General features: G+C 39.8%; 14 protein-coding genes across 20 annotated transcripts; 6 read left to right on the top strand and 8 right to left on the bottom strand.

Annotated features, from left to right (window-relative positions):
* Positions 1 to 7,909: 7,909 nt before the first annotated feature.
* On the bottom strand, positions 7,910 to 28,082 carry col17a1b (collagen, type XVII, alpha 1b). 4 transcript variants are annotated; one of them, XM_026355244.1, is made up of 56 exons: positions 27,674 to 28,082; positions 26,457 to 26,509; positions 24,464 to 24,514; positions 24,206 to 24,313; positions 22,878 to 23,159; positions 22,693 to 22,749; positions 22,555 to 22,590; positions 22,394 to 22,444; positions 21,361 to 21,489; positions 20,865 to 21,059; positions 20,388 to 20,783; positions 20,054 to 20,137; positions 19,887 to 19,949; positions 19,633 to 19,788; positions 19,188 to 19,280; positions 19,053 to 19,097; positions 18,814 to 18,957; positions 17,294 to 17,782; positions 17,111 to 17,161; positions 17,005 to 17,022; positions 16,890 to 16,916; positions 16,733 to 16,795; positions 16,539 to 16,643; positions 15,935 to 15,970; positions 15,753 to 15,806; positions 15,615 to 15,650; positions 15,497 to 15,532; positions 15,343 to 15,405; positions 14,668 to 14,703; positions 14,483 to 14,554; positions 14,343 to 14,369; positions 14,183 to 14,218; positions 14,010 to 14,045; positions 13,844 to 13,924; positions 13,647 to 13,682; positions 13,463 to 13,555; positions 13,095 to 13,166; positions 12,901 to 12,951; positions 12,712 to 12,771; positions 12,518 to 12,586; positions 12,402 to 12,428; positions 12,255 to 12,314; positions 12,015 to 12,101; positions 11,852 to 11,890; positions 11,636 to 11,752; positions 11,429 to 11,548; positions 11,244 to 11,342; positions 10,982 to 11,095; positions 10,772 to 10,891; positions 10,459 to 10,641; positions 10,042 to 10,191; positions 9,736 to 9,951; positions 9,330 to 9,494; positions 9,129 to 9,209; positions 8,956 to 9,039; positions 7,910 to 8,863 (listed from the first exon to the last, which is right to left on the bottom strand). In XM_026355244.1, the coding sequence occupies exons 2-56, from the start codon at positions 26,497 to 26,499 to the stop codon at positions 8,808 to 8,810; spliced, it is 5,298 nt and encodes a 1,765-aa protein (XP_026211029.1). In that variant the 5' UTR covers positions 26,500 to 26,509; positions 27,674 to 28,082; the 3' UTR covers positions 7,910 to 8,807. The 4 variants fall into 4 exon arrangements, with proteins under 4 accessions (XP_026211029.1, XP_026211027.1, XP_026211028.1 ...); XM_026355242.1 differs by having other exon boundaries at positions 20,388 to 21,059; XM_026355243.1 differs by having other exon boundaries at positions 20,388 to 21,059; positions 27,581 to 27,683.
* A 3,206-nt stretch (positions 28,083 to 31,288) lies between these two features.
* On the top strand, positions 31,289 to 32,761 carry sfr1 (SWI5-dependent homologous recombination repair protein 1). Its single transcript, XM_026355029.1, has 3 exons — positions 31,289 to 31,661; positions 32,067 to 32,423; positions 32,516 to 32,761. The coding sequence occupies exons 1-3, from the start codon at positions 31,566 to 31,568 to the stop codon at positions 32,702 to 32,704; spliced, it is 642 nt and encodes a 213-aa protein (XP_026210814.1). The 5' UTR covers positions 31,289 to 31,565; the 3' UTR covers positions 32,705 to 32,761.
* Positions 32,762 to 32,869: 108 nt separating this feature from the next.
* Positions 32,870 to 49,071, bottom strand: cfap43 (cilia and flagella associated protein 43). 2 transcript variants are annotated; one of them, XM_026355024.1, is made up of 38 exons: positions 48,968 to 49,071; positions 48,571 to 48,824; positions 47,472 to 47,568; positions 47,188 to 47,355; positions 46,808 to 46,958; positions 45,978 to 46,122; positions 45,754 to 45,836; positions 45,471 to 45,602; positions 45,226 to 45,342; positions 45,044 to 45,118; positions 44,758 to 44,906; positions 44,415 to 44,518; positions 44,051 to 44,200; positions 43,353 to 43,513; positions 43,033 to 43,197; positions 42,818 to 42,948; positions 41,912 to 42,068; positions 41,186 to 41,296; positions 40,490 to 40,567; positions 39,933 to 40,058; positions 39,750 to 39,854; positions 39,524 to 39,640; positions 38,770 to 38,961; positions 38,339 to 38,545; positions 38,071 to 38,160; positions 37,822 to 37,902; positions 36,912 to 37,040; positions 36,711 to 36,830; positions 36,476 to 36,583; positions 36,173 to 36,259; positions 35,998 to 36,086; positions 35,658 to 35,868; positions 35,241 to 35,353; positions 34,872 to 35,031; positions 34,489 to 34,653; positions 33,385 to 33,465; positions 33,161 to 33,314; positions 32,870 to 33,077 (listed from the first exon to the last, which is right to left on the bottom strand). In XM_026355024.1, the coding sequence occupies exons 1-38, from the start codon at positions 48,994 to 48,996 to the stop codon at positions 32,902 to 32,904; spliced, it is 4,968 nt and encodes a 1,655-aa protein (XP_026210809.1). In that variant the 5' UTR covers positions 48,997 to 49,071; the 3' UTR covers positions 32,870 to 32,901. The 2 variants fall into 2 exon arrangements, with proteins under 2 accessions (XP_026210809.1, XP_026210810.1); XM_026355025.1 differs by lacking the exons at positions 32,870 to 33,077; positions 33,161 to 33,314; positions 33,385 to 33,465; positions 34,489 to 34,653 and having other exon boundaries at positions 34,878 to 35,072.
* Positions 49,072 to 49,153: 82 nt separating this feature from the next.
* LOC113158797 (glutathione S-transferase omega-1) lies at positions 49,154 to 51,765 on the top strand. Its single transcript, XM_026355028.1, has 6 exons — positions 49,154 to 49,309; positions 50,229 to 50,337; positions 50,460 to 50,682; positions 50,771 to 50,872; positions 50,967 to 51,073; positions 51,340 to 51,765. The coding sequence occupies exons 1-6, from the start codon at positions 49,282 to 49,284 to the stop codon at positions 51,488 to 51,490; spliced, it is 720 nt and encodes a 239-aa protein (XP_026210813.1). The 5' UTR covers positions 49,154 to 49,281; the 3' UTR covers positions 51,491 to 51,765.
* Positions 51,562 to 55,962, bottom strand: itprip (inositol 1,4,5-trisphosphate receptor interacting protein). The gene is made up of 2 exons (XM_026355026.1): positions 55,844 to 55,962; positions 51,562 to 54,182 (listed from the first exon to the last, which is right to left on the bottom strand). Exon 2 carries the CDS (start codon positions 54,119 to 54,121, stop codon positions 52,508 to 52,510), a length of 1,614 nt encoding a protein of 537 aa, XP_026210811.1. The 5' UTR covers positions 54,122 to 54,182; positions 55,844 to 55,962; the 3' UTR covers positions 51,562 to 52,507.
* Positions 55,963 to 57,333: 1,371 nt separating this feature from the next.
* Positions 57,334 to 59,666, top strand: LOC113159873 (cholesterol 25-hydroxylase-like protein). Its single transcript, XM_026356837.1, has one exon. It carries the CDS (start codon positions 57,434 to 57,436, stop codon positions 58,256 to 58,258), a length of 825 nt encoding a protein of 274 aa, XP_026212622.1. The 5' UTR covers positions 57,334 to 57,433; the 3' UTR covers positions 58,259 to 59,666.
* A 90-nt stretch (positions 59,667 to 59,756) lies between these two features.
* Positions 59,757 to 63,299, bottom strand: fas (Fas cell surface death receptor). Its single transcript, XM_026356835.1, has 9 exons — positions 63,140 to 63,299; positions 62,628 to 62,743; positions 62,238 to 62,372; positions 61,755 to 61,878; positions 61,573 to 61,643; positions 61,379 to 61,468; positions 61,238 to 61,278; positions 60,875 to 60,893; positions 59,757 to 60,721 (listed from the first exon to the last, which is right to left on the bottom strand). The coding sequence occupies exons 1-9, from the start codon at positions 63,208 to 63,210 to the stop codon at positions 60,417 to 60,419; spliced, it is 972 nt and encodes a 323-aa protein (XP_026212620.1). The 5' UTR covers positions 63,211 to 63,299; the 3' UTR covers positions 59,757 to 60,416.
* Positions 63,300 to 79,917: 16,618 nt separating this feature from the next.
* Positions 79,918 to 90,141, bottom strand: LOC113158758 (phosphatidylinositol 3,4,5-trisphosphate 3-phosphatase and dual-specificity protein phosphatase PTEN). 2 transcript variants are annotated; one of them, XM_026354936.1, is made up of 10 exons: positions 89,165 to 90,141; positions 85,398 to 85,482; positions 85,247 to 85,291; positions 85,104 to 85,147; positions 84,663 to 84,901; positions 84,389 to 84,530; positions 82,633 to 82,701; positions 81,910 to 82,076; positions 81,073 to 81,336; positions 79,918 to 80,934 (listed from the first exon to the last, which is right to left on the bottom strand). In XM_026354936.1, exons 1-10 carry the CDS (start codon positions 89,241 to 89,243, stop codon positions 80,749 to 80,751), a joined length of 1,320 nt encoding a protein of 439 aa, XP_026210721.1. In that variant the 5' UTR covers positions 89,244 to 90,141; the 3' UTR covers positions 79,918 to 80,748. The 2 variants fall into 2 exon arrangements, with proteins under 2 accessions (XP_026210721.1, XP_026210722.1); XM_026354937.1 differs by lacking the exon at positions 82,633 to 82,701 and having other exon boundaries at positions 89,165 to 90,140.
* A 1,644-nt stretch (positions 90,142 to 91,785) lies between these two features.
* On the bottom strand, positions 91,786 to 103,608 carry LOC113159821 (bifunctional 3'-phosphoadenosine 5'-phosphosulfate synthase 2-like). Its single transcript, XM_026356760.1, has 12 exons — positions 103,452 to 103,608; positions 100,441 to 100,555; positions 100,034 to 100,269; positions 99,772 to 99,910; positions 99,458 to 99,576; positions 97,144 to 97,257; positions 96,273 to 96,384; positions 94,923 to 95,128; positions 94,586 to 94,721; positions 93,371 to 93,639; positions 93,029 to 93,258; positions 91,786 to 92,712 (listed from the first exon to the last, which is right to left on the bottom strand). The coding sequence occupies exons 1-12, from the start codon at positions 103,476 to 103,478 to the stop codon at positions 92,571 to 92,573; spliced, it is 1,845 nt and encodes a 614-aa protein (XP_026212545.1). The 5' UTR covers positions 103,479 to 103,608; the 3' UTR covers positions 91,786 to 92,570.
* A 2,023-nt stretch (positions 103,609 to 105,631) lies between these two features.
* LOC113159822 (multiple inositol polyphosphate phosphatase 1-like) lies at positions 105,632 to 110,943 on the bottom strand. The gene is made up of 5 exons (XM_026356761.1): positions 110,287 to 110,943; positions 109,997 to 110,191; positions 108,931 to 109,028; positions 108,183 to 108,313; positions 105,632 to 106,821 (listed from the first exon to the last, which is right to left on the bottom strand). Exons 1-5 carry the CDS (start codon positions 110,870 to 110,872, stop codon positions 106,437 to 106,439), a joined length of 1,395 nt encoding a protein of 464 aa, XP_026212546.1. The 5' UTR covers positions 110,873 to 110,943; the 3' UTR covers positions 105,632 to 106,436.
* A 262-nt stretch (positions 110,944 to 111,205) lies between these two features.
* LOC113159823 (multiple inositol polyphosphate phosphatase 1-like) lies at positions 111,206 to 114,771 on the bottom strand. Its single transcript, XM_026356762.1, has 5 exons — positions 114,111 to 114,771; positions 113,826 to 114,020; positions 113,335 to 113,432; positions 112,348 to 112,478; positions 111,206 to 112,053 (listed from the first exon to the last, which is right to left on the bottom strand). Exons 1-5 carry the CDS (start codon positions 114,685 to 114,687, stop codon positions 111,669 to 111,671), a joined length of 1,386 nt encoding a protein of 461 aa, XP_026212547.1. The 5' UTR covers positions 114,688 to 114,771; the 3' UTR covers positions 111,206 to 111,668.
* A 1,258-nt stretch (positions 114,772 to 116,029) lies between these two features.
* On the top strand, positions 116,030 to 134,229 carry zgc:91976 (SAM_SGMS1 and PAP2_like domain-containing protein). Its single transcript, XM_026356033.2, has 6 exons — positions 116,030 to 116,156; positions 128,787 to 129,689; positions 129,777 to 129,894; positions 130,430 to 130,583; positions 131,347 to 131,513; positions 132,068 to 134,229. The coding sequence occupies exons 2-6, from the start codon at positions 129,076 to 129,078 to the stop codon at positions 132,242 to 132,244; spliced, it is 1,230 nt and encodes a 409-aa protein (XP_026211818.1). The 5' UTR covers positions 116,030 to 116,156; positions 128,787 to 129,075; the 3' UTR covers positions 132,245 to 134,229.
* A 14,935-nt stretch (positions 134,230 to 149,164) lies between these two features.
* On the top strand, positions 149,165 to 218,539 carry LOC113159779 (cGMP-dependent protein kinase 1). Of its 2 annotated transcripts, none has more exons than XM_026356681.1 (18): positions 149,165 to 149,482; positions 158,460 to 158,626; positions 173,615 to 173,728; positions 191,732 to 191,837; positions 195,678 to 195,741; positions 198,726 to 198,803; positions 199,982 to 200,076; positions 206,603 to 206,668; positions 209,055 to 209,129; positions 213,445 to 213,541; positions 213,663 to 213,802; positions 214,277 to 214,366; positions 215,837 to 215,978; positions 216,329 to 216,492; positions 216,576 to 216,698; positions 216,793 to 216,855; positions 216,956 to 217,022; positions 217,142 to 218,539. In XM_026356681.1, exons 1-18 carry the CDS (start codon positions 149,226 to 149,228, stop codon positions 217,238 to 217,240), a joined length of 2,007 nt encoding a protein of 668 aa, XP_026212466.1. In that variant the 5' UTR covers positions 149,165 to 149,225; the 3' UTR covers positions 217,241 to 218,539. The 2 variants fall into 2 exon arrangements, with proteins under 2 accessions (XP_026212466.1, XP_026212465.1); XM_026356680.1 differs by lacking the exon at positions 149,165 to 149,482 and adding an exon at positions 152,320 to 152,875.
* Positions 218,540 to 221,696: 3,157 nt separating this feature from the next.
* LOC113159167 (dickkopf-related protein 1) lies at positions 221,697 to 223,596 on the top strand. The gene is made up of 4 exons (XM_026355713.2): positions 221,697 to 222,088; positions 222,219 to 222,363; positions 222,563 to 222,697; positions 222,809 to 223,596. Exons 1-4 carry the CDS (start codon positions 221,873 to 221,875, stop codon positions 223,072 to 223,074), a joined length of 762 nt encoding a protein of 253 aa, XP_026211498.1. The 5' UTR covers positions 221,697 to 221,872; the 3' UTR covers positions 223,075 to 223,596.
* Positions 223,597 to 236,123: the final 12,527 nt, after the last annotated feature.

Below are 236,123 nucleotides of genomic sequence, written 5' to 3'. Positions count from 1 at the left end.
CCAGCTGCTGTAAAGTAGTAGTGTAATATGGATAAAAAAGAGCAGCACATACAGTACTTCCAAGAATTTAAATAAGTGTAGCTTATGATCCTGACTGGTTCAGATAACCTTTTAATCACTGACATACATCCAGTGCTCTGAGGACAAAAACCAGTAACTGTCTGCACCATGGCAGGATGGGCCATCCAGGGACCTGCAAACAGTACGCCATCACAGAAAGGAGAAGTTCACTGGCTGCATATTTCACCCCTTCCTCCAACTGAGGCCTTGCACAGAAATGTGAAACATCTCTGGCAATTGGACATCCTGCGTTTCAGGTCAGCGAAAATAAGTTACCCTGCGGATAAAGAGGCCATGGAGGTGTTCGCTAAAAATGATTAAATGTCGGTAATATGGGCATCAACTGAAATAGAAAGGTGCAAACGTTAAATTCTAATTGGACAGTTTTTTATGCTCTAGCTGCACTTGTTAATTTTAGTTATTATTTTTTCTATTAGTTTTTTTTATTGGTAAATTGGTTTGATTGTAGAGATCAGTAACTTGCAAAATAATCTTAAAAAACAAAACGACCAAAATGAACCATGATAAAATCATCAATCATGATGCTGCCTTAAAAAAACTGTGATATAACATTTTGCCACATTGCCACCCCTATATGTTGCTTCGAATGAACATTACACAATTCTATCACATGAAGCTAACAAATCTGCAGTGTAAAGAAAGAGCCCATCACCACTCAATAGTGCAGAGATGCAACATCCAGCATTAACAACCTCAGTCAAGTCTCCAGCTTAATCCAGTGTCCGACACCTTCAGCAAACTTCACCAATTAATCAAATCCCAGCTCCTCACAAGACAGACCAAGTGATCACATCCGTTGAAGGGATAAATTGATGATGCATTGTAAAGCTGAAGCAATATGGAGGGATGTTCTTAAAGTCTTCGCTCCTTGCGTACCTTTTCGATTTACTTTCCCAAGCAAGTCAAAACAGAGTTTTGGGCGCAGGTCCCAGCCGTGCCAATCAGTGCTTGATCTTAGCAGGCAGCTGTAGTAGGCACAGAAAACAGAAAGCAAAACAAAAAGAAACCAAAAAAAAAAAAAAAAAAAAAGCACCGGAGGGAACCTATTAACTTGTCAGAGAGAGATATTCTGCTGAGATAAATTAAAATGATTTAGATGAGGTGGGTTGTCTTTTTTACTTCTTTTCTTATGCTGTTAGACAACCCATTTCAGGGGTCTGCTGATCTACTATATTTTTGTGAAACTTGTTAAAATAAAGCTGAAAGTCTGCACTTAGTTTAAATCTGGATTGCTTTATTTCAAGTCCATGGTGGTGAACACATATACTGTATACACATATACATACATATACATATATACACATATACATACATATACATATATACACATATATACATATACATATATACACATATATACATATACATATATATATACATATACATATATACACATATACACATATACATACATACACATATATACATATACATATATACACACATACATACACATACATACACATATATACACACATACATACACATACATACACATATATACACACATACATACACATATATACACACATACATACACATATATACACATATATACACACATACACACACACATACACACACATACATACATACACACATACATATGTATATATATGGACTGTTCTAAAGTGTTTTTACATAGGAATCTGAAGGCACTATTCGTTTGTCATTTCATATACCAGAAAACATCTTGCCTCCAGCCCTGGTTCTAACTTGTCACGTCTGCTTCTCTGCGCACTGTGAAACCACAGACTGTTCAGACTTGTGAATTATTTTTGCTTGAAATTAAGTCTGGCTTTTTTTTTCTTCTCTTTATTGGGTTCTGAACCCTGCAAAGGTCCTTCAGCCAGACACTCTCTCTACTTTGAAACTTTTCTTTTTGAGAGGCGTTGCAGGTGACAGGTGACTACCTCTTGAAGCTCATCAAGAGAATGCCAAGAGTGTGCAAAGCAGTAATCAGAGCAAAAGGTGGCTACTTTGAAGAACCTAGAATATGACATGTTTTTTTTGTTGTTTCACACTATTTTTTTATGTATACAATTCCACATGTGTTAATTCATAGTTTTGATGCCTTCAGTGTGAATCTACAATTTTCATAGTCATGAAAATAAAGGAAACTCTTTGAATGAGAAGGTGTGTCCAAACTTTTGGTCTGTACTGTATGTATGTATGTATGTATGTATGTATGTATGTGTGTATGTATGTATGTATGTGTGTGTGTGTGTGTGTGTGTGTGTGTGTGTGTGTGTGTGTGTATGTATGTATATATATATACATATCACCACCATGGACTCTTACCACCATGGACTTGAAATAAAGCAATCCAGATTTAAACTAAGTGCAGACTTTCAGCTTTATTTTAACAGGTTTCACAAAAATATGGTGCCTCCAACACCGGCTGCGGGACCTCCTTTAGACGATGAACTTCCACTGAGATCTTCTTGGACTGTATTTTGGTAGCTCCAGGCAAACAAAAGGCATCTGCAGCATGTTTGAAAAGCAAAAGTAATATGGAAATTTGACTGAGCTGATTGCAATCACTGTACTGCTTCCTTAGCATGTTTGTACAGCTCCCTATTTCTGTGGCAAAAGAACTAAGTAGATTATTTGGAAGAGGATGGGCAGGTTTCAACAGATCCACGAGATATGGTTAATAACCTTCCACTTATCATGCACAATGTCTAATCTCCCTTCATTTCTAAAGTGAGATCAGGTTTTCAGGCTGCACTGGAGCATGAACTCCAGTCCTGTCCATTTTCCTATGAACAGATGAAAGGCCAGTCTGCTGAGCGTATTGATCTCTTTGGTCTAAATGACAGTGTTCTGCACTTTGATTGCACAGTGGAGGACTTCACTACATAATAGTACCTTGAAACACATCATTTGCATTATAGGTATACAAAGGTTTGTTTGGGGAACAATCAAATTTCAGATATCCTCAGTTGATTGTAGCTGCTGGAAAGTGTAATGACCAAATCACCTGGTTCCTCACTGTAAGTCGCTCTGGATAAAAGCATCTGCCAAATGACTAAATGCAAATCTAGATTGTTTTTTGTTTTGTTTTTTTGTTTCTGCTTCATTTTTTGTAATTATTTCAATGACAGATTCCACTACAGACATGTCAAATATGTTTCATTGCTAAATTTGTTTCTATTTTGTTCACAACTTAGATTAACATTTTTAGCCAGATAAAGCAAAGGAGCTTTTATGTTTTCTGGAACTACAAATTAATGTATTAATGTGACTGAGATGTTAAAACCAGAATAAATAAATCCTTTTTTCTCTTTTTCTTAAAATGCAAATAAAGAGGGTTGGGTTCCTAAATGAATAGGGCGTGTCTGCGATAACAAAAGATCATTCACCTGTGCTTGTGAACAGTAACAATGTTCTGCTCAGAAAACATGAGATGCTGCCAAAACCCAAATACCTGCCTCATTATTGCAGACTGAGGTTTGGCTAGAAATGATAACACTGTTCATGTTTACACCAAATGCATGTACAGTGGTGACAAAAAGTATGTAAACCTAGTAGTATTTCATGGTTTTCTGCTTTAATGTGTCATAAAAGGTGATTAGACTCACATCCTGTTGCTCCTCAGTGAGTCGTAACATCTGGATGTCCCTCGTTTCGGTCCTCTTTCTGCATCCTCCTCATCTTAAGCTCCCACTCCACTATGGAGTGCAAAGACTTCTGCTTTGTGAGATTTTAAAAGAGGAGATAAGAAAATAATTCTTTATGTTGTTGTGCACACACACAACAAAATGTCTCTTAGTAGTTCTCATCAAAGAGAATTAAAAAACACACATAATAACAAAAATAACCACCTGACCATGTCACTATGACCTCATGTGCGTCCCATTCCTGTCTGTATACCTCTATATATATATATATATATTTATATAGAGGTATACAGACAGGAATGGGAAGACAGGAATATATATATATGTATATATGTATACCGCTATACCTCAGAAGGAATTTCATTACATCTGGGATTAAGATCAGTTTGGACTCGTAGATAATCTTATTAGAATATGCATTTTGGACAGACTCTCATCTTTTGAAGATATAAAAGTTTCTAATCTAAAAAACCTCATTGAAACTGTTAATGACACCGAGTTAAAGCCTCCAAGTATGAGTTATACAAATCAATGGTGACTTGCAGTGACCTGCAGTCTTTAAGCCTAGCAAATGACTGCAGGTTAGCTCTTGTAAAACATGCCTGTGCGATGAGAAGAATTGAAAGAAGCTTGAGCTCCAACTTTAAATTTCTCTATTCCTACCTCCTCATTTGCGAGGATGGATTAACAAGATATGCAATCTTGAGCTTGTCCTATATTTTCTGAAGAGGTCACATACACAAGATCTCATAATTATGTCAAGTGTAAGAGAGGGCTTTGTGTTTTATTTATTTATTTATTTATTTATTTTTTTTTTTTTTGGGGGGGGGGGGTATAACTAAATAAATGGAAGTACCAATGATGCAGACTCACTTCATGTGTCAGTGCTGTGAGTTATTATTCTCATTATCAATGAATATTACCTTCCAGTAACTTTCTCAATTTAAATATTTAATTTATATGTAAAACTTTTTTAAATGCTGTTTATTTCCCACAGCCCAAAGAGAGATCTTATGTTCCAGTGAAGATAAATATCTTAACTACTTCTACTCGGTCATAAATCTAGATTTTCTTTCCACACTGGTGAGCTGACATGTATTTAAAACTGACATTTAACTTTAAAAAAGTAAAAACTGTGAAAGGTCAGACAACTGTTCAAAAGCTTTAAATTATTTTCTTGCATCAAACTGAGTCAAACTCATTAAGAGAATAAAAACATAAACCACTACATTCACCACCTTGCTGTTGTATGATTCCCCCAGTTAGTCAACATGCTGTTTACATCCATGTTTGTCCAGATTCAGAACAGCAGACTGAACATGAGAATCTGTGAATTGACCTTTAACCTCTGACCACCATAATCTTATCAGTTCATCATTGAGGAACACATTGAACCAAACTGAAGGACTGTTCTAAAGTGTTTTTACATAGGAATCGAAAGGCACTATACGTTTGTCATTTCATATACCAGAAAACATCTTGCCTCCAGCCCTGGTTCTAACTTGTCACGTCTGCTTCTCTGCGCACTGTCAAACCACAGACTGTTCAGACTTGTGAATTAATTTTGCTTGAAATAAATATGCCTTTTTTTTTTCTCTTTATTGGGTTCTGAACCCTGCAAAGGTCCTTCAGCCAGACACTCTACTTTGAAACTTTTCTTTTTGAGAGGCGTCGCAGGTGACTGTAAACCATATCTTACTAGAGTGAGACTGCTGCATGTCAATAACTTTGTGTCTCCTCTGTCCTCCTGTCTGTGACTTAACTCTGTCTGCCTAGTGTTTGTCTGCTGCTTGTTGTTGTTCTTTTCTCTCTCTTGTTTCTACTTACCTCATGCAAACAAGGAAGATGGCCGCCCACATTAAGCCTTTTTCTCTAAGGCCTTTTGTGATCTCAGTGAGTCCCAACATCAGATAGTCATCAGCATCAAGCAGACAACTTTACTGAAATAATGAATGAAAACCATACACCTTGCAAAACAAAGGTGCTGTTCCAGAAAGGGAGAGTGTGTGCTGAACAAAGGTCCAGCCTAAATAAACTCAGCCCCTCAGTAATTAACAACTGCCAATCAGTTTTCAACCTGGAACCTCAACAGGAAACACCAAAATAAAACAGGATGTATTAATACAAATAAAAACTAGATAAATTCCAATTAAGATAAAGTAGAGTACAGAGGTTGATATTCATAAATTCAGCTAATTAATTATTTGTTTGCCCATGTTTTCTTAGAATGTGAAGTGCCACCTTCTGATTGAACATGGGATCTAAAAGCTGAAGAAAGACAGAGGGAACAACCAGGAGAGGGCATGAAGAGACACTAAGAATGATTATGTATCTACAAATCCATGTACGTCAACAACTTATGTATCTTAAAATACTCTCTACAGTCATAAAAGCTTTGAGTACTTTCAAGTTCCTGCAGCGAGTATGAAGATTTTCATATTTTTAGTGATCCGAGGGTTCAAACTGGTTGACTCAGTTGTTTGTATCTGCTGCCCCCTGCAGGCATTATATGAGTAGTTCACACAGAAGCTCCAGAAGTAGAAGGTCTTCTTCAAGATGAGCGGTGAATCTGAAAGCCTTAACCCTCGCCATTTCTGTCATTAATACTGATACACACATTACACCACTTTTTATACTGACTTGGACTGGCTTCCTGTAGCCGCCTGTATTCCTCTCCTTGGCTCAGATATTTGCTTTCTTTGCACATAACTTTTAAGACACTTACAAGTGTCTAAAAGCCAAATAACTAAATGTAAATGTAGACTAAATCTCTTTTTACTGCTTTGATTCAGCCATCCATTTGAGCTGGACGTGCCTACACACTGTTCCCCCAGTTAATCAATTTTTCTCTTGTTGGGAAATGTATTACGAGACTAAGTTAAATTCAGAAATGACCTGTTACTCCAACACATATTTAACATCAGCCTGAGAGATTTGCTAAGGGGTGAAAAAAGTTGAAGACATGGTCAAGTGTCCCTAACAACACACCAGTGGATTTGACATTGTACATCAAGGTTTCTGAGAGGCTGATTCTGGAGGTCCATTGACCTCTCGTCAAACCCTCACTTGATCCCCACCAGTTTGCCTACCAGCCTCAAATTGGGGTCAATGATGTCTCAAGCACATTCAACACCATCTAGTCAGTGCTGATTAGTGACAAACTACAAAACATGCAGGTAGACACATAATATACAATTTGGTAGATTATACCTCACAGACTGCCCCCAGTCTGTCTGACTGTATAGCTTTGTATGTGACAATTTGCAGCTGAGTTGCTCCACAGAGGACATTTGTTTCCCCCTTTCTCTTCAACCCTTTATATCTTGGACTTCAGGTACAACCCAGAGTCCTGCCCACTTCTAATGTTCTCTGATAACTCTGCTGTTGTAGGATGTATCCAGGGTGGAGACATCACAGAGTAACAGAGGGTGGTGAACCACTTTGTGGTCTTGTGTGCTTATCTCCAACTTAAACAAATAAACTGGTGGTGGATTCAGAAAGGAATCTACCACCAGTTTGTTTGACATGAGTCCTATAAGTTCTCTCTCTATTAGGTGGAGGAGTTGGAGGTTGCATCAGAGTAAAAATATGTAGGAGCTGTGTTTTCTAAAGAGACTCAGATCCTTCAACGTCTGCAGCACCATACTGCAGATGTTCTATGAGTCTGTGGTGGTCAGTGTCATTTTCTATGCTGTGATCTGCTGGAGCAGCAACATGAAGGTAGTGGACAATTCAAGGAGGGCTGGCTTTATTCTGGACATGGAGCTTGACCTTCTAAATATTGAGATGAGAGAAAAAGATGCTCCTTTCAATCCTAAACAATCCCTCCAACCCACTATACAGTGTGCTGGCTGTACAGAGTAGCAGGATATCTTTTCTTCCAGTGGCCATTAAGCTGTAGAGCTCTGCCCCTTCAGTAAGGAGGATGGGACCTGACATCATCATCGTGATTATTATTTATGTCAAAATTCTTTATTATCGTCCATGTTATAGTCCATCCCATGAAGTTTGTTGGGAGGGGTCTTACACCATACACCCCTTAGATTTCACGTTTTTTTGTTATATGCATTTTAACATATGAAAAGGCATTTTACATCAAATGAATTTAAACTGTATTAATTATTTATTTATTTTTTGTAAATAAAATGTCTGTCTAAAAATACATTTGAGATCAATTTAGTCATGCAAATATCAAGACTCACAAGTCCAAAAATAGATTTATTTTTGTGTCTTTCAAATATACTGATCAAATGTCAATAAGTTCAATCATGTAAAACATAATCTGGGCACAATTTATAATTTAATCTTTTCAACACTTAAAGGTATAAAGAAAATATATTGTTTTCAGTGCACTCGTATACAAAAATATACAATGCAATCAGCCATTTCTAAGTGACTACGAAAGAACTGTCAGCGGCATATACCCTCATCTCCCACCCACCCCCAATGACCCACAGTTTGACAGGAACTGTGTCAGGTTCAGATATTGGTGCTTTATATACTTAAAATGTTAATCATATGATAAATTGTTTGGTGATAGGATATCTGCCAGGGGTCGTAAAGGCTGGAGGTTGGCCTACATGGGTAATATAACAGTATTTTTTTATGTAATATTGAAGTTTTAACTTGATCCTACATTTAACACTTATAATCCTCAATACAATATAATCCTCAAAAGACAAAAACATTTTTAAAAAAGTACATCAGTCACACAAGCACTGTAAGAAATGCAAAAGTGCATTTAAAATATCAAATTCCAGCTATAGCTTAAACATTGATGCTCTCCTAAACAAAGCCACCCCTGAAAAAGCTTTAAATGCAAACTTCTAACAAAGCTAAGTAAACATTGCACACCCACATATTAAAAAATAGTCTGTGTCAGAATAAAACCGACCAGTAGCTAAAACTATACTTCTATTAAGGCTGTTTTAAAGAGACTGTTCCATTTTTGTTTGCTTTTATTTTTGTAAATTGTCCTCTGAAGTTTCTACAGATGGCAACAATAAGGAGCATTTCCACTAATTTCATTGCTACAGTTGAACACTAAATAAAAGATAAGGAACTGAAATTAAATCTGACATGATCCAGTAGTATTATAGCCATTTAGCCATTGTTGGCTCGACGACGCTGCTTCTGACGATGGCCACCCGCTTTATTGTCTGCAGTGAATAGAAAATATGGTTTAGCAATGACTTACATGTTTGTTATACTGGATATTTTTTGTGGTTTTATCTGTTTTTAAATATTTTACCTGCATCTCTCTTCTGAACTCTGTGTGGAATTTGGACAGTGTAGGTTCCTGGTAGTCCTGCTAAACCTGGCTGTCCAGGATCACCTGTAAACACACAAAAACCTTAGATTACTTATCTTAGTTCAGGCTTGGAGAGCAGTGTGCAGTGTTTCATCGGCTCTGTTTGAATGTACCCTTGTCTCCTTTAGGTCCTGGGTACCCTCTGTCTCCCTTTGGTCCAGTTTTTCCTGGAGGGCCAGGGATGGTGCCATAAGCTGTGCGAGAGCAAAAGCACAGATTTAATCATGATGAAGCAACATTTTCCAGCAACACTTACATAAGTCTGAATAGTTTTCCATTGTTGAATGTGGAAAGTCATAAGCCTGTATTCTCACTTCTGAAGAACTCCATGAGGTCAGCTGTGACATTGCCATAGGCTCCAATAACGCGACTGTAACCAGGTGGTCCGGCTGGGCCAGGTGGTCCAGGGGGGCCTTGAATTGCTCTTACATTTGCCCTCCAAGGACCCTCCACCAGATACTCCTGCAGCAGGCCTTGGTCTATAGGTTAGAAAACACCATTGCGGTAACATGTGTGATCATAGATGAAGACAATCACATCAATCTGTGCATGAATCAAAAAAGTCATTGATGAATGTTATGACCATTGTAACTAAATATCCATAAATAAAGATAATCTGAGTGAAAAAAAACATTAACATTTATCGTGATATTAATGTAATAATATTGTTGCACTAAAATAAAATACAGTTGACAGCTATACTGTGAAGTAAAAACTCACTTTTGATGTAGTCTGTAACTTTCAGGGCGACATTAGAGTAGTCCAGTGTCTCAGTGAGCTTGGTGACGTCGACCTCTCTGCGATCAGAACTGAGGCGAGAGATACCGTCAGAGTAGCTTTGGCTGTGGATGTAACCAGGCTCTCCACGTTCTCCTTTTTGACCCCTTGGTCCTGGAGGTCCTGGAAGTCCAGTGATGGTACGACGAACACTGTCACCTAAAGAATAAAGTGTATGGTATGAGGTGAAAGGAGTCGCGATTGACCAAAGAGACTGATCATGTTTATATCTGATGTGAGTATGCTTACTGGTCAGATACTCCTGAACTTCAGCACGGATGCTCTCACGAGGGAAGTTTCCACTGTAGGAAATTGATCCAGTGTAACTGCCTGGTGGACCCTGTGGTCCCTGTGGACCTGGAGGACCAGCAGGTCCAGGAAGTCCTCTAAACCCAGAACCTGAGGTAGGATACATTAACATTACTCTTATTCTAAATTGCGCAAGTGCACAGCAAAGAAGCGGCGTCTTTGTACAACCAAATTTTCATCAAGTTAAATTACAACCTCTCTAATGTCTCGCTTCGTTAAGGCAGGTTTAAATGGAGAGATGCTGTGTTGTGTCACCGTACACAAGAGTAACTTTACACTGTCTGAACATGTGTGACTTGTCACCTCAATGCAGTGATGTAGTAGTTATACGTGATGTTCATCCTCTGTCAAACTCACCCTGCAAGTAACGCTGAATCTCCTCCAAGCTGTAGCCACGACCTCCTGCCCCCCCATACACAGTGGCAGTGGAGACTCCTGGAGGCCCCTGAGGGCCAGGAGGACCAGGCAACCCTGGGACACCCGGTGGACCGGGAGGGCCGTGTTGTACAGCCGAGCTGATCCATGAGCGGAAGTCTGAGTCTGTGTAAGAAATGATGAAACGGTGAAGATGGTGAGTGAGTGGAGTCGATGGGTTTACAGTTTGTCTTCATGCTAGAGGTGAATTAAACTCAGTGTCTATCAACAGTCAAAGTGAAAGATTCAGTCTTACTTCTCATGAGTGCAGCATAGTCAATCGTAGCAGTGGTAAAGCCAGAGCCTCCTGCACTAGGAGGCCCAGGAGGACCTTGGGGACCAGGTGGCCCGGGAGGACCTCTAGCAATCCCTCTCTCTGAAATTAAAAATAGAAATAATTTAATTGAAATCCAGACACCAGTTCCAGTGTTTTACTGTGTATTACTTTAGTGCAAGATGTGCTTACCGTTCATGATGTTGAAGACATATGTGGCGACCTCCTGTACACTGTAAGTTCCTGCAAAGCCTCTTGACCCACTTACTTCTCCTGCCTTTAACAAATATCTCTTAACATCATCACCTGGACAGATCACAGCAGAGAGAGGGAAATTAGTATGATGCATCCTCTGAACAACTAAGTCGTCACGTTTTTGTGTTCACGTTCAAATGAGATGAGCAGGTGCAGTGGACTGTTGTAGATTTCTAGTTACAATAAATGTTGTACTTACTCTGAAGCATGGCGATGAGCTGACTGACTGACAGAGATGGAGAATTGGAGCCAGCTCTTGCAGAACCCTGAACACCATTGCTGAAGACTAAACCTGATCCTGAAATTACACAATGTGTTTTATTAATTATGCACAAAAAAATGTGTACTCAGAAATACGGATGACAAGGAAAAGCACCAGCTTACGTTGCATGTATGCAATGACTTGGGCAGAGATTTCCTCTATGGAGCCAGAGAAGCCTCCAGGGCTTCCTGGAGGCCCAGGTGGACCTGGTGGTCCAGGGATACTAGACTGTCTAGATCTACCTGCATGAAGCAGATAAAATGTGTTAATAATCTGTTCTGCCACGCTGTCAGCCTATGACCCTGTGATCTTGCACAAAAAACACTTACTTAGATAGTCAGTGATGTACTGGCGCATCTCACTAGACGAAGCAAAGGAACCTGGCTGGCCTGGAGGGCCAGGGGGACCTGGGGGACCAGGAGGGCCTGAAGTGACCGAGATTGAACCTGAAGAAAAAATTGACAGTATGAAAAATCCTTTTCAAGCGAAACACAATTAACTTTGTGAATTAAGATAAAGCATAAATTTATTTATGGTTTTTATACCTCTTGAAGCGCCAGGAATACCGGGAGCTCCAGTGTCCCCTGAAATGATGAACAACAAAAACATTACAGTCGAGTGACGCACACAGGCAGATAATGTACAGTATTAATGCTAAAATAAAGACAATAACATCACTGACAGATTTCAATGTGAGTTTAACTCTACCTTTGATTCCTTGTGGTCCTGGATGTCCAGGAGGCCCTGGTGGACCTGGTGGTCCAGGGATCCCACGTCCTTCAGAGTAAGTTGACACTGTATAAAGAATAAATGAATATTAAAATGTACATTTGCACAATATTATATGAATTAAGCTTTCTACCCACACATGTTTAGTACTTCAAGGGGTTTATCACAAATGTGATGTGTTATTTTAATGTGATTCATTATTATTTACTAAAGTCTGACCTCTCTCAGAGCTTCCTGATCTTCCTGGAGAGCCAGGCAAACCTGGCTGTCCTGGTTCACCTGAGACACAAACGAAAAGTCACAGTTATTGATGCTCATCATGCAAATGATCAGGACACAACGGACACAAATATGAAAGAAAGTTACCTTGGTATCCTCTGGGCCCAGGAGAACCTACAATTAATAATAATGGAAATTACATGAATAAGTAAAATGTCATAATGAGACAAAAAGAATAAAAATCAACTCAAACATATGATCACCTGTGGATCCTTTAAGTCCAGGAGGCCCAGCAGGCCCAGGCGGCCCTGGTGGTCCACTATAAAATGTTCCTGTGTGAAAAACAGTGTTGTAAACAGTGTGGTCATCGTCTTTTGTAACGTATCAGTGTTACTGTCGTTTATGTAAATGATGTAACTTATATTAAAACAACAGAAGTTTAGTTTTTGTATCATACCAGAGCTGGATGTAAAGGCTGAGTCCCCTTTGTCTCCTTTAGGTCCTGGTATTCCATAACCTAAAAAAGCAGAAGAGATTATTTCAATTTGATATGAAGTTACTTGAAAGAGTGAAGGAACTCAAGCCAAACACACTGTCCAGTCCTCTCGCCTTAAAATACATATTTCAGCTGATATAAAATACGTACCTGGCTGACCTGGAGGCCCAGGTGGTCCTGGAGGTCCCTGTCTTGAATCTCCTGTTGAAAACATTTTCAAACAGTCAGTTTAAAGGAGTATAAGTAGTTAAAGAAGACAAGAAAAGCGGAAGGTGGTCGTTTTCAAAAAATGTCAGAAAGATTCCTGCAGAATTATTAAAGATTATTGATGTTGTCTTATTTACCTGGACGTCCTGGAGGCCCAGGTGGGCCGGGTGGGCCGACTACTACTGATGTTCCACCAGCACCAAACTGACCTAAAGCAGCAAAAGGAAACACATAACTTTAAATGATGAACAATACTGGCTTGTAGAAATTTAAAAAAAAATTTACTTAAGTGGAAGGAGTTGCTAATTAATTCAACTTTTAATTGCAAGGTGAGGATTCTACATGGAGGATATAAGTGCAAATCATATTCCACCACCAGATAGATCAGATTAGATCAGCAGCTTGTCCTAACCTCTAAACACAGTCCGTTTTCAAGCAAAGCATCAAACTATATATTTTAATATATAGGTACTGTATATACTGTATTGTATAGGTAAACACTCACGCTCAGCTCTGCTTGAGCTGATGGTCTCAGACGTTCTCACTGTTATTCCTGCTTCTCCCTGGTCTCCCTTAAATCCTCTGTCTCCTTTAGGACCTGGGAAGACAAAGAAAATGCAGCATCCATGAGACTCTGGGGGCCACATAACAGTAACTTCCTTTGAGACTGACAAAGTGTTGTGACCTACCAGGCTGACCAGGCAGACCAGCAGGACCAATGGGACCTGAGGAGTTAAATAAAAAAATACAGTGTGAACATTTTGAAGGTTAAAAGAGGGAAACGTATTCTTACTACTATGGAACAATCATTCAGGCCTAAGATGCAGGATATGCAGAATGCCAAGATTATTGTCTGACTAGTTTCTGGGTTTATGATGTGTCAGACCTGATAATCCTGGAGGTCCTGCAGGGCCGGGAGGACCAGCAGGCCCAGGTGGTCCGGGGATGCCAATAGACGTGGAGCCAGCTGGAAAATAAAAATATCAGATATTAGCAAATTATAGACTAATTAAAAGGATATTATAATTAAAAAGGACATTTTATAAGATCACCTGCATTGATGATTCTTCCTGCTTGACCAGTTTCACCTAAAGACAGACAGAGACATGCAGAGTTTCATTATAAATATGATTCAGTCATAAATATGACAAAACCACAGTATTTTAGAAAGAAGAAGCTCTTTAAATGGCCTCATTAAAGAGCTGAAGTTAACAGCTCACGGTACCTTTGGCCCCTGGTGCCCCTGGATTCCCTGGTATCCCTAAAAGCAGGAAATATGAACATTTTCAGGTTTCACAGCGGTAAAAGTGAAAAATTGGCCACTAGCCATCTAATAGAATTATTAATAGTAAAGCCATATGTGTTTTGTATTAAGGGGTTCGTACCTGGTGGTCCTTGAAGCCCAGGAGCTCCTACAGAGTGGAAGATATCAGAAATTATCATATGTCTCATTAATGATAATATTAATATAGCTCAACATATAATAAGATAAAGTTTCATGAAGGTGAAATCGGACTCAGTTTACCTGGAAGTCCAGCATCTCCAGGTGGCCCAGCAGGACCTCTGAGTCCGGGAGGTCCAGCAGGTCCTTGGTCACCTGATGACCACGGATTAAATTATTATTTATGGTGATTTGAGGATGAGTTGTGTTATGTGCAAAGTTACATCTTTGTGCTTATTGTTATGTCTGAAATGCTGAAATTAATTTACCTCTTGATCCTTTTGCACCATCGTGTCCTGACAGCCCTGATGACAACAAAGAAAAAATAATAATATCAATATAAAACAACATATATAATAATTAATATAATAAATAATAATAATAAAACATTTGTTGTGATAGTTTTGCAGCGTGCTTTTCTTTGATGAGGAAGGGATATAAAACACTTTTCACTGATGCCCTCTAGTGGAGAATGTTAATTAATGCTGTCATTACTCAAATCAAAAAAACATTTTAAACAATTAAAGTTAAACTATTAAAGTTTAACTTTAGTTCTAAATGGTTGAAATAATAGATTTTTAATGTGTAGAAGCAAAACTGTTTTTTGCAAAGTGTATTATTTTCCATCATTTGTAAGTGCGTCCTCCACTTTGTGAGTGGGAGATGATCATACACATCCCCTTAACTCATCATAATCAAGTTTAAATGTAGAGTTGAAAACGTAAAATAAATTCAGGCAACCAGACTCCAGGAAATTACTATTTCCAGATAAGAAATAGTCTAAATAACATAAACTACTAGAGTAGAAATATTCAGTGTAACATAGCAGAATACTTCACAGTTTTACTTATGTACACTTATTATTCATATATTTTGGTAAATATGGGAACAAAAATATTAATATAAGATATTAATTATCTCGGGCTGGAGATCTGATGACTCACCCATTGACCCTTTAAGTCCTTTCTCCCCAGCTGGTCCAGGCTGACCTGGTAAACCAGGGTCACCTGAGGAGAGGTACAACCGGATTACGAAGCTGCACAGAGTATAACGTGTAAACACTATCAGTGAAAGTTTAATACTCAGAGTTGTACTGACCTGGCTGACCTCTGAGACCTCTCTCACCAACTTCACCTAAAGTACAATGAAGCAAACTGTGGTTAGAAATAGTCGATGACCCCACACATCCTAAAAACTTGATGTAGTGACAACAAACCTTTAAGTCCCTGAAATCCAGCAAGTCCTCTGTCACCTGTAGAGTGAGGAGAGTGACTGTGAGTAAACATTATAAACTAATTAAATGAACGATCCATTGCTCTGTATTTAACAAGTCAACGACGTTGATGAAAATTACCTTTAGGCCCAGGTGGCCCGGCCTCGCCACGGAAACCTGCAGAACCTGGTTGACCTGTATCAAGACAGTTCGTGTAATACGCATTAACTCAAGGCACTAACATAGTTGGTGTTGGTCAATGTAATAATCAGCTCTGGTATTAGTGTCATGTTAAATATTGATAACAACAGTGACAAGGTTACCTGGAGGCCCAGAAGGTCCAGGAGGTCCAGGTGGGCCTAGAGCAAAGACGGATAATTAATAAAAGGAAAACCACAGTAACCAAGTCATTATCAGAATTTTATTTTATGACCTATGAGAATAAGAATAATAAAAAAAGAACAAAAATAGAACAATATAATGAAAATGCAATACACAAATTCAAGAACAAATGAGACTTCAAAACAATATCTGTAGACACTGAAGAGTGATTATACTAAAAGTACCAATGACACCAATGTACCGTAAATATAAATTACCACAGTTTCATCATAGTAAAAATGACAATGAAACAACACTTTGTGTCTTTCACAGTACTCCAAGATGGAGATGTAAAAGGAATTTAATATAATTTTTTAATAATTTGTGTATAAATAGGAAAATATTATTTTATTTTTCAAAATGTGGAGCATTTTTATACCTAAATGTTTTATGTGTCTAAGTCACAGTACAGATATTTATATCTCTCACTGAATATTGTTGTAAATGACTCTATACTGCCACCTGGTGCTGTTTGTAGATAACAGCACAGGTCTGATTCCAATGTTGTCATTTATTTGAACATAAAGAAGTGATGCTGAGCCTTACCTCTTTCACCTTTCTCTCCAAATCCGGGAGGTCCTGGTTCACCTCTAGAGCCAGGTGGACCGTCACGACCCCTGGTGCCTGGTAGCCCCTCCAGTCCCTGATCACCTGATCAGACATCATATAAAATCATTCATACTACAGAAACTGGACGGTTCCTGTATTTTGTACTTTGAAGTCTGAAGCACTCCCGGTACCTTGGATTCCTTTCTGTCCTTTAGGACCCTCTGGGCCAGCATGTCCCATCGCACCAGGATGGCCTGAGGTCAGAGGTCACAGTGAGTAAAAAGACATCATGATCTCACACAATAAATAAGAAAACACAGTTTGTAACGAACTATCTTCATTTCTCACCTGGAATTCCAGGGAAACCAGTGTCTCCTGTGACAGGACATGACAAAGATAAGAGTAAGATTTGACAAATATACTGTATAAAAATACTGCACAATAAAATCTGTGCTAGAAGTACCTTTAGATCCAGGGTCCCCTGAAAAAAAAAACAAAATAAGCATAAATGAGCATGTTCATTATTATATTTTATGAAAAAAAGGAAACAAATATTGTTTGAATTTCACCTTTAGGCCCGGGCAGTCCTCGCTCTCCCTGCACTGAGGATGCTAAGAAAGCTGAGACAGAAAACAACAGTTCAGTGATCATGAATTAAGTGTTTGTAGTAGTAGTGTCAGTACACAGTGTACTGTATGTGGAGTTCACAGTGTACTGTACGTGCAGTTCACAGTCTACTGTATGTGTAGTACCTCTGAATGCCTGTGACTGCATTTCAGCTTTCATCAAATTTTGGATGGTAAGCTGAAGAGAAGCGGCGTCACCAGCGGTCCCCCCGCCCACGCTGAAGCTGGTGCCAGAACCTGCAGCACTGCTCCCACCAGCTCCACTGGCTCCACCGGCTCCAACGGCTCCACCGGCTCCAACAGCTCCACCGCTTCCAACGGCTCCACCGGCCCTCCCAGACCCGATGGCCCCAGTAATACCAGTGTCAATGCCATTTCCGCTAGAGGACCCGGCGCCAGCAGCAACCCCGATTTGTGTTCTGGAGCTTGAGCCTCCACCTCCTCCACCTCCAACACCCAGGTGTAGAGTGTTATCGGTGTGGCCACCACCTCCACCGTCCACATAGGTGTTGATGTGATTGGAGTCACCTTTCAGTTGACTGGTACGAGCAGCGGCTACTGTGGACTCGGCCTCCAGGGCAGCCACTCGATTCTTCAGCTTCCTCACATCCTCAGCTGAGAAACGAGCATCAACATTTGTTAAGACGTGCACACAGTAATAAGATAACAGGAGCTCTGACTTCTCTAATGTGACAGTTTCCATCATCATGAAGAAATAATTAGTAGATTTGAATCCACAATGTGATGCATACTACTACTGGACATCTACCAAGAACCAAAATCTAAGGCTAAAGTCAACTCAAATTTGCACATTAATGAACATACAAGTAGCTTGTACATCTAAAATAGACGTGCCGTAAATAATTAACTAATCCATCTGTTTGATTGACATAAGAATAAGTCTTTCCCACTGATAATGAGGGGCAAGCGCTGCTGTTTGGTGTGCTGTTCCCACCCAGATTTATGTGCCAAACCTGCAACTTTCCAGTCTGTGCTACTTGTACTAAGCCTCCCTTTTAACCTAAGTCATGTGTAAGCCTGCTCCACTCATCAGCAGTTTTTCCCATGACATTTTGCCAAATTCTCCTTAGCTAAAGTCAAGAAATTCATAGAAAATTCATGAGAAAACTATGAAAACTGTGGGAAGAACGGGGATTTTCTAAGTCTGACAACATAAACACATTAAATATCAGATACCTGAGGAGTCTACTTACAGCCTTAGTCTGTATTTGTTATACTGAATGATTTTCATGCCCATGTCTTCAGATATAATTTAACTGTCTGAAAATCTTTGATGTTCGATGTGTATGTCACATTTTTAGCAGGATAAACACCTCTTCTTCAGGAGGAAAATAAACAGGAGTCTCTGATGTCACCAAGCAACAATTTCTGCTTCTCCCCCGACAATGAATGCCAGACCAACTTTATGGGAGTGGGACAGCACCCAGAGATCAACTTTCCAGGGAGAGGAGCACATTTAAAGTCTTGCAGGTCTTAGTAGCACTGTGAAATAATGCGTACCAGCCCGTTAAAACTCAAACACGCGTTTTATTGGTGCCACTCCCACGCCAGAAATTATCTCCAGATTTCTAAGGTTTATGTTTGGGTATATTTCTTTTGTAATTTCACCATTAATTGGACATTACCCAGAGCAATGAGGCCAAACAGGAGTCCCAACAGGAGCAGGGAGAGGAGGAGAAGTCCGAGCAGCCATTTCCACCACGAGCAACATGAGTCAGAGCAGCAGCAAAATCCTCCACCTCCGAAGACACCACTGTCTCTGCGAATCTCTGAGGATGAAGTAAAGAGTGAAATCACGTTGGAATTCCTTTCAAACACTAAAATACTCATCATTATGTGAATATTAACATAAATGTAAACATACCTGCATATGTGGCTTTGTCTTTCATTACAACTCCAGATGATCCGTCTGACAAGAGAACACATAAACATCATTAATCAAATATTTTTATCAATCAATCAATCAAGTGTTTTGTTCCTGATTCAAATATCCACTCACAGTAGGAGTTGCCTGTCTCCGTCTTCAGTGGGACCGTCTCACTGTAGCTTGAAATAAGCTTCTCTTTAGTTATTGAATCTCCAGATACCGACCCTGTAAAATTACAAATACTTTTCTTAAACACAACCAAAGCTCTTCAAGCGCTTTTTGGTTAAAATAAAGTAAAAATTCAATGAAACACGACTTTTCAAATAAATGAGCTCAACATAAACTGCAACTTTTAAAGCCAGATTAAAACCAAGGCTTCAGGATGGAGGACAAGACATTGTTCGTATTCTAATTCAGTGCTGTAAATTTTAAACAAACTTGTGAGTAATCAGATGATCAAATAATAGTAATCATATTAATAAATAATATCAATTTTTGTAAAAAAAAAGAAAAGTAAAAAAAAAAAACCTTCATAATTCATTATTTTTCCAGAAGGGGGCAGTCATATCCAGCTCACCTCCTCCTACATGAACACCGCTGCTGCTGGTGAACTGCTTCCCACTGTCTTTAGCCAGAATGAGCATTTCTGAGTCCTTCTTGACTGGAACGTTCTCCTTATCGACCACAAACTTATAGTCTTTCTTATAGGCATCGTCACTTTGGGATCTAGTGGCTGACAACAGCAACAAAACAAAAGAATCTGTCGTTTTCAGGAGCTGTACAAACTTGGTTTTATCAGATAAGAGAGGATTTCAACAACTGTGAACGTACTTGATGAGACACCAGTGCTGATGACGGCACCACCATTTGACACATTCTTCTGAACCCCATAACCTGTGAATACAAACATTAATGTTTAGAAAGGCGCCATTTTGATATTTATTGAGTTCCCTAATAATTAATGTTTGTGTGAACTCTCAGAAAATATGTTGCCGTACCTCCCAGGTTAGCATTTACGTTGGCTCCACTGGTGGTGAGCACACTGCAAGAAGTGGGCGCCAGATTGTTCTGAAAACCATAAACTGTACAGAGATATACATCATAAAATAACATGTGTGACATATTTACAAAATGCAAAAGTTATAACCTGCTGATTTTAAGAAGGACATATAGGCTACTAAGTAATAATTTAATATTTAACAGACTGTGCTTAATAATTACAATAAAGAACTAATTAATTAATCAACAGAGACAAACCCACCTCCATACCATCCCTTATCACATTACAAATTAGACCTGCAGGTTACAGGTAATATTTAAAAGATGCCTCACCTGACAGGGATGGCGGTGAGGCGGGGGTGAGCAGCGAGGTTCCTCCTGACATGTTGTTTGTGTTGACCTGGTACGTGTAGCTGCTGGAGTTACCAGCGACCACCGTGGTGGAGGTGGAGGGCAGCGTGGAGGTGGACCAAGAAAAAGATGGCAGTATGGTGTCCAGCGTGTCATACTGTCCTGACCTCATACTAACATCATACTGGCTTGATTTGACACCAGTATCATACTGTCCTGACCTCATACTAACATCATACTGGCTTGATTTGACACCAGTATCATACTGTCCTGACCTCACACCAGTATCATACTGTCCTGACCTCACACCAGTATCATACTGTCCTGACCTCATACTAACATCATACTGGCTTGATTTGACACCAGTATCATACTGTCCTGACCTCACACCAGTATCATACTGTCCTGATCTCACACCGGTATCATACTGGCTTGATCTCACACCAGTTTCAAACTGTCCTGATCTCACACTGGTATCATACTGGCTTGATTTGACACCAGTTTCAAACTGTCCTGATCTCACACTGGTATCATACTGGCCTGATTTTACACCAGTATCAAACTGCCCAGATGTGAGAACAGCATCAAAGATGCCTGATGTGTCAATGGTGTTGAATCCAGCTGATCTCGCACCCGAGCCAAATGAAGTTGAAACTGTAGGAGAGAAAAACACAAAGGAAAAGGAAAAAGTCTTTTACTTTAAGTCTTTGTCTTTTATGTTTTATGATTATATAGATAGTTAATCACATCAAAACAAATCTTTAGAAATGTGTAAAGATATATTTTTTGCTAGTGTACCCTCATTAGGCCTCGGAGGGTTTCACTTATTTCACTTGAATTAATTGTAGAAGAAGAGTTTTTTGAGAAGCACAAACCGAGGCTATCGCAATCTGCACAACTTTCAGAGGGAGACAAAGTGTTTGTGCACGTGTGCGACTGAGTGGGGGGTACATACCAGACTGAGTGGCCACAGAGACAGTCTTGGCCTCCACCTTTTTAGGGACAGGCAGGGTGGAGGAGCGAGTGGGGCTGACACTGCTCGAGCGCCCCTTCAGCAGCTTCTTCACATCATCCAGCTCTGTCCCTGCAAAACCGCAGACACACAAACAATCCTCCTTCATGCTACTTGTACTCTGCTTTTTACTCTACGCCTATGTGGCAGCAGTTTCCTTAAACTACTCAAAACAACATAACCCATATAATACAGATACACACCTACTGCAGGGTTGTTTCAGAGCAGATTAGATCACTTTAACATGCTTTCTTTCAGCTTCTTGTTCCTTTTAACTAACTGTTTAAAAATATAAATGCCTTTTTAATTATTTACTGCTTGTATCTCTGTTGTGCTGCAGTAGGTTACTAGGAATAGAATATAAGTATTCGTAGCATTCGTAATTAGTAGCACAGAAGATGTAACCTAGTAATTTGATACACAGCATTTAGATGTGGATTAAAAGGCTCACAATGACTAACTGTTAAAAATGTGAAACAAACAATAGCAGTTATACGCTTTATTCAGCAGAGGGAGCAGGAGGCTTCTGTTGTGCTTTTATTTTTGCTGCGAACAGTGACTCATGGGTACCACTGGTGCCACCACAAATCTGCTCCTTAACTTCTTCCCCTCATGTAAACAAACACTCAACATGATGCAGACAAAACCATGATCGTCCCTGTTTAAATCTCACCCTGCTCCTTTCACTGATGGATATCTTGTGTCTGGGCAACTGCACATGTGTTACTAATTGAAATTTCATGGACGTGCATGTGGGAAGTAGAAGAGAAGGAATCTCCTAAGCACGAGGGATTTAGTGAATACTGAGCCAGTATTTGACAGTAACACTGTTCAAAACTATGCTGCTCTGAAATAACCCTGCAGTAAAAATCCTTAAATATCCAAATGGGTCCTTGAATGTGCCCTCAAATAAAGATGCTTTGTTGCTTTATGAGGAATTGCGTAACAGACAGAAGATTGATCCAAGAGGTCTTACATCTGCAGGGAGTGGGGGAGGCACTTTGTAATCTGGCTCTGATCTCGCTCTCTGGAAAAAATCACAACACACAACGGAGAAATGGAATCTTGGTTTAATAAAACGCTAGCTATGACAATTAAGAGTCAGATGGTCATAATTAAAACATTTTAAAGCAATACCTCTGCTTTCACTCCTCCCTCTTGTGGTGGAGGAGCCTGGAAAGAAAAAAGGGAAAACATAAATACACACGGACACTTGAAGTAGATGATAAAGCTGAAACAACATTGCACAACAATAATGTTTATGGTTTAACTCACAATAGTTTCCATAGTCTTTGCGTGTAAATTCTGGAGAGGAATTAGCACTGGAGCTTCCTGTAATAAAACACAATAGCTCAGCAGAAGTATAAACAGCCCCCTCATGCCCGACAGTTTCCTTCACTTTTTCATGCTTCTCTTTCAGACGACCTGATGCCAACTGTGTTTTATTTACAGGACCTCACCGTCATAACCTGCTGAGCGGCTGGATATGATCTTCCTTTCCCGGAAAGCTGGTGACAGGCCTCCTGCTGAGCCAGCAGTCTGTGCTCTCCTAGCACCACCCGATGAGCTGGACCTAACCTTTGACACCGAGCTCACGAGATAACTGCCTCCTCCTCCGCCTCCTCCACTTCTGTACCCTTCTCCGTCCATGTAGCTCCCCCCTCCATCGCCTCCTCCTGAGGAGTCTCCAAGGAAAACTCCTGAGGAGGAGCTGTAGCTGCTGGTGTTTACACCTACAGAGGCTGGAGGAATGATGTAAACAAGTTATTATTGGTTTTCTTGCAACAGTGTGAAAGAATAAACAGGAATATGTCTGCATAAGGTGAACAGGAAGTAGTGGTGGAGTGTAATTAAGTACTTTTACTCTCAATTGTGGACGAAGTACTCAAGCCCTTACATGACTAAAAGTAGAAGTACTACAATGTAATAATAATCATATTATAATCATATCTGATATTATTAGATTGCTTTTGAATAATGAGTTTTAAGAAGTTTAAAGTTTTTACGTTTTAAAACTAACCTTAAGTATTTTACTTGGGTAATTACATTGTTGTGCAGTTAAAAAAGTTCATTGTTTTGTATATAAAATCCTAATTTGTGAAGCAATTGCTAACTACAGCTGCCAGATGAGTGCAGCTTTATATACAGCGTTACATAATAGTGTATTTGTTTCTAGATAAAGTAGAAAATAGCGGATATAAAGTGTTGTGAACTGTGTCTGTGAAGATTTGGGGTCATCCAAGTGAAGTTATCTGGAAGTTGAGTCATAGCAACTGGTATTGAGCTTTAATCTAATTAAGTAAAGTGCAAGTGCATCATATTTACTGTTTTGTACAGTACTTGCAGAAATGTGTCTAGCTCGGAAATCTGTATAGTGTCAGTGAGTATAAGTGTCTGTGAGTAAAATGCTTCATACACATCAATACATCAGTGACTCTAAACGTACATGACAGTGTGATACACAGATCCCTATTTCTGTGTTGAGTAATTTCACATTCAAACTTATGTAATTTCACTTAAGGATTATTTTCCATGCAGTTGATTCACTAGTAATGAAGTACTTCTACAGCATGGTATAGCTACTTTTACTTCAGCACAGTACTTTCTCCATTTGTTGCCGGTGAGTTGGTAAAAACTGCAAGTGAGGGGCAACAAACCCAGAAATTAAAATTAGCAAACGTTTCTTCCTACTGTGGATTAAAAATATAACATTCGGGATTTCAAAACTTGTCCAAAGACAAAACCACAACTTCCCAGTTTTGGCCCACGAGTGGAAAATTGCTCTCACATGAAGAGAAATACGTTCCACTGCTGTTCTGGGTTAAGACATTCTTCTCCAAGCCCAGCCCTCCAGCACCACTGGACATATTCCTGTGATTTGATCCGCTGGTTCCCTCTAGCAACAAGAAGACACACAACAAAACACGGAGAAGTTGTTACTCATCGGGTACTTCCTTTAGAAACCCTCAGCTATAATTACTGTATTATGTTTTTAGTTTACTGACAGTGGTTAAAGCGAGCATGACTTGGAGAAAGCGGCACTCACTTGGTGGTAGAGAAGTCAGTCTGGTTGTGGAGGTTCTAGTCTCTGTCACAACTGATGACAAGAAAAAACTGTCACACTGTGCATTCGATGTTAATACCTGTGTGTTATTAAAAACATGTACATGTTGAACATGTAAACTCTCAGTTAGCAGGTGTCGACTCGAGTGTTGAGTGACTGGCATGGTGATGAGTTTCTCATGTTTGCATTAACGTGACTGTGACTGACGGTGTTGACGGAGGGAGCCTCACCGTGGCGCTGCAGAAGACTTCAGTACCACATATGCGATAATGACTGACTTCATCAATAGATAGGGATTAAATAATGCTACATACATTCATTATTAACTCTGATGATAGAATTACCTCTAACAGCAATGTAGAAACTTTTAATTTATCTGTAATAATGTACTTATAAGCAAAAATAGGTCTTAAATTATTTTACATGTGCAACAAACTGTAGTTCTCTGTGAACGCCCATAAGTGGAGGAATGATAATGAACATTTCCACTAATTAAAGTGAAGGATTAGCCCTCTTATAACAACAGTAACTTATAAAGAACTATTTAATGATAATGACAGATCAGCCACAAACATTTTTCACCACTTGGTCACCTATTAAGTAATTTATATTATTGGTATTGGTTTAAACGTATTAATAAAGCATTAGTAAATGATCTTAAATCAGTTTATTCTGTCAAATTTAAGATGTTTTTTGATAATGTAATAGATTTTACTCAAATAAAGTCAGAAACATTTTATATATTTAATAAATAATAAAATTCATATAAAACAGTTAAACTATTATATCTGACGTAATGTATTTTATGTGGGTGTCACTGTTTTTATCTTTCTATTTTGTCAGCATAAGACACATTTTCCAGAGCTTTCAGTAGATTTTGAGGTTTTCATCTGTTCAGTTGTCATAGAGTTAGTTGTTCTATGAGACTTTTAGCTAAATCGTCTTCTTGTGGCTTATTTCCAGTAAGATGAGTGAATTCTACTATTTTTAAGATTCTTGATCTCGGAGAAAAAACATTTTGTCCTTTTTATGAATATTAAATCTAAATCTAGTTAAAACATAGAGGAAGAAACTATTAACACAACGGTCTGTGGCGATCTCGTCATAAACGATGAAACGGAGACAAGTGTAGCTTTAATTTATTTCACTTCTCTCCCGCTAAGAGGCGTCTTGGTCTCCATGTGGAAGTTTCCTGGATTCAATTATAATCCACCTAAATTCCATCTCAATTTCATGGTGCCTCCTTATCCTCCTCCCCGTCTTCCTCTTCTTCCTTCCTTTCAGGGTCTTTCGTCTGTTTCAGGGTCAAGGTTCGCGATTTTGCTCCTCGACTTGGAAACAACATCTGACAACATTTCAAAGCTTCTTAAAACTCATTGTTTTGTCACTTTTACAATCGCCAAATCGGTTTATTGTGTTCAAACCACATTGTCTTGTCTGTTTCTTCTATCTTTCTTTACTCTCTTCTGTAAAGTGCTCCTGTAACGTCTGGTTTGAAAACCACCACATAGATAAACAGTTTTTCTTTTTTTTTTTTTTCAGTATAAAACGAGGAAGAGGACAAAACGAGCGATTATATGTTTCTCTCAGACGGCGTCAAACATATAATCAGACGTTTGGTGAACTCTCTATCCTTCCTCGTGTCAAGGTATTGGCAAGGATGAGCTGTCCTCTTACAATGAGTTATGACTACTGGAGGAAAACCCAGAGGGTGACTTACACCCTCAGAAATGAAAGCTAACACCAGCGAAGACATGCTGTAATGTTAGTGATGGTAAGGCCCCAAAAAAAGACAGACAAAGCCAGCCAGCCAAGAAAAGCATCCAATGGAGGTCTCTGATTTATCTCTGCAAAGTGTCTGCATGTATCAAGTGTGGACAGATGTTTTTTGTGTGATTTGGATGAATTGACCCTTCAACTCGTGCGTCTATGGTGTGTTTGTCAATTAATTAATATGTAAATTAAGGAATCTCACCGCTTTCTCCTGAGAAGTCCATCTCGCTTGTTAACTCCTCCATCCCATCTTATCTGGTGAGATGATGATAAAATGGCGGTGTTGATCATGCACATACTGGACCAAATGTAGCTCAAAGCCTTAACTTGTAACTGGGGTTAAACGGCAATTTAGCATTTTAACATTTGATGGGAAAAGGGTAAAATGTCAAATTGTTCCGGGAATCATTCGGATTAAAGACCAAGGCTGCTTTCATCTGTTGTTTACGCATCAATTTGAGATTTCATGCCACTGGAGACAGAAAAATATCAGCACATCAGTCTCATGATCTTATTTTAAATCCCCCAATCTAATATTTTATCAGATTCATGTTTTTCTTAAACTTTAAGGAGCAGAAACTCGGCACTAGGCCCAACAAACACATAAGGCACAAATTAGATATAATGAACTGCATATAACAAATGTCCGGACGCATTTAAACCCACTGTGAATAGTTGATACCACAAAAAAAGGCCGCTTCTATAGATTTCAGATACTTTGTATTTACTTTAAAGTCTCTGGAGACAGACTAACAAAAGAACAAAAGACGCCAGTGGATCACAGCCCAGCTCTGAAAGACCATCCTCTCACCACACCCATGCCAACCAGGGACATTTAACTGCATGTGCTTCAGCTAAAGCAAAAAAAAAAAACAAACAGAGATACTCCCAGTGGTGGCATTTCCCCTGTTTTATCACAGCCAACATGCTCAAATCTCAGTTTCTAACCTGTAAAGTGCAACAACTATTAAAGTTTTCCAGTTTTTTCATATTTCCTCTAAAAGCTTGTACAAATCTGCCTGTTATAGCCTGTAACTGATCTGAACATCACATATAAAAGGCTGATGCTACAGCTCGGCCAGGTCCTGCAATATATTTAGAGGGATGTAAATAGCGCAGCAGAAATACCCGTAAAACTATCCTGGGGTCATTATAACAGGCTATAGATACCACCGGATGAAAAACAATCCCAAAACCCCCCACTAAGTTTTATAGACCAGTTAAGTACTTGGACTAATATTATATGTGCAGCCTATAGTGGACTTAACGCAATTCCATCACATGAAGCCAACAAATGCGCAGAGTAATAAAAAAAGAGCCCATCACCGCTTGTTAGTGCAGAGATGCAACAGCCAGGTGGGAAGAAACATCAGCTCCATCCAGCATAAACAACTTTTTAATCCGGTGTCCAATCCATACCTAATCCAGCACACAATCAAATCCCGATTCCTCGCCAGGCAGACCGTCCGATCGCGTCCAGGAGAGGGATAAGATGAACATATGATGGAGACACTATGCGTTATGAAGTGGACGGCGACGTGGTGGGATGTTCTTAAAGTCTTCGGTCCCTTTGTGTCTTTTCGCTCAACTTTCCCAGGCAAGTCAAAACAGAGATTTGGGCACAGGTCCCAGCCGCGCCCATCAGAGCTGCAGCTTGGCAGGCAGGTGTAGTAGAAGGCACCAAAAGCTGAGTTAAAATAAAAAATACAAAAAAAAAAAACTGCGCCTGAGGGAACTAATTACCTTGTCAGAGACAGATAGTCTGCAGGGAAAAAAGTCAAGTGATGGACTCCTCCAGCTGCTTTAGTCACCAGTTTCAAAACTGGTAGAAGTTTTCGGAAGGAGGTGGAAAAGGGGGTGTTTAGGGAGGTGGGATTTGTGTCTTTCTTTTTTTTAGAGGGGTGGGTTTGTGAGTCAAACCTTCTCGGGGGTCTGCGCTCTGCTGATCTATTGTGTGCAGTAAATCCGTCGTGAGCACATCTGGTGCGCACATTGGTCGAGGGAACTGAACATTTGGTGTATATGGCTGCACCCGCGGTGTTATTACATAACTGGGCAATATTTACCACACGCACAGTAAAGTTTAAAAGCAAAAGCAGCGTGCAGGTCTGACTAACTCTGAAGTCACTACCATCTCCGCGCAAAGCGCTTGCGCGTCGTGTTTGTGCAGCTGTTGAAGCATCAGCAGCTGCACAAAACATACTCATGTGAGAGAATATAGAAACTGTTCTTATGTGTATGGTTATAATAAAAGTTCCCTATCCATTCATTTGCATTTATGCAATTTTGAGCCAAATTAGATGCTTTATTCCTCCACTGGCAGCCGCAAGCGCCACTAGGATCCCTCACCCACCACACCCAGTGTAGACATCCACCCACCCTGCATGACTCACAGCAAGCATGACTCCAATCTGCACAAGTGATGGAAAACAAATGGCCCCAAGCGCGGTGTAACAGAGGAGGAGCTGCCTCACTCACATCTATGTGCAACTTTGAATAATGCCAAATATAACGGAAAGAGGCTGGTGTCAAGGAGCAGATTCCAGGAGGGTGAAAGAGTGAAAAAAGGGGGCTGACTGGCGTGTGCAGCTTTTTTTAGATAAAACACGCTTGTGTTTGTGTTGAGGAGAGCAACTTTTCCAGATAAGGACTCTTTCTTTTTCTGCAACAAGGTGCAAGCTGCTGCAACAGTGTCCAGATTAGGAGCAAAGTTCAGAAGAAGTGCCACACATAGCAAAGCACCTAATCATTCAGGGTTTATCCATCTAATGTGAATTAATGATTCACTGTGAAACAGTAGTAGCAGCAGAGCTTTTCCTCTGTTGGAACAGATAGAGTTACACACATGTAGCTTCATCACAGCGCCTGGTGGTTTCTCCTGCAGGCACTGTTTCTTTCCACTCATGCAAGATTTGTTCATTGTTAACTAGGAATAATAATCTACAGGAAAACCCACCAGACTGGTTCATGTTCACATTTGCAAAGTCTTAAAGTTGGAATTCATCTTTTCATGGGTGGTACATGGGTGGAACCTCACGGGTAAAATCTAATCTGAGAGAGAACAGAAAATAAATTCTGGTAACGCACTCTGTGTGAGTCTGTGTGATCAGGGATAATAGGTGCAGCTCCCAGGATTTCATCAGTGTACTTATTTGCCTGGATATTTGGCTTACTGGAAGGTGATAAAGGCGAAGTTTAAAAGGGAGTGTAACTATTTATTTTTAACTGAAGGCTCCTCTTCTTGTTAGTTGTGAACATTTCACAGCTCGTCCAGACAGCTTCTTCTGTTTGAGAGTCATTTAACAGAAAAAAAATATTAAGTCTAATGATAGACACATCAATAAATCCCAAATCTTTAGGTTTTCATTTATTGGATGTACAAACTAAGCAAATTGACATCATCATCTTGGGATTAGGAAACTTAACCTTTAGGTTAATTTTTGTTTGTGTTGTAATATATCAGCCAGAACAGAAAGGAATTAGGAAATGACACTGACCTTTGCACTCATTATGAAACATTGTGTAAAACGTTGTCCGTTGATGTATTTTCCACCATGACACCAAGACTGTTTACTTTTTGATTGTAAGAAAAAAAACAAATTTCTCATTCTGGGAGATAGAAAGAAATCAGAAATGATGTGCAGTAATCACAGTCATTAACTTGGAGAACAACCAGACTGTAGTTAGGAAGTTCATCATAAAACCTCTTCACTGAGTCGTAGGCCTTTTTCACCAAACCCTGTCACTGTTGATGTTATTAGTAACATTTGTACCTTTTCTAGTGTGACGACTCAAAGATTTGCACATTTGTTGTGAATTTGCACGTTGTAAAAACTGTTAAAGCAGGTAGTCTGACATTATTGGGTAATCGTGTCTTGAGGATGTGCTGCTTGTCAAACCCCAGTTTACACAGTAGAGACAATGTTGAGTAAACCTGAAAGATAAGGAAGCGCTTGGAGACGAGACACTGGCACAACATAAAAGGGAAATCTACTACACAGAGATAACACAAAGGAGAAACAGCAAATCATAATAACCTACTAACCCAAAATGTCAGACGACCTTTCACCCAAATGAAATGAGGCGACACTGGGACTGGGAAAAAGGGACTTCATGCAAATCGGTTTGTGCCTCTCCTTCATAACATGCTGAATATGTGCATCTTAATCTTAACAGCCTGTGCAAACATGACATGAGGCCATATTTATGAGTGTCCAGCATACACACCTGCTTTTCGTGAAAGAACTGGCACTCTCTCTCAGTGTCTCACATAGACTCTAGATTCTATCATCCCAAACCACTGCTGCAGTTATTTCAGGATGAGGCGAAGCATTTCAAGTAAAAACTATTAAAAAGTACAGAAAACAGTCTCCTGACTCATACATAGTAATTATCTTCAACCTTCATCCCAGGAAGATTCAGCTGTATAAAATGTAAAAAATCCGCAATTCCCCTGGGTGTGTAATATCAGAGTGCCAAGTACTGATGTTCAAGTCTAGGCAGGATCACGTTTTAATTCACACCTTTCTCCTCACGGCTATGAAAACTCGCAGTTAAAAAAACATCTTAACACAAGTCTCTAAACAATCAAACAATTGCTGGATACAGCAGCCTGTAGGAGTTTTAAATAAATCCTTCATGGAGATGAATCGACTGTGGAGAGGAGAAGAGCTGAATCACAATGTGACTCGACCCTAGTAACAAGTGTAACCAAGTAACACTGCATAAACACAAGACCATAGGTCCATGTTCATTTGGGCAAGAAGTTACAGTTTTACTAGAACAATAACAATACCTACTAAAAGGCTACTGCTGTCTTACTAAATCATATAATAATAATAATAATAATAATAATAATAATAATAATAATAATAAAACAAAAAAGAAGTATAGTGGACGCTGCTGGAAGTGATTTGAGATGAAGAATAACATGCAAAACTAAGTGTTTAAAGTTTTTGTTGTTGTCGTTTCACGAGTTTACCTTTAACAACTACAGTTCCCGTGATCCTTTTCGGTAGTACGTCATCAGACACTGTCCAATCGCAGACTTTGGAGGTTTTATTAAGCCGAAAAACTATGGTTGAATTTTACATCGCTTTAAAAGTTGTTTATTTTAGTTTCGTGAAAAATCTGTAGTTGTTGTGAAGGCGTTAAATGATACACGACCCAAGTGCTTTTCTTAGTTTGGGTTTTCAAAGGCTCATGTGTTTGTTCGGGATTAGATACAAGACTAGACAGCTAAGCTAGCTTAGCCGTGAGCTAACTTACCATCTAACAAGGTTAGCTTAATGAGTCAAAGTAACTTTCATCGATGGAGGTCACTCCTAAAGCGGCCAAATTAAAACCAGATGACTCTTCACCTTGTCATTCAGTGGAGTCCAGCCCCTGTGAATACAAAGAAGAAAGGGTATGTGTGTATAGTTGTATGGATACATATTTCTGTATAAAACAATCAACCAGCTAAGTTTGAAAGAGTCAGAGGATCCTCTGGAAACATTTACAGTTTCCTGACTGTTTGTCTAGACTCCCTAAAGATTCATCTAACTACATGTTAGCTACATCTGTAATAACCAAAAGCTGGAGCCAGACTTTATACTATACAAATAAAGTTAGCCAGCTTTATGTAGCTGTATGCATGGGTAGGAATTATGAGTCATTACAAATGGGACAAACACTAATATAACATTATAGTCACAGCTAAACTATTTTACTCGTCCTAATTTGTTCATTACCAAAATGTCAAATATTTGCCGTTTCTAAGTTTTCAGATGAGGGGTGTCCTGTGATTAATTTTTCACCGTCATCTCTGCAGCATCATCAAAGGCTGAGTTCCTCACTGAAGGAGAGGCTGAAGAGATCAAGGCGCTCCTTCACCTCGCCTTTCTCCGTGGCCAAACGACTTTGTGTTGAAGATTTGGAAGAGGATGGGCAACAGGTTTCAGCAGATCCCCAGGAGACAGTTAATAACCTTCCAGTCATCTCGCACAATGTTGATGTAAACAGAAATGAAGTTAGATCAGGGAGTGAAAAGTTTTCTGGACACATTCCTGAACCAACACATCCTCCTTCAAAAGACTTTGCACAACAACGAGATCAACTCCGGAAGGAGGTGAAAGACAAGATGGAGACTTTGCGCAGACTCAAAATGGTTAAAATGTACAGAAGCAAGGTATCAGCTACTAATAATATGATCTAATGGAATTTATTTTAACTTAACTGAAAGTGGTTATTTTATGACACTTTCCCTGTCTCTCTCTCCAGAATGACTTAACACAGCTCCGAACCTTGACTGATAAATGGCGGAGTTGTGCTCAGGCTGCACTGTATGAACTCCAGTCTGATGTCCCCATAGACGGACGTAAGGCCAGCCTGTCTGAGCTTATTGACCTGTTTGGTCTAGATGACAGCATTCTGCACTTTGATCGCACAGAAGAGGACTTCACTACCTAATAGTGTACATTACTTTGAAACACTTCATTAGTATATTAAAGTGTTATGGGGGAAAAATTACATTTCAGATATCCTCAGTTCATTATTTTATTTGTTGCTGCAACATTTTTTTTGTTCACAGTTTAAGTTTCAAATGTTATGTTCAGTTTATTTAAGTCAAATGTAAATAAAATTGTGTTATCCGTTCAAGGCTTTGCTTAGTTGTGTTTCAGCTTATCAAGTGAAGGAAAGTTCTTCATCCTCAGACGCTCAAGTTCTGCCCAGAGGAAAGCCAGCTCTTCCGCTTGGGCTCTGGCAAAGTCCTCTAAGTTCTTCTTCTGAACGATTTCCTGGTACCGCTCCTCTGTTTTAGCAGCCTGACTTTCCTCTGACGCTAAACACAAAACAAAAACCAGTATCAGTCAGGACAGGCTCCTTTGACGTGTTTAATTAGAGCTGAAGTTATGGTTGTATTACCTATTGCTTCATAGATGTGTTTCCTCTCTGCCACAGTCACCTGCATATCAGGTAGCTGCTGTTCTAAAATTGTGTTCTTCACAGCTTTCATTGCTGCCTGTCTGTTAAGTTGTTCTATCTTTTTTATGCGGTGCTGCACACTCTGAAGATGGGTCTGAAAAAAAGATTACAAAGTGCTTAGTAACTTAAGTTACCTAATACAGAACTCCAGATTTTTCTTTTACCTTTTCCTGGAAAGCTATGGTTTTCTCCAGAATAGAAACTTGCTTGGACACACGACGGTCTCGATCTGTCTTTTGGAGATACTGGAAAGAAAAGCGAATAACTGCTTTATATGGAGTTACAGTATAATAGAATAAAAACACACATTTTCAACAAAGTTTTCTATCAAGCTTTCACTCTCAACTCTTTCAATTAAAGATCCCTCAACAATCATGGCAAAAAAACTTTAATGTAAAATTTTCAGGTAGTTCATGATGGATTTGTTTATATTCAACGTTTTCAAGGTTTCAGGAGCCTGAACAATGACAGGAAGCTACATGCCTGACCACAGCAGAGCTACCTGAACCCCTTGCCAGAGGAAACTGGCATTCAGGCCTGGAAACATGCTTTGTGTTTATTGGCTTGTTGAAAATAGTACCGATGACTAATTAAATTTTTTGGCATTTTTTTCCACGGCATACGTGAAAATGTTTATGGTATAAATTAATTACATTTCCTTTTATGCCATGTATTAAGAAATAAATGGTTTGCAATCAATGGTAAAGTTACTGTATCTTTGTGGTCTGCACTTGTTCAGGTAATTTTACAATGTATTTTTTAGATAAACATTTTCAGCCCGATAAGGTAGAGAAGCTTTTCTGTTTTTTAGAACTTTAAATCCATGCATAAACATGACCGAGATGGTAAAACTGGAAGAAAGAAAGATAGAAAGAAAAAGAAGAAAAATAGGGTGGGGAGTCTGAACAGGGTGTGTCTGTGATAACAAAAGAACATCCATCTGTGCTTCCGTATGGTAACAATTTTCTGCTTTAAAAACATCAGATGCTGTCAAAACCGAAATACCTGCCTTAATATCACTGTCTGAGGTTTAGCCAGAAATGTTGGCATGGTTCATGTTTCACACCAAATGCAGAGGTTTCATTACTATTTCGAGCAAATGCTGAACTTCCTGAAAATGTCTGACATATGACGATACATCAGAAACATTTACAGGGTAATATTATTGCTGAGAAAGTGTTATTTAGATCTTCTATTGTTATTAAAGCCAGTCAGTGCATGTTTAGGTCCTTGACTGTATTATGATGTTTGATCTCAGTTACACTCACATCCTGTTGCTCCTCAGTGAGTCGTAACATCTGGATGTCCCTCGTCTTGTTGTTGAGGTCTTCTATCTGCATCCTCCTCATCTTGTGCTCCCACTCTAGCCGGATGATGCCCTTACGAAAGTCTTTGCACTCCACCATTGAGGCTATCTTCTGCTCTGCGAGCATCTGATAATGAGATAGCGTGTGACCAAGAAGGACACTGACATAACCTACATATTTGAACACTGGTAGAATTTGGCTCATTTTTACAGTTTATCAAACTGAAAAATGTTTGTTAGTGTTTACTATGATGCCTTGTGCATTTCTGTATTTATTTCCAAAATAAGAATATACATCCTTATTTTCAAGAATCTATGTAAGCTTATCTGGTAGTAAAGGCTGACCCTGATGGTTCTGTTTAGGTCCTCCACCACACTTCTGTGTTGCAGCACCGAGTCTGTGTAGTCAGCAGTAAGGTCTGTGGTAGACACCTCCACTTGGCCCTGTTTGAGTACAAACTGGACCATGGTGTCCGTCAGGAACCGTTTTTTTTCCTTATGCAGACTAGAAGGAAGCAGGACAAAAACCACTGGAGGAACATTCTACTGTAACAAAATCAGAATAAAAAAAACTAATGCTGCATTTTGCATTTGTCACATTTTACTTTTATCATGTTGTTTTTTAAAATTTATTTTAAAAGGTTTCAAGAAAATAAGAAAAAATGAATACATTTACGCCTTCTTTTACAGAGACAAAAACAGCCCTAGCCATACCTTTCAAGTTCATCAGAGAGATTTTTAATTTCCTGTTGTGCAGCCTTCTCCTCATCTCTCCTCTTCTGCAGGAATGCCTGCATCTCAGCAAGAGTCAAAGCTTTTATTTTTACCTGTAAAAGACAACAGTTAGTGGGCACCTACAGTTACAAGAGTATAAAAACACTTTGGTAATGTTTCCTAAATTAGTTTGAAAGCTGGACTTTTACAAGTAGTATTTCAGTAAAAGTATATAAAAATAATAATAATAATACAAAATATGTAATGAAAGAAGCTTTACTGATAAATAGGAAAATCTTATTGATAAAAACAAAATAAAATGCTAGGCTACTTGAAATGTCGTACCTAACAATATATATGAGTAACAATGTTCCTCTGCATTTCTAGTCTTTTAATTTGATAGTATCCTCATAGTACCTTTTGTTCGCTCTCCACTTTTGTTCTGCGGACAAGACAAAACCTCTCCCAAATCGATGGGTTCAAGCCTTCTGGTATATTCTCTGGAGCGTCTAGTTCCTCCATGGTCTTCAGCATTTTGCCAAGTGCATCAGGAGCTAGAGAACCGCACAGACGCTGCTCTTTAAATGGGCTGGAGTTGTTTTCAGTCTGGGTCCTCATCTTTTGAACCCTAGGGCGCAAAAAAGACTCTGATGACAGTACAGCTGTGTGCATGAACTAAGTAATTCATAACTCATACATTTCTACATATGAAACTATGAGCCAGCATCACTGCATCATGTTAATAAGTATAACAAACCTGGGTCTACGCTTGAACAGCTTATATAGGTGATCAACCACATGAGCTGGTACATCAAAGAACTCCTTCCTGAATTCTTTGTCAAGAACCTTTGAGGATATGAATGATAAGCAGTATTATGTGCAGTATTATGTCATTTTCATATAAAACTTTAGTATTTTATCAGCAGCCTTACTTTGTCCTCAGCGACTAAACTCTCATAGGTCTCGTGAAACAATTCTAGTTCTTCTTCATGCCTCTTCACCTCCTCCCCAATTTCATCCTGCAAGAGTAACAAGAGTCAGCAGTAACTGGCAGTCTCTAAACCTTTCAAACAAGTGCAGGTTAGTTCTTGCAAAGCATGTCTCTGCGATGGGAAAATGTTATACTAGAATTTGGAAGAACAACATTAAACTTCAGTCAGGTATCCAACAAAAAACTGAATCTGGAACTGGCAGTCATAAATTCCTTCAGCATTACTTTTGAAGACTTTTCTGACCTTGTATGCCAACATTTTCTCAAGTTTGAGCTTGAGCTCCAGCTCGTGATTTCTAATCTCCTCTTCTATAAGAATGGAATAAACAAGATAGGCAATCTTGAGCTCTTCCTGTAAAATACATTAAAGATGTCCTTAAACAGCAATTTCTGAAGATGTCACACACACATAATTATGTCAAGGACAAGTGTTGTGAGTCCATGTGTCACATTCAGACAGCATTAGCGTGATGGCTCACCTGATATATAACCATTTCATATCTCACTTTTTTGTCAAAGAGCTTTGTCAAAGTTTCATCAAATCTTTCTGTTGCATCCCTGGTAGCTGCCTGTAGTTTTTTCATTTCAGTTTCCAGTAACTGTAATTACAAAGTTCACAGATTATTTATATTGATTAATTAGATGTCAATACAGAACTGTCAATGCATGTGCTGTAATACCTTTTTGTATTTCTCTTTCTCTTCATTCAGGTCTTTGGTTTTCTTTTCAAACTCTTTATAGGCTTTTTTTTCTTCCTCACTCCAGTGAATGTCAAGTTTGGTCAAAACAAACTCAGGCGGCGGTATTTCCTGTGGAGTAAATTCAAAAGAAACTATGTGCCCTTCATGTCAATTGGTTTAATTCGACTGACACTGCTTAGAAAAGAATTTAAGTAAAAAAAAAGAACACATAATTGGCCAGGAGAGAAAGAAGTAACACTTTGTAAGCACTGACTAGCTCATTCTGGCTGCAGTGAGACGAAGCGTTTAGTGTATGTCAAATTAAATGACTGTATGAGACAGGGAAGGGTTTTCTTCTGCTCCTTATTTGTCTTTCTGGGGGAACTAAAATCTAATAAGTGCATCAAAGCACATTATCAAAATCCAAAATTAACATTTATCTTAGAGTAACAATAATTATTTTCATTATCAAATCATCTTCCAGTTATTTTTCTCCATTTAAAGGATATTCTTTTATTCTATACAATGTGAGAATATCTTTTTTACATTGCTGTTGGTTTCCCACAGCAAGTTATTCATGTCTTTTTTTGTTATAGCAATCATCCAAAACATATACATGTTAAATCATCCAATCTTCACATGTAAGAAACTGCAGCTAGATAACATTTGGTATTCTTCCATGAAAACTTGACTTGAAATATGAGATATTTTAAATATTTTTCTTTTTTTGTCAATCGACAAACAAATTAGTTGTCTAATTGTGTATTTCAAATTGACTGAAACATTAGGGTATATCATATTTCACATGAAAACAGACCACATTTTGTATTATTTACTAAGAAACAAAATAGCTGAGATGAATCTATTAATGTATTAATGACTTAACAATTATTTTTATATTTTGACCCACCATTTTCAAGATGTCATCTTTCTTCACCTCAAGCACACCATCCATCATGTCATCTAGAGCCCTTTCTCTGCTATTGTCTTCCTGCAAAGACAAATAAAAAGGTTGACTTGTATAAAACTTGTATATAAAATATCACTAAGACACAAGATATGAACAGAAATTGTAATTGCACATTTAAGTATTTGGAGAAATTGCAAATGATCAACAATCAAGTTGAAAAACAAAGACACATTTATTACAGTAGCATACTTTGGCAGCTAAATGTCTGTGCTCTTCCAACTTCTTCCTCTCCTCCTCCTTCTTTTTCTGTTCTGGGGTGAGGTACTTCTCTGCCTTTATCTAGAATGGGACAAAGGTGCATAAGTCTCTGGTAAACTGTGAAAAAAAAAATTATCATGTGATGATAAACACATACAATTTTACATTCCAGTAAAAAACAACAACAACCACAAAGCAGTTTAACACAACACTTTGTTTGTTGAACTTTAAGTGAACTATACTGTTTAATTGTAGTAACCTCAGAGTCATCCACAGTGAGCATCCTCTCTGGCCACTCGCTGTTGCTCAAGCTGGGCTCCCACAGCTTCTCGTTCATGTCCAACTCCTGCATAATGTCCCTGATGTGTCTGTTCCTGTCCCGCACACGGTTCAGCTCCTGCACCTTCTGCCTGTGCATGGCTTCAAATTCAGTGTTAAAAGCTGTCTTGATGCGATAAATCACATCCTGCAGTTGAGTGACATTCAGAAAAGAAAACATTATTTATGATCAATAATGTATGATTGGGCTGTACTTTATGTGGTCTTTGTTTCACTTTATTTTTGTTATATTTTTATATTATTATATTATTTGAGTGAGTATGTGTATTAAGCACAGTTTTGTAAAAGTACTGCATAATATAAAGGCATCATTATCACTTGTGTCCAACTGTTTTTGGAACAGGTTCCCACCTGTAGCAGAATTATCTGGTTGATCCTCTGCTCTGTGGTTTTCAGTCTGAACTGATCATAGATGTAAGGATTTGAAAATCCTAACTGAGCAGAGAAACTACCAGTTAAAGCCACACTCTTCTCTTCATCATCTTCCATGCTCCACTCTTCCTCCTTTGCGCTCGTTGTGTTGCTTTTCTTGAGGTTGCTCTGCTGCAATTAAAAGGTGGAGATAAATACTCTGAATGGGAGGGCTGAGATAAACATCGAGTTTTGAATCTGTGGCATTAAGATTACAAACTTTATCCCAGAATCTAGCAGTGATGAGAGATATCGTAACAACTTGCATTTCGCCGCATAGCCATAAATCTAGATAAGTTTCAACACTGGTGGACTGGCATGTATTCAAGCATTTTAAAAAGTTACAACAGTGAAAGGTCAGACGCAGAACTGTGATTAAAAGCTTAAAAATATTTTCTTGCAGTAAACTTGTTTTGACTTGAGTGGTTTTACCATAAAATGTTAAAATATATTTTAAAACAAACAAAAGTAAACAAACAAATACAAATATGCAGTATAAGAGTTTAAGGTCCTACAGCTTTTAAACGTCTGATACGTTGTTGCTGGGACTTTGCATGCTGCATTTCTGTTTCCTATTAAAACACACAGTAAACTGTGTCTACTGTTGTGTAACTTGTCACTTCTGCTTCTCTCTGCACTTTCAGTCAGAATTGAAACCATAGACTGTTTCAACCTGTGGACTATTTGTGCTTACTTTGCACGCAGTCTTTTCAATCTTCCTTATGTTCTGAACCCAGCGAAGGTCCTCCATGTCTTTTTCTGTTCGCTCTTTCAGGGGGTAGTTCTTCACTTCGTGATCTGAGTGAAAGGCCTGTAGGAGACAACCGGGGGCGGTTTAGAATAATTATGTACAGGTTATTACATACTCTGCTGATTAATACCTTTACAATTGTTTGACACATGCTTGTTTCAGATCTTACCTTAATTGCCCTGCCTTTGAACTTCATTGAATCCCAGCATTCTCTCTTTTGGACATCATGAAGATAACACTTTGCTAGAATCTCCCACTCCATTTCATTTCTCACCTACAACGTGTTTAATACCATCACCTCAAAGCAATATTAAAGATTTTTTGCTTCATGTTGTTGTTGTGCATGCATTACCCTAGTAACTTCCTTTTCCACCATGGCCTCCAGTCTCTTCTGCTCCTCAACGTCTAAGTTGAATTCATGTTGTTCCAAGCGTTCGATTTCTGGAAGGTTCTCATTTTCGCGCATCATCTCTTGAATCTGACAATACAGGAAACATAGTGTAGTTGTTATACTGTTAGTTAGATACATTTTCATAAAGATGTTGATACCACCTAGCTTTGACATAACTAAATGTAACTTTTCTGTTGAGCTCATACATATACATACATATTTGTAATATTTAATGTAAGTATTTATTTTTTACCAGATTATCAAATACTGTTTCTAGCCTTTTGGTTTTGAGTGCCTCGGCTCAATGATACAATTTGTTTCCACTGATTTATTGTGTGTTTATGTGTTGCCCTAGGTAGAGACCTGAAGCATATAATTACGGGGATAAGTCATGTTGAATTATAAAAAGCACTTACTATTTGTGCTTACATGCACTGTGGGGTTGTTAAGTCAGCGAGAACTTAAAAGTATCTCCTAGTATATAAATGAATAAAATATGTACCGGTAATAAAACTCACAGTGTCACGTAACTGTTTGATGGTTTTCCTCAGGTTCCTCTTTGTCTCAGAATATTGCTTATTGTCTTCTTCTATCACCTGTTCAATATATACAGATATACTCTTACATTAGCTTCACAAGAATTACAACACATTCTTTATGTCCAGTAAAAAAGCTCAAGACAGTGAGTTTGATAAATGTCACAACATAAAAATATAAATGATATCCAGCAGTTTATCACTCAACATGATGCAGCCTGATTCAAACATGAGTCAAATTAGAGAACATGTAGTAGCACACAAGCAGGTTGGAAAGTGCTTCTGTCTATTTTGCATGAGTAACTATCAACAGGGTGTAAAATCCACAATTCTGTGTCTGCCACGCCTTTAGTATCAGTTTATTATCAAGAAGCTTTGACAGCAGGTTGACAACTACTGACATATTGTTTTACAAACATGTCTGTTTTACAGCTTGTTAGCACCTTCTTATTTGTTGATATTCTCACATTAGAAGTAATTATAAATCAAACTGTAGCACAGAGAAACTGTGCCAAAAGTAACATAGCTGCTTTTGAACATATTGTACACAGGTGCAAAGAGGAATTTCACAATGCTCCACCTGAAACATAGTAGAGACGCAAGAGATGTATCTAAACACTGTTAACTTTTCACATCTTATGTAACCACCACAATTATTATAGTATCTTAGTTACTGACCGCCTGCTGCCTGCTTTCCAGCCAGGTGGGGTGTGAAGGTGGAGCAGACAGATCACTGTTGTAGCTCTCATCCTGCAAAGTCACATCCATAGTGTCTGTTTCACCACTGACCTGCAGTGTTCACAACAAAGATCGCACAAAGATATATTGTCCATAAATAAAGCATTTATTCTGACACAAGCACAAATCTTAACTCAGTCATACGACGCAAAAGCCCTTCGTATGAGCAGTAAAAAAAAAAAATACTTAATACATAACAGATTTATCTCACACTTGAGAGGATGGTTCATGCTGTTGGTTTATTATTATATTTTGTCTTAATCCACTGAAATATCTCATATTTGTATTATTTAAATACAAGTTGCTCTATACATATGGACAATATTATATTATCATAAGTTTGCAATACTGTGTCTTTTAAACTGCTTGTTTTAAAGAAAGTGTGATTATTCTTCTACCTGTAGTTTGCAGTAGTGTTGAATTCCACTGTTTCCTAAAGAGAATTTTTCTACCACATTTATAGCAAAAATAAAAAACGACATTTCAGAAAAATCACCTAGTATAACTAGGTAATTGTATCTTTCACATAGGTGCAATTTATTGCAGAGCCATATTAGACCGTTAGGTGAGACTGTTAAGGACAAGTAGACCCAATAAACTGAGAGTATTGCAACACGGTCAGTACACTGATCTGTAGTACTGCTAACACAAAATATTATAGCTTACCTTACCATCCTCTGCTTTTTTAGGAGACCCCTGACTCCACTCAGGTAACTCAGTGAGGGCAGTGTTCTCTTTATTGAATACATTCTTCAAAAAATGAGCCATAGACTGGCTATACCAAGTAGCTTTGTTCACCTTATCAGCATCCACAGGTTTAATTCTGTTTGGAATCATAGAAAACATACAGGATATGCACTATAAAAGATGAGATTTATTTTATGTTTGTTTTGGAAAAACAAACAACAGTTTCTGAAAAACTAACAGACATTGGTTCATACACAATTTAGTGTGAGGTAGAACATATTTCTCTGTATATTTTATCATAATTATTATATTCTGCATTTATATTTCAACAAATTCCATTAAAAGACCAAAAGCAAGAACCCATTAATTAATTACTCCATTTCTATAAAATTGTATGATCTCTCTACATAATAAAGGGTAGGCTGCTTCCATGCTATATACTTGAATGTTGTTCCCAAACATCGTCCAAACAGGAATAAATAGAGCATTTATTTAGGGCAACAGCAGGATGATGCTTATGAGACGCACTCAAGATAAAGTACAATGCTTTCGTTGATCGTAATGAAGGACAATGACTCATGTGTGTTTTTAAAAGTTGTCAACAACAATGTATTGCTATGGCACCGAAGAATAAGCTATTTCAGGTAATGGCTATACAGAATCCTTGGTTGGCTATAGTTTTTGTTTGTTTTCCTGCAGATTATGGCCATGATCCACTGTGACCATGTTACTTGTATTTATTTTGTATTTAAAAAAAGAAAAACACTGTTTAATGTATGTACTCAATATCAAAATGTGTACAAGTAGCACTACAACTGAGAGCAACAGTTCCCTCTACTGTTCACAATTGAGCAGTATCTATGCTTGACAGGCTCCTTGTTTTACCTCAGATTAGTGCACACAAGAGAGCCATCTCTGAAGCCAGAGGTGAGGAGTGTCTGACTGTCGGCTGAGAAAGACACACTCCGAACTCCACCAAGACGACATGAATGACACTGCAATTCAATGTACCGCTCCTGTAGATAAAACAACATCACTGTTACCAGCAACACCAAAGGCAGGAAAAAAATCATTCAGACATCACAAGAGTAAGATCCTACCATGGAAACAGTTTCCCTAATACGTAGAAGTCCATCTCTCCCTACAGAAGCTAGCCATAACTGATGAGGAGACAGAACGAGAGAGGCAGGGCCCAGAGGATGACCCTTCACCTCCTGCTCTGGTTGCAGCTGCACCACCTGTTGACTGGAAGGTGTATCTGTGTCCTGAAAGGAAGAGTCAGACAATAACAGTTTCATATTTGTTGATTAGCTGAACTAATAATTAGTATATATTTTACAGAAGTTGATTGTAATTATTTCAATTGTTGTAATTGGTTTTGTGTAATCATATGTTACTGTAGCATTAGGCAGCGACACACCTGGGGAAGCTGAAATTGTTGAAACGTTTTCCTCCTGTGGCAGTAAGCAAAGACTTCACCAACTCCCAGAACACAGGAATTAACTGGTTGAGGTACTTCATATCTGGACACTTTAAGGATGTGGGAGGACAAACAACCATGTCGGTCTACACTGTCTGGATCTGCAAGTCATTAGAGGCACATGATAACATGTAATAAGAAACAAATGAGTGATTATAAAAGTGTCACTTCCTTGGCCTTGGACGTTACTCTTGTGATTTTTTTATAATCAAGTAGATAGCACCTTAAAAACCCACTAGTCATGATTTGTCGTTTTATAACCTGTGTAGCCACACCTTTAACTTTATGTTTGCACTTTCCTCTCCTCACCTACACATGACTCATCAGCTGCCAGTTGCAAAAGAAAAATAGAAAAGTATTTTCTTTTATTCATTGTTTAAACATTCCTCCTCCCATGTCAGCAGTTGACCTTTACATATGAAAGCAAATGAATAACCTATTGTATATGAGACCATTATGTTTAACAATATCCCCACCAGACAGTTCAGAGAAGTAATAAAAGCCACTGAGTTTAATCTGCTGTTATTAATAGCTCTCCTCTAGGTTTGTGAACATTTTACAAAGTGGTCTAAATGCTATTTATTAAAAAAATATCTGGAGAATAAGCCGTGAATTAATCTAGCCAATCAGTGCTGTACCTGCAAGGTTCCTTGTAGACAGAGTGAACAGGGTGAGAAGGCATCCATCACAAGTTTTGCCCTCTTGCCTAGAGCACAGTGCAAGAACTTTCACCTGCCCACAGTCCCTGACACACTGACTGGAAAGTGACAAAATGGATCCAGGGACAACTGCAAAAGAAAATCAAATGACAAAATGGAGCAAGTACACTTGTTCTTGCACTATATTTCATTTATCAAACATGTTATTATTTTCAAATTGTTACTGTATACTGTATACTTTAAACTCTAACCTGTAATAACTCTAAGCTAAATGACGTTTAGATTTACTTTGTTTTGGTATGTACCATACTGTATATGTAAAAAATGTTAAAAGACTATCTACCTGTGTATCCTATGACTGAAAACCTTTTTGATGGCTTTGCATCTAGCACAAAAATATGTGAATCCGAAGCACCGGTGAGAAGGTAGTGTCCCTCTTGATCAAAACTGTAAAACAAAAAAAACAAAAGCATGCACAGTTATACTTCTGGATTTCTGACATAATGAATTCCCTAGCACCCAGTTAAATGTCTAACCAATACAAAACCCTTATCCTAGGGTTAGGGTTTCCGCCAGTCACTATTTTTCAACACACTAGATGAATGGAGATAAATGGAAGACAATGCTTTATCACAAACTGTGTTAAACTAATACTCTGTGGTAGCACAGGGATGAAGGATACTTGCACTAGGTGATCCACAGAAGTGTGGTATAGATGAACCTGGTGCACCAGGCGAGGCTGCTGCTCCTTGTTCAGATCAATGAAAAGGACTTTTCCTGAAGTTGTTCCCACAGCTGCGTATTGTGCAATGGGACAGCAGGCCAGACTTGTTACCTAAGCAAACACAGATTACTGCCAATTCAACTTCTATTCTGTTATTATATAGTTCAATGGCAAGTCATTTTCACATGTTAAAAGAGCAAATATGATTCACTGATATGTTCTAAATGTTCATATGTGATAAATCTGACCTCATCTTGAAGAGAGAGGGAACCGAGGCAAATGCCATCTGAACAAAGCTGCAGCTCTGCCGAATCCGTTGCCAACTGCAACCAGCAGTAAAAACACAAATGTCACCATTCACTGAAGAGAAATTAACCTAAACTGCACATGCTATTACAATAAACTGTAATTCTTGAGCAACATATTTTACCACACAAATGTTTTTGTTAGTGTGCAATAAAGCTGCTGCCACAAAGTTGCCGCTGAGAACATCCACGACCTTCACAATCCTGTCTGACTGAGGTGGATTCAACATATAGATGTGCCCCTGAAGAACAAAAAACTTGTTACATCCCTAATTTATTTATTATACTAACATATTAAAATTGTCATTGGACGGAATATGGTGTATTTTGATGTACAATAGGCCACAGAGGGGCACATTTACGTACTTACTGTATTAGAAGATAAAAGTAACGATTCAAAATCAGGGGAATAGGTCACACTTGTAATGGGTCCATCTAATTGCCATGTTTTTGTGATGTTGATCTGTGTCCCTTTGATTTGCAGACAATACACCAAACTCTCCTGTAAAACATAGACCATTTAAATTTCTTTAACCTTGAAGTATCTGAGAATTATTGGTGTTTGGAAACTGCAACTAGTTCACAGATGTCGTAAGGAAAAATGTATTGTTTTGGACATAATATTTCATAGTCATTGGTTCATGTAATTGTACCTTTCCTACAGCGATTAAACCATTCTTGCTAAGTGTTAAACCTTGAAAGCTGCACAGTCTGAGTTCAGGGATGGCATCAGCAACTGAACAAAATGAAACACAAAACAGTTAAACGTCTTTTCTTTTGTTTAACACAAGTAGTTAACACATTCACGGATTAGCAGAAAGCCAGTGGCTTTTTAAACATCTGCCATAACTCATTGTATGTGTGAGTCTTTCTTTACCTTTGGGGTTGAAGAGGACTGACACTGAGAGGCTATCTGGGTCAACAAGAAGCAGAAAACCTTCTGCACAGCCCACATAAAGCTGGGATGTGGCTGTCCAGCAGATGGCAGTAGGGGTTAGTCTGGCTTTGGTGCAGAGATAATCCTGTGTAAACAAGTGGATTGGGCAAAATGTAGTGAACTTGAAGTATAAAGCAAAATACAGTACTTCGGGTAGTAAATATACTTTATTATTTTCTTTCACTGTTCTGACATGCAGTTGTTGAAGTATCCAAGAAATAATTCAGGCTACTTTACTCAAAATAATTTACTCTTCAGTCATGAATTCAGATGTGCAATGACATCCATTAAAAAAATATATCTCTGTCTTTATCATGCATGATGGACTTTTTTTTTTCCAGGGAGTGCTGCACCTGGCCCAGTTGCCAAAGGCTCCGTCAGTCTTTACAGTATGAGATTCTGCCCTTTCACCCAGAGATCCGGATTCGTGTTGAATGCCAAGGGGATCAAGTAAAGACGCCCTTTATTATATTTTATTTTAAACCATAGCAGCATTAAAACCACAAAATGAAATTCTTGGAATCAGTCCTTCCCTTTACATTTGCTGAGCCTGTTTTTGTCTTCCAGGCATGAAATAATCAACATCAACCTGAAAGACAAACCTGAGTGGTTCTTTAAGGGGAATACCCCTGGTCAGTGTACATTTCATCTTAATTTGTTATATAAAACCATAACAAGAAAACTATATTCCCAAAAAACAGAATTGTGGATAGAACGTCATCACCAAAACAAATATATATTGAATAGTCAAAGTATAATTATGAGTTTACCACAATGCTCTCTGCCTTATCCCCCTTAAGGCCTGAGATGGCTGATGGAGGCATCTCCGGACCAAAATAAGGAAGTTTGTCACTGACGGTATAAGAGGGGCACACCAGTCTTTCAACAAACGACCCATCAATGGATGGAAGTTCTACCACACTGTAAGACAACAAATTTCATGTACAAATATGTAAATAACGTTCTTTGACACTGTGTCTTCTGCACATGTTTTTCAGTGCCCCTGCTGGTTACTGAATGCAAAAAATAACTTTAGCTAATGTAATTTATCAGTTAAATCACATGAAAGGCACAGAAAACATAAAAATCATGTGTATGCACATTGACATATGTATTGATTTCAACAATATTATGTATACATCTGTTTCACCTTGATTTCAGGGCATGGTAGCTGGCACTCTTCTCAATATTCCAGACAGTGAGGGATGAAGTGCCCAAAGCACAAAGCTGGAGCCAATTAAGAGGATTGAACACCAAAGAAATGATATTCTGTCCTGCTTGTGGCTGTGTACAAACTGGCTCAGCACTTTCCCAGTTCCTGAATCACACAGTTATGGCTACAGTAAGGTGACCAGTCTCTACATAAGCATAACTGACAATCTAAAAAATATATAGCAAACAATATAAAGTAGTGTACTGCTTTCAGTGGCTTACCATATGGTTATAGTGTAGTCTGGAAGAGAGGAACAACAGCCCAAATAAGGACCACTGTTACTTAATGTCAGAGACGTGTAGTCCAGTTGTGCTTCTCCTAGAAAAGTAGTAGCTATTTAGGACTTATACGAGAGTGTTTGAGAGAAAATAAATGAAAGTGGGATGTATTCAAACAAACATCAATAACGCAAAATAATAAGAAAATTATGATTAAAATATAATATTCTGACAATTCGTTTCACATTTGTTACCTATATGTGTTTAAGAAAAGTTTCAGGTTTGTGAAACCTTTGTTCTACTTGTGAAAAAAGAGAAAGGTCAGTGCATATCAAGGATTTATGTGTTCACTTTCTTTTCCAGTGAATGCACTGCTGTACATTAAAACCTAATAAGGTACAGAAAAACTGTGACTGTGACAATGCAGCCTCCCATCCTGGGATTGTGCCTTTTATTTACTTTTATTTTTTAATTTCATAATTTGTTCTGTATTGCAAAGTGTAAAATACATCCATACATTAACAGTGGCAATATTTTTGCAACGTCATTCTGATTGCTGATTATGTTATCTCAGTTTGTAAAGTTAACAGTAGATAACGTAAGTGGACTGCAAAAAGCTTAAACAGTCAGCTATTCTGTTATCTTATATATTTTCTAAATTTCAGTGATGGAAGAAATAAAAGTAAAAAGCAGTAAATGTAGAAAGAACTCATAATGTAGATGGCCTGTTTCAGAATAATACTGTATATATTATAGTATTAGACTGTAAATATTGATAAATTTGTGTGCTTATCACTTATGTTCATCACCTAAAGTTGCTGTTATTAAAGGTAGAGCTAATGGTAACTGATTTACATATTCCTGGGTGTATTGTGAGGTGCTTCCTGTGTACTAATAATAATCTGTATTAATGATGATATATTATGTTAATCTGTAATAATTTAGATAATTAAATTGAATCAACGTTGAATAAAGTTGGTAAAACACGTGTAGTGCAGTAAAAATGTCCAATTACTTAAGTAAGTAGCGCTGAGCTTCAAATGATGATCTCTTACTCTCAGAGTATTCACATAATGTCCTGGTATTACTTGGTATTACTTACCTTTTAGTTCATTCTTCAACTCAAGTTCAGGAAAAATGTACACATATATAGATGGGAACAGCTTTTGCTCAGAGAAAGCAAAAATCCGATTGTTGCCATTGGCCGTCAATGCACCAATGCCTCTGCCAGGACTCTGAAGCACATTTCGCACTTTTGTCTTCAGATTCAGGAAACAGATATGAGTTCCACATGTGTAACATATTGTTTTGTTGTCCACAAACGCGACATTCTTGTTTGTAACACCTTGTATCCACCTGGAGGGAGTGCAATAAACATTAGCTATTAAGCTAACTAACGTTATTAAGCTAGGACACATGCGATTACAAAATCGTATACTAAGAATGACTGTGCAATCTATTGAAGTAGAAATATGTGTACTTGTGCAGCGATCACATACCTGACTTCTAAACTTGCAATGTCATCCATTATAGGATAAAACGTTAATAAGCAAAATAAACTTTTATCATCAGCAAAACAAACGGACGGACAAGTTGTGGCGTAACCCCGGTAACCAGGCAACGCCTTAGTAATCAAACCTTCACGCTATTGGCTGAGACTTTATCGGACACACCCACAACCGGAAGAAGAGTGTACATTAAATACCGTCGACGTACCGGTTGTGACAGTACGCTGCTTTCTCAGTCGTCTATCGACCTTCTTAGTCGTGCATTTGACTGTTTAACAATTGCTTTTACCACCTGAAGTGCAAACATGGCTTCTCAGAAAAGTTTCGCCAAAGGTAAGACGTGCAGCGATTACTGAGCTGTCTTAAAAGTTCATACGTCCGGCTGCTAAGACGCTGAAGTTAGCGGAACTTTAAGTTACAACGCTGAGCCACGGTTTATGCACCGTTTTATTGTTGTGAAGGTCTATTAGACATTCATTGTAATGGTCTTCCAGGTTTTGGGAACTTTAGTGAGTAATTCATGTTCAATTGTCAAGTTCTAGCTTAAAAAACTCTCTGCATACAGTATACATCTGTCAAACTGTATGAGATTTCTGAAACCTGGACCTAGACATGGAGTGACTGAGTGGAGGAGTTTATTGTGCAATCTGCTTATAACCACAACTTAAAACACACTTCCTGATCCACTCATTTCTTCACTCATCCAGAAGAAATGTTTTCTCTTTGTTTATCACTGTTTTTCCCTCCATTGAATCCAGGGCTTAAGTACAGAACATTTCATATGTTATCCAGATGGACACTGTAATGTAAATGTAAACACTGACTCACATTGCACATTTTGTTTTGGTCTCTAGAACATTCTTAAACATTTTAACTGTGCTGTTAAAATGTAGTCTGTTAATTTGAAACATTAGATTTTTTGCTTAGTCATGAGTAGACATTATGTAACTCCATCAATTCATCTTGCAAAGCCAACAATACATAACAGGAGTGTAATGCAAACAGATTAAACAGCCGGCTCATGATTAACTTGAGTATTATCTTTATCTCACTAATGGAAAAAAAGTATTTCACCTAAGTAAAAGCAGTGACTCGACACTATCAAAGATGAGTAAACATACAGAGCATAAAAGAACAAACTTAAAAGAATATATAATGCACAATGATCCATTTTAGTATAATACACATTACATTATTGTGTCAATGTTTTCATCACTTTAATGTTTAAAGTTTTTTTAAATTTTCTTTCCAGGGAGTGCTGCACCTGGCCCAGTCGCCAAAGGCTCAGTCAGGCTGTACAGCATGAGATTCTGCCCTTTCGCCCAGAGATCCAGATTGATTCTGAATGCCAAAGGGATCAAGTAAAGACGCCCTTTATTATATTTCAGTTAAAAAAGCATAACAGCACTAATACCACAAGATTAAATTCTTGGAAATCAGTGCTTTCCTTTACATTTGCAGAACCTGTTTTTTTTTCTTCCAGGCATGACATAATCAACATCAACCTAAAAGACAAACCCGAGTGGTTCCTTAAGAGGAATCCACTTGGGCTCGTTCCAACACTGGAGACATCTACTGGTGAGGTGATATACGAGTCGTCCATCGTCTGTGACTACCTGGATGAAGTTTACCCTGAGAGAAAGCTGCTTCCTTCCTCTCCTTTTGCTAAAGCTCAACAGAAGATGTTGCTGGAGCATTTTTCCAAGGTATCTTTTATGAAAATGTGCATCTAAATCATTTTGCATACCTATATATATGTTCATGAAATAATCATTAACACTACTGTCCTTACAGGTAATACCATACTTCTATAAAATCCCTGCAGGGAAAAATAGTGGGGAGGATGTCTCAGCACTGGAAGTTGAACTGAAAGAGAAGTTTGGCAAATTAAATCAGGTCAGTTGCAAAGTTGTGTGATTGTAACTATTTGTCAATATACCTGGCTACCTTAAAGTGTTTTAAACAACACAAAATGATCTTAATTTTTCAGGAACTGGTTAATAAGAAGACCAAGTTCTTTGGTGGTGACTCAATCACAATGATCGACTACATGATGTGGCCATTCTTTGAGAGACTGGATGTCTTTGACATGAAACCGTAAGTAATAAAAAATCTTGGTGTTTAAAAATAAATACATTTTATTTTTGTAAGCATTTCCAGATACTCGAGAAGAACTGAGAGGAGCAACAAGTACAAATATTAGTTCAGTACAAAAGTAAGACTTGTACAACATGGACATAGTCCAGCAAGGACTCACAGGAACAGAGCGCCATCTTTCCATCATGACGTCTGATACGTTTCATTTTATGAGCGTGACAAACTATATGTTCATGTTTTGTAATTTGATTATTTTGTCTTTTCAGTTGCCTTGACAAGACACCTGAACTGCGGAAATGGACAGAGTGTATGTCGGAGGACCCAGCTGTCAAAGCCACCAGGCACAGTGTGGACACTTACAAGGGCTTCTACAAGACCTACCAGGCAGGGAATGCAGACTATGACTATGGCCTTTAAATAAAGACAACCTTAAACTGTCCATTTATTTTCATGTTTTTTTGGGCAGGGATACTCTAGAGTCATGTCTGTTTTTTTTTACTTTGATGAAACAAAGTTTATTTTTTCAAACTGATTAGTTTAAAGTGTTTTTACTGAGTATTCAGGACTCTTTTTGGTTTAAGGGGGAAAAAGCTAATCACTATAAAGAGACTATGATCCTGTAACTCAAACACTCTTCAATGATCCATCCAAATGTGGCACTTTTTCTAATAAACCATACATGTAATCACTGACTTGAATCCAGTTTTTTTTTCCTGTGTCTCTATTGCAATAAAGAGGCTCTCTGCATAAAAAAAAAAAAAAAAACACAATTTAAACGGTTAATAAAAAAGAATAATAGCTGCCATCAAGTTTGCAGCAGTGTGAATGAAAACACTGCTACACTCTTTGGTAAATTAATCCAATTTACACATTTTGCACAATTTCAGAGGTATTTCTGTTAAAATGTTTCCCATGCTTTTGCATTTTTAAAATTACCCTTAATGGAAATTACTTACCTCTCCTACTTCTGAAACCGATATGAGTTAAGCATTAGAAACAGTCCTAAATAATATAAAAAAAGACAGTACACTGAGGTGGTACGAGTGAAGGTAGAAACACTGCTATACTTTGGTTTGGTATATTAATACCATTTAGCCAAACTGAAGAGGTATTTCTGTTCAAACATTTTCCCAACCTGACAAAGTAAGATAATTACGCTTCATGCTTATAGCTGCTCAGGGATTCTTACTGAACACCTGTCCTTCTGATTACACTTCTACTACTTTATATTATAAGAATAATCAGAGGACATTTTCTCAATACACTTGTCACTTTGTCAAGCTACAGAGAAAAAACGCAACCACAATCTCTGCTACAACCGAAATAATTTCCTTATGTGCACCTTCTTTTAGTAACATTACTTCTAGTAACACTGAATGATATTTGAAGATATGCTAGTGCTAGTAGTAAAAAGAGACTAAACATCATTATTGCTCACAAACTTTCATTTAGGCTGTGATGTAAACCTCCATTCGATAAATCAGGTGCATACTCTTGTATGAGCACAGGTGCATTTCTCAGCATCTCTTGGTAATGCCTGACTGTTGCTGCATAAAGTTCCGTCTGCAACACCAGAGACCTGAACAGATTGATGGGTTCTGCTTTACGAATCAACTCAGGAAGCCGGACTTCTTCTGGGACTTTTTTGTTACCAACCAAAACATGATGGAGTCTCTTCTCCTGTAGGCTCCTCTGCAAGAAGCTGAGCATATCTCGAAGCCTGTGCTCCATGCTCTCAGCGCCCCACAAAGAGGGCTTTTTACTCAGCAACAAGTGCAGCAGAGCAGTCTTAAAGTGGTAGTTAGTGAGGGCACTTTTACCTGTGAGCCCTGTCTGCTTTCTGTGTAGGAAGGTAACAACCTGAAGGCAGTGTAAATGACAGGAATTTTGTGGTAGGCGTTTAGCGTAGAGTTTCAACAGATTCCTCTCATAGACAGCAAAAGATAGGGGCCAGTATGGGTCTGGAGGACCGTCACAACTGGATGGAAAGTGTGAGACAAAATAAGCATCTGTATCCTCCAGCTGAACCACCGGTATAATGTTCATTACAACGACCTTCCCAGAACGAAATCTGATCTTCAACGCGCCAGCTGCATCAAGGTTGCGAAAAGCAACCTCAAAGTCGTATTTGTGAGAGATGCGTCCCCACGCTTTAGTCACCGAGATCTGAAACCATTTCATGACTTGATCTTTGGCTAAGAAAGGTGTGTTTCTGGAGCACAGCAGTTCATCAAGGCTGCGGTCCACTGTGTGCGCGTCACTCCTGCTGTGCACAAGGCACAGCATGTCGTCTCCCATGTTGGCAGAGCCACAGAGACAACCCTCCTCACCATCTCCAAACATGGCCACCTTTATCTTGCCACAGCCCTGCATGTCTGGAGGCATGTCGCTGGAAGGGCTGCACCACAGATGGAACTGGAAGGAATAAGGATCTGGAGGCGAGAAAGGCACAATAAGATCACACATCAACGGCCTGCACACCTTCCAAGACTCGAACATGCTGCCAATTCCAACAAAGTCCCCAACTTCCATGTCTGCCTCCCTGTCGCATATGCTCCTGAGCGATTCCAGCAAGTCATCAGCAAAACCCTCAACGAACTCCCGCACCCTCCAGTTTTCATGGGCTGAAGCGTAGGTGCATTTGTCACAGAAGTTGCTCAGGATATCCTTATCTAGTACCATTGTGCTCGGGGTGATGGATCCACTCTCTGAAAATATTTCTTCATCCTCAGCCGGCCGGATTTCAGTGTCAGCAACGTCCACTCGACAAAGCTCGATAGTGAAAAATATGACAAAAGACACAGTGCTCCAAAAGTACCAACTGTAACCTTCCTTCGTGCTGGTTTCCTCCTGCTTTGCGTCATGCTGTGAAAGCTCTCTGTCCAACTTTGCCCTCTCCATTTCCAGCCTCTCCTCATGTTCCCGCATTCGAGCAATCAGAACCTCATCCTGCTCTGGGAGTGTGGTGTTTTCTTGAGGAAAGAGCAAGGGGTGGTTTAATATGGCAGCAACCACCACCATACACACTCGGGCAATGGCCCCCTGCATCTTCAGCTAGTTTCTTGCACACACAGTCAAGCACATCACAGACATCACGGCAGCTCAGATCCTGAAAGAAAAACATAAATAGTGGTTTCACTGAGAAGACAAGTGGATTTAAGAAAAAACAGGCATTGTTGTACTCAATGAAATATATGAAACTTGATTTTATACAACTCTAGTTCTTGTTGTAAAACCTTTCACCCATTAGTGCAGCACAGACTGTATCTTTAAATATAGAAGCAGCAAGTTGTGTGACGCACTTGTCTAGTGTCAAACTGTGCAACATGGGAGGAAGTAAGATAGAGCTCTTTTGACAAATGTCGCCTCTCTCAGATAACCGTATTTAGTTACTAATATTGTGACATCCTGTTCACATTTTAACATAATAAAATGACCCCTATAACATCATGAGACTATGAAGTGTTCTAACAGACTCAAGCTTTAAAATGACAGCAGCAATGGTGAAATATGCAAAGCTACAGACGCAGGGAGATTTCCCATGACTTACTCGTTGGATCCTTTCCAACACTTACATGGCTCAGTCCATCCAAACAAACAACAAGCCAGAGAGTTTTTTACAGCTACAGCCCAATGTCTGGTGTGACCAATAACTTAACTGCATATAATAGTAAGACTCTGCTTTAAGTGGGTTTATAAGGTATTATAGTTACGTTCTAAGAAGATATGAGAACATCAGGAGTCTATTAACGTCAGCCTTTGTCAACTAATTTAACTTCTCCCATAAATACATTTCCTCTAGTAGCTGTATACAGTATTACCAAATATTGTTATTCATCATCTGTTTATGGACAGCCTACAGGTGCCTAAAGAAGATATTCTAGCCATTAATAAATACAATAACATAAACATTTGCAAACTGTTGTGCTTATACATTTATAGATTTATAAATGTATTCATAAACTAATAAGTCGACACAAGATAACTGTCAACTATTCTAATAACTGAGTAATTGTTCAAGTTGTTTCCAAAGACAACATTTCAAATAAGTGCTGGTTAGTACTTCTTAAATGTGAAATTTGGTAGATTTTTTTCTCACAGTTGATACCTTAAGCTGTGAAATTGAGAATTCATTAACTGCAGCCCTTTTTTATAATATGGTGTTATCATGGTATGCTATAAATGCTATTTAATCATATACAGCTTGTGCAAAGCAAACAGTAACTGCTGTCGGTTGGTGGTTTAACTAGTACTGCGTTTTTCCTCTAAAGTAAATATGAGAAACACTACATGAGGCCTATTTTTGTCGTATTTAAAAATGTGCAGTACAGGAGTAACTACAAGTCTTTCCATCACTGCTGAGTGAATCATCCCACACCCAAAAAGTTCTGTATAACATAAAACCTGTACATGACTGCACTATTTTACTATGAAAGGACTGTGTGTTTGTGAAGTGATGTAGTGTAGACACGTTGCCAGGTTGCCTCCTCAGTTGTCTTGGCAACAAAATAGAGACCCACTCATCATGGGTCATAGCAAAGCCTCATGTTTAACACACGCTCATCTGTAACATGATTTGGGAAACTTTAAAGCATAAAAAAGTGTAAACATAGACGATATGAGTTGCAAAAGTCAAATTGCATAATGTGGGTAATTTGACAGGATGTTTAGCAGCTTGCTGTCGTCGACCTCGACTTAATTATAAGTCCAGAGAGGGCGGTGTAGCTTCGTAGCTGTAAAAGACATGGTGTGAAAAGTTGGTAAACCTACCTTTGCATAGTTAAGATGATCATTTTAGACATCATGTGGAGGGCTCCCTGCTGAAAGCAGCCTCATCGTCATCAACCCGACACGAACAACGAGGGAAGAGGCTCACGGCTGTTTTTAAAACCCACTTCCTGATTGTGCTCCACCCATGAGGGCCGGTCCCGCCCAGCTTCCTGTGCGCCCTCAGTGATAAAAACCATCAAAAACAGGGTTTAAATTTTATAAATGTCAAACTGTTCCGTATCCTATAATTACTGCGTACTGTGTCATAAGTATGACACGGAAATATTTATGTATAACGAGATAATAGAGACTAATGGATGAGTAATTGGCATGCCTCGGAACTTGCCTGAATATTATTAGGTTTTTACGATTAACTTAGTATCAAAGTAATTTAATGACAGTTGTCGGTACATGCAAGGGTACACTGCATAACTCAAGACTCAGTGTCCAATTCGGCATAGGTCATTTTAAAAAATATCAACAAATCATACTGAAAAAACAAATTAGCTCATGTCCACTGAATGCATGGTAACCTCACACTTCCGGTTTTGTATAAATTAGCATTATCATAGTGAAATTTTTGGATTTTTACATTATCTGAAAATAAATTAGTAGATTATTCTCACGTGGTACAGGTGACATCACATCTTACACATATTATAAATTTAGATTTTTAACCAATTGACAATTTTGAAGTTATACATTATTTCCTCCAAATAGGCTATATAAAAACTGTACCTTATAGTGGCTTTGGTGATCTTTAGTTCAAAAACAGAAGGAAATGATTGTGCTGAAGTCCAATGTTACATGAAGCACCTGAGACCAGAAACATGTGCATCCACAGGGGGGCGCTGTGTGCCTGAGCAAAGGCAGACCATAGTGAGAACATACAGACTCAACAGTATGGAGGTATTTTAGTGTTAGAATTCAAATACCAATTCATTTATTAACAGGCAATTAAATTCTCCAATTCTTTAAAATGAAGGTTATGGCAATATGACATGCTACTGATTTACCCTTTATTTAAAACATCTAATCAAAGAAACTGAGGATTGAATTTCTTATATTGAACTGCCGATTGCTAAATGCATCTTCAAATCGCACATTAAATTGTCAAATGAAAAATGATTTGCCGTTAGAATGAAGACACCACTCTGCCACTCATTGCAAAATGCATTGTCAAATTGCATGACAAAAACAATCACATGTTGAAATGCCATTCGAATTATGACACTGCAACTTCCATATAATGTATAACAAGCTTTTTAGGCAAAAAAAAAAAAGAAGCACAAAATAGTAAACTTATCTAATGACATAATACACTTTTTAATGGCAGACGCGTTATGATTGAACTTCAAACAACTCCACAGATTTATATTATTTAAGAATTTATCAATTGTAGCAGTATTATTGCAAATGGATTTCATGTGATTAAATTAAATCTCCAAAGAAAACAGAGATGTTAAAATTATTTTTGGCTGTGTCTTTCATGTACAGTTCCACAGGAAATGCTTTGTTAGGGTGTTATGCAATGTCACACCACTTTTTCATTCAGGAAGAGCACATGTGTCAGTACAGTTTTCTCCAAGGATGGCGAACACAGAGAACAGAGAGAAGCTCTTTATGCAGATTCTTTGGGACTTTTTAAAAGAACAACAGAGTCATCTGAGATCTCCGTTCTTTCCCGTTTTATTCTCTCTGACCGTTTACCTGAGCTGCTGTTTGCCGTACGTGTGTCTGGATCTGCTCTGTTCAAGGCTGTCCCTGGTACATCACTTCAAGATCCAGCCACAAAACAAAGTGCCATGGTCAGTGGTTTGGAAGTGTCTGCACAAAATTGTCTACAACCATGTCTTCTTCATTTTCCCTCTTTCTGTGGTGCACTGGTACTGGAAACCTGTGGTTTTTCCTCCACTGGCACCCGAGATGCTGACTGTTGTTAAGGATGTACTGGCCTGCCTTCTTCTGTTTGACATGCAGTACTTTTTGTGGCATCTGCTGCATCACAAGGTTTCCTGGCTCTACCATTTCTTCCACAAGGAGCACCACATCCACACAGCCACTTTTTCCCTGATGACAGAAGACACAGGCGTCTGGGAGATGCTGAATCTCAGCTTCTTCTCAACACTGATTCCTGCTCTGTTGGACTGCCATCCACTCACAGAGATGCTCTTTTTTTTCGCTAACATCTATCTATCCGTGGAGGCTCACTCGGGCTATGAATTCCCCTGGTCTCCACGCAGGCTGGTGCCCTTCGGCCTCTATGGAGGAGCTCAACATCATCACCTCCACCACCTCAAATTCAAAGTGAACTACGCACCGTACTTCACACACTGGGACAGACTTTTTGGCACACTGTGGGAAGACGACACACACAGGACGTCAACAAACATGGAGACTTTTAAGAAGATGTGATCAAATGAGAAAATTTTTAATGTGCAGGATTAATGGATACAGCCTTTTTGAGTCAGTATGTATACTGTATATGAATGCCAAAAGGTGCTGATGTTTTGGAAGTGATACTCCACACTAAGTACATACAGTACTATATGTAACACACTCTGTTGTATACTTATAAATAGCAGTTTTAGAGTTTTTAAAAGTCAAACATGATCAAGTCTATATATTTTTCAACTACAGTGATCTGATCGGTAACTGAACAAACTTGCATTAAGAAAGAATGTAAACCTAAAAATCCTACTTGAAAATGAAGCATGGAAACTTGGCAGGATAAACACTTGTTGTAGGAGCACTCCATCCTATTTTAGAGCTGAAAACAAAGCGGCTACACAGGAAATCTCTCTGATTAGGAGAACTGTGGAGTATCCCACCTACACATGCTCTTCTAAACTTCTATTCCCATGTCTGTAATTACATTTTATGAAGCTGCAAGGCTTCTGCTAATCTTCTAGTTCTCACATCTGCTTTAACTCACCAACAAAGATCAAGTGTAAGATAAATTTGTAGAATTAGATATTTTTAGATTTATTCACATCAATAATCACAAAGTAACTACATAACTGTAGATGGTCTTTATTTTGTTATATTCGTCATCATTACTCTTATGCCACTTGCAGTATGTTTGTCCAGATTTGTCCCAATGTAGCAGAAACATCTTATAATTGAACTGAATAGAATTTCTACAGTATTGAGAAGGAAGTGGAGCTGCTGTAGAAATAAAAACACTGATTCTTTTTAAAGCAGCTCCACCTGATGTTTGGAGAAAACAAGGGCACGCTGGTGCAATAATGAGAAATGAAAGCAGACAGGCTAATGAGCAGACCTAAAAAAACTGGGCTTAAGTATCATTGCTTCCTCATAGATTTACAGAAAATGCACGAGTATGTTGTTCAGGTTGTTTTCAAATCGTCATGGTAAATTTAAAATGCTTTTCTCCCAGTTTACCCGATTTACCCGGGGTACTTTCATGGTACTTTTTCTGAGTACACAATCAGTCTTTTACAGAAAGGGAAACTAGTGGCTTGAGTAATCTGTATAAATAACAGTGGATTTTCATTTCACAGTATATTTGATTAAATCACATAATACTCTGCAAAGTCAGGACTGGAAGGGGTTCATCCACCCCGTATTAATTTTTGTCTTATTCTTCAGATCTACAATAACATTTAAACAATTTGATTTTTTTTTCTTCAGCAAAATAAATAAACTGTATTTTCAGTTTCTGAACTGTGTGGATGTGCTTGTGGTAGTAAACAATTTGAAGACAGAGTTTGGCATGCTTCACATTCCTCACTGTTTACCCTTATTAGGCCAGACAATGCATATGAGAATAATTTGGCTCATTAAAAAAAAAAATCATTAGCTCAAACTACAACAACAAAGATAGAAGGGAAGGAATTTACAATTATGATCTCACACAGCACACAAGGAAAGAGCCAGAAATGAGCCACACTTAACTCTAATTCTACATTTAATACAGTTTGATGGATAAATTCATTATAGTCATATACAACACACTCATACCCAAAACAGGAAGAACACACTCATTTACACAAACACCTATTTACACATATATACAATCACTTTTTGGAGTAATTAGATAAAATAATTTTGCCCATGAGTCTCAACCAGCAACAGCAAAGTAAACACATTTTTACAAATCCTTATTAAGTAATTTAAATGAGTTGAAAATCAAATGCTGAAATCTATTTTCTTTATAAAGACACAAGCCCGTGTATATAGGATCTCACAAATACACTACATCTCAGCACAAATAATAAGATATAAAATCAAACTGTAATAAAGTAGCACTCAAATTCAACCCACTGCTTAACCAACGTTCAAGTAAAAACAAAAGGAAAGACTCATAAATATTATTAACAATTCATTTTCCTATACACGTTTAGTCACATTTAGCAGAAGCTTTTATCTAAAGCGACTTACAAGGGTAGGCGTAAAGAGGTCTTGCCCTTATGACCCCTACTGGAGGTAGGTCACAGTCAGGATTTGAATCTCAGGCTCCCACATGGAAGGTGGTGATGTTACCACTACACTAAATAGCTGCTTATACACTAACTTTAAATACTAAAGTAGTACTTATAATATGACGCATTCAAACAGGAACATTTGATCCAGCAGCACTGTCAATCTTCCACTCTGCCAAATTATCCTTCAGTTCCTCTGCTTTGCGTTTCTTATCCATCGCCTTTAATTGTTTAATCAAGCTTCTCGAGGCTTCCCTTCCCTCCTTCTCCACCCACTTCTCTAGTAGTTGTAGTGTCTGTCCCTGACTATCACCAGGGTTATCAAGTTTACAAGAGTCGATACCAACCCTTGTTATCCCACTGCGCAATGCTAATTTCTTCATATCCTTCCATCCAAGCACTTCTGCAATGTCATACAGATGAGGTTGGAGATCTGGAATTAATGTAAAAGACAAGAAAAGCATAACCTAATGGATCAACAAATAGATAGCTGTTTTATATGACAAGCACAAAATATTGAAAAAGAATATGAATTCAAGCTTTAATATTGCATCAGTTTAAAAAAAACTGTTTGGGCACTGCTTACCTAGAAGAGGCAGCCCCTCCTGTGAAGCAGAGGTAGAACTAACATTAATAAAACATCTTTAACTCTAATGACAAAATGCTAAAACAAGCTTAACAAACAAGTCACGCCACAGAAACAGAAACAGACACAGAAGAAGCACACTAACAAGATGCACACTAGAGGATTTGAGAGACTAACCTTTACCTCCTATAAAAAGCGAGAGCTATGGTAACATTAGAGAAAAGATAGAGAGATGTTTATGTATGTGTCTGTGTGTGACGAAGTAGGCAAATCTATAAAAACAGGACACAGACGCAAACATCTTAAAGCTGGTCAGAGGTTAGAAAATCTAAATTAAAGCGATTATTCTGGACGATAACTTACGTCATTATGTTCCACGGGAGGAGGTGCCTGTTGTTGAGTCCCTGATGGGATTAGAATCAGCATTATTACTGCACTTTTCCTTTTACTGAAGAACACGTGATTTTTTTGTGCTGTTACATGTACTGTAGTAGAAATACTCACTCTTCTTCATGAAGAATATAACGACTCCAATTACTGCGAGAGCAGCAAGAAGCCCAACAACAACGGCGACTACTGTACCAGTTTGAATTCCTGCCGAAATATAAAGCAATTTGTGTTTATCCTTGACACAGAAACATGTAAATCATGATGCCATCGATTGGTTTCAAATGCAGAAATGCTAAACTAAACCATACCTGTTTTTTTCTCATTGCAGACTGTGTTATTTGTGGCTGTACAGGCTATTTTGGTGCCTTCAGGACCACATCTTGAAAAAAAAAACACAAGTGTGTATGAGTCATTGGCTGATTATGCAATTTTTTTAATACTGTACATATGTGTTATAGTGTGAGGATAATATGTGAAGAGCCAGACTTACACTTCACAAGGACTGCAGGATACACAGTTCTCATGTAATGACCTAGTGGTGCAGTAGTGATCCTTTTTACATCTGCATTTAGAATTCCTGCCAGGGGTACAGGGTTCATCCACCTCTAGATTTGCTGAAAAGATAATTCAACCACATGACTAACATTACAGATACATCTAGTCAAATTGTTGAGTATTGAACTTATGATGATACAAAAAAGCTGCCAGTCATGACATTTAGCAAAGTAGCACTGTAGGACTTTGGGCTTGTTTGCTTGATAATGTATTTAAACTTCCGGTAAATTAATTTACATGTTAGAATTCATTTGTGAAAGTTCTTGTTTGGACAAAAGTTAAACATTGGCTCACTGTCACACCTACATACAACAGAGCCATCATTGATGTCATAAGTATCACCTGTGATTTTCCTAATCGACATGTGCCGTGAAAAGATTTTGTTTTGTATTTGTTACTGAATATAAAAGAAACGTACCACTGGGATGGGCACAGGACGTGCAGGGTTTGCAGGAAACGTCAAAATTAGGTTCACTGTTGTATGTATTACGCTCACAGGGGGCGCAAGTCCGATCATCTGGCTGTGAATCACATGGCTTCACCAGCTTCTGACCTACAATAGAAAAAAGGTTGTGATCAGTTTGGGCAAGTCTATGATTCATGCACTGACAATAGTTCCACATTTTCCCAGCATAACACAAATGTCAACTAAAGCTTGCTCAAATGGGATTGTTGGGTTTCCTGTATAATACAAAACACATCATAGACAACTACTGCTACTTTAAATTCCCCCAAAAACAATTTAAAGGTCAAACCATACATTACATAACATTTTATTTAAGCCTGTAAGACATGTACTGAAACTTACCAACACCACAGCGGCAACAGTTCTTCCCATTGAGGTCGTAGGCACCATCTACGCAAATCTGCCTTTTGTTACGGACTAGTCCTTTAACCTTAGTACCGTGTTGGGACGATAAGGCTCTGCAGCGAAAGTGAAAGTAACGACATTAAAACATAAAAAAAAATAAACATTAGCTCGGATGAAACTGTGCTAATGTGTTGTTGAATTATAAATAAGATGACATATTATCTTTATTTGCTCCTCGCTGCTTTGATAATGTTCATATTGAGAAATAGTGACGAACGTCTTCCTTATATCATAATTAGCGCTAAAACTTCTGCCTTTCGTCGTGGATAAGAAATAAATTCCACCTTATCTCAGCCTCAAGCCTTCACAGACTAACCACAGTGACCTAACACTAGAAACCTGGCGTTAAAATCTTATTTCTCACGCTGCGGAGACGCGTTTCCTGAAGTGCCCCCTACAGCAGACATCACCCCTCCTTCCTTTATTATTATAACTTTAAATCAACTTACTGGGACACGAAGGAGCAGAACAAGACAAAGACGAGGACCCACGCTGGAAACTTGTTACCATTGCCCTCCATATTTTAATGGTGGTGTTGGGACTCGGAGCTCTTGCAGTTTTTCGCAGCACCTCTGTGAACCCGGGACTTTCTGGCTCACGTCACGTTACGCAAGGCTGGACCCAGCGATGCCCCGGGGATAATATAGCTGTATATCTCCCATATTATATTTTATTTTTTATATTATAGGCCTGTGTTTATAATATTTATATGTATTTATAATATTTATATTAAATATATATATTATATATATATATATTATCCTCGTGTCAACTTTAGGGCACACGTGTTACCTTTAGGCTATTTATGTTTGGAAAGTCCCAATAAAACCAATCAGGGTATTTTCATTGAGTTGCTTTTTTTACATTACATAAAGCATGCAATACAATATAATATCTACCTATCTATGTATTGCAATTCTTAAATACTTTTTGCTTTATTTTTTTATTGATTATAGTTTTTTTTTTAAATAGCTAAATCAATCATCTTAATTTTAATAACTGAATTGATTATTTATAGCTCTACCTCTATATTTGGAAGACGGCTCCATAAAACATAATATCATAACATCTAACATATCATAATATTTCATTTTGTTAATAGATCCGGTGCAGTCAGTTGTGGTTAAATTGAAATTCTCATTACAGGGAACATCCGGGGACCGGTTCTATGATCTGGGCTGTAGCACTATACAGTAAGTGAAAATCTTTAATAATTTTTATTTTATTTTATTTCAAATATGACTAAATATAACTATGATGATCAATGTTTGTTTGCAGATGACTGCCCCCTAGCGGTGGCTGTGACTCAATACGCAGAGCATTGGTCTGTCTATCAATCACAGGATTGGTGGTTCGATTCCCGCTCTTTCTGTCACATTGCCAAAGTGTCCTTGGGCAAGACACTGAACCCCAAGTTGCCCCCGGTCAGTCAGATCACTATTGGTGTGTATGTGTGTGTGTGTGTGCGATTGGGTGAGATGAGTGTAAAAGCGCTGTGTAAGTATGTAAGTGCAGAGCATTTACCATTTACTGCTCCATCTTAGTTTATGCTTTATAGAGCTTTATACCACTAGAGGGCGCTATTGTCCTTTGTTTACAGTGATGCCTGCTAGGAGTGTGGAGGGTTTTGTCCCTGCTCATGAGGATCCATTAACAAAATTATTATGAGATGTTTTATGGAGCCGTCTTCCAAATATAGTAAAAGTATAATGACATTGATGATTCAATACAACTTTTAATATCAGTATATATATGGCAGTGCAACTGTGCATGTTGGAGGTATTTATGTGTCAGAATCCTAAAAGAATATCTGTAAAAATTAATTGAGAACTGGTGCAGTGTGGCAGCTGCAACCCAAACAGTCAATAAGCTAAAGATGGATGAGTTATATTTGCAATGCATTTCTTTAAAATCATGACGGTAATACCGGGTACTAACTCATATTTGTCATTTTCTGTTCCTGAACAGGAAACCAGCCAAATAAAGATAAAGAAAAGGCGATGCAGGTACGCTGCAGAAGTGCTGCACAGCTGGATTGCTGACTCCCTGATACCTACTAGTTATTTATAAAAGTCATTTCTGTAGCAGGAAATCCTTTATGTCTGTGACACAAACGTAACAACCCAGTGCCCCTCCCACACCCACACCCCTGCAAAAATGCCATATTTGTTTGATCTCTGCCAAGTGTAGTTTACAGCAAATTTATCTTTGAACAAAAGTGAAGAAAAAAGTATTTGGTTGGGGAATAGAAACTTCACTTGAAGGAGAACTCCTGTGGGATTTGGTTGTTTTTGCATGTGTATTAAATTTCAGGCCCTTTGTAGTCCCAGTGAGATCCAGTGTCGGATTTGTACCAGTCTGCTGCTCATGTGGCCCACTTATGGAGCAAATTGAACAAAACGCAACCATGTTTCCATCACTTCCTGGCCACAAGTCTAACTTAACCTTATAATAACATTAACATCTCTTGCTCAGTCTTTTGTTTGTCCATAATAGAAAGTCAAACCCTCACACTATGGTTGATGTTCACCCAAACGTAGTACTACACACAGAGAAACACACAACAAGCTCGAACAAATCTGAACAGGGACATGTGACAATTATGTACAAGTAAGTCGGTGAATAAGAAGAGTGTGTGTGTGTGTGTGGTTGGTAAATAATAATTGAGTGGGCCGCTTAATTAGTAAGTTGATATTTATATACAGTGGGATTTACTGTGCAGTGGTTGATGTATACATGTATATGTACAGCCTGTTACATTTTATTGCATAATGTCAGATTTCAATTACATAAATACAATGTAATCAGCAGGCACAGGCACAAAGTTAGTGTTAGTGTTATAGGGTTACTGAGTTTGTTTATGATTATACATGACTAAATATCTGTTCATCTGAGTGATGGTGTGTGGGAAGAAACTACAACAATTGGATGGATCGCCATATTTTCAGTCCTCAGAGGATGAAGCGTTGCTAACATGGTGATTCCTCGACTTTTCTTTAAGCACCACAGAGAATTGTGGTTTTGAATAAAATGTTTTTATAACTGTAACTGTTTGATATCCATGAAATGTGTCCACCTCCAGTACAGGATTGTACGAATACACTTTTACCTCTAGAAGCGTCATCATAAAATGGTAAACACCCCAAACATTAAACGCTGTCAGCTAACAATTAGTGTGTTAACATTTTGTCTGTGAGCATGCAGACAGTAGCGTTTAGCCTCTTGCAGTGCAATGACGAAATAGGGGGATTTTTTTTCCATGTGTCCGGCTCTGTGAACTGTCTAAGAGAACAAACTCTGCACAAGAAAAGTCTGCTACATATTAAAAAAGAAAGTCTTGTAAAAGACTTGAGCACAATATAAAAATCATGTAGTACAGATGAAGCACGTAAACCTGACAGTGACGCTGTTCTCTCGCTGCTTCTAGCTTTGAGGGGAAATACGTGGATGTGTTGGACATTGTCTCCTTGGCACAACTGCATGTAGTTTTTTGGTGCGTCATTCTTTTGTGTGGGCTACAGCATAATGTAATAATAGCATATAAAACTGTTACCAATAGGCCACAATGAGAGCACTACTCTCCTCCATTCTGCTTAACTCCAACAAAAACCATACAGCGGCAAAGCCAACACCAGAGAAGTGCAGCTCATAGGTTTGGGCTCTGTGGAGAGACATTATAATCCACGGCCAATGTGTTCTGCCTCTCATCGCCTCCAGGTCATATGCAGAATAAGGCGGAGTAATAGCTCTACTGAGATGGAGGGGAGGAAAAATAAAATAGAAAAAGACAATGTTTTTGTTGTTAGGAGGAAGCTGCTGGTAGGGACCGTGTTGCAAAGCCTCCCCAGAGACGCGGAAGAAGAGGGAGGAGATGAGTTGGAGGAAACAGCAGGTAACTACACTTCTCAGTGAGTAAAAGAAATGACAAAAAGAAAGAGCACACTGAAGTTCATTGATGCTGTGTGTTTTATAGAGTTACTGTAGGGATCTATTCACAATTCACAATAGCTCTTTTAAGAATTGGGTCACAACAGTGTCAACTCCAGTGCCACATTTTGTATTACCTGAAATACCTCCCTTCAAGTAGACTATACATTTATTAATTTAAAACTTGATGCATATTTCTGGAAGAGTGCTTCCGATGCACATTTACTTCCTGCGGGTTAGGCTTTTTCTTTAACTTGAGCTGGAGCACTTCTTTGATGGTGCTAAAGCTTTTAGGCCTACAGGTAGTAATCATAATCCTTGAATGCACTCAGACTGAATGTGAAAACTATATTTCAGAAAGGGATTGGATTTTCAATTCAGTGTGGCTATACTGCTGCAACTTTGACATTTAAACATCGTGAAAGTTTTCACTTCTTCTATCTTAAGCGCTTACTGAAACGTTCACGTTAAGAAGAACCAGACTGATAAAATCGTCAGTTCTCGTATTGAGCACTCACGTTCAGATTAGAATTGTGACAGAGATGTAGGAAATACGTAATAAGATGTAGGAGGCAAAAACATCTGTTACTAAATCCTTGTCTGCATTGCAATCTGGGTCCACTATAGAAGAGAGTGGGATTTGGGAGGGGGGCAAGCCTGATGCTTCTTCGCACAGAACAGGAAGAGAGTCATGCTGCTCTTAAAGTACAGGAAATAACCTCTGTGTTGATGACGCAGATCTCAGGGGAAAGCTCAGCAAGTTCTGTAGATCTGAACATTCAGTGCAAGGCCGTGCAACATGCTGCAGTACAGACACACTCACACAGTCACAGTAGTTTGAAATCAGTTTTGTGTCATATATTAAAACTAAAGATGTGTGTTTAGGTTCATTACTAAATCATCAAGAACAACTACAATATCCCTCTTGGTCTTTATCCCCCTCTGCACCAGCTTACACATATGCACACAAACTAGATAAAATGACATGGTACATCCGTAAAGCTGCCACTAGACCATATGTCTATACCACGCCACACACACACACACACACACACACACACACACACACACACACAGGGTCCAGTGGTCCACCTAGTTAGAGTGTAAATCTGTGGGTAAGGGAGTCTGCGTCTGGACATGGAAGAGGGATTTGGCTGGAAGCATTCATTCACTGCACTGTCTGGTGGGGAGCACAATGGAGAGGAGTGCAGATTAGATGTCTTGTTCCAAACTGGGCCGAGTGCTTTTCTCCAGCATAGAGGAAGGACAAGAATAATGCCGGTTGAATATCCCATAGAGAAGGATTTATTGGGACTATTGGCATTGTAAAAATCCGGTTAGGCACTGAATCAAAACAGCTCTGCATGTCCTGTCCTTTACCAGTCCTCTCTGTCCTCAGAGTGGGTCCAGTCTGGTCATTTGTCCTTTGTCTAAACCATTAGGTGCAAGGATGCCCTCCCACTCTGTCCTCAAGGACGACTCCTCTCTCATTTCTGAGTCTGCCTCATGTAGAATATGTGAAAATGGGATGTCTGTCCTTGTTGTCCCTGACAGGTAGTTCTGCATGTGTAACTAATAAATAGTTAGATGTAAGTAAAAGCTAAAAGGAAAAATTACTAATATTCATATTAATAAACGAAGCAGCTGAAAGTGCTGCATGAATGGCTAAACGTTATGTATCCAGGACTGAGATCTCCAGTTTCTGCATCTCCAAATGGTAGTTGTACAAACAGAAACTCGACCTAAAAGCTGCAAGTTAAACTGAACAAACAAAATACTGTAACAATATCCACTTTTAAATTATTAACAGCGAGAAAGCATCCAGTTTAGAATTCAGGTCAAATGAACACATTTGGAAGATGATGATTTGTGTTGGTGGGTGCTTCATCTGAGTTCTGCAAGAGGCTGTGGGGGATAGAAGAGCTCGGGAGACACGGATCTGCATAACTTGACTTTGTGCATATTTGCCAAGTCTGCACATCCTTTCACTTTGTAATGTCACGAGCAGAAATATGTGCATCTGCATCCGGATTAGAATCAAGAGACAACTATCAGGGCTTACAGCAGGTTTTGTTAAGTAATCTCTGATAATGAAAAATCACGGCTCATCAGGTGAATTTTATTTTTATTCATTACTGACTGAGATTTAGCAACTTTCTCCAGCAGTCTAACAAACTGACAAACGTAGTGTTTTCACTTCAGTGAAATGGATCCACCTCTCTGAAAACATTTACATGAAACTTTTTCTCATTCACCCACACAAAAAGTACACATAAATGTGTGATCACACACACACACGCACACACACACACACACACACACACACACTACTCACACTGTATGAACACACAAAGCTATCACCTCCCACACACCAGCCTGGAAAATATTAACCTTTTCATCTCACATCACCTTTTTCGTCTAACTTCATGCCTCATGCTCACATGCCTACAGACACATGCCACGCTGCACACATGCACACATGCACAGGTTTGTACGAACCCGTTTGAAGCACACACAGAATCATACAGACGGACATACTTCTGTAGATATCTCAGAGGAACTTCAGAGAATTCAGGGAGTGGAAAGTCATTTGGTTAAAGAGGACCAAACTGCAGGAAATGAGAATCATTGACCCTCCCTTGTGACCGAATTTACAATCTGTGCCTGAAATCAGTTGGAGGAAGAAAGAAAGCAGAGAGTTAGCTAGAGAAGAAAACGTTTGAGCGTCTATAAATAGAAGAGCCATGTTTGAAATGACTCTAAAACGCATGCAGTCATTTATTATTCAGCTCATATTGCTGCATGTTTATCACATAGAGTGGGTAAAAGAAATGTGCCATGCCTGCTTTAAATCTAGAGTTATGTTATAACAATAGCAGATTTAAAATAAAGTAATAGGCTAGACGATGCATTTATGAAAGTATAAACATGTACATAGTCTTTAAAGAATATTAACTTGTGTGTTTTGTGGTGCAGAAAGAATATTTGAACTAATACACAATGTGCAGCATCAGCATGCTACCAGTTAAATAAAGCTACACCTAAAAGTGTAGTCGATCAAAAAGGTGCTATATTCAAGTATAAATCAGTTCAGTTCCTTAGATGCAATACCAAGCAATCTAATTGTCTTAGATCAGCACCTACAAGACACCTGCTTTAGGCTCAGTTTGACTACCCTCAGACAAAGAGCTCTTTGCAGGATGCCTCTCAAATACTCTATGAACCTGTATGTAAGAGATTCAGCACGACCAACACTGGCGAAGGGAGGCTGCGTCTAGGCTGTGAGACATTAACGAAAACAAACAGTATATTGTGAACACGAGGAGAAGAAGCCTTTTGCCTTGAAAAGGTGCACGAGGCCTCATTCATAATTCAGAGGCATCGCGGCGCAATGAGAGAGGAGGACGCATCTGTCTGCATTACGCCAGCATTGCCTCTGCGTTGCATCACCCTCCTGGGTGGTTCATTTTCGAGAGTTTAATATGCTCCCTATCAGTTGCGCTCTGGCTGTGGTCTAATTTCAGCCTCAGATAAGAGCCTTTATTTGTCACCCAGCTCCTTTACCCTGTCACACAGCCTAAAAGTGTTTTCTCAGTCTGAAATCTTTGGAGGAGTGCTGACTGGATGAGCTCTTGTTTGTCTATATGTTCCCTGTGAGTGTTCAGTGTGCAGCATCCCAAGTAAGGATATTATAAACCGCTAACTGGAAACCCATCCCCCCACACACGCATGTATAGCTGTCTCCCCACACAAAGAGAGCCGCATGTGCCTTATTACACACACATACACACACACACACACACACACAGCTGGCTGCTGGTCTGTCTGACCTAGTTTATTTCAGTAGGCTGCTCTAATGGAGGGAGCGAGTGTGGTGTATTATCTGTCTGCATCTGATTTGCATTTCTGCCCTGTCACTGGCAGATGGCACCAGAGGTCGACAGCAGACCTTTTTTAGAGGCCTTGTCACACGCAGCATATACTGTGTATGTTTGCACACACGCAAACTTGCATAGAAGCCGCACAGTCGTATAAATACTAAACAGAAGCGCTGCTGATGTACAATATTCGAAATGCAATCTATATAAAGTTAAAATAAGTATTATGTGTGTGGGGACATGCATACGGGTGCTTGAAAACACACACAAACCCATGCAGCGCAGGTAATACAGCACAGGCGTGGATGCATGCAGAAGGGTGGGGGAGCCTGGCGGTCCAAACTGTACCATTTGGTTTACACCCTCTGCTCTTGCACTATTCATGCTTGATAGGAAGGAAGTGATGAATCACGCTCACTTATTTGTGGTAGTGGTGAGTGTTCAAGCACAGATAGGGCTTTTCTGTCTCTCTCTCTCTCTTTCTCTCTCTCTCTGGCTCACACACACACACACACACACACACGCGCGCGCATGCACGCACATACACTCGCTCTCTCTAGAAATCACAGAGGAAGTGAACTGACATGAAACCTCAGCACTTTGTCATTTTGTATCTGATGGAAGCCTCTGTCATGGGTGAAATCATTCAAAAAGAACACGATCTTGGCTTTATTGTGACAGAGAAGTTGAGTGTTTACATCCCTGCCACTGCAGGAGGACAGGTGAGGCATCACAGAGGTGAGAGCTCATTTGTGCACCTTCTCAAATTGGCTTTGTGTGTGTGTGTTGCAGGATAAATACACAGCGGTTTTAATGCATGCCCCCTTGTACTGATTTATCTGACAGTCACCGGTGATGTGCACGAGTGTGTCTCATAGATGCACTGACGTTTATTTAAATACGACTACAGGAATTGACACCAGGTTTGATATCAAGTGTGACCCACATAAAATATGTCAAAATTGGAAATTTGCACTTGAACCAAGCAGCGCTGCGCACTGTGGAGAACATAGGTATCCAGATACACACACATCTTCATGCACACGTGCACATGCAGGCAATTGGTCTTTATTTGGAGACAGGAAACATCAGGGTGTGCTCTCACTCTCTCTCTCTCCCTTTAACTCTCTGTCACACGCACTCGTACACACACATGTAACCGTTATTCTAGGGTGTGGGGACATTTTCCAATGCGGTTTGAGTGGTTAAGCTTTGCAATTGTAAAGAACAATCTGCCAGATCTGCTGTACGCAAAGAAACAAGTGGCTAAAGTGGTGAAGAGGGAAGACCAATTAGTTTGTGGCTCATCAAAAGTCCTCCTCCTACAAAAAAGAACACAGCTTTGTCATACCAGAGAAGAACTATTCCAAGAGGCTGACTGAGATATGATGACGTCATTAAAATTTTATTCCTTAAGTTCAAAATCAAGGCCTAAGTTCAAACTGAATGCTACTTATGCTTGAAAATTCCCCCTTCCTTCCTTCTTCTGTCTTTTGGTTTCGCAATTTTCTTTGACATGGCCATCTCCTCTCTGACTCATCCCTCAGGTCTCGAGTGTATTGTGGCGAACCGCTGTCGAATTCGCTCCGCATTTATATCCCTTTTCTCTCCTTGTAACTTGCTTTCTCTCACTTTCCGCCAGTTTGCGCTGTGTCTGTCTCTCTTCAGCGAAGGTTAAGTTCGAGTTCAATGTAGATGGCTTTAAATAATGCATGTTTCCAATTAAACATGAATGAACTAAGAAAATATTGTAAATTATACAGAGTGTTTCAATCTTGTGAGCTAAAATATCTTAAATGAAAAATGTGAGTGTGTATACAAAAGAAATATTCTACCCCAGGCTGGGGTAGAATTAAGTTCCTTACGCATCCAGTGTGGCCTTCTCACATTTTTATAAGCGATACAAAAGACTAGTCATTATCACAGAGGGAGCTAATTGTGTGGTTGCTGCTCCAGTTCTGTGTGTTGCCTCAGCTGCATTAATACACAAGGTCAGCAGCAGAGGAGCAGAGCAACTGTGGACCGTTTCTCTGTGATCACCTGTGCCTTGGTGCCCTTTCTTGTTCCGCTAATGCAGTGACAGCAGTGTCATCACCAGACCCTCACTTCAGGCTTGGTGGCATTAAGCGCTGTCTTTTCACACCAGCGGTGTCATTTTTTACCTCAAAACCTTTTAGCTACGCAACAGTTTGAGCTTTTCCTGTCTTACTTAATAGCTTGAAATGGAAGCAAGTGGAACTGACATAAGCCTGTGTGTTGTTCTGTTATTGTCTGTGACTGTGTGTGTATGTGTGTGTGTGTGTGTGTGTGTGTGTGTGTGTCTACATGTTTTTTTGTTTTATCCTGTTGGTGGGTGTGCATTGAACGTGGATAACATGTGATTGGGAATATGTGTAAACGCTGTGTGTTTTCGTATTTGATTGCTGCTTGCTATCAGTGTTTGTTTGGGGTTAAAAGCCCCTGTCTCGGAGGGTGTTAGCGGGGGTCATCTAAACCGGATCTGGAGCAGAATCGCTTGAGAGGCAGAAGCATAATCTGTATCTGGCTTTGTGCTCCCAGATTAAAGTGATGATGTTTTAAAACCTTTCTCACAGCCACAATATGCCTTTGCTTCCCTCCCTGCTACTCAGTATATGTGTGTGTGTGTGACAGCCGATCCACCGAGCCGGGTTCAAGAAGAGGACACCTTCCTCGCTATTTATGAAACGGAGAGCTTTAGCACATTATCTGAAACGACGCACGCATGTTCTATTCATCTATTAATTTGCCATCAGCATGGTGTAGCTATAGCGTATCTTCTCCAGTGTTTGAGGGGAAACAGCTGCTAATCCTAATCCCCCGTCTCCCCCTCACGGGATTCTGTCAAATCACAGGCCCTTTAAAAAGCTCTGGCTGGCTGGTTCCAGAGCTGGTTGAGTGGCTGGCTGACTGGCAGGCTCTAAATGAGAGGATGGACCACGCTTACCCTCTCCTGTGACTGACACTCCACTAGGCCTTCAGAATGTGCGAGTTTGTCACTTGGTTTGTACCACTGTGTGCGCATACACACACCACATATTAGCCAATGTGGGGAAAATACATTATAATGGTTTAAATAAATACTCAACTGGGAAATAGATTAGAAAAGGGGACATTTTGATTTGCACATTCACCCTAAAATGTTTCTGTACACGATGTTCTTTTGTATTCTCAATATAAGGAACCTTGACACGGAAGTGGTTTCTCAAAAGTAGTACTTCTCAAAATAACTATTCTTTAAAGCGTCCTCGAGAGAGACACTCCAAACCCAAACTGCTCCTGATGTAACCTATGAAAACACCAGCATAGAATCAATAGGGTTGCTCTTTATTACAGGTGAGGTTTTCCTCTTTTTGCATCATATCTAGGTAAAGTAAAGGCCTCGGTGTATGGGGAACACGCTAAAGAGAGACAGCGTAACCTATGAGAGAAGAATTAACACATGCTTCCTGTTACAAATGAAAAGTTGAACTCAGAAGCAATAACAGCTCAATTACTCAATTCAGTACACTCTTTATAATGCTCGTGCCAGCAAACCTTACATATTGTCCTGTGCACGACATTTTGCAGTTTGCTAATTTTATGAGTCTTGAGAGTGAAAGTTAATTCTTGACTTTGGAAGTTTCACTAAATGCACATGATCTGATGTCAAGGTCCAGTAAACAGCTTTTAAACTGCATCTCACGACCTTCACCTGCAGATTGGATTGAAAGATTGAATCCAACTTGCTCAGTAGTGTTTGAAACATTGACACTGGACTTTGAATTATGATTTAGTTAAATTCATTTACTGCATTTGTAACATTTGCAATTATTTACAGATGTGGAACAATTAAAATATTTTTTAAAACATTTTTTTTACATCAAGTCAGGTGCTATTGACCACAAGAAAGAGCATGTTCACATACATTCTCCATAACCTCTTGAGGTGTATATGCTTTTCTAGCTGCGTCTCATGAACTGTGAAACCCTAAAGCTGTTTTTTTTTTTTTTTCTGTGAAAGTCTGCAGTACCATTTCTAACTTTCAGCACAAACACTAATATCTGGCTTGTCCATCAGTCGTTCTCACATCAGTCATTTCAGATAATGACTCTCAGCTGGGGGAGACAGAAAGTAGAGGAGCAGTGAGCAAAGAGTATCAGCCAACACATTCGCGTCTCACTCCCTTGTTCTTGGTCTATAAGGATGAGACGGGGATGAGGAGTGTGCGGGTAACTATCAGTTATCAGTTTGAGGATTAGGGACTGTCATCAGCAGCTATATGCCTCATATTACCCTCCTGATGACACTAGATCGAGAGAGGGAAGAGAGCAGGGAGGAGGAGGAGGAGAAGTAGGCTCCGGGGAAGGATTATGCCTGCTCTAAGATTTCAGGGTAAAAGTCAGGTAGAGAACAGAGCCTGTCAAAGTAAACCAGATAAATGCATGGAGTCTGGTGTGTGAACTCCTGTGTGCACACAAAATCATACAGATATATGAAGACCCTGCAGCAGGGGCACTTTTAGACTAGTGAGTGCCTATTGCAGAAAGCCAAGCTACACACAATGCAAGTTCCTGTTGTAGAAATGAGTGTGTGTGCATGTTATGCTGCCTTTATGGCCGCATGTAGACAACTATCATAAAACCGATGTGTTTCTTTTCCATGTTTTCAGCATCTGGTTGTGCATGTTGGCAATTATTCAGTGCAATGGAGACATATGTGCTCTTCACTGATCACATAGAGGGACTAAGTACTTGTGAGTGTGTGTGTACTGAGGAAAGAGGAGGGGTAGTGGTGACAGCAATACAGTAAGTGTTTCCATGTGCTTCTCTTATTCATGAAGACACACAAACACACACAGACTGACAGGCATGCTGGCATATCCATGTCAACAAAAACTCCCAGACACACACACAGAAGTGGAGCTCATGTGACTCATTAGGTGACTCAGGACTTGACAGTAAAAATAACATCTGAAAACATTTACCGTATATTCATTAACCGTTGGTCCAACTCATGACGAGAAGCGCTTTAATGGATTTCCACCGAATGCACCTTGCCAGCTAAACTAACCCGGCGCTCCAGATGAAAATGTGCAGCGACGTGTTTCCAAACATCTCCTTCTCCTTCTTCTTCTTCCTAATTCCACTTCCCCATTCACCATAGTTCCTGTGTGCTATCGCGGAGCTATTTTGGTGCTTTCACACAAAAAAGAGAAACCACGCAGAGAATTTGAAGAAAGTGGGACCAAGTTCACAGCAGAGAAAATAGACTCAAACGCATTTTTATGAAGGTTTTACTCATATTTATGATGTTTTACACTATTAGCAGTTTATTATGTGACCCAGAATTAGTCTTGTGCTGAATTTGGACCATGAAGCTTGACCTAAAAGATTTTGATTAAGTAGAAAATAAGTAATAACATGGTGATGAAAGCCACAATTGTTTTAATATTTGTCTTAATCCCCTTCAAAGAAAGGCTGGATGGGATTTCAGCTTTAATGTGGTGGATTAATTCAAAAAGTGTTTCTATACCACTGGACCTCGATGGGCTTTTGAGGCGGCTTGCACCATCATCAGAGTGAATGCATAAGTAATCAGAGCAACTTGTGCAGGTTTATCTCATTCGCAGCCATTTGTGTCGTGGATATGTTTGCGTGACATCTTATAACCAAAATACTTCCTTATTAGCATCATTACAGAGGCATGCTCCAAGACTGATTGAGCGTGTTTGCTAGTTTTCCTCATCAGCCGCCGCAGCAGACCACCATGAAGAGAAGAGGCAGAGAGGCACTTAGCATGTAAAAAGACCATATGTGTGAGCAGGAGTGTGGGCACAGAGAAATGATATGCCTGTGGTCCTGCCTGGGCTTATGTGAGTCTGTGGGAGGCAGAGTATGACTTTGTTCACACTGTAGTATATTTGTGTGTGAGAGTACGATGGTCTACACGTGTGGGTGTGTGCACTTTTTCCACAGCCTGACACTGGAGCTAGTGCTGCTGCTGAGTTTTTGGTAACTTACAGTGCCTCTGTGTGTGTGTGTGTGAGAGAGAGAGAGAGAGAGTGTGTGTGTGTGTGTGTGTGTGTGTGTGTGTGTGTGTGTGTGTTTAAGCTTTTGTTTAATTTCTACTTCCTGTTTTATTCTTGGCCTAATCCAAACGCAACACAGCTGTGCAGTGAGCCAGAGAAAGATGGCTTGGGGGATGGGTTGCCAGGTCCTGGTGAGTGCAGCCATGCTCTACAACTGCTACCAACAGATGGAAGGGAAATGGGGTTACCAGCTTGGGCTTATCTTCTCTTTGTAGGCCAGACTGACCCCCACACACACTCCCCCACCCCCTCATTTGGTTATAATACTGTCCTTAAATCTCTGTATTTTGGTGTTTGCTTTTTTTTTTTCACAGTAATTTGACACACAGGGTAAGTGAAACTATACCTATTAGAAAACAAGACATGTTTCTCATTTCATGTGGTCACATTTTTAAAATACCTTTTTAAAAGTTTGACTTCTTAAAGATAAAGTGCATAATGTTTTCAAGTGTTTTTCTAATTGTGCTCCAAAGCTTGTCCTAATGTGGAGAGGAGCTTTTTGAGTGAGGCTCTCTCCTCTAACCAATAAGATGATTTCAATTATTTCTCATTGATTAGTGAGGTTTGGAGCATTTTATTTATTGTAATTTCATAACAATGACTACCTGGAGAGCTGAGCAGAGGAGAGAGAGCGCCGTAGAGGAAGAGCATCCTGATTTTGAGTCTCAACACTGGCAGAAGTTGCACATGGTAACATTAAGTAAATGTTTGGACGTACAACCTCATAATTCTGATTTAGCATATTTGTAATTTAGTGAGTTACAGCTTTGGCTATCTCAGATTTGTCCCACATCATTGTTGCTTGTGTGTATGATTTTTTTTATTCTCTGGCCCAGATGTAACATCGAGCGGCCAGAGACAACATCCTTTTAATAAATGCAATTAGAAAACTTCAAACGTTTAATGCGTCCAGCTTTAAACTAAACAGAAAGGTGATGCACAGATTCGACATACTGCATACTACACTGTTTTGGAAAAATAATAACAGGATCCGAGTCTTGGCTCCATGGAAGTAAATATGTTGTTGTACCTTGCTACAGTTCATATTTATATGTGCACTCCGAGATAAATCAGCAACCACATAAATGTCAAAATATTTACAGAGGGAAGTTTCTTCAATGTGTGTGTTTTGGACAGAGTTCACTGGAAGAGCCAAAGTCATTTCCTCAGTCGTCTTTGGATCGATTAGTGATTTTTATACTAATATAATCGAACACCAGGATCATCTTGAGTGCAAATTCAGTGCTTCAATATGCACATTATTTGGAGTTATTATCTGCATAAAGCGTAAAGAGTCTTTAGTTTTATATTCAGTGCAGATCAGAGTAAAGTGCTGCATCTTCTGTGCTACTTGCAAACTGGTGAGAGTCCATTTTACCACCAAAATTAGTATCTTACATCCTTATGGTTTTATCATGTCTACGTTTTTTTCTGGCACAATAGGCTGCCATGTAGGAATGAGCATCATAAATCTCACTTAAAGTGGATACTCAGATTGTAAATGCAACACAAAAGTACTCTCATTCAACAATGCTGTTTCTTTTCATGCCAGACTTTTAGATATTGTTCCGTATTCCATCGTTTCCAGGCTGGATATGACCCACATAATGGAGGAAAATTCAGCTTAAAATATACAAAGCAAACATTCCTGCAAACCTCCCGTTTCTACGTCTCGAGAGATGTTGATTCAGAGAAATCAGACAAACCGACATCTAATAGTGGAGTTGGAGCCAGTGCTCAAAACATACAAACGAAGCTGTATATTGATTAGATTAATATTTCAGTTGCTGCTTCTGCTTCTGCTTCTGCTTCTGTGTCTGTGATGAAGAGGGCAATCAAAAGCAAAGACTTGGACTCTCAAAGTTGAGCTCTACTGAAGTCGGCCCTCTTCTTTCTCTTCAGTCTCGCTCGCCTGTAGAGAGCTGAGGCATCTCTCTCTGGTCTTTCTCAACCCAGCACAACACATTCATTATTAATCTAACAGAGTCTCTCCCTCCTTCTCAGCTCAGCCAATTACAGTTGGGCCCCTGCGACTGCTGCCTGTCTCATTTGACACTGCGCTGGTTGGCTTTGATGTCTCTATCAACACGAACGACTCGGAGACTGAGCCTTAATAGAGCAGAAGGGGATTATGCGACTGCCTGCCTGTGGGGGAGGAACATTTTTTAAATATATATGTTTAATTCACACTTTATTTTATTATCAGAACACTTTGGGCCATGCTTTAGCCAGGGTCTCGCCACTCTGCTCTCCTATCACAGCAACATGGTTGTTAATCCTGTTACTCTTTCATTTGCAGAGTCACAAAAGCCTGTAGGCAGAGCAGGCTCGTCTACCCGAGGCCTCGCACTCCTCCCTCCTGGGCTGCTAGCCTTTCCTTCCTCTTCTGCTCATTTCATGTGGAGAACGCCTTGATTAAGCAGCAGCAGCAGCAGCCACTCTGCATGCAACGCTGATGGTTTGGTATGAGGTCAGGCTACTTGTGGCTCTCAAGTATTAATGTGCCTGAACCAGGGTTCAGAGGTGAGCTGAAATCAATTCAGCAAATGTAAATGTTGCTTGTTCAAAATAACACAGAAATTATATGAACACAAAAGCTACTGTTGCTGTACAAAATTAAACATACGTGATAATAAAGAGGTTTGTAAGCGTCTTCTTACTCAGACTTCCTTTAACGTAGATGTTTAGCTCACTGGTTGAGTCACTTTTATTTGGTTTAAGTGGACAATTGGCCCTCAGCTGAACTTTTAATAATAATCCTTCCATCACTTCCCTATGTCAGGTCCCACTCGCTATTTGCAGCGCTGACCTTTAAAGCAGGAAGTTACTGTTAACACAGCTCCAGCACCTGCAACGACAACCTGCTTTACAGCATTTTTCCTCATCGATTGCGTTGCTCGTGCACATTTTTTTTCCCCCCTCCCTGTGTCTCTGCACATACTCCATCTCGCACAAAAGCTCAGGTTACAGGACCTGGGTGCTGTGACTTACAATTACGACTTCAATTAAGAGCAGTGGGATCAAATTAAACGCTGCAACTGAGCTAGCTGTTTGATGACAAGAGCACGTCACATAATTTACCACCATTCTGCATGATTTTCATTATCTGCAAAGCACAAAAGGAGAATATTACATAAACCTCTGATGTAATTTTCTGAGCATGACTCAAAGCACTGGGGAACCCCACGCAGAAGAGACATCTCAAAGCTGGTTTCTTTAAGAAAAGACAACATTGCATACATTTATTAGGGATGGACGCTAATTCCAATACATGCAAATCACCATTGTCCTTTAAATGTAGTGCTGACATTATTGCAAACACTTGTCTCCCTGCTGTTTTGTGTATTATATTTTTATTATCTTAGGATAAAAAAAACATTAACAATTACATGGGATGCCTTGTTCTGCATAATTTAACGTATACACAGTGGGAACAGGAATGGCAATGCTTTAGACATCATCACAGCCTCTTCATAACCCCCGCCCACCCCCAACCCACTGCCCGCATGCAGTTTGCACTGCACAAAGGCCAAAAGTCATGTGAGACAGCCTGCAAAGAGCACGAGAAGCATTCACAGTAAAGGAGGATAGGATGGAGGGGGGGGGGGGGGGGGAGTAAAAGATGAGAGGAGAAGGGGGGAGGAGGCGAAGAGAGAGGGAGTGAAACAAAGTGACTGCAGCACTGGCCTTGGTTTAGACAGGAGAAGGAGCAGCATAGTCCTAGTATATCATTCTAACTTCTCCCACACTTCAACTCCCGTCTCCTGATTGTGGTACTTTTTCCATTGTCATTGACACAAAAAAGTTTGTTTATATATGCATGTATATATGTATATACATATACGTATGTATACATATATATATATAAATACATTTTTATAGCTACAGCACCTTTTCCCATGGGGCAACAGTATCAATACCTCGCACATGGTATATGGCCATGCCAAAGAAAAAAAAAACAAAACAAAACAAAAAAACAAAACAAAACAATATATTGGTCAGGATATTTATCTTTTTTCCCCTAAAGTTGGCATTTGACATGATGATATTCTATTGCCGTCTGGGGGAGGGAAGGGACAAAGGTTCTTCTTTTGAGTTTATATTCAAGTTTTCTCCTTTTTTTTTTTCTGGTGTATAATTTCTTCTTTTCCTGTTTAAAAAGAGTTCACACTTTTGTGATTTGCGTGTGCTGCTCTTCATCAAAAGGTTCATTTTCCGGATCAGAGTCAGTGGTGTCAGAGTATCGATAATGGTCTGGCTCATTGTCGCTAACGTCCGGGGTGACTGATGTCGAAGTGCTTGCCTCAGAATTCGAAGGCTCCTCCACGGTTTTCGTAAAATACAACTTCACCTGGAAAAGCAGATTAAGACAACCGACTTCAGTCTGTGCACTGAAAATAAACATGAAGACCGAACAACTTACAGATAACAATTTCTTGTATCCAACTCCAAACTGCATCTAAACATGTCAGCTTCTGTTGCTGCTTACCTTGAAGTTTGGCGAGAAGTAGCGGTTAGCTTTGTCTTTGTTGGCCTTGTCCAAGTCGTTCTTAGTGAGCGTCAGGATGAGGTAGTCCCTGTCCCTGTCCCTGTCGCTTTCCCTGACCTCTGCGCTCTGCGGCTGGCCTTGGCCCGGTCCCGTTCCTCCCTGCTGATTCTCTGCATTGTTCACTGCCCCGTTTTCTATCTTGTCCCCGCTCTCGTCTGGTCCAGGGATGAAGAAGGTGTTCACCCAGAAGTGAAACATTTTGTCCTGGAGGGCAGAGGGGATAAGGGAGAGGTTTTCTGAATGTACTACCCTGTCTGTGCACTCAGCCTCGAGCCAATTGGAGCAGTTTTTAAACATTCAGATCCCCAATAGAAACAAGCATACAGCAAAATAACAAACATAAAAAAAACTTTCAGCTATGCGTTATTAACCATTTATCACATCTGTATTTACGGCAGCGGGACAGTGAACATAAGATGAACTCTAAATAAACTATGGTCGGTGTTTGTGGTGATTTGGGAACATGTCACGCAGTGCAATTGGGTGGCTCATTTGAAAAATGTCTATATTACAGAGAAATAATACCCAGGCTTTATGGATAGTAAAAAGATTTTTCATGGGATTGTCTTGAAAATGTTCTAATTTGATGGCAAATTGAAATAATAATTACAGCAATAAAAAGCTTAGTCAAATGCGTTAGTTATTGTTGTTTGACTTATGACATTCAACAGCTGAAATAAACACTTAACTTAATGAAAGACAGAAATGTTTCAGTGACAAGTGCAGAGCAAATTAAACAACAACAAAAGCCCCTGACGAGTGAGTGACCCAACCAACCTTCTTCATCATCTTATTCTGTTTATGGAAGAACTCCACTTTGATGTCTCCACAGACTGGCAGCGGCTGGGGGAACTCGAAAAACATGTGCTTGTCCTCACGTCGCGTGTGAGCGGGGTTCGACGTGTGAATCTTCACTTTGAGCTGGTACACCACAAACTGAGGATCTGCAAAAGTTGTTGACGTTGCATCAGGGGAGGTGTAAGGTTAGGCGAGGTTGTGAGGAGAGGAGACAGATAACAAAAGAGGACGAGTGAGCGACACAGGAGCAGGGAGTGAATCATGAGAGCAAGACGGGATGCCCGTGTTATTACATGAGTTTGACAAAAGAAACAGCACAGCACACAAACACCTCCCTCTACGGAGAAAGTGCAAAATAAAAGAGTCACAAAACATTCAAATTAAGGAGGAGAAAGGGAAAGTTACAGGCCACAAAATGTAACACCCAAAGAGACCCAGAACCAGAGACACAGGACCTTATTCTGATAGACAGTCACGGTTTGGTCTTGGACCAGCGCAACACGTTGCATATAGAAGAATTTTAACCCTTCCTTTTTCCTGTCAGGGTGGGGGTGGTGTTGGAGATGACTTCATATGCCTGTAAGCTAGTGCTATCCTGCTAGGCAACATGTCTACCTCAGACTGCTCCTGCCTGGTGGATCTCTAGGGGCCACATAAAAGCAAATGAGTGAAATGATAATAATGGATGAAAGGCTCATTTACCCCAATGCCAATTCCCTTTCTTGAAGCCCTGAGGGGTCGGCTCGCTCCTGTTTTTAACGGTACTGTCCCCTTAGAGAGAAAGAAGGAGATTATCACAAACAGGGACTGGCTGGCCTGTCAGGGGCTTGACAGCACAGCAGGCACAAACACATGAGCTCTACACAACTATTTACAGATATTCTACATAGCTTTTCTTAAAAAAACAACATACAGTGCGTAGCTTTAAACTGGAGGTGTTCATGTCATAGATTTGACACGGGATCTGATGTGTTGTGAAATACTCAAAGGGGAAGGAAAAAAGGGGAAACGTGAGACAGCTGAAAACCTCAAATGAGCATAAAACACCACAGTTTTCTTTTGGTGTTTTTTTTTTAAACAAACAATTGTGTGACGTCTGTAACACCTTTATCAAGCTAACTTTTCCTCTTTTTGTTGCTAGTGCTTATGGTGTAAAAAGGCGTAATGTCTATGTGTACGTTTGATTAAAACGTCAAACTCAGAATAGGGTCTTTTTTTTTTTTTTTTTTTTTTTTTTAAAAAGGAGATATTAGGAGGAAGGAAAAGAATCAATAGAGTCAGGCCTGTTCAGTAAAGTCAGGTGAGAAAGTCACAGGAGTAAAGGAAAAAAGAGGCTTTTTCTGTCCGACAGTTAAAAATGTACAAATTAAGATACACATACAGTACTGTGTGACAACAGCAGGTTTAAAACACTGAAACCTACTAAAACAAGTGGTATTATCCGATTAGAAATGTTATTACGTCTCACAAATAACGTGGCTGAAGCTAAATCAGCACTAGAATTGATCAAGTTACACTTAACATGAAATACGTTCCGAGTCCGACTGCTTTGTGTCGGTGTCACTCTGCCACTGAGCACAGGACAAACAAGTGTCACAGTTTGCGTACATGCATTTGACAACCACTGAAGCTCAGAGTTAACATGCAGTGATATGTAAATACTTGTGACTGCATAAAAATAACTGCAGTGACTTATTGACACTTGAGTGCTGTGCTACTGTATCCAAATATGAAATGACCGAGTATATTTTTAAGTGCACTATAGACCTGTAGTTATTTCCTGATTACGTGTTAATAAAGCACATAAAAAAACTAATGCCTGCATGACTTCTAGATGCTCTACAGCATGAGTGCACAGTTTACATCTCTCGTGTGGAGCTCTGCAGGCTCTACTCTGTTTTAACATAAACTGGAATTCATCCAAATGCTGCACATAGAAAAATGTTAAACCACCTAACGAACTAATGAAAGTACAAAGCTCAAATGCCTTGTTACCCAAACGTGCAACAGTTTGGCGTTAGCTGTGATGCTAAAATTCTTAAATTAATTTCTGTTTTCATGTTTTTTCTTTTTTAGAGACAGATGCCAAAAAGGGATGTTATGACGGTAACTGAAAAATCCCTTATGACAAACCAAAAGGATTTGATTCAAGCGTTTTTGTAGGCTTTCCTTCAGATCATCAATCTTGATGTAAGCAGCAACAGGCTGCAACAAGATGACTTAATCATTAGAAGGCTGGTCTTTTAGACAAAAGGGCTAAAAATAGTGCAGCACATTCACACATTCTGTTTTAAAACCCCAGCAGAGGACAACTCAGCTCCACCAGTGATGACCTGCTCTGTTCTGTGGTGCTAAACTGTAGCGTGGGAGAGCCCTACAGTGCACAACACATCCAAGGCCCTTGTTCTGTTTGAACAGCGGCAGTTAGAAGTTAAAGTTGAACATGAGCGTGACTCACTGCAGGTTCCCCCGCTGAACATGGGCAGAGTCTCGAACACCATTTTGTGAAAAAGTAGCGCCACTGGCTTGTACTCCAGCCGATTCTTCAGCAGGTGGCTGTAGTAGTAGACGTAGCGACGCTGGCTCGGGATCGTTACTCCCTGCAACAACAGTAAGAATGTTTAGAGATCCTGAATGTAGAAATATTCCCTTATATAGAGTCCCCTCTCAAGCAAAAGATGCCAAATACTTTCCTATTTGTGAGAATTGATATGACACATTGAGCATCTCACCTTCTTGTCCCTTGTCCTGACTTCACCGTAAAAGTCTAGCGCTTCCTGGGCCTCCAGGAATTTGCCGCGATGGAGGAGATATGCGCAGATCATTACTCCAGTGCGGCCCTTCCCAGCTTTACAGTGGATGGCCGCCACGTGATTGTCATCCTCACTGAGCCACTGGTCCAGGTCTTCACAAAACGGTTTAATTAGCTCCAGCTGAGGAGGGTTGTGGTCTTCAAAGGGGTACTGTGCAACTGATGCGTGACGGGATGCAGGCCCACGCAAAGTTGAAACATGAGAAGAAAAAATTGTGGAGCAAAGAGGCAAACAGGTCAGAGGAGACAAGATGCAAAGGAAGACACAGAGGACACTTAGCCAGACTTTAGTGACCTTATGTGTCTGTTTTTGTTTTTTTTTTTTAAACAAAGCATCAACACAACATGCAAATCGACCTACCTCTGCAGTTAAATTTGGCAGCGTCGTAGTGTCTTTCTGCGCAGCTGAAATGGGAAGAACAAAAATCAGTTAGCAACCATTCAGAGGAAGTCATTAGGTAAACAGAAAGTAGTTCAGGTAGGAACAATATGTGGACCACTTACAGGTTGTAGATTTTGTAATGGTTTTTATGCTTTGAATCCAAAAACCTGTTTGCAAGAGGGAACACAGAGAGACAGAGTTTATATCGAACAGATCGTTAAACAGCATCTCAAGGTATGACCACATAGCAGAAGCAGAAATTACACAACTCACCGTACTACATCATCTATATTGTTTCTGTACACGCCTTCGAGCCTCTCTGCTGGAAAGCCCATAGCAATTATGTTTGGGTAGATATCTGTTTGGAGAGGGGTCAAGGAAATGTACATTTTGCATGGCTGTGAAAACCAAAAGGCACAAATACTGAGGCATCCAGCACCGTATCTTTAAATCACGGAGTAACTAGTCTATGTTTGTGTTTAACAGTGACGCAACAAACACAGAATAAAATGCTCTATGGAAACTCGCCATTCCAGCTCATTTACAAGAATGCAAAGACTGCTCGCAGAACATGGAAAAGTTTCAATGTCAAGATGAAGGTGTCATTGTAGTCGTGAATAGATAGGAGAGGCGCTGGCCAGTATGTGCGTGTGCGTGTGTGTGTGTGTTGTGACAGATGGCCTTGACAGTGAAAAGCAGGCAGAGAGGACAGGAGCAACAGCGCTCCTGCTCAGGCCAGGCCCACATGTGGGTGCATGAGGAGAGTCTCCGCTCCCTGACCTGCATTTATTTATAGAACCCAAAGTTATATTGGGATGATCGCAAATGTTCGGCTTATCTCTCTTTTGAGCTCCGCTAGACCACTTTGAATATGTGACATCATATGCGCGATACATCCAAATGTGCAACATGAAGACGCGTGTAGAAAAAAAAAAGATTTCATCAAACAAGAAGGCATTGTGTCAGGTTGCATGTGCAGCACAAGGCAGTTGTTGCATTTTTTTGTAGCATTTAGCGCTGCACAAGGCACAAGTGGAAACCGACATACCAGATTCCACAGTAAGTTTAACCCCTGACTTAACTCCAACCTTTGCATTTTTACAGGTGCCTTACATCATCGAATACAACGCCGCCACATTTCACAGCAGGATAGTGATAGAAAATGCTTTGGACAATTGTATAGCGACATACAAACAATCTTAAAGGGACACATCAGTGTCACGTTGCAGCATAAATAATAATTGAGTTGGCATGCATGTCTTCAAAGCTCGGCTGCAACGCCTACATGTAACTGAAGTCTGCTTGTCGCCATAAGCTGTGGGATTTCACACTTTAACCGCTGACTAAAGGGCAACCTTTTCTTACACTTCCGGTGCCACAGTGTCAAAAATAGAAAAGCTAAATATTTCTAATTGGATGAGTCTGTTTCATATGCAGCAGGCCTTATTTTCCCACAGTCAAATCGTGTTTTAACTGGTCAGAAAAATTTGACACACACAACAACTCTGGTGAGAAACAGCGGCCGTTTCCGCACAGTCTTCAACTGTGCACCTCCAAGGACGTGCATATGCAAAAAGCACACAAGAACAACCCTTTGCATGGTACTAGGACCTGCTTGTACAGAAAAATGTTGGAATTCAGCAACAAGTACCCGAGGTCACTGTATACCAGACACACATTCAAAGATGAGTGAATTAAAAAAATTAATAATGATTTTCTACAAAACCTTAACGCCATTTCATGCAGCAGCTGAGGCTTGCGTAAATTCAACAAGCTCAATGTATAGAATTATTTGAATACTGCCAATCTAGTTCCCTGTAGCAAGAGATGCATGATCTTATCTGTACATACTGTGCCATAATGCCCTCCGTTAATGCCTTAAAGACTCAATTATGAGCCAAATACAAGTTTTCTACTCTATTTAATGGGCTACGGTTACCCTTGGACCTATCTGCAAAGTGATCCCAGTCAGACTATTATAAGTGTTTTTAAAAAGCTCCAGAGCTCCCAGGAGAGCCACAGCCCAGGACATAGGGGGCTTGGTCTCTGCAGCTGGGGGGAAATGCACATGCAGGACCCCTAACAGAAGCTCCAAATAGGAGGGAGGAAAAAAAACAAATACAAAACAAACAAACAAACAAAAACAAAACAAAAAAAAAAACCCAAAATCATCCGTTTCAGGCACGCCTTGTCTTTAAAGCCCTGCCTCGGCTGTATGCATACGCCAAATCCACAACTGAGAGCGAGAGAGAAGGGGGAAAAGGGAGAGTGGGAACCGGCAATCGTTGAGCGAGGAGGGGGTGGGGAGGACAGGAAAGAAGGAGAGCAGAGGAAAGGGGGCAAACAGAGGGAAGGAGAATTGGAGTGGGAGTAGTAAAGAAAAAAAGAGTAAAAAGAGAGGTGGTGGGTTGAGAGGGTAGGAGAGGCAGAGAGCACTCAGACATCAGTGATGATACAAGATCACTGGCAACTCTATTTTAAGGGTAATTCCCAGAACTGTGATACTGCATTACATAACTAAAGAGAACCCATATTGTTTTTAGACACTAAGCCAAAGATGATAAAAGGGGTACTTCGAAAGGGACCACATCTGAGCAATGGGAGACTCCTTCACACCTGCACAAGGCTGCAGAGGCAGACCACAGGGTCCTGCCACTGACTGACATGACACAAGCTTTACCACATTATACGACCAGGTGAGAAAGAGCTGATCAAATGTGATGTATACGTTTTAATATCCGCATTCACACATACATCACAGCTGACAGTTCTGCCTAAATCAAGCTTGATACAGTTCTATCTATAGTCCGAGTACTGAATTAAAATAATTCAGTCAGCTCAGCTTTTCATTGCCATTCCTTTAGAAAACAACACTATGCAGTAACATTATCAAGTTAATGCCACTGCATAGATAATAAACTGTAAATGATGTCCATTAACACACAGACCTGATCGATGTTTTACATCCTGTATGGAAACACTTTAGGCTGACAGTCATTATCAATCATTCTCCCAAATATCTCTCAATTTGTTGACACAACAAGTCCAAAGACTAAATACATATGATTTACTCTCATAGAGAACTGAAAACCAGATTCAACATCATCATCAACATCCTGCAGATTGTTGATGAATCAACTGCCTCGCCAATTAAATAACTACTTACTTAAGCAGAAATATAAAACTCGGTACTCAAAATACGGAAAGGAAGTTTGCCATGTTTTGACAAAATCAAATGCACATCCAAGACCACGACCAATCAAGCACTGTCACATACCACTTACTTGGTTATATAGTTATCACCAGAAAAAATAAGTACCACCTTTAGTGCCAGCAAAACTGCACCAAGCAACCAGGTCAACTATTATCAGAGTGAAGGTCTCTGCAGAGTGGAGCGAAAAAGTCATTCTTAAATCTGCAAATGATTACAACTCCAAAAATCAGACAAGTCATTTGTTTTGATGTTCAGCATCAATGAATACTCGCCCACAGGGAACACAGGTGATGTAAAGCAAGAGGATCAGAAACCAGAAACCTACTATATAATCCAGTTTGACATATTAGCTCTACACGTGTTGGCATAAAATCTTTGCATAGAAAGGTAATCTGTGATAAATACATGACACCATCTAGCTTCAAACACCAACAAAAGACTTTATGTCACCTACAGTTTCAGAGGCTCAATCTAGCTCCACCACCGGGTGTCTGGTGCTCAAGTTAAATCACTTCTTAAAAACAAACACACACACACACACACACACACACACACACACAAATCCAATTAAACGTGTTTTCCAGCAATAAAATGACTGTGACATTTGTGCTGCTGCTGCATTGACAGATCCACCATCTTTCAAACATGCTGGGTGACAGCAAGGCTGCGCTCTCTGACCAACTAGCCAGATAGCTAAGTCACAGGGAAGCTAGCTGCCTCACGTTACTCCACTGACGTTTCTGGTTCCACTTGTGCTAATCAATGCAACTATTACAGCTTAATAATCCACGTCCCGGCTGCTGTGAAAGATCACAGGGAAGGATACATGTTAAGTCCAGGTCGAACCCATCCTCTTGATATCTCCTTTTGTTCCGGCTGACCATTTCTTTTATAATTGCAGCCATTGTAGCAGGTGGCAGGAGTCTATATGGGGTAACTGATGAAAACAGGTTTTTCTACTATTGACTGGCTGGTCGTGTATGTCGCAGTCACTGGGTCTGCTCTCTGAATTTTGCAGTTCCTCGGAGAGACGAGCTAGCCAGCAGAGCTAGCAGTGGCTGTCGGTAGGATTAGAAAAGCTTCCTCTGGATCATAAAGACGGGCCTTGCTCTGCTCCTCCGTGCAGGCCCGACTTTCCCAATCCTGCAATTCGTCTTGCAAACACCCCCGAATAAAATACATGCAGTTGTCCTTAGATGCGCCTTTAGATGCCGAACACGGTCCACGCCGATGGCTCAATCGCAGCCGCCGCGATTGACAGGAGAGGACAGAGAACTCACCGGTTCCCGAAACCCGTATCCAGTCACTCAGACGTAGCTAGCTCGCTAGCTAAGAGCTAGCTAGCACAGCTAGCTAGCAACAATAGCTAATGCTGCCTCCTTTTTCGATCCAAAAAGCCTCCTAACGATTCAACATTGTCATCGACTGATTGCCAAGAACACATCGGAAAAATGTGACAGGCTCCACCTCGAATGTATATAGACTATACAAAGCTCAGAAATGTGCATAGATCGGTTTGACAGCTCCGTCCCGGGGAATCATCTTCTCTCGCTCCTCTCGCTCCAGCTGAACTCTCAGGCTCCCATCATGGCCTCCACCGAAGGAAAAAAAGAAGCTAGTGCGGGCTGGGATTTTAGAACGCATATTCCGCCGCCTTCGCGGTATAGTCCCGCGGTTTCATTAGAGCCCACGGATGCAATGTTTATTAATGCTGTTTCCGCAAATACTATTAGCCTCTGATTAACCACGACCTACAAGCGCAGTCGTTTTTACCCGATAAAGAGCGACAGTTGAGTTATTCTGTGCATGCGGCGGAAGGATACGATTGAGAGCCCATCCGAGGCGCCCTTCTGTCAAAGTGATCACGTGTGGTTGTAATTAGGGAAGTTTCCAACATAATGTCACTTTTCGCGGTTTCAACTGTCTTCTCAGGCCGCTGCAAACATCTCCTCCGACCAGTGCAACGAGGGCTGTGTGCACAAATGAGCACGAATGCATTCTGCAGTACCTCCACATAAATCAGCAAAGCCACAGGGAATTAAAGCAGCGTTAATTGCATGATCCATAGACGTCAGTGTTATTGTTGATATTGTTTTCACTGATGCACAGTACAAGTGGAAATAATAATAATAATAAGCTCTATTCCTTTTCAATACTTCTTCTACTCCTTTTAAATTGGGTTTAGACAGTTTGTCAAAGAGGTGATGGAGAAACAAATGAATCCAAGATAATGCTCTGTTATGGATTTCCACAACACACGTGTCTTACACTGTGCTGTCCATAAACGCTGCTGGAAGCATTGTCTATTATTGATCTTATATGTATAATAGTTCCATCAGCTTCACATCCATCATCTTCACATCCACATCTGGACACAAGGGGCCCTACACAACCCGCATCCCTGCAGCATGACAGCCGTGCAAATGATTCCAGATAAAACTTGCAATAACTCATTTACATTTTCACATTTACATAAGCAGCCTTGCACATCGGGTTCTGAACACCTGAGTGGAAATGTGACTCGTGTGCTGCTAAATAGGGTTAGCCTATATTTTGAAAATGTGGGCCTCTAGGACACACAAGAGGTTTACACCAGTAGCCATCCTGGTCATTTCTTAGTGACACGACATGTTGGATGTACAGTGCATTTTATAAAGTACTGAGGGTGCAGTTCAGCAGATTTAAATGGGGTTACCTGGAACATCGCAGATTAAATGATCTGATCCAGTGTAAAGCTAATTATAAATCTGCCTCCTACAGGGGAGACTGGTTCTCCTCGTAGAATAACATTAATCTTGACGTAATGTACAGTAAGCTTTGCAGCTTTATGACAAAGCTGAAAATAAAAAAAAAAATCAGTTCTTCAACTTCAGTCAACCATGTCTGTAGTGTAATTTGAAAGCACCCCAGGAGCTCCTTCATCCCTTTTAAAAGATCAAGATGCTAAGATCAACCTCAGTGTTTTCCAATGTAAAAACGTGCAACAAAATTTTAGACCTTTCTTTTAAAACATCACCATTGTTGACTGTAAGCTGAGTTCACTCAAAGTTCACCTTCAATTTAACAGAAAATCCCAAATTTTGTAGAACAGGTAGAAGCAAAAGGACACAAGGTACCTTTGAATGTATAATTACTACATATATAACTACTCAGAAAAACCCAAATATACATGCATTTAATGCAAGTTTTCTTTCCCTTTGTGCTTTCTTGTATCAGTTTGTGCCAGCAGATGGCAGCAGCACACCTTTGTCTTTGCTGTCCCAGGGTGACACATTGCACAGTCAACTTCAACCCTTCACCTTAAAAAAGCACACGTTCTTGTTCTTGTGAGGTTTGTTGCATAACCAGTTGCACAAGGCGAGTCAATAAAAAAGAAATGTTTAAATCCATTAAAGTGCACCTGGTTTAGATTTTAGCATCCACTATCCTAAAATTAGGCACCAGTAATTCATAATGAGAGATACCTTTCTTTATTACTGCATGTTACAAACTGATTTTGCCTTCTTAAAATTGCAGGTCTTTATTACATTAATGCACATGCCCATTGTATAAGATGACACAAATCTCAGTCCCCTTTCAGACAAACACTAGCAAGAAATTCAAACAATTTCTCTTTGATAATCTTGAAATTTCAGACAAAGGCACCTTCACATCACTAGAAAATCTACACTGTATTTCACAATAATATTATAAACAGTAACACCATTAATCAATCAACAATCATTAAAAATAGGCACTGTAGGTAGTGATAAAACTGCAAGTAACTTTCATTCATGTCATACAAATAAAGGTGATATCATCATCATAAAATGTTATAAAACATGAAACGTATAAGTTCTTTTGTTATATTAAATGTTAATATCAAAAATTACTTCCCTGTCTTGGGATATGCTCCGATACTGAAAAAAACCTTAAGTTACGTTTAATTTATTAAAATACATTGTTTAAGTTAATAGAAAACATATATTGGATTTATAAATCACATAGTTTTATAGGAATATAAAAATGTAATGCTTTAACTGCTTAAGACAAATCATTTTGATTTGAAGAAAAAAATGCCCCCGAACCAGAATAACTTGTTAATCACACAACAGCAATCTCAATTCATCACTCTAAATGAGTAAAATAAAGAATCTAGAAAACTACTGGAGGGATGTACTGTATATTTATCTCCCTTTATGAACTGACTTGTTAAAATATGTCGTTAATGGGTGATCTGAGCACTGTGTTGATTAATTCTCCTTTTTAAGGGAGGAGTAGTACTGGACAAGCACCTTCCAGGCCTTGGGAGCCATGAAACCCTCCGGAGGGTTGTTCCCACTCCGAGCCAAGTTCCTCATCTTAGTTCCAGAGATGAACTCAAAATCAGCATGGCTAAGAAGGTGAGAGAGTAAGAAAGGGAAGTATAGAGAGAGCAGGGGAAGACAGATTATTAGAAACTCTGTGGCCGCTCCCAGTATTACAATATTTCCAAATTATACAGTATGATAAAAATTACACCTGCACAGAAATACTAAAAATCACTGAATCTGCATGAGCGAAGCATCACATCATTTACTCTAGCAAATTTCAGTGAGTGGACATATTTGCAATAATGTACTTGCAAGTCAGGTTATAGCTAGTCTAAAAAAATAAGGCGACACCCATGAAGCAAAGCAGCAACACTAGTCGCCCATTGCATTCCACTTACTGGTCTACGCTGTAAAAATCCATAGCCTTCTTAGTCTTGTTGTAGGCAGCTACCCTGAAGGGGATGATCTCCACAGAGGTTAGGCCTGGGGCCATGGAGAGCACCTTGCCACCATGAGTGGGCTCATACAAGTCCTGTTTAGTTTCTGGGTGAGGCATACCTGCAGGATCCCTGCCAACAATGTAAAAGTTTGCACCTGCAATCATTCTGGCTCTACAGTGCCACTGCACCTGTTGAAACAATTGGAAGAGATGTTGGTTCTATATTAAATCCTGCATAAATACAAATGAGTAAACAGTGGAACTAAAATAAATGTCTTTATAAGCAAATACTGCTTCTCACCTCTGTAGGTCCAGCATACATCATAGGTGAAGGGAAGATGGCAACAACGGTGTCTGCTGGGTTCAGGACACCCTCCTCCAAGACAGCAGCATGCTGCTTCATCCGCCAGTCCAGAGGCACATCATCATCTTTGGTCCAGCCGCCAAGTGGGTGCAGTAGGAGGACTGGCTTCTTGTAGCCTCGCTCCAGCAGACGGCGCTTGGTGTCCTGCATCAGCAGAGCATGGCCATTGTGGACTGGGTTGCGTAGCTGAAATGCAAAGACTGCATCTGTAGAGGAAAGCAACAGAAACGTCTGTTGATATTCAATATTTCTCATACTGTAAACAAATCCCATTTGACCAATGAACAACTATTGTTTGATCCTGCTAACAATATTGTCTGTGTAGCCGGACACTTATATAACTTAGTTCTCTGTGGGTCAGAGCTGTATTGCATCCAATAACACATTAGTGAGACTGTTTGTCTCATGCTTCTGAACATTGCTGTGTTGTTTATTTTTGTGTTGATCCCATATATACCACCCTAAACACTCACAATCAAACCAGGAAACAGCAGGAAACAGTTAGCAGTGAATGTACTCCTTTCGTCTGTGTAATTGTTTGTTAAATACTACTGTGCCCCAATATTACTGCTTTTAATCAATAAAACTTAATTTTTCAAAAGGTTGAGGTTTGAGTGTTTGTTCTCTTGGCGAGGTTGTTAACAATAGGTATATATAGAATATTGGCATCATAACCTGTTATGTGAACATCACAACATGCTTGGATCACAAACAAAACTCAAGATGCAACCACAGAGCAGCAACAAAACTCTAAAAACAATGAAAAATGACCTAATAGATACCATATTGTGGTGGAAATACATAGATAACAATCCTGAACACTGCATTCATGTTAAAGTGAGTGAGCGTTCAAACAGGTGATTTCATTGCTCTGCACTGTACGTCTCCACTTATCAGCGAACACAGATCACAAACATTGCCATGCAGCTTTAAATTTACCATTTTATTTTTCCATCTGGTCCTTTGTCAAGTTCTTCTGAAAGACAAATGTGCACGACTAAGTACAATTCTTCCATTTACGTTTGCTTATTTTTTCCCTACCTGCAATGGATCTTTTATTTCTCAAATTGTATTACTCATAAGTGTCACATCATGAGTGGCATGCCAGTTTGTGTTCCCTAGTTGTTACAGTAGAAATTTCTATTCTCTAACCTGCTTTCATTTCTTTGAACTTCTGCTTCAGCTGCCGTGGAGTAAGGCGATACTGGTCTAGTCCGTCGTTCCATTTGATTCGCTCCAGCACCTCCAGGTCACCACCCACCAGCCAATCTCCTGACTCCATAACCATCTGCATAGCACGATAAACAGAGAATAGTAGTAATTTTCCTCTAATTTGAGTATTTACATGGAACTAAAATTAATATAAATCTTCATTGTATTCAACTGTTCACTGTTGTGTGGTGTTAGGTCTGGGGCTTGAGTTGTGTTTTGTTGTACCTCAACACTGATGAAATTGTGTATTGAAGGCAACTGATGTTTGTCTTATTACCTTGATGTAAGGGTGCTGTGGACAAGTTGTGCCCCACTGTCTTGCACAGCGTTCCTCCTTACGGTGTTCGTAAAACTCTGGGTTCCTAATAATAGCCACTCGTGAACCCTGGTACTCCAGAGCTACAGCTGCACAGCCATTCAGCTCCTGCTTGGTCTCAGTGCTAACAGCCAAGACGATAGGAACAGACAAGTTGATGGCTCCACCTGAGGCAGAAGAGGATGTAGTGTTCTCAATCACTGAATCTAAGCAAATACACAGAACTGAAAACCTAAACGTCACGTTCATTATATATTATGAGCCCCAAGTAATTTTTTTTTTCCGGATTGGTCAGAAGGGTGGGACGTGCAAACAATTATGTGCAAATATCTGCACTGCTGGTACTGCTGATCAGTGAGTGCACGTCACAGGTGGTTTCGACAGCACCTCTCCACATTAAGATATGTTAAGAGAAAGTAATAAATGTTACAATAGTTAAAACAGAGCTGAAAGACAATTGGTTGAAAAGTTCAACTTATCCCACTACAGTTGCACAAATGTAAAACTTGACCATACTTAATTTTAATAAATATTACTGTGACAATATTCACTTTTATATAATTAATATTATAACATTAATGAATTAACATCAGTTTTTAAGTCAGTTGAAAAGAACAAGAAGGGGCTGTAGGTTGAAGCTGACAAAAGCTTGAGAGCCAACTTGTAAGTATGAATTAATTTCTAGAAATATCTCTGTTTTTATTTTAAATATGTTGTTTATAAATGACACTGCTCTCCCACATACACTGAGCTTTGTGTTTGTCTTGTTTTGCACCTACGTTTATGAATTGTTTGGATTTAAAACTTACAAGGTGTGGAAACCTGTTGAGGGTAAATAAACGTGCTATAGTTAACTTTACTGTGTGCAGTGTGGTGCACGTTGAGCTGTCATGTACGTTAGGTTCTTTCTAAATGTGGTCTATGGCCAGACTATAGGCACATTTCATTTTAAAAAAGAAGATATGAAAAGCATAAAAAATGGTTTAATCAAAACAGACTTTAGTGTGACACATTGTGTTCAGCTGTATTTAATTGTTTATACATGTATATACTGTACTGTGTAATCTGCAGCGATGGTTTGTTTTGGGATTCTTTATTTTAATGTAGTATGCTTGTTTGTAATATGTTCCTGTGTGGGATAGACAATTTCAAAGATATCATATTAAATCATTCATACTTCCTTTCATTCCCAGATAACTTTTAACAGTGCCAAACTGAAAGGGAACAGGCAGCTGCGGGGCATAGGTGATAAGGAGATAAGGACTTGGCAGGTTATAAGAAAGGTAAACAGGACAGTGCGTCATCTCTTACCATCCAAGAGGCTGCCAAAGTGTAAGACCTGCAGGAACTCTCGTTCTCTCATGAAGCCCTTAAGAGGGCTAGCCCAGCCCTCTGCCAAAACCTGAACCCACTGGAGATCCAACTGTGGACAAAGAATAACTCCTTATTACTTTGAGCATGACATGAAATTGATACTTCACGAAAGCCATGGCTTTAACTGCAGTGATTGTTTTTAGTATGCTGTAAATGCTGATAAACTATTCTGAGATTACACTACGACTAAAAGAACTGCCAACGTAAAATGTTGAATGGTTGCTAAACAGGCACATCCACTCAACTGGTGTCTTTTAACTCAAATATTGACATTACACTTTTTGACCTTTCTACAAGACTCTTTGCTCTGTAGTATGCTTGTCTGTATAAACAAGACTGATGCTGTGCTGATGTTTCCATTGATCAACACAGAATAATCATAATGCCGTATCCTAAGATAACATGTTGCACGCACATTTTGTGTTTCTTGTCCATGCCACAGCTTGAAGTGGTGGTATTAAAGGGGTACATTGCTTCTAATTCCGAGAGAAAATTAGATTAGACTAAATAAAAACACAAACTTCTTTTGACAAAAACCTTCAGTCACGTCAGTTACCTGAATGATAATTTAATAAGAACAAGAACGCTGCTGTATGCCTGATAGACAATTATGCCTTTATTAGTACCCGGGAAAGTCAGCGCAGTTCATTAGTATACCGGTCCACGCAGTGGGGATTGTTTATGGGTTTATCATGAACAGCTCTTTGCCATGCCAGTATCGACCCACTTGTCCGTTTGCTATGTGATAAAAAAGAACAAACAAAACAAAACAAAAAAAAAACAACTTTAAGCTGGAGCACTGGGTTACCTTGGTGATGCTGATGGTGGGAAGCGTATTTGCGTCAGCCACAGTGAGATTCAGCTTGTTCTCTGGAACAAAGAGTTCATTCACCTCTTCCATGATCCCGCTTGGTAAAATATTCTGTACAAAAGAAGAAAAGACAAATATAAGATGGGCTGAAGATGTAGGCCGCAACTAACAGTGATTTTCATTATCTTAAGTAACATGTAAAAAATGATTAATGTCCATCGCAATGTTTCAGAGCCCACTATGATGTCCTCATATTTAATATACTATTGAAAACAGAAAATGTTTTTGCTTGATATCTGAGATTATTATTGGATAGACTCAGAAGTTGATTATTATTTTTTGACCAATCAAAAATGTTCTCCTGTGTTTGCAATTTATTTTAAATAATACAAAGAAATTGTATACTGTTAAAATGTTTATCTACTAGACTGCTGCCAGTTTTCTTTCCTACCACGTAGTCTTGGTAGGAAAGTCCAGTAGTTTGCTCCTAGTCTAAGTCACCCTTCAATTTCCAAATCGCCAGTGTTACATAAAAAAGAAAAACACTGCACCCAGTTTATCTACCGACAGGAGCTGTTGTCAGTGTAATGTGTCAGCAGATTTCATTGTATTACCAGCTGCCTTATAATATTACACTTATAATTAGCACTGAACAGCTAATTTTATGATGTAATTGGCATCTGTTGCAATGTGTAGTTGTACTCCCACCAGTTTATGTGAAGCTTCCAATGAATGAGCACTGTTCTCATAATGAAGCACATCAGACACAACTGAAAGTGTCCTTGTTCTAAATTATACAAAATAGTGCAAGTAACATGTTATCTTTTGCTTCTTATCCTTGACTTCTATAATCACCATCTAGGGTACAGTCGACAAACTTCAAAATCAGACACAGCACTGTTTTATCTAAAAGTAAGTCACCTATGCCTCAGTGAAGGGGCCATAAAAAAGGTTACGTACGTACACATTTATTTTATCAGCAACCTTTCCAGCAAAGCTTGTGGCTGTAGAAATCAGGTTGGTTTCAGCCCTAATGCATTATATGTATAGTGGTTTCAGACCTAACTTTTTTGATTTCACTGTCATTAACATGACAACAACCTGCCTTCAATAATGTATTATGATAAAGATGAAAACATGTATTTTTTTTCAAATTTACTAAAATTTTAAATAAAAAATAAATAAAATAAATAAATTATTTGAAAAGTATTCAGACCCTTCTTTTTGACAGGTGATAAGCATGTGTGAGCTGCCATCTTCAGCTACACTTACATTCTACAGGGTGGTGGCTATTAAGGATACGGAGAGACTTGTCCACAAGTCACTACAACATTGTTTTGGCTATAGGTCATTGTTGTACTGACAGGTGAAAAATCACTTTAGCCTCTCCTTGAGATCTTCTCATTCTTTTTAAATACCTCCTTGTAGTGTCTAAACTATGTCTAGCCACTGATATTTTCCACAGTTAAACTCCAATCAAGCAAACAGGATGCGCCTGACCACAATTTGGAGTGCCAGAGCAAAGGTTCTGGCTACTTTTATAAAAGAGGCTTCAGTTTAGAATTTTTTATACATATGCAAACATTTCTAGAAACGTGTAGAAAGGTTACTTAATGTGTAGATTTGCGATGATGAAAAGTCAAGTTTAAAAAGTAGAAAATAACATCTACGGTGAGCACAGTAAAGTGTAATTACTTTATGAAGCAACCGTGTGTAGCTCTGTTGCTATGTTTTTGTTGTCAAAAATAGTTTATCAACCCAGAGAACAGTGATCAGGGTTATAATTGTTTTTCCAGTTTGACTCCTGTGATGTGAAAAAAACAAAGGTGTTATCTTAATGATGTGTCAACAGTGGACACTAATGTGAACTCTGTCTGTCTCTATATCTGTTGTGCTGCATTTGTAAATGTTTTTTAGGTCAAATTGTAGTTAGAAGACCAGTCAAAGAATAACTTTTTTTTTGTTTTTGTCCGTGAAGGGTGAACATTAGCTATGCTATGGTCTGCTACCCCCACTGTAGTCAATATTGTCTCACTGCCGTGAGAAGCCAAAAACCATCTAGTCACTATGGCATTATCTGTCTTTGACTAATCGTTCACACTCGCACGAAACACAAGCACAGTTTCATCTTCGTGACTAAACTGGAAAATCCGGGACTTACAAAGAACTTTACAATTTCACAATCATTCACATCACATGTAAACTGGCAAAGATGACAGTGTTGTGATACACCATGCACAGTACAGCGAATCATTCTGTTTGATGGTCTTCGGCAGAGAAGATCAAATTACTGTCAGTCTGTCACACCAACCTGCTCCCGGAGCATCTCCAGCACTTGGTGGAGGCATTCGTTCACTGTAAGCTCACCAGTTTTTAGTACGAGCTCTGGTGCCTCAGGACGCTCATATTCTGAATCTATTCCAGTGAAACCTGGCGACAAATGGGAAACCATAAAAACAAACTTCACTAAAACCCCACCAGCATTTACAGTATATTCCATTTTTCTTTTTATAATACGCAGTATAAAGGTAACACGAGGTGAACTGCCCTATAGTAATAGAAAGGGCTTGGCAACACTTGTATATCTGATAGAGTTGTTGCACGCAAAACAGGAGAGTATCAGACCTTTGATCTCTCCAGCGCGAGCCTTCTTGTAAAGTCCTTTTACATCTCTGCTTTCACATAGCTCTAGAGGAGCATGGACAAACACCTCAAAAAATGGTAGCCCGGCAGCTTTGTGGATTTTCCTTGCCTCATCACGATCCTGTGGATGAAAACAGAGTATATTAAGTGTGGTTGTGTGCTCCACATTGGTGCTGTTTAGCTATTTACAGTGTATGAGTACATATGGATCGGCCTATGACTGTAAGTGCTCATCTTTTCTGACCTTGGTGAAAGGAGAGATGAAACTTGTGACGCAAACAAGCCCAGCATCTGCGAACAGTTTGGCCACTTCGGCAACACGACGGATGTTCTCCTCACGGTCTTCAGAAGTGAAGCTCAGATTCTTGTTTAGGCCATGGCGAATGTTGTCTCCGTCCAGTGAGTAGCAAGGGATAGCATGGGACACCAAGTACTCTTCTAGGGCAAAACTGATGGTAGTTTTCCCAGCACCAGACAAACCTAGTGGGGAAAATGTAATAAGCCATAAGCATAACAAGCATGGCAGTGGGTTGAATGAGCCACTATGTTAAAAGTAGCTCATGTCAGATTGAAACTTGTCCAATGTATGGTTCACATGTAACACAACAAACTTGTGACAAATAGATATTGAATAACACTATAAAGATCTACCAGTCAGCCAGATGGCACAGCCTCTAAATCCACCCCTGGTGCCCACAACCTGCCCTCTTTTGCTCCGGCTCACATGGTGGGCCTGGTACACCACATTAGTTGACCTGTTAAGATCCTAAAATAAAAGAACAGAGAGGTTTGTCACTTAATTAAAATACACAAGCTTGATGCTGCAAAGAGTCAAAGAAGAAGTGAGTTGTTGAAATAAGCATTCTTTCTGGGCTAAAAATACCTTAACGAAGAGTAGATCACGTTAATTATGTGGCGCAAAAAATGTTGGAGTGACAAATGTTGCATTCATACCTAATCCTCACGTGACTTACTGTCATGCCATGTCATGTCTTGTCATGCAATTAAAACGTCATGGTACTTTCCATAGGAATTAGGACTAAGTTTAGCATAGCTTGACTGGTTTTATAGACCCTTTTCATAGAGACTGTGTGGACCAGGCTGCAGATAAATGGGGCTGTATTGACTACAGAGGAGGGGGTGTAAACGAGGGAGCTATGGAAGGGATGGAAGGAGGGAGAGGACATACTGGACAATGTGTCCAGTGTGCTGCCTGCAGCCCAGTGATGATGTGGCACTGCCCGTGAACACACGTTCACCCTCTGCGCTCACTTTCCCTTCTTCCCTACATCCATTCCATGGCTTCACTTTTTGCATGCTCATCATCTTGCCTCCTCCCTCGAACACTATACCCTTTGCCAACTTGTCTTCCACACCTTCACACCCAGTGTTACAGCAGCTTTACATACTAAACCCTATTTGCAAAGTTTCAGTCGAGGTTCAGTTCCAGAGCATTTTTGCTTTATGCACACCCACAGAGCCATGACTGTAAAACCAATGCCCTCGACATGTCAATAAAACATGTGCGTCTCGATGACTGATGTGGGAATATCACCACATGAAATTAAATTATTAGCAGTCAGATTAATTTGCTGTGTCTATCAGTCACCATCATGGGCACTGCTGATACTAAAAATGAGAAATCCCACTTAAAGGTAGGTAAGACATTCAATCCTGCAGATTAATATAAATGTATTGTTCTGCACTGACTTCTAAGTGGTGTTCATAGCGGCATTTCAGGTTGTTCAACTCATAACTAGTGAACAATAAAAACAAAACTTCACATGTTTATGTTATACATCATCTACCACAGATGACACACAGTCTAAAGTCTGTGTATGCACCACTCTTGACATATGTAAATGTAAATATGCTCCAAAAAAAAGAGAAAAAAAGACCAAGTGAGAAACATAGGTAACAAACAATAGCTAACAAATACCTATGCGAGTAATGCAACCAGGTCACTTAAGCTGATGATGTCACAGGTAAATTTTACACACAATTGGCTCCAGGTTACAGGTCCAGTTTGACTGATGATGTCAGTCAGATGAAAGAAGACGTTTCCATTTATAGCAACAGGTTAGATAGTAGTACATGGCACTGCAGTGTGCATTTGAGTGGAAGATGGAAGTCAGAAAGCAGGTCTTCCAACTTCCATTACAGACTCCTACCGGCAACACACTGCCCCTTTCCGTCCTTTCAACAGTCGTGAGAACATTATGTGTTTTTTGGCACTTAGCTGTGAGGGTTTACGTAAGAAAAAAACTCCAAGATCCTAGGTTTAGACACGCCTTTATTCAAAACATTGATTAATAAAAGCAGCACTAAATTATAACATTGACCTTACTTCATTTGAATGCATTTCACCTCTTCCTTCATTTCACTTGCTTTAGGCTTACATGCGCTGTTGAAAATGACTTTGAATAGCATTCCTGTGTTAGAAATCCTTTATAAACAATGGTAATTCTTCATCTGGAAGATCTTAGGCAACTCTTTTCTCTTGCTCCCTGCTCAGCCTACATCCTCTTTCTCAGGAAATTACAATAGATAAAAGCAATGATCATAAAATACTCAGAAATTTCTCAACTAAAGACATTTTGCAATGATCTAAACAGTAAAAGCATTTTGTCAGCGTCTGTCGGTGTATGTCACACTCAAACAGCTGATCAGACGACTACAGCTAACTAGCTGTTTTCAACACTGATTACATGTTCTATGATTTTTCTCAGCTCACAGTTTTGTCTGTAGGAAATGTCCAAATCTACATATTTAAATTGATCATTCAGTACAATTAACAGCACAACCCATGAATGATGTGTAACATATGATATATTTGAAAAAAAAAGGGAAAAGCAACAAATAGTCACACTGAAACAGCTGGATGCAGCAAATATTTCACAGTTTGCCAAAAAACGTGACTCAGACATTCAGCTGGTTATACTCAGCTCTACGTCTTTAGTAGTTTATAGAATCAGAGTCACCGTGTGTGTGTGTGTGTGTGTAATGGTGAACTACTAGAGTTCAAAATGCAGGTTTCTAGGACAAAGGCTCAAGTAGTGGCCAAAGTTTGCCCACCGGCTTCTCGCTGTTGTCATTACTGGGCTTCGCTCCACATATGTTCCTCAAGTTAAAGTTAACAGCATTCCTGTGCAGCATCAGTCTGCAGTTTCACAGTGGCTTCTTTATCCCTGCCTCACAAGACACCCCACGGTATGAATGGACCAAACTGAGACGAATACGTGACAACAAAAACCAGCCTGTTCAGGTTCACAGCAGGTCTGTAACCATCACACCTGGAGGTGCACACACACACACACACACACACACACACACACACACACACAGAGAGAGAAAGAAGAAGAATAGCAAGCATGACGCTGCAAAAACAACCGGCTTGCAACACTGCGTTGTCACTATAAAGCAAAAGTACACAACTAGTGTGTGTGTGTGTGTGTACTTTTTACTGCTCTTGTACGTGGTAAGAAAACTGTTAATGAAGAATAAAAGGATGTCACTGTGTATTTATGAGATACTTATTTTGACACACACTTGGAAGGAGCTCTACATTTCTGGCATACATTTAGTCAAACGCGACACGCTAATGCGATGACAGCCTGAGTTTCAGTCACTTCTCCCTCCCCGTTATCTCCACATCTTCTTACCGTGCGAAGCTTTTTCAATCCGGACATTTCGTACGAGTGTTACACCGCCGAGGGACCGCTGAGCACCGGGCTTCACACAGACCTGGATGGTGGGAGAGTCCGCCTGTCGCTAGACTTATAAATTAAGTTGACTAACTGCGGTAATCGAAGAAAACGATGAGGGTTTTTAAAGGGGACTACCAAGACACGTAGCATTCCGGTGACCCAGCCTCCGGCCCTCCTCCTCCTCCTCCTCCGACGGCCAGAAATCTGAATAAGGTGCCGGATTTCAACCAATACCCGGGCACAACGACACGGAGGGGGCGAGCACATCAAACGGGGTAAGACTGGGTCGGAGGTCGGTTGTCTTAATAAAAACAGTTCAGTGTTCAGTTGAGGATAGAAAACAGCGTGTTACCAAATGAAGAATAAACACTTACGCCACTTTTTAAATCACATCTCAACTGTAGCAGGTTAGCAGTAACTTTTAAGCTAGCTAGCAAATGGCAGTTAGGCTAATATCAACTTAGCTAGTTAGTTACCGTTAGCTTCGCTGGTGCTTTTCAGCATAAGTGACCGGGGATGGGCCGCAAGCTACTTAGCTGCCAACGCGATGTTTTCCTTTGGAGAACAGCTCGTTCAGCTTTTGTGAAAACGAGGTTCCAAACTTCAGCTTCTTAAAACATTTTTTTTTATTTTTTTTTTTAAATCTGCTGCCCAGCATCAATACACCACTCATTCGTGCTGCGCGCGGGTCTTAAAACAAACGCACCCTTCACGGTGAGGCTAAACGTGCGGGCCGTGAACAGGTAAAAGAGGTGCATTCATGGAGCAGAGGAAATCTGAGTCAGTGGAAATACGTCTGACATCTTCAAATAAAAGAGGAACACATCACATTAACCGGTTTTAATATTGGCGTGTAGTCCACAGATCATATACTGTAATCATAGAAGTGGTGTAAAGTAACTAAGTACATGTACTCAAGCATTGTAAGTAGTATTGAAGTACTCACTTGAGTATTTTTGCTTTGTTACTTTTCCTTTCAGTTATTGCACTTTGGCTTCACGTTTATGTGTGTATTCCTAAAATAACATGTAGTCTATTTTATATATAGTTAAGGATTGAGTATGTGCTCAAAATTAAATATGAATCCACTTTACTACACTACTACAGCTGTAATGAACATCCTGTAAGTTTTAGTACTACTTTAAGTTGAGTGCATTCTTAAGTCACAAAATGACTTAAGGGCATATGCGTACACGTGCATACGTTATGAAAGACCAGATAAACTGTACTACTAACACTGTCGTTATGACACTGTGATCAAACTAGTTGTTCCTGTCTTCGAAGTTGAAGAACTCTTTTCCCCTTTCCCATACATTACACTGAATGTACTCATTAGCTGACCTGGAGGAATTTGAAGATGGAAAGATAGAGACAGGAAAGGGAAGGAGTAATTAAAGTTTTTAACAAGATGAAGGATAAGAGACAAACTGATTCAGAATCAGCTCAGGCGACAGAGAGACGGGCAAACCCTGAGAGGACGGAGAAACTATAAGGTCTCTGTTACTGATGTACTCTAAATCTGATCAAGTTTAAAACACAAGACTGGAACCGGAAGAACATACAGATCTGTTAATACAAGCAACACTAACAATCTATTGTCTTCTTAAGCTTTTAGGCAGTGTTTACATTAGTTGTGTTAGTAGACTGATCAGGCAAATAGAAAGGCAGGTTCAGCTCAGCGACGCCTTGATTTTATATCTGTAAGTCAAGCTCTTCAGCCTGTTATGTTTAAACAAATCTAATCCAAACCAGTGAGTTTTGTTATTGCCTCATAGAGAAGCTGAGTAATAGTAGCGGTAGGTCTTGCCCAACCTTTATTTTGTATTTGGTGTTGAGTCAGATATATCAAAAGTAGCCTATTATTGCATAATGCATTCACCTCTTAAATCATGACGTAGTTTATTCCTCTCCTTTACATGACACATGAGCTGTTTACAGTAAAAAATATCAGAAGCTATCTGGAGTTATCCTTCAAATTCTTTTACACAAAAGGAAAGCAACTTTAATAAAGCAATACCTAGTACCGTAGTACCTGGTTAACTGAGGTAATGTTATGTGAGGGGACACTAAATCAACCAAATTTCATAAGTAGTCTTTTGAACTCTTTGTAATAATGAGACAGTTTAACAACTTAATAAGCTCTTACAAGTTATTTCTTAAAGACCGAGTCAAAGGTGAGTCAAAGGTGAGGGCAAACTGCTTGTTATTAGTGCAAATGCGCAAATTTTTAAGTCATGATTAGTGATGACTCATAACCTCAGTTCTGTAGTCACAAGTGCGAATATGTCATTGAAATCCATTAGCTGCAACATACAATCCAATTAAACGTAGTGTTTTTAAAAAGTGATAGTCAAAAATAATATTACAAGGCAATTTACAATTTCAAGGCCAGCCATGAAGCAGGTGGTTTTTCTATTCCAAACCTATAACGCTGTAAAAAATTTTTTTTTTTTTACTAATTTTATTTGTATTTTCTAAGGTGATTAACTTTTTTTCTCAACACATTCACCAGTCGTTCCATCTCAAACTAACAAACACCAATTTTGTCCAGCTTCACTTCAGGAAATGTTTCAGTGCTTTTTGAAATACTATAAACAGCAAAGTAATTAACGCATAAACAGAGATGCACTGCAAAAATAGATTTAATTACTGCTCTGAGTTATCCAATACTTCAAGGAACTGTGTTACAATAGGCAATAAAGCTCTAGTAATACTGATACGGCACTTGTGAACTTGAAATTCAATTCCTAGGATGGGATTATGGGTCATTCCAGAGACATCAGAGAATAAAATAACGGAAGTGAAAGTACTTTGTTGTTGATTCACTTGATTGGAGGCCAGGGCAAACAATGCTCCCACTAGGAACACATTTTTAGCTCTATTGTGCAAATACAATAATGCCACTGTAATCCCTTCTTTTACAGAATCTACACAGTCTGTCTACATTTCAGAAGGATGCTTGAATAGCTGACACTCATTCTCAAAGTCACAGCCTCGGAGCAGTTCACCGTAGTGCTCCCTGACGTCTTGATAGAGCGGCATGGAGGCCTTCTGGTCAGTCAAACCAGGGAACGTCACAGGCTTTTCATTGAGGAGTGGCTGCAGTCTCAGGTCACCTCCCCCGCAGTCGTACAGCACCAGGAGTAAGTTAGCTGCATAGGGCAGCATGTGGCTGGTGCGGAAGGAGCGGTGTGTCTGTGTGGCATAGTTGGTTGAAGTCAGGGCTTCGCTGTCCTTGAAGAAGCCAAGCAGGGTGAGCAGTGGCAGGAGGGTCTCCGCATGGCCTATCTGGACCGTCACGGCTTCAGTCACCTGCTGACCAGATCTAGACAGACATACAGGACATACGTCATCATATTAACGTCTAACTCAGAATGAATTCAGTTTGACAAATGTTGTAAAATATTTATCCACACTGTTCAGAATAAGCAAATCCGCCTTAGAAGATTTCACGTAATACAATATAATATGCTCTGCCCCTTTTTATTGAAGAAACTGATTTTGGTCATTTGTTTACCTGGGTTGTCAGTCATGTTGAAAATCCAAAAGACAGAGCAGTTAAAATGTTAACAGGCATTTACCAGTGATTCAAATAACAGTCCAGTGGTTTCAGAGGGGTGTATTTGTGCAGACCTATTTTGTAAAGGTTCATATTTATGCCTGAGTAAAGGACACAGCTGTCATCTTTGCCCTCAGCCTACCTAATCTGGCATTGTAAATTGACTGTAATTATGGAAGAGAAATTGTGGACTAATTTTGCCAGACTAGGTGAAAACATGAGGTATCAAAACACTACAAATGCACCTGCATGAAAGTAATGTCTGCACTGACTACTCCACTCTTACTTTTCACTTGGTATGACTGTGCAGGGACAGTTTAGACGTCCATACTAAGGGGTATGGCAAATCTTCAACCAGATTGCTGTGTTAAAAACACAGATAACTTGATAGCCCTTGCCAAAAGCAGCACGGCACTATACTGTGTGTTGGACTTCTGTCCGTTCAAGCTGGTTTGTCCTCTGTACACTGATTGAAGTGCCACATTTTCTCACATGTTTTAGTTACAGATTTGTCATATTTACTATTGTCCAGGGAACAACCGGGGTCCTCAATGTCCTGTATAGTGTAAATTATATTTTTGTATTATTCTATGTGTGTTTTGATTGTAACTTTTTATGCTGCTTCAACATATGAATTTCCCCATGGGATCAGTAAAGTGTTAGAAATAGCAACTCGTCCAATTAGAGGAACTGGAAACAGATAATGTTTCGAGTTTTTGACTGACCTATAATTTTATGTTATTTTTTTACTGTTAACAAATCTCCTGAAAAGACAAACAATAGTGAATTGATCTTATTAACATATATTAGCTGTGTATGCAAAGCTGATATACTGCGTTGCACATTGTTTGAAATGTTTGAATACATCAGTGCGCCACACCATTGTACTAGGGGACATGTTTCTTAACTGCAGTGAACATTAAATGTGTATTAATCCACAGCTCGGACCAGTCACCAACAAATTCCCATTAAATGTTATGTCTGTAGTAGGAGCAAATGTCTCAAGCCTGAAGGAGAAAAGTAGAATGAGGACGTAAAAATGCATTGTTGGCTTTGGTTTTTTCACTAGGAAGAAACAACACCAGTGTCCATTGTTATATACTGAAGGACATTTAATCTTTACTCACTTGTTCTCATTGGCTGCTTGGTCCAATCGACTGAACACGTCATGGAAGAGAATGCAGCTCGATTTACTGTTAATATCATAACCGTAGCCTCTTTTCCAGAACTGCTTTAGATCATTTGCATACTCCAAAACCTATTGGAGCAAATAACACAGATCAGTTTTGCAACGCTAGTGTGCATGTGGACTGGTTTTTGTCTAAAGACAGACAGAAAAAAAGGACAGAAACCGATCAGTCTTTCATTACGTGAGGTAACATTTCAGATTAACCGAGTGGTCAGGTTAGGATGTAAGACAAGACACAAAACACTCTTTGTGACTCGGATATTGATAACAGTTCCTGCGTGAATGGATACTGTGGCAAAGCATTTCTCTGACTTGTCTGTGCCAGTGCAGCCACTTTCTACAGATCACACAGGAAGAAGCAATGCAATAGATGTATCTATATCCTGGTATGCGTGTTAACATGCAGCCAGGTGAGGCTGTTAGATCCAAGGTTAAAAATTAAACAAATGTATAACACATTCAAGGTTTTGCATTACAAAAGTGTCTGGTCACATTTTTACTTGCATGATGACCTTGGTGACGTGTGGAAAAAGAAAATCGAAAAACATATTCACTGCCAAAAGTGAAGCCTGACATGATAAACGTTTAACAGTGAATTCAACTAAGACATCCGGCTCTCATGACGAGCATGATTCGATGACACTACCACATGAAATCTAAGGTCATTAAACACCTGAGGCCCCTACCTGTGCATCAACCTCGTCGAACAGCCGACACCACGGGGAGTTTACAGTCTTGATGGCAAACTCATAAGCACACAAGTAAAATGCAGCTTCAGCCATATCTGTGGGATAAGGCGGCAATACGATGTTAATAAGTGGTGGATTCACATAGGACAGGCAGCCCTTGTACCAAAAACAAGCACAAGCTCTGGGGAATTACACAATTCATCCTAAAACTTGAACATCGTGGTGTGTATTAGTTTATTATTGAATTACTACACAAACGTTGAGGAAGCCTGGGATAATGATTAAGAGACGGAACAAATCACTCACATGGAGCTTTGTGTATTTCACATGAGAAAACAGCTCCACCTACTGTGCAGATACTCACTGTAAAATACTAGAGGCTCTACACAGGCACACACACACCCAACCAATTCTTACAATATTGAATTTAAAAGATGAATTAGGTAAAAAATGTTTTAATGAATATGTTATTAATGACTAATATAAGTTACATGTGCAGAGAAACAACACTTTGTTAATTCTTTCCAAATAATTGTGAGCAGATACGTTAAGTAACTAAGTACAGTTGCTATACTTAAGTACAATTTTGAGGTACTTGTACATGACAGAAGTACTTCCATTTGATGCCGCTCTTACTTTTACTCCGCTATAATTCAGTGGGACATTTTCTACTTTGATACCACGACAGCTTTAGCTACTAGTAACTTATTGCAGATGGAAATTAATATTAAGATATTATCAACTGATATTGCATAATGTGTTATTATGGTTTAATCATCTGTTCGTACATAAAGTAGTTTAAATCAGCTCCATCTTTACCAGCTGTGCTGTTTTTGTTCAACACAAAGTCATGACACAATTTTAGCCTTTATTTTAAATTACTCACATTTAGTTTGTCTTTATTGTATAAATCTGGACTAGACATTCATATTCTAATTCAAAATGAAAACTACTATTTATTGTGCTTATATCACAGGCTGTCCACCATCACTAAAGACAAGTGGCTCTTTTCTCTTGTATGTAAAGGTAAATAAATCCTAAAGGATCTAAATACTTCACTGACCATCTGTGATGGCATTGTATGGGATGCTGAGACGGTCCGCTATCTTCTCCTGGACCCTTCTCATCTCTGGTCCCTGCCTGAACTTGTCCACTTCTGTCACAGCTGAGGGGTTGTTGTCAACTTCCTGCAAAAACCTGGTGCACTGGTCAAAAAACCTCATCAGAGCATCATTCACCGCATGGTCAAACTCCTTATCTGGGTAGAAAAAAAACACACAAACATGTAGTTGCAAAGGTATATATACATACCTGATGGTTGATATTTGTTAGTAGTAACTCCTCTTGACGCACCTTTAATGTCCCACAGCTCTGTCAGTCCTGCCTTAAAGGACAGGGTGCTGTTGACACACCTGTGCTTTGAGCTGGTTATGAATTTGATGAATCCACCTCGGAGCTTCTCCTCAGAAATCAAGGAGGGGAACAGCTTCGACAACCTGACGGCCAGATGCTTATGATCGTTCACTCCCTTCTGGACGAGTCGTCCGTCCATGTCCTCGGTGTACCACATCGTCCACTGGGTCTGGATCTCCCGGAGCCAGCTCTCCTTTCCTGAGGCGCGGCTCTTGACGAGGTCGTAAAACTTCTGCATCTTCTTGATGTTCTTGGTCGTCGGGTATCTGGTGCCGTGTCTTATTATAGCAGTCAGATGAATTTCGCGACATTGTGCGTACGGGGGCTGCAGGATCGATCTGTTTACAGCAAGTACGTCCTCAATGAGGTGCGGGTTCACTTCCTCATACCTCCCTTTGGTGCTGAAATATTTGGCGATTGCTGGTATGTCGGGGTTGTCCTCGGGATTCCTCTGTAAGGAGCAGGAAAAGCCAATTATAATGCTGAGATGAACAACGAGAATTTTCCATATATTGATCTGCATCATGAAGCCAAAGAGGACGTGTGCTCTTTGAGAGGATTTATTTCCGTGCGCACCCCCACCTACCAGATCCTGGTGACGTTGTCCGTGTGCGTCTGTCCAACCAATGCGTTGTTTGGTTGGGGTTATTTAGGTGTTTTTATTTTTTTTAGCAACGAAATAAATAGAGCTTTCTACACTATTTACCCAAGGTTAACACTAGTTTTAAAACTACAACAAATGCATTGTTATTGCATTCTTTTTTCTGACCTGTCTTTATGCTTTTGATGATTTGTGTAAAATATTGTACTTTTTTTGACGTCTATCTTTGGTTGGACAGCAACTCACAGGTATCTGAAACATGAGAAAGAGCCCCAGCTAGACATGACAATTTATTTAAGGCACACATAAGTTATACATTTTATTTTATCAGCTTGTATTTTGGAAGGAAATAATAAATATACAGTCTATATCTTAAAAGATGTGACTCAAGCCTTAATTAGGGCAAAAAGAACAATGACTTAAACTACAAATACATAAAACCCTGTAAATAATGAAACACTTGAGTAAATACATGTTTCTATTTAATCAGTCACTACTTATTACTGCATATTTTAGTCATAAGTCTTGCTTTTTTTGCTGTAGGCCAATAATAAAAGTGAATTTTAATAAGTCAGTAGCCTAATAAATTGTAAATGAACTAACTGGACAATTAGAGTTTTCGCTCTACCAATTTAGATGTTAAGAAATGAACTAATTTCTGTAATCTTAACTAATAACTGAGTAAAGCCATTATCCATTTTACAGATTTTACCCAGTCTGTCTACATTTCAGCAGGATGCTTGAACAGCTGACACTCATTCTCAAAGTCACAGCCTCGGAGCAGTTCCCCGTAGTGCTCCCTGACGTCTTGATAGAGCGGCATGGAGGCCTTCTGGTCAGTCAAACCGGGGAACGTCACAGGCTTCTCATTGAGGAGTGGCTGCAGTCTCAGGTCACCTCCCCCGCAGTCGTACAGCACCAGGAGTAAGTTAGCTGCATAGGGCAGCATGTGGCTGGTGCGGAAGGAGCGGTGTGTCTGTGTGGCATAGTTGGTTGAAGTCAGGGCTTCGCTGTCCTTGAAGAAGCCAAGCAGGGTGAGCAGTGGCAGGAGGGTGTCTGCATGGCCTATCTGGACCGTCACGGCTTCAGTCACCTGCTGACCAGATCTAGACAGACATACAGGACACACAGAGTTTAGAAGTTAACATAGCCTCTGTCGTAACACTGGAGAAGTTGAATTATAAAAAGATACAAACAATTGCCTCAGGTTTGCTACACAACTGCTCTTTTGTCATTTCTCAGGCTATGGACATTTGTGTAAAGACATTTTAAACATCTGTACATGTCAGAAATGGATAAGACACAAACTAAAGCAAACATTTGACAGTAGATGAAGTTCCTATCAGTAGTATAAAAAGTCGTCTTCATCTTCAAGTGTACATTTGAAGAAGATCACTTACTTGTTATCGCTGGCCGCCTTGTTAAGTCGTCTGAACACGTCATGGAAGAGAATGCAACTCGACTTACTGTTAATTTCATAACCGTAGCCTCTTTTCCAGAACTCCCTCAGGTCACTTTCATACTCCATAACCTGTTGGTGCCAATAATTCGGATGTTGTCTCTGCTCCATGTAGGTGTGTGAAGACTATTCATTTTGCATTGTTTGAGTTAATGTTTCAAGCTGTCCAAGGTCAGGTTCTAGTACAATACATGATTCACTCTTATATTTATGAATAATGTCAAAGGGTTTCTTGAGTAGTCGGTTTTTAGTGGAGTTTATACTCCCTCTGTAAGAAGTCATTGAACTTAAGATTCTACTTTCCTTCATTTCAATGAAGCAATAAGACATTTTAGATATTTACCTAACATTGAGGGTGCTTGAGTAGTCGTGACCTCTTAGTAAAGTCTGTTTGTGTTGGATTGAGTAGCTGGTTAGGTTTCCCCACATCTCCGTGCCTCTGGTTGACCCGGGTGTCGAAACATAACCCAACACTAACCTGATATGTGAAAGAGGTGCTTCTTCTTTTTAACCCCTGCATTTGTCTCTGTAAAGGTCCTCAGACACTTGCTTGTGATCAAATTGCTTATGGAGAAAACTCTTGTTTGCTGTTTTTGTATCATGACAGTTATCTTGGCCAAAGACATTTTGTTTTAAAATGCCAGTAATAAATATACTGGTCAAATAATAAATGAATGATGACTGAGTTTAATTTTTGCTGCTTCATTTTCAGTTACTATTATGTCAAAGGCCAGTGAAACCGTCTATTGTGCAAGAAAACATCCTGTTATATAACCATCCTGATAAACAACTCCATAAACAGATTACCTTAAAACAAGCAGTTCACTTTTTTTTACCCACGAAATACGCTGGCTAACTAATGTGACTGATGAGTATATGTGTCAAATAAAAGAAGCATTGTCACCATTGCTACAATAAATGCAGTTACCTTTGCATCATCCTCATCAAAGAGTTGACACCAGGGGGAGTTGACTGCCTTGATGGCAAATTCATAAGCACACAAGTAAAATGCAGCTTCAGCCATATCTGCGGGTGTAATAGTTTAAAATGTTTAGTGTTGATGTTACAGAGGAAATGAAACAGCGTAAAAATCAGAGATGCCAGATAAGAGTAAACTAGAATGCACTTAGAAAGTGGCACTAAAAGCACTAAAACCTCTTCTATATAGTCAGACTAAAGGCAGACACACTGCATTTCTATTAATGGATCTCACTGAAGCTAAGAATACTAATTCAAGGCTATAAATGATAAAGGTGACTACAACCTGGTGCAGAAGCATCAGTACTTCCACTTTAGATAACAACTCTACCCAGTGAGAAATATGATCACTGAGATGTTCTGCACACTCGCATCTTCAACAATGACTACTTCAGTATTCTTGCATTTCATGTGATGGTGCCCATAATAAAAAATAATGACCATGTGAGATGAGAGTAGATGGGACTCTAAGGCGCTCTGCAATCTTCTCCTGGACCTTTTTCATCTCTGGTCCCTTCGTGAAATTGTTGATTTCTACCACAGCTGAGGGGTTGTTATCAACTTCCTGCACAAACTTAGTGCATTTGTCAAAAAACCTCATCAGATCATCATTTACTGAATGGTTAAACTCCTTATCTGGGTAGGAAAAAAAGAACAGATTAGACCAAAAATGTTTCTCAGCAATAAATCTATACAGTAATGATCATCACCTCCTCATGGACGCACCTTTAATAGCCCATAGCTCTGTCAGTCCTGCCTTAAAGGACAGGGTGCTGTTGACACACCTGTGCTTTGAACTGGTTATGAATTTGATGAATCCACCTCGGAGCTTTTCCTCAGAAATCAGGGAGGGGAACAGCTTCGACAACCTGACGGCCAGATGCTTTAGATCGTTCACTCCTTTCTGGACGAGTCGTCCATCCATGTCCTCAGTGTACCACATCGTCCACTGGGTCTGGATCTCCCGGAGCCAGCTCTCTACACCTGAGGCATTGCGCACGACAATGTGGAGCTGCTGCATCAGTTGGATGATTTTTGCCGTCGGGTATCTCGTGCCGTGTCTTATTATAGCAGTCACATGAATTTCTTGACATTGTGCAGACAGGGCCTGTAGCATAGATCTGTTTACAGCAAGTATGTCCTCTTTGAGATATGGGTTCACTTCCTCATACCTCCCTTTGGTGCTGAAATATTTGGCAATTGCTGGCATTTTTAGGTCGTCCACCAGATTTACATATTGAGGTGAGCAGCAGGGGATGATAAAAAAATACAAGACAGAGAATTTCGAAAGAAAAGCCAGCATGATTCACCCAAGAAGAGCCTTGTGAAGCAGCTGTCTACTATTCCAAACACAAAACATCTGTGTGACGCCGTCAGAAATGGGACTGAGCAGAGTCCAGTTCTGTTTGTTTACCCCAATTTCCTCACAGCTTAAAATCCTGAAATGTAAATAGACTCAGTTCTCTCACTATATCCATTAATAACATTAAAAGAAAACATGAAAAGCAAGAAAGTCTCATGATATTTGAATGTCCCGTGTCTCATTTACAATCACCAAGCTCCACCTGGTATTATATGTGTGTTGAGTAATCGTTCACTTTAAGTTGTATTTTAAATAGGCAGCACTTGTTGCAAATAGCTTTTGTTTTATCTACTCCATCTTGTTTGACAAGATTTTTGTAGGGATTCAAACACTGAATAGTCATGATCACATCACCCTGGTTTTAGAATGCAGTAAGATGACAATACATTCACCTTGGAGCTAGAAGTGCTAGTGTAAGATAAAATGCAGCAAAGAAAGAACCACACCAACACAAATATCAATTGTTGTAGAACAATATGTAGTTTAGGGACCTCCCATTTGTCATTTATATTTCCATAGACTGGATAGTAGTCCAGTTAGGAAAATATGTAGCTTGTAGCCTAGAACATTTCAAACTAAGCAAAGATAATTAAAATAGAGCACATGTTGACCCTCAAAGGGGGTAGTCAAGACTGATAAGGATATAAAGATACCCACAGTAGAGACAGTGAATAAGTGCTTTGTCAGGAAAAAAAAGGAAGAAAATGTACTCATTTGATATTTCATGATATGCCAAATCACTCATTCTGCCTCATCAGATTATATATTTATTGTTAAAGCAGAAAGGAGAAGCAGCAAATAAAAAAAATGAGTTACACCAGCTTTTGCTTTGGATTTATTGAGAGTTTAAGAATATGATGTACACTGTGATTAATTCGTATGTCTGCTACTTTGGAAAGATGTATATTGATTTCAACATTTCTGACTGATTTTGGTAAATGATCATACAGTAGGCTGAACCTTCCTCTGTAAAACACTGGTTGAACCATCAGACGGTCGCTGCTGTTGATGTGTGCTGCTCCACCGCAGCATTTTCTACGTCGCTGTCAATGGTGATGCGTTCACGTGTTCCTCCCGTGCTCGAATTTCAAAGAAGTATAATGTTGAAACGTACGAATAAATATGGCTTTATTGTTTTTTTTTACCGTATCAGAACAAATGTATATGATATAGGTTGTGAATTAAAGCATGCTGCGTTTTTATAAAGCTGCAAATCGTTTACCACGAACCCATATGTTTCCAGCCTCGCTGCTGGTGCCTGAAGGCAGCGCGGGTGACGGAATGAAGGGAACTCCCCGCTTCTCCAGCGACAAACCGCCTACTCATGAAAACACCGGACAGATTCGTGTCACACTGCGGTGAGAACCACCACAACCAGGAGAAGCACGCCGGAGCCTTTCAGCTGCAAGGTAATTCCTTAACACGCACAACTTTACTGCTGTTTTGTGGCCGGCGGACCTCGCTCTGCGCCCTAGCCGCCTCGGCCCTGTGAGAGAGGGGATGGTCCGTGAACACCGTGGCTGCAAGTCGCGGCTGGTAAACACCGCCGTGTTATAACACATGCTAATCCGCCGTCTGACAGACTAGTTCGTACCGTTATGTTTACTGCCAGTCGAAGGGCTAGACCAGCTAGACCGACCCACTGGGTCTGTGTTGAAGCGCTTCAACACCCAACATGTCCCGTTAACCGTGATGGTCAGAGACGCTACTCTCACCCCTCGGTGCGTCTTCTTCGATTTGAGGGGCTTAATATATAAATATATATGTATATCACGATTTACAGTTGGCAGCCTTTTAATACACACTCCTGTCGCTAAATGTTAACTCATAAATAAAGAGCCCAGTGTTAGTCAGCTGTAGTGTTTTTGTGTTTTTGTGTTTTTTTTTTGCTAGCATGCTAGCTAGCTAGCTAAACAGTGAAGACGCCAGCTTGCCTAACGTTATCTATTTTTAGGTGGTCAGACTTTAAGCCTTTAAGCCACGCTATACAGCGGCTGTCGAGGCCTCAATGGGGATAAAAACAGCTTTTTCTAGCATGTGAAGCTACATGTGTGCGGTTTTCTTGCCGCCTCACAGGTGTGTCTCCTGCTCTCTGTGTCTTTCTCTGTAAATATTAACCTGGATTATTAACGCTAGTCAAATATGTTGTGCTCTGTGCCTCCTGGCGGGGTCACACCACGGATCTATTCAGCCTCATTTCTTCGCCTGACATCAGGGCGGAAAGGGTGACCTGATTCAGCACTGTGTGTGTGTTTTTCCATGAAGTCTTCTCCATTTTAGGGGGGGGGGGGGGGGGAACTTGATAACAGATGTGTTTGAACAGTCGTGTCGTCCTGACCCGTTACTGGGGAAAAAGTCCCCACACCTTTACGCACAGCTGATCCACAAAGCAGTGATCAACACAAACAGGGGGACGTCTGTGTGCAGAAGTGGTGAGAAAGCAACTTTTCACAGACATTAACAGTGTGACTGCAGTGAGTGTCAATGGGGGGGGGGGGCAAAAAATGTTAAAGTGAGTCAAGGGTTTTATTGTTGTCACTGGACCCTGCCCAGTTGCAGAGGAAGCCTCTCTGCTAAAGCAAAGCATGTCTGACTGTCAACAAGCAAATGGGTTCGTTTGACAAGCAAGGCACAGCAGACTTTTTTGTCTTTTAGTGGAAACAATGAGTTTTCTGTAGGCAGAGCCACAGCAAGGCTGCATGATTCAGTCCTGGAAAAGCAACTGACCATCCGTTAGCGCCCGTACAGTATCATCAGCTTCCTCTGCACTGGAAGAAAAAACACTTTCACTACACTGCTGTGTAAAATCTAATTTGGGAGAGATATTTATCTAACATTTAAGTTTCTGTTCCTCGAAGTATAACACATTTGTACTTTCTGTGCTGCAGATTATTTTACCAGCATATCTTTACCAGAACTGATGCTAGAGCCAGAGCTTCATATACAACAGTTGACGACTAACTAATATTAGAAATCCCTTTAGTGGTACAGTATTTATACTCATCTATAACCTATTTATGTTAGTGCTAGCTTCTACAGATTGAGGAAGACAGATGAGATTCATATAGCAAGTTTGAGAGCAGCTGGAGAGACACAGCAGAGTGAGTGCCTGCCCTACTGATTCTAGGTAATTGTAGCCTAACTGAGAGCATTTCCAATGCATGTTTATACAGGTAAATAAAAGTTGGAGGGTGATTTGCTGTAGAGATAATACCCATAAACCTCTCTAAATACCTGACTAATCACTTCTCCGCTGCCTGAGCAGAACAGACTTGCGCAGTACATTCCTGGACTTAACAAGGGTTTGATGAAACAGACTGTAGATAAAGAGCGCCACTCAGCAAGTAGTCTAACTTAGTCATCATCAACTTCAGTCATCATCATGAACTTAGTTTACTGTGTTTGACAGTGGCAACAAAAATCAACATTATTGGCATCATAAAAATAGACTTTTGTTGCACTCATATGAGCAGACAATAAAATGCACATGGAGTAAACAGCACTTTTTCTGTCACGCAAGTAAATTTTATATTGCCTCCATGTGTTTGTTTAAGCTTCAACATCATCTGTGTGAGATTAAACTCTATTCCCTTAAATTTGCTGATAGTACTAAGAGATTATGTGACTCTTAAGGAGATTACCCTGGTGTTTATTATGTTAGTTCACTTATTATTTTGATGTTTAATAGGATACTGCTCAAAACTGCCCCTAATACCTGATTTAAAACACTGTTTAGGTCTTATTACAATCAAAGTGATACACGTTTGAAACTTGGAATACATTTTGGTGCTTTCTAAAATGATTTCCAGCCTCAAGCTCGTGTATACTAATGGTGTTACCGTACCTGATGGCCTTGGTCTGTTTTTCTGCACAACAATGTTAAAATGTTACAGTGCCAGCCAACTGCAATTGATCATTTGCTCTCTGTTGTGGGTTTGCCTCTAGAGAGACAATATGTAATGGCTTTAATCTTGTTTCTGCTATAAGTAGACACTCATGAAGTTTTACCACTGCTCACATGATGTCCCAGTTTTCAGTGGCCTACAACAGATTTTTTTTTAAATCTAGGCTGATAGCACTTCGTTGTAGCCTATTTTGATGATCTCAGAAATGAAAATATGTCAAATTACAAGATGACATTTGAGTATTTATTTTAGGACACAATGTTATGTCACAATGTTTAAATAGTCTAATGTCATCTCACTTGGCTGAGCTTTGTGAAATAAAAATGAGGAACTATTTGGACTTTAAACAAATTGGTGCATTTTGACTAAAAATTACATACAGTAACAGTAACATGGCAAATGCATGTTGATTATTGTAAGCTGCTCCTGTGAAGCCAGGTTCTTCTCTTCCGTGTGCTATTGTCTTGCCTGTTTAAACCTGAGCTGGGTATCCCCCTGTCGTGACTTGTTTCCAGCAACTCTGTCTCTCTCCTGCATTCCTTCTCAGGTTTGTCAGGGTGCTCACGTGCAATTAAGAGAGTGTTTTCAATTTAAGGTAAAGCGCTGTTACAATTTTACACAGTGAACCAGTTACTCAAGTGGTCTCATTGCTGTTTACCCGCTCCTGTCCTAATTCCTGCATAGTTTGGCCTACTTTGAATACAACATGATGATAGTTTTATTATAAGTCATATGACTTGAACAGACCTGTGTATTATTATTTTTTTTTTATTTGTCTTTGCAACTACACTTGAAAGAAAACATCCATAGAATAAAATAAATGATGAACATAAAATAAATGTGAAGAAATCCTAACTAATAAAACAGGTCCTGTGAGGGGTGGTTTCTTTACAGTCTGGCTCCACAGTAACCTGAAACTCCACCTGTATGTTAATGGGGTAATTTGTGTCTGTGTAGAAAACCTCTCTACACTATGCTAATGAATTGTGTTTGTGTTTTAAAAATAGATTAAGAGCGAGGTGCTTCGAGTAAGTTACTACCATATATGCATGTAAGGAGACATGTCTGTAAATCCCATTGATTGGGGATTATACACTTTGATTCTCTGCTGACATAAGCGTAACGATCATACACCACTACATAAGATAATATTCATTGTTTTATCATTTTATGTGGCTGTGACCCCGGATTCACACGACTAGCCACTTTCAAGTCTGGTTAACACTTTGAGGTACAGTGAGCGTGTGACTGTGAAAGGCACTGCAGTTATTGGGCCATAGTGTCAAGTGTTTATACAAAAACTATTGTGCCCATATTTTTCATAATGAATAAACATGCCACTCAGTACAGTGATGTACTTCAACAGTGCGTTTTTGGAGATCTGGACTTTTGTGGCACAGAGGAACAAGCTAAATCAGAGTACATGCACAATACTTACATAGTAGAATACATTCATTAGTTTAGTTTTGATCTTGGGAGATAAAAACATAAAAAATCACCACACTTAATAGGTTTTCAGACACTAAATGAAAATGACAACTGTGCAACAAACAAAAACATGTCAGCCTCCAAATATTACAACAGTGCTTCAGACAGGCCAGTAGTTATTGTAGATGACTGGAGTTTAAGTCCAAGAAAGACGTGTAGTTCCTGTGACAGAAAGTGAACCACAATATTTATTTAAATGTCAGTCAGTTCTTTAATTTAGCCCTTGTTACAGGCTTTCAATGAGTCAGCATTGTAGTTAAGAAACACTTTGTCAGCTGTACAAAAGCAATTGTGCATGTTTGTTCCCAAACATAGAAAAATCATCGCAGGTCTGTTAAGCTGTCAGTCCTGTTGACACAGACCTTTGTGGTTAGGATACCTGATGGATGAAAAGAAGTGTGAAATGCTGTGCTGCTCCCTAATTACTCCCCGCTGACAACGTGTCTCCTGTGTGCTTACTTACTTTTAATGTGTCTGCACTACATGCAAACGTACATAGTTTGGAGAAGTTGTGTGTTGGTCCTCTGGGACTGGTATGACCTGACAGCCTCATAAGAGAAGCTACATGTGGTTTTCTCATTAGCAGATAGCACCTGCCAGTACAGTTGTTGTGATATTCTTTTTGGATCCTCAGAGACCTCTGCAATAGTCTTATGTTTTATGGTCTGTCTCATCTTCACTTTTGGTCGAACTGCTTTCACTGTTAATTAACACAGTGACTGGACATGATATATGTGTGTGCCTAAGTGTGCATGATGAGGCACATTTTCAATTAGGTTTATGTTGCAATCAACACTTTCTCACATCACTTTATTTAATCTGTTGACAGATCAGCATCATGGTTTTGTAACAGCGCGCACCTGCCTTTAATAACAACGACATCTTAAGCTTAAATTATTTAGGGAAGAATGACATAATGACATAACACACAAGATGCAAAGAAAACCAACAGTCAGGCAGGTATGACTTCAGTTCAGTTACATTTAAAAGTGCAGAAAATGTTCACTCTACAGCTTTAGTCTTACTTAAAGTACACAAAAAGCTGGGGGTGAAGTATTCCTAGGCAGTAGGAGGATATTATGTAATGCTAGTTGGAAGCTTCTGTTGTGCTGCTAAGGCGAACAGATTGATTATTTCCTGACACAAAATATATCAGACCTTGTTGCCTGTGGTTTTACATCACCTTAACTGAGTCCAGATCATCATCATTAAATTTTTTCCTTCTGAATAACGTGTGGCGGTGACTTCTCTAATGTCATATCTGTTGTCAGGAATGTTATGTAAGCTTGGATTAATTAGATCTTATACCAGTTTGTGCATAGTCTATCAAAAGATGGTTGGCATCGTGTCCAGGAACTGTTTTGTGCTTGTTGTATGTGTGTTTATCAGCATCCAGGATATGTTAGTCAACCACGATGAGTCATAAGCCAACTCTGTGGACAGAACTGATGTTGTCAACCATTATTTCTTAACAATAGAAAACTGGAAGCAAAATTTGAAGTGTCAGTGAAGTTTAAAACTGAAGCGTTAGCGTTAATTTGAGTTTTTTTTTTTTTTTTTTTTTTTTTTTTTGTACTAAAGCCATGTTATACAGAAACCTTGGTGTGCATTGATTATTAATTTTAATTTGGTCTTGTTGATGGCTCCAATGTTTTGATTTATATGATTTTCATTTGCATCGACCTTGATTGTTCATTATACAAGTATCAATACACAGGAAGAGCCCAATCATGCTAATGGTATTGAGGTATTAGATTTATTGCAATTTACATGCAAGAGCCAGTTTAAGGAAGGAAGATGTTTTATAATTCATTGTAATATTATGTGTGTTAAGACAACAGAAAAGGCTCTTAACCATAGCCATGTGACACGTGTTTTTGTTGAGTTGAGATGGTCAGGCTGTGAATTTCTAGTTATTTAAAACATTTTTTTTTTACATTTTACGTTTGGGAGGTTTTTCTGCTCCGTTAGTAGCAAAAAAGAGGAAGGAGTGCCAATATCACTATACACAAGACATTAATTTGAGGAAGAACAAACCACAGCACCAAGGCAGTAATTGGAGATTTGTTTTTTAGTAAAGTGAAATGGAAGTAAAACAAAACAAAAACACAGTAAAAGTTAGAATTAAATACATAAATTTAAATATAAGTTATTTAAAATGGAAACTTGTGAGTTTTAAGTTAAAAACAGGAACTGTTCTTTTAGCAGACAACCAATAATGTTCCAATGTTCTTGGAAAAACATGGTAATGATGAACTTTTACAATTAAGTTTTTAATGCTAAAACAGCCTCCGGTGTGGTCACCTTCGCTTCATAAGGTGGGTGCCAGAAATCTCCAAACCTTGGCAAACAATACCAAGTCTGTTTTAAGGTTAATTATGACTAAAACATGGTGAAATGTTTGTTTTGGGATTTGGGTGTGCTTACCCTTTAATCTCCAAAAGGATTCATATTCCAATGACGTTATTCACCTCTTTGAGTTCACTGCACCCAGACACTTATGAGTCATTTAATCTGTGCCTACCAAACTTCAGGTTCAACAAAGATGGGCTATGGCTCACTGAGTTTGTTACGTTACTTGAGGTGCGTGAGACATTTTCACCAAGGTTATTTATAGTCTTTTCTGGTGGGTGACTTGAAGCAATAGCAGTGTAAGTCACTGCATTATAGTTAACAAAGTTTCTGTGTAAGCATATTAACTTATTCTAACTACAGCGATGAAATATTGCGTAATCCACTGCACACAGTTAATTTTTAACCTCCTTTGACTGTAACCAGACTGGCCCAGTTGGGTAAATATTGGCCTAGCATTGTCTAAATGTGGGTGTATAGTCACTGTAAAGGAATACAGGTGAGAGTTGTTGTTCAACCATTGTTCGTTCGTCTTGAATGGAGAAAAGAAATCTGTAAAAAGATACTAGATTTTCAAAACCTGTAAACAAAGAAAAATATAACACTCCTACGACACCAGGAAGTAAAAGTATTCGAGAGGAAATATTATCTTTGTTAAGCTTTTGTATGAGTGACGCAGTTTGCCGATTGTGCAATCAGAACGTCTGTTCTCACTGTTCAAAGTTTTGGTCAGTCAGATTTGTGCAGATGTATCATGTAGCACATAACTAGGTTAAATGCAACGTGAGCTGTAAAATATAAGCAGTATCACTGAAACCACAGAAAGCCCTGGTCTGACGGCGCTTTTAAGTGAGGCAAGTTGGGTTTTTTTTTTTTTTTAAACGTTCATTATAGTTTCACTTCTGAAAAAGATTTGAGTACTGGAAAATCTTGTTCTTTTGATTTGTATACAGTCTTGGATGCTTTCACCATCTCCTGTCTTGACTATTGCATCTCTCTTCATGTCTAGCAGTCAGCTCTACGCTCCACACTCACAGTCTAAATCTAGTCCATTGCCCCTGAGTGTGGAATAGTTTACCCCACATTTTCAGATCTGTTGCCACTTTTAGTCCTGGCTAATCATTTAACTGATATATAAATTTTTTTTTTTTTTAATCTTGAATATAACCAGTCTATATTATCTGTCACAGTCAAAGGCCTGAAAAGATTACTTGATTATCAAAATAGTTGATTATTCTCTGATAAACTGATCAACAAACTGAGTCTCACTGTATTTGTGTGCATGCTGTTACAGTGCGAAAAACGTGGTTTACTGTGGTGGTCTGGTGTTCTCTCACAGCAGCTTTCATATCCTGTCGAATACGGCTGCTAAAGCAAACATAATGTATCCAGATCAGAAGTTAACATTGATACTGGTATTGTAACCTTTTTCTGTTTTCTAACCCCAGTTTTTAATTAGTTTTATTACCATACCTTTCGGGTAATATCATTTTTAGGTACGCATCTATCTTTCTGCATATTTAGTATATAGGCTTCTTTACAGGATGAATATTGAAATGCTTCTTGCTGCTCATTGCTTCAGGTTGTCTAAGAATTGGCTTAGCTGTGTTTACATTGCTCTGCACATATCAGGGTGCAAACATCGGAATGGTTGGAAATTTAGTTAAGCAACCAGCTCAAGCATAGACATGCTGTACTGTAGTGTATTCAAGCTTTTGTTATGACGACGCCTGTGTCTGAGTGTACATTAACTGTTACTGTGATATAAAAGGCTTACTGTTTTTGCAAAAAATCCAGCTGCAGTTGCTTCAGAGAGTATGCAGACCGTCACCTTTTTTGCCAAATGACTAAATGTAAAATGCAGGATTGAAAATAGATTTTCCCACCTTTTAGCAATCAGTCACACATAACGACAAAGTGAACATTTTGCAAATTGAATTACAATTTCCATTGCATGTCAAGACATAAAACAAGCCATAACTCAAAAGAACTCTCTTTAAACATCTGCAATACAATTTAGTGTTGACAGAAAGATCAGGACAAGGGTATAAAACAATTTCTAAAGTTTTTAGTGTTGTTGAAGTGGAAGAAATTTGGACTTTGGACTCTTCCTAGAGTTGGCTGTCTCTCTAAACTGAGTTACTAGGCAAGAAGGGTCTTGTTAAGAGAGGTGCGAGGGACCCCACTGGTCACTCCTAACAAAGCTTGAGAAGTCCTCTGTAGAGATAACAGAAGCAGCTGGAAGGGCGGCCATCTCAGCAGCACTCCCAACCACTCAAGCCTTTATGGTGAAGTTGCAGGAAGGAAGCCCCTTGACACTATGCAAGCATGAAAAAAAAATCCCTAGGCAGAACTCCAAGCTCTATTACTATACTACAGCCAAGATGAGCAGCAATGGTGGTTTTTATCCATTTAAAATAAAATGTTCAACACAATAAACTGCACTGACAATGAAGTGCTCTGAATAGTGTCTGAAGCCATATTCCATTTGATGTGATAATACTGTTAAACAAATTGTAATATGAGTCCAGTTGATGCCTGTGTGAACTATATCGATATATTGAGAAATATTCACATACTGTATGTGTACTTGTGCCAATTTGACAAAAGCCGCTCTTTTCATTAGGAGTTTTCATTATTTGTGGTGGAAATAAAGACAACACAGAGTGACATTAACAACAGGAAACAGATGTGCAGCAGTAAAAAGAGTGAGATAAAGTCCAATCAATAGGCGCTGCTCCTGATCATGTCTACAGGGAAGTAAATGAAGGAAGAGGTGGGAACTAAAAGGTGGAAGGTGGTGACAGGCCAAACAAAGAACCACCTCCACCGCCCAGGTCAATGCTGTTGAGCTGATGAAAGGAGAGGACTTTGGAAATTTAGCAATGTGTAAGAACAAGTGCTACGTTATAAAGCATTTTAAAAAAGTGTAAAACTACACACGTTTTCTAGAGAAGAAGAATGTAGTGTTAGCAAGTAATCTGACTGAGAATACATCTGGCCTGTTATTTACACTAGCAAGTGTTTACTTACTGCATGTCTAGATGAAATGTGTTGCAGATGCGGAGCCAGTTTGGTTTCAGATGCTGGTCTGAAAGGCCTTTTAGGGCCACTATGAATGAGTCATTTGGTCCAACGTTTTGACTGCCTAAACATGGGCTACAGATGCCGTGTTCATGTTTGTGTCGGCTTGAAATATTGCTCCTGGGTGGGATCGTTTTCTGGTGATGTCAGATGTGACGCCTAGCGCTAAACTATCCAACCAACCAACCCTCCCCTCAACCTCACCAAATTCCAAGAGGGCATAGATTTACTGTACAGATACAGTCCTGTTTACAGTTTTATATCTTATCTCTTTTCCAGTGAGTACAGCTAATTGAGCTAATTCCTTCCTGTATTGTCAAGTTTACTTTGTTAGAATAATATTAGTACTGTGAATTTAAATCTGTGGTTATATTTCCGTTTGATTAAGGTATGTGCAGCAGATGTGAAAAGAAAAGGAAGTAGCTACTTGAATCACATCAAATGCCTACTTTTTTCTAAGGTGTTTAAACTATGCTGCAACTTGATTGTTCTTCGGGTCTGTTTTTTAATTGTGATGTTTCTATTGTCTGATTTTGTCTGGGGATGTTGTAGCTACGTAATAGCAATGCTTATTCATGGCAGAATAGAAGAAGCTAGATATTGAAGGTTGTAAGTAATTATTAATTTCTAACATTCATTATCCATATTTTTTAGATGTGAATCATTTCATCATATTATTTCTGAATTTGGATGTAAACCTAACTGATTAATGTAATTTGATAACCGAGCTATGTTGACATAACAAACAAGTCCTTCGACACGAAACGCGTGATAGGCCAGGATGTCATCATGCAACATTATCGACAGCTGTCTAGACCTCAAATTAATCATCTCGTAATGACGGTGAAAGCTCTAAAGTGTGTTTAGAGCAAGAAATGAAACCACTGGGCTTCCTGTAAGGTACAGATGTAAATACCATATATAAATCTAGATGTACCTTGACTTGTCTCTTTAGTAATCGTGTGCAGATTTATGAGAAGCGTTCAAAGTTCAGTTGGTTATGTTACTTAAATACCTTCAATACCTTTGTTTTAACCCCCCCGGTTAAAACAAAAATGTGTGTGCTACAAGTAGGAGCTAGTCTGCAATAAGTAAACAAATGACAATAGAAATTCCCTGGTCACACATCTCAGTGCTATAAATAAAGACGCTGTGCTACAAAAGCGCTGCATGTTACAACCCTATCCTCTTGTGTTGTCTTCCTCTGGTGTTATATTTACAAAAGTTCAAAAGGGAAACTACAGACTTTCAAGGTCCTTTCAAAGTCCTGTTCGGGGAGGAGCTTCAGTGCTTTCTTTTATCTTTATCTTACATAAGAAACACAACATAGGACATAACAACATAAGGTGGAAGCATTTTGACGCTTTCCTCAGCCATCGAAGAATATTACCCTGATGTTCAGTCAGATTTCCATCTGTTTTGTATTTGGCAGAAACATTTTCTCAGCGTCTGCTATTTGGTTGTCAGGTATTGGTTTAAACTCAGCACACAAGATTTGCTTAGTTGAAATATGATTTTTTTTCCACAACCTCATGGTAATCTCATAACCACCGACAAGTAATTCAGTGCAACATTCAAATGTACCCACAGTACTTGTATTAGCACAGATTTCTGGGGAGATCCTTCTGTTCAGATACCTGGATTACTATAAGTTGGTTTATTAGTTTCAGTATTAGCTTGTTTTCCTGTTACTTTCTGCTAGTTCAGTTGGGTGAGATTATTTCTTCACTGAGCACACTCTAAGCTGATTCACAGACCAAAGGTTCCCAGCACACAGCTGACTCAGTGACAGCTAATCTCTGACCTGTCTCCGTTGTACACTGTTAACAGATTGAAACAAGTCTCTCGTCTCTCCTGTTTCTTTATCTCCACTAAATCCTTTGCAGGCTTCACAATATATTAAAGGTACGCAGCTCGCCTGTCACGTAGCTAAGCTGTTCATGATGAGCCTCTTGCTGTGCTTTTTTGCACATTATCTATATGTATTTATATTGTATTTATATGAGGTCAAATTCATACCTCAGGAATAAATCTGATGCCAGAGGAGTTTGTTTGGGCCCGTTTTGTTGGCCTAAATGAACAGGCCTCTGAGCAAAGCTGAGGTGAGATGAGCCGAGGACTGATGTGCAGGTTGTTGTCCTGCCAACCAGCAGCCTGCCAGTGTATTTAGCTTCTATTGACCTGAGCTGAGCTGGCTGTGCTGGGGCCTGACTGTTGGCTGGCTGCCCTCTTTACAAGGGTGGGGTCCCAGTGCACAGCACTGACCTTGAGTCTGATTTATGAGTTCCTCCTGTTCCCTATCATACTATCCATGCCGTAGATTAGAACCTGCTTCCAGCTGTATCTCCTCCAAACAAGCAGGGCCACCCTGTGTCCACCACTGACATCACGCTGTAAAAACAAACGCATGATAAGCAGCAGATGTGGGAGTTCCTCTCTTTCTTAATGCTAAACTTTAGCTCATGCTGGTGGGTGAAAAACGCACCCAACAGAAAACTAACGGTACAACCTACTGGCAGAATGTTATCTGCTGTTTTACATGTGATTGGTTAAATAACCTAACTTGGCAGTCAGATATCTTCTGTTACTTCATCAGACTGTTCAAGTTGTTTATGTTTGGTGCCGCCTGTTGTCTTTATAAAATGAATGGTTGATCACTGCCTTCCTGATCTTTTCTTTTCGTATCCACCTCATCTCACATTCAATTAATCTTGAATGTGTTTACACTCCTTTGCTTAATAAAGGGGGCGTTTGAACTAGAAACCCATTCACTTGGGTATTTAGGGGTACTGCTGAATACAGTACTTGTATATATTGACACTCTCTCAGAAGAGTGTCATGTATAAATGAGCTAATCCACTTAGGATGTTGACACTGATGTATGAATCCTTTTCCTGAAGTCATCACAGACGGGGGAACCTGATACTATGTAAAAGTCGTCATCCTGTGCTGTCATTATAAAATGGAATAAAACATTTTAAAATGTATTTTAATGTTTGTTCTGTAAAATGCAGCTAAAGATGTTATCTTGACTTGTCAGGTCTGGTCATGCATCCATCGCAGGTCTACACCCAGTAAATTTGAGGAAGAAAACACAGCAGTTGAGATTATTTTATCTCATCTATTTCCTGAAGAAGTGTAAATGTGTGGGTGGATATTTTACTGATCATTCCTTTATGATTCCTGACTTTTAATTTTTCCTTTTAACAGGAGTGCAGTGTGCATTGGGGGAGCAGGCTATCGTGGTGAGGAAAACCAGAGGAGGCCACTGTGGTTCACCTGCTGTTTGTTGGCCCTTATCCTGAGTGGCCCTGCTGCTTTGTTTTCACTACATTGCTTCAAGAGGAGGCTGGGCTCCCTCTGGGTGCAAGACACACCATGTGCCAAAACTGGACAGGACTTGCCACTGCCCGCTAAACCCCTTATGAACCTTGCCTGGTTCATAAGAGTCTGAGGACACTCTTAGACTAGGCTAGCTCCACGTTGCCCACTGGCCAAGATGAAGAATGTGGCAGCGTGGTTAGCAGAGGACGTCTCTGAGTGGTTGAGCAAAGAGGGGATGCCAGAGTACGTAGATGCCCTCCGTCACATGGATGGCCCTTCCCTGCTCAGGCTCACCCAGGCGGATTTTCAGAAACCCCCTCTATCGCTGGTTTCGTCTGATGGCGGGATACAGATGTTGGAGCGAGTGGAGACGTTGCGGATAGAGAACCACATGGAGGCTCACAAAAACGGACATGCAAATGGGCACGCTGGAGGGATACCCAATGGCACTAGCAAGCCCCTGAGGAATGGCACAATGGGGAACAGGGACAACAGGAGGGAGATGGTCCACATCCACATCCCCACGGTGGAAGCAAAGCGTTCCTCTTTCCCTGTAGAGTGGGGGAAGACGGGCATAGCATTTCTCTATGCGTTGGTGTGCTTTGTTACCACCACTGTTGTCATTTCAGTGGTTCATGAGAGAGTACCACCAAAAGAGCACACCCCACCGCTGCCTGATAAGTTCTTTGACCTGTTTGACAGGGTAGAGTGGGCCTTCTCCATTTGTGAGATTAATGGGATGTTGCTGGTGGGACTCTGGTTGATACAGTGGATTCTCCTCAAGCACAGGTATGGTCTGGCTTAATCAGAAAATGTATTTTGTTGCTGCTGAAAATGCCACATTTCTTTATCCTCTTTGTGTTTTTTTTCCCCCAGGTCAATAATAGGCCGGCGGTTCTTTTTCATTGTGGGCACACTCTACCTGTACAGGTGTATTACAATGTACATCACCACTCTGCCTGTTCCTGGGATGCACTTCAAATGTTCTCCAAAGGTACATACATGTTTTCACTCTTTTTTTCTTGCACGAGATAAATGGGCAAATTCAGCAAAGAATGGGACGTTTCGTAATCACAGTGCTCATCACTAACTACAGATTGTGACATACGTAAGAGAGGAGAAGTTCCAAGTGTTTTTTTTTATTTTTGTAGTTCCTTTTTCTTAATGAAATACTACAGATACTGCAAATGCCTTACAACAAAAAATGTCATATCCTTTTCTCACTAAGTCACTAAGTTTATGGAGAAAATAGCCCGTTCTGATGGAAAAGGGTGATAAAATTCAGTGATTAAACACCTTCGGCTGTGTCGAGGAAAGATCATCTGCTTTGAATGCAGAAGGTTCGGGGTTCAAACCCCATCACAGACACCAGGTGTGTCCTTGAGCGAGACACTCCACGCTAGCTCCCCCAGGGGATGGGTTAAATGCAGAGGACAAATTTCATTGTAACATGTAAATGTGACATATGACGATTAAAGGCTTTCTTCTTCTTCTTCTTCTGAAATTAATTAACTTTTTTTTTTTCCCAGCTACTAGGGAACTGGGAGGCACAGGCGAGGAGAATAATGAAGATGATTGCTGGTGGGGGCCTATCCATTACAGGTTCCCACACCATGTGTGGAGATTATCTGTATAGTGGCCACACAGTCATGTTAACACTAACGTACCTCTTCATCAAAGAGTGTAAGTTCCACTATGAACAAACGATTGTGCTCATTTTTACTAAAATTACACTAAGGTTAAAGCACTTTTATTTTTCTAAAGTTCAGCTAGATCTTCAATAAAATGTAGATACCATTCCGTGTACACTTCAGATCTCTACATGATGATGGACTAGTGAAAAGTGGGAACTGAGCTGGTTTATCAGTCTGTGCTTATAACAGCATATGTTACACTGATTAACTGAGATTTTCTTTATGGCTCTAGGTGTAGCACTGCTTGACTTGTGCAGCAGTTCTCTGAACTGTCAGGAAATGTAGACAGAGGAAATAAAGAGGAAATGTTGCACTATATACTTACGCATTTGTTATGTAACGTGCTACCGAGCAGACATTTGGTTTTGCTTTAGTTTGCACTCTCAGCCCAGTCAGTCTTATTATCATCAGTGTAACGTGTATTTTAACTGCTTGGACAAGTTGTAGAGTTTATTTTCACGCTCTGAGTAAATTGATAGGTACTTTCCTACTTCACGTGTTGCTGTAAATGTTTTCCAGTCAGCTCATAGATAAAGCTGTTTGATACTGTAGTGACATCTAGTGGTGTTGAGGAAAACGCACTGCCACACAAGTTCAATAGTGTTTTATCACAAGCCAGCTGACATTCACTGACCCCAGTGAACAATTTAGCCATTAAACAGAATTAATTATTACTCCAGAGGTGATACCCTAGAGTTTAGTCCGAGTCTCTGGTCTAACAACTCTGCTGGATTTTTATGTCTGATTGGCAGATTCCCCTAAGCGGTTCTGGTGGTACCAGTGGTTGTGCTTGGCCCTGAGTGCTGTAGGGATTTTCTGCATCCTTCTGGCCCATGACCACTACACTGTGGATGTGGTGGTTGCATACTTTATCACTACACGCCTCTTCTGGTGGTACCACACTATGGCCAACCAGCAGGTGAGTAGAACAAACTGAACTTTTAATTAAAGTAAATGGACGTAGGAGTTTACTCAGCAAACCGCCCTCTTAATTTGAACCTTGTAGTGAACGTAGTGGACACTAGATTTTACTACTATTAGTAGGTTACAGTACACAGAAGATGCTGTTGGCAGAAGGTGCTGTGTGGTCTGTTAGCAGTACACAGTCCTTTACATCGTTAATCCATCCACACATTGTTCTGTTGGTGGATTAACAGACTGTGTGTTTTTAATCTTGTTGCAGAGTTAAATGAAAACAGTGATACCACGCACGCGCGATTCACCGGATTAGCTGAATAAACATGCTTTTGTCTGGTTATGTTACTTGTCCTGTATGTTGTTCCAACACTGAATGTGATTCCTGTGCATCCTCTGTTGTCTATATTTTTTTATCTGCACATAAAACCATCCATGTGAAAGACTTCAGCAACAGGAAGCACATCGGGCTCATTGTGTGACGACAGCTGTCCCTGAACAAAATTTGCATTAGATCTTTAATGACCCTGCTAACAGTGTTTGCATCTTCTGTTTCAGACACTAAAGGAGACGTCGCAGAGTAACCCCTTCTCGCGGGTATGGTGGTACAGACTCTTCCAATACTTCGAAGAGAACGTCAACGGCACAGTCCCCCGTAACTACCAGCTGCCGTTTTCGTGGCGAGCTTTACAGTGGAACCGCGGCGTGAAGTACAGCAGACTGGACATCCAGTGACTCCTCATTTCAAAACAGGCGAGGACTGTGACTTCCATAAGTGCTGTTTTTTAACCCACGGGAGACGCCACTGTTTAATGTAGCGCTGTCCTTTCACCCCTAGTAACAGACACATCCCTGTCCAAATGGGTAGCACTGTGACCCACCTAGTATTTTTTTTGTCATAAATATATATATATTATATATATATATTCTGTTTCTCCTCCAGTAGTATTTGTCAACAGAGAGCACAAATTTATTTGTTTTGCCTCTTTTCAGTTTCTGCTTATGTAGCAGATCTATGAAGGATTTCAGCAAACTTCTCAACTCAGACGTTTTGACCATCTTTTTTCCCCTCTCAGCACAAAACCACAAGTTTAAGGTCTTCTGTTGTAAGAGTGTTAGTGCAAGTAGTGTCAATCAAACAACCAAAATGCCATTTGTTTTCTTTTTTTAATAGCAAATTTCTTTTTGTAAACTGTCCTTGCTAGAAAAAGGGGTCAAAGGTGCAAAAATTAATTTTTCTAAGTATTTCAAACTTTATTTTTCAAAAACAAATGATGTCCAACAGAAGATTTTTAGATTTTTATCTTTTTCAAGATAGAAAATGAGAGCATAAGAATCTAATGTGGTATAATATTATTCCAGTGCCTTTCTTAGCTTGATTGTAAAACAGTTCAAGTACTCTGTGTCTTGTGTGCTTCGTACCACGGTGTGATCACACCCGTACCGAGGCGGTACTTATTTAACATTCTTGTTCCCATGAATGTAAAATCTACTCCAGCCTTACCAGAAGATTGGTCTTCCCAAAAATTAAGCGCAGTGAATGAAGTGTCCCGTTTATTTATTGATGCTTTATGATGTCAGTTTGTGTTTAGTTGGTTAATGAATGAAAAGAAAAATGACTGTTAATTGTATTTATGTCCGTAACGTTTCATTTATACCAGTCAGTCTTTAACCAACACCAGCCATGTATAAAGCCCGATCACTGACGCTAACACGTCTGCTAGTTTTACTTTACAACATAACGCTATTTGCTAAACATCACTGCCTCGTAAAAAAAATTGGAAAATAAATGTTTTGTTGTTGTTTTGTTTGTTTAATTTTTTAAAATGCAGCATTAAGTGGTTCTAGACCTGTGCATGTCTCTCCTGTTCACGAGGTTACGTTGTCTTGTAACCTGAAATGTAGAGGGAAATGTTCAACGTAAGTTACGGCAACAGAAGCTTTCTAAGTGTGTTCGTAATGAATCTGTAGGTGCTTTGTATGGTTTGTCCAAGTTTTGTACAAAAAACAAGCTGCTACTGTTCTGTTTGGAATCAGAGTATCCTTCTACAATACCTCCTTAAGTTGGTCTTCTTTCGAGAAGTAGCAGATGCAAACAGCTGGTGTAATATACAGTATTTGACCACAAGTGTGGAAACGTTGCTTTCCATAAACGTGAATATGGGTCCTAATTGATGACCCTAATCATGTACATGCGTTTTGCTTTTTTTGTACAACTATCGTTGAACTGTATCACACGAGTTCATCCACAGAAGATTGAATTCATCCTATGAACCTTTAACTTCAGATTAGTTAGTTTTGATGAAGGAAAAAATGCACTAAGCTTTAGATTATGAGTTCCAAATAAATAACCATGATATGATTAATTTTAAAGGTGAGAAATTAACATTGTTTTCAGTGTTTGAGACAAATTACAGAACATGCCGACCCTTTTTCCTGTAGCATTGTCCAATCATTTCATGTCAACCATTAGTTTTTAAGAGCACGACTCCTCATGTAAGGTTTTAAGTAATGGTCCAGGCATGGCTCTTTAATTATGTTCATGTTTATCTTCTAGTTTGCCAATCAAGTTGGACCATTTTTTTTTGTCTCTAAGAAGTAAACGTTGGTCATCTTGTATGTTTCTCTGTAAACTTCTCACCCACTTTGTTCCTTTTTTGTGCGTATAACAGATGTTTGTAAGATATGACACTTTTGAATAAACATTTTACTATAACGTATGTGATTTTCTGTCAGCCTTTTTCTTTATCGTTGTGCCAAAAGATGACGTCATGGCAGACCCACAGACATCCAGCAGATGGACACACTGAGTTGCATCAATCAGACCAGTACTACTGTACTGTAGGGCCTAACAAAGAGTGGTTTTTATTTTTTAATTTTGTGCACTCCACCTACTGCAAGTATGTCTGCCAGTTATTTCCTGCATTAGTTTTGCTCCTTGGGCCTCTACATAACCCTGTTTCAAACTTCAGTTTTGTGTTTGGACAGCGGGTTCAATAAACTGCAGAGCATGACTATTAGGAATAAACAGAACCACCTACAAACACGGCTACACTGACGTTTTATAGACCGCTGCAGGGACAGTCTCTGTACTAAGACAATTAATATTAATAACTTTGGTGTGTTCATGAACATGAGTCTAGATGAGGGATAATGTCGCCCTGAAGGCAAATGAGCAACTGTTTGCTAATAAGTTCAACTAATCAACTTGAAAGATGCTGATCTGTACTTCTATCATTTGCTTATGCTGCCGCCAAGTGGCCGAAATCAGTTACTGCAAGTTCAGAACATGAACAATCAACCTTAGTGAAAAAGGACCTCTAACAAGTGGAACCTGCTTTTCTTTTGCAATGTAAAAATTATTAATTTGAATTAAAATCACTAAATGTGTAAGGACATAAGCCTAACAGAAAAAAATAGTTATAATTACTGTACTCTACTCATTGTCATGAATCAACTCTTTCTTTCTTTCTCTCTTTCTTTCTTTAAATATTAAATTATAGATCTGTATGTTTATTTATAGAATTATATTTCAGCACTCATTGATACCTGGGACATTTCCTATTTTTATTCCAACTAATTTGAACATTTATTCGATCTATAGAAACAGTCTGAACATTACATTATGCTCCAATGATCAGGCTAAATTTGAATTTAGAGACAGAGAAGCTGTTCACCAATTATCTGCTGTTGTTTCCATAGAGATACTGGATAGTATAAGTGTATAGTAGCATATGGAGTTGGTACTCCATACCTGAAATGCTGAAGTTTTAAAAAAACAAACTTGCAATAAGTTGCTCTTGTGCGATAATCTACACGGTGATAGCTGATATATTTGATTCTCTTTTTGTATTGTGCAGTATCAGCATAGACTTATTTTGAGTTTACATTAAAGTAACAAATAATAAAGAACAACAATTAGCAGTCAGACTGTTTTGCTGTTCCATGCTTTCCACGTGTCATAGGTTTGAAAACAGCTAATAAAAGAAAAGATGCTACATATTTATGATTATAGCTGCATTTCAATTGCACGAAGATGATTTCATTCCCGACAGGAGCCCATGTTTTTACACCTGTAATCCATCACCGCAGCACAGAATTACATGAGCATGTTTAATAATTGCAAACTAAACCCTCTGGTGTCTTTTAGAAGAAAAATCATCCACAGACTGGTAAATATTTCCCATGATTATAAATGAACATAACAAGTGGGCTATGTTTCTCCTCACGTTTCTTCTGCTCTGGCTGCAGTAACAGTCTGACTTTCTTATAGTTGAGCATCAGACAGAAAGTTTAAAAGAAAATCATTCGATAACACCACAATCATAAGTATATAGTTACTTCCTGTGCTTCTTTACATCATATTTCTTACATTTCTCCCAGTGGAATATCCCCTTTTTCTGTCTCTACAACCACATGTACCCACAGATATGCCAGATAACCTCAAGAGTAGAAGCCAAAGTGACATTTACAGCATGAAGCTGATGAGCAAATCTGTATTTGGGGTTCTTCATCTTTCTAAATAAACATCTAAACATTTTCTCGCAGATCATTAACGACTGTATCTGCAGCTGATTATTGTGTTTTCTCACCACAGCAGCCTCGGTGTCAGTGATAAAACTATTGCTAGTTTTAGAGTGACCTCTGGAGTTTTCTGCTATTGCCTGTGAAAAGCGCAAAAGGTCGTCATAAATCCCTGGCGGAAAATGGACGTTTATTTATTTCGAGCTGGCTCCTTGGCCCGCCGGAGAATTTGCTGGCACCCCGGAGAGACAGCGTTGGCCAGCTAACTCCCACACACTACTACAGAACAGAGCCAGATGACGGAGAGAGAGAGAGAGAGAGAGAGAGAGGAGTGAGAGTCTGTGCTCTAAACATCTTCTAGTTTGGACTGACTTCATTAAATAGGCCAGTGTGATGCTCTCAAGATGGCTTACAGCATAATGTGTCTGGAAATATTTTAATTATGCAGATGTGCAGTCTGTACTGTGGACAGAACACAGGCTGTTCTTAATTGCTGTCACCTTTATGTGATTTGAGAGTAAAGTGTTCCTTCTGCTCCACTGTCTCTTCTGAATCAGGTGGTGATTAGTTGGGCCCTATTTAAGTCATATTCTGTACACGACTTTGCAACTCAGATAGGGTGCTAACAATAAAATGCAGCCTCTGCTCTCATGTTGCACTGCAACAGCTTGTTTTGCAATATGGCCACTCTCTGCTCTCTGTGGCCCATCAATCGTTTGTCTGAAGAACATTTCTACTGACTGCGTCTCAATGCAACACAAAAAACACACACACACTTTTACAGTTCAATTACATAACTGCATCACAATATACTCTCTGCTAATAGAGAGTAACCTGACCTCCTTCAATGACATGAAACCAAGAGAATTCATGGGTTCAGGAACAGATCCTATTCTACTCTATTCTCAGCAGTGCTGTGGTCTTTCACCATAATACCCTACTTAGCCTGTGAGGATAATGTTGGATAGCAAATGGAGTTTTGTCTATTAATGGATGGCTTTGAGAGTGGATGGTATGAGAAAGAGGGATTTGGGTAATAAAACTGCCACGGTGCACACAATACACAATGTTCTGGATACAAGCTCCCAGTCTCTCCTGAGCTAGGGGATACACATGATAAGATACACATGCATTTCCCTACATGAAATTCAATAATCGTTGCCTTGACAATGTGTCTTAGGTGCTGTCAAAGCTAATTGTGAACATAACATTGGAATATCATTAATGGAAAGTTGGAACACTGTGTAAAAGATTTGCTAAATTTTTTAAAACCTGTTTCTTATTGGAAATAGTGTAAAAACAACATGTCAAACGTTGCAACTGAGAATATCTATCTGCTCTGCTAAAATAGTTTTTGATGTAAGTGTTTATATCTCCGTTATTGCCGACTACCTCTTCGATCGGGAGAAGCCAGAAGAGAAACGGCACTCCACCGTTTGGAGGCCGCGTTTATTTCAGGTTTCCTCTCAAGGGACTAGATATCATTGAAGCACTTCAGGTCCAGATTTAATGTGGCTGCTGCTGCCGAAGACTGCAGCTGTTGTAATGATGGTAGTTATTTTCATCACACCCACACCATTATCAGAGCTGGCTGGAGTGCCGCCCCGCTACCCTCAGGCCTCCACACAAGAGGCCATGAAATGACCAGAGCTTAAAGAGATGACAAGGTCATCGCTTCCCTGCTAACCACTAAGTTTATCCTCGCGTCGGAGCTCGCTCATCTCTCCACGCTCTGTCAGTTGGGCCAACACTCAGGACAAACTGCGTTACAGTCTCAGTCCATCCACCACTAGAGAAGTGACTCAGCAACTGGTCTTAATAGCCAATATGACAAGGTGGTGATTTTCCGTAGTGGAGGTCACCTCCCGGGGCCATGTTGTGCTCTGACAAGGTTTGAAGTTGCAGCTCAGACTGTGCTGTGAAGTTGGGACATGCTCTGTGCTTCTGCTTCCTCCACTTTCTATAATCTTGTCCGTGTCCGAGCTGGAATTGTCTGGGAGAACGACATAATGTGTGTGATGTAACAAGTCATAAGTCAACTCACGCCAACTGAGGGGAGACACTTGTGACTGATAGAAACAGTTTTGTGCCATCTGCCGACCAGTGCTGGCACGGTAGACGGAACAAATGCAGACAACCTCAGTCATCTCACTGCTTTACCTGGAAGGCTGTTTTTCATGCATCATCTTTCAACAGACACTTTGATCTCTAGCTGGCCAGGCTTTTTTTTTTTTGTAATTATGCCACGTTGGCGACACGTGTGGGTGAGCAGATGGCAGAGTAACTCCTCAGATCCTGGCTGTCAAAGTGTCAATTAGGTAAAGACCACACCAGAGCTGAACGCTGGCTCTACTGCCATCTACGCATTGATCACAGTAATATGGCTTTAGTCGGTCCTCTTACTTTAAGGACTAGTTCATCTGTGCCTCATTTGAAAGCTGCCTTATATGATGTTGTTTGGCAGCAACACTCTGTAAACACATCACTGACATATTACCACCTCACCGACCACGCTGCTGACAAGCACACGCTCCTTTAGCTCGTTTTACTTTTCACCGACTCCTCAGGGAGAGAATCTGGCTCTATAGCAGCTAAACGCTCCACTATGTCCACCAGCGAGTCACTAACTGTGTTGTTTTGTGTTGGGCAGGCAGGTACTGGGGGCTTTTAGCACTTTCCTGAAAACAGCTGCCAGCTGTGGCCAAAAGCGACGGGTGGTGAGAACGAGCCAACAGTAAAGTCAAGGGTATTAAAACCAAAACAACGAGCTGAAAGATACTAAACTGCTCCATTTAACTGCAGAATCAGAGATAACCATTTCTGGGGTCTTGGTACTGGGAATGAATCCTTTAAGAGGGCACATTTCCTTTTACATCTTCAATAAATGATTATACAGATATGCCTGATAACACCCTGACTGTTGGCAGACAGGCTCTCCATCAGTCTACCTCCTGTAAAAGTCCACAACTACGACTTAATGTGTCTAAATCCAGAAAACGTTCCTCTTATTGAGAATCCAGACATGAACAGGCTTTGAAAGGCCCATCAGCAGGAAATCAATATAGAATAATTATGAAATATGGCAGCCAAGCGCAACACTGACTATAAGTGGCCCCCTCCTTGTTATTCCTATTTTCTGCTCCTCTGATGATTCTCAGTGGGTTGATGAGAGCTGCTGCTGCTGATTCTTGGCAATTGCTGTATTCTGATGCTTTGTATCAAGACCTACATCCTGACTGACTGGTACATGTGAATCATTTTCAGACACCAAATGCCTCAAAAAGGCTCAGAGGCAGAGCTGCCTTTGATCTACGATGACATTGTGACTTTTTAGCTTTGGGGTGGCATTTGGACCCCATGAAAGAAGTACAAAGAGTCTGGTCAGCAGATGGGGAAACAGACAAATGTCAGCGATAAGCACAGACGCTGCAGTCTTATGTAACACTGTATGTCACTGTCATGTTAGTTCTCTAAGCTACAGCATTACCAAGGACCAAATAACGCCCATATATAGAGAGACTGTTAAAGAAGGTATCCACCCTGCATGAAGTGTCCTTGACCAAAATACTGGAGTACTTCCAGTTTCACAGCAACAAACACGTGGCTGAAGAGGTCTGAACACAACAATCTTCAAGTTAACGGTTACTTTGAATCTATGATTTCTCATACGCAGATGAGAAACTGAATTTAGATGTTGTGTAGCTACTTGAGTCAGGCTTAAAAGTAAAGCCTGTAAAACCAGGTCAGTCTTCGTTGTTCATCTTTATTGCATTTCCTAAAAGCTGATTTATGTACCCGATACTCTCAAGCCCACTTTGTGCTTTTTTTGGCCATGGGAATGTTGCTTCTTCTTGCTCTAAAAAAAGGGTCCAAAGCAAATTAGGGAGCTTGGATAAAAAGCAATACGTACATTTGAAATAGCTCACGTGAATAATAGTAGAAACTAAAGAAACTGTTCTGCTGCAATCTAAATCTCTCCTGGATGATGAGTGTGTCCGCAGAGTGAAGCTCTTTGTCTTGATGAGCACATACAAGGTCAAAGGGTTGCCATAACGGAGGCTGATTTACTGCAGCACACGCACATGGAGAGCGATCATGCCTGGAACGTGAAGACTCAAGAGTGTTTCCCGGCAGAAATGCCTCACTTTGGAGATCCTTCAGCCTGAATCACCCACCATAAACAGGGATATGCTTACGCATGTCCAAAAAAAAAAAACCTGCTCAAAATTTTACTGCAGTTGCAAAAGTCAGAAGGGTCGCTCTCGACTAAATTCAGGGTAAACATACTGGATGCTGTGATGTAACACAGGCACAGATTCAATCAAGCGTTTGTGAATAATGTCTCTCTGTTTCTGTTAATACCCCTCATGCTAATACTCATACTAAGAGATGGCCACTCAACTCGTCCATAGTACATTAGTGAGCAGTTGCCTCTCGAGGCCTGTCCAGTTATTCTGGGTGAGATCCTCCGGCGCCAAGCGTTAGCTACTGAAAATGAAGAGGGCATCATTGGCTACTAGGCAACTGCAACGCAGCGCAAATTAGTAACAACCCAAGAGGAGCCGCAGATAAGATCTCAATCTCTCCTAATATCAATCAGTCTTGTCTTTGTTATGCAAATGTGGAAATTACATTTGCACTTAATGAGTAAACAGTGAGCCGGCTCCTTCTTGCTGAAGGATGGTTTCTTGAATCCGACATCAAAGCAGATTGGTGCTTTCAGCTGCCAAAGAAAATTAATGATGCTTCTTTTATCAGTCCCTCACTTTTTTTTTTTTAAGGGAAGACTTAGGCAAACATTCAAACTGTTAATGGCCACACAATGACTCAACACCAATCTGAATGACACAGCAATAAGAATGAGACAAAGTGATGGGGGGGAGAAAAAAACAAAAGATGTGCCGGCGTGGCTTTATAAAAGTGGTGGAGCGGGATATCAGCATGTGGCTATGACAGAGGCAGCGTGTGGGCATTTTTCTCACGTTATCCCACCACAGGCTGACAAGTGACAGCTGAGACAAGACACCCTCCTCCCCCCCGCTGTTTGCACATGCAGCCACGGGCAAATGTCCATCAAAAACATCAGCCTTTTCTTTCAAGCTTCAACTCCATCATCCGTATCCTCCACATCTCTAGATCTTTGTACATATATTTATATGTAGTTTTTTCTTCATTAGTCATGATTATATTTTTAATTGCTCCTTTCTTTATTTAAAAAAAACAACAGCATTCCCTAACAGGTCCTGTAAGTACTTTCAGACACTATTTTTACTGCACCCTCCAGTCAGGGTGACGGTAAATGGTTTCACAGTGAGGGGGGAGGGATTGTTAACCCTGTGTACTGTGTTGACATGCTGCAGGCGGTGGCCTGTTGAATATCCAGCTGAGCCAGGAATGTGGAGGCTCTTTAGGTGCAAAGCAACCAGGATCAACCGTGGAGGCAGCGGTGGGTTCTCTTTAACAGCTAATGCTACTGCTATCAGTGTATTAAAGTGACCACAATTCTCCACGTCATTATTCACATCACTAAAATACAATTATCTGCCTCAGAGAATCCAACCTAAAACTAAAAACATTAGACAGCCAGGTCTTTAGGTCACATACAAGTCATGTGAGGGGTTTGGTTCAGTGACAGGCCAAGAATCAGCATAATGGCAGGAAGCTGCTGCACCATCTGAGGACACTTTCTCGCCAGACCCCGGGGTCTCCTACTGATTTATTACTGTCCCTCTGACCGACTGTGTCTATGTTTAGATGCACCGACTTTTATGAGCTTGCTGAAGTGAAGGAGTGCTGTGGCGCTGTTGTCAGAGTGGCTCCAGACACATGGACTGGCCTCTGCCATGACACACATTATGTCTTTTCACAGGTTGAGAAAAGTTTGCTTAGTTTGCTGGGAACCCTGCAGAGTTAGGCATGTGCCCGAGGAATTCTGGGGTTCAGTGGTTATTTTTTTTTAGGCTACTATAACTTACAGCTGCTGCTGTGCTACCGTTCTACCTGTCCAGATGTAGAATGGAGCCAAGTACATTTACCTAACTGTAAATTCAAAGTGTTTACTAAATGTTACTAAACTATTTAATATATTTATTTAACATCTATTATTAATGTAACCTTTACACAGAAAACATGCAATAGACATACAAAATGTTAGGATAAGGAGAGGTTCACCACTTGAAATTACAAAGAGTTTAGAGATCTTTGGTCCATAATATAATTAAAACATTCAGACAATCCAGAGTATGCAGCTTAAAAAGGCCAAAACCAACACTGAAGGGCTGCAGCCCTCAAGTGCTAAGGCAGCACTGAATGAACAACTGTTCTGTAGTGGAAATCACTGTATGGTCTGAGGAACACCTTGGAGAAACACTGTGTGTGTGTGTGTGTGTGTGTCTGTGAACACAATTATTTTTGGGACTCACGGATGCTGTGTCCCCCAGGTTAAAGAAGAGAGGGACTACAGTTCCCAGGCCAGCGTCCATGATGGTATAACCAGCATGGGTTAATCTGTGAATACAATGATGATATTCAGGGAAGACCTTGCCTATTTCAGCAAGACAATTTCAAACCACATGCTGCACAGATTACAACAGCATGGCTCCGTAGTTAAAGAGTGTGGGTGCTAAAGTGGCCCACCTGTAGTCCTGACCTGTCACCGACTGAAAATAGTTTGACAAAGAATATCTCAAACTGTTGAGCAGCTGAGATCTTAAATTAAGCAGGAGACTTTGGGAACTAAAGCTGTCGGTCTCCTCAGTTCCCAAACCATTGCAGAGTGTTGTTTAAAGAAGAGGTGATGTAACAAAGTGGTAAATAACAAAACATGAAGGAAAACAATCAGCAGGTCAATCAATAAAAAAGAAGTACTGCAGTATTTTAACAGGGTGGTAATGCTAGTCTTACTTAAAGGATCTGACTCCTCCATCCCATATAATTTTATCATCTCCACATGCTAATCGAAACATAATGCAACAAGTTATTAATAGATTATGATGCAATGCTCTTGTAATAAGAGGAGATGCCTTTTAAGTTCAGGTCAGGTCAGAGTTGGATAAATAAATATTCTGGGAGTACTCGGACTGCTCAGTGAGCTTTGAAGCGATTGAGGAAGATTTTCAGAGCTATGTGAAGCTATAGGAGCAGACAAAACCTTTTATCTCACCGAGGAGGCAGGATGCTCCTTTTCAGACGCTGCAGTCACAGTCTCAGCAGGACCCCCTGCTCATTCATAATTTACACAATATGATGAAAGTCAATTTAAGCAACACTATGTGTGATTTACCTGGAGCATTTAAAAATGAAATTCTCTGTGTCAAAGCTTCATTTTTAATATTGTACACAAATGCAGTGATATTTTTTGGGGGTTTGAGACTTTAGAAATTAACTATTATTTTGTATCCCTTCCAGTAATCGTAAATGAAGCTGTTGAATATGATATTATTATGAATATTATTATATTGCCATACTTTTTGTACATGTTTTGTTGGTTTATTTCTATTTTCTTTTTTGTGTTGTTAATTGTCAACATACTGCATTAGCACTGCATTATTAAACAGATATAAATACATAATTAGTCATGTAAACTGAAACCACAATCAGGCTAAACGTTCACGCTGATATTTCCACCTGGAACAGAGCTCCCAGCAGTAAAAGTCTCATTTTGAAATCAGCAGTGCTTATTTGACCTTACGTACATCAGCCGAGTGCTAGAGATGATCTGTCGGGCTATGTAAAGTCTCACAACAATAAATCACAGCTCAAAATGTGTTCCTCCGAGCAGTTGAGAAAAACAAAGGGAAAATGAAATATTCAGAATATAAAGTTTCAACCAGCAGAATCAACTTGTGCTATGTGAAAACTTTGAGCAAACAGTCCCAGGTTTCTGTCTTTACCATTACAAAAGAAAAGTGAAATGTTTTGACCTAAAGTCTGACGTATAGCCTCCATATGGTATGGTTTACACTGGGGGGAGGAACACGCTCTCTCCAAATAGCGTCCATTAAATGCATTCTTTGCAAACAGCCTGATAACAGCATGCTAGTAGGTCCCAGCTCTCCAGTGATGTGAGTCATCACTCAGGTGTGTTTAGAGAATGAGGATTTTCTGGAGGCACACCACCATGCTTTGTAACACACATTTCAAGCGAAAGAGAAAGAAAAAAAAAAAAAAAAAATCACTGCAACTTGTCCTCTCAGGCAGTTGAGACACCGCAAATGTGTCACAGGTGACAACCTCTTCAAACACGTGCTTACACTTACAAAAACACAGAGAGCGAGGCAGAGATGGAGAATGTGAGACAACGTTCACGTATGTGTGAGGCTGGGAGGTAAGAGAGGTGCGCCGGAGCCATCGACAGCGTCAATTCACTTCACATACAACCATTAATTAAAACCTACCTGTACCAGTAAATTAATCACCTTAGTGCAGCGGTTATGCAGCCATATGAGGAGGACAGACAGCTACTTGTTGTCTTACAACTTGACAGATTAGAGGGGATTCCCAGATTTACATTAACTCGCCATGTGGACACAACCTGTGCCTCTGCTCTCTGAACCATCACGTTCCTCAGTGTAGTTAAAACAAACATGTGCACGATCAGTTTTTCTGCAATGACAACATCCCAAATGCTTTCTCACTGCTCCTTGATGGCACAACGTCAGACAACTTGGGACCACAGGCATCAAAAGAGGCATTTCTGTTACACCCAAGAATTACTGGAGGTGCAGAAAATAATCGTATTATGACAGAATAAGTACTTTTAGAGCAATTTATTCAGCACCAGTGGAAAACATCAGTAGACTGGTGCCACTTCATTTGACATCACAGAAACAAAGTGTTTGTGAGTCATTTGATCGTAGACACAGATATGAAATGCGTATTGCGTGTCTGAAATTAATATTTCATTTCCTCAAACTGTTGTCTCCCATTTATTGACTTGGAGACAAATCCCCCCTGTCACAAGGTTGAGGATCTCTTCAGCGTGCAGCGAGTCGAAACACATGCAAATAGATAAAGAGCATGAGACAAGCAAATAAAGCACATCTTCTTCAATTTGACAACAAATATACTGATATATATATTTATATATATATATATAGAAAGAAAACAAAACTAAATGCAGGCTAACTCACACTCCTATACTACTAATAGATTACACAGAAACATTAGACAACTCAGATTGACCACCAAGAGATGGAAAACCACAACAAAGAGACAAAAGGACACATCATAATCACACAGACTCAACACGAGAGACCCACTGTTTTGTGTTTTATTCAGTCTGAGTGTGTTGCTCCTTCATAAGAAGGATGAAGGTCTGTACATGTCGGACGAGAATTTATAATCGGAGGTCATTAACTATGTTTCTAACCATGCACACCTGGAAAATGATGGGAATGCAACATTCCGACCACTGACCCCTGACCTTTTGTTCACCTCACAGACACATTTCTTCCCTGTGTAACACCTGAACCAACATGTACTCTCACACTCGCTGTCAGATCATCTTCACATCACTGTACAGGTTTTTCACTGGACTTTCCTGTTGAACAGCTGAAACGAGTCATATTTTTGTCTAACTGATGAATGTAAATCCATGATTAGTTCTACTATTAGGTCTATTTTTGGTCCCTACCAACTCCTGAGAGAAACTTTTGACTGTAGAGCTGCTAAATGCTCCACTTTGCCCTAGAGAGCTGCTATATTTGTCTGTTGTTTTGTGTTGGGCAGGTAGGCTACACTTTTACAGTAGTAGAAATACTCAGCCATTGCTATTGGAAACCACACTAATGAAAACATTGAGAACCAAAACACTACAGTTCGGGTTGTGGAAACCAAACTGAGGAGCTGAGGAGAACTGCAGAGTCAGTGATAATTCACTATGAGCATCCGCTTATAATAGACAATAATACATATAAGTCATCATGTGCTCCATTGTCAATATAAGAATATTGATTATAGCCACTTTAAAGATGGATCTCTTTTTCAATAATATATCGCAGGTAGATTAGTTACAGATTCCCTGATGATTGATCAATAATAAAACAATTGTTGGTTGCTGGCCCAGCAATGTTGCAAAAATAGTGAAACGCACCTTATCCTCACCTATCTGATTTTAACTGTACTGATGCAGGAAGGCAGGAAGGAAGTATCATTACTGTGTTTGCTAAGTCAATTTCCTGAGCTGGGCTTCTATCCATCTCCAGACTGAGCTGAGTGATCAATCTTCAGCTCTGGATGTGATATCATGTTACAGTGTGGGGCTACGTCCATGTGATGCGACGTTGGCACGTGATACGGCTGCCAGAGTGCAGGAGTGCTCAGAAATAGATTGCTCTAGACTGAAGCATCTCTGCTGTTCTCGTCCCGTGATGTCTCTCTCCATCTTTCACTTTCTCATCGCACTCGTCCCACCTCTCCTGGGACGGCAGGCCCAGGCAGACAGCCAGCTGGTGGCGTCTCACTGGGATGGTAGCAGAGACACAGAGAACACAGTTAGATGCGGGTATCAAAGACAGAGGGGTTTCTCAAGGAGGAAGATTCTCCAGAGACACGGCAACACACCACGCCTAACGCTGCACTTACAGTAATCCCCTCTAAGGTTTCCATAAGGGCAGCTCCTACATGACCACGTCTGTGTGTCTGTGGGGATTTTAGCTTTGTGAATGGTTACATAAACCTTAGTATGCAAGCGTATGCGTGGGTGATAATGATGTGCAAGCATATGTCTGGGTATAACCAAGATATTACTCTCCGTTTCTTTTGTGTGTGTGTGTGTGTGTGTGCACATGTGAGTGTATTACAGGAAAAGAGTGACTAATGTCTGCCCTCTTCTCTTCCGTAAGGTGATCTGTCCCTGAGGCGAACGAGAGGGCACCAGCTTTTCTCTGCCCAGAGACGTTTAGAAAGACTGCAAAGACAGCACATGAAGCCTTTTATTACAGCGCATCCACACACACACACACACACACACACACACACACACACACACACACACACACATAAAGCAATCATGAGCTCAATGATGCCCATGAAGAGCCACTCTTGTGTGCCGTCAGTGCATCTACTGTATCTCTGGGTGCTGCGAGGTTAACTTGGCATCCATTACCTAACCCACAACGTCTAAGGGAGATGACCCATGTAGCGGTCAGACAACAGAAGATGAAACTGGGGGCGAGGCATTACTCATAATGTGTAAACATGGACATAGTTGAGTGTGGAGGCTGCACAGATAAATGTTTCTGACCAGCGATGCTGATCTAGTCATGGTGATGATGTAATGAGTGTGTATATGTAGCGGCACTGATACTGGGCAGCGATTATGGTAATAGCTCCAGATCAAAGACACTTTAAAGAAAAACTGAATTTCTGAATATTTTTGTTCCAAATGCATGAGTGCCCTTTTCTCGAATAGTACGTCAGTGGTGCTTTTCTAGCGCAACAATATTCTCTGTGGATGTGGACAGGGTCACAGAAGGTGACACTTAATTTACCACTGTCATAATGAGCACAGTGTCTGCTGCATGCATAATTAATCGATCGCTGTTTTCAACTTCTATAACAGCACGACCCCGGTCCTCACCTTGTCTTTGAATGTTGGTTGCATTCACTTTGTTGCTCATAATTACTGTGTAACATGTAACGCACTCACGGAGAGACGCAGCGGTGAAGAAGCACGTGATCTGCGCTGCATGATGGGAGCCGCTGCAATCTGCAGCTGATGACTATGGGTGCAATTATCATAGACAGCTGAGAGTTGAAGGGGTTATCACAAGTCTCCCGTGCAACTTGAGAGTTTGCAGTTATCATGATGATATTCTCCAAGATGCATCTAGAGAGTTTCAGGATTAGGGGGGACAGGAAATGTCAAATAATGTACAACAAAGCTCTGCAAATATACTTAAAGTGCTGGCTTTCCAGTAATACACATTCATCTCCAGTGCAATAAAAGGTGGTTGGAATAATAAGAAGTCAAGCAGTACACACGGGTGAGAAATGTTGAACTACACCAGCAAAGGAAAGATCTGTTCGCTCTATTTTTAACCTAGAATCTTAATGAAACATCCCCCTAGAGCCCACCAGCTCTTGTTTTTTTTGTGTGTGTGTATGTTTTTTTTTTTTCTCTCAATGAATTCATTGAGTTGAAACAGATTTAGGCAGCAGAATGAAAAATGGTGCACAGAAATGACTGGCTGGGTTTGGAGATTAATATTACAGAGAGACAAGTGAGGATCTGTTACTCAAGCCTCTTCGGTCTGCTCAGCATATTGAGGATGAAAGTGAACACTGTTGGCAGAGTGTGTAATTACTGATTCCTCTAATCACCAAGATAATACACAATTTCTTTATGTTGGGCGCATACAATAGCAACCTCTTTTTATCTTCTGCAACTATGAATTATCCATTTTGCTGCTCACTTCATACACGTTTGTGCCTCATTTCTAGACTCAATCCCACAGATGGAAACAATACAATCATCCTAAAAACACGCACAAAAACTAATATCTCCATTATGATGCCAAGTAGATAAAATTGGGGCCAATATAAGGGCTATTTGCCTTTTAGGGCGATCACTTGCACTTCTCCAATGTGTGCTTACTCCATTTTTAAGTCCAGTTCTCTGTCCTGTGAAGCGAGTGCTTGTGCGGGACAATTGATTTTTTTCTGCAGTGGGTTAGGTTGGGGAGCTGATGCCGGTGTTCAACACTGTGCTTTTGTCGCTCAAAGGGGGCTCCGGGTTGTGCAGATAGATGGTAAACAAATATTTGACAGCAGCAGTAGCACTGGTCTTCCTCTGTGCTGTGTTTGCAGCGTGAGAGGCGCTGAACTACAGGAGTTGTCTCGGCTCTTTAGTGCCCAGTTTGACGACCTGCCTGCGTCCTCGGAGAGGAAGAGCTACTGTAATTGGTTTCTCAATGAAGGATCATCAGCAGCTCCCCGGAGGGTTGGTGGACTAGCGTAGAGCTGCTCCATCAATCGCCCGCTTCCCCGGGTTTAAACACCGTTTTGCTCTTTTCTTGTGAAATAAACAAGTGGGCAGTGAAGGGGGATTATCGGAGCATCATCGGTCTGCGCGCATTTAGAGGGGGGGGATCTGTGTCCGTGTTCCTGTAAGCTGTGCGCGTCCGGCTGGGAGTTTATCATTCTGTCCATATCGCGGAGAATCGCGGCAAAGTTTAACGCAGATTTCAACATGAGTGACCTGGAGGACGACTTTGCCAAGATCCTGCTGCTAAAGGAAGAGAGGATACGAGACCTGGAGAGGAGGCTGGCGGACAGGGAAGACGAGATTCAAGAACTGAAGAGAAAATTGCACAAATGTCAGTCTGTGCTGCCCAGCGCTCAACTTATAGGACCGAGGACCCGCAGGGCGCAGGGCATCTCCGCGGAGCCCCAGACGCACCAGGACCTGTCAAGGCAGTCGTTTCGGAAATATGCCAAGTCCGACTGGTAAGATTGTTTCAGTGGGGGTTGGTACTTTAGTGCTCCAAAGTGTCATCTTTTTTGTCCCATTGTAAAATATCTTTGTGAGTGTTTTAACTTTCAGAATCTTCCCAAAAAAAAAAGCGCTTAATTAACTCTGAAATTATGTCTTAATTAACGTTTCGGCGCTGATTCTACCTGCTTTGACTCACACTTCTTATGGTCCAATACGTTTCCTGTGTCCACACAGCTGTCTCTGCCTGGTTTTACCTTTAGTCTAGCTATTTATTTTTCTCCTAAACGAGAGATGGACACGTTTGCCATGAATGGACGAGCACTTTCATTCTTGGGGCCGATGACGCAGCTCCAAGGCGAGCTTCAGAAAGAGCTCCTAATTGATCAGATCCATCACGGCAGTCCCGCGGGACACAGACAGGAGGAAGTGCGATGCATTATTGGCTTTTAGTAGCTGGACGCCGAGGACCCGAAGTGCATGTCTGAGGATATTTAATACTCCATTAGAAAACGCTTTGTTTGACCATATGCTTCCCCCATCACCTTTAGGTGCTCGTTTTAGCTTCACTGTATGATTGTGCTGATTTGGAGAGTTTCATGTGTGGCCTGCACCTGAATGGTACCAGTTAGGTACTTTCATTTAGTTTCAGTGCACTCAGCTTGACTCAGCCATGAACAAAACTTGACTCCGTCTTCCTCTTTTCATTTGTTTCCATCTTCATTTTGAAAACTCAGAATCTCATCTGCATAAATGACACATGACTGTATTAATATCGCGCACACACTGAGGCAGAAATCACTCTGTTGACTCAATTAATACAACAGACAATGGGGTTAATCTTATTAAGGTGGCTAGACAATTTCCAATCTTCATTTGCATGAACAAACTGCAGGCAGGACAGGTCCCATTTGCACTCATTAGGTGATGTTCAGTGTGAGGTATGGTGGTCATGAATGACTCGGAGCCACTGAGAGATAATAGGACAGACAGGTTATATTCAAGAATAAATGCCAGGGTTCATTCTGAATATATGAATATACGGACCTTCACTGGACTAATACGATAACTCAATGTGGCCATACACTCTTGAGCAGCGACACGGAAGTAAACATGTTTGCGTTTGTGAAAGGCACCGGCGAGGTGACGTCATCGCCCTCGGTGCCCCCCCTTCACCGGGGCATGGAGGGCGTTCACCTGCGCCGCCGTGCCCCGCTCGGCCCCCGCGGGGTCGGAGACGCTGTGACCCCCATTAGTGTCAGGACGTGGCACCAGCCGGCGGCCCGCCCAGCTCATCGGATTACCGCAGCATGAAGCAACGGATACTGTTTCTATTGATCTGCATAGGAAAAAGGGCTGAGCTGGGTGGTTGGAGAGGTGAAATTTAAAGCGCAGAGGTGCTTTGAAGGACAGTGGGAGGGCCTTTTGATGATGGGAAGATGTTGGGGCTGCAACACTGGACTAGGAAGAGCCTGAAATCTTCAGGCGCCTACAGTTCCCTGGTATGATGTTGCCCACACTTTTGCGCCCTGAACCAATTCCCTGAGAGATATTAAAGAAAATAGAGTTTATTAAATTATTATTATTAAATTGTCTTGGCTTTGTTGGAAGCTTTGAGTGTTGCTCAGCTCAGCTGCTGATTTGTTTTAGTCAAATCCCTCCAAGGTTGACATGGTGGAAGCCCTAACTGGGCATAGGAATACTGTACACCTCAATATCTGCAGCTACCCGTTCATTGCACACACTACAGACTACAGACAACCTGTTTCCACTGCACATCTGTCAGATTATCTGTTCCTTCCACATCACTATGCATCATTTGCTTGAGTTGATGCTTTAAGACACCACAAGAGGGCAGCTGTGATCTTTTATTAGGCCACCTGTCTCTACTCCAGAGTTGTTTACAGGCTTCTGTGCCAAGAAAAAGATGCTTTCTACATCCACTAAAATCACCAATCCTTCCAGCCACAAGTTGATCCCGCTTTTTGTCCTCACTGTCAGCCTGTGACTCCCCGACCTCCCAGCACAGTAATTGCTGTTTTAGCCTCAGTAACTTTTCCTACCAGATAGTCTATAGCAGTTTATCCTCCTCTGATTTTGTCTACAGCGTGTGAGGCCAAATTTTACTCGCTGAGCTTTAGATGACTCACTGGGATAATGTGGACAGACACCAGCGGTGCTTAGAGTCCAGACAACACAAGATTAGATGAGGAATGTGGAGCTGCTGTGGAGAGTCATGAGCCTCAGTAGCTTAGGTATTTTTATGTCTGCTGCTTTTATTTGACAATGTGTAAAATTATCACTGTTTGCTTTTAGCACTTACTTGCTCATTCTGGAGTCTGTCACAAAACAGCTGGACGGGGATTTATGTCATACCTGCAACCATTACTTGGGTTCAAATATAGAATAGCATCCTTAGATTTTAATATTTATAATCAGCATATCCACAAGTAGTACAATCCTATACAAGCAGAACTGTTTTCTTCCACCACAACATACAAAACCATTTGTATATTTTGACATCCAGGTTCATTAAGTTTCCATCACCTTCAACTTCCATTAAGGCTCCTGTGTTCATCTATTTGTAACTCAGCAGCCTCAGGGCGAGTTACTAAAGTATGATGACATGCCTCTCCGAACAGTAGCTTTGTCATCGAGTCCATTATTCTTGTGAGACGAGCGCAGCGCTCTCTGGAGTGGCAGACTGCACTGTGCCACAGATTCCTGTAGGCGCCCTTCTCACCATGAGCTCTCTCCGGGTCGCAGCCTGACGCACTCGAGGGAGGACGGTCCTCCGCTGTCACACTACCGAGGGAGGGTGAGAGAGAGAGAGGGAGTGAGAGGGCAAACTTTGCGTGATTGTGGATGAGACGTTTTATGGGCTCACCTAAGCAATCGCGACAACCACCTTCGCTCAAATTCACAAACGCTTGTGACGGAGAGCGGCGAGGAATCCTCCTCAGGAGAGACAAGGGCTGCATCCTCTATAGCTGTTCATGCCGGATAAAGTTTATGAGCAGCGTGGTAGAGGAGCGAGGATAAAGACTGGACTGCACACCCTTTGATAAACTTGCTGGAAGTCTCTCGTTGCCGCCAACTGAAATGGGCACCTTGCGCGACCTCCAATACGCGCTACAGGAAAAGATTGAGGAGCTGCGTCAAAGGGACGCGCTCATCGATGAGCTGGAATTGGAGCTCGACCAGAAAGATGAGCTTATACAGAGGCTGCAGAACGAGCTGGACAAATACCGCTCCGTTATCAAACCGGCAACCCAGCAGGTCCACAAGCAGAATGAGCTGCAGGAGCAGCAGCGAACGAAGAGGCAGGCAATATCGGCAGAACCCACCGCCTTCGACATCCAGGATCTTAGCCATGTTACGCTACCCTTCTACCCCAAAAGCCCACAGTAGGTGTCCAGATCTCAACAGCATAATATAGCCTAGAATTTTAAAGAATGCTACTATTTTTCATTATCTGTTGAGCTCCAGTATAAGTTCATTCACCTTTTTCATCTTTCTAATTCCCGTGCGTAATGTTACTTATAGCGCAGCAGGTATGGCACCTGTAGCACATAGGGATAAGATGATGCTCTCTCTCCAACTCACACACAAGGACAGACAGACGCGCACATACACACACACACACGCGCACACACACAGGATACAAGAAAAATGTGACAATATGTCTTCAGCTATGAAGGTGAGAGTATATATGAAAACTGTCATAAGTGACAGTTACCAATAAGATTATGATCGGTCCATTGATACAAGGCTGAATGTCAATAAGTCTGATCACAGGCAAACATGAGGGAGAATGAAAATGAAATGTCACCCAGTGACAGGGAATCACAGGTTTAGAGAGATGGTGGCAGCAGTTCTGTGTAATGTACCAGTGCCTATTTTATACAAGCTGTGATTCCGAGACAGGCAGTCTTAACACGCTCTCCGTTCATGTTTACCTTTGTCTAGAAAGAGTTTCTCTCTCCCTCTCTCCCTGACAGACGCACAAACTCATCTCTCCTGCTTAGCTTGGTCTGCAACATTAGGTCTGGCTCTCAAACTGTAAGAAGCACTAAAACAGGTCTCTGCTGTGAAATAATCCAGCTGTCTGTTGGGTCTGAACATAACGGCTGTGTTATTATAAACCAAAACCCTTCTGGACCTTAAGAGTATCCACTCTCAATTTAACACGGCCATACAGACAACATACTGAGTAAATGTAATCAGCACAGTTTCTAAACTAATTCCATATTTGAAACGCATAGTGGAATAGTAAAGTCACTTAACAAGAGCAGAATGCAGTGCTCCAATTTAAATTATTGATTTTTTATCTACTCTTACTTCCATTATAGCACCACATTTAACGACTCCATTCTCACGCTGGTGTTTAATGCCTGAGGGGGAAAAGGAAACACCCTTCAGACTTTGGAGATCAGAAATGTCAGATTTGAACGTCATTATTTTGTTGACATGCAAACACACAAGGCTCTAAGGATTTCATCAAAGCAGATTTAGAAAAATCAAGGAGGTTATTTATCTTAGTAGAAAAAGGCCGTTAGTCTTTCTTATACCCGTCAGTACTGTGTGTTGGGGGAAACACAGAAAGCAGACAGATTTCTTTTGTGTTTTTTAATTGTCTTCGTCTCAATGCCATAAACTACGTGAGATCCTGCACCCTGGCTTGGAATGGCACCAAGGATAACACAATAGAGTCACCATTTCATTATGATAATCATGCTTAAACCTTTTACTGTTTGCGGCTATTTCCATTCAGAGATTTATCAAAGAGGCTTTTGATGAGACCATGACAAAAAGAAAACAGTAACTCCAAAATGTCAGCTTTTCTTGTCCTGTGTATTGAGCTTCACTCTCTGAAGAGTGTGACATCCTGACCAGTGAAGTTTCAGTGCAATCATCTGTCAATTATGATGGGTAGTTTGGGATTTGACCACAAAAAGGGACTCCTGTCTAATTTCTGATGATGAAGGCAAATTAACAGAAAATGAACTTTTTACCAAGAAATTGTTTGAACTTTCCTACTGAGCGTCAGCCGCATCTTTTCACACTTTCCATCAAGGAGAGATTGGTATTTTGTGCTACGTCTCTATTTTAATGAGCTTGTACATAAAAATAAAAACTAAAATAAAAATTGTTATACATATAATTGAAAAGCAGACAGTCTGCTGTTGAATGCAAATGGCGATTTTGTTTGGGCAGTGTTCTCTTATTAGTTTAGCATTATCATTATTTCCTAGATATACAACAATTAATTTGAACCCACATTGTTTTGTTTTTGTGTCACTTTTCTAATTCAGGTTTTGTCGCTGCTCAGTTGATGAAAGAGTGGTCTCTTTTTTTGTGCAATATGCAAGTTCCTACATGGGATAAAAACAGCCCCATTACATTATAATTTTGTTTCGGTTATTGATGCTCAGTGATAATGTCTGTTGGATTTGGCCAGAGTTTTATGTTTCTTTCATTCTCACCCACTTTATCTTCTTTACAAGCATTCTTTACACATACACTGTCCAACCTTTTCCCTCCGTCTGCCTCGTATTTCTGTTCGCCTCTCCCACTTTTTTGCCACCCCTCATCTTTTCCTTGTAAAAGAGCATATTTTCTCCTTTTAAGGAAGGGTGAACTTGCTTGGTCCCAAACTTCACTAGAGGATGAAGGCAAATATATCATCCTCACAAAGGAAAGGAAGGCAGATGTTATTGTAAGGGTCTGGTTGGAAGACGTTGCTCAACGTTGCCATCAGAGGCTCGAGTCGGGGGGTCGCAATGAGGGCTGAAAAGGCCAGAAATCTCCTGGGTGTAAATGTAACAGAAACGGGGTCAATGAGGCACATTTCCGGAGGACTGGAGGTCAACTTTGGGAAAATAATAGATTTCCAGCTTGTTGCATGTTAGTTTAGTTAACTACACACAGAGTCTGCTAACTCACCATGTAATTAAGCTTATTTTGAACTATCACAAATATCCCCACCATCCAAAAAACAGCAGTTCACACCTTTGTGAAGGTTTATTCCCTAAAATCTAATGGGACATTAAAGTCAAATTATCTTCTCCTGCAAAAAAACTCAAGAGCAGGTTGTGGGAAGAACAGTGTAAATCTGAACATACTTTAGAATTGGAATTTTAAAATATGGTGCAACATCTCAGTCGTTTTTCAATTTGCAATAGTAGCTTGTTCTGACTAGCAAGGACAGAATAAAAATATCTACTGAGGGACATCTGGATGATCCTGGTTATTCTGTTGGAGCTCTGTTCTGCATATTTTATGGTCCATCAAATCAAATCCCAAGACTCATTGATTGTCAACATAATCTGTATTGTTTTTCCTCAAATCCGTACATCATCCAACAAAAGGAGATTAGTGCAGTGGTAGAAATAGGGCGATACTTTGTTGTATTAACGTCTTTAAATATCTTACAGTTGCAAGTACTGGAACCATTTCCTACATAAATTAGTCAAGAAATGTGATCTGATCTTCACCAAAGTCACAAATATCAAACACAGTATTGCTAAGCTGGGCTTTCATGTGTTTATTGAACACACCATTTAAACATACAGAGTGATAAAAAGTAATGACAACACTAGGCTTCTGATATCACTATACATCAACTGGAGTCAGGTGTTAGCAAACCAATCAATGAAATGAGAACGGAGATGTGATATAGAACTACTTATGACTTTATAAAAGCGTTCAAATAGTGTCTGGGTTGTATTCAGAAGCAGCATCAGCTGATGTGATGCCTCTGTGATCAAGATTTGTTGATCGTTTTGCACCAGACGTCCTAAGATTATGGTTGAAGCAGTTCTGTGAGGAAGAATGGTCCAAAGTTCTTCCTGGACGTCATGCAGGTCTAATCCACAGCTACAGGAAGCGTTGCTTGACTTTATTGCTGCTAAAGGTGTTTACTGTGTTTACCAGTTACTAAACCACTGTTTCACTTACTTTTTCTGCCATCACTGTATATTCAATGGGTGTGTTCCATAAGGACATGAAAGATCAAGAGTGTTTGTGCTTTATCAGCTTTTAAATATTGAATATTATTAGGTATATGTGACCCTTATTTCATATATATATATATATATATATATATATATATATATATATATATATATATATATATATATATATATATATATATGTAATAATATATATACATATGTATATAACACATTTCATAGAAAAAGCCAGAACATTAGCCAGAGTTGTTTGGGAATCCACAGGCCTTGAAACCCTAATTGAAAATTCTATTGCAAACAAACATGAAAACCATGTCGCTGATATTTTAGCATGCTATTTCAGACTCAAAGCCAAACTCATCATCAGCTGATGGTGTAAAAATGATGCACTTGAAATCTGTAGTTGCTGGCCAAGGCTTGAATTTGTGTTTACTTGCCAGACGTTGATAGCTGCTTTTCATTGCGAGATTGGCGTGTATCACAGCTTTGGCAGTATTTCATCTGAAGGAGCTAAACTGTTCTCAAGTGTCTCTAGATTTAATGGAGAAGTATTCCTGTGACCTTAAAGGATCAAAGTAACTGGAGAGAAGTAAAACACTGGCCATAAAACATTATCTCACATACGCATGAAACTGCAGAAGGGTTCATAGAGCCTGCTGTTGTAAAAACACACAGTGCTCTGTATATACAACTAAAAAAATCCTGGACATGTTTGATATTGTACCATGGCAGACGCTGAAGTTGGAGTGTTTGTATAGTTGTGTGGTTTGTGTAGGACTTTGCAGTGGGCCCGCAGCAAGGCAGAGAAGCCTGTGTGGAGTGGGAGCACTGCTTCATAAAATGCCTTCCAGGTTATTTGCCCTTTCAGCTATAAGCTCCTTGGGTGATCAGCGTCAACAATGCACCTAGAAATCCGTTTCTGAAAAGGGCATCGAGCACAAAAAAAGCCAAGAGGGAGTTCGCAGTGCCTCTGAATCCAACCAGCAAGGGACAGAGATGGGTTCTGTAGTTTTTATGAATTAGGGTATAAAGGCTTCCCTTGTCAGCAGGAGTGGACTCCTAGTTGGATTAACCCTGATACATATTATTAGCCTCATTTATTCGGTTGACACACTGTCAAAAGCAGTCATGCAGCACTCAGCCGAGCAGCTCAGACTGCGGTGACGACAAGCTTTAATGAGTGAGTGATCACTGTTTAGGATCTGGTCTGCCTCAGACTTCCCTTCTTTGTCCCAGAGAGGATCAGACTGATGTTCACTTTGACCGGTTCAAACCTCACTGCATCTGGCCTGTGTTCACCTGTTGTCCACACATGGGTGGCGTTTATGAACAAATGTCTCTCCTCTGCCAGTGGAACATAAACATAATCTAATGTGTACCGATATAAACGATACTTTCACATAATGTCCCCTTTCATAACACTGTCTAATTCCATTTGGCTTGGTGCTCCTTTTATCCTGCCTGACAAAGTGCTCTTTCACCTGCACAAGGAGCTGCACCTCGACATCTGCACATTAGCTTTACAAGTAATTATATTATCTTCCCTGCTTGTAGAGCCACTGCAAAAATAGTCACCTGCGGAATGCCCAAATGACTCGGCAGTCTGAATGCCAATTTAGCTTTCAGTAGACACCCCAGCATGGAAACAATATGCCTCCATTAGACATGGGTTTTACTGTTTATTGACTTCTTTAAGGATTTGGAAGGAATAAAAGGTTTCACCTCGCCATCTCAGAAATTAGGAAATGTTTTCTGAAAAGCTACGGTGCAGCTTGAATGCCACTTTAATTGCATTAGAAATAAACAAGATGGCTGCCTTTTGAGCTGGTCGAAGTCTTTCATTGGATTTACATAAATTTTAGGTTTTTGTTTGTGATACACTGAGACTCTTGTACTTTTTTCCCCTTTTATTCTCTCTCATTGTGTCTTTCTACAATCAAGAATCACCAGTGGAATAAGTGAGGTTTTCTAGGTCAGTGTACAGTATTTGCCTAATTTTGCTTTACCTTGTGTTCAGGTCCAAGGATCTGATCAAGGAGGCTATCCTGGACAATGACTTCATGAAGAACCTGGAGCTATCACAGATCCAAGAGATTGTGGACTGCATGTACCCTGTGGAATATGGAAAGGACAGCTGTATCATTAAGGAGGGCGATGTTGGCTCACTGGTCTACGTTATGGAAGGTAAAAGCACACTTCAACGGAGGTAAAATGTCTGATCCATAAAAATCTAATGAAATCTATGAGGAGGAAAGGTGAACTAACCATAAGAAGATGGATATAAACATGTTTCTGAAACAAAACAAAACAAAAAAACACTAGCTGCGTCTGCAGACCTTTAAAAAACATTATGACAAGATGAAAAAGATATAAAAGGGCATTGTTGATGGATTTCTGCAGGATGATAATGATCTACAACCAAAAAAAAAACAAAAAAACAAAACAGTTTGTGATGCTGTGTGTGATGATTCACTGATGTTGCATTGATTTTATTTTGTATGATGCCCTGCGCCAGCTGCAACCTTTTTGTTTCATTCATTTTTAGCAGTACCGTTTTAAAATGAGGTTTTCATTTTCAATTTTTAATGGATGTTGGTGATGATGGTAACAGCACAACACACACTCTAGTGCTGATGGGACAAGTGATGTTACAATAAAACAAGTGCCATTGCCCTGGACAATAGATATGACCTCAGGGGACATTTCCTCAGTCAATGCCTACAAAATAACTTCTCTTTACACAGAACAGAGTATTAACAGACATAAAATAGATTAAAATATAAATAAAATTAGTTGTATGGTTCACTTCTTTCTTTTAAAACCTGCACTTGACATACAAGAGGCAGGGATTTAAAATGTTTCACCAACCAGCGACACACAGCTGCATATTTGTTGGCTGGTATATAGACGGTGACATTTAAATGGTAATATTTCACTTGGAATAATGTTTTTATTGATTGTTGCCCCAGCTGCTTCATTTCAGTGCCCTGCTTTGATTATTGGGTTAGCACGACATTTCCTGGATTCCCCATTCAGCCAAATACCCTTAAGAATACATCTGTGGCAACTTGTAACGGAAACAATGAGACAGCAATTTAACATTTTTAGTTCAACTCTGGCACCAATAGAGAATTTTATAAAAACATACTCTGTGGGCTGAGGTAGATAGCATAACTGAAAGGACTCTGGAGACAAGTGGTGTCTCTGTTTGGATGTCGGCAGTAATGCTGTCTGCTTTTCTGTTTCATCTGGTCTTTAGTGAGTCACTGGGTCTGAATTCAAAAACCTTCTCTGTTGCCTTTGTGAACTGTAACTTTAAATGTTATTGTTTTATGGGCATGACTCAGACATGCTGATCTGTCCACCTGCATAGTTTTGACTGAACTGCCATCTCAGAGAAAAGGAGAAGTAAAAGTAGCATACAGTGATAATATTACAATCATTATATTATAATAAGTATAATATAAAAAAAACTATAGATGTACTTTAATACATTAATAAAATTGAAATTTTTAGCCATGCTATCTAACGGCTTGACTCTTGAATCTCTACTCTCCTAGCACGTGTTCATGTGACACAACAGCAAAATGCTGATTGTATTTTTCTAAAGATATTAAGTACATTTTGTTCAGAATACATTTGCACTTCACCTTGATTTTACTGCTGTATTTTTACCTTGTGCTGTTGATATTTTACTTAGGTAAATGATCTGAGTACTTCTGCCGGTTTTACATTCCTGAGAAGGATGTCACTTGTTTGCCTTATCTGTAACCTGGTATAATGCAAATTAAATGCAAAACACAACTGTGGACTGTGCAACAGTGACCTGAGGTGAATTTAGGGAAGTATTAGGCACTATCAAATTATATTTGTAATTCAGCGACCACTGATAAAATATTAGAAACTACATCCTCGCTTACTGCATCGGCATGTCTGGTTAGAATCCCTGAGCAGTAATGTGCAGTTTTAAGAGGAACCCAGGTCACGAACCACTAGATGCTGACCTGATGATCTAACCATCTGTTTGTTTTTAACTGAACACCGGCCTCCCATTCTCTAGGTAGTGAGCAAAATTTAATCTCCCTGTGATGAAGGTTGTGAGAAGATTGTATCATGAGTGACTCGTTGTGCTATGTCACAAATGAGCATGTGTCACACTGATATGATGAATAGGTTCCTCTTCAGTGCAACAGAAAGAGAGAAACAGGAGATACAAATCTGTTACAGAAATAATTGTTGAGGGGCTTTGTGATTTCCTCTCTGACAGTGACAGAGGGAAATCGTTCAACAGTGGTCATATGCAACTAATAGGAAACATTTGGGTAATTATTTGGCATTTCCAAAACCCCTAGAGCATATTTACTAGCAAAGAACACCATCTAACTCTTTCCTGTTACACTATCTGCTTCTCTCCTTTGGTGTCCTAGAGTGTCCCTTGCCTACAGTGGTCACCCTAACTGTCCCTGGCCTCAACTTGTCTTCCATAAAAAACTAATGTTAAAATAATTAGCCCAAAGGGTGACGACTTTGCACCAAGGTCTGTGGAAGCCCATCGCAGCCTGTGACTTTTTAATCCGTGTTGACAGGATGTCTGACTGTGCCATGCCATGTTGAACACACAGCTGCGTCAGCTCAACATTGTTCATCATTTTCCTAGCAAATTAAGCGGCATGTCATTTCTTATTCAGACTTGGCAGGCTAATCATATGATAATGGCTTGGGGCTGACGTAGTTTATCATGCATCATGTAGCCATATAAAACCCAAGTAAACTACACCAATACCAACACTGTCACTACTGCAAATAATTAGCAGTTAAAACACTGCTCTCACGTGTGCATGGAACCTATTTTCCCTCAGTGACAGAGCAGACTGATTCACAGACTGTCTCAGCCTCCCAGTTTAAACAACCTCAGAGTAGTTAGCTTTTGTTGCTGATGCACCTGATAATTAAAGTTCAGACAAAACAGGCGCTGCAGAAACAGAACAGATCCTGGCACTGTCTGGCTGCTATGATGAGGCTGCCTGCTTGGCCGAAACTGCTGTAATGAATGTTTGTTGTGTTTTGGTTGCCGTAACTGACATTGGTCCTGTTTAAAATACTGATTGCAACAGAGACAAAAGCTCATGTTTCCATGGAGATGAGATATGTTTTGGATTGGCTGTGTCATCCACAAAGACCTGTACAGGTGGCTAATGATGATAATAACTAGTATAATCACATTCAATTACCATCAAGTATTTCCCTGACAGTGAAACTCCCGTGATTTTCTTTCACAGTAATCATTCAACTTAATCTAATGAAACTGTGTATGCTAATACAAATAGCTTCTTAGAAACATGTTGCAGCAGGAGACAAGCGTGTTGACACTGTTAAGAGTAAGCTTGTTAAAAATAGGTTGTTAACCATAACAAAATATTGAGCTTTAACTTGCACATGAGAATCATGGTTTTGAATTAAAGTAGTTCTAGTTATATTTAGATATATAGTAAACCGCATGATGGTTTATTTAATGTTTTGGTGCTTGATGGTTTGGTGTCATTTATGTAAAGATAAGAATCAGGGCTGGATTTCTGGGTGTGCACATAAATACAGTTAAATGAAGCGTCTCTCCTGACACGGTTTCCTGTTTGTAACATGTGCATCTATATTTTATATTATATTCACCTTAAGATTCCCACTTGTGTCGTTCACACAATTTGAGAAACAATTACACTCAGAAATGCCCAGCCGTGAGGATAAAGGCACACATGGTGATTCTGAATTATGGCTTTTTTCCTTTTATAGTTTGCGGAGATGTAGTAGTCTGCTTTCACTGTATATTTTATTAGCTTTACTAAGTGTAGGGCAGAGGGCAGGCACAAAGTGTGGAGAGGGTAGTAATGTTACAGCGTGAGTCAGCGCCAAACCCCAAGTGCTTCCAGTGCATTGACAGTTTCTCTGACAGGCTACCGTATTATTCAGTGCAACCACTGATGCACTGTAGAGCATTTTATTCAGGTGGAGGTGTTCAGGGATTTGAGAATAGACCCAGGATTTGGCCTTTTCTCAATAGAAATTGTATGAGTCCCAATTATTTTATTTAGTCAGACAAGACAAATATAATATTCTGACAGGTTTCTCTAAGAAGACTTGAAGTGAGGCTTAAATTGTATCCTTTAATGCCTGAATATGACAGAAACCAACAATGCGCTGTTTGTGGTTAACACAGAACCACTCTTGACAGTCGTATTCCTTTTCCTGACATATACCTGTGAATAACAATGAATAGCAATGTTTACCCACTGTGGCCCGATACTAGTTTCTCAGTATAAGGGGAGACATTGATGATGTATGACTCCCTATGATGTGACATTTAAGACACTTCGTAGACACGACAACAAAGATCAAACACTGATCTGTTTGCATGCATCTCTTTACACATATAAACATCATTTGGAAATGAGATGCATGATCTCCTTTATCACCTCTCTGTCACCTTGTACTCCACCAAACAGTCTCTTAAACATTTAGTTTATTAAGGAATCATCAGCCCTAGTATGAGGCCTTCACGCTAACCATCATCTTAACTTCAAGTCTGGACAAAATAAAGCACGGACCAACCACTCTACCAGCTGACCAAGCTTCGAGCTGGCCAATTTTTTTTTAGAATCTCAGTCTTTGAGAGCAGTTTTGGCTTACAGGACTCGTCTTTGGAGAGATGCTCCCTGTGCTCACTGGCCAATGAGGCAGAGTAAAGGTAGATAGGCTCTTCTCTCATCTTGAGCAGAGCTTAAAGGTGTAATCAACGGGGGCACCTGAGTGTGACTGTGTTGTAGGTGTGAAAAGACACCATATGAAAAACAAATTAGAAGCACTATGTAGTACCACTACTGCTTATATTACTACTACTCCTAGTTATCACTCTAAGCTACTGCTGGCAATAAATAGCCAATCTTTGCAATTATTATGGTAAACTCGCATATTAATAAGGTGATATGATAGTAGAGAAAGCATTTGGGTTAGCGAAACGTGAGTGCACAAACCCACTGCACAGCATTGTTGCCTGGCAACTTACCTAATGCAGACCTGAAATTGTTGCTGCTGTTGCTGTCAAAGTAGCATCTTGAGGAAGAAAGCTTTGTCAAAGAAAATGTTGAGGCTCACAGATTTTTTTGCGGGATTGTCCCTGGAGAATACAGCATGTAGCCAAACTTCAACAAGTCCTGCTTATTGTATCTCGACAGCACTGTACAGCAGCCAATTGTAGGTTAATGATGAACCTTAACCCACTGCTGAGGCTCTGAGTCACCTTGCCTGCTGAAAAGGCATCTCAGAGAACTCAATTTCAACTATGTGAGATCGTCTGTGTGTGTGTGTGTGTGTGTGTGTGTACACTCATGTAACATGGCATGCAATACCATTATTACCACAAGATTGACTCGTATATAGCCGTTCCCCCTTCAGGGCTATCGCCTCTCATGATAAGTCTAATGAGGCTCTCGGAGGTTTATTAAGGCATTATCCTGGGGTCTGTAATTGGAATGACATTTAAACACTCACCCTGTTTTCTCCCACACACACATCAAAATGAACCATCAGTGTCGGGGGTAGTGTTGTATATGTCCACTTACATGTGGTCACCACTGAAACCTCCATTATAACTACATAGTTACAACTACAAGCTGACAAAGTTGCATGTTAAAATTAAACACGTTCAAACACATTCTTTTTTTTTCAATGCTGAAACATCACAAAACCAAATGCATTCCTTTATTTACACCTTTAGAAAACTATATACCTACAGTGTTGTATGCCTACGGCATATCTTCACTTGACTGACGCCATTGTTGATTTAATATTCTGACGTAAAAATCGATTATTGTGAAAGAGCGTGCAGAAAATATTTTGCACTTTCTGGCATGGTGCGATTTGATTTCTAATTTAAAGCTGAGATTGTAAGAGTGATTAGCCGCATACAAAGGCTGAGAAAACAATGGACAGAGAAGTAAGAGCTGAAAATAAAATAAATTCAGGTGGATTATTGATTTTCACAAACAATCGGAACTAGTTCTATCAAGAAGAATATAACTAAGCTAATGTAATCTCCCCTATGCTGAACTGTGCACCATCTGCCCTGAACACCAAGTGAAAATACTGCTTCTCTGGAACGTGTCTTTTCTCATTTGCCCTCGAAGCCTTTAAGCTGTTTCCTTTGTCACTTCCTTTCTCCTTCATTCTTTCCATTTCTCCACACACGCAGACACTTTATCAATTCAAAATATTGAAATACAAGACCGTAGACATGCCTGTTCCCCTCTACCACTCCTCCTCACATTTTACCGACTTTGACCCCAATCTGTCCTTTTGTCACCATCCTTTTTCACGTGATCATCACTTCTTCTGTCTCTCTAGTGTCTCATTCATCTCAGTCACCTTCTGTCCATCATACCACATTTTCATTCTGCTGTTTACCTTTATATTGTCTCCATTTCTATGCTTTCTCTTTTTTCCCCTCTGCTCTGATTAATGTCAGATGGCCTTTGTTTGTTTTTTTCCCCACTGAACCACAGAATAAGAACCAATTCCCATTTAACTCCTCAGAGGCTGATAAATACACCTCTGAGGAAGAATTAATGAGTAATTTGTGAATGATCCCTGAGCCTTTATCCCTTTTGTGGCTAAGTCCATTTTTCAGAGCTCTTCATGTGGAAAGACGATGAAGGCAGTGTCTGACATAAGGGGAGCAGAGGAAGAGAAATGGAAGGCGGAGCCACACAAAAAGATATCACAAGCATCACGAGCCAAATACTATGCAAATGTCCTTTTCCCCCTGTTCTTTGCTTTGACTTATTTACTGATCCACTGTACTGGACTGTATTGTTGATGATGAGAGTATGTTTGTGCGTGTGCGTGGGGAGATAGTGGTCAGAGACTTGGAGTATTGCTGACAGTCGGCTGTGACTGGATAAGCTCTATCTTTGCTGAGGTTGAGACTGAGGATACAAGATAGAGCACGAGTAATCTGTTCTGCTACAGTGACGGACAAATCCGTCCCTTCTCCCCTAGACTAGCACGTGTACACACACAAATATACTGTATGGTGCTGTGCTAATGTTGTACACACTGGCTCAAACAACACTTTCACCCGAGGACAGCGGGATGATGTTAACTTATATACTGGAAACAGCCGGAAGACACTGAGCGTGGAAAGGCCACTTTCATCAGTTGTTCTCACTGGAGTCAAGGTTTACAGGACTTTGAGACAAGGGCTACTTTTAAATTTCTCTTCTCTCACTGCGGACCTTTTATTGAATCCCTTGAGTTATAATTCATCTCTTTGATCTCTTTTTGAACTTTGAATGCCTGTGCCAAATACCCTCAAATCCAGTATGGGTTTCTGAGTAAAGTACAAATCATTATATGTGGACTTTGTCTGTGTGCATGCATAGTTTTGATGTATGCACATGCATTTACATACTGTATAAAATGGAACATACTGCTGTTTCATCTTAATTGTGTCAACTTTTCAACACTAAAACTTGTTTTGTGATTTGTCCTACACAATCTAAGGGTTTCAGAAAGGCTTTGATGATAAAGGATGTTCAACAATACTCAGGTCATCAAGATTTGAGAAAATGGAAAATTTTAAAGGTTTTTAGCTGCAAAGACTGAACAGAAAATTGTTCCATATATGGTAATGTCAGTATATCGGGCCACTACTAACTATACTGCAACGTTTTAATAGATTACCATGACATTTTTCTCTATCCAATGTATCTTAATATTGTATAGATGGATCTGCATAAAACTTTGGACTGGTGTACAGAAGACATAGCCTGTAGTTTGCTCTACCGCCACAAAAAAACATTGAAAGGACTGCTCCCATGATCTGTTAACATCTAAAACCGTCCAGTACTTTGCTTTATGCCCAAATACATGCAAAACTACTGACACACGAACACGCTATACAGTGCACCTGCTACAAACGTGCACATTTAGCTCTAAACTGCCGGAGAACAGTTCCACAGAAATGCTGGCCTGACTGTAGAGTTTTGTTGGGTGTGTTTGTCTAGTTCAACGCTCTGATGAGGCTGACAGTGAATCCAAATTTCCCTGTGAATGCCTTTCCATGTCTGTGGTGATAAAGCAGGCTACTGAAATGAGAGCAGGCTGCGGAAGTGAGATGAGTCCATTATTGTAGTACTTTCGATGCCAGATTAATCTGTATTCTGATGCTGAAGCTCTCTAATTAAGTCTGGCCTGCATGAAATAAAAGCTACAGTATGTGCACATGGCATGGATGCTAACTGCTAATTACGACACTGTGATTTGGTCTGTGAATACAAAATGATCATTTTCGCTGCCCCCTGCTCAGGCTATCAATCAGCTTGTCAACAGAGAAGCCATAATCGCAGTTTGACGACTAGGAGAATAGCAGTCTTATTATACTGTTTTAATGAAAACGGAGATAGGAGAGGGGCTCTAGACAAAGGGAATTTAACTGTCGTGTTTCACCTCACATGTTCTTTTATTCAAATGAAAGTCGCCTTCAGTGTGAGGCTGAAAGGCAGAGCACACATGTGGCACTACAATGGGCTCTGGCTGAATCCATGTCTCCAAGGCAAAATGATGTAAAAAGGATGAAACCAGCTGCCCTCCGTATCCTCTTGACAACACAGTGTTAGTATCTTTAGGTCTCACAAACCACTTGTAGAGAACCGCCGGGGTGATTTTGCAGATGGCAGGGAGCCCTGCAGCCCTGTGTGCCTCAGGTGAACGGAAAGAGATGTGAAGTGCTCTCATCTCTAATGTTAGGATGTGCAGCAGTGCTCACCTATAGCATCAGGTGTCCTCCCTGATCTCCTTGCGTCTTTCTTCACCGCTGTCTCTGCGTTTCTCTTATCCTCTTATGTCTGCATTTATTCTCACCACACTTTGCTTGGCATCTCCCAGCCTGTGTTGTTCCTGTAATAAAAATTTAATACTTTAAAGCTGGTTGACGTCAGCTTGCTTTCAGCACCTAGATCCAATCCACAGAGAAATGCATATACACACACATACACAACTGTCTGCTTTTGCCAGTTTTAAAGGAACAGGTGGCAGTAGCAGTTTCTTGATGTGAATGAGATCGAACGTGAACTGAGTGCACTCTAGCTATCATTGCTAAACGTTGCCAGATATTTGACTAAATTTTATTTTGTGTACTCAGTTTGAGAGTTTAAGGAATTTATGAGATTAAACAACTGACACCACCACAACAATCACTACTGTCCTGTATCAGCAGAGACATAAACGTCACTGAATTTCAGCTGCACAGTACAGGAATCCTATCGTCCTTCCTCCACCAGCAACTGGATAAATTCCTGAAGTCACAGACGACCACACAGACTGCTCCATAAGTTTGTTGACAGAACTGCTGATAACAGCCAACATGTATATTGTTCGGAGACGATGCAGATGTGTCGCACAGGACAAACATTAAACTGTGTGTTTGTTTACCCTGTTATCTTTGCTTCAAAGTGGGAGATACTGGGTAACTGCTATAACTAGAGCTACTTTCACACAAGGAGTATTTGCTGCCACTGCCTCCACTGTTCCAGCAGCACAAAGGGGCAGCTGCTGCTCTTGTGAATGCACATTTCTCATGCTGCCATCTAAGCTGATAATGATTAAACCTTCTTCAGCTTTCTTATGCAGCTCAGTGATACAGTTTTCATAATCAGAAGAAAAACTTTAGCAGCAGCACACACACAATCATTTTCAAGAAAAACTGAACTTCATAACCCTAATGAATTGGTGGCTTGTGTGAGGACTGGTATTACAGCTGGCAGCATTACAGCACATTAATACTGTAATACTACTAGCCCTTCTCTATATTTCATCTACAACATACTCTATTTAGCTATGTGAAATGATCAGAGCAGGTATGTGACTGCTGTGACTGCAGAGCTGGATCCTCCTGATGCCCAGTCAAAATACAGAACACCAATGGTGCTGGTTGGCAGGCGCAGAGGTAACCACTCACTGTCTGTCAGTGTCTTTTGTTGTTTTGCACAAGTCAAAGACAGTAGATTCATTGTCGGCACTCTTTGTCCCTGTTTTGTCAGTCACCTGTCATGCATAATCTTGATGCTTGTATTTTTCAGCCCACAGCTCTACAAATAGGGATTCCCTTAAACAACAACACTCAGTGTTTGTTATTTCCAGTGCCAGCGTGCTTTGAGTTTAATGCTAGTCTTTCTCATTCTGAGCCATTCTCTCTGATTAATCACGTAGCAGCACTATTACTCTCTCTCTCTCTCTCTGCATTTGTTCCTGCTGTTGGCATTAACTCGCATCTGTATTTTCTTAAACAACAAGAGCTTATTTTGTTTTAAACTAGAGAAAAAAATAATGTTTGCTCGCGCTTGAACACTGCCGCACAACAACCAGTTTTCATTATTGAACATGGCCACGGTTCTGTGATCAGGAGGAATTAACACAAATGTTTTAACTTCCAGTGCTTTGATTATTTTTCTCTTTATGTGAAGTAACAACACTGCATTCATCTTGAGAACTATTTATTTTATTTTCCGTCTTGTGATGTCTGCTCACTGTGTTGATTCATGTGCCTCATTTTTTGTAGGAAGGCAGCTATGAATTTTTTTTTTTTCTGCTGTGTGTTTGGCTTGTTGAGAGGTCACATTGTGTTCTTTCAGAAACAAGGTGAAAACACAAAATTGCTTGGAACTCATTATCATTTGAAGCCGTTTCAAGTTTATTTCAGACAGCTTTTTGAATCAACTACACTTCATGAGATTCTTTAAATGGCATTTTTAAAAGAAATAATACAGAGCACATGGTGGGTTTAAAAGGCTGGAATTTTCTGAACCCATTTCAGTCCCTGTTGAATAGATCCCACGCTCGACCAAAAGAGCTTTCAGCATCAGTCTTGTTCCTCCCATGGCTTTTTCTCCACAAAACCATTTCAACTGTCAGTGAGACTTGTTTTTCCTCACAGACATGTCATTGCTGACCTGAAGTCAGCAGGGTCAAACTGGGCCACCTATGTTAAAAACCCCATTTTTTAGCCCCTGGGAGCAGGATGAAACAATGCTCTTTGATCAAGCACTGTTCTTCCGTTGGTTTAATGGATGGAGGATAGCATTGGGTAATCTGATCCCCGAGTAGAGGCAAAAGAACAAGGCCCATCAGGAAGGGATGGTGGCTGTATGGTATCCTCTGTGGGATTTGAACTCTCCCACATCCTGTTTCTTACCGTCCACTTGGGCTGCTTGAGAAACATATAAACCATCAATGGAAGTAGAGCAGGAAGAATTAAACAGGATCCTGCATCTGACCCCTGAAACTCCACTTTATTTATAGAAGGAGCTTAATGACCTCCATGTGAAAGACCTTACTTGAAAGTTAAGATGCTCTGTCTTTAAATGTATTTTCGGGGAAATACAAATAAGTTCAGTTATTAACAAAATGCTTTTATCCGTAACCTGTCATATAATTTAAAATATCTGTAGATCAGTGAAGACATTTAAATTACTCCTGTTAGAAGGTTTACATTGCTCTTTAGCGGTGTAGTCTTCAGGTTGAGATAAAGTCAAACCAGAAGACACCAGCTTTTTGATTTGGAATGCAGCCAGAATCACATCTGATCTTGAGCCAGGGGGAAATCTGCTCCGAGGTCTGTCCTGATGCCCTGTTTTGTAGAGTGCACTACTGTGTGCATTTAAATGATCAGGCATTAAAACAGCTACAACCCCTAAGGGGGAGAGAACATGCTGTGATACATCAATAGTGAAAACCCTAATAGCAGTTAACATTGTATGTTCAGTTTTGTAAGCATTTTGAATTCACAGCTGTTAAATGGCTCAGTGAGATGTTCATGTACTGTACTCTGTTATCTGATCGACTGCCTATCGAGAGAGAGTGCGGTGTGGTTGTTTGAATATGATTTGGGTGGCTCTTGCATATGAGAGGCAAATTTTTGTAATAAAGCAGTGTGTTGAAGCAGGTCTTATTAAACACAAGAAGGGGAAATGAGTTGGACCATGTGTTTGTGTGTTTGGGTGTGTGAGTAGCTGGAAGGGTACATGTGCACATGTGCATGTAAACTTATGAATAATAGCTTCTCAAAAAAGGCCTTTTGTGAAATTTCAACAACTGAATAACTGGATTATTTAATTTCCCTCACAGCCTGGAGTAAGTGCAGTTGTTGCTACCTGATGTGTGGCTGTATTTGTCCTTACAAGAACTCATCTACAAGACACTGCTGTTACTGAATCACAGACCAGCCTTCATTGCACTAAATGTTAAAGTTTTGAATCTTGCAGTGTCCTGAATTAGTCAGAAATTATAAAGTATATATAGTTGTGTATTGCATATATTTCTACATATTCATCACTGCAGAGACTTTTTTTGCTTATTGTGATGTGGCTAGAATAAAATTATTATAAATTAATATTCAAATACTTCAAATAGGCTGTACAACATCCCTCATTCATTAACCTTTCTACAACCGACTAGATGAAGGCGACAAACACAGTTGTTTTTGGTTGTTGCTTGCAATTTGTGAAACCATTGGCAATTTTCTTCTCAACTGATTATCATTCATTCTCTATCTGTGACACTGAGGTTTAATAGTTCATAATAAGGGGTCGGGGTTTTGAGAGGTGTCAAGTCACATTATCATCTCAACACCACTCTAAGTTCACTGATTAGTCTGGCACACATTTGTGGGGCTCAATCAATTCTCAATGGCTGTTCTCCAGACTTAAATCTTACACTGACTTGAGTTTAGTAATTACAGTTTTTTTTAACAACTTTGAAAGGCTGGATTGACACTACTGAATTAATTTCAGCTATACTCTGTTCATGACACATTTTACAGAGGCTCTTGTAACCAATTAATCCTGAGGTAGAGAAATGTAGCTTTTTTATGCTTATGAAAGTGACAAATACCATCTTAGATGGAGGGAGTAAAAAGTAGAAGCAAAGATATAGGAAATAATCTAAAGTGAGTGATTTCACGTACAATTAGAAACAAATTAGATTAAAAACATACCGCCACCGTCAAGACAAGAATTTGGGGCATTTTTACTTTAGTTGAACATTTTCATGTCTTTTCAAAGGTATATTATCTTAACAACACAGTTTTATGTTTTAAGTTTAAATAATTATTTGATATATAAAGCAACATCTATTACTGTTTATCAGATTCAGACTTAACATGTTTCTCTAACTGAGCAGTCCTCTGACGAGGTTATGCAATTACTGGATTTGAAAAAGATATAAAAGACGCATTTATTCTGTGTATGTTTTTCAATCAATCTTAGAAGAATCCTCTTGTTTAAAAAAACATCTGAATGCAGCTCTTTATGGAAACACATCTCAGTGAGTTGGTTCCATCTCCAGTAGTTTCTTAATTCTAGAAGAAATTAAGCTCTGGCATAAAAGAAGGTCTGTTAAACAGGAGCAGTGAAAACAGCGGGGAAGTAGACCGTGAGATGGTGAAACACCTTTAAGAGCTGAAGATTTTCTCTCCGTAAAAGTTTCATGCTGGGTGCTAATGGATAATATATTGTTTACCATGGTGAAAAAATAAAAAAGCATAGTGCTAAAAACTACAAGGTGAAGAAGAGAATTACCTCCGAAAGATGGGGAGTTTTTTTGTAGGCTTTTTGTCACAGGGGTTCACGGCCTTCCCTAACAAGATAACGTGTCAAACTGTTTCCTCTGCAGATGACTCGCCTGCGCTTATCAACTTGCCATATTTCATCAGCTGCCTAGAGCCGACTTTAACCGTTTTGTTTTGGTTTTTGCTCTCTGTGAATCAGTGAGTTATGCTCCTGCTGGAATGCTGAGTTTCCTGGAAAATATACATCCTTGACGAAGTTTGTTTAAACACGGCTACAGCTGACAAGTTCCTGAATCTCAGGGGCGAAGAGCCTCTTATACTGTTAAATTATAACAGTGGCAAGAAAAAGTATGTGAACCTTGGTTTTCTGCATTAATTTTCATAAAATGTGATCTGATCTTTATCTAAGTCAAGAGTTTTAACAAATACAATGTCCCTAAAGTAATAACACAAAACAATTATTATCTTTCATGTCTTTATTGTGAAAAACCACAGAAATCTCAAAATTAATGCAGAAAACCATGAAATTCCAAAAGGTTCACATATTTTTGTATGTTGTTTTGTAAATCTGCCTTTATCATATGAGGATAAAGCTGGTCGTTTGCTATATTCCTATAATTCTTAAAAATCCCACTAAAGAGATTGAAACCAGCAACAAATTGCCTCTGCTCACTGTTAATCTCTGTCAGTCTCCAACCTGGATTAGCTTCTTTGTTTCTGTCACTATATCTGAGAAACAAACTTGAAAGAATTTGGATGTACTAATGTTAATAAAAATGGCAATGACAAGATTGACAGCCTTTAAGAAGAATTTTAATGTATATGCTCTACTAGTATCTCCATCAGAGATTACTAGTATAACAGTACAACATCTAGTTATAGGTACCTAATACTTTACCCATAACTACCTTCTCTGTGTAGGTTTGCGAAGATTAAAAAGTTTGCATGTATCTGTGAAGCAGTATTATTTTGGCTTTAGTTCTTATTTTTATCCTGTGGTTTTGCTGGCAAACGCTGATACTTTTACAAAGAAAAATATGTTTACTTTGGAAGCAGATCTGAATGGTGACTATGTGTATCCATACATTCTGTCATAATATTATTTTGGATTGCTCTAGTAACATTCACATATTTTGGCATACAGTACTGCACAGTATATATATTCATAATCTTAAGGCAGACTGAACTTTGTTTGTGAGTTATGTAGGGTTAAGTTTTAAGTGAATTTTTCCCTCATCTTCATGCTGCTGCATTGCTATTTAATAGGACCATGCACAGGTCTTGGTGGGAGGCCAGTAGACCTTTGGAAGTCCACACTGCAAAATAATCTTATTTTTTTCTAGCCCAGTGAGTCGAGAACCCTCCGGCTTGGCCCCCTAAAATACAGCAAAAGGGCTCAGACGTCGATCATCCATTCAATTTCACTGCCAATTTTCTTTTTTTGCTTCACATATTGACTCTAGTAGAGAACTCACACACTTCTAATTAGCTAGAAAAACAAAGGTGCAATTTGAATAGCACTGCCTAATGTTGTACCTGTATTTCTTTGCACATTTCAGATGGGAAGGTGGAGGTGACAAAGGAGAGCCTGAAGCTCTGCACCATGGGGCCGGGAAAGGTGTTTGGAGAGCTGGCTATTCTCTACAACTGCACCAGAACTGCTACTGTCAAGAGTGAGTCTCCACAGCCATCTGTAAAAACATGCAAAGTTCTTCCATGAGTATGTCCATAGCCACATGTTCGCCAGTTGACAGATACCGTTACCTTTACACACACACACACAGACAGAGAAATACCTTGCCTTGGTAAAGAGGATTAGGGATCTTTCTGCCTCTTACGTTATCAGTTCTGCGTCAACAGCGAGAGAGGGTCACAGTGTTCTTGTATGAATGGGTGCATGGAACATAGCGATAGCATTGTTTCTCTGTCAAGACGGAACACCTCTACCCCCCATCACAAGTCTGCTTCTTCACAACACTCTAGCTAAGTGTCTTGTGAGACCCCCAGTAAGCTGAATGTCAAGGTTTACTGCCTCTGCTCTCTCATGTGTCAAAGCTCCGACCATGAAGAATGCACAGTGGGTGAGTAGGTGGTCTATCAGACTTGCAATTTGAATAGTCTAATGGAGAACAGAAAGAAGACAGAAAGGACAGGACAGATGGCGGGCCACGCACATTTGAGAACTAGTGTGTAAAAAGAGCGTGCCACAATGAAAAATATGTGTTTATGTGAGGGAATGGGAAAGAAAAGTGTGTGTTTTTTTTGTTTTGGGCAGAATAATGAAGAGATTAAGGTGAGATGATATGAAACAATGTCTGGTGGGTAATGAGTCAATGTCTATGTGCGCTTACAGTAAATGCAGTTTAAATTACAATAAATGAATGTAGATCAGTGTCTCAATGAGTGCCCCAGCTGGTACTAAAGAGGATACTGTATTATAAACCTGTATAATCACTATGGACCTGGTAAATAATTCCACACCCTGTGAACTTCATGATTTTTCCTGGTTTGAGATAAAAATCTATGTGACCCAGGTATGAATGAATGCATGAAGGGCAGAGGGTCCCCCTAGGCTTGTAGGTAAGGGTCGGGAGGTGTGAATTCAACAGTGGAGGGAAGAGTGCTGACTATAGTTGCAGTGAGGTTGGGTGCCCCTTGCTGACCTCTTTCATGTCCCATGATCCCCCACCACTGACCAGCCAACCTGACAGAACTCCCAGTACATGTTGCTATGGCAACAAGTGGCTACAGGGAGATGAGCCAGCTCTTATGGGATAACATTTCCCCCTTCCCAACGGCGACAGTGTGTCTGTCTTTTTCTTTTGTTGCCTGCCACCAGCCCGCCAGCCTGTATGTCCCATTATGATCTTTACAAGTGTAGATCAGTGCTTTACTGGTGAGGTGGCTGCTTAATAAAAGCTTGGCATGGAACAAATGATGTAATGGTCCACATGGGCAGAAGTGGGTTTACACTAGCAGGACTACAGTCTCTAAGGGGTTGCTGTCTTTGTTTTAATGCATGTCTCTACACAAGAATTTATCAGGGAGTTCAGCTGACACATGCACCCCGCCAACTTCCAGTCACTTCCTGTAAGAGGATATATCCTCAGTGTAATTTAAAATGTACATAGCATGGTCTCCTAACTCATATGCATGAGTAATTACACCCTGGCAGAATTTTGATGATGAACCTGCTAATGTGAACTCAGTGGAGCTCATCCTCATCCATGAAATAAAACAGTGTATAGTACCTCCCTTCATCGTTTGACTCCAAATATAACTCAGAATTTAATTGCATTACTGCTGTGATAATGAACAGATTATCAGAGTCTGTCACCTATTAAGAAAACTCACATAAACAATTTAGAGTCATTACGCACAATGACTCATTCAGAGATAATGTATGCAGTTATGATTTGAAGACAGCGACCAATAACTACTCGAGCTTTTGTTTTTAGGTAGCTGACATGACAATGACATTTCCAGTGTTTCTTCTTCATAAGTGTATAAAATCTGACTTGAACATCCAAGTCATGAATGAAAAGAAAAAAAAGTGGTATGTAATGAATTCTTGCTAAAGTTTAAAGAGATGGAGTGTTACGAGTCCACCTGCTTTTTGTCTTCAATCATCCTTTCATTCATCTACAAGATTTTAGTCCAATTTCTTAAATTGGTGTCAACCATTTTCAGTGCATACTACAGAGTTTTAGACATTTCATTGTTTCTTTCATATCTGCCAGGCATCATTTGCTTTCTGTTCATTTCAGAACATTAAGAAAATCACAGTCTTGATTTCAGTAATTCATCAGAGCAAACATTGTGTCTGCTGGTTTTCCCAAATCAAGCTGCACTTGCTGCCGTACGACAAGGAATAGCACAAGCTTGTCAACAATAAACAGAGACATAATGTTTGCTATGATAGGTTATCTATCACACACTTTTTCTATTTTCTATTCTTTGCAAGTTGTTTGTCAAGAGACACTGGAATGAATGGAAATCAATGACCTAGAAAGAAGAACACAATTTGGAAAATGGTTGGCGGTAATGGAGTAAACACCATCTATGATTTATGGTAAAAATCTAAAATACTGTATACAAAAGGACTATGTTGTCAGTTAAATTAACATAATACACCAACAGAAGACCCAGTAAAACTAATGAATAATACAGGATTTATTCCTGAACTTTTATAAAAAAACAAAACAAAACTATATTGGACCACTTTATACGGGAAAGTGTTTGACTAGCAAAATGTGCAGCCATTCATCCAGTTACACAATTTACATGGCTGTACTGGAAGGATTAGACAAAACTGCTAAATAATACAAGTAGAAATTAATTCCTGCATTTGCATGACTGTAAATTATGTGAGGAACTAATAAAGATATTTCATTCCTAGCATACCATCTCTTTTTTCCTCCTTTCATGAGATGAGTTTATGTGTGTCACTTGCTTGCACTTCCTCATGCAACAGAAATGGACGCTGCTAAGTAAGTCGTGCCCTGACTTGAGCATTTCAAGTAGTACTTACTCCCAGGCGGTGCAGTGCCCTCAACAAGCACCACCAATCAATATGTTATGTTTTGTTTCGACATATGGACACTTAAGCGTAGAGTTATGGCCTCTATTGGGGTTTGGCTCTGCCATTCTTAGCAAATGAGCTGGGCTTTTACATGCAGCCTGAGTGCTTGAGTTTCAGTTTACAAAAAGTCCCCTTGCCCTTAAATCCATATCACATCATTTTCACATGACAACAGTTCAACAATTGGGAAGATGCTGGTCGCGGAGACGAGGGGAAGAAAAGGGTAGGAGTAAGATACAAGAGGGACAGGTGATAAATTCAGGACAGCTGTGACAGCAAAATGAGTGCACCACCTCAAGGGAAGTGAGGCAAAATTGGTATTTCTTTGTCTGAAGACAGACGAGTGAGATGGACAGTGGCCTTCTGCAAAAAAATATCCCTTTATAAAATCAAAGTGTCACTGTTTTATGAAGACTTGACAGCATAACAGGATGCAATTCAGAATAGTGTGGCATAATGTAGTGCACCGACTGACAGTAGCAAGCATTACAGCACCAAATAACAACAGCACGAAGAGACCATTTAAAACAATGTTGTTATGGCCCAGTCTATTTCTCAAAAATTCCCACTCAAGTAATGTCATCCGAGCATATAGTTGGTAAATAGGTGGATTCAGCAATAGGCTACAATCTACAATCGTCAAGTAATCAGTCAAATATTTTCTTGATTGCCTGGTATGAAATAGTGAAAAATACGAACGATGCAACATTATTTCTTGACTATGACTTAAGCAATCAATTCAAAAATAAAATACAGTAATTTCAGATTAATTTAATGTCAGTGGATACAATTAATATAATTTTAATAATTAATAATTATAGCACTACAGTGGGTGATAAACACTGTTTTTCACAGGTGTTAAAGTTTCACCAAATGTGACAAGCAATTAGTTCAACTAGACCTTCAGTCAGAAGGTCCAGTTGAACTAGATTACCTGCATACTGTACAGTTATACGCATGTATCGGGAGCCCTGACAGTTCTCAACCAGTGGTCTCTTAGAGAGTGAGGTTACTGACAGTCAGTACTAACATAATCACTGAGACAGACTATCTGTACGCTCCATCGTAATGACAGTGGTGGATAGAGCTCAGACGTCACTCCAGAAACTCAGCCGTGCTCCAAGTTGGAGATGCTTTGGCGTTTAAATCATTCAGTATTTTTGCAGTATTTTTTGACTTATAACAATGTCACAATTCGTTTTTAGAAGTATAGAGATCCAGGTGAGGTGGAAGACAGCATGAATCTCAAAGGAAATCCTATTTAGATAAATACAACACACATACACACAAGCAGCAATAACACAGCATGCACAAAACAGATTTCACACACATATTTCTCTTGGTCTCTTACTCACATACAAGGAGGATAATGTATGGTGTAATCAGCTTTAACAAGTACTTATTTTCACAATAATCATTATCCAACACAGGGTGGCCATTTTTACACCTGCACACATTCTCTTTCATGCTTCTGTGCACATTCATTTGTTTAAAGGGGCATGAGTCTGCAGGTACTGGGGAAAACATGCATGTCTAAGAAAATGGTAGTGTTAAATTGACTGGAAGGGAAATGAATGGGGAGTAAGAAAAGTAACAGAAAAGTTAGTTTTGCAAGTGTTTTACAAGATCACAGTAACTTGTTACGGTCAGAGCTTTAATCTTAAATAATTGTGGACTGTAGTATTATCATGGTTAACCTGGAGGTCACTCCATAAATGCACAATTTCATGGAGATGACACATAATCGAGTGTATCAAGTATTATGCAACCCTGTTATACAATTATTACAGATAATTCAACATGTACTTTTTATATTATATCTGGACTTAGTTTGGTCCTTTTTATATTTTGATCATATACAGCAGTGATTCCCAACCAGGTCTAGTACGTAGATAGTTCTAACGTGGACAATGAGGACAAAACTGTGGAGTAATTACGATATATATCCACATATTGGTATTTAGACCAAAACCCAAATAGGATTACAAATTGATAAGGCACTATAATAAGCCATCACAGTTGTTACACTACATAGTGTGATTAAGCCACTCCAGAAACAGCAATCAGTGATGTGCTGTATGTATCTAATTCATAAATATGTAGTATAGTACACATCGTCTAAACATATATACATATTATATTCAGTATTAAATAATGTATGTGAATCAGACATTTAATTTTTCCTAACAATGCACATTATTTGACATTTATATTGTATCTCTTCCTGCTAATGTGGAGATAAAAATGAAAACACAAGTCATAATTAATATGGTTGGAGATTTTCATTTCCCATTGATGGCAGTGATCCAAGTCATGCCTGAATCTGTTCTTGAGGGTGCAATCTCGGTAGTGGCACTCTGCACCATACACTATCCACTTCTCGAGGCTATAGTTCTTTCATGGGGCAGAATACAGTCCTACGAGGTTTACCTACTGAAACCCAACACGTCTGAAAGCACTCTCAAACACGCAGTGACAGAACAGGCATGCTCAACTATGTAGTTTCTGACGTACAGATTCTAGCCTGCATTTTGACAGAGAGGTGAAACCGTCTTTCACCTCCGCAAGCACCATAGGTGAAGCATGACAGCTAGCAGAGGTCTAATATTTAGCAATGCTTGGGCAACCGTATTCACATACACACGCACATCACTCAAAAGGGCACTTGATATAGTGGTTTCACACAAAGAAAATGAAGCAGCACTCCAGCTTTGTTCTAGAGACTTCTGAGAAAGGTTGTGATAGCTCAGCTGGATAACCCTTCCTTCCGCTGGGAGTGTGCAAACAATCGTCTGTCTAATCAGTCTGCGAGGGGAAAATGTACATGTCTGTGTGTTTAAATGTGAGAGAGTGTGTGTAGTACAGCACGCCTGCTCAGTCTCAGGAATCACCCAGTTCACAGTGACTGAATCTTGTTTTGGCAGAAAGAGATAAGTTACAGATGTGACTCTTTGGAGAACCAGGCACCAAGTTAAACATTTTGACTGGCGAGGAAAGCAGGGAATAGCTGCTTTCGCTGGGTGAATCTGTTGTGTTTAAATAATAAAACATGTTGCTTGTAAGACTGTCAGTGTGCCCTCTTAGTCATGTACTCCCTTACTCCTGGGTCCACTTGGAATGTGTATATGTTTCTTATCTCTATCACAACTTGTTTTTCCTTTTATGTCTGTTTTACCTACAGTGTGCACACAGAAAGGTAAAATCTTCTTGTCACATTTTACTTTTTTTTTTTTTCTTTACATACGAGTTGATCATGAACAGTGAGACCACCTCCAGCTTTGACCCACAAGTGTGCTTACGCAACATCAGTGCCTTGTCTTGGCCACCTCTCACTGCTTTGATGTTGGATCTGCTGCAGGATATCAAGCAAGATCAGCTCAGAGAGAAGAACATTTTATTCACTATGTTTTCATAGTGATTAAAATCAAATTAATGCAGGATGTAAAAGCACCCTCCTAACAATAGTCATTAAGTCTGTGCTTTTTGAAAGCCAAAGTAAGTATTTTTAATTTCCACTTCACACAAAGCAATTTCCTATAAATTGTGCTGAATGTTTAAACAACGACACAGCTATTGACCCCGCACAAGACTAATAGTTTTATATGCTGACATAAAAAATATGTTGGAGTGAATTCTAGCTGTTTTACATTACCTTCAAAATTCACAATCATTAAGCTACATAAGCCACATTAAAGCACACAGCATTGTGAGTTAGTATCAGTCAACTTGTGGCTTGCTTCTACACCTGACAAATATAGCTGGCAATAAGTGCATCTCTGTTCTCTTTAGTCATCTGGACAAGTTGTCTGACATAACAAGTCATACATGCAGCCATCTGTGAAAATACAGCAGGCCACCATGGTCTCTGCTGCCTTGGGGGAGAGAATTATTCTAGCAACCTGTATCTAACTAACCAGCTACGTTATTCAGTGCTGCCAGCATAACAATAAAGCTAGAGTAAGGATAGAAGAAATCAAAGACAGTACAGACAGAAGAGAATGGATGGTGTTTTGCAACACATTAGTTCCAGTTTTTGCCATGCCTGTATTTTTTTAAGCTGATTATATTATTACACTGTAGTATAACACATTAGTGTCTTGCTTGCTCCTTTCTATGCTGTATTTTAATTCAATTGCGGAGACAAACCTTGTATAATCTTTTAAATTTAGCAGATTTTAGACTGATACACAACAAAATAGGAAAATATAGATGTAATGCATGAAGATATGTAAAAATATAGTGTATATCATAAAGAATGGTGCTTCATATCTAAAGTATTATCTTGTGGCAAATCATTCCACACTTGCCCTGATTTTCTAAAGGTTTGCATGTACTAAATTGTACAAACTTATTTACACCTGCAAAAAACATCATTAGATGATCTAAGGGAGCCTGATGGGGACTTTGTCTTTGAAATGACCAAAATACTGCATGTTGTGGATATTTCATCTTTATATCATAAATATGCAAAGTGAGGTGTGCATGAAACACACAAAATCCTCTTTTAAAAATTGCTGCTTTCACCTTGTTTGTACCCGTTGTTAATCACACAGTTTTCCTAAGAAGATCATTGGCAAAATGCCCACAAATGAAACACACATTGCGCACACAATTTAGTACTTGTAAATCATTGAAAGGAGAGGCACGTTTGCTGAAGAGCATTCACACTTTACTGCTGAGTGATTTGACAGATGATCTCAGAGTTGTAGATGCAAGTGTCTCTCAGGTATTAAAAGTATGTAATGTATACAGTGGAAATTTTAAGTTGCTGCAACTATTAAAAGAAACAAATTAGATTCACTGAACCCAGGGGTGGATCGCTGAGGACCTAAGCACCGTCATTAGCCAGGGTTGGGCTGTGAATAGTTAGAGGTAAGGGCTATTAGGTCCAGGAAAACTAGTGAGTGCACTCTTAATAGGGAACACAAAGGATAGACATACAAATGCAATGAAACATAAACACTAAACTGCAAAAATGAATGAAATGGCGAATAGACTGTAGAGTTTAATTTAGTTATGCAGCATCGGAATTCAGGCAAGCAATTAGACAAGAGGAGAAACAATCATAATAAAAAGGCATGAAATAGCAGGAAATACTAATGAAAGGAAATGAAAGGAAAAGGAAAAAACACAAACACTCACAAATGTGCATCTCATCAGAAGTGACTGACGAGTCTGTAATGATGTCCAGATAATTTGCTGCAAAAGTTACAGCATTGTCATTCTCCTTTCATCACCTTGTGCTGATGTGTGCAGACGCCTGGGAGCACTACTTTGGATGTTGATAGCCAAAGAAAATGCAGAAACAAGAACAGAGAGAAGACAGAATTCCAGTTTATATGCATGTGTTAATGTTTTTTTTTTTTTGCAGTGTGTGTTTGGACATAGGGCCCCTGCTGTTGTTGTTGTCCTGAATCTCAGTTGGCACGCAGATGTGAGCCCAGAGCAAGAAGCTCTTGTGGGGCTCTAGAAATCTTGAAAGGTTAAAACACCAAGAGAAACAAAACCTGAGACTGCAACAATATGCAGTCTACCAGCAAAAAAAAAACAAACAAAAAAAACAGCCCCCGTGCTTTTAAACAACAGCTTTTCTTGGACATCTGTATGCTAATAGTGGTGCATGACAGTAAATGGACTAATAATAAGAAGATGAATTTAACTTAGACGGAAGCCGGGTAATGGACACAGCACTGCGTCGAGGACTATTTTGGTGTGCAGCTTCTTTTCTACCTTTTGTGCACTATCCAGAGATTATTTGCATTGCTAGCTCGATTTGATATTTTCAATATCATTTCATTGTGTTGGTCAAGAATTACATGAGCTCTCTGTGCATCTTTCCTTTTTAATAATGACTGATTTGCATGTTGCTTTGGAAATAACGAGCGACAATTACATTTATGAGCTGGCTAACAAACTCAAGTATAAGTGGCAATGAAAGTGTGTAAAATATATTCAATGGATTTTATCTGGACACTGAAATGACAAGTGTAAACGAAGCTGTCATGTTCAGAGGAAGATGAACACTAATGCTCCACAAAACAAACACAAAGCTCATCCTATTTCATGGATAGTAATTCAGGGTATTTAGTCACAAACAGTGTAGACAATATACTATATACTTTATTAAGTGATGCAGATTGCAAAGGACCATGATTATTTAGTTACGCTTTTAATTCAGACAGTGTGCTGTAGACTAGTGGGAACTTTAAGCTGAAACCTGACATTACAATATTATATCGCAAATCAAATCACAATATCTGTCACAAAATTACAATTGGATATTTTTCCCAAATCGCACAGCTCTACTTCTTTTCCACAGCTTCAACTGATTTGTTGTCATCAGTTTTCAGGTGCATTTTGTCTTGCTCACCAAAGAATGAGGCAGCAACAAGGCCCTGATGTTTGGTACCATAGCAATACAATTAAAGTCACTGACTGAAAAGCAATGAAATTTCGATTTGCTGATTTTCATCCTCCCAAACCTTAATTTCATGCCTCATAAGATAGTTCAGAAACTTTGATCTGTATCTTTTATTTATACATTATAATTCTTTTTCCACCATTATGTTGGTCCTTAAAGTTTTTAAAACAAAAAAAAAAACATGAACAAGAGTCAGAGTGAAGACATGGTAAAAATGACTCACTAGAGTTGCTAGAAAACGTGATTTGGCTGCTTTGAGGAAAGGTAATGTATAGCAAGAACTGATATTGTAGGGAAAACTAAATGTGCTCGTACTTTAACATTTTGTGACACTGCATATGTATTCATCTATTTCTAAATGTGTGTATAAAAATGCAAAAACTAAACAACTGTAAATGCTGACAGATGATGATGATGACAGATAAGTGTGTGAAATCCGAATTTATCGCCCACTATTGAATAAACTATTTTGTCTCTGTTATCCTAGGGAGTAGTGAATGAGTGGATAATTTTGGACACAGTCATTGCCAGTTAAACTGCTGGAACTGTGCAAGTATTGGTTGCTACTAGCAACAGTATGTTAAACTGAAACTAACTGCGGGTGGCAGAATAATTAGACTGTATACGAGTTGACTAGTAGCTTGGAGGTAGCAGAGACTCGAGTGTGCAGAAGATTAAGACAAATATTAAAAGACATATGGCATCATGTAGTCTAGTAATGATTTACAGGTTAGATTTTGTAATATTAGAAACATGGCAGAATAGCTTTCCCATTTAAGAGCCCCTGAACACAGAAGACAACATTTATCATCTCTTGGCACTGGTTTCATTAATGTTTGTGTGGTTATTCACTGTTTATTCATAGATTTCACAGGAACTAAGCTGAATGTAGATCTCCTGTAGAGTTATGAGGTCTTGTGTTGGAATAATTGCCGTTTCTTCTACAAAAATCAACACAAGGGGCATACACACATACATGGCATGCAGTCGCACGCACTCGCACACACACACACAGACACACACACAGAAACATGTATTCATCACATTCTAGCAAAGCAGTGGAGGGAATTATCACTGGCTTCGCTGGGTATTTTTGGGTGTAAAGATTTGATGTTTTTGCCTCAGCAGGTTGCAAAACATCAGCTGTGACTGACAGAAAGTCTAATGTGATTCAACAGTGACAATTCCTTCTAGTTGTCAGAGCTGAATAAGGAAAATATTTTTGTTGTAATTTTAGTGTAGACTTTTTCAGTGGGATATTATCTTGAGATATTACATGGCTAAAAATGGCTGACAACCTGTGACACATAGTTTTACATTGTTCTCAGGATATGTGACTTCCTGGCAAATCAATAATTTGACAGGTTTCACTGTGGGCGTTTGAGTTAGTCCACATGTAGAGAAATATGTTACCTGATACAACCTGGAACAGGGCCTAAAAATAACTCACTTGCTGATGAATAGCAAACACACTTCATTTCCTCCATTTGATTTTGTACCACCGGGCAGACTGAAATTTATCAGGTTATTCAAACTGATTTCCTCTGTGGCAAATAACTTTCTGGTTGATTGTCTACAGTGATGAGGACAGAAACAATTAAAATTTATCTCACAAACCGATGAGAAAGAATTTCATGCTGATAAGGTGAGATGTTTTCATTGTTCCTCCATAAAAAGCAGTCATCTTACTGTAGACCTCATCAGCTTACGTAGGAGGACTTGCATACTGACGACATAAAATGTATGTGGTTGATTAATTTCAAAAGGAATTATAATTATAGATTGTTCACTTTTTTTTTGTTATAGGAGAAATAGAAAGATGTGCTACATTAATGAAGAATTTTAGACACATGAAACAAAACACATTTCACCTTATCATCCTACTTGCAATTTTTATTTTATGTTCAAAATAAAAATATGAATATACTTTTAAAAATAAAAATCCTTTTTTAACCTTTCTGTGTGCCACTTCACCCTGCACCACACTAGCAGTCTCCATCAATGCTTTGCATCAGTACTTAAGCTCATTAATTCTAACTCGTAAGACTGACTTGCTCTCATTTCATCATGCTGTACCGTCCAGGTGGTCCCTTTTCCTTTAGTCATTTCTCTGCAATGTGGAGGTTTTTCCAGAGGCATTGTAGCATTTCTGCTCCACCACATCCTCCACTCTGTTGTTCTTGGGCCACCACTTAAGAAGTTAAGAATGAAATAACTACTGGATATGTTGCCATGAAACTTTGTGCAGGTAATATTTATTTCAACAAATATTGGGTGGATTATTTCAAACTTTGTCCCAGAGAATGAATTGAAATAACATTTCATCTGACCTTTCTTACCTAATCATCTGGTCAAAATCAAATTTTGTCCAGTGCTTTGTTTGATGACTAATACCTGCTCATCAGTCTCAGCTGCAGTCTCTTCTTTTTAGTGATAATCAGAAAATATTAAATTAGTGCATACTTTACTAATACAGTGAACCTATTAAACATCAACACACTGGCATTAGCATGTTAATGTCAGGATTGTCTTATGTATGGACTCACAGATCCAGTCCCCTCTCACAGATGCAGATGCAAAATCTCAACACTTTAAAAAACACAAGCAAATCTGCAAGCGCAGCGCTAACTATAAATGGGCCACTCTTCTTTTGGGATAATGGAATACTGACCAAACTCCAGTCTTCTAAATGTGTGCATGTTTATGACAAAAGTCCAAACAAGATCAGCTATAAGTAATGAATAAAGGTTGGGAGTGAGGTTTGTTAATGTTACCGAGATGAGTGGTAAATGGTGTTTTTATCTTGGAACTCTTCAAGACAGAGAAAGCTAAAAGTCCACGTCTGGAAATATTCCTATTCAATCCAGCTCTGACATAAAGTTTCCATCCAAAATGTACCAAGATTATCCTGTTTATGTTCAGTCTTAGATTTATACATTTAAATATTATGACTTGCACATTTTGGTATGATTTTATCACTAATAATGAAAATATATGGTGGCTATCAGCAATTAATTAATTAATTTCTAAAACAAAATATGGGTTATCCTTGTGCTCAGCATAGCATAGGTGAGCATAATGGGTTGATGTTTAGCATATTTCTCAAGCTGCTGCTTCTCCAAGTCCATGGACTCCTGTCTTCTACTTGGGGTGACTATTGGCAGAACTGGCAGCTAAAGACTGCATCTGATTATGTCAGCTAGTTTTTGGTGTTGTTACCAAAATGTGAAAGCTATCATACCAGGACATGCTACCACCCTAACTCCAGACATTCACAATAAATCATGTATATCAAATGTTGTTCTTTGGCATAAAAATTTCTGAAACTTGAAAGAATGTTTTCGTACACTGTTATTTTTCTTTTAAGCCTCAATTATTATTATTATTTTAATTAAATACATAATTATGAAAACAATTCATCTAATGTTTTCATTTTTCTTCAGGCTCTGTAACACCGCTATAACGTCCAGCCCTCCTTTCTCACGCTCTAAAGAACTCCTTGAGATGTAATCAGACTTGTCTGATGTTAATAATGACTTAAGGGGAAAGGAGATTACACCATTTCACCCTGCAGGACTTACAGCATCACAATCTTAATGCTTTCTGAAACAAGACGTAGGATGCCTCAAAGGAGTTTAGTTCCTGTGACTGTTTTTCAGCGTGTATGTGACAGTATGTGTCACAGAGCAGGGTTCAGAGAATGCTCGATTTCTAATAACAAGAAAGAAGGGGGGGTTGGGGAGATTGATTTGAAGATGTTAATAACAGAAGTTGAGTCACAGGAGTAGGAGAGTGGGAAATGGGAGTAATGAAAGAAACCAACTCAAATTCCCTCAAACCCAAACATTACAACAATATTTCAGAATAAAGTTCTTATGGTAACTGATCTAACTAATAAGTTAATAAAGACACTGCACAGATTAATCACCTGCAAGTGATTAAAATCCCAATTCAAAGTCAAGCACATCCTACTAAATAACATATCACCAAAGACTCATGATGATTGATATTTCTAAGGTTTTCTGACACGTTTGCTGTGTGACAATGATTTGATTACTGGCAAGGTAACATTGTAAAAGTGGGAGAGGGAACTGTGAAAGATATACAGTGTCGTGTGAAGTAGATGCAGATTTCCCTGCATCCATAAGACGGTGTGGAGAGTGAGTGGAAATGGATTTTAGAACTTATTTCATGTAAAAAACGACATACACAGGGGCGTACATGGAGTAGTACATTATACTCTGCTACCAGTGTATGTGCTTCATGTATATGTGCTTCTAGTTTCATTAGACACTCACTTTCAAATTTCAAATTCAAATGTATTAAAGTACCAATTGCACATAGCCCTGTGGTGCTATTGGAAAGGAATGAGGATTTTCAGCAGTGCTTGATACTTCAACTGAATTGTCATGGACCAGATGTAGACAATTTTGAGTAATTTTAAACCAAACAAATCTTGTGGGACTCACAACAGAAATGTGTTTCCAAAATCCACGCTCTGGATGCAAACAGTCATGACCAGAGTACAGAGAAGAAATGTAGTTGACCTCATCCCCTATTTATATAATTCACAGAGCAAAAATTCGATTACAGGAGCAAACACACACGGAGCACTTGCATAATAGCCCAGTTACATTGAATTATGACTGAGCCAAATGAATGAGTGACTCCTCCCACCACATACTGTACATGCCATTTCCTGACATTCATATGCATATTATCTTTTTATATTTTTTCCTCAGGCTTAAACACAGATCATCTCATTTGAGGCCTTACATGCCAAGGAAGCAAACTATCTCGTTTTGAGAGTATTCACGATAAACACTGTGGATCTATTGTTGTAAATAACTGGGGGAAATTGAAAGCTGAGGCATTACAGTCACTGTGTCAGGGAGAGGAAAAGAAATGATAATGTGCTTGACTGTGGGCAGTGTGGCTTTGAAGGTTAGACAGAATTACACTGAGTTAAGAGGAGGTTTCAGGGACAAAGCGTACAGCAGTCAGTAGGATATAAATTTTAAAGACAAATTAATGACTGTTAATATACTTAATGTGCACATACAAAAACCCTAATTTCTGATCAATATCTACAATGTGATGAACAATACAGTTCCACACAACGGTGACTCTTGACAAGTGGCATTACAAGGCCAATGCCCATTATTTCAGTAAGCCCAAACCTTTCTTTTTTTTTTTTCTTTAACTCTAACTCATATACATACACCATGCATTCATAGGTTAATGCGTTGCATGCATTAACAGGTCACCAGTCATGACTGTTAAAACCCAAGTGATCGTCCCATAGGAACAACACATAGCCCAATTCCTTAATACCTTATATAACCACATCCTTGCATCTCTTCAGCACTGCCCCAGGGTGTTATATGTATCTAGAAAGCTGTGAAGCTAATGGTCGGCAACTCATAAGCCCTAAAACATTCATTCGCGCCTGCGCTACAGGATAACTAGCTCCCTGAGTCTCACTGCAATTTACTCAAGCTTCCGAATAATACGTTTACCTACTGTGGTGCGCTGTAGGCTTCCTACATATCTTATTTCCCAATGCCCCAAACTCCCACTTTCTGCCAAAACACACCATTGCACATTCCATAGTGGGCAATGACATCTAAACTCCCACTCTTGTTGCTTGGGGGTCAAATTATGAGGCTGCTCTAACAATTTCTCAAGATCTAACTCCATAGACCCAGTTTGCTGGGTCTACAGTGTATAGTGGAGTAATTTGTCCCCAACATTTGGTCACATCACCCCTCCAGAAATAATATTTGTGATCAAATAAGGCATAACTAGAGCTAGACACGGTTGAATACTGTAATACTGTGAAATAAGTGTGTTTGAAGTCAGTGTTGAATTCCACTGCACCAAGAGTATTTCACAGTGTATAGTTTTCCAGTTTTACTTTGTATCAGGTCATTATTTATTTTTGATGTGTATGTGCATGTTCACATGGCAGCATGCGTGTGTTTTTAATCAAAAACACACATAAACAGACACATTTTGAAATGAACTTGTGTAGCTCAGTGCATGCTTGCACAGAATATGTGTGCCTCTGTGTATCCAGACATCTGTGCCTGTATACATTTTTATCTCTATGCATTCTGGGGTTCCTGCTACAAGAAAGTGTCCCTAAGTATAAACAGTGTCAGGCTGTGTAATGAGGACATTTCTCCTGTGGTTTGGCCCTATTTTACAGTGCTGCCAAACCCTTGGTCTGCAGAGAGAAAGATTTCTGATGTCTGTGAGAATATATCACTCATTTGTGTGTGTGTATGTACAGTGAATACTGTACTTAGAATATATGAGTTTAGAATATATGAGTTTACAAGATTCAGTTTCGAAAGAGACGATTACACATTGTACGTTAACACGGGCTGTTCGCCGCTAAGGTCATTTACACGTTTGTCTTCTGACCAGATGTCTGTGAGGCACTACCCCTTGTCATGACTCTACGTTTGCCTGTGGTTCATCCTGCAACGTTTAGGGGTGTACAAACAAATTAATTTAAATCCACATATAATCCAATGCCCTGAACTCGAGCAATTCCTAGATTTTGGTCCTGTTTTTGTTGGTATGCTTGCTCACCAGGACTTGGATTTGGATCCAGACAACCTCATTTTGGGGGTCTTGGTATGTACCAGAGTGCGATTACCGTGTTCACAACAGACAAAACGAAGTGCACCAGGAGGGAAAACAAACTTGATTTCCATTCAAATAGACCAAAGCCTATGGGTGTAAAAGCACTCTAAATTGCAGGGTCAGGCCCAGCAGTCATCCTCCTGAAGTGACACACTGATTCCCTATCAGATGCATTTCGTCGTGCAGCTTCGAAGGGAAGGAAATGAAAATAAATTTTCAATTATTTAATATCAATATAATTAAATAAATAGAAAGCATACCATTATCATAAAACCCTGATTTTTTTTTAATTATTGAAACTCTGTGAAGAAGTGTCACACTGGAAAAATGAAAGCCCTAGCAACAGACATACATACTCTCACGAAATACCAAGTAGACTCTTATCTGATGTGTCTGTCGGTCTAATATTACTGCATGTCCCTGTGGCCAGGGAGCTCCTCTGGGATCTCCAGATTTGTTTTGGGGTCAGACTGTAGATTTTCTCTATCTTTTTTCTTATTATTCCTCACAGTCAGCTGCACCACTGCACAATTGGAGGGATGAAGTTGAAATGAGCCTCTCTTGCAGAAGGTGATACAATGATATTTTAATATAATTATCATAAACTGGTATTAACAAAGTGAAGCACTGAATTTTAAGTCACAATGTAGGTTGGCTAGAAGAAATATGAGGTTTTGATTTGTTGTTATACAATTTCTGCCCCGACAACCCAATTTCTTCTGTGAAATGGGTTTGAATGGAGAAACAAAATGACATTCAGTTGTGGGTTAGAGGTCCATTGCTCTGATGAAAACCCACATGGCCTGGTTTCCAACAGAGTCTGCACTCTACAACAGAGAGCTGTCAAGGGGAAACATATTCTAATCAAAAGTGACTACAGAGGACCTCAAAGAAGGCACCACTGAGGCTCAAAACTCTGAAAATGGCAAGAAAAGGAATTTCAAAACACCCCAGCCTCCATCAGTCAACAGCCAAGCATAAAAATGGAAGAGATTTTACGCCTGTTGCTTGAAGGATTTTGTATTCTACAAAATTTGCTGCAAGAGAATTGTACATTATTCAAGGAGGTGTCACGGAAATGTAGAGTAGCACTGATGCATACTGGGCATCGCTTAGCCAGACTTCTGTGTTATCTGTCTATTAAAAAATGTCAAATATAGGTTTGTCCATGGAAAAATACATGGGAATAGACTGCTCTAAAGACAAATTATTGCTGTTTGTGTGAGCAAACACTTGAACACTTGTACTGATACAAAGCTCAGTGTACAGATGGGAAAAATTGCTATATTTAAATAGCATACCAAACCTCAATCTACTCCATGTAAAGAGACTGTACTGTTTTAGAGTTGGTGCCTCAGTGCCAGCGTAGATTGCAATCACTGTGGGGACAATTAATGCCAAATTGTCCCAGGAAACAGTGCAGGAGAATGTAAAGATAGCAGCTTATTATCTGAAACGTAACATAACTATTGTCACATTGTCTGATAATTGCCCTTAATGCAAGGAGCAATCAGTACCTCAAGGGCTTAAACTAAAAAAATAGTTGGAATTGTCAACACAGACTCCTGACCTTAAACCAATTAAAATGTTGTAGCATGATTTGAAACAAGCCATCCATGCAGTTATCTAAAAATACCAATTACCTTCAACTGCTGAGTAAAAAGTAATTGTCCAGAATATCTCCTGCCTCTCAGGCTTGATCGCCATGTTTACAGGTTCACAGATTATCCACCCTTCTCTCTGAACAGTAATTTCAGTAGGTTATCCAGTAAAACCACTCACATATCACGTGGCAGGACATGACTATGATTCTTTTCACATTTCAACTTTAATATCAAGCACCGTCTGTATAGTGAAAATGGTATTCATTATATTCATATTGTCCATGCAAAAAGCTTAAAGGTGTTGCAGGGCATGTATCATGTGCACTTGTGATATTATCATTATTATTACTATTATGATTGTCCAAGGGTAAAAATTACCTTTCATGATCTTGCTTGTGTGTTTCCTTCTTCCTAGCTCTAACAAATGTGAAGCTGTGGGCCATCGACCGGCAATGTTTTCAGACGATCATGATGAGGACGGGCCTCATCAAGCACACAGAATATATGGAGTTTCTGAAAAGGTGAGGAACCAGGGTAAATTGCATGACAGGCACATGGCCTGAATGGGGCTTTGATCTGAAATGCAATGAATGAATTAACAAAATTAATTCAGGAGAATATTTCTGGGCCGTTTCTCAGAAGATTCCTTACTCTCATTTTTCCCACTAAACGATATGATTCAGTGTTAATTTATGGTACGTCACTGAACATGCCATTGATCCTACTGGAAATATACCTTAATCATCTTTCTTAAACTGGTAATATCAGAGAACCTTACAACCTAACCACTTCTCTATGGAGAAGCCTATTATCACTTAAAAGGGCTGCAGACCCCTTTCTGGGGGACTTGCATGGAGTATAGGATAAAAGAACACATCAAAACACAGAGAGATGGCAATGTGCAGTGATCAAGATGCATGAGATGCAATTACAGTATAAATCTCTCTCACCCCCTATCTCCGTGCAGCCTTCCTGTTTGTCTGCCATCCACTTTAGTCTTCATCAAGCCAATTATATAAATTATATCACATCTCTCCTGTATGACATTTGCCACTCCATTTTCACATAAGTTTCTTTCAGGCTAGATTTTTTGGATTGCTCCTATGTCTTCTCACGTCCTTTCACACATTTCACTATATTGTATTTAACAGTTTGAGCACACCAGGGCAAAAACATTTAACAAAAAAGTAAATACAATCCCTGCAGCAAACAAACATTTAACATTCTTGAAATTATACAAATGATACTACAAATCGGTTATATTTTATTTTATGACCTTGAACTATAAGAAAAAAAAAAAACACAGAAAAAACATGGTTTGGGCACTCAGCTAAAGTCAGTTCTTAGTGACTCTCGCTTTGGCCGATGTCAACGACTGCTAACCCCTTTTATATAACCAACGAGGAGTCTTTCATTTTCCTCTCTTTAGGAATTTACACCTACTTGCCATTACAGTTCACGTCAGGTTTTTAGATATTTTAGGCCATCTTGAACACAAAGCATGTTTTCTGGACTGTGAGGGCCATTTAAACTTAAGCTTGTGTTTCTCGAGGTAGGTCATGGTGGCTTTGAGATATTCTTTGGATCAGTGACCTATTGTAGAAGAGACCCTCACCTTCAGTTTCACATTCTTGACTTTACATTTGCCAATTTTTTTGTAAAACCTATTACTCCCTCTATCTGTGCAATGTTTCCTGTGCCACTAGCTGCCACAAAAGTGGCTGATGATGTGCAGTTCTGTCTAAAAGTTGTCTTGCTTTTCCAGATGTTGTCTATGTCTTAATAGCATTTCAGGTCGTGGAAATTCAAGCTGGAAGCACTTCAGTATCTTTTATTACCCCCCCATGCTTTTTAAGCACCAATTAGTTTAATTTTCACATTCTCAGGCAGTTGTTAAGATGAGCCTGTAGCTGTTGAGTGTTACCACAATATCTGAAGATATTCTATCAGGTCTGTAACTTTCATAGACTGACAGTTCCCGATGGCAAGTCCAAATGAATAATTTAAAGCCTAATGACTTAATGAAGTTCTGAGTATGTAACAAGTAGTAAGGTGTCCAAACCTTTGTCACTGTCTGATTGAAGTTAATAGAATAAAAAGTAACAGCTGAAGAATGTGTACTGTTTAAATGTCTGCTGCAGGGGGGGTCGTAGATACTTAAAATCATAAAAGTTTTTTTTGGAACAAAACATCATGAGTCACTGTGATCATGGTCAGGCTCCGTCACTTTTTGACAGAGCAGTTTTAAGGCAGGTGAATGGATACAGAGAACCTTCAAGCACCATTTAAACCTTCCCTTCCAAAATAACCCATTAGACTGTTTCAAAAATTATTTGTTTCCTTGTGTGAAACATTTATAATAAAACTACTATAGTTGCATTTGGGAATTTAAACTACTTAAATTACCACCAACACAGTTTGGTGAAACTTCATTGCTATTACTGGACTTCTGCTACTATGTACTACTATATTGTCATACTACTTCTGTCTTTCCAAATAGGAAAGGCTAATAATAGTATGTGAAGAAATACTGTTCTATTTCAAGACTACCAGTATAGTATAACACTTTATGTTATGTCACTTTATTTCACTTGCAGGTCAGTTACAATAATGTCACTTCAGTCCTTGATATGCAGTACCCTTTCACCAGCCTTTACAGCATGCAGTGCCAAAACTATATTTCAGATCAGATAGGAAACACATTGATATGACTTTCCTGTCTGAAACACTAAAGCTATTTTAGTGATGGCTGTGGTTAAAAAAAGCCACAAAACACTTCCTATCTTTTTCCTGAGTGCATGAGCGTATGTGTTGTGGCAGCTCTTGCCTCTCAGGAGGTCTTGCATAACAGTCCAGCATATATGTAAATATTTAATAGATGTATGCATTGCTTGGTTTGGGCTCACTCTGTGTGTTTGCTTTATAAAAGTGAATCAAATGGGGAATCAGACCATTATTAGTTACATAATTTAATTCAAAATATAGCAATTATGTTGATATTTTATTTTATAGAGGCTAAACTATAAAGCGTAAGAAGAAACACAGGCTGGTCTCTGTCCATGTTCTACCCACTCATTCAACTGCTTCAAAATTGTTGTATTACAAACAGCATGTGAAGGTGGTTGTATTTTAAATTATTTTAAATTACTCTAGCACATTGTTCCAGGAAGAGTAACTACAAGGATAGTGTCAGTGTCAACAAAAATATGTATTGTTGGGAATTGATATTTGTGAGGTTGGTGGGGTATTACTTGATCTTTTGGCCCGTTCTACTTTAGATAAAAGTCTACCTATGAGCCACAGAATAAAAGACAGTTACCTGCCCAAAAATTTGAGAAAAGGAATGGCAAATGGGCAAAGGAAAGCATTAAACAAACCCCTTCACCAGAAGGAGTCGCTTTTATTTGTTTTTCGTAGGTGTTTGCAAGATCACCCTTGAAATAGTTAAAAATTATCTTAAGTTTTACTCATAATTGCATGATGCCACAAGTGTAACAATGTTTGAATGGTTAAAATAATCAAAATAACCACATAAGTTAAAAAATGCACTTGCCAATGCAATTATATGTAATTAATTAATTCAGTTAGCTGTAACACAATTAAGGCGCAGTCGTGGAAATTCACTACAACAGAGACATTTTGCTTGTGCTTCACTGCTTGAGATTGAAACGGCATGCCTCACGCAGAGATGGCTCATCCATTGACTGCCTAGCTGGTTGGCTAATGCCTCTGTTGAGAGAGCAACAACACATGGATCAGTACAGTGGCTAAAGCCTGGACTGGGGGCCGAGTCAAGATGGTTCAGATTACTGTAATAAAGCATGGAAAATGAGGGGGGCAAAGGGAGCAGATGAAACGGAGAGAAAGGAAAAGAGATGATTTGAAAAGATAAGCTCTTTGTTCACCAACAGGGGTTATTTTCTCTGCTCCTTGATAAACATTGGGCCAGTTTTATTTAGTAGGCTTGATAAGAGGCAGATAGTGTTCATTGACAATGCTGGGAAGCAAACGGAACAAACATTAGAGCCTCATTCTGGTGTATTCAACCTTAAGATCTGATGTCCTGCTGTGTAACTAGACACGTTTCCCACTTTAAACTGAAATATTTATATCCACATACGGTAATACAATTTACAGGCCAACTCTCAAAGCATTGCAGCTTTTATATGTTTTTGTTGCATATATTTATGCTGTTCACTTCAGATCACAGTTCTGCATAGAATATGTTCAACTGTTTCAAAGCCAATATGAGCTGCAATCTATGCAGCTTTCAACATCTTTTTCACCTCACAGTATGACAAGCATGAATCAGTAATATATTTATGAACCTATATAAGAGCCCAGTTTTCTTTCCCCTGCAGTGTCCCTACATTCCATGGCCTGCAGGAAGATATTCTCAGCAAGCTTGCCGATGTTCTTGAGGAGGTAAGTGTCAAGACCAAGACCACGCATCTTAAGATTTGCATACATCTACTTTCTTTCATTGCAGCGAGGGAGGGAGTCAGGCTGCTGGAATTGTTTTATGTAGTTCAGGGAAACCAAGTATTCACACTTTGGATTTCAAAACAACTGCTGTTCTTTAGTACATTCTCACTGTGGTCATGTTGAATTAAATGGTCCACCTACTACAGGAGTAATTAATGTCTACTGAATTCCTGAATTTCTTATACTGAATTTAGTATACTGCTGCCAGAAGTCATTTCAGCTTTCCAAGGTGTCAATTATTTTCAGCACTGTAATGTACTTTCTGCACTCTCATTTTAAAATGCATGTTATTTTTTTAACATGTTTTTCCACATCTATCCTTTTTGGCCAGTTTCCCCTTAATCTCCACAAGACATGAAAATCAGTTGTGATACATCAGATGTGATAGACGTGCAAAATCACTGGCATGTTTTTTTAATTGCAGTTTTACATGATGTATTTTTCATATTGGTAACTATGCATTTTAAAAATGTCTCAATATCACATTTTTTCACCCATCTGCACACCACTTCGTTTGATGTTTTCTCCAGCATAATTTAATTATGCAAACACATTCTCATTTACACTTCTCATGTTTGCTGCTAAGATTGAAGCTTTCAGTATGTCCAACTGCATTCAAATGTGGTCTTTGCCTCCTTGTCTTAGTTTTTTCACTGATTTCATGTGCAGTTCAGTACATAGTGTAACTAATAGCGTGCAATCCAGATGCTTTCTCTTTCAAAAGAAGATGAAGGCCATTAATTAATACATGTTTTGGTTTTCAGATGGTAAGAGTTGGGAGTGGATGTACCATGAAACATTTGGTTTTTGATTTCTCTCAAGAACCTGTACACACACTTTAAATAAATTACTTTCACTGAAACTACAGCAGAAGTGCTTTTACTCTTAGTTTACCATTTGCTCACCTGGATCGCTTTAAAGTTGTTTCACAGTTTCAATGTAATAAATGACTATAATTTGTACATAAAATACACATTTCCTAAATCTTCAGAGATCATATACTTTACTTAACATAGACTTTAATTAAACAGCATTATATTAAACACAACATCTAGGTCCCATTATTTACAACTTACGTCCAAGTTGTTGGAGTCCAGCTTCAGGTGGAGTTACAGTCATCAGAAAACATTGACATCACCTATTAAAGAAAAAACTAAATAATTTCAGATGCACACTGATCCGTATTCAACATAACATAATCCATGAAATCAACATTAAAATCAATACTGTTTGCTAACAACTCTTCCCAAATGTTTGGTGATAAGTCGGGAGTAGTCCAGCTAACACATCCTCACCTGCTTCCGCCAGCTTGGACAGTTCATATTATTGGCACTAGCTTAGCTGCTGCTTAGCTAAAGTCAAATCATCCCACTCATACCTTAACGTCATGTATAACTTGTTAGGATGTTTGTGTGCTGATCATCAAACAGCTCGTACGTCTCTGTGATCAAATCCTCTTTAACCAGAGGCATTTGAAAGCTGCAGACTATTTTGCCTGCAATTAAATTAATGAGAGGTAATCATTTAGTGTGGGTGGAGGCCCAACAGAGGAAAGGACACAGCTAATAGTTAATGGCAATGTTGTGAAAATGAGATGTTTTGCATGACATGCTAAACGTGCCTGTAAAGGTACTCTGATTAATGTGTTTGCATTATTGGCTCAGGAAGCGATTAGTGTTGGGGAAGTTTATTGGATTTGCATTCACCAGCCTCATAGACGAAACAATGGCAAGCTTGAAAGAAGCACTAAAATAATTAAACCCTCTTAGCAGTTGCTGTAATTTATTTCTTTGCTGTCTCCTCAATAAACAGCAGGCTCCTTGAAGATTTCTTGCAGTTGTAAAACTAATGTTTTGAGTGTTTCCTTGTTTGTGCATCAACATCATAATTACAACATACTATTGACTAGAAGTTCTGTTTCTGAGTGATGCACAACAGACACCACTCAATATGATTTAATATAACTTAGTGAAGTGATGTAAGGTACCTTTCCTGGATGAAATGGTGTGAGAAAAAAATCCTAGCACATATGAAATGGATGGTGGGATCTGCATATGATCCCACAAATGATACTGAGCACTGTCCCCAGTCTAGACCTGCATACTGAATTCCACCAGCACTTGCTTTATTAAAAACATGTGCAAATTTTGCAGTGGTCCCTCAGCGACTTCATGTGCTACGGTGTTCTAGATCATGACATGAGATACAGCTTTTGAAATGGTACAAGTGGTTTTCACATCGTATTAAGTCATGTTCCATCCTCCTCCTGCCCGCATGTCGAAGTCGTGGACTTTAAGTTGCTGTGGAAGTGTGAATGAGAGGCAAATTGTAAAGAGCTTTGTCAGTTAAGTTAGAAAAACTTTATTTAAGTTGACTCCATTTACCATCACTGAAGGTTATTTTCAACAAAAAACACGATTTCTATGTGTTTTCACACATAATCAGAGCATGATTTATTCAATGCTGAAATAGGCTCCGCCACCCACAGCCCTCAACAGGATTACAGGGCATAGAAAACTAATGTATTGATGGATGGATATCCTTTATTAATATTTTGCTTTTAGATTAGATATAGTAGCATTCATTTATTTGTTCATTTTCTTTACCTGCTTATTCATATTCAAGGTCACATAGCATATCTAAGCAAGTAGTGGGTGGAAGTCAGAGAAACACCTTGCTTGCCAGACTGTGGTATTAACAAGAAAATGCATCTAATTTTGATTTATCTCATTGCATCCAATTCAGATTTATTTTCCTAAGTCGTATGAAGAGTACCTTTTTGTTTCCTGGTGAGAATCTCTTCTCTTCTCTTCTCTTCTCTTCTCTTCTCTTCTCTTCTCTTCTCTTCTCTTCTCTTCTCTTCTCTTCTCTTCTCTTCTCTTCTCTTCTCTTCTCTTCTCTTCTCTTCTCTTCTCTTCTGACAGACACATTATGAAGACGGAGAGTACATCATCAGACAGGGGGCCAGAGGAGACACCTTCTTCATCATCAGTAAAGGGAAGGTGAGAACAGTGCCTCTAGCCTACCACCAAAATAATTATCACTAGCATCACAACGCACGGTATCATGGCACACATGGCTAAGGACACCTATCTTTGAAGCTAAATGGTAGTATTTTTGGGGTGAGAGTTGGCTGTCGTCAATCATCTCAAAGCAGGGGAGAGAAGAGCCGTGTCTCTCATCTTCTCTTACAGCAGCAATGGGAGCATCTAGAAAGGCAAATGGAGTCACTTTTACCTTTCTGCCATCACCGGTGGTTTTTTATGCTGAACGCAGATGAAACACTGTCCCATCCAACATCAGCAGTGTTGGATCTCTTTCGTGTACTTGAGTTGTTAACATGCTTTGATGCCAAGATGACTGCTACACTTCCTCCACAATGTCACCACAGCTATATCACACATAAACATGCTCAAGAACATGAATGCACACAGACACACATCTCCACATCTCTCAGTTTGTCTCTATCTCTAAACTGCAGAAGTAGCATTGAGTCCAGAGGACATTTCACCAAGTTTGGATGTCTCACAGCATACATTTATTGTGCCTTTCGACATACATGTTTTACTCTAAGTCCCCTTGCTTTCTCTCTGTTTTTTTTTTCTGCCCCCACTTAAACATATTGAATAATAAATAATTGAGCTGTCACTCCAGGTGTAGACAGAGTTACTGAGTCCTAGTGCTGGATCCACTGCTATACCTGTGCAGAACTGACAAATGGATGAAGACAAGAGACTTCATTAGTCAAAATGATTCGCTTCCTCTAAAATCTACTCAAGTGCCATCATTTTGATTTGTACAATCTAGTGGCACAAGGCAGTGCTGCCACTCACTCATGTCATCTGGCTAATGGAGTGGTCAGCGGCGCCTCCTAGTTCCACTAGTTTGTAACAAACCACTCATTCACAGAGATGTCTGTCACACCAGTGCTTCCCCCCTGTGTGTATTAGTGTGATTTACCTTCCATATTGAGAGAATATTCACATGTCAGTTTCTGTTGGAATGGTGTGTAAATGAAATGCTGTCCCTTTAAAACAAAACAGCACAGCACACATCTCACACACATCTTTTTCTTGCTACACATAATGTTATCACCTGTCCTTTCTTCACTTTTGTTCCATCCTCCTCTCTGTAACACTACTCTTGTCTTTTAACTGTCCTCCTCCTGCATTTTTCCCAGGTTAATGTGACAAGGGAAGACTTGCCCAATGGAGAAGCCGTCTACCTGCGTAGCCTAGGAAAAGGCGACTGGTTTGGAGAGAAAGCATTGCAAGGGTAAGATTGTTCCTAATAACACTGCCTCTTCCAATTTATATCTTCTATTCTCCCATTTCTTTCTCCTTCACTCTCACCCGCTTGCCTTCTAATTTTCTCTCACAACCTGTATTTAATACCCTTTCTCTTACTCCTAACATGCATCTATTCTTTCTAATTTGCTATCAATCAGCCTCCAGCACTTATCTGTTCTTATTTTTTTCCACCAGTCACTCTTCTTGACAGGCGTGATAACCTGCTGTATGTTTGGAAATGCTTAACACCGGCCACATGTTACACAGCTTCAGGCTTGATTTACTGTAGCTGTTCCAGACTCATTTTCTGACACAAATTCAATCTCTGAAGCTAGGAGAGCTTGTTAAATTTGAGTCGTTCAGAAAGAACTGGGATAGACTGTCATAGAAATCAGAATGTTTTTAATCAGATGTGATTTTTTTTCTGATACTGAACAACTGTCATATTTCAAGTTTATACTATATAAAGTGGTTTTATAGCCGAAATGCTGATATTTTATTTCTAACCCTATCTGCAGACCATACAAACACAAACATTTGTTGTGGCATACTTCTCTTTCTAAAGCTCAGGTAATTTTCCCCAAATCAAAAGAAAAAAATGTAGTTCAGGTTCAAATGATAGTGGAGATTGGAGGTAATCCATTCATCCTATGTTTTGTACACAGCTGTGTCACACAAACAAGGAACTTCAGAGATGAAAAGTAATTTATTGTGAGTTGTCTTTTGTGTTTGACAGTCATACAGTGTGTCTTCCCTGAAGACTCACTTCGTGTAGACCGTATTATCTATGTGAGCCTTAAATGCTTTTGTCTTTTCTTCTCATTTCTTGTCTTGGTTGCCAGAGCATCGGAATATCAAGGACATCTCCATGCTGTCCTTGGCAGTAATAATGAATTGTCACCCTTTTTTGTTTGTCTTTTATGAACATCTGTGGTAAAATATGTGAGCATAGTTGCTTTTACTAACACGACAGCTCATAGTGATAAAGATAAACATGTAATAATCAAACATAAAGCAAGCATCAGAACAAATGTCTATACTATTTAATCTTGTGCCAGGAACATGTAGCCTGGCTGTAATGATGTACTGAGGCAAGTTTGAACCAGGCTGTATCCAGGCTGTATATATTACAGGAATGGTGTGATTCATGGGTCCTGTTAACATTTGGTGCCATCTGAAAGATCAAATACTTTCACTAAAAGAACACTTGGGTGTAATAAAGATGTTTTATATGGCTTCTGGCATCAAAAACCAGTGCCCTGGTATTTTTACCCTTCTGTTTGTCCTGTCTTGTCATAACTGTGTGCCTCCATGGACAATCTATTATTAAAACAGTGGCAGGGCAGACAGAGAAAATAGTCAGAAGTTTGTTATGTCTGTGGGGGATCGGGTTGAAATAGACGACATATGCGCTCATGCGCATACATTTGAGTGCATGTACATAGTGCAAAGCCAATGGTGTGGACTTGAGAAAAAAATGGAGAGGTTGCCATCTTGTGGCCACTGAATGTGAAAACCACTCAGATCAGCTCTGAAGCTGTTGTCACACCTCAGAAGAATGCATTACACACTTGAAGACACAAAAAAATTGAGGTTGAACCAAGCAGTATGTACGTGGAAAATAAATGACAGCTTATGGGTTGAAAAGCATGCAGTTACTCATTTGTTTTATTTAGTTTTAAAGAACACTCTGGGTGCTATGTATGACGTTCAGTTCTGCGGCTGCACAGATGGTTGGGCTTTTCCCATATGTTGAAATTAATAACTGTAGGATATAAAAGATGAGCATTAAAATGCATGTGGGACACGTGAGCCGCAGGAAGCTTGATCTGTTGGCAGTGGGAGGAGTAGGTTGTTCCAATTTGCACAGAGACATAAAAATGAGCTGTTTGATGAATGAGAGCATGACACAAAGTTCTACTTTAACAGGGTTTAGCAGCTGTGCTACTGTTAAGTGGAACTGCTTTTAATTTTGTGCCAGATTAGTGCCAGATTTTATGGAAGACCATAAAAATCTTATTGTTTCATACTGATGATGATGTATGGGCACAGGCACATACTGTATATTGTACATTACATCTATAGTGTCTCCATGAGCAAGTTTAGTAAATCTCTTCAAGGCACCTTCAAGAACATCTCATGCTTTAAAAATGTCCATATCTTGTGTACAACCCACTAGAAAAACACGCCCTTCCCATTTTAGGATCTGCTCTGTATTGTTAACGTCTGTTGCCATGAATGCCCTTTTGTCATGGAGTATCTTGAGCTAGCGAAGCCTATTTAACTATACCTTTGATGGTCAAACATGTCTTGTAAATTTAAATGGTTGAGATGCTGGCCATCTTCGAACCAGGCTTTTGATCAGAGGGCTCTTCTACATCGACCGATCGAATCAGAATTAGAAAGATCTAATTAGAAGTTAACCGCGTGTGTCCTTGAGTATGAAACTCAATAGCCCTTACTCAAAGGCTACTCTTTCTATCTGACAGCCTTTGATGTGTGAGAACAACATATTTACAAATCAAAGTATCTTCTGCTGCCAGCCATAATGGTGTGTTGGAGCTTGTGTAAGTGCTTCAGTGTGATGTGCGTGTACTTTGAAGCAGCTGGAGAAGTATCAGATTGCATGTGTCCTTTAAATGGTTTTTGTATGCTTGGCAATGAATGAATACTACAGTATGTACTGTACATATCCTGTCCAAGGATGTTCCAGGAAAAGATAGTTGTCCGGGTTGAAGCTGAAGTTTCGTCAGAAATGGATTTGATGTCACTGTCTCCTCATTGTGGTAAAGTGTGAATTTTCATTTGAGGTGTAAAACCTTAAAAAAAAAAAAAAAAAGAAAACAGACAACAGTGCCCAGTGAGGTCAGTGTCCTGACCTCCTCTGAGGGTATTTTGCATGTGTGTCTGTGTGAATGTTTATGGTGATGTTCCAGTACAGGAACTTTAGAAACTATATAAAAAGTGTGATGTCAGTGAGAAAAATTTAATGGGTGTCAATGTCAACAATAGCTCCCCAAGATCACTGAGAGGCTTTGGTAGTGTGGACGTGTTGACAAAGGTACCACTGAGAATTGTGTTTTGTGACTATTGGCAAATGTTACAGTAGCAGGTTAACATGGTAAATGTTGAACATGATAAATGTTATTCCTGGTAAACACCAGCATATTAATAATGTCGTCCTTATGTTAGTATTGACATTTAGCTCAGCCTTAATTGCACCAGCTGGCTTGGGCGCTTGCATATATTTTATTGAGCAATGCAAAAGAATCAACACCTTTGCTGGTTGTCTGTGCTGCCCAAATTTGATAGGATGTTATCCCTGACGCATCAACATGGTCTTCTTATTGAAATCAATTGTTAGTGTTTATAAAGCATACTACATGATTTTAGATTGCTGAAGAAATCAGTTCAACTATTTAATGCTGGTTAATCAGTATATTGTATAAATTAATCCCGTTACTTTTTTATTTTGGCAATGTGCTGTAATGTAATTATAAACAGGGACTGTTCCTTCATGTGCACATTCCTTCATAAGGTGCATGTCCTTGGGAAATGCTCATCCACCTGAGACTTGAGAGTAACCTACTAACACAATAATTATTGGATGTTAATAATGTACCAATAGGAAGTGTTTTAAAGGCAATCTTCAACTACCTGGAATTGTGAGAAATACGTTTTCATCAATATACAAATAAATAGTTTGTGTGGAAAGCGGTCGTGTTCTGCAGTTATGTAAGATCTGCACACTGTGTAGTTAGTGCGGAAAAGCTGAAGAAACTTTGGCACAGCCATTTACTTAAGTACTTTAATACCAAGCCGTGCAGTTTCATACATAGCTTTCAGGCCCCACCTGAATACTTCTCAGCAACAGAATTAGAGCACAAATCAGTCGCTTTGTTTCTCAATGATACCTCTTGTTCCTGACTCGAGCTTTGCTTCCCTCACTGCAGCCTGCCACACTCTCAGCCTCCAAGCCTGTACGTTATTTTCATAACCCTCTTCCGAGGACACCAGATCACTGTTTAATTACCAGCTTCATTTCAACCATCTATTGGAAATCAACACCACAGGCTCGCTCCTGTTCAAGTCCAAAGGACATTCCAGACACGGCATGCAGCTGTTTTTGTGCGTCTGTACTTGTGCATGTGCGTGTCTGTTTTCCAATGCATTTCTTGTTGCGCTGCAATTAACATGTGTAGAGGCTTAGCGAATGACTTAAGCTCAGCAGTGTGCAAATGAATCATTCTGACAGATATTGTTGAGCGATTGTGTTTCACATAGAAGATTACAAGTATCAACCCAAAGACACACTAAGTTGTTTTCCTCGGCTAGAGTCGAGCAGCATGGGACAGGTGTAACAAGCTGCTCTCTAATACGAAACCCTTGAGGTCTCTCAATAATTATTCATGCTTATGTAACTACTATTTCAGTAGAGCCCTTAGTGTTGTGTTGTTTTGTTGTATCACCATGGTTAGTAAATGACACAGTGCAATATAGACTTTCTTCTAAAACACAAATTAACTGAGGTTGTGGGTGCTGCTGTTACTGTAGTTTGTTATCATTGATGAGAAAACTGTGGTGTCAAACACTTAGGATGGGCTTCTACAGGTGCTACGCCTAAGATCTGACCTTTTATATACAAAGGAATTAACATGGTCAATGCGAAAAATGTGCTTAGCGTGTAGAATCTTAAATATTTCAATCTTCCACGTCATAACATTATATCCAGGTTACAGCTACAAAATATAAAAGGTTTTCCATGTAATCTAATTGTTAGTATAACACATATTTAAAGTTGTTTAAACCAGTAGCCTTCTTGTATTATAATGACTTCGTAAAAAAGTCAATGAGTATCATTGAACATCCACATGAAATAAAAATGAGCTTGTGTAGCTTGTGCCTCTTGTCGATAGAGGCAGGTAAATTTGTAGAAGTCGGGGAATGGTTTTTAAAAGTGACTACAGCTGACGGATTGTCACCAGCAAATTCACAGCTGGCACATTACAAGCATTTGTGCCCGAACAGCACAAGTTGACTCCCTGTTCAGCTTCTGAATATTTGAACAGTCAGCTTAGACCTGTGTTAGGGGTACTTATGCTTCCCTTATGGCCTATTAAATTCCTCTTCTCTTCTCTTCTCTTCTCTTCTCTTCTCTTCTCTTCTCTTCTCTTCTCTTCTCTTCTCTTCTCTTCTCTTCTCTTCTCTTCTCTTCTCTTCTCTTCATAATCAATAGTAACTACCACTGTATGTACATTGTCCTCATTTAAAGTGGGGCATTAGTTGTTCTTTTACCCATTAACCTGGTTACTAATACTGTAAGCGTGCTTATATAAAAGTACTGAATGCTGCTGTGGGTAAACAGATGAACAGGTGGTGTAGGGATTGCCAGAGTATGGTGTTAAGAGCATGGATGCAGGTCATAGAGGGTTATCAGAGGTGAATGAAAAACTGTATGTGTTCTGCTGGCCAGAGGGCTCCAGTACTCCTCTGTTAATATATCCTTTGCCCCTGACAAACACTGCCTTCCTCCACACTCCTCTCTTCTGCTCTGTAGTCCTCACCTTTCAAAATTTGTTGTTGCCCCACCAGCTGCAACCTTTATCCAAAGGCGTCAGCAGAAAGAGAGGCAAAGTGTGGGTGTGTGTAGCAGGGGGTGTTGTGCATGTGTGTGCTTGGACGAGTGAAGGCAGAGGGAGTTGACATAGCATGAGGAGGGAATTGTCACCTCAGCTCATTGAAATAGATTGCCATATGTCTGAGTTCAGATCAGACGCAGAGAGTGGTTGCCAGTTACTGTTCTCACTTCCATCGAATTGGATCACTCTTTCCAAATCTAGAACAGAGACCGGTTCAACTTTTGCTTTCTGTCCGCTGGGATATTAAACTCATCCAGAATATGATATTTCCTTCTTTTTTGAAAAGATGGGGCCTGAAATAATCTGCTTATGGGACATCCTCAGAAGAATGTTTCATCTTTCTGTAATATTTTAGTCTGTGTTAGAGTGGTTAACCCTACAATTGAGTTGGACATTTATATAGTACTACAAACGTGTCTTTTGTTGGAGGGCTGCCCTGGGCAGTGTGCTAGTTCAGGCTTTCAGCTTATCACTGTGGGACCCTTGGTGCAGAAACTTTGTCACAGTGAAGGATGGATTCCTGGGATACAGACTCAGAGGATTCATGCGACTGGGGCGACTCCTCTGGAGAAGCATCATCATCAGAGGAAGATGAACTTGATGTCAAATATGATAAAGAGTAATGCCATTCATGCAGTGATGTGTGTTGCCTGTTAAAAGAGATGTTTTCATCATGTGCCAGGGTTCATGTTTATGGAGTGAATCAATTGGAATAAGACTCATTATAGACGTACAAATGTTTAGGCTTGACTGGCAAAGTACAGTATTTTAAATTAATAATAATTGAAGTTGATGATGCGCACACGGTTAATCCAATGTTTAAATTTTGCTTTTGCACCTAATTGTGTTGTATGTTTCTCTTTTTTTTTCCAGGGAGGACATCAGGACGGCCAACGTTATTGCAGCAGAGGCAGTCACCTGTCTAGTCATTGACAGAGAGTGAGTATCAATAGAGTTTATCCCAATAAACTCAATTTCAATAGAGACACAATGACTGCTCCACATTGTCAATCCTTTAGTTTTTAAGCATTAAAAAAAAGAAATTCATTTGGCCAGTGGTACAAGGGTTAAATAAATATAGCCATGCAAAACTAGCCCACAAATTATTCTTTGCTCATTATGGTCAGGATTATGGTCAGGCGGGGATTACATGGAACAGACTAAACAAGCGCTAACTTTAATTAGACTTCAACACAGACCCACATCTATAGTACACTTTCACACACATTTGCTTTTCATTTTCTAACTAAAAAGAGAAATGTGAGAGAATAAAAATGTAATTTTTTTTTCCTGAATTATATCTGAGGTGAGAAATTATGGTTATCTATTTACTGGATCATGCTTAACGTTTTAATTGCTAGTCTAGTTTAAGTATGTAACTTTAAAACACATTCAGGATTCAGGCCTTTCTTCTACAACTTGTGGTCTGGCATAAATTGAACATTATGGTAATGTTAGCAAACGTTAGATATTTCTGTGCACCTGATGTTGCTGAGTTGTTAACTTGTGTGTCTTCCCTATTGTATTCTACTTTTTATCTTGAATGAGACATTTATGGCTACAGTAGCCATACAATAACACACATTTCATAATATTCTAGTACTTGAAATAGCTGTTCATGAGGTTTGGGAGTTATTAAACAGAGATCAAAAAGTGTCAATAAGGCAGTCAGTGTAAACAAAACAGATGTAAAATGCCTAATTTGCCTAAATTCATTGTGCAGATATGAGTAACGAGGGTTATTTCATTAAAGATGCTTTCTGGGAGATTATTAAAGAGCATAACCATAATATTTAGCTTCACATCAGCCAAACTAATCTCAGCTCAATCATTTGCTGTTTTTTTTTTTTGTATTGCAGAAGGATGTTTGTGTGTATCATGTATTTTATCATCTTTTTATGATAAGATCATTCATGGAGTGTATCTGACGTCACACTTTAAGTAAACGGTTAGTCCCCGAGCATCTCTGTCATTAGGTTGTGTGGCGAGGACAGATTGGGCATGGGGAGGAGATGGTTTCAGCTTACCCAGGGCCTCCCCCTGGCCTGAGGGGACATAGCAAGAACAAATGGGCTAGTAGAAGAGATAGTGAGTGAGTCATCCAGCACAGGTGATTACTGCTGTCTTTAACTCTGCCTGTCATAGCAGCAAGTAAGCAGCTAATGCTGCCATGGCCCACAGAGCTACCTCATAGTGTGTGTGTGTGTGTTTGTCATGCAGTTTGGCCAGTTTACAGTGTAGATACAGGTTGTTAATATTAAAATAGTTGTTTGTCTACGTACATTCATGAAACATTGCAGCTTGAGAGGTAAGATAAGAGCTGGAGAAAAAGCAGGAGGTAGAGTCAGTGGGAAAGAGACGGGGATTGAAATCAAGCAGCAGTTAGTCACCAACTGAGTGCAATAGACACTGTAAGCAGCCAAACGTTTAAAGAAAAGCTCATCTCGGAAACAGTCCCAGCTCACAGGCATTATGTTCTCAACAGGAGGAAACACCAGATGTATTGAATCTCCTGGCTGACAGCTTGATGATCCTTGCATGAAAACTGTCACCATTACTTTTTCTGTGTTTTGCATAGGCATCGATACTTAAGAGAGCAATGAGCCAAAGTCTATTTGTTATTTTTCATTTACCAGAACTCCCCAGGCGTTGGAGGATTGTATTTCAGCAAGTTACCATATTGTTGTGCAGTTAAAATCTCATCATAATCTTTCTTTAACTTTCATATCCTCCGTAGTCATAATCACGAAATGTAACAAATTAATTTGGATTCATTTATTGTCAGTTTTACAAATCCCAAAAAAGAATATGGTTTCACTGTTTCTTTAAATTAAATTTACTTAAATTTACTTTACTAAGTATTTAAAGAATAGAATAGTCTATCTAACTTGCATATTTATCCAGAGATTTTTTTTTATCACCAGGCACAGAATGTTTTCTATTTAGTAATTCATTCATTAAAAAAATGATGCACTGCCTCTACTTTTGTCTTTAAAATTCCTACTCATCCGTCTGCTATCACACTGTTTTACATCTCTTCAGGGTAGCTCTGTCTTCTCATCTGTTCACAGTGATTTTAGAAGCTTGTGTCTAAAAGCAGACTGATGAATATTTAATAATAACTGGCAGTGTTTTTTTTATGGATGTCTGGCCATATATTGCACCAGCTTATTGTACAGAGTGTACAAACTGCTTTATTCCCTCTAACCATAAGCTCTTCATAGACTACATACTACAGTATGTTTGTTTACTTTGGTACATTGTAGATTCTCAAACTAAACAGGTAGATCCTATGTTGTATGAACATTTACTGTTTGTGTTACAGTTCATTCAAACACCTGATTGGAGGTTTGGAGGATGTATCCAGTAAAGGCCACGAGGATGCTGATGCCAAAGCCAAGTAAGAAAAATGTATTGTTTCGCATGAATGATTTAAAATACCCAATATGCAACTCTGTCTTATTACTTTAGCTTGAAGCTTTATTTTTCTTTATAATCAATTAATTTTACAAATACATTTATTGTCTGAAAAATCATGTAAATCCCTGTACAATATTGAGACTCCCCAACAGCTAGAACATTTGATGAAGAAATCTTCTCCAGGTCAGCTGTTAATGCATTGCTGCCTTTAGGTTTGTTACATAACAAGACAGTACCCGGGTGGCAGGCAAGAAAGTAGAGGCTCTGACCTCCGCCTCTATTTCTGGAGGAATTAATATGTAATCTATTTATCATCACTATGGAAACAAGAGAATAGCATCATAGAAGGCACGGGGCACCTTGGCAATGAGGTGGGCATCTTGGGGTTCAGACAGCCGCGAAATGGCATAATCTGATACCTTACTCGCTCAGTGCTATGTTGGGAGTCAAGGTGAGGAGAAACAAGAACCTGGTAATGATAGATTACAGAGCATGAGAGAACAAGAACAGCTAACAGGAAGGGAGAGAGAGATGTAAATAGATGGACGGTGTGAAGAAAGACGAAGAGAACAGGATGGGTGACAAAACAAGCTGCGCTCCCATGTGAAGCTTCGAATGTGTTGTCTCCTGAGAGTGTCAGTCATCTTTGCAACTCAGTGGCATTTAGTCAGCAAAGAGGAGAATATAAGATCAGTCACTGTATTGGATGGAGGCACAGAGGAAACAAAGAGAAAGGGTATAATGGGGAGGTGCAGCAGCTTGCCTCTGGCATTCAGCCCTGGCCAGGCTCACTAACAATGATGAGTGCCTGCCAGCAGATGTGTGTGATAAAAAGAGATCTACCCCATCCTTCTCATCCCTGGGTTTCTGGGGAAGTCAGTTTAAGATTGATGTCATGTAAATGAGCAACAAATATTATCTTGCCATTGTTATCCTTTGTAACCTCAGTATCAGCCTTGTACTCAGAACCTTACCTCAAAACGGAGACACTGTCTCCCTCCTGAAATCTGTCACATCAAAGCTGTTTTCACACTTATTAGGGTAGATTTTCCTGCCATGCACTCTGCGTGTGTGTCATCTCTTGCTGGCGCTACCCACCCAGCAGAGCACATTCGTTTCTTGGTGAGGAAATCCTGAGTCAGGAACGGTGATGGAAACTATCTCTAATTGGTCACAGCGGATAAGCACCATGCAACAGTACTGTAACTATACAGCAAACTACAGCTGCTCCCTGTGAGGCTGACAAGTCTTTTCCTCAAAGACTATCTTTCTGCTATGTGCTATCTGTGCAGATTGTTATGAAGCCACCGCTTCTCTCTGCAGGAGGAGCTTCATGCATGCTACACAAAGCAGAGTGCGTACATCAAATACATCTGTGTCGTATTTCTGTGCACATAAAATACAAATGGAAGTATTTTAGTGTACAATGTTGAGTTGCTATAAGAAAAACAAGCTTCTTGGCAAATCTATGAAAAATATAATCAGAATTTCTTGTAACCTACTTACATCTTACATACAGTTGCAGAAGTCTTGTGTTTGGGGCATCGTGGTTTGTCCTATGGTTTATAGCTGCATATGTCATGGCCTATCATCTATGTTATGTCTTATGAAGACTAACAATGTCTTGAAAAGTTTAAAATCCTCTGATTACTTAACATTATTTAAACAAGTACTTTAGACTATCCTTTCATAGTTTTGTGTTTGTTTTTTATTCAAACAGTGTCCCATGTTTTTGACACTTCCAGATTTGAAGTGTTTACATTTCCAATTATAAAAGTCATGGACCATCCAGTAGGGAAACTGCTGACGATAGAAGATTGATGAAGTATGACTCAGTATTTCCTCTGTCTGTTGAGCAGGTGTAGGAGTTCAATAAGCAAATAAAAGTGGTAAATAAAAGTGGCATTTAATGAGAGTCAGCTTTAAGGTCAGAGATGTTTTCCTGTCTCTTGAGTAAGGCTAAACCAAGAAGAGCCAGAAGAAAGGAAATGAGGATAAGAGCACATACACACACTCTCTCACATGTACACTCTCACACACACACTTAGACACATGGGGATTGCATCATATTTTATGATCTCATCCGTTCACTGATACAGATTATTACCCACTGGGGTGTCTGCAGAGGAACACTTTGCATTGTAACGGTTATGAGTAACATGTTATTTTAACCTCACATAAGGAAACTCAAACTACATGTACCATGTTACTAACCAGGGATATATTGCAGTGTTGAGTGCAGCTAAGCTTTGTTGCATTTTATTCAAGGTCGTGGTTTAGACATCTATTTAAGGTGGATGTATGGTTCCAGTCCCGCTGGGCCTGCTCGTCAGTATCATATTCCTGTGTTCAACGTCTAGCGCCCCAACCGTGGAATCAGTTAGGGCATTTGTGTTGGTGCCGCAGCAAATATCTCTGCTAGTCATTGACTCCTGGGAAGCTCGCTTTATGTCTTTGGTTAGAACATAGAGCCATAGGAAGTATTTTTTTCAGGAAGCAGAACTATTCAGTACAGTCTTTTGTAGTGTACTGATAAATTGATAAGTTGACCAGCTGGTTTTATTGTTGCCCCTAAAAGTTATAGATATGTTAATTCTTCCATTGTCTACTACGAGTAGCTTAAATCTATGGTTCAGCTTTGAATGGCATGAAGTTTTCTTTTTTATCAACTTACCTCACTCTCATTCTGATGGAGCAATGCTGCCACCTCCTGGCAGCATGATGCTATGAGTAAACCTTTTTTAAAGCCCTTTGTAGTGGCAAATGATTCTCTCGTTCCTGATCCTTTAATATCTTGACAGAATTCATAAGACCTCCTTCTCTAACGTGATCCAAACACACGTCCACACCTCATAGATTTTATATGTTTTTTTTGTTTGCACTACATGAATGGTATGGGCACGTGTCAGTCACCCTGACCTTATCAGTAATCCTGTTCCACACTATAATGTATATGTTTATTTTTAGTTCCTTTTCTTTATCCCTTTCTTAAACAGAGAGCATTTTTGGATTTGGGGTGTTTTCTGGGCTGGCTTCCAGCTGATGGGAGGAGAGAAAAAGATGAAAGGATCACCAGTGAATCTCGTATGATAGTACTAGTGTCTATATACACACAAATAGACTGTGACTGTCCTGGTAACCTGATGTGTTTCTCAGAAACACCATGCTCAGTAATCTGCCAACACGTGCCACCACAGGGCCCACTGGCTTGGAGCTTAGGGAAAATATTTTATTGTTCTGGCGGGCACTTTAACAGATGTATCAGGTGTATCTGATGGAGTGAAATTCCCTTTCCACATCTCAAATTACCTTGTATGCTTAGAATTAAGTATGCAAACATTCATTTGCTTTTTTATTCATTACATTCAAACCTGGAACATAAAGTGAGTCATTATTTAACTTTTATGAATGAAAATAATAATAATATGTGCTGCTTCATCAAGCCAGAATGCTGCCTTACATTTTGTCATTTGGCAGACGCTTTTTATCCACAGCAACTTACAAGTGAGAAAAGGGTACAAGGTAGGCCACAGGTACCACGTAGGCCACAGCCAGGATCAATCCCCGGTCTCCTACATAGAGGGGGGAGTGATTTTACCACTAAACTATCCAGCTGCCATCTTATCTACACAAGTCGTCTGTGTAGGTATATGTTTTGATAAACAGCTGTATTATATTTGTGTGAGAAAAGGCCTGATGTCGGGACGGTAGACTGACCCAGAAAGGCCTGTCCAGACTCAGATCTGTCCTAAGCCCAGTGATCCAGAGGTGGAGCTGATGAAACTCTGTCTGGATCAAACAATAAGTAGAAAAGACATGGAGTATCTGGGGATAAGAGGTGGACATGTGGAAACAATCTTGGCTGCCAGCATGTGTAGGTCAGCAATGGCATGATGGGGTGTACGGTGGCAGCGCCAAGGCATGTCTTCAGAGCCAGCTGAGTAGAGAGCCTTATCGTGTGACGGATGTCCCGTCTTTGTTCTTCCCTGTTAAGAATGAGGACAGGCTGGGGACAGTTAGTCTGTGTTTGGAGGTCAGAGTGGTTTATGAGAAGGCAAAACTCAAACACATCCTGTTCTTGTGTTCATATTTATCCACTCCACATCCTTAATAACATCCTTGATAGATTACTTTGAGTTAAATCCTGTAAGATTTGCAAACAAATGAGCTCAAAGAGAGACGGATATTTTGTCTCAGGTTGTTGAAAGTGGATTAGCTGTTCTTTCATCCGTCATCTCGTCTCTAATCCCTTTCCCATTCTGTCTTTTTTTTCCCCTCTTTTCCCGACAATACAGGTATGAAGCAGAGAATGCTTTTTTCTTCAACCTCAACCTAGCTGACTTCAACATCATCGACACTCTTGGGGTTGGTGGCTTTGGACGTGTTGAGCTGGTAGGGGGCACTAGCACTAGCTTTTTTTTTTTAACATCATCACAGTAGTCTAATAAGCTGTGCAGGTCAACGTGAAGGCTGACCCGTGTATGTGAATTTCTGTCTGTCTTTCTGTCTGCAGGTTCAGCTCAAAAGTGACGAGAACAAAACCTTTGCAATGAAGATCCTGAAGAAGCGGCACATTGTTGACACAAGACAGCAGGAGCACATTCGTTCAGAGAAGCTCATCATGCAGGAGGCCCACTCTGACTTCATTGTTAGGTAAACTGAGCAAACTGAAAAGCAGTATACTGTGAACAATATACCGAATAGTAAGTCACATCGATCAGTACTTTATTACCTCAGAGCTAAGAGGACCTGATCTTAATTATGGGAGTTTTCTCTGTGGAGCTTGAAGGTTCTCTCATATTAATAAAGGTTTCCTCCCACATGTCAAGTCAAGTATACTGGAAACAATTTGCATTGTGCAAACAAACTGTAAGCAGGATTGTTTAGATGTTTACCTGTAATGCTCTGCAGATATTTTGGTAACCTGCAGAAGGTATTTTTATGGGTTCTGGGGGGTTTGGTTTCTGTGTACGCTGAAAAACCTCCTTGTGGTTCTGAAAGAGAAAAAAAGATCACATTTCGCATCTTACACGTCCCATATAACTAAAGGTTGTTTTTGTGTTGAGTAATTATATTCCAAAGCAGTTTTACAGCTGTTTCAAATGTCATCCGCTTCTGTGTTTCCAGACTCTATAGAACTTTCAAGGACAGCAAGTACCTCTACATGTTAATGGAAGCTTGTTTAGGAGGCGAGCTGTGGACCATTCTTCGGGACCGGTAAGCTCTAGTTTTACCAGATATAACTGCATTGTGCCAGATTTGTCTTAACGCTAGTGATATATACACTTGCACTTACATTAAAGGGGCCTGACAAAAGTGTGGCATTAACCACTTAAGGAATTACACACATACACACACACCCCTATTTTGAGGGGCTCATAAATAATGGAACAAATGGCTGACAAGCAGTTGCATGGCCGGATGGGGCCTGTTCCCTGATCACTCCACGACTAATCTAGCAAATAAAAGGTTGTATTTGCATTGGAAGGAGGCCATAATCAGAGTGAAAAAGTGCAAAGCCCATCGGAGAGATGGCAAAAACTTTGGCAGTGGCCAATACAGGAGTTTGGAACACAGTTAAAAGGAAAGGAGCAGCTGCCCACCATGTCAAAAGGCCTGGAAGACCACAGAAGACAAGTCAAGTGGACTATTTCAGAATTCTTTCTGTGGTTAGGAAGTGCCCATTCACAATCTAGTCATGTCAGGAACATTGTTGAAGAGGTAGGTGTGTCATTGTTAAAGCCTACAGGCAAGAGATGGCTTTATGAATGTAAATACACAGACTTTGCCACAAGATGAAATCATTGGTAATACTAACCAACACAGATTAGACCAGAAACACCTAAGAAATCTGACTAGCTCTGGAATTGGATTCTGACTGATGAAACCAAGGTGAACTTGTACCAGAATGATGGGAAGAGAAAAGTATGGAGGTGGAAAGGAACAGTTCATGATCCAAAGCATGTCACATCATCTGTCAAACAGGATTGAGGCGGTGGCATTGCTATGAATTGCTGCCAATAGAGTGGACATGGTCACTGGTTGATAAAAGTATTATGATGAATTTACATTTCAGTCATTTGGCTTTTATCCAAAGCGACTTATAGGGGTACAAGGCAAAGGCAGGGTAGGTGTAAGGTGTTGCCTTAGGGCCCCTTCTGAAGATAGGTGACGGCCAGGATTTGAGCCCTGGTCTTCCACAGGAGGACGGTGATATTACCACTACACTATCGAGCTGCAGAATTCAGCAATATATGGGCTGTACTCTCTGCTTAGATTCACTGCTTAGAGGACATTGCTAGATATCACAAGTGGATAGGATTTTCTCTTTCCACTTTTTCTTTTTTCTTTCTCAATAGATTACATATCGCATTAAAAAACAAAAATTGCAAGTTTATATCTCAGCAAGAACACGTGGAACAGTAGAATCATTAGCTTTCTTGTATTTATGGCAAGTGGGGGTCAAACGTGCTGATTTACAAGGATTCATTTCTTTAAAAGACATATATGTGTATTGTGACACAAACTAATAGAAAGAATGTGATTGTTTTTGGAACCCTGATCAGAACAAACAAACAAAAAAAGACGTTTATGTTCATGTTGGATTACTGCAGTTGTCTAACAGAATTTAATACTTCACTATCTTTAGCAAGATGATTCATCTCTGCTGTTCTGCTGTGTTTCCAGGGGTTCATTTGAGGACTCAACCACCAGGTTTTACACGGCTTGTGTGGTGGAGGCCTTTGCCTACCTGCATTCCAAAGGCATCATCTACAGAGACCTCAAACCAGAGAACCTTATATTGGACCACAGGGGCTATGCCAAACTCGTAAGCGATCTGAATTGTGTTGTGTATGTTGTGAAATCTAGAATGATATTTATATTTTGCTAGAATCAAGAAAGAAACTTTATGATGGAACTTTGTTGTGAGGTTGTGACCGAAAGTACAAAAAGTATAATTGAGGTTAATTTGTGTTCTGTGTTTTTTGGAGTGTTACCATTTTCATGGAGAAACAAGTTTGTAGTTTTTGGCAGAGCAGCAGCAGCAGCTTTTATCCATCATGACAAAGCAACAACAGAAAACTGAAAAACAAAGCTAAATGAAGGAGAATGAAATGATAAAAATAGATTTATTCAGATCATTTTTTCTTACTGACAGAAGAAAATCTTCCTTTTCAGGTGGACTTTGGCTTTGCCAAAAAGATCGGGTTTGGGAAGAAGACATGGACCTTCTGTGGGACGCCTGAGTATGTAGCACCAGAGATCATCCTGAACAAAGGCCATGACATCTCAGCCGACTACTGGTCTCTAGGAATCCTCATGTTTGAGCTCTTAACTGGCAGGTAAAGACAAGTCTAGGCATAAGAGCTAATTTGTTAAGTATTTTATGTGATGCCATTTGCTAATTTTTTCCTCCGTTACGTAGCCCTCCGTTCTCTGGCCCCGATCCAATGAAAACCTACAACATTATCCTGAGAGGCATCGACATGATCGAATTTCCAAAGAAAATTACCAAAAATGCTGCCAACCTAATCAAAAAGCTATGCAGGTGAGCCCTGATGCCCCTAGCAGTTCAACTCAGAGTCAATCATTTCAATGATGTGGATGCTGAACCACTGTATGTGGGTTTTTTTCTACTACAGGGATAATCCCTGTGAAAGACTGGGAAACTTGAAAAATGGTGTCAAAGACATCCAAAAGCACAAGTAGGCTCACTTATAAATAAATTATATTCATTTGTTTTTCTTTACTATAAGATTGTGCAGTAAAGTATACATGAAGTATTAATGCTGTTTTTCCTTGCAGATGGTTTGAGGGCTTTAACTGGGAAGGCTTGAAGAAGGGGACACTGACGCCTCCTATTATCCCCAATGTAAGTACACACTTCCAATTGCTTCACTTCTTTTATATGTTTATTTTCAATTGCTCTTTTGAAATGAATTATGTGTTTAAAATCATTTTGTGAAGGATTTTTATCTGTCTTCTTACCAGGTCACATCAGCAGTCGACACAAGTAACTTTGACAGTTTTCCTGAGGACAACGAGGACCCACCTCCCGATGACAACTCTGGCTGGGACGTTGATTTTTGAAGTCCTCCTATCCCCTCAAAACCAAAAGAAACTCTTCTTTTGTTGGCTTGGAGGCCATCGTGAGGATATGGCTGTGTCTCAAAAAAAAAAAAGAAACTGCATTAAAATGAAAGAGAGGATATGGAAAAGAAGATAATGGCAAACCCTCTGGGTCACCGATATGCCTTTATTTCACTGTGGCTCTGGATCAAGCATTTATAATGAGACTGCTGTAGCACTTCTTTGGTGTTGTCTTAACACTCAGTTCTAAAGGCAAAGAAAGTGCAGGGATGCACACATATACACACAACACAGCTGAGGCTGATAATGGAGCCTGGTCTCCCCATGTTATAGGGAAAGATGGTTTGTTCGTGACTGGATGTTCAATAGCCTGTAAGTTTTGGTTCTAGGATAAATATGTGTATGAAAAGTGTGACGATGGACTGCTCAAAAACAGAGTAGGCTGATAATTGATTTTTTTTTTTTTGTGTGTGTGTGTGTGAGTGTTTGTTTCTCCAAATTATTTGACGACATATTTGGTCTTCAGGAGGGTGTAAGATGTTACTGCAGTTGCTCTGTGGTTTTTTTGACATGCAGCTGCTTGCTGCAAACTGTGATACTTTGCAGAGCTCTACACACTACAGTTTGCAAGTAAAACTGGTTCAAGTGCTTAAGACTAACCTGAATGTCACTGATTTTCTCCCTGTTTAACATCCGTATGGCATAGAGTATGTACTGTACATAGGATTTGAATTTACAAGTTACATTCTCACACATGAACCAGGCAACCAGGCAGAAATCAAATACTTAGTACACTTTGTATAAGATGAACCTACCTTAAAAAGCACAAGTGCTGTGCATTCAGTGGAAAGAGACGTGATTCTTCAAGTGCCCTGCTTAAAATTGATCACACACCGACACACAAGAAATGTCAGCTAGTATTTCCAAGAAGCAACATGTCATTATGCACTTAAGACCATTAACTGAGAAGATCAGCAGTTATAGCTCATTTTAAGCTTCGCTAGATAAAGTCACACTCCTTTTTTTTTTCTTCTTTAATATGCTTTTAATCACACATATGATTGCTTCTCTACCTTCATACTTCTTAATTTAGGTTTTAAGTCACCCAAATGCCTCTTCCTATTTAACCAAACCAGGTGTCTTCTGTTCACGCCTGTATAGTTCTGACATAACTGTGAACATGGTTTTGATGTCTTTGGTGCTGTTATTGATAAATTATGTTAAGCGTTAGTGAGACGACAGTACTGGTTATTGTTTTTGTATAGTAATTTTTTGTTGTGCTTTCTTTGTAATGTACTTCATTCTTTAAAAAATGGGATACAACTTGTGAGATTTGTTTGACATCACTCGACGCCATGCTGCATTGTGTTCAGTGGTATTCTTTAAACAGGTTCAACCATCTTAACTTCATCCGTACAAACTATCATCTTCTGAGGCAAAATTTCCTACATTCACATGATCTTAAGACGACCTTGACTTGACATCATCGTATGGCAACTTTAGAATGTGTCCTACAGGCAGATAGTGAAAGAAACAAAAGGAGATTATGACCACTAGCACCATGATCTCAGACTCAGCTCCTCACCTCTCATGTCCAAAAATCAGAGCATAAAATCAGAAATAATGTAAGTGCCTTAAATCAACGGCATACAAATCCAACATCACAAGACCTTTTCGATGCTGCATGAACACATATACACCTCAAAAACGTATGTGTCCTAATAGATGGCTGCTTCTCACCCTTTGTTATGTCGAATAAATGAATGAATCACCATGGAAAGAGAATTTCTAGTCATTTGATGGCTGATAAATGAATGGTATGATATAAATGTCCTGCTTTATCCCTTTGCTTTACCTCATAGATGATTTATCAACAGTAAAATGATATGTTTAAAAAAAAAAAAGACTCATAGCTAATATGGCTGCAATGACGTGCTTTTCTCTACATGCTGTACGTGATGTAATTTTACAAAGTCAACAACAGCCGGCCTGAAATGAAATCGTAGCTCAGTGGGAGCGTGTGTCCATTTCAGTCAGACTTTAGAGATGGCAAAAATGATTTGCAGTTTTGGACATTTCACTAACAGAAGAACAACATCTTCTCTCGTTTACCACTGTTGACAATCTTATGATCGCACTGACCGCAACGTGTCATCATCCTAATTCCTAGTTTATTATTTGGTTCAGCTAAAACTAAACAGCTCCACTTGTGTTTCATTCCAGGTAGCCAAGCACACAGACACATGACAATTGCATAAATCAATGAATGAAGTTGATGGGAAAGCTAAAAATGAGAAGAAGTCCTAGTTCTGTAGGCATATAATAAGTATTTTCCTGTATTAAGGGCAGGTTATGTTTATCACAGAGCCTTATGTACGTCCTAATTAAAAAAAACAAAAACAAACAAACACTGGTTTTGAGTCTTATATTGACCGCCTTCTGCTGTTACGTGATATTTGCCTTGTGTTATGTTGTTAACTCTGCTGTAAATTGATTTTTTGCAGTGCAGTGTGGAAGATTTTTCAAATTATAGAACAAAAACATTACTTTTGAGTCATGTCTGTCTCTTAGTCATTTGAAAACCTTGTGCTGTGAACATTTCACAGTTCTCTGTTGCTGCCACAAGAGGGAGCTGCAGGTGATCCATCTTCTCTTGATGCACCAGCCTGATCTGAACTGGTTAAGGTAGCCTGAGATCTAATAATCAGTCCTGGAGTTAATGTGAACCACTTAGTGGTAAGTGCGGATGATTCAGCGTCTCTGCTCTCGGTGTTATTCGCACAACAAATCTGTTTGGGGGGGGGGACAGGGAAATGGTTTCAGCCGTAACAACAGGGTGACACTTCAGCAAGATCAAAGGGGATCAAAGTGCATCAAAGGAGCTCACCTTACCAGCACTGACATTTAGTAAAGTGGAGATAAAAGCGTCACTTCAAAAGATACACAGCAATTCAAACGCGTAAAGTGATACAGCGTGTTTGTCAGGTGTCTACGGCGCATCTCGCTCACAATCACACATGCACTCATGCGCACACACACACACACACACACACACACACGCAAACATAGGCTGACCAGCAGATGACGTCCGAGTGCCAAGATATTGTCCCACAGTGACCAAAACCTTGGTTCCAACACACACATACACACACACACACACTTACACACTCATCACACCTGTGAGCTTTTGTCAACACTGTGGAAACTGTGTCACACGCTGCACAAACGAACACGGGAAGCTATGAAGCGTCAGTATATGTGATGTTTGTTGATATTGGTTTGCTTTGAAACAATTGGAAACGATTTCCGACTCGCACCTTTACGCGTTCCAGTGTTTTTCAAGCGCATCTTTCTGAGAGACACAACACGAAAACGCGCCCTTAAGAAGGGATGAAACGCGTCTGCTGGAAAGGTGAAATCATCTGATGTTTGGTTGTCAAATATACATTTCAAATGTTTCACACTGTGGATGTAATTTGAACATTTCAAAATGCATCTGTCTCATTATACTATCGGCGTTTCTTGAAGTGGGGGACCCCAAAGGGTCAGAGGGCAGGATAGATCAGAGTTGCCTTTAATCTCCAAAGTGCCAGTCAACCCTGAAAGGCCTCGCCACGGAAGTCCATTAATTCGGTAAACTTTTCACACCCCTTAATGGTCTGCATATCCTACACATTGATGTCCGCCACTGGTGTAATCAAGCGCACTTTGGAAGGATAATTGCCCCCTTTGCAATCAGAAGGATCAAATGAAGTAGTTAATCGAGGCAAGTAACTTCAATCACTGTCTTCACACAGCCATAGGGCAGTTAGGCTACTTGAATGTCAAAGAAACTGGAATAACCAAACAGCTTTTTGTAGAGAAGGAGTAGGAAACAAACGCACGTTGGGATTTTACTACAGAGCTGAACCATTTTACAATACCAGCTGTTTTAATTGAATTATATATAGGAGTATATTTAAAACAGAAATGCTGATAAATCTATAACACGTAAATAAACATCAGTCATTTAATCTGGGAATCAGGTTTTCTTCTTATCTATCCAATCTTATCAGAATATAACCACATTTCACCGCTAAAGTGAAACAAAGCGCACAACTGCTGCGTCGTCTTCTGTGCCTTCACGTCTTAAATGACACATTCATCCATTAAAAAGGCAACACAGATCATTTATTCGTTTATTTTCAATGACCTGTGTGATTAGAGTTTGACAGTAAACTATGCAGATTGAGCCGGTTCCAATTACACACATTTGCAGTATGCGTCCTGACGCGTTGGCCAATCAGTCCTTTCGCAGGTCATTACCATTACACAAACACTGTGAAACAGTCCTGTGCACGGAGAATAGATGGCCATTTTCCGTACAGTGGGGCTCTCTTTGAAATTCCACCCCTCCGCCTTTGTTGTGCACAGCGAGGGGCGGGAAGACAAACAGGTCCACATGTATAAAGAGATCATCGCAGGGCTGTGAGACAGGAGACGTCCAAGCATCGTGCCGAAACTCTCTGGAGACTTTTGGGATTCAGGATTTAAGGCCGCTTTGGACTTTGTCATTCGCTCGTTTTTCCATCTCAACAGAAGGGATTTTTTTTTCTGTCTGTCTGCATAACAACAGTAATTCAGAGGAGAATCATGCAGGTACCGTCAGCGCGTCGCTTCTTGGCTCTGTATCTGACGCTGTTTGGATATCTTGGAGACGTTTACGCGGGAACAGTCCTGATGAACTCCAACGCCATCAAAAACTTGCCCGGTGCCTCTGGTGCCAAAAGTCCGGACGCTGTCAGTCCGAGTCCGCGGACTTCACCCTCCGGCAGCGTGGGCCACAAATCACCCGTAGACACCTTGCAGGTAATTAGGTTTCCCGTGCGTAAAAGTGAAGTCTGTGCGCCACGACAGAAGTTTTGTTTATTTAGGTTTAATAAGTGATATCTCAGTATTTAAATGACAACGCTTCTCTTATTTTTTCATCTTATTATAGCAGTCAGGTGTTTGCACGGACGATGAAGACTGTGGAGGTGATGAATTCTGCAATGAGGCCCGAAGCGCCTGTGTGCCCTGTCGTAAGAGCCGGAAGCGTTGTACAAGGGACTCCATGTGTTGTGTGGGGAACCGCTGCAGCAACGGTGAGCAGAGGCAGCCCCGTGCTGACATCAAGTTGTTAACACTCACAATGCTCAGTTTGTTTGCAGTCAAACTGCTTTGCATGTCTTCATGTTTACTGACATCCATCATTTATAGTATTCCCAGATGTGGTTGACTTAATATCTGCTGTGGTGAACACCAGTCCTAAGTGTGTTTTTGTCTTCCTTTTGACCTTTAAAGGTGTTTGCCAGGCAAATGACATAGATGGTACAGATGCATCCATTATCACTGGCTGGAATAAACACAACAACACCTTGGAGCATCATGCTAAGAAGCCTCCCACTGGCCACAACCATCAGCCACAATCTGTGAAAGGCAAGTCATCTTCAGAACCATTATTATTATCCGTTATTATTAGATTCAAGCAACAAGAAAAAATGTGAGGTCTGATTCACTGACTTGACATTTTTCCATCTCTCTCTTCAGGTCAGGAAGGGGATGCTTGTCTGAGATCTGCAGACTGCTCTGAAGGTCTGTGTTGTGCCAGGCACTTCTGGTCTCGCATCTGTAAGCCCGTGCTGACGGAGGGCCAGGTGTGCACGCGCCACCGCAGGAAAGGCACCCACGGCTTAGAGCTTTTCCAGCGCTGCGACTGTGGCGACGGCCTGACCTGCCGACCAGACAAAGAGGACCGAGATCACGGTGTCAGCAGGACTGCAGCCCGGAACCTACACACCTGTCAGAGACGCTGATACAAAGACATGGGCACACACACACACACAGACACAATCAGCACATTTTAAAATCAGTCACAGACACTGACAAACACTTTTCAGCCTTGCATGCACCAGGGATGCTGACACACACACACTCGCACACACTAGACATCCAACACCTAAGACATTCTTTCCTGCCAAAGTTGCTGACGAACACAGCAACCTGAAGGGTAGACACGATTCCTGGAAAAGTGATACACCCAGAGGGATGCAACGGTGCAAGACGGACTGATCCAGTTCCCCATCAACAGATGAGGGGTCAGAATCTAGAAAGCGAGATTTCAGAAGTCTTGGGAAGATCGATTTATGTCGTCGGTAACGGCAGAGCTGTTTTGTTTCTCTTTTTATGGAACTTCAAGCCTCAGTTATTGCAGTAAATTACTGTATTGTAAATATTATCCTGGAGGTGGCACTTAATTGAGCTATTGAATTCTGTCAACACCAGTATTATTAAGACATGGTGCTGCATGCATTGTAAATGTGTTATATATTGTTTTATAAGAAAATGTTATATATAGAAAATTTGAATATATTTGTTTTATTAAACATGTGTGATAATCTTATGCACTCTCTCTGCCCTCATTTTGTTACAAACTACTCTGCTAAAGATGTTACCAAAGCGCTCTCCCGTGTTAAACAAAAAGAAAGCGGCCTTTTTCGCAAACTATTTCGGTGAAGATGTGTCGAGGATAAATTCTCCCGCAGCACAACTGGCTGGAACGGTGGGAAACATTTGGAAAGCAACAATCACTCTGTGGTGTTTAACTCGCAGCCCAGTCCTGACAAAGCAGTGGCTGCAGCTGAGTGGATGGTTTTAAATGTTTGGCTTCTCGAACTCATTACACACAATTGCTGAAATATGTTGCAGGGACACACTCACATAAAACATACTTACAACAAAACATGCAACTTTTAATGAGTCTTTCCTTGGGGGGGCCTCAGCGGGCCACATCCTGCTATGGAAGCAGATGATGCTCCATCACGTAGCTGTGTGATCAGGCAAACATTAAAAAATACAACAGGATGCTGCTGTATCAAATGATAACTGCAAAGTGATAATAACAAAGTATGTGTGTCGTGGTGAGCGTTTGCCACCTAGCCCTTTGGTGTTGCTGGCTAGTTTCTAATTACAACGTTGCTGCCTTCATGTGCAGCAGAGCAGATAGCTAGTTACTCAAGCTAAAGCCTCTAATTACCTACTTACAACTTACTCAATCTACACGAGGATTCATGAAATGAGGTGGACCACAGCACTTTTTGTGATGCAACTTAATAAAAAAACAAAAAAACAAAACTTGGTTCTCAGTGTCTCCAATTGCACAGCACACCCCTATTTCCTAGCAGTTGTGCAATGGATAGGATATGCTCTAATATGTAGGCTATGAATCCACCCAAAAACACCTTGATGTCTGTAATTAGACCTGTTTAGATTAGAAGATGGAAAGGAAATGACTGTACTTTCGGCTTGATATTCGTGTCAGATCAAAAGGAGCAGAAGACACTCCTGATATCTGACCGGGGCCAGATAACCCCTTCATCAGTGTACATGCATAGGCATTTATTTGATGTTTGACTACAGAAGACAAGGTGACGTTCACTCTGACTCTATCATTGAGGATCAGCGATGGAAAGTAAACAAGAACATTAACTCAGTTGTACTTCTCAACTTGAGTATTTCTATTTCATGCCAATTTGTGCTATAGCTACATTCTTGAGCTTTCAGCAGTTACCAGTTACTTTGGAAACATATTTTAAAGCCCCATAAAATGCAATGCACTGCACGGCACATGCAGGTACCTGGCCTTATACGTGATAGTTAAAATCGGGTGCAAACATGTTACTGCATTGATAATAATAACATAATATGTATGAACATATAACACTGCCTAGCAGTGCTGCCTGTAACAGCACACACAGTAAATATTTATTGACTGCACTTACACTGAACGTTGTGGTGTTGGTGCTTAGATAAAGACTCTGTATAGTTGTTCTGCTATTGCGTAGGATCGATGCATTGACAAGGAGGCGGGCAGACATACCGAGAGACACACTCCACTTAAACAATTTAGTGTCCATTCTTTGGTGTAATTAAAAGAAATGGGAGCATTGTCAGCAGTACAATATACCATGCAGGCTCAGCCAAGTCATGTTTGTGGGGGTCCTGGAATCTGTGTATGTGTGTGAGCCTGTCATCATTACACCAACCACAGACTAACACAGGCCACAGGCATGTGCCCTAACTGAGGGCAGGCAAGCGTGTGTGTGTGTGTGTGTGTGGGTGCGCAGTGGACTCCAGAGAAACAAAACAAGGCATCCACAACAACAGACACACACACACACACACACACACACACACATAGTCATGTCCCCACACGCCACCTAACAACTTGTGCACACATCCAAAAACATTTACACGTGTGCGCACACACATTCACACACCCATATATCGGTGAATCTCTGGGTGTGTTAGGTTTGGAGTAACAGCACGCTTGCCCATGCAATGGTATCCTGACGTTTTGGTGTTGTCATACCACAAGAATGAATCAGCTTTCCCACTGACATGCGTTTTCATGCTACTGTACACTTTCAATAACTGGAAACATGTAACTGTGCTAATGTTTATCTTAACGACAGACATGGATGTTACGATTCATGAAAATGCAGATTAGCGCGTTGTAAAGTCTGTCAGTTTTCATTACTTTGGGATTTTGCTGTGTTTAATTCGCTTAACACACACTTAAAACAAACCGGATTATGATCTCACTGGGTTGATTGTCATTAAGTGAGGTGTATTATATAAAAACAGTTAATGGGTTAGAAAACATAGAACTTGCTTATATGACTGTCTCAAATCCTCCAATCTCAAATGTTAACAATAAAGCTTTTGTGCTGCTGTATCTGCCGTTGTTATTCTAACGTCGCTGCCAAACACCCTTGACAGACATCCCTCAGTTAAGAAACCCATGAGCGAACCATCAGAGATGAAAGGCTAAAGAAGCCAGGCTGTGTACACAGAGGCAGTGCATGTTGTTGTGTCAGATGAAAGAGGAGGCATACCTCTGGAATGAGTGTTGGGATCTTATGTAAACAGCATTTCACAGTGAGGTGTCAACTTCAGGGTGCTGGCACCGATCACTTAATAGAAAAGAAGCACAATGCTCGCTATTCATCTTTGTGGCATGACAATCTGCTTGATTGAGCAACAAGGGGAACTCTCCCCGTACTTGGGAAATAATAATTAAACAAGGGACAACTCATTGAACACAATGCGCCGAGTGTGTGAATGCAGCTGGAGAACAGGTTTGCTCCATTGATTTAACTTATGGGTGATGTCAACTCAACGAGGGGAAACAAGGGCTTTCACAGAGTGCGGTGATGATGTATTTCATTTAGATTGGATCTCATGTTACGTTCCAGGTACAACAATGACAATTGTTCTCGCTCGCCTCATATTTGCATATTACATTTCACTGTTCCTCGCCTCTCTCTCTTTTTCTGTGTCTCCGCATGTATTTGAAGGCATGAACTTTGTTTCCGAGGGCAGGTTGAGGAGCTCAACATCACTTGTGACTACCGTGCTACTGAGCTGGAGTCGGGACGACTGCAGCTTTGATGGGAAGTGTCCACCATGCACCACCGTGCAGCCCAGAAATTAATATTTTGTAGAGCAGCTTTCTGAAAAAGGTCTACTCCTGCTGCTACACATTTAAATCGTCAGTATTGTGCTAGTGGAACTTTTCCACATAGTATCGTGTGTGGGGCTCTTCTAGGTGGAGACCACCAGCCTGAGTATGTCTCCTTCCAGGGACAGAGCGGTGACACTGGGTTCATTAACTAGCGGAGGCTCATGGGTGACTGGTTTGATCCATCCTGGTGTTCCTTCCATCTGAAGCTGACACCCCCTCTGTGATCTCAGGTCCCTTTATTATGATGTCATACTATGGCTGAATCCTCATTTACCACATGAAGGAAGCTCGACCGCTCTGACTTCAGCTGTAAAAGCCCGAAGTTGGTGAGTGTGTTTGACTAAAACAGAAGCAAGTAGTCGTATAATGTTGTGTAAGCTGACTATTACAATAACACTGCATGAAAGTGGAAGGGATTTTGCTATGTTCTGCTGCCTTTTGGACTCATGTTTATGTTTCTCAGTGACCATGTAGGCACTTCAGTTCATCTTCCACCACCTGCGTCCTTCAGGTGGATTCTCTCTCCGGTGGCTCCATGTGCAGCGTATGTCACCGCTTACACAGCTGCATTCAATTCAGTGCAAACAAACAGTTTACCCATTGTTTATACAAATAATATCCCAATATGTGATGTCTGCCCGCTGCCAGACAAGGGAGAGTGAACAGATGCACTGAGGGGCGAGTTACAGCTGGGGATAAAAATGCCTACTCTTCATTATGGTTGGTCCAGAAGCTTGCTGCTGGCGGCCTGGGGCTGGGGGTAGGACAAGGGCCAGGGCCAGAGCTGGCTCAGCTCCTGGCTGCTATGTAAAGTCTGCCTCAGCCACAACCACATTGCGCAAAACTGCTTCACACATATAATTTACTCATTATTCACAAAGTTTTAGAAGACGTCAAAAAAAAAAAAAAAAAAAAAAAAGAATATTGCAGAGTGAGGGAGCTGGTGGAAAACTGACATGGACTGAGTCACTATTCAGTACAAAATAAAGATATATCCAGTTATATAACATTGAAAGATGGCAGACTTGTGGAGTCACAGTTAATTAGCACAGCCAGCTGAATAGAGGTGACCACAAAATTCTTACATTTTGAAAAGTACCTTAGAGTACTGAGGAGAGACAGTGAAACCAATGATTGGCAAATCCCCGAATGCGCATGACATCAGTAGGCTTTGGTGGTGACCATAGCTAATCCAGTATGCAGTATCGCAGACTACTTTTTTATGAGGAGTGAGAAATAGGTCTCTCCGAGTCCTCGGTTCATTTCATAAAACATCTTCGAGAGGAGACAAGTTTGTCCACGTAAGACAATATTAGTTTTTAAGCAACAGGGTTAAAGACCTGTGTATTGTCATACCTTTACTCAACACAAACACATCTCATCACACCAACAGTTCAAACAGTGCTACTAACAGTCATTAGGCCTTTAACCAGACCTCTTTTTGGAGATTTGCCACCTCCCATGCCACCCTGACCATCCAGTGCCCCACCCGAACTCTTTAATGTGTCTGCTTGTTTCCCCTCCTTTCAAAAACACTCCAACAAAGAAGATGGCTGATGCACAATCTCATTTGTGTAAAGACTTTGCAAAGGTGGAGTCTATGGTAATAGAATGAAAAGAAGGGGGCCAAGGCTTTGATCTCTCTGGGGGGCAAATGGATTGGATTGTCTTGCCCCTGCTGGTGGGGCTAAGCTGGGGACAGTGTGAGTCACAGGGGGTCATATCAAAGGTAGGTATCTTCAGAGGGTCTTCTCTGCGGCACATTAGTACACTATCTAAATGTTGATTTGTTCACACCGACATCTGAAGAACCCTAAATGAGCAGACAAAAGGAAACAGCCAATGAATGTAAATGAGCGAAGTGGCCAAGTTCGCTTCTCTCTTCAGATTAACATAAGCATTTCATTTGGATCTACTGTGTCCAATCTGCTTCATTTCCTTATGTACTACCTGATTCCTCCCCTCACACGACCAAACATGATTAGAGTAGCGTGCTCATTGTCTATGTTTGGGGAAGGAAATGATTGGGAACACCCTATAGCTGCAGCAGCCAACAGCTATGTTGAGGTTGCTGAGTGTGTGTTCCTCCGTTGTGGGTGGGAAACATCATATTACTGTCACTCTCACAGCTGACATGAAAAGAAAGGTATAAATCACACACACACACACACACACACACACACACACACACACACACACACACACACACACACACACACACACACACACACACACTGACACTCACACATTCAAGCACACACTATCAGCAACAGGCAAAGACAAAGAATTGAGTCTATTGTTCATAAAATTCTTTCCCTAATTTGATAAACTGTGGATATTAAAAGTATCTGCTCACCAATACCCCTGCTGCAAACCACAACCTACACATGCATCTGTTGGAGGAGAAGCGCTGCTGCTGACGTTTAAATGCATCAAGATTGACTTATATCGTAAATGTCGAAAGTGCTCCACCCACAGTGTCACAATAATATAGAAGTCAAAGAACATATTTCCATATTTACTATTTCAAAGGCCGCCAGGCTTGTTAGAGCAATTCTCAGCAATAACCATAAAAGAGGGAAAATTAGACTCCTTGCCTAGTGTCACAGTTTGCCATTCTCTGTGTGCATGGCCCAAATGTGGGATTGCAAATAAGCATCTCTATTTTTAGAGACTTTAAGACCAGTAGCACCCGTCTGGGTCATTCCATATCATTAGAAACAGCTCCAGAGATGAACAAATTCTCCTGGCACTCAAACATAATTCTGGTCTTTAAACCTATAGTACCATAAAATCAAAGCCAAGCCTAAAACCTCCCTCCATCCATAGTGTTATTTTTGAATCTCGACTGAAATTTGGGTTGACACACTGATTGAAAATGCCCACTTCTTTGGTTATCTTGTGCATCAGATTTCTAACTCAGCACATTCCTGAGGGGCTTGAATCGCACTCAAAAGCCTCAGTCTAACCCCCTGTTACTGAAATGTACATTTCAGTGCTTCTCTTTACTGAGTCATTAACCATGCTAGCTGTCTTTTAGGCTCTTTTCCATGTCCTTGGCTGTTGGTAAATATTTGCTAAACTGGGATTGCATTCCGAATTGGTACACCAATGTCTCCTTTGCATAATAGTTGTTGGGAAAGTATCTATTGTCACATTTAAACTGACCACATGGTGTATTTCGGAGATGTCGGCAAGGGTTGGCTTTTTGCAACTCTAATTAGCATTCCTTCCAGATAAAACAATGATCACTTGAATACGACCGAGCTAAGCTTGCAGGAAGTGATCTAAAGAGCTGATAGGAACCCATGATTACCAAGCAGCTAACTCCAGTCCTCTGCATAATGTTTTAATTCAGCATCACCCCCCACAACCCCACTTTGTCCCATCCCTAATCTTAAGTTATCTTCAAACTACCGCTTTGTCCTGCGGCTACAGGCCTTATCATTTATTGATTATGTCTCTTAGATTAAAGGAGCAGCTTTCATTTCCACAAGAATGCGCCCCACTCTTTGTATCCATATGGAAGCATTTGCTGGACAGATGGGTTATTTTCTCTTCTAGACAAGGTCCCACTGGTCAGAAAGGGATTCACAGGGACTTGGTAAGTAATGGCACTGTTGATATCCAATTGTTGCTCTCTTTGAAGTCCATCTACCAGGTGACTATTAATGAGAAAGAGGGAGAGATAGAGCTGTGAAAAATGTGTAAAGAAAACGTATTAATGTAAAAAAAAAAAAAAAAGTCATGACAACCATTCAGTAAAGCTGAAAATCTTAACATTAATCACATGAGCCAGTGTTACAACAAGTCATCTTAATTCCTCCAGACAATTCAGGCTGTCAAATTGGTGCATAATAGTACCCTAAACCCCCTCAAGTCTCCCAGACTTAATTCCATGTGCCAAGAAACTGAATTGCCTGAATGTGGGTTACACACAAATGATGGACATTTTGTCTTGGAGTAATTACTAATATGCCACTGTTGTTGCCCAGGCTGCCTGTATCTGGGTTTTGGTTTAAATGTTGGGTTTATTCTCCCTGGGCTGTGTGGTTTGCAGCAGCTTAATCACAAAGCCACAAGCATCTCAGCCATTTTGATAGGAGCCAAACTGGGAAGGTTTCATATGTAACACTGTTTTTGCAAGTCCTACATATAGCAGCCTTTTCTGCAAAGTCAGCGGGGCAACAAAATAGAAATAGTTCATGTTGACAAATTGAAAATGTGCAAATAAAATGAAAATAAAAACAAGGCAGTTACAGACTGTAAAATGGTGTAAAGCAAACTAGCAAGAGCTTGGGTTTACGTGTGCAGAAATCAGAGAGATCAGCGAGTTTGATCCACTCTTAAATATTAAAAACATATTATATATTTTGCAGTCTTGTTGCCATCTGACAATTTGACTGGTCAGTTTCCTCCTTTTTTGCCTAGAAAACTGGTGCCTGTGACAACAGCTGGAGCACCTGGAAACAGTTTCCAGATCAGTTTCAGGTTCGGAATAGATAGATGAGCAAGAAGCCAAAGCGTAGCTTGAAGATTAAAGAGAGTAAAGTGATAATAGATGTTCAAATGGCGAACAAGAAGAACAAGCCGCTGTGAGATAACGCAGATCGCGTGTTGGTGAACAAACGGGCAACATAATACTTATCAGCCTGCGACAGACTCCAAATGTGCTGATCACATGCGCATCACCCATATTTCCCAGCACACAGGTGTTTACAATCCTTTCCACACAACCATGTTTACAAAAACAACATAAAAAAAAAGGATTGCAAAAAAAAAAAAAAAAAAGTTACAGGCAGCAGAGCAATTAACGCCTGTGTACCATGCTGAGTGCCTCAGCTCACTGCTAATGGTTTGAGGCTCTGTACCAAGTCTGCTTTTTATTGGGCATTCAACTTGTGAGACGTCCAAGTGCTGCCACAGGGAAGGTTTTTGAAACGTTTGCTCGCTGGAGACATAGAGGGTTTCTTGTTGTGCTGTTCGTGTAATTTACTATTAAACTGATGAACTTAGAAAACCTGCTACTGTTGACTCCTGCGGTGCTGTCACGTAAACTTACATGTTAACTCGGTGCACTTTGGATGCTGTGCAGGGGTTGTGAGAGATTACAGGCAGCACAGTGCCAAGATTGGCAGAAAAACAGAGCTGCAGTTTTTCCACAGAGGAGAACTGTCGAATAATTTGGGGAGGGAAAAAAAATTAATTCATTTATGATAAAGCGAAGGTAAACTTGTTTTCTTTAGAAGCATTTTGAGCTGCATTTATACGATAGGTGCTAAAAAGTTAAAAATGATTATAGTTCAGTTCTGTGTTCTCTCTCTCTCCTCCCATTTTACCACACGTATCCCTCAGCGGCGTCGCTCTTTTCCATTTAGAGGTTGTGTGTCGCCGTTCCTCTCATCTCTCCTTCTCTTTTTCCTCCCTTCTTCTTCTACTCCTTCCCTCTGATCTGTCACACACATTGCGAGGACGCTAACCCCTGCTCCTCAGAGATCTGTGAGTACATTGGGAGGAATGTGTGTCCTTCCTGACATTACAACCCTCTTTATCAACTAACAAGAGGAGTAGGAGGGGAGCCGAGAGGAAGAGAGGAGGATGTTGAGATGTTAGGAACGTTTTGGGAGCTGGAAAAAAAGAGAGCTCTTTGTGATCACTTATCTGACAGGATATGAAGCAACTCAATGGTTTTGGCATTTGGCAAAATAGCTTCCTTCAATGGGCATTGAGGCATCCCCTATAATGAGGCCACAAATGTCTGAGCAGTGGAGGGAGAGAGAGAAAGAAAGAAAGAAAGAAAGATAGAAGGAAAGAAAAAGGCAGACAGAAAGAAAGAGAGAGACTTTCAGGAAGAGAAAAGACAGCCACGGGGTATTTTAGAAGTTCCGTATTTTGTTAATTGCCCACGATAAGATGCTGCAATTTGCCGGTAGTTGTGATTATTATCAGTGGCAGCAATTTAACAGATGTGACTGGACTGTTAGAGCCTTTAAACACATCAGTCTTTCCAGTGTTGACTAAAGGACCAGTCCGACAGATTGTTGGATTCTGGAGTCTGAACTCCACGAGTAGAACTTTCAGAACTGTTCGAGCATATCTAACTCACTACATTTCTTCCTACACGTGCAAAACACTGACGCGGCAGCAGACACGCCACTCCACAGTTTTTGGAGTATTATTTTTGTTAATGGGATCTAAGGGGACATCGTTTTCCTGATGTGGTGTAATTGAAGCTGCTGTATTAAAGGGTTGTGTTCCTCTACTGCTGCTGAGACACAAAGTAATGCAAACTCCATCCCAGTTATTAACTCAGGAAGTCCCCACGGCACACTGCACTCTAATGAGAGAGGCCGATACCTATTTAATTTTTTTTTTCATTTACATTTTGCCCTTTTGACCTCTGTGAAGCTTATCCAGTGTTCAGTGGTCCTCCCCTGGGAAAACCCAGCGGGTCCAAATGCTCTCAAATGGTCAATCTTTTCCCCCATTTCATTCAGATTTCATTAATAGTAACAGAAACGTTTCCTCAGCCTAATATCGACATATATCAGCTTATCTGGTTTATTTCTACTTAATAAATAAATATTTGAAAGGGAAAACTTTAATACTTGTTAGAGCTCCTGTCACCCAACCAGAGGTTTTACCTTTTGAACTCCATGAGAAAGATACACAACTGATTTTCTGCCTTCAGGATTAACTGTCATCTCAAAGAAACACATTCATATCACCTCATTATGTGGTTAGAGCATGATTTGTATTACAGGCGGTTCCTGTTCTGTCATTTATATATCATATGTATTATATCAAAATGTTTACATATTTTCCATCATTTTCTTCCCTGTAGCCACAACACACAACATTTTTAATTAACTGTATGTGTGGTTTTACTCTATGTTTTCCTTTTTAATCAACTGCGCACAAATATTTTTCATTCATTAACAATTGGCGTTTTCATTTGCCAACATTTGCAGATAAATCTAATTGGCCTTGTCCACACCCCACTCTCAACACAATAGGCTTTCTTCTCACAAACACAACGGCTCCTTGTCTTTAAACAAATTAACACTAATGCATCTTAATGGGGTTGAAATTACAACTCCGTGTAGCCCGAGGACAATATCTGACAGGAACTCTTCTTGTTTTTCCTCGGTCTTACCAAACATCTGTAGTTTCCCATAATGCACTGTTTATTGGGCCTCTGGCTCTACCCCCAATTTTTCACCTGAGCGGCTGTGTTTCTTACAGTGTGTTTCCAGAGGAATGCCATTGCTGTTGTGTATCCAAAGAAGAGATTAGCTCTACAGCACTCAAAACACTCCAGATTTTCTCACACAGGGCAAAGCCCAGCCACAGTTGCATTGTCTCCATTGCTTTGATGTAGGACTCGGAGCCCTGACGGACGTATAATATCATTTACAGTCAATATCAGGGGTGGTCTTTCCCGGTGTTAACAGCTCACCCTGCTTTTTGTCCCACTGATTCCAAAAGATCTGATTTTTCTCAGGCTGTTGAACGTTCAACGAATGGTTTAATTGCAAGCAGGCTCAAGGAGATGGATATTTGAATCATGCTGAGTAAAATATGGCTCCATCTGGATTCGATAAGCTCATAAATGAATGCCATCTGATGCTGATTTTATACTTTACACTTCAAACAATTACATTAATTCCAGGGCACCTACTATTCTTTGACTGCGGAGTAAAAGGGGCAGTAATCACAGAGTGGTTTGAAAATATGCAGTTTCACGTTCATAGCTTTGGTTTTTTTTAACCTAAAAAAAAAAAAAAAACACTTGCTAAGAATAGCAAATCAGTGAATGAAATTGGCCCCTTTGTAAGTGAGAACCATTTGGCTTCATCACAGGGACGGATAGTCTCATTCTCAAAGAAAAGGGATTGGAGAGTTTCTACTTTTTGATACCAAAACAGTTTTTACACAGTGTTTGGAAACAGCGGAGGCATTTGCCGAAAGACCTACTGAAATCCCTGACTCAGTAACAGTTACACACCAATAGCTCTGATCACAAACGTTCACCAAATATGTGTCAAAACAGGTTGCAGAGGAAGCATGAATCTATAATTATATAGATGGTATAATTACGAATCAAGCACATATACAATTCATGGTATAATTATGAACCTCTGCAGCTATAAGCCACTAATGGGAACTGGGAGTGAGGAGTTATTCAACACGCAGACAGCTAATTACTGTGTAGGCTTCGTTAATTGGCTATGCCCCTGTTTAGAATGGGAGTGTGATCAGGTTGGCAGATTTATGGAGCAGTAGCACACATACAAAACAATAATGTTAAGAAGCATGTGATTTGGCATCTTTCAACTCCCAGAAAAGGTATGCCAGAAGTGTGACAGAGGGATTGAGCATTCTTTGGAGATTGCACAGATAGTTGTGAAGTGTTGCTTTTTGCAAACAGATGATAACGACCGACTCTGCCACCGTTCGTGACATTAAGATTTTCACACATGATAAGATGAAAAAAGTGGCCGTGCAGAAACAGCCGAACGATTAGCTCTGTGGTAGTGAAAACGGGGAGGAAAAAAAAAGCATTCGGATCACAAAAGCTGCTCGGTTTTGTATGGAAACAACTGCGGCTGGATGTTTGGTTCTCATGGAAGCCACATGACAGGGAGGTCATGAGAGAGACAGCAGGCCCGGCGCTGTGTGCGATCTCACCACACTCGTTCTCCACTGCACTTTTGATGTTTCCCTCCTCAGCTTTTATCATTGCTCCTCGAGAGACCCTTACTCTCACTGTCAGGAAAGCAACACACACACACACACACACAGACAGACATACACAGCCACTGCTCCCTCTTCATCTGAGCAGAAACTTGGCTGCTGCCAACCATTTCCAGCTTCACGGACCTATTTTAACAAGCAGAGAAATCATTTAGCGGACACTTTCCTGGATCATAAAACACCAAATGATGGCTTTGGGATCCTGCACTTTTATTGATCTGTGCTCTCTGATCAAATGTATACTTCCTGCGCCAGGTCTGGTCAGCTTGGAAGAGAGGAAATGGGGGGCGGGGTGGAGGATGAGGATGGGGGAAGATGAAGTAGGGGGTTGCTCATGGGAGACTGAAATGTGATCCGGAGCCTGTGTCGCATTAGCCTTAACAGGCCGTGTGGCAGACGCACTGGCACCACTGAGCGGAGAAGACGGGTGGAGGAGGTGGACTAGGAGGAAGACAAGGGAGGCTGATTGGCAGACACCCTGATGCAAGAAAAGTATGTTGAGCTAAAGGACCAAGAAGAAATGTCATCATCGCCAATGAAAGATTATTCTGGTACCTCCCACCAAAAAAAAAAAAGAGACAA

The sequence above is a fragment of the Anabas testudineus genome, chromosome 15, assembly GCF_900324465.2.
Source record: "Anabas testudineus chromosome 15, fAnaTes1.2, whole genome shotgun sequence".
Classification (NCBI taxonomy): Eukaryota; Metazoa; Chordata; class Actinopteri; order Anabantiformes; family Anabantidae; genus Anabas; species Anabas testudineus.
Note: the sequence above shows the minus strand (reverse complement) of the source record. Positions and strands in the feature narration are given on the sequence as shown.

Bases quoted from the DNA above. Each gene is read 5' to 3' on its own strand.
- col17a1b (XM_026355242.1), bottom strand. From the start codon at position 26,499: ATGGAGGAGTTAACAAGCGAGATGGACTTCTCAGGAGAAAGCG. The intron at 13,683-13,843 runs GTCTGACACATC...TTAACTCCTCAG, and splicing joins AGGACCTCCAGGATTATCAG to GTCCCATTGGTCCTGCTGGT. The intron at 10,192-10,458 runs GTGAGTTTGACA...ATCCTACCTCAG, and splicing joins GATTCAGCGTTACTTGCAGG to GTTCTGGGTTTAGAGGACTT.
- sfr1 (XM_026355029.1), top strand. From the start codon at position 31,566: ATGGAGGTCACTCCTAAAGCGGCCAAATTAAAACCAGATGACTCTTCA. The intron at 31,662-32,066 runs GTATGTGTGTAT...TCATCTCTGCAG, and splicing joins GTGAATACAAAGAAGAAAGG to CATCATCAAAGGCTGAGTTC. The intron at 32,424-32,515 runs GTATCAGCTACT...CTCTCTCTCCAG, and splicing joins TTAAAATGTACAGAAGCAAG to AATGACTTAACACAGCTCCG.
- cfap43 (XM_026355024.1), bottom strand. From the start codon at position 48,996: ATGGATGACATTGCAAGTTTAGAAGTCAG. The intron at 40,059-40,489 runs GTGAGTTTTATT...CTGTATTGTCAG, and splicing joins TCAAACAGTTACGTGACACT to ATTCAAGAGATGATGCGCGA. The intron at 33,466-34,488 runs GTGAGTGTAACT...TTTTCTTTCCAG, and splicing joins TCACTGAGGAGCAACAGGAT to TATCTCCAAAAGACAGATCG.
- LOC113158797 (XM_026355028.1), top strand. From the start codon at position 49,282: ATGGCTTCTCAGAAAAGTTTCGCCAAAG. The intron at 49,310-50,228 runs GTAAGACGTGCA...TTTTCTTTCCAG, and splicing joins TCAGAAAAGTTTCGCCAAAG to GGAGTGCTGCACCTGGCCCA. The intron at 50,873-50,966 runs GTCAGTTGCAAA...TTAATTTTTCAG, and splicing joins AGTTTGGCAAATTAAATCAG to GAACTGGTTAATAAGAAGAC.
- itprip (XM_026355026.1), bottom strand. From the start codon at position 54,121: ATGCAGGGGGCCATTGCCCGAGTGTGTATGGTGGTGGTTGCTGCCATA.
- LOC113159873 (XM_026356837.1), top strand. From the start codon at position 57,434: ATGGCGAACACAGAGAACAGAGAGAAGCTCTTTATGCAGATTCTTTGG.
- fas (XM_026356835.1), bottom strand. From the start codon at position 63,210: ATGGAGGGCAATGGTAACAAGTTTCCAGCGTGGGTCCTCGTCTTTGTC. The intron at 62,744-63,139 runs GTAAGTTGATTT...CTTTCGCTGCAG, and splicing joins TTCTGCTCCTTCGTGTCCCA to AGCCTTATCGTCCCAACACG. The intron at 61,469-61,572 runs GTATGGTTTAGT...ATATTTCGGCAG, and splicing joins CTGCAATGAGAAAAAAACAG to GAATTCAAACTGGTACAGTA.
- LOC113158758 (XM_026354936.1), bottom strand. From the start codon at position 89,243: ATGGCTGCAATTATAAAAGAAATGGTCAGCCGGAACAAAAGGAGATAT. The intron at 85,483-89,164 runs GTATCCTTCCCT...CTCTCCAAACAG, and splicing joins GTTCGACCTGGACTTAACAT to ATATCTACCCAAACATAATT. The intron at 82,077-82,632 runs GTAAATGAGCCT...CAACTTTTGCAG, and splicing joins GAAAGGGAATTGGCATTGGG to ATCCTCAGTTTGTGGTGTAC.
- LOC113159821 (XM_026356760.1), bottom strand. From the start codon at position 103,478: ATGTCCGGATTGAAAAAGCTTCGCACG. The intron at 99,911-100,033 runs GTCAGAAAAGAT...TTTCATCCACAG, and splicing joins TCATCTCTCCTTTCACCAAG to GATCGTGATGAGGCAAGGAA. The intron at 92,713-93,028 runs GTAAGTGGAATG...TCACCTTCTTAG, and splicing joins GATTTTTACAGCGTAGACCA to CCATGCTGATTTTGAGTTCA.
- LOC113159822 (XM_026356761.1), bottom strand. From the start codon at position 110,872: ATGATGCAGATCAATATATGGAAAATTCTCGTTGTTCATCTCAGCATT. The intron at 110,192-110,286 runs GTGCGTCAAGAG...TTTTCTACCCAG, and splicing joins AGAGCTGTGGGACATTAAAG to ATAAGGAGTTTGACCATGCG. The intron at 108,314-108,930 runs GTAGGGGCCTCA...TTGCTCCAATAG, and splicing joins TCGACGAGGTTGATGCACAG to GTTTTGGAGTATGCAAATGA.
- LOC113159823 (XM_026356762.1), bottom strand. From the start codon at position 114,687: ATGCTGGCTTTTCTTTCGAAATTCTCTGTCTTGTATTTTTTTATCATC. The intron at 114,021-114,110 runs GTGCGTCCATGA...TTTCCTACCCAG, and splicing joins AGAGCTATGGGCTATTAAAG to ATAAGGAGTTTAACCATTCA. The intron at 112,479-113,334 runs GTAACTGCATTT...TGGCACCAACAG, and splicing joins TTGATGAGGATGATGCAAAG to GTTATGGAGTATGAAAGTGA.
- zgc:91976 (XM_026356033.2), top strand. From the start codon at position 129,076: ATGAAGAATGTGGCAGCGTGGTTAGCAGAGGACGTCTCTGAGTGGTTG. The intron at 130,584-131,346 runs GTAAGTTCCACT...TCTGATTGGCAG, and splicing joins GTACCTCTTCATCAAAGAGT to ATTCCCCTAAGCGGTTCTGG. The intron at 131,514-132,067 runs GTGAGTAGAACA...CTTCTGTTTCAG, and splicing joins ACACTATGGCCAACCAGCAG to ACACTAAAGGAGACGTCGCA.
- LOC113159779 (XM_026356680.1), top strand. From the start codon at position 152,571: ATGGGCACCTTGCGCGACCTCCAATACGCGCTACAGGAAAAGATTGAG. The intron at 200,077-206,602 runs GTAAGATTGTTC...TTTTTTTTCCAG, and splicing joins GGAGAGAAAGCATTGCAAGG to GGAGGACATCAGGACGGCCA. The intron at 209,130-213,444 runs GTAAGAAAAATG...CCGACAATACAG, and splicing joins GATGCTGATGCCAAAGCCAA to GTATGAAGCAGAGAATGCTT.
- LOC113159167 (XM_026355713.2), top strand. From the start codon at position 221,873: ATGCAGGTACCGTCAGCGCGTCGCTTCTTGGCTCTGTATCTGACGCTG. The intron at 222,364-222,562 runs GTGAGCAGAGGC...TGACCTTTAAAG, and splicing joins GGGGAACCGCTGCAGCAACG to GTGTTTGCCAGGCAAATGAC. The intron at 222,698-222,808 runs GCAAGTCATCTT...CTCTCTCTTCAG, and splicing joins TCAGCCACAATCTGTGAAAG to GTCAGGAAGGGGATGCTTGT.